Raw genomic sequence first — 288,358 nt, 5'->3', positions numbered from 1 at the left:
TCCTTAGAAAGGGGCCAGGATGGGGAAACAGAAAGTCTAGTGGCTTGCAGGAGATTAGAACTCATGAGTATTAGTGGACACACCCACTCTCACCACGTGATCTGAACCCCTAAATGGAACCGGCCTTTTTGTGCCAGCTCCGGGGCTTTGCTCCCTCCTGCCCCTATTAATCTACTGATCACTTCATACTAGTAGCCCAGATAGTAGATTCTCTTTACTTGTCTTCCAGGGCTTGCTTTATTGCTTCACTATTTAACCTTCCAGACTTCCCCCTTATATAAATATACCAGATAAATAGATTCCCTCTTTCTCATTCTCCTAATAGTGTCCATAAATTTATTTACATTTCTAATATGCCAGGTACTTTAACATGACACACTGCATCATCTGGCCTGTACTAAAGATAGGGATTGAACTTTAGTCTCCAAGCAATTAAGGCGGCTGGAACTGTACTTCATTAATGGTTGTTATGCAATAAAAACGATAAAAACTGCCTTTATTTGTGATATAAAAATGCAATTTGTTTTAATTTATATTTCTAAATACTTCTGAGTTTCGATGAGAGCCCTTCCAGGGCATTTGTCATTGGGGTGGGTGATTCACAGACAGTTTAGGATAGGGACCAGGAAATGGCAGCGTCTGGAAGGGAATCAGAAATAAGGTTCGATGGTGGGGCAGGGCAGAAATTGGGCAAAGAGTACATGAGAAAATTGAAAGGGAAAGGAAGAGGAGGAAGTAGAAGGGGGGAAAGGAATAACCTGGGTGGAAGTGCATAGTGAGTTTTGTCTGGTTAGGGATGAATATTCTTGACCACCTCTTTAAAAGCTGTCCACCTTTTTCCTTCCATGACGCTGTAAGAGAAACTGATTTTTTTAGTGAGACATCACCTTACGATATTCCTGGAATGTACAAGAAAGACTTCAAACAAACTAGCAAGTTGAGAAGGCAGAATAACATAACAGACAGGACAGTGGACTTGAAGTAAAGAAAACCTGGGTTCAATTCCCACCTCAGATACTTACTAGATGTATGATGTTGGGCTTCACTCTGTGCCTCAGTTTCCTCATCAGTAAAATGAGGAAGTTGAACTTAGGTAAAAACTTTCTGGAGATTAGCTTTGAGCTTAATATTTGAAGGAGGAAAGAGAGACACATGAATTAGCAACACAAGGAGAGAGGGAAAGTATTTGGGGAAAGAAGGACAAAGACGTCCATGATTAAGCCCAACTGGAAAGTCTTCCAACTCCAACTTCTCTTACACTTGGTATCTCTACTGTACACTTACGTTCTAATCTGAATAATAGGTCCACTCAAAATAGCATTTTAAAAGCTCTTATAGTGTATAAGGCAGTTAAAAAATAGTCCCTGTCTTCAAGGAGGTTATGTTTTACTGGTCAGGATACAACATGGAAAGAGATAAGAATATATATGATATTTGGAAAGGAAGGAGAGAGCTTCCCATAGGAAGTAACACATGAACTGAACTTGGAAGAAAGCTAAAAATTCTAAGAAGCAGAGGAGCAGGGCACTTACCCTCATTCCTAAATCAAGCAAAATGACCTTACCTTTGCTGAATGATAGACTTTTACCCTATCTTGTTAACTCTTCTGAATCTCATATGACTAATCATTAGATCATTTGACAAAACTCCTTTTAAATATTATTCTGTATATGGCTTTCATAGGTAGCATGTTATTTCTTAGCTAGACTCCTTACTTAACCCCATCATATCTGCCCTTGGAGGGGGAGGGGAATTTGAGATTGGGGAATAAACATCTTTTCCTAACCTTGCACAGAGCTGGGTGAAGAGGGTACTATTTGTCTTGTCCTCTTTCCAGATCGCCCCTAGTTTCAGACATCACTGGGTTTTCTCCAGATCACCCTAACACTGACTTCATTGCTGCTCCACAGGGCTCTCCAAGGATATTTAGACTCTCTTTTCCCCTCCAATGAATTTTCCTGCAGCCTCTCAGCTCCTTCCACTTTTCTTTTGGAAGCCTCAGCTTGCTGAGTTAATTGGCAAACTTTCCCAGAAGTAAACTTGAGTGATGGAAATTAATAATTTCCCTGGCTTTGTACTCATTACTAATCAAGCCGGCTGGGAGGACTAGGTCTCAGGGCGAGTCAGAGGACGCCTGAAAAGCCATTAGCAAGAAAGAGAAGATCTTCAGGGTGTAAGGGGGTTCCCCCATGCAATTTACCAGCTCTAGAAGTCACAGCCCTCGCTCTAAGCACAACAGTGTACAGGTGCAGAGATGATGGTGATGCTTTTAAAATGATTAGTAGCAATTATTACATATTGCACCAGTGAAGGAGTCAAGAGACCTGGGTTCTAATCCTGGCTGTGCTGTCACTAACTGGCTGTGTAACCTTGAACAAGTCCCATTGACCTCTCTGGCCGCCTTTCTGGCCTCCGTTTCTTCATCTCTAAATTGAGCGGGATAAAACTAGATGAATGAATGAATGAATGAAAGAGAATTTATTAAGCATCTTCTATGTGTAAGTTTAGATGATCTCCAAGGTCCCTTCCAGCTGGAACAATTTATGGTTCTTATGGAAGAACGCTTCCACAAATAGGGTAGGAAATCAAGGCAAGGTCAAGGCCAGAGACTTTGTGTAGAGGGGCTAGCAGTAGGGCTGAAGGCTTTAAAAATTGTTATAGCTGTCTTCGGGTTTTACATCACCTTTATTTCCAAATGCATCCCTGTCTGCCTCACAGAGAGCCATGCCTTGGAGACAGAGGGAGGGAAGGAGAGAGGGAAGAAAGTGGGAGAGAGAATGAGAGAGAGAGAGAGAGAGAAAGAGAGAGAGAGAGAGAGAGAGAGAGAGAGAGAGAGAGAGAGAGAGAGAGAGAGAGAGAGAGAGAGAGAGGCAGTTCATTCAACTAACCAACATATCAACTAAGTCTGACAGAACATGGCATATCCAAACTTCACAGAACAAATCCCTTTATTAAGGGGATTTGTTTTATGAACTTCAGGTTCAATCAAAGGGCCACACTTGAGGACCTAGAGGGCCACACGTGGCCTCCAGGCTACAGGTTCCCCATCCCTGCATGAATGTTCTACACCCATCATGCTCCACTTCAGCACAGGTGAGAGATCCATTTTTTCCTCCCTTTTTGAGGCCAAACTTAATCATTATAATAATACAGTTTTTTGGGGGGTCTTTTTGGTTCTTTTTGCATTATTTTGGTCATTCTACATATTGTTTATCTGGTTCTACTTACTTCACTTTGCATCTAATCATATAAGTTTTCCCATACTTCTCTGTATCTTCCTATTTACCATTTTTTACAATGCAATAATATCTTATTATATTCATGTTCCACAATTTCTTATTCTCCAATTGATGGCCATCTACTTTATTTCCAGTTGTTTGCTACTTACAAAAAGTATGCTATGAGTATTGGCTGGAGGCTTTTAAAAGCTAAAGAATTTCTTCTGTCCCTTCCCCACTCCTTGCTGAAAATTAAACCAGCAAGCATTTATTAAACTTCCACTGTGTGCAAGAAACACTGCTAGGTGCTGGGGATACAAAGACAAAAGTCTTGCCTTCCAGGAGCTTATATTCCACTGGTATGCAACAGGTACATAGATAAGTAAATGCAAAGTATGTACAAAGTAGGTTGGTGTAAGGGGCAGCTAGGTGGCACAGTAGATAGAGCTCTGGCCTTGGAGTCAGGAGCACCCAAGTTTAAATTTGGCCTCAGACACTTGACACTTACTAGCTGTGTGACCCTGGGCAAGTCAGTTAACCCCGATTGCCTCACCAAAAAGCAAAAAAAAAAAAGTAGGTTGGTATGGACAGCTGGGGCAAGGAGAGAAGCACCAGCAACTTGGGGGATCAAGAAAGATCTTGTGCTTTGTCACAAAGAGATAGTGAAATATGGAGGAAAGATGCAGATAATAATAGCAACTACCTCCCAGGTTTATTGTGAGCATCAAATAAGAAAATATTTATAAAGCACTTTGTAACTTACTCTCCTCTATAAATGCTAGCTGTAATAACAATAATAATGATACTAATCATTATTATTATTACCATCTCATGAATGAATGTAATGTAAATTTAGGGGGGATCCTTCTTCTCCCCCCAACAAATATGCTCAGAATTGCCCTTAGTTCCTATAAACCTAGTAGGGAGCTTTAGGGCTATTCATACAAACAAACAAACACACACACACACACACACACACACGAAGACAAAATTTTCTATAAAACATATTATATGAAAGAAAGGCTTTGTGTAATAGATAATACCCAGGTTGTGCTTCTAACACAGCTAGGTACTACAAGAGTCAGAGGTGAGGAAGGAGAGCATTTTGGTCTTGTAGAATGGAAATTGGTTAGGGTAAGTTCTATCATTCTGTGATTTTTAAGAGTTTGTGGTATACAGAGTAGTGATTAGAATTATTAATAAAGTTGGGAAGGGCATGGCAGGCCACAAAGATGACAAAAGGAGTGAATACAGAACCAGGTCTATTAGGAACAAACACCTAAAAATCTATAGTTGATCAATTGATATTCAGTGAATGCCAACTAACTCTAAGCAATACTACTATGAACATACACCATCTATTTGAATGAAATTGAAGAGCATTTCTGATGTCCTATCATTGACTAGGACACCTAGATGAACACATTCAGAAGATATTTGGAAATGTAGGACTGGAGAGATTGGTGCTGGAGGTACAGACAAATTCAGGAGTTATCGGGACAGAAGATAAAGCAATAGCAATGGTTGATGGGAGACTGCCTTAGGATGGAGTAGATTTCTGTGATCTGAGATCTGTGAATGAAGGGTAGATGGCCACTTGTTTGGAGATGCTGTATAGCAATGATTTCAAATTCAAAAGATATGGGGGTTACTGATCTGCATATAGGAATCCTTGTGGGCTACATTTTGACTTAGTTCCAAAATGTAATGTTATCTATGTTATGTTGTATTTTTATTTATTTTGTTAAATATTTCCCAATTAGGGGCAGCTAGGTGGTAAAGTGGATAGAGCACAGGCCCTGGAGTCAGGAGGACCTGAGTTCAAATTTGGCCTCAGATACATAACACTCACTGGGTATGTGACTCTGGGCAAAAGTCACTTAATCCCAATTGCCTCATAAAAACAAAACAAAACAAAAAATGCTTCTTGGAGTCAGGAGGACCTGAGTTCAAATCCAGCCTCAGACACTTGCCACTAGCTGTGTGACCCTGGGCAAGTCACTTAATCCCGGTTGCCTGGCCCCCCCCACCAAAAAAAACTTTAAAAATATTTCCTAATTACATTTTCATCTGATTCCAGCACACTTGAGAGTGTTGCAGGCCCCATGCATGTCTGATACAAATTCTTGTCCAGTTATTGATTGGACTAGATATTCTCTGAGGTCCTTCCGAAAGTGACATTTTGCGATATAGTGATTTCTGTGTTCAAATTCCTCAAGAAATTCAGACATCCACCAGATTGACTATCTCCACTCACATTCCCATCTTCTGATGTTCTGTTTGAAGAAAAGATGATTTTTCCTTCTAAATGAAGGAGAGGATTCTTCAGTACAATAGATTTTGGTATTGCTGTCTTGGGTTTTTATCCAGGCACAGAACATGATCGACTCTAGGGAACTTTTCTCCGGGATGTTCAGTATCAGACTCTCACTTTGCCTGTATCCAGTCTTGTATCATCTCTAGTTTCTGTCTCTAAGGAGTTCTGCATGTGATAGACCCTGCCTGATTTGTTTCCTCAATTTCAAGGAGGTGGGTCAAGTGGTGGAAACTGAGGCACAGAGCAAAAAACATACTCAACATCACTTAGTAATCAGGGAAGCGGAGAAAGGACTATTGCTTTGCTTCTTTGGTTTCTTAGAACTATAATGTTAAATTATCCTTTTGTTGTCTTCTATGTTAAGTGTCTCAATTCTTTGTTATAAGGCATGGCTCTCTGAGAGGGGGGAGAGGCATATGGGGGGAGGAATTAGATGATGTAAAAATAAAATTAATACATACCAAGTTGTTCATCCTTTGTTTTTGAAGAGGATCAATGACATCATGGTGATGTCTTGACTTGTATGTTTTCTCTGACCTCATTTTCCAGACTAAGGTCAACTCCATCTCCCCCTCAGAGTCCTAGGGGTAACCCTGAGAGGTTACAGTATCTCTCTTCTCTACTGCCATCAGCTAAATCTCCCACTCTAGGCATGTTCCACTCATTGGTAGCTGCCAGTGACTAGCACCCCAGTTCCATTTAAGAACTTAATATCACTTAGCTTTCACAAAGAAATACTTTGAAGATATAGCAAATGCGAACATTTTTCTCTAACACTTTCAGAGTATACTTCCCCTTATACCACCTCAGTCCCTTGAGGAGAGTGGATTAAGACTGAGCACAGTTTCTACATAGCACTGGTCCCATCTAATTCATGTTGAAATCACTTCCAGACTAAAACTGCTGGGTCCTATAGGAGCTCCTCAGGGAATTGATTCTGGGCTTGCTGCAAAACCTGGCATGGACTCCCTCTTGGTTACTCTCTTAAGTCTTGGAAACTCACAAGGTCACAGACACCAAACCCTTCACTTAAAACTAAAGAACAAATACCTACAGAGGCAAAAAAAAAAGTCCCAAAGTCAGTATTCATAAGGCTTCATGTTGGCCTGGATGGGAGAGGGCCCAAGGCTTCTTCTCTTACAGCTTTGTTCCTTAACAAGAGGAAAAGTCCAACCAAGAGAGAGGCTGGAACTAACTAGGGCCTTTGCAAAGTATCCCCAGTTCTGGTTGGCAGCCCATCAAAGAAGCTACCATTCACCATGTGGTTAGCAGACCTGAACCAGTTACAGGATGGCTATTTACAGTCCAAAGTCTCTCTGAGGATCTTCCATTATGTGCCATAAGGACTTTCTCAGAAGAAGGCTCCTGGCCTTTTCCACTGGAGGAATTAATCAGCTGAGCCTATGGGTGCATTCTACTCATCAACTCAGGCTTATAAGGATTGGGCTTCTTGTCTCATCCCTAGTTACATACATATACACATACATACATACATGTGTATATACACATGTATGTATGTGTATATGTATATATATATAAACATATATATAGATGTGTTCTCATTCTCAGATGAAAATATTATATATGTGAAATACATATGTAATGCATATAAAATATTGTGTGTGTGTGTGTGTGTGTGTGTGTGTGTGTGTGTGTATTAGTGTTCCCATTCTTGGGGAGAAGTCTCCACCTTAAATGGAACACTGGCATTATAATTTTTTTTTTATTGCGAGGCAATTGGGGTTAAGTGACTTGCCTAGAGTCACACAGCTAGTAAGTGTTATGTATCTGAGGTTGGATTTGAACTCAGGTCCTCCTGACTCCCCACTGCACCACCTAGCTGCCCCCATCATCTAAAAAGCAGAGAATTTTGCAACCACAGAATGTTAGAGCTGGAAGGTACCTCAGAGATCATCTAGTTCAATGTTAGGGCAGCTAGGTGGGGCAGTGAATAGAGTGCCTGGAGTCAGGAAGACCTGAGTTCAAATCCAACCTCAGATGCTGTATGACCCTAGGCAAGTCACTTAACCTTATTTGCCTCAGTTTCCTCAAGTATAAAATGAGCTGGAGAAGGCAATGGAAAACCACTCCAGTACCTTTGCCAAGAAAACCCCAAAAGAAGTCATGAGGAGTGAGACACAGTAAGAAGTTTATATTGCTGCAGAGGAAACCCAAACTCAGAAAACTCAAGTGATTTGCCTAACAGAACCAGGACAAGAACTCAATCCAGTATGCATTGGGAGCCAAAGGGAATGGACAAATCCTCCTGAACTGATGTGGTGATGATATTAGTTGGAGGATGAAGGCAGAGAGAAAGATTTGGGAGCTAATTGCATGTGTATAGGAGCTGCAGATTTTTAGTATCACTGTCTGTGGCTTTCTAATTTGCTGCTCAGTTTTCTATAGCAGCGAGCCTTCTCTGATCCACCTTGTCCCAGGGTACGATGAGTCTGAGAGATCCTTAGACTTTTCAATAGAGAGGCACTATGGTGTAAGGGATAGAGGGCTAAACTTAGAGGCATTGGGCAGGTAGTTAGTGCTATAGTGCGTAAGCACCAAGCCTGGAGTCAGGAAGACTCCTCTTTGTGAGTTCAAATCTGGCCTCAGACACTTACTAGCTGTGTGACCCTGGGCAAGTCACTTCACCCTGTTTGCCTCAGTTTCCTCAATCTGTTAAATGAGCTGGAGAAGGAAATGGCAAACCACTCTAGCATATCTTTGCCAAGAAAACCCCAAATAGGGCAGCTAGGTGGTGCAGTGGAAAAAGCACCGGCCCTGAAGTCAGGAGGACCTGAGTTCAAATCCAGCCTCAGATCAAACACTTGACACTTACTAGCTGTGTGACCCTGGGCAAGTCACTTAAGCTCTTGGTACCCCAGGCAAAGCTCTAAGACTGTAAGTTATAAATGAACTGCTTTTCTGTATCCTTGAAATGGATTTTACACACTGGGAGTTCCCTACAACAGTGAAATCACAGGTCCAGACCCAAAAAGTAGGATTTTCAGTGTGTCAGTGAGAGATTGATATACTGTCAATCACTTAAATTCAGCCTATTCCAGTTAATGGTGACTACTAATTTTCCCACCTCAATGAAGTTGCTCCAGATACTTGGGCCAAAAAGTAAAGAATTTTTAAAATGTCCGGATGTTACTATGCCAAAACGTTTCATCATCACCGTCTTCATTATTGTCATCATTATCATCATCACGCTGCCTGTAATTCACAGGGCTTTAAGATTTAAAAATCACTTCACATGTATCAGAAGGACTATCACATTATATTCAAATTTTTCTGAGCCTAATATAATAATCTTCCATGGTTGGGGTAGATTATAGGATCACAGATTTGGAACTACAAGGGACCTTAAAGGCCAAACTCCTCCTTTCCCAGATGAGATGTAACTGGCTCAAAGACACTAAACTAGCCAGCAACAAAATTAGTATAATTTTATTTGGCCAATCTTATCTTTCCCAAGTTCCAATGAGGCTTTTTTTTAGGGCAACTTTTTAAAAATTATTAAAAATTTTTTTGCTTAGGCAATTGGGGTTAAGTGACTTGCCCAGGGTTACACAGCTAGTTAGTATCATGTGTCTGAGGCCGGATTTGAACACAGGTCTTCCTGATTCCAGGGCCAGTGCTCTATCCACTGTGACACCTACCTGCCCCTCTAGGACAACTTTTGTATCCCATTGTCAAAATCAAATTTCTCTCTACCATTGAGAAGTTGTATGTACTGAGAGGCACCATGATCTGTAGGGAAAGTACTTTACTTGGGGTCAGGTAAGACCTGGGACCAAATCCTACCTCTGAAACTTAGTGGCTATGAGACCATGAGAAAAAGTCATTTAACTGCCTCAATTTCCTTATCTGAAAGTAGAGATGATATTTCTATTTTCCCTTATATTCTCCCTATTATCTCTATCTCTACATTCCCTCATATCTCTATTATCCCTCATAAGACTGTTGAAATAGGTACACTAATGCAATCTTGGTGGTACTGTGAATTGGTCCAACCATTCTGGAAAGCAACTTGGAACTGTTGCCCCCAAAGTTCCTAAAACATGCATACCCTTTGACCCAGCTAGGCCACAACTAAGTCTATTTGTTGTTTAGTCGTTTCAGTCATGTTCTTTTTGTAACACCATTTGGGGTTTTCTTGGCAAACTACTGGAGTGGTTTGCCATTTCCTTCTCCAGCTCATTTGACAGATGAGGAAACTGAGGCAAACGGGGGAAGGGACTTGCCCAGAGTCGCACAGCTAGTAAGTGTCTGAGGCTAGATTTGTACTCTGCAGGATGAATCTTTCTGACTCTAGGCCTGGCACTCTTTCCACTGTATCACCTAGCTGAAAAGAAGTCAAAGAAAGAGGGAAAGAATTTATCTATGTGTACAAAAACATTTGTAGCAACTTTTTTGAAAGTAGCCCCAACCCTGGAAACTAAGGGGGTGTTCTTCTGTCGTGGAATGACTAAGCTAAGGATGATATTTGAATGTAATGGAATATTATTGTGCTGTAAGAAATGATGAAACGGACAGTTTCAGAGGAAAGTGGGAAGACCAGGAAGAAAGCAGAGTTAGGTAAGTGATCAGAACTAGGAAACAATTCACACAGTGATAAAAACACCATAGAGAAAAATAACTTTGAAAGACTTTAGAATTCCAGTCAGCACAACAATAAACCCCAACTTCAAAAGAATGAATATGAAAAACACTACTTAAGTAGCCAGAGAAGTACAGAGAGACATACATATTCAGACACTGCCAATGTGGGAATTTGTGTGGCCAGACTGTGTATTGAGGGTTTTATTTGTCTCTCCCTCCCCACCCCAGCTTTTTTTTTTTTTATGGTGGTGGGAACATTGGGAGAGACAGATTAATTAAAAAAAAAACAACAAAAAAGGATATTTATACTCTGATATGCCACATTTATTTCAATATAATTTATTGCTATGGAGTGGTGTTGCTCTGAATTAAAACTCAGACATAGAATGAACCATATTGCCAAAATACAAGGGTGAAAATACACGTCATCATTTTGCTACTAAAAAAAAGTATTTCAATGCACTGCCTTCATGGGGTAAGACTGCTATTGATAGTAGGGAATGAATGGGGAGTATTTATTGGAAAAAAAATGTGAGTGCACAGAATTTAAAGTGAATATCATTTGTATTCTGAAATCATTGTATTGCTAAGACATATGCTATGTAATAAAATGAAATAAACAGAAAGAAATAAAATAAAAGATCAAATGTAGTCGTCCTGAACTACAGGGGTTCCTAAATTATCTTTATTCTGTTCTATGTATTTGGAATCATGCCAGAAATTTCTTGGGCGTATAGTGGGATGGTAATATTACCTAGCATTCATTTAAGGGTAATAGTAGGAAAAGTAAGTTACTTACTATCTGACAGTCACTTAACCTCTGACTGCCTCAGTCTCCTCATCTGTAAAACGGAGATAATAATAGCACTTACCTCTTGTGGTTGTCATGAGGATCAAATGAGATAATATTTATAAAGTACATTGCAAACCTTAAAGCACTATATAAATTCTAATTCTAATTATTATTTTCATTAACATGTGCTTTTAAGAGTACATCCACGTGGCAAATTCAGGAAGACATCTTGAGTTCAAATCTGGCCTGATATACTTCTAGCCACGAGACCCTGAACAAGTCATTTAACCCTTTTTGCCTCAGTTTCCTCATCTGTAAAATGAGCTGGAGAAGGAAATGGCAAACCACTCTATTATCTTTGCCAAGAAAACCCCAAATGGGTTCACAAAGAGTCGGGCATGACTGAAAAACAACTGAACAACAGCAACACTATTATCTTTTTTGTATCTTTTTTGAATGATACGTCAAAACCCAGCTAAAATAGCAAGTGAGTGGACTTGGCAATACATGTGCTCTGTGGTTGTCTGCTTTTTAAAAAATGAGATTACCTCAAAAAAAGAGCTATCTCTTTATACTCAGAAACTCATACTAAGTGGCAGGAGAAACGGAGTTAAAATCAGAAAGCGCTAGATTCTTGTCTGGTTTTTCCACTTACTAGTTGTGTGACCTTGGATAAGTCACTTAACTTCTCTAACTCTTTGCTTTCTCATCTGTAAAATGGGGTACTCCTTTTCTCATAGGGTTGTGATGAGTATAGAGCATTACAGGCTGCAACGTAAAGCATTGTAAACATAGGCTCTCATTATTGTTCTACCATCTTACTCAAAGGATGTCACACCTGTGCCTGCTCTTTGTCTTGTACATTTTGCCGAATATTGTTAATGTGCTTTAACCTCTTTTTATTTCATTGACCCATTTCTCAAACATACTTCAGTTTGTGACCCACTCCTGGCTTGACACCCTTTCCTTCCTGGCAGAGCCAGGTGTCAAGGGCCCTCAGACATCAGAAAAGTTAGAACTCAGTGGGCTGTTCTGAAGGTACTGGCTGTCCTGCCGCTCTAAGATCCTGGGAGTACTCAGTAGATCTGGTCTTTCTTGAGCTCTTCTGGCCTTTGGAGTTTTGGTCTGGAGCTGAATGAACACTTCCCCTGAACATTGTCCCTACCTCTCACCCCACTCCCCACACTACCATGGCAGCTGTGGACTTTTCCTGACTGGGACAGTGGGGTGTGTGCCCAGAAAGGGATCAGTCTTGTGACCTAAGTCCTCAAAAACTCTCACCTTCCTGGGAAGTTGACCAGCATGCTTTAGGAAGGTGACCTCACTCAGAAGAGTAGTCCCAGACTCTTTCTTTTTCTTCCAAGCCAAGGAATAGTTATGTGATTGTGAGGGTATAGACATTGCACTCTATAGAGAACATGTGCATTTGGCAAGGTGGCATAGTCAAGAACCCAAGTACATCCACTTTCTTGAGAAGAACCACAAAGCAGACACTTACTTGCCCAAGGTCCTGGACTATGCCTACCATGAAGGATGAAGTGTCTTGGCTTGAGCTTCCAGTTTGGGGCCCAGAGAAAAAATTCTGTACGTGAAAAAGAATAATTTACTCTTTCCCAGAATCTTAATTTCAGAGGGGCAGGGTAGGTGGGAGGGAGAAGTTGAAGTTTAGACCCAGGAAAGTTTTTCTGGTGTGTGGTGTGTGTGTGTGTGTGTGTGTGTGTGTGTACGCTCGCACGTGTTTAGGGCAAGGAATGCCCTTAAGCAAAGGATGGGCTTGGGGAGGCGAGCAGTAACAATGATCTGAATGATCAGAAAAATTCTTCATGGTGACCTCCTTAGCATGAAGTTACTTTGCCACACCTTTTTCAGGAAAGCCATCTTATGCTGTTTATAATTCAGCTAGTTTATTACCCTGCCTCTGCACAATGGGCCCCTGATAAATCAGAACTATAAACAAACACAACTCATATCTATCTCATCACAACAGAAACCTTACAGAACAACAAAAAAATTTGCAAGCCCCAACCGATGATCCATTTATCCAAGAACATCTGAAACAAAATAACAAAATTTCAGTGTCAAAAAGATACCAATGATTCCATGGAGCTGGAAGAAAGCTATAATACTACTACAACTACTACTACTACTACTACTACTACTACTACTACTACTACTACTACTACTACTACTACTACTACTACTACTACTACTACTATTACTATCTAACATTTATATAGCACTTTAAGGTTTACAAATATTATCTTATTTCATCCTCACAAAAACCTTAGGAGGAAAATACTATTATTACTTCGATTTTACAGATGAAGAAGTCGAGGCAGATAGAAGGTAAATGATTTACTAGTCATTTACATACATCCAAAGCTAGTAACTGAGTCCTGTGTTCTGTGCTCTTTGCACTGTGTCACCTAACAGCCTAGGAATCAAAAGGGATGAACAGCTCATGATACCAGTGTTAATTTTGAAATCAGTTCCAGCTAATGATGTTTCAAAGACCTGAGATCTTTTGGACATGGGAGCTCCTTCCAACAAAGGTCCCATCTCATCCATGCCTGCCCATCATCTTGTTCACACTTTCCTCCACTGTAAGTTCCTCCAATAGAATGTAAACTCCTGGAGAACAGAGACGTTGCTTAGCCCAGTGCCTAGCACATAATCAATGCTTGTTGAAATAAATTGAATCAGATGGTTCTCATCAATGTGGGTACTCCCTGCTGGTCACAACCCACCTGTTCCTCTCATCCTAGAGGACTCTTGTTACATCCTAGTGTAATTCCTACAGAAGGAGTTCATGCAACATACGGGAGACCTTTCTCTAGCTGTGTTGACTGCCTGCTGACCTCTAGTTAGTTACTCTCTCTGTCACTGCATGACAGGGCCACCTTGTCCAGTCGTACTATTTCTCTGATGACCCACTTTATTCAACTTCTTATGCAGTTGGTAATGCATCACAGTCTGGTCACACCTACTCTGAGTCCTCCATTATCATTTGGATGACCCTTAACTTTAATCCTTCACAGACTATGCCATTCTATGACTCATCGATATCTAGCATCAGTTCCATTCACCTAACATTTATTCAAATCAACTCAATTTAACACACATTTAGTAAATGTCTTCTCTGTACAGAGCTCTATGCTAAGTGTCAGGAGAGACACAAAGATGAATAAGTCCCCCTCCCTCAAAGAACTTAGAGTCAATTAAAAAGAATAGGATAAATACTCAGATAACTGCAATACAAAATGGAACATAAGTGCGTGAGAGATACAAAGCACTTGTGAGAATCCCAAGGAATGAAATATTATTTGTTTCTGTTCTACCCAGCTCCACCTCCTCCCAGCTGCTCCCATCCTGAGGGGTGGGAGCTAGTTGTGGTCAGTACTCATTGAGGCAGCTGTCCCCATCTTATCCACTGACCATACCCAGACCAGGAAATTAAGGGGTAGGGGTTCTGATGGCAGTGACAGGTCATACAGCTGGGATTATGCTACTAATGGCCCTCTGGGCCTGTGCCCTACTGAATGGTAGTGTCCTTTCCCCAGCTTAGACCCAAAGTACACCAGCCCTCACAGCCTGTCACAGTGCCTAAAATACAAGGTTGTTTCGAGGCCATGCCTGTAGTAAGCAAAAGCATCAGAAGAGTAGGATTCAAATCTGGGTCTTCTTGATGCAAACTCTGGCTCTCTATCTATTACATCACTGCTGCCCCTTTCAAAAATCTCAATTCCAGACCACCTGGGTAGATTCTAAGGAGCAGAAACTCTAGCCTCCTCCCTGGAACATGGCCAGTTTTTCCTGTTTCCCCACCTATAGGATCCTAGCTGGAAGCTCTCCTAAGAGCTTAGTGCCTACCTTTCCCTGGGCCCTAGCAAGAAGAGCTCCTGGCTAAGTGATCCAGGTTCTCAGTTCCAGATCCGCTAATGGCTTGCTATGTAATTTGGGGCAAGTCACATAATTTTTCTGAGGTTCAGCTTCCTTATTTGGAAAGTGGGGAAATTCCCATCTGTCCATCTCTCAAAAGGATATTGATGATGAAAATAATACATGCAAAAGTGCTGTGAGGCCTTACACAAGAAGAAATGATATTCTTAATAAGAACTGGAGGAGTGCTTAGAGATTCCTAATGTTCTCAGAAAGTTCTTTGCTAGGAGAAGCATGGGGCAGGGGAAGGGGGTTTGGATTTGAAGTCAGAAGACCTTGATTTGAGACCTGGCTCTGACACATGCTTAACTGTGTGACCTTGGACAGGCATCCTATAAATGTCAATTATTATATATTATAACTCATCCTAAAGACCACATTGTACATACCCCTAGCCTTGTACTCCTTGGCCTTTGGCCAAAGCAATAAAATCCTGACTGGTATTTTGCCAGTGGGATAGAAAACACTCCTCTTTCCTGGACCCTGATACTATCAGAGTCAGACTACAGGAGTCAGACTATGGGAGTCAGACAACTTGGGTTCAAATCCTGGCTAGGCCCTTTATTCCCTGAGGGACCTTGGGAAAATCACTTCATCTTCTCGGACCTTGGTTTCCTTCTCTGTAAAATGGAGGGAGTTGAATTAGATGGCCCCTTATAGTTCTAGAGCCATGATCCTGTAACTAACTTGAATCCCTCTTGGTATGATTTTAGACATGATAACATGATGTATCCAAATAAGTATGTACATTCACACACACATGTACACACATGCATGTGCATGTATACACATGTACATAGCTGTCGATATATGCACGTGTATATGTATACATGTGTCTAGGTGTGTATGTGTATATATACGTTGGGTACATTTGTACAGATGTGTGTATATGTATATGTGTGCATAGTGCATATGTGTGTATATGTGTACATGTGTATAGATGTGCATATATATGCACTGGGTACATATGTGTACACATGCATGTACATGTATAGTAAGCATGTGTGCACATTATTATGTACATGCATGTACATGTAATGTGCACATGTGTGCAGGTGTGTGTAAATATATGTGTGTATGTATATGTATGTGTGTATATATATCCCTGTACTATGCTACTCCTAGTACTATTTGGTACATTGATATATGTACACATGCTTGCATGTATACATATATGGATGTATGCAGGTGTATACACATATATCAAGGTGCGAAATCATATCTATTTTTCAGGGTACATGTTTTCCTCTACTATCTCTCCATGGAGAAGCAGGGGTTAGCCAGAGATGAGGGGTTATTTTACCAACTTCACAGTTAGGAAAAACAGGGCACAGAAGAGGTTAAATGACTTTCTAAGTTTCCAAAGTACATGAGCAGGGAGTAGAACCCAAGAGGCCTGCATTCCAGTACTCCACTTACAAATAGGTCATCATGGAAGGTTATGTCATGGATCCTAGCAGCACCTCTCAAAGAAGAGCAAAGGAAGGGATTGAGCTCTACCTGGCAGAGCTAAATTGAATATGGAGTGGGCAAGAGGAGGGAAGATCAGACAGCAACCTGCCAACAAGATGTATATCTCTAGTAAGAAATCTCTGGGGGAGGAGAAGGTCCCCCCTCTTCTGTCAGGGAACACTGAAGGCACAATTCTACACTCCCCAGAGAAGACTTCCCATAAAGCTGGCTCAGGTCTTCCAGAGGATCAGTCCTATAAATTAAAGTGCTCTGTCCACCTCTCTGTCTAAAAAACCACAAACCCTTTCAGGCACCTAGTCATAGGGGTGAGTAGCACACAGCTATACCCACTCATTTGCACATGCACACACACACACACACACACACACACACAAACACACAATACACCACGCATCGAGACAATGAACTTGAACTCACAGATACGTAGCCAAGATTGTGTCTCTCTATCACACAGTTAAAGCATATACAAATGTGTAGGTAGACCTACATAAACCATGCATACACACAAAACTTTAATATAGTGACATATATAGATATATAGATATAAGCCACAATACATACATAGGCACACAGCTAAAGCAAGCATACACACATATATATATATATATGCAAATACAAAACCATGTATACAAATATATGATATAGCATAGACAGAAACACACACACAGCACACATGGCTATTTAAACATAGATATAAGACCATGATATAAGATATAAGACCATATATATAAACACACAAAGATACAGCACATACAGATATTCACACAGATATGCAGACAAACACCTGTGCAATCACAGATATATAACAAATATAAGCAAACACACAAACAGATACACAAACTTGAGCATGTATAACAAACTGCACAGATACATTCGAACCCAACATTATCATAGAGTTGCTGCAGATGCTTCAAAGCACACATGCCTGTGTATGTAGGTGACAGACATTCGTGCGCGTGCACACACACACACACACACACACACACCTAGACAGCCCAAACGCGCATGCACACATGCCCACCCCCTCCAATCATGCACACATACTCCCTCACAAACATACACAAACTATTAAGCAGTTGGAGACAAAGACGTGTTGTCAATAGAAAAGAATCGTAATCAGTTCCCATTTATTAAGTGGCGGCCCTCCTGGTGCTTTTTGCATTTTCATAAAACAGACTGCAAGGCGGAGCTGTCCTTGGCCACCTTTTCTAATTAAAATAATTACAGCCTCCCGGCAGCAGTTTGGGATGGATTTATTCTCCTACCTCTTGAAATCCAAGGAAAAGGAATCTGGCAATCAGCCTGCGGAAGCTGCCCTCCTCTGTATCCCAAATGGGATTGAATTTCCTTTGCCCCTTATCTCCGAGGATGCCCAGCGGGGCTCCCGGCTCACTATGGGTTTCTCCTTTTTCTCCATTAATTTGCTTTCTAAATGCACGCAGGAAGCCTCAGCCCCAGCGGAAAGACAACTGAGACTCCCTGGGGACCAGCAGGGGTGGGGATGGGGTGAGGGGGTTGGGGCGGGGGTTGTATGGCAGTCTGGGCCTGCCCTGGCAGCCCTGGGCTTGAGGGGTAGGGGGCAGAACTTCTGGGATCTGTGGCTGTTCCTCCTCACACTTTGGTCTGGCCCTCCATGGATCAGGGAGAACAGCATCCCTGTCTCTGTCTCCAAAAAGAAGGGATAAGAAGGAGTGAAAGGTATATTAACCTACCAATGTCATGATAATAACTTATATTTCCAAAGCCCTTTATGGTTTACAAAACACTTTTCTCATTACCATCCTGTAAGGCATGTAGTATTGAGTACAAGACCCATTTCACAGACAAGGAAACTGAGGTGCAGAGACTGTCAATATAGGCATTCAAACCCAGGCCCCTGACTCAGAGTCCAGGATTCTGGAAAAGCCTTCACCAGTACCATTCCCCCGGCTTAGAGTGCCCAGGGGCAACTAGGCCCGGGCTATCAATCCCAAACCATCCTTCAAAACCTAGCCCCAAAGTCCTCAAGGAAGATTTCCTTTGACTGACAGCTTCCAGCTCTATTCATTCCGTTGAATTTAGCATCCTCTTAGTCCTTATGTCAACTCCTGGTTATCAATGTGCTTTGGGAATGATTTGTGGTGAATGTCTTAATCTTAGGCAGCTTCTACCCACCTGGATTGCTAGCTTATTTTCATATTAGCTAAGGAGTACTGTTTGAAAGACAACTCTACAGAGGACAGGTGGGAGGACAAACCAGGGAGGGGGAGGGGATGGCCTCTCTACCTGACACATCCCATCAGCAACTTCCTGGAACCCAGGCATCAAGGGTGACATTCTTTTCACGCTCTCCCTCCCTCCCCTATCCCTAGTTCCTTTCTCTTTTTTTTCTTTCTCCTCTCCCCGCTAAAGGGTCTTGACCCTTTCAGTTCCCCAAAGCCCTCAAGAAAGAGTATTCTCCAACCAGGTCGGGCACATCTCCATCCCCCCCACCCCACCTCATGTCACCAAGCTGAATATTTAGTCCATTCCTTGAAAAGACCAAACAGTACAAGGCAACTACCCTCTAGGTCCTTAGGCACATAACCCAAGCTCTTTTTTCTCTGCATCCAGGGCCCAGATTGCACACTACCCCAACCCCAATCCATACTCCATACATATTACCCACTAACACAGCCACAAACTGAAGTGATGGCTAGGAGAAGAGCCCCTCTGTTTCCTTCCTGTATGAGTCTTCGCTTGTCCCAGCACTGGATGCACTGCGTACTCCGTACATCGCATGTGCTCCTTGAAAGAGAGTCCTGGGTTCAGAGTGAGCAGTAGATTGTCGGGGTAGGCAAGATGGAGGTGAGAAAGTGGGCAGAAGGACTGATGTGGCCTTGGATTCAGTGGAAGTGCCAGTTATAGCCCCATTTATCTGAACACCTGAAAACTGCAAAGTGGGGCAGAGGGGAGAGGTATAGCCTTCAGGCATTTGGAAAAATTGGTTGAGGGGGGTGGTCACAGAGCACCTGTGTACCCCACCCCATAATTCTCCTCCCAGCTGTCTAGCAGCTAAAGCTATCAGGCTAAAGTTGAGAGAGTCTATCAGAAAGGAATCTTGAGGAGCAAGATCTGGTATTCCCCCCAAGGGGCAGCCTGACCCAGTACAGGGAAAGGGGAGGAGCAGAAAGAAATGGAGGGAGGAGGGGGAAAGCAATCTTCCCAGCTGCTCTCCAGCCTAGCTGGCTAAATCTGTATTGAGATGAGGGTGGGATTTGAAAGATAATGGTAAAAGCCACTCAGATGGCGGAGATCTCCCCTCTGGACAGCACCAAAGACCCAAGGATTCTTTCACCCAGAGCTTTGTGCCTGGGGCTCCTTGCTTTGTTCTAGTTGACAATCCTTCCGTCCAGTTTCCCCATTTTGTTTGTATGCTTTGAGGGAAGAAGCCAAGAGGCTTTGCGTCTTGCCAAAGAGGCGATGTGACTTGCTTCAACTGTAGAGTGATGTCCAGAGTGCCGGATAGTCAAAATCCCTGGTTCAAATCCCACCTCAAATACTTTCTACTTGGGCAAGTCATTTAATCTCTGGACTTCTGTTTCCTCACCTGTAACACAAATGGGTGGGACAAGATAATCTTTCTCTTGCTCCATCTTGGATTTCCTTAAAAGAACTGTGACATCCAGATCCCTCAACATAGCCAGTTCTCATCCTACCCATCAGGGACCTCTCCTCTTCTGGGAGCTGCCTTGCAATTATGTTAAGGAGGTTTTGAGATGATGTGCCAGATCCCAGGGAAGAGAAATAGGGCTCAGTGAAGGATGCTGCCTTTTGCCTTTTGTAGGCTCAACGATCTTGTCTTTTTGGTTCTATTGGTTCTCCATTTATCTAAGCTCTAATCCTTCCTTATTTTCTTCCTTTCATCATTTAAAAACTCTCTGTCTCTGTCTCTATCTCTGTCTCTGTCTTTCTTTCTCTCTCCCCCCTCTTTCTTTCTCCCTCCTTCTCTCTCTCACTCTCCCCTCTCTCCCTCTCTCTCCCCCTCTCTCTTTCTCCCCCTCTCTCCCTTCCTTCTCTCTCCCCCTATCTTCTGCCCCCTTCTCTCTCTCTCCCCCCTTACTCTCTCTCTCTCTCTCTCTCTCTCTCTCTCCTGTTTTATAGTAGCTAACATTTATATATTGCTTAACATAGGTTATTTCATTTGATCTTCATGACAACCCTATGAAGTGGGTGCTAGTGTTATCTCCATTATATGGGTGTCCCAAAAGTCTTAGTGCTGTTGCAATAGATTAAAATTGTACAGGGAGACAGACAGGTGAAGTAACCACGATCACAAAGCTATAAGTGTCTGAGGCAGGATTTGAACTCAGGTCTTCCTGACTCCATGCCCAAGAGTTCTAGCCTCAATTCCTGCCTCAGACACCCATCTCTCTACTATGGGTCTCAGGTTCTCCTGGTGGAAGAGGGATGAGTTTGAAAGGGATAAGAATCAAGGAAGAAAAAAATAAAGTCCTCCAAGATCTCATCTCTATTAGGTGACCCCTTTTTTTTTTTACCACATAGGAAAAACCACCCAAAGATGGGACCCAGGGGATTCCCCTTCAATTCCAGGGTGGAGTGAAAGTGAAGGTTTTATGTTGGTGGTTAGGGAGCCCATCCATGGCTGACCCAAGCAGCTCCCTGGGGTGGGTGGGAGGCCTTCAGAGTCACCCTTTCCTCCCACCCTGGACCCTAGGCCCCTAGGGTAGGGTTTCCCATCAAAGATGAGGGAAGCATAAAAGCTCCTACTCAGGTTTCTTACTTTACCCCCGAGGCCAGGATCCAAGGCACATCAGATCCTGCCAGTTCTAGGGAATGAATCACCAGTGGAAGCCCAGTCAGCCAGATATTCTTGAGAAACATGAAAAACCAGCAGAGCTGCTCAGGGAAGAAGATGGATTGTGAACATCTCTGATCCACCAAAGCCTATTGGTCTCTGGAAAAGGCAGGGCCTCTTTCCTAATAAGATTCTCTCAGGACAACAGATGTACACACACCCCCTTTACTTAGCTCTTTCGTGGAGTGGACACTGTCCAAGGTCAGGATCAGTATGAGCTTTTGAAGTCATTCAAAGTACTTTACTAACAACAGCCCTGTGAGGTAGGTAATGAATGTGTTGTCTTCATTTTACAGATGAGGAAACTGAGGCTGAGAATCGAATCACAGAGTCTTGGAGGTGAAAAGAACTTCAGAAGCCATCGATTTCAAACTGTTTTGAAACAAGAATCTCCTCTATAACATATCAGACAAGTGCTCATTCAACCTTTGCTTAAAGACCTCAAGAGAGGAGTCCTCCCCTCCCTCCCATAAAGGTAGCCTATTCCCATTCTAATTGCCAGTAAATTTGCCTTGACATTAAACCTTTGTAATTTCTATCCACACTCCTTTTTCTGCTCTCTGGGGCCAAGCAGAACAAGTCCAATTAATCTTTCACAGGCCAGTCCTTCACATACTTGAACAGAGCTATCAAGTCCTTCCCAAATCCGTCTTCTCCAAGCTAAATGTCTTCGTATATCAGGATGTTCGGATGACATAATCTTCAGATTTTTCATTGTCCTGTTTATCCTCCTCAGGAAGCTTTCCAGTTTACCAACATCCTTGATATAATGCAGTGCCCAGAACTTAACAATTTGGTCTGATCAGAGCAGAAGACAGAAAGTCTATCACTTCATCAATCCTAGATACTACCTGTGATAGGAGTAACATCTGCTAGTGCCCCTGCTGTGTAGACTGGGATGGTTTTTCCTTAAAAGGCAGGTCGACCATCTCAGCACTTGATTGATGTAGAGCAGATGTTCTTGATCTTTCGTGTGTGTGTGTGTGTGTGTGTGTGTGTGTGTGTGTGTGTGTGTGTGAGACGAACCCCTTCATCTCCCACCAAGATGCACTCCTCTGGACTTTTTTTCATACCTTAGAAACCTCTTCATCTTTGAAGACCACTTTAGCTTTGGAACTTACACCTCAGAATTACCCCCTGCCTCTGGGATCTCTCCCTCTGATTGGATAGTGGATAGCTTCTCCTAGAACCTTTATTTAAGAAGGGAGTCCAGGCCAGTCAACTCTTCATTTCCCACCAGGTTACACTCCTCTGGACCTCTCCTTCAGGCTCAGTACCTTTCCCTTACACACTTCAAAGCTTCTCTTTGTGTGTTATCTTTCCCCATTAGAATGTAAGCTCCTTGAGGGCTTTCTTTTTGCTTGTATTTGTATTTTCAATGCTTAGCATAGTGTCTTGCCCTATTAAGTGCTTAATAAAAGTTTGTTGACTGCCTAGTAGTCTTGTAAAGCATATGAAATTGGCTCAGAATGTATCTTCAAATACATAAAATAAAATACACAAGGTTCTATAGGAAACCAAATATATTGAAATACAGTTGTCAAAATGAAAACAATAGCAACAGCACAAGTTTATCCCAGGTTAAGAACCCTTAATCTAGGAGATGGAGATCCAGTCATTGATTGTCCGGGCATTCTTGGTTGCCTAAGACATAAAAAGCCCAGCCTAGGAGGAATCGAAGCCTCCCTGACTGGATGGATATCTACTGCCACGAAAGTCAGCACATTCTTCCAACCAGATGCATTTCTGAATGAGAACAACGGAGTGGGAAGAATGGGGAGAGAATTTGGGGGGATGGTCCTCTACTGAACCAGTGTCATATCTTTACTAAATATCCTATGTTGCTGTTAAATAAACTTCATTTTTGTTAAAGGTTAGATGGTCTACAAGTGCCTTGTTTCATTCCAGTTCTGAACTTGAACTACCAAACCAGTCAAAGTCAGACCAGACCCACAACATCATCCTCTCAATATACCCTAAAATAAAACCACTATTTTTTTGCTTCCATATTCCACACTGTTGACTCATACTGGGTTTTCAGCTCACTAAAACTCCTGGATCTTTTTCAAATGGATGTTTCCCCCATCTTGTACTTGTAAAGTTGTTTTTTGGAACCCAACTGTAAGACTTACCCTGTCAAAATTAATCTAATAAGATTCAACTCGATATTCTAGCCCATTAAGATCTTTTTGGTTCCTTATTCTGTCATCCAATATGTTAGCTATCCCTCCTAGCTTTGTGTCATCTGCAGTTTGGTGAGCAGGAATCTATGCCTTTATCCAAATTATTGATCAAAAATATTAAATGAGAGGACAGGTGACTAAAGCAGGAGGAAGGGACAGACTCAGGGTCTACTGGATACTCAAGGGAAGGAGGAATACCCTTCCTTCCCTTCTTTCCTTCATTCCTCCTTCTCTTCCTTCCATCCTTCTTCCCTCCTTTCCTTCCTTCCTTCCTTCCTTCCTTCTTCCTTCCTTCCTTCCTTCCTTCCTTCCTTCCTTTCTTCTTTCCTTCCTTCCTTCCTTCCTTCCTTCCTTCCTTCCTTCCTTCCTTCCTTCCTTCCTTCCTTCCTTCCTTCCTTCTTCCTTCCTTCCTTCCTCCTTTCCTTTTTTCCTTTTTTCCTTCTTTCCTTCTTTCCTCCTTCCATCTTTTCCTCACTCCCTTCCTTCCTTCTCTATCTCCTCCATGAGCCCCTCATGGGGGCATGGATTTAGCAGAGGAAAGGGACATGAACAAGAAAGTGGTCTCTTGCTACTCCTTCTGCACCTGGAGGAGCTTCCCTTGCCTGCTAACATCAGATTCCTGCCATCCTCATGATATCTTCTTCAAATCAGAAGATTTGAAGCACAGATCTGGAAAGCTGGGAGACTTAACTGGCCCCCAACTACAGGTCAGGATGGAAAGAATTTGACCTCTTGGATCCCTCCCTTTTCAGAATACAATTTGGAAACTCTGACATGGGTTCTCCCTGATCAGCCCTGCCAGTCTATGCTGTCTGCTTCAATTCAGGTGGTGTTTGGTCTACTATTCCCCCTACATCTTTTCCCATGTCCTCAGTACCAGGTCAGTTTAGAAAGAGACTGGATTCTTTCACACCTTGTTGAATACAGGACAGATAGATACTATGACCTGGGTAGCCCCCATAGCATCTCCCACCCCCTATACTCCTCACCAGATCCCCTCAATTCCCATGCTGTCTGTTTCAAAGGAGTTAGCATCTAGATTCTTGCTTACCACCACTAACATCTCTTCCCTCCCCTGCCACCAGGTCAGTATGGAGGATGACTAGCCTTCTAGATTCTTCCCCGTATTGAATGCAGGATAGAGACTTTTACTTGGGGTCTACCTTGGCTGCCTCCATCAGATTCTTGCCATGCTCATCATATCTCCTTCAAATCAGGAAAGACAAAAATTTTAAAAATCAGGGAAGACAATGGCCTCCTGGAACCCTGCCCTTTCTGAATACAAGAAACTATGACTCTGGCCCTCCCTTGATAGCTCTCATTAGATCCCTATCTTCCTCTTGATGTCTGCTTCTACTCAGGTGATGTTTAATCTGATGTATACTTCCCTTTTCCTTTCCCCAGTCAGTGCCAGGTCAGGTCGGAGAGAGAATAGCCTAACGGCTCTATCCTTCCATTGAGAGGGGTAGGACAAAGGCCTGAGAGATCCCCTTCAGAAAATTTTGGGAGTGCCAAAAGGACCATCCTGGAAATGAGGTAACCCCTCCCAACACACAGCCACAGTCTGGGCCCTCTTCCTCCATGCCCCTTCTCAAGTCTATTTCCACAGAGCTGGTGTCTGGACTGTCCCTCACTCCCTGCCCCTTGCATCATTGACTGTGGCCTGGGCCCCAGGAGTCATGAAGAAGACATGCTCCTTGGTCTTTAGGGACAAGTAAGAGAAGCTTCTGGCTCTCCCTTCCTTGACTGCCCTCAAAACACATAAGCCTCAGGGCTGCTTCATTAGAAACATTTTGGGTTAGGCTGATGCTGACTTCTAGTCTCTGGAGATAAAGCACATCCTGGCCCCCTGAGGAGGAACAGGCTGGAGATTCATGTAGGAAGTGGGACACTTACGGAAATACTCATGCCACTGGAATCCATATGAGGAATGACACTTATGAAGAATTTATGAAAATGGACCAATAAAATAAAGAATTCTTGCAAGCTAACATTTATATAGCACTTACTAATATTCATTTAATAAATGTTTATCGATTGATTACTATGTGCCAGAAACTGTGCTAAGTGCTGTACAATTATTATTTCATTTGACTCTCACAACAACCCTGGGAGATAGGTGCAATTATTTTCTCCATTTTACAGATGAGGAAACTGAGGCAAACAGAGGCTAAGGGGCTTGCTGAAGGTCACAGAGCTAGTTAATGTCTGAGGTCAGATTTGAACTTGGGTCTTCCTGACTCCAGACCCTGCATTCTGTCATCTTCACAACCTCCACAGCATTAGACAAAATGTATATCCCAGGAGAACTCGACTGGCGACCTACTTCCTAATTCACACAAAACTACTAATTGCTACTCTTTATGTGAGTCTTTTCAACCTGGTTCAAGTCCACCTAACTACATTACTGTCTAATCTTCCTCTCTCTATCTTTCCCCTCAAGAATAGAATATGAGACTGCTAAAATCTAGGTAAATGACATCAATACCTTTTCCCTCAGCCACCAGTCTGTTTTTAACTTTCATTATTTTTCTTGTTTGTTTTCTTGTTTTGGTCTGTATTTTCTTTCTCAACATGGCTAATATGAAAATATATTTTGCATGACTGCATATGTGTAATCTATATCTAACTTCTTGCCTTCTCAAGGACGGGGGAATTCAGGTAGGGAGAGAATTTGGAACTTAATACATTTTTTAAAAAATTAATTCATTTTTAGTTTTCAACATTCACTTCCATAAGCTTTTGAGTTTTAAATTTTCTCCCCCTCCTTCCTCACTTCCGTCCCCAAGACGGCATGTAATCTGACATAGGATCTATGTATACATTCCTATTAAACATATTTTCATGTTAGTCATGTTGTAAAGAATTAGAACCAATAGGATGAACCACAAGAAAGAATACACAAAACAAAACAGAAGAAAAAAAAAAGAGCAAATAGTGTTTCGTTTATTCACTTCCCTCCCCAAGACGGCATCCAAACTCCATAGTTCTTTCTCTGGATGTGGATAGCATTTTCCATCATGAAACTTTTGGAGATGTCTTAGATCCTTACATTGTCTAGAGCTAAGTCAAGACATTTTAAAATGAATGTTAAAAATTGTTATTAATGCAACTGGAAAAAAATTAAAAGTTTCTAAATAAATAAATAAAGAAGTTGGAGCTTGAGCTCATCCTTGAAGGAGACAAGGGATTTTTAAAAGTGAAAATGAGGAGGGAGAGCTTCCCAGGAAGGAGGGCAATCTATTCAAAAGCACAGAGATGGGAGATGAAGCAAGATATTTGAGGAAAACAAGTAGACCAGGATGACTGAGCTAAAGTGCATGGAGGGAAGTAATTTGTAAGGAGACTGGAAAGGCTAGGAAGGGGCCACATCTCAAAGAACTTTAAATACCAAACAAAGGACTTCAATTTAGACCTAGAGGTGACAGAGAACCCCTGGAGCTTACTGAGTGAGAGAGGGGGGAGGATTTGGTCAGATCTGTACTTTAGGAAAACCACTTTGGTAGATATGTGGAGGATTTATTAGAATAGAAAGAGCCTTGAGGGTGAAAGGCCAATTCAAAGTCCACTTATTGCAATAGTCCAGGTAAGAGGTGGTAAGGGTGGTTGTAAGTGGAGAAAAGGGCTGATGTGAGAGATATGGTGACAGAAATGACAAAATTCCACAAGGCAATTGATTAGATATGTAGTGTCAGTGAGAGTGAGTAGTGAAGGATGACCCTAAGGTTGTGAGCCAGGGGAGACTAAGAAGTGATAAGGACAGTGACAGGGAAGGTAAGAAGAGGGATGGATTTAAGGGAAAAGATAATTAATGAATTTGGGGATATAATGTATTTGAGATGACTAGTGGATATCTAGTTAGAAATGTTCACTAGGTAGTTGGTGATGTAGGACAGCAACTCGGGAATCAGACTTTGTTAGAGTCATTTTTCAGTTGTGTCTGACCCCATTTGGGGTTTTCTTGGCAAAGATACTAGAGTAGTTTGCCATTTCCTTCTCCAGCTCATTTTACAGATGAGGAAATTGAGGCAAACAGGGTTACGGGACTTGTCCAGGGTCGCATCGCTAGGAAGCAGTATCTGAGGTCAAATTTGAACTCAGGTCTTCCTAACTCCAGGCCTACCCTCTATCCATTTCACCACCTAGCTTCCCAGGAAAATTAAGGCGGGATATATGGATCTGATGATCTTTAGCATAAAGATGATAATTGAACCTAGAGGAGCTGGTGAAATCACCAAGTCAGAGAGTATAGCAAGAAAAAAAAGTAGAGGGTCTGGGACAGAGCCTTGTGTGTGGCATGGATGAAGATTCAGCAAAGGAGACTGAAAATGAGCAGTCAGAAGGTAGGAGGAGAACCAAGAGAGAGCAGTGTCATGAAAGCTTTGGAAGGACAGAGAATCCGGGAGAAAGGAGTCAGGAGAGTCAAACACTATTGAAGGTTGAAGAAGTTGAGGATTAAGGGAAAGGCCATTAGATTTGGTAAGGAAGAGTAACTTTGCAGAGAGGGAGTCTAGTTGAATGGTGTCATCAGAAGCCAGAAAGCAAAAGGGAGCTTTCTCTCTGGACATTGAATATAGACTTTCACTGAATGAACCCTTTGAAACCTATTCTCCCCAAATTTAAGGTGCATGTAACAGACCATGCTTGAATTTCTTCTTCTCTATCAAAAATTTAAGATGATCAAGTGGTTGAGGAACTTGTCTCCTTCCAAACCTGCTCCATGCTGCCCATTATTACCACTTAGTAGAGTAACTTGCCTACAGTCACATAACTAGTAAGAGGAAAATCTGGGACATGAACCCTGGATTCCTGATTTAAAGACCAGGGCTGTTTTCATATTACACCTTCTTCTCCTGTCCTCTACCAGCCACAGAACTCCACCAGGGTCCCTGCTGATATTGGTCCCTGGTTCTAGAATCATAGATTCAGAGCGAGAAGGGAAATGTAGAGACTGTCTAGGCCAACTCTGTTATTTTATAGATGGGAAACTGAGTCCCAAGGAGAGGTAAGGTGATTTAGACAAAGTCATACAGTAAAGTAGTATCAGAGATAGAATTAGAACTAAGGTGTCCAAACTTCCACTTTGGTACTGATCTGTGGTGCCATACAAGCCCATGACCCAGCCATGGCTAATGACTTCCCATTTTACCCCCATTCTCTTCTAATAATAGATTTCCACTGGGTCTGGCTTCCTTTGGAAAGTGTCAAGTCCAATGCACCTCCATTCTATGCAGCCATTTAAATTCAGCCCCCAGGCTAAAGTCCTAATCCCAAAGTAGGAAAACTCCCAGAGGAAGCTGGGTACATCTGAAGGAGTCTGGCCCATCAGGTAGTTTCTAGAGCTGAGGTTCTTAACCTGAGGTTCATGAATTTAAAAAACATACATATACTTTGATAGCTATTTCAGTGTAATTGGTTTCCTTTATAATCCTATACATTTTACTTTATGCACTTAAAAAATTATTCTGAGCCAAGGGGTCCATAGACTGCCAAAGGGAGATTGGTTTTGTTTGTTTTGTTCTCTTTCCTGTTGCCATCTCTCTCCACAGGAAAATTTGTGAAGTTTACTTTCCTCATTGGGAGCACAGACTCAACAGCCCTATGGAGGCATCAGTCCATTCTCTCCCATAAGTTCGAGTCCTAGAGAATATCCTAAGAATATCACCAAAAAAAAAAAATGGATGATTAGAAAAGAAGATGGGATGCACGTATATTGAGAGTGAGGAGTAGGTAATTAGTAGGTACTTCACTGGTGAGTTTCTTCACAGGTTTCCTCTCAATGGCAAGAGAATCTGGTTTCCAGTGCATTGGGGATCTAGGGTGAACTTATGGACAGACATGATGGGTAGAGATGAATAGGTTGTGATTTGCATCAATGGAGGGAATCAATCTACATTGAGGAAATCACAGATCCATTGGATAATTGAGATTGAGCTCTGACAGTGTGATACAGTGGAAGAAAAATACATATCAACGGGGGTGGGAAGGTAGAGGTGGGAAAGAAAATAAATGCTAATTAATTGAAAACATTTCAAAAATAAAGTTCAAAAGATTTGGGTTCTAGTCCTGGCTTGGCCACTGCTTAGTTGTGTCAAGTTGGGCAACTCATATCACCTTACTGGGCCTCAGTTTCCTCATCTGTAAAATGAATAAGTTGAACTAGGGGATCAATAAGACCAAATAGGTGATCTCCAGGATCAAACAGTTGGTGGATTTTGATAGACTAAGCAACATTTTTGCAAAACACCTCCTCAACCAATAATCAGCCATTCCCAGAAACACCCTTATTTTAGGCAACCTGGGATATCTCTTCCTTTGATGCAACCCCAGGCTTTGAAGGGGATAATCATTGTACCTGTGGGAAAAGGGAATTCCTGACGTGGCATACAATAAATACAATTTGGGCAAGAGGCGTTAGGAAGAGCAGATACTGTTCTCAACCCCTCCCCCACCTACTGCACACCCTAGAAATGCCTGCCCTTGCCCCTGTCCTAAGGCTATCATTTCTCTGGAGGAACAGTGACTTCCTCCAAACCCATCTCTTTTTTCCTCCCTTCTGATTTCTTGTGGATCTAATTCTTTCATTCCCTTTAGACCTTTGCTAGCCAGTCAGAGACATGTGGAGAGAAAGAGAGAAAGGCAGGGACCATGACAACCGACCTTTTATTGGGCTCTGCCAATGACAAGAGAAAGACACAGAAAAGGGGCTCTACTCAGGGTCCTTGGGAAGGAGAGGGGGAGGGATAACTTCCCTCCACAGGAAAAGCCATAATTTCTGGCCACTGTCGCCTCCTTTCCGTCCCAAATTATGCCTGCCATCAACCCTCCTTATACCATCCCCACCCCACGTCCTTTCTTCTCCCTTTCCTCCCAGTTCTGCTACCCGCACGCTTCCTTTTCTTGGACTTCCTCAGCATTGCCACTTCCTATCTAAATGTATACCAGGCCAGGTGGTGCTGCCATGAAAGGGTTAATGGCAGCCCCCTCCCCCCTTTTAGGAACAACCTAGGGGAAAGAAGCAATGGAGATGGCACCCCCTAATGGAGAAAAACTGCACTGACGCTCAAATCCCCTAATTCCCTCTCAAATTCCCTTTTGCTTACTCCTTCACATTTATAATGCTGGAGCAAAACCCAAGGAAGCTCAGGCTTAATTCGTAGAATGCTAGAGCTGAAACAAGATATTCTCCATCTATTTCTACCCTCTTAGGAGGAAACAGACACAGAGAGATGAAGGTATGTGCTCATGATGATAGTTAGTGTCAGAGATGAGGCCTAGTCTGGATTCCCAATCCACTGGTATAAACTACACCATGGCAGTTCCCCTTTAAAAATAAAATAAAGCTATTTCCCAACAGTTTAAATTGTTTTCAAACATTAGAGTCCCTTGTACTGTCTTGGGAAAATACACAGTGATCCCATATGGACACCTCATTTTCATGCTTCCTCCACATTCTAAGGATATTTTGCTCAAACCCAATTTGTCTGGGAAAAGGACTGGGTAAAAGGGACATGACAAGGGTGAGGCACTGTCATCCTTCAGCATCACTATTGATTAGCTCTCTTTGTAATTGTCCTCAGGCCATTTTAAATTTGTTTGTTTTGGGTCTCCAGCTTCAAAGTACAATTCTAAAAGGTCAGGCGTGTTCTATTACTTTTCTGAAAGCACCTCCAAACATACTGGGAGCAAGTCTCATTTTCCAGACAGGGAAGATGAGAGGCTGAAAGGGGGCTAGTGAATGCCTTGGCACAGCTCACCCAGCTGGTGAGTAGCAGTGCCAGGACCTGAACCCATAGTCCAGTGTCCCCTCCAAGGCCAGTGTCATGTGAAGGTTCCTCTGAGCTCCAAACTTCTTTGAATCTTTGCAGGGTGATAGAGTCTTTATATTACAAACGCATTTTGAGCCTGGATTTATAGTGCAAGTAGTTTTCCAGGTTTGGCACCACTGGTAGGACACGTCTCCTTACCGCAAAGCTGGACCTTTTATTTTTTTTCTCCCTAACTTACATTGTCTGACCTCTTTGTGGCAAAATTGGCTTTCTGGAAGGAAAGATCCCATGTACACCAAAATATTCATAACAGCACTTCTTGTTAGAGCAAAGAACTGGAAAGAAACTGAGTGTCCATCATTTGGGGGAACAGATAAACAAATTGTGGTGTCTGAATAGAAGAGAACATTATTGGTCTGTCAGTTAACAATAAACACAGGTGAATAGGTGCCAGACACTGTGTTCAGTGCTGGGGATCAAGAGAAAGGCAAAAGAAAGTCTCCACCCTCAAGGAATCATAATCTAATGAGGAAGAGACAAGGAACAAAAAACTGCGTACAAACAAGCTACATACAAATTAGGCGGCAATCAACAGAGGGAAGGCACCAGAAATAAGGGGAATTGGGGGAAGGCTTCGTGTAGAATGTGAGATTTTATCTGGGACTTGAAGGAAGCCAAGGAAGACAGGAAGCAGAAACAAGGAGGGAGGGCAAAAAATAATAAGAGTTAGCATTTTTATGGCACTTCAAAGTTTGCAAAGTGCTTTTTTGTTGTTTAGTTTTGTCCGACCCTTCATGATCTCATATAGGGTTTTCTTGGCAGACATACTGGAGTGGTGTGCCATTTCCTTTTCCAGTGGATTAAGGCAAACAGAGGTTAAGTGACTTGCCCATAGTCACACAGCTGGTAAGCATATGAGGCTGGATTTGAACTGAGGTCTTCTTGACTCTAGGTCCAGCTCTCAAACCACTGAATCATCTAGCTGCTATCTCATTTGAGCCTCACAACAATCCTGTGAGATAGGTGCTATTATTATCCCCAGATTGCAGATGAGGAAACCAAGGCCAAGGATGAGTGACTTGCCCAAGGTCACCCAACTGGGAAGCAACTTACCACTGAATTCTGATCTTCCAGGGGCTATTAGTCTCTTTATCCACTATGTCACCTAGCTGCTGATTAATGGTAGGAATTTAGGGAAACTTGGGTATATGAACTGATGCAAGATGAAGTAAATAGAACTGGGAGAGTGTACATACACAAATGGATGGGATTAGGAACTGGACCTTTGATTCCCTTGATATAGGGAACTCCAGGGTGATAAAACTCCCTCTGACATGCAAGTCAGCAGCCTTTTTGCAATTTATAGTCCTAAGTTGTTGCCTGTAGAAATGATAGGTTAAATGACTTACCTGGGGTCATGCAGCCATGTCAAGGCTGGACTTGAACCTCACTAAATCTTCCTGGCTCTGAGGCCACTGCTCTACCCACTACACATACTGACTCTTTATATACAATGACTACAGTAAAATAAACAAAACACAGCCCAACTCTGATTAATTGTAATGATTGGTCTCAGAACAGATGATGACTCACAGTTTCTTTCTCCCAGTAGAGAGGTTGGGGGGTGGGGTGGGGGAATTCTGGGTGTGGAATGTGGTCTATGCTGTCAGACTTGGTCATTGTGCTGGTTATTTTTGCTCAAATATTTTTCTTTGTGATGAGGGAGGATTCTTTAGGAGGGGGTGTTAAGGGGAAATAACTGTGGTATAAAAGCAAAAGGCATCAATAAAACTTTTTTAATGGGCTGTCTGCAACTGTTGCTGCATAGCATCCCACACTGCTAAATGCTGTGCCTTGCCAACTTACTTCTTAATTTTTAAAAACTTCTTCAAAGAAATCTTTCCTCAACTTGGTACTGGAATGCAAGGAAGAAATCATAGCAGGATATACTTTCTTCAAGGTGTCCCACTTTGACATCCTGCACAGGGGGTCTATGCTGCTGTCATTTGCTCTTGGCAGATACCTAGCGCTGGGGAGCTCAACGCAATCAAGCATGACCTGAATGCTGCTAGACTGCTTGTATATGGCCATGCAGCTGGGTCTAGGGCCTCCGTTTCCCCATATGTAAAACTGGACAATTCACTTAACTTCTTAGTCCTCTAGGCAGCTCTCCAAGATTATCATTTGCAAGACTGTCAAAATGCTTAAGTATCTGGAGCTTTCTCACTGGGAATTCCCTTGATCATTGAAATCACATAAAATCCAGCAATTTAGGGGGTTAAACTAGATAATCTCTAAAGGATCTCTTCCAACTCTAAAAACAATGAACTATAATAATCCTGCTTGCTTTTCTTTTCTTTTACTTTTCCTCCTTCCCTCCTTCCATCTTTCTTCTTTCTTTCTTTCTTTCTTTCTTTCTTTCTTTCTTTCTTTCTTTCTTCTTTCTTTCTCTCTCTCTTACTTTTTTGAGCTAATTTTTAGTAGTATGTTTTGGTTTTGCATCACTTTCAGTTCTGGAAATATGCCCCTCCCCCAATAGAGCCATACCTTGTAACAAAGAACAAAAAAGAGAGAGAGAAACTAATGTAATGGAGATGGGGAGTGGTAAGTAGCATCCCCCCCCCCATTAATTCTTGCTAGAGAACGCCCTGTGGAGTGCTAACTCTTCATCCTTGACACTTCCAGGGATCCTGTGGCTCCACATTGAAGGGTTTATTGCTTTGGAGTAATGTAGCAAATCCTAGTCGGTCACTTAATCCCCCATCAAAGACCAAATGGGAGACACACCATCAAAGTTCCATCAGACAGGATTGGCCACTAAGCCAGGAGGAGTGGCCCAATCAGCAGACTTCATTTAAAAGGAGTGACTCCATCTTCAGGTTTGCCCTCTCTTCCCAACTGCTGAACAGTTCAAATTTTTGGAGTCTCCTTTCTTCAACTCCTGCAGAAATACAGAGCTACTCAAACATGGTAGCTAGAGCAGGGACTTAGTTGAGGGAGATAAGCATGGCCCTTGGCCCCTTAGGTTGCCTTTTCCAATCCTGAGATGGACCTGTCCGGCCTTGAAAGCAGCCCCTAGAATGGGAGAGATTGAAAGTGTCTGAGTCTCTCGTGCTCATGGGGAGCATCAGCACTGGAGGGTATGACCATCAGCAGGATAAGCCAACCCCAGCCTGGCTTGCCAGGGATATTGAGGGAGACTATAGAATTGAGGTGAAAGTAAAATGTTTAGTCAGCAGTCTTGTAAATTATTTCATGTTTGATGAGGTAAGTAAGCTTCAGTCTCTCAGGAGAGTATAACAGTAGTTATATATTATTGGTTTTGTTCAATCATTTTTCAGTCACGTCTGATTCTTCATGACCTCATTTGGGGTTTTCTTGGTAAAAATACTGGAGTGGTTTACCATTTCCTTCTCCAGCTCATTTTACAGATGAGGAAACTGAGGCAAAGAGGTAAGTGACTTACCCAGGGTCACACAACTAGTAAGTGTCTGAGGCCAGATTTGACCTCAAGAAGATGAGTCTGCTTGAGTCCAGGCCAGGCATTTTAATCCACTGTACAACCTAGCTGCCCTACATTATTACTCTTGCTTGTTTAAATTTTTGTTAAGGCAGATTTGTGAGCCTCTTATGTCATTTCTTATAAATTCCTGTCCTATCCCTAATTTATATTGTATGTTGAGAACCCTATCCTTACTTTTGGGGATGTACTGGACATGAGCCAAACCTAAGCTTTAAGTGATTCTCCTTGGGGCTCTGGGGTAGAGTTGGGGGTGAAGTATAAAGAGCCAAAGAGAGTTGAAGACGGGGGCGGAGCCAAGATGGTGGAGTGAAAGCAGTGACTTGCTTGAGCTCTCCCCCAAACCCCTCCAAATACCCGTAAAAAATGGCTCTAAATAAATTCTAAAGCAGCAGAACCCACAAAAAGACAGAGTAAAATAAATTTCCAGCCCAAGACAGCCTGGATGGTTGATCGGAAAGGCATATCATGCAGGGTGGGGAGAAGAGCACAGCTCGGTGTGGGTGTGCAGGCCGAAGCGAACCTGGAGCAGGCCTCAGAGGACTGAATCACCGGCAGCTGTGGCAGTTTCCAGATTTCTCAATTCACCAACGGCCAAAGACAACTTAGAAGGTCAGTGGGAAAAATCTGTTTTTTCGGTGAGAGAAGAGCTAGGGCAGAGCCAGTTCCAGAGCGCAGAACGCAGAGTGCGGGCACCGGGCAGTAGCTGCGTCATGAACTTCTGGCCCACTGCCTGAGGGGGAATCAAGTGGCTGATCAGAGGGGGACTGCAGGGATCTCTTTGCCAGTGCTGAGGCTGGAATTTCTTGCTTTGACCGTGCTTGGATCTGGGTCACAGTTCTGGATGGCGGTCCTGGGGTGAGGAGGAGCGCTGGCAGGGTGGAGCTTGTAGTGGCGGTGGGGAAGAAAAACCTCCTCACAGTTCCAAGAGAGAAAAGACTGCTTGTGGCCAGTCACTCAAAGACCAGAGCACAGGCCAGGAAAAGAGTAAACACCTCGACCCTTGTCATACCACCTTGGAAGAACTGAAAATTTACAGGTCCCTAGAAGTATCTCTGAAAATAGCTACACAAACCCCTGAAGCTTGGGACAGTACATTCTCCCCATTGGAAGCAGACTTTTACCTGAACAAAGAGTTTAAAACTCAAGTAGTTGGCTGGGATCAGCCTCGCAAAAAGAGTCAGACTATCTTATCTTACTTTGGCAACAAAGAAGATCAAAACATACAACCAGAAGAAGACAACAAAGTCAAAGCTCCCACATCCAAAGCCTCCAAGAAAAATATGAATCCGTTCCAGGCCTTGGAAGAGCTCAAAAGGGATTTTGAGAAGCAAGTAAGAGAAGTAGAGGAAAAACTGGGAAGAGAAATGAGAGTGATGCAAGAAAATCATGAAAAACAAGTCAACAGCTTGTTAAAGGAGACCCCAAAAAATACTGAAGAAAAACACCTTAAAAAATAGCCTAACCCAAATGGCAAAAGAGGTCCAAAAAGCCAATGAGGAAAGAATGCCTAAAAAGAAAAATTGGCCAAATGGAAAAGGAAGTCCAAAAGATTACTGAAGAAAATACTTCCTTAAAAATTAGAATAGAGCAATTGGAAGATAGTGACTTTATGAGAAATCCTGACACAGTAGAACAAATCCAAAAAATGAAAAATTAGAAAACAATGTGAAATATCTCATTGGAAAAACAACTGACCTGGAAAATAGATCCAGGAGAGAGAATTTAAAAATTATTGGACTATCTGAAAGCCATGATCAAAAAAAGAGCCTAGACATCATCTTTCAAGAAATTATCAAGGAAAACTGCCCTGATATTTTAGAACCAGAGGGCAAAATAGAAATTGAAAGAATCCACTGATCTCTGCCTGAAAGAGATCCCCAAAGGAAAACTCCTAGGAATATTGTAGCCAAATTCCAGAGTTCCCAGGTCAAGGAGAAAATATTACAAGCTGCCAGAAGGAAACAATTCAAGTACTGTGGAAACACAATCAGGATAACACAAGATTTAGCAGCTTCTACATTAAGGGACTGCAGGGCATGGAATATAATATTCCAGAGGGCAAAGGAGATAGGATTACAACCAAGAATCACCTACCCAGCAAAACTGAGTATAATCCTTCAGGGGAAAAAATGGTCATTCAGTGAAATAGAGGACTTTCAAGCATTCTTGATGAAAAGACCAGAGCTGAATAGAAAATTTGACTTTCAAATACAAGACTCAAGTGGAACATGAAGAGGTAAACAGGAAAGAGAAATCATAAGAGACTTATTAAGAATGAACTGTTTACATTCCTGCATGGAAAGATGATATTTATAACTCATGCAACCTTTGTCAGTATTAGGGTAGTGGGAGGGGAAAAATTATATGTATGTATAGATAGAAAGATAGATAGATAGATAGATAGATAGATAGATAGATAGATAGATAGATAGATAGATAGATAGAGGGCACAGGGTGAGTTGAAGATGAAGGGGTGATATCTGGAGAATAAAATTAAAGGGTGAGAGAGGATTATACTAGGAGGAGAAAGGGAGAGGTAGAATGGGGTACATTATCTAGCACAAAACAGACAAGAAAAGGTTCTACAGTGGAATGGAAACAAGGGAAGGTGAGAGGAAATGAGGAAATCTTATTCTCACAGGATTTGGCTTAAGGAGAGAATAACATACACACTTAATTGGGTATGGAAATCTGTCTTACCCTACAGGAAAATAGGGGAGGAAGGGGGCAAGAGAGCAGGGGGATGATAGAGAGAAGGGCAGATTGGGAAAGGGGTAATCAGAAGGAAGTACTTCTGAGGAAGGACAGGGTCAAAAGAAAGAATAGAATAAATGGGGGGCAGGATAGGATTAAGGGAAATAGAGTTAGTTTTTCACAATATGTCTACTATGGAAGTGTTTTGCATAACTGCACATGTATGGCTTGTATTGACTTGCTTACCTTTTCAATGAGGGTGGGTGGGATGGGAGGAAGGGAGAAAATTTGGAACCCAAAGTTTTAAAAACACATGTTAAAAAAAATGTTTCCACATGCAACTGGGAAATAAGAAATACAGGAAAGGAGGTACAGAAATCTATCCTGCCCTACAGGAAAATAGAAGGGGAAGGGGATAAGAGAAGAGAGGAGAGAGATAGAAGGGAGGGCAGACTAGGGGAAGGGGCATTCAGAATGCATGCCATCTTGGGGTGGGGGAGGGGCAAGATGGGGTGAAAATTTGGAATTCAAAATCTTGTAGAAATAAATGTTGAAAACGAAAAATAAATAAATTCATATTAAAAAAAAGTTTAAAAAAAGAGGAAAAAAAACAAAGAGAGTTGAAGAAAGTCTGACCTCTTTTTTCAGAGGCCAGTAGTCTCTCTCAGTACTAAATGCCATCCAGGCCTAGAACTAAAAGGGGTTCCGTAGTGGTGAGGGAAAGCGCAATCTCTGGGGCAGAAGCAGTTTTGTTATTAAACTAACCAACATATCAACTGAATCTGATGTCATATGCAATATTCCACACCCATAGTTCTTTACTTCTGCAAGGAAGGCAAGTGGTTGCATTTTCTCCTTTCTTCTGGGGTAAATCTTGGTCATAATAATTATGTGTTTATTTTTTCACTATTTTGATGAAGAGTGCTAGAGTTGGAGGCAGGAAGACCTGAGTTCAAATCTAGCTTCAGGGACTTACTATCTGTGTGACCCAGGGCAAATCACTTAACCTCTGTCTGCCTCAGTTTCCTTATCTATAAAATGGGGGTAATAATGGCACCTCCTAGGGTTGTGAGGATAAAATAAGATCGTATTTGTAAAAGTGCTTTGCAAACCTTGAAACTCTGTATAAATGTTAGCCATCATCATCATTGTTATTGTTTACTTGCCCATTATTAAGTCACAGAGGTAGGAACCCGAGGTAGTATGACCTGATGAAAAGAAAATGCTTAGGAGTTAGGTGACCTGGGCTCCTTTCCTTAGCAAATCCTTAGCAAGCATTTATTGAGCACATACAATGTGCTAGGCACTGTGCAAAGTACTGAGGATACAAATACAAGTAGCCCAGCCCTTGGGTAGCTTATATTCTAATAGAAGATAACACAGAAAAGGAAGCTAAAAGGGGGTGGGGAGGTAGGGAAGGGGAAAGAGATGACCCCTCCTCACACAGAGGGAAAAGTACTGGAGTCTGAAAGTTCCATCTCTGCCCCTTGCTACTTGTGTGATCTTTAGTAAGCAATTTAATGACTCTGAGCCTCAGTTTCCTTATATGTAAAATGAGGGGCTTGGAAGACTTGGTTGATTTCTAAGGTTCCCTCCAGCTCTAAATTTGTGATCCTGTGATTTTCTGTGTAAGCTTTGGCAAGTCATTTACGTTCACTTTTAGTGATAAGCAAGCGCTGACTGCCTACAGTATGCTAGGCTGTGGAAGGGATTCAAGGAAAGTAGAAGACATCAGCCCCTGCTTTCAAGTGGGTTTACAGTCTAATCAGAGAGGCAAGATTAACTGATATGAAGCAATTAGAAAAAAATATAGGGCAACATTCAGGGAAAGAACTGATGGAATCTGAATGCAGATCAAAGCATACTATTTTCACTTTCTTTGGGTTTTTTTTCATGTTTTTTCCCCCTTGTGTTCTGTTTCTTCTTTCGCAACATGACTAATGTGGAAATATGTTTTACATGATTGCACATGTATACCCTATATCAGATTGTTTGCCATCTTGGGGAAAGAGGGAGAAAAATTTGGAACTCAAAATCTTATAAAAATTAATATAAAAAATTATCTCTATATGTAATCAGAAAAATAAAATACTATGTACATTAAAACTAACTAACTAAATAAATACTTAAACTCCTCAAAAAAAAAAAGAAATATAGGGCAGTGAAAGATGAAGTACTAAAGGGTACGGTATGGATCTATAAGTAAATGTAAAATCAGGGAGGGGAGAAATCATTAAACATTACATCAGCCAGGAAAATCTTCATGAAAGAAATAGAACTCAAACTGGACTTTGAAGGATGGGGAGGATTTAGGATCATAAACTCAAAGGGGCCTCATTTCCCAGATGAGGAAAGGAACCCAGAGAAGTGACTTGCCTGAGGTCACACAAGTAGAGGGTGGGAGGAGGAATCACCCTTATAATAGCATGCATTTATATAGCTCTTTAAAGTTTGCAACATGTTTTTCCTACATGATCTCATTTGAACATCACTTGATCCTGTTGTTCAGTTGTGTCTCACTCTTTGTGACCCCATTTGGGGTTTTCTTGGCAACGATCCTAAAGTGGTTTGCCATTTCCTTCTCCAGCTCATTTTATAGATAAGGAAACTGAGGTAAACAGGGTTAAGTGACTTGCCTAGGGTCACACAGCTAGGAAGCGTCTGAGGCCACTCAGATTAGATTAGAACTCAGGAAAATGAATCTTCCCGATTCCAGTGTGCTGCCCCTGCTGCCCCATCACACAAGTCACACAAATAAGAAGTATCAGAATCAGGATTTAGAACCAAATCCAGTGGCTTCAAATCTGAACCTTCATCCCAATGTACCACTGTTACCTATAAAACGAAAAGGGTGATTTGTACTTCATCACTGCATCCCAGGGAGGTTCTTAAGGTAAATGAGGTTAAATGCATCTGTCTCCATTGCTCTTTGAATTTCTCAGGAGAAATTTGCAGGTAAATCCAGGTGGGTTTATTGAGGCTCAAAGTTCATTATTTATTTATTTATTAGTGCTATTATTTATTTATTCATTTATTCAATTATTTATTAAGGTTTATTAAGGATTTAATCCAGGTTGTCTCTGTCTCAGTCTCATGATTCAGGTACCTCTTCTTTTCTTCCTCTATCCTGATGGCCTTGCACTTCCATCACTGCTAATTAGCCACTTCTCTCCCCAGCCCCAGAGAGGGATGGGAGCCTAGAGAGGAGATGAGGAGATTTCAATCCATTTTGCTTCTTATTCAACGGGTTGATGGGGTAGAAGGGGAAGGTGATTGGTAGAAATAAGGTTGGAGGATTATCTGCCGCTTTCCTAGGTCCCGGCCATTCCTGTCCCCCATTACCAAGAGTAATTGAGAGCTGGCTGCATTATTGTGTGTGCCGTCTCCTTAGTGGACAGGAGACTTAGATACCCTGTTAGCCACTCAGAAGCAGGCCAAACTGTCACCTGTCATCGACTCATCTAAATGGATTGATATCTCCTTTATTATCTTTGTCTATTTCCTACCTATCTGAGAATCTATCTACAAGCAGACCTTTACACAGCTGCTTTTGCACTCTCTCTACCTGTCTCCACAGCTGCCAGGAGTGGGGCATCTCCTGTAGGAATGTACCAAGAATGAGAACTCTCTTTCATTTTCCTGCAATCCTTCTTCCCAAATCCACACTTTTTGGCCAAGAGACTACAGCGTGCATTCCTTGACCACAGAATTCATGTACAAGCCTATTATAACAATAGTAATGGAACTACCCTTGTTTCCCATCTGGTAACCCAAAGGCTCACTTCTCTGTAACCCTACAATAATAACATCAGCTTCGATGATGTGGCAGGCAGGCTGAGTGACTCATTTTTCTCAGGAGACCCAACAATTACCTTGTGCCCTGGGAAATCCTGGGCAAAGACAACCAAAGGATTCAACTTCCTGATCAGACTTTTTTTTGTAAAATAAATTTTCATTGATGTCATTTATTTTACACCATCTTTGTTTTTTACTGGCCCTGGAGTCAGAAAGACCGGAGTTAAAACATGGCCTCAGACACTTTCTAGCTGTGTGATCCTGGGCAAGTCACTTAACCTCTGTCTACCTCAGTTTCTTCAACTGTAAAATGGGGATAATAATAGTACCTATCCCCCAGGGTTATTGTGAGGATCAAATAAGATAACATTTGTAAAGCCCTTAGTATAATAATATCTGGCACAGAAAAGGTGTTTAACAAATGCATATTTCATTCCTTCCTACTAGAATCCTCTCCTGCTTCCTCCCAAAGAACCATCTCTTATCATAAAGTGAAAAATATAAATGAAGAAAAGGAAAAAAGGTTGACCAAACTAGCTAATATATTAAAAAAAGTCTATGATTTTTTTTTTGCTAAAAATAGGTGGACCACTACTATTCTGGGTGGTGCAGTGGATAGAGTGCTGGCTTTGAAGGCAGGAAGAACTGAATTCAAATTTAGCCTCACACACTAGCTGTGGGACCCAGTACAAGTAAGTCACTTAACCTCTCAGCCTCAGTTTCCCCTTCTTTAAAATGGTGATAACAACAGTACCTCCAACATCTAAACAGCAAAAGACATGTGTGTAAATCTCTTTGTAGACCTTGAAGTGCTATGTAAATGTTTGCTATTATTATGATTTATTATTATTGTTATCTTCTTTGGTAGGTATGAGGCAGAGAAGAAGAAAGTGGCACCCCTCTGGCTCCCCAGTGCCATGGTTTTCATCCAGGGCTGTTCCCCTTCTCCGTGATGGGATCTGATGGCTTTTTGCCACTCAACATGAAATGAAATTAGGGAGTAGGGTTGGTATTCATAGTATTGGCTTCAGCCTTTTTTGAAGGTTACTGCTTCAATTGGATTAGTGCTGTGGGACAGCTCCAGGGGAAAGGGGCATAGGCGAAGGGGTGAGCCTCGTTATCCGGTAGCTTTTCAGCTGATTAGTTGCAGGTGAGTGCATTGCACGTGGTTTGCATTGTAACAACATTTTTGGGACAATTATATTGAAACCACATTGTTCTCTCCCCCAGCTGGCTCGCTGCTCCCTTGCACTCTGAGAGTCTCTGCTGTTGGCTCCCTGTCTGGACAGTACAAAACCTCTTCCCTCCTCCTCTCCCAGAGCAGCTACACATATGCTTCTGGCATTTCCCAGAGCTTAGGAGTGTGTCTTCCCTAGGCGAGGGGGCCAAAGAGAACCCAGTCTCTAATTCCCAGACAACAAGGGCTGGAAAGGACCTTAGAGGATCATTGAGTTTTACCCCCTTATTTTCTGGATGAGGAAACTGAGGTCTGAAGAATTGAAGTGACTTATTTAGAATCCCCCAGATAGTCAATGGCAGAGCCAAGGCTAGAACCCATCATTCTGAGTTCTTTCTGTTACCACACTGTCTCTTTTAGGATAGGTATTTTACTGATTCATACTGCTTTATCACTAGGTTCTCTTGGCCTTCCAGTGACCTCATCACACTCTAGTTACTCTCAGAAAACAGCTGCCCAGGGTGGGAAGGCACAAGCCAGGGTGTAGACATTGTCAGACAGGTGGCAGATAGAACTGTCTGGTGTCTTAGGTATCAGGGTGCTTTTGTCCGGTCAGGAAATAGGGGTAACATCCTCTACTCCCACAATGCCATGTGACCTAAGTCTAAATGGCTGGGTCAGCTGAGTAGGTGTACTTTTCTCAGAGGAGGGTGCAGCAGGGGCTTAAGCCTCTGGACAATCTGGCTAGCATCCTGGTCACTTGGGGTGAGAATTAATCCAGCCTGCCACATGGGAGTCATTTTATCATTTAGTCAATATTCACCAATTTAATTGCATGTGGTCAGGAAAACCTGGGTTCTAATCCTGCTGGTTAGGAAAACCTGGATTTCAATACCGACTCAAATATATGTGTAGGGGGGTAGAGCTTCCCAAGGAGCATACTGTCATCACAGTCTTTCTGGTTCTAGTTGTGGTGAGGGCCATCCTTCCCAAGTAACATTGGAGTATTGTTCCTTATGTGTCTTGAAGGAAGGCAGAATAGACAACTTTAGTCTCTTCTCCCCTTACCTCCCTTCTCCAAGGGAGACTTTACTTCCTACCAGGAGGGGAAACAGGAAGCTAGAGTCAGAGGTCCACAATCTACTTTCCTCAGAGAGAGAGGGAGTACCCAACTAGAATTATATCTGCTTCCTTAAACATTGTTAGTCAAGGGGATGTGATTTTCAGGTTTAAGCTAATTTCAGATCACTGTTTCTTTGTTGGGGGAAAAAGACACCATGCTTTATAGCCAACGCTTGACCCCTTCCCTACCAAATACCAGTTCCATAATGAACATACATAACACCTAGCCAAAAAAACCATTTATCCAAATTGGTAGCAAAATAGAAGTCAGAAGAAGTATACATAGGATAATATATATATATATATATATATATGTACACATGTACATATATACACACATATACACATACATATATACATATATATGTGTATACACATACATATAATACAATACAGAATGAAGGAGCTCTCCCATTGGGAGCAAGGTAACTCAGCTCAACCATTAGTATCCTAGATTTCACCCAAGGGGAAATTCCCAAAAATTTCTAGTGTAGCAAACTGGGGATCGGGACATGATGGAGACTACCAGCTCCTCTCATGTTGGCTTCCTCCTACAGTCCTTCCCTTTGGCAACCTGAAGTGGGGTTGGCATCTTCCATCTTCTCAAAGCTGGAAGCCAGAAGCACCTGAGGTCTGAAGAGACTTAAAGGCATATCCAAAGACTGAAAGAAAGCTCAGAGAAGACTGAAGAGAGTTGAGTTCTCCTACTCTCACCAACTCTGCTCATCCCCTCACGTGGGCATGGCACATTGATCTTCAACCATAAGGAGAGAACCTCATACTAATACGCTTTGGGCCTAGGATTAAGCAGTCAATCAAATGGGAACTTTGGACCCTGTCTCCAGCCACGTGCTGGCCCAGCATCTGGTGTTTTTGTTTGATGGAGCAAGCCCGAGTGATCCTTCCATCCTCCCCAGACCCCCATGACGGGCAGCAAGGGAATTAGGGTGCTATAAGATCAGTTGAAAGGGGAGAGAGACAGAGAGAGAGAAGAAGAAGGAGGAGGAGGAGGAGGAGGAGAGGAGAGGAGAAGAAAGAAAGGCAAGGAGGAGGGGATAGAGAGAGAGCAATAGCTTCTGGCTTAGGTTCTTGCTTTGACTCTCATATCCTACAAGCCTTTCCCAGTCCTTCTTAGCTTTAGTGCCTTCCCTTTGAGATTATCTCCAATTTATCTTGTCTACATGCTTTTGTATATACTGGTTTGCAAGTGGTCTCCTGCATGAGACTATGAGCTCCTTGAAAGCGGAGACTGTCTTTTGCCTTTCTTTGTATCACCAATGTTTAGCACAGTGCCTGGAATATTAGTAGGCACTTAATAAATGCTTGTTAACTTGACTCCCATGTGTCTAGTAATACACTCTGTATCTAGCCTCCCCTTGACAGGGGTTGAGGTGATGGACAGTGCCTATTTCCTCTACCTTGTAACTGCCCCCATATGAAGCATGGATTCGTTAGGCTCACTTGTGCCTGAGGCCTCCCCCCTCCCCTCATCCCTGCTGCTTTTTCTTTTCTTTTAGAATTTTATTTATTTTATTTTTAATTTATGAAATAAAATATGCATTTCCATAACAGAATATTTTAAAAAGATGATTGCACAGGAAACTGCAAATCTATTATATACAACTTGCTATTTCTTTTAAATATATAATAAAGTAATCATGTAAATTCCTTTTTTTTCCCTTTTCTTTTCTTCCAGGAGGAGATTGAATATTATTCTAGGGGTAGATTTGTCTAGGCTTGGAGACTACCTTTGAGTCCCAGAGATTCAGGTCCTAAGGGCTTAGAGCCTACTGAAAGTAGGTGAAGCTTCTGAAACTGAGAGGTAGCCGCTAGCAAAAGGATTGGCCCAAACTTGGACATTTTACCTCAAACATGGTAACATGGTAACTGGAAGTTCTTTGGACAGTTCACTTTGCAGGTGGAATATAAAATGCCTAATTAGAAGTACAATAAACTATTGGGCACCTGGGAAGAGTTTTCAGGAGCCTACCCTCCCTCTTGTTAGAGGCCAGGCATTCCAAACTGAACCTAACCCAAACCTCATGGTATAAGTATAAGGAGTGTTGCTATACTCTAGTTTCTTGGGTCCAGCAGTTTTTTTTCTCAATGATAGAAACATAAAATATCTACCTCGTGGGGTCATTGGGGAGAAGACATTCTGTTAACCATCATACATCAGGATTTTTTGTTTGGGTTGGACATGTGGTCTCATTGGCTGCAGGAACTCAGGGTGAGGAGGGTGCCTCTACTAACACAGGTTAGCACCTGTTCTGAAATTTATAGTCTCAGAGAGTTGCCTGGGTTATTGAGAGGTTAAGCCCTGGGTTGCATCATCAGTATGCTTCAGAAATGGGACTTGAATCCAGGCCTCTCTTACTCTGAGGCCAGTTTTCTATTCTTTATGCTATGCTGCCTCTCTTATTTAATATTTTTGTTGCTAAGTTGTTTTTTCACTCATATCCGATTCTCTGTGACTCCATTTGGGGTTTTCCTGACCGAGATACTGGAGCGGTTTGTCATTTCCTTCTCCAGCTCATTTTACAGATGAAGAAACTAAGGCACACACGGGCTTGCCCAGAATTACACAGCTAGTAAACATCTGAGGCCAGATTTGAACTCATGCCACTGAGTTTTCCTGACTTCAGGCCTGGTGCTCTATCTACTGAACCACCTAGCTGGCTCTATTTAATATTAGTTTAGCTAAAATGATGATGATGAGGATAGCTAGCATTTATTTAACATTTTAAGCTTTGCAACTCTCATTTCATTTGACTGATGTGCATAGCCAAGGCAATTCGCTGTATGCCTCCTGGATATAGTTATATAATATCTACTCCCAAGAGAAAGGCAGGTTAGTATAATGGAAAGGGTATTGGATCCAAAGTTAGAAAACCTAGCTCTGAGGCCTGTCTCTGCCCTTACGTAACTATATGACCTCAGAAAAATCACTTCCCTTTTTTGTGCCTCAGTTTCTGTACCTGAAAGGTGAAGGGGTTGTTCTAGATGTGACTGCTGTGCTCATCTCTCCTCACTAGGATGTTCTCTGAAGCTCTAAATGTTCTTTGGGAAATCAGACTCAGGGGAGAAATAAAGAGGACAGTTTCAATTTCCAGGGAGAAGGAAAAGCACTTGGAGAATGATTCATGTTCTGTCGTTACTTTCTAACTTTAGCCCGTTCCCAAAGAAACACATGTGCTTACTAAAGGTGTTCTGGCTCCCTGTTAGACTTGAAAAGGAAAGAAAAATCCAAGTCCCAAAGACTGTAACTTGTGGCACATAACCGTGCAAAAAATGTCCAAAGTGAGGAGTGTGATTCGGGTAGGAAGACTCTACTACAGTGATAAAATGGTGTAATGGAAGGAGCATTGGGGTTGGAGTCCTAGGAGCTGTGTTCGAGTCCTTGTTACTGCACTTAGTAGCTGTGGGCAAATCTCTTTGAGCTTCAATTTCTTTATCTGTCAAGGGGGGAAAATAACAATTTGTTCTGTTGTTGTTCAATCTTTTCAGTTGTGTCCAACTCTTCATGACCCCCATTTCCTTCTCCAGCTCATTTTACAGAAAAGGAAACTGAGGCAAACAGGAGGAAGTGACTTGCCCAGGAACAATTTGCAGTGAGGCTGAATTGATCTATAGGGGCCATTCCATAGTGTGCTCAGAGGTGCCACTCCTGATCAATCCCAATGGCAGCTTTAGGATCTGCTTATGGCCATGTGTAATTCAGGGCTAAGGATACAGGGGATAGAATGCTGGACCTGGAGTTGGGAAGATGAGTTCAAATTTAGCTTCAGATACTTACTAGCTGTGTGACCCTGAGCAAGTAACTGTTTGCCTCCATTTCCTCATCTGTAAAATGAGCTGGAGAAGGAAATGGCAAACCACTCCAGTATCTTTGCCAAGAAAAGCCCAAGTAAGATAATAAAAGAGTCAGATACAACTGAAATGACTGACCAACAAAAAATTAACACCTAACCGGCTCATACTTTGTTATGGTGAAAAGTCTCCTCATTGGCTACTGAGTCAGAAGAGTTTGTGACTCAGTGGGTATGTAAAAGACTCTTCCTTTCCAGTTGTAGACTGTGTCAGGGCTGCTGTAAGTTGATTGCTAGAGAAAAGTGAGAAAGGTGCCTTCCCATGTTCTTTCCCCACCAGCCTCCATGAGCACATGGCATGTAAAGTACATGTACTTTTTTTCATGACTGGAAAAGCCTCAGCCTGGGTTCGAGCTGTTTCTTCTGTATTTGTTCTTTCCTGATCCTGGATGAATGGGATGATGTGTCCAGTCTTAGAGGCATCCTTATGAATCTGAGAGGTCCAGTGGCCCCATCAGGTTGAAGCTAAGTGGCTTCAGGGGAGGATTCCGTAGTGCTTTATACCATATTCTTGGGAATGAGGCCACTGAAAAAATGATTGACCTCTTGGCCACATGATGCGCTGGAAGTTGTTTGGACAGTGTCAAGCTGAGGTGAAATGTAGCATGCTTGCTAAGCAATCCTCCAAACTGCTTTATGCTATGATTGATGAGGCTTAAGTATCAGCCTCCCAGAAGATTGCAACAGTTCCTGAATCCTATTTGAGTCATTCTATTAATTCTGGCTGTGAGTCTTTTATGGTTAGCATTTCTGTTGTGCATAGGTATAAATTACCTATCCCTATCACATTGTACATTGAGAACCTTTTTACTTACCCTTTTTGGGGAAACCCTAGATATAAGCCCTACCCTAAGCTAAAAGAAAAAATGTTCTTGGGCAGAGTTTAACAAGCCAAAGAGTATGAGAATGTAGGACCTACCCCACTTCTCATTAAAGGTCATGCTCTTGAGAATGGAACACAATCCATACTACATGCTTGAATATAGAACAGGGACCAGCATTGCTCAAGGTTAGATTAGCTGTGTGATATTGAGCCAGTCCCTAACATTTTTGTGCTTCAGTTTCCTCATCTGCAAAATGGGAATTATAATAGTCCCTACCTCATAGAGTTACTGTGAGGATAAAATGAGCTAACATACACATATACAGGATACATATATATACATATGGTAAAACACTATATAAATGTGAGTTATATTATTATTGTAGTTATTGTTTAGTCATTTTAATCTTGTCAGACCCTTCGTGATTCCTTTTGGGGTTTTCTTGGCAAAGATACTGGAGTGCTTTGCCATTTCCTTTTTTCTTTTCTTTTTCTTTTTTTGCCATTTCCTTTTCCAGCTTATTTTACAGATGAGGAACTGAGGCAAACAGAGTTAAATGACTTTCCCAGGATCACACAGCTAGTAAGTGTCTGAGGCCATCTTTGAACTTAGGAAGTTGAGTCTTCCTAACTGCAGGCCCACCACTCTATCCACAGCCACCTAGCTGTCCATTACTGTAGAACAAACTGAATAAATGTTCATTGGATTATACTGAACTACCAATTAATAATTAAGTGTTATTAATATCATTCCTTTTATCCCATAAAGATCTGCTTCTTCATCTAGAGAACTTGAATTGTTTGGGAAAGATGTAGAAGATATGAACTTGACTGCCCCTCACCTTTTCACTGTTCTCCTCTTCTTGAAAAGCTCTCCATTCTCAACTCTAAGATCCCTCGTCTTCCTTCAAGGCTCATGTCAAATGCTACCTCCTACAAGAGACTTCTCCTGATCCTCCCAGTTGTCAGTGATCCCTGTCTGAAATTACCTTGTGTATATTTTGTAAGTAACAGGAAACTGGAAATGGATGCCTGCTAGTTTCTCTCCAACATCCTGTTACATGTATATATTTTATATTTAATTATCTATAATTAGTTATTATTTTCAACCAGTAGAATGTAAACTCCACGGGGACAGGGACTATCTAGTTTTTGTCTTTGTATCCCCAGGAGGCTTTTCATAAATATTTGTTGAATTCAATTCAGTTCAATTCAAGAAAGAGCCAAAGATAGGGAAGGAGACATGTCAGGAATGCAGAACAGCAGCTAAAGCACCAGTTGTCTAAAGACAGTAGTCTGAAGACTGCTGAGGTGAGAACACCTCTTCCAAATTGTCCAGAGGAAACCTCAGGATAATGGGCAGTGGCAAAACAGAACAGGAACACATGGAGGGTGGTTGCACTAGAATTCTAGCTGGTGTGGGAGCTGAGCCATATTCTTCCTTGCAGTCAAACTCCATCACTCAGCATCACTGTCATCACAGCCTCCAGCTTAGCAAAGTCAGAATCAGGGCTTCTTCTTCATGTCATCCAAAATTACTTTGTATGGATTCTCTATTTATTTATGTGCATATTGTCTTCCCCCAGTTCTACGGAGATTACCTGAAGTCAGGGACACATTGTCTTGAGCATACTAGGTGCTTAATAATGTTTGTTGAATGTAATGTAATTTCATATCGCTTCCCATAGTGCCTGGGACAGCTGTGGGTATAGAATAGATATTAAATGTTTTCAATAATTTTAATTTAGTCTTAGTGTGAGACTAGAGGAGGGAGGGGGCATCATTTTATAATATTATTCTCATTTTTCTGTATGGAGTTCAGATAAAAATTATCCTGGGACAAGTCACTATCTTGCTATTATTCTCTTCTGTTTAATGCTCTAAAGACTATCAAACAGGTGGACAAATAACTGCTTTAAAAAAAATAAGGTGGCTCAGTAGATAGAGCACCAGCCCTGGATTCAGGAGGACCCGAGTTCAAATGTGGCCTGAGACACATAGCACTTACTAGCTGTGTGACCCTGGGCAAGTCACCTAACCTCACTGCCTAGCTAAAAAAAAAAGTGTTAAGATGTGAGTTTATCAACTATGCTCACCAGAAACAACCTTATTATAATTTCAGCAGCAGACAGGATAACAAGGATGGCACATCCCTCATTCTATTCCCACATCATGTTGAACTCGTCTGTGAGGTCTTTGTATTTTGAAAGCCTTTGATTCCATGTGGCTTGAAGATTATGAACATTTAACATGGCAACATCTTTGAAAAATGTTATTCTTAAGTTTTTATGGAGTGATTATAATCCCACAATGTTGGACAACATTCTGGTCTGTGATAATGGTCTGGTTCCAATACAGTTTATTGTTTGAGTTTTCTAGGATATTTGGAAGTCTGTATTTGTAGAACGGGGATTTATAGTCTGCTAAATTGTGAGCTTCTGATGTATAGTTCTAGCTAACAGGTCATGTGTTTCTAGGTATTTCTATAGATGCTAAATATTTGCAACTTGAAGTGAGATGTTATATTCTTTTCTACTATTTCTTTATTTTATTTTATTTTTCTACTATTTCTTTACATAATCTTCTCAGATTACTAAACTTATACCTCATTCAGGATAATCCTTTTGTTGGCAAGGTTCTGCTCCTGAATTGCCTCTGAAATCCATGCTTTGTACCTACTATGACAACCTCCATTTACACTGATAAATTAGACTCCAGAGAGCATAGCTAATAGGTTCCTTCAGGGCTCTGAGATAGCCCTGAGGGGTTAAGACTGTCTTTCTAATGTTATAGCCAAGAGTCCCAACCCGTGTGCTTCTCACGTTGGTTATAAGTTGATATCAGTCAGCCAGACTTAATTAACTTTTAGAAATGAGTATTTACTAAAGTGGTATATAGTTGGTTTAAAATACCCCTTCAAAAGTCTGTAACACATCTCCCACAAGTAAGTACACACAGAATCTAGAGGGAAGATCAGAGAGTATATGTGGCAAAGGGGTAACTCCCAGCTCCTTGCAGTCTTTTTGCTGCTGTCCTCAAGGCATTCCCTTTAAGTATGGTGTGCATTTTCTTCTGGCTCTTGGTAGAACCTTGGGCTTGCCTTTCTGACTGTGTCCAGTTTGTCCTTGGTTTCCAATGGAGACATTTGCCACCAGCTAAGGATATTGTTGGATAAAAGTACAAATCCTTTGGTCTTACAAAGTTTATGCTATCCTCCATTTGCCAAAGAGGAAGGTGGGAGGAGATAGAAAACAAGGTTCCTCTTCCCCGAAAATCAGTTTCTTCTCAGAGTTTTAGCTAGAATGTTCTCTCCTTTCTGCAGCCAGACATGCAAGTCTTTGAATCCAAATAGTCTGATGGTTTTTCACAGGCCCCAGAGTGCGTGACCAATAGGCAGTTGTCCAGGGCTTGTTCACACCTAGTGAACAATTGAGATGTGTTCTCACTTGGTAAAGGTACCATGTCACCAAGACTAGCGTCTTGTCAGTCATTTCCTTCAAGTGTCTTGGCTCAGCCTTATTTGATTTTCTTGGTCAACTTATTGTTAGCCGAGTTTGAGTGGATTTTATACCCATTAAAGGCTTTTTTTGGTGAGGTAATTGGGGTTAAGCGACTTGCACAGAGTCATACAACTAGTGAGTGTTGTGTGTCTGAGGCTGGATTTGAACTCAGGTCCTCCTGACTGCAGGGCTCTATCCACTGCACCACCTAGCTGCCCCCCATTAAAGGCCTTTTGATCCCATTCTTAGATCTTAGCAGTTTCATAGACTCCACTCAGAAGTAAACTGCTTTTGGTGATATTCAGCAAATTCAATGGTATGTAGCATTATCAGCCTATAATATTGCTTGGTAAAGTGATGGATGAGGCCCAAAAGTATTTCTGTAAATTTTATCTGTATATCATATGCTTTGAGAAAGTCTATCAATCCTTTTGGGTGAGGAAATGTCAATCTTTCTACAGCTGTCTTAGGGTGATGGGCCCTCATAGGGAGAAGTGGTTGTTTTTGAAAAAATCATTTTGTCTTTTTTATCATTATGAACATGTCAGATATCAACAAACACAAATGCTTTCTTAAAAAAAAATAGAAAAAAAGGGCAGCTAGGTGGCGCAGTGGATAGCGCTCTGGCCTTGGAGTCAGGAGGGCCTGAGTTCAAATTCGGTCTCAGACACTTGACACTTATTAGCTGTGTGACCCTGGGCAAGTCACTTAATCCCGATTACCTCACCAAAAAAAAAAGCAAAAAAAATAGAAAAAGAGGGTTGTATATGACAGTGAATATCTGTTACATATAGAACTTATTTTTTTCAAAGGGTATATATTAAGTTTTATTCAGAATTTCACCATATCTGTGTCTTCTTCTGAACTTCCTTCTGCTTTCTTCTGCTTATTTTTAGATGTTTCATTGTCTTTTTCTTTTTTCTACTTTGTTTTGTTGGCAAATCATAAGGCTTATTATTTTTGAGGGTTTATGTTATATATTGCTATTTTGCTGGAATTACTAATTATTTAAATTAATTTTTAATTGAATCATTAGGGCTTTCTATGTAAACTATTCTATCATCTATAAAAGTAATACCTTGCTTCTTCTTTGCCTATGCCTCTTTCCTTAATTTTTTGTCTTATTTTTGCAACTAGTATTTCTAGAACTATATCAAATAAAAATGGTGGCAGTTCACATCCTTGCTTTATCCCTGTTCTTATTGGAAAAGTCTCCAATGTTTTTCCATTATAGAAAATACTTGCTCATGATTTTGCACATATGCTGTTTGCCATATTAGGGTCTGATCTCTGTATTCTGATTCTATTTAATAGTTTTAACATAAAAAAGTATTGTATTTTCTCAAAGTTTTTCCTGCATTTATTGATTATAATCATGTTTTTTATATTAATGTAGCCTAACATGTTTATAGTTTTCCTAAAATTCAATCCTGGTATAACTTCAAGCTAGTGATGTTGTATAATCTTTTTTATATGCCATACCTCTGCTAAAATTTTATTCAATATTTTAAAATCAATATTCATTAGGGATATTGGTCAATAGTTTTCTTTCTCTGCTTTAAAGAAAATTTCCTTACTGTGAACTCAATAATATTCCCTTTAACTATATACTATTCTCATACATGAATGTAGTATAGTATTACTGTGCTATAAGAAAAATAAAATATAATTAACATGGAGAAGCATGAAAAGATATTTGAACTGATGTAAATTGAAATGAGTAGTCAAGAAAATAATATACACAATGAATATGTCAGTACGAATAGAAATTACAACAATCACAAAATAATTGAAAATGAATGTTACAAAATTACAAAGAATGAGCATGGCCTCAAAAAAGACATATGAAAAGATTTCTCCCCAGCCCTTACTCCTTTGAAGGAGTAGAGTGGCAGGGCAGAAGTCTATAGATGTGAATTATTGCATATAATGTCACTTTTTAAATGTATTGATGCTGATTTTTTTCTCTTCTTTTTTCTTTAAAAGAATTCTTTGTTATAAGGGATAGCTCCCTGGGAGAGACAAAAGAGAGGGATACAGGTGAAAATTCAGGCAATGTAAAAGCAAGAGATATGGAGAAAAATATATTTAAAAACTAAATACTATTCTCCAGAGCATCAACTCAGTTACAAATTATTTCATTGTTGTATAGTCAGTGCTTTGCAGATATGCATTTAATAATGGGATTTCCCCTCTCCCCCAAATGTTTGCATGGCATACTTTAAAAATTTTTTTATTTAGCATTTTATTTTTCCCCAGTTACATTTAAAAATAATTTTAACATTTGTTTTTATTTATTTATTTTTTTTAGTGAGGCAATTGGGGTTAAATGACTGGCCCAGAGTCACACAGTTAGGAAATATTATGTCTGAGGTCGGATATGAACTCAGGTCCTCCTGACTCCAGGGCCTGTGCTCTATCCACTGCGCCACCTAGCTGCCCCTCTTAGCATTCGTTTTTAAAACTTTGAGTTTCAGATTCTCTCCCTTCCTCCTTCCTACTCTACCTTCATTGAGAAGGCAAGCAACTTGATATAGGTTATACATGTGTAGTGCATGACATACTTTTAAGTTTAATCTGCATTACTAATATTTTCATCATCACTTTCTTAAGTCTAGACCATCAACAAAATTATAAATCAAGCTCATTTTTAGCATTTGTGGATTTCTGAGGTTTAAATGCTCACACTGAAAATTTAACAATAGCCTAACTTAGGGGCAGCTTAGTGGTGCAGTGGATAGAGCAACGGCTCTGAAGTCAGGAGTACCTGAGTTCAAATCTGGCCTCAGACCAAACATTTGACACTAGCTGTGTGGCCCTGGGCAAGTCACTTAATCCCAATTGCCTAAAAAAAACCCAAAACCAAACAATAGCCTAACTTGCACTAGTAGGAGCTGGCTCCAGCACACCACTACATAGTGGAAAGAGGGTTGAACTTGGATTCTTTCCTTTCCTCTATAATTTAAAGGTAGAAGAATTATTAGCAATCATCTAGAATAATTTTTAAAAATCATCTACAATCGGGAGACCTGGTTTTGAGTCTTGTCCCTAGCACTTACTAGTTGTGAGACTTTACTTCTCTGAACCTTAACTTTCTCATCTGTAAAATGGAGTAACAATACTTGTATTAAATACCTCACAGTGTTGTTGAGAGAGAAAAATACTTTATAAAACTCTAGGTGTAATATAAATGTGAGTTATACTATTTAGGTTGGACTTAAGTGGTCCCAGTTAAATAGGCACTGTTTCAGCAAAGAGTAAGAATCTTGGGACTTTACTTCTAACAAATGCTGGGAGTTCTCTTTCTCCTAAATAAAAGAAATTCTATTATAGGGCTTGAGGGGCATGTGACCACGACTACAGCCTAAAATGAGAATGTGTGTGTGTGTGTGTGTGTGTGTGTGTGTGTGTGTGTGTGTGTGGGTGTGTGTAGTGGGGGTTGGGAAGTATAGGATGTTAATAGTCTGACTGAAAACATTTCAAAATGCTGTAGTCCTTGGAATAAAGTCCAGGTAAAGAGATTTTTTTCTTAACAGAATCATAATTGAGGTAAGCTTTGGACTAGTGCACTAAAATTTAGAGAGTATGAAATGTAACTACTACAATTATGAGCCCCTCCTCCAAAGTACCTGCAATTTGTCTTGTTTGTGTTATTTTCACATTGTGAATTACAAAGTTAATTTGAGAATGCCTTGCCCCAGGTGTCAAAATGGCTAGTTACAGCTTTTCTATTGAATGCTGTCCTAGCTTAGGTGTAGAAGCATATGGTTACGGCCCTTCCTCAGAGGATCCCTTGAGGAAAAGTGTTCTGGGGAGGATCAAAACATTGGTTTATAGCTTGTGTGTGGCCAGCTTCCTAACAGCTTCGTCTTATTTAGAGAAAGATAATTTAATAATAAGTGTCTTTTCTCAGAGTCGTTTAGTTTTCTCACGTCTCTGAGTTTTACTTTGAGCACTCTCCACTGTATGATGGCCCCTGGCCTGGAAGGCAGTCAGTTTTTAGAATCTTCCCTCCTGGGGGTGGTGTGGTAGAAGTTTGAAAAAGTTTCTAGTTACCAGTGGTTTCTCTGAAGGGTGAGAATGAGGGTATAGAATGATGTCCACGTGGACATTGCCCTCCATGGTTCCTTCCCACTCTAAAATCCCATGGTCCTTTGATCCCTCACCACTTTTCCCTTTCTTGGGATCAGCTGCCCTTCAATTCAAATCAACAAACATTTATAGAACTTTTCTCAACCCAGCCTAGCTCAATCCCCAATTTCTGTACCCACAGTCTTTAGGCTTAGTTTGTTTCTGGGTGGTACTTAGGCAGTCTGACTATGAAAGGAAGAAGCTTTGCCAAGAATGGGAGGCTTTTTCAAAAGAAGCCCCTTCATGAAATTAATGTGTGAGTTGAGGGCTGGAAATAGAATGGGTGGTGAGGGTGAACTATGGTATAGGATAAGTCATCTGAGAAGTAGAATAGGAATAGGGAAGATGGGTGGGGGAAGAAAAAGGGGGATGCTAACGGTAGCAATGTATCTAGGAATTTCCAGACTGTTCTATTTCAAGAAACGGCAGTATACTTTAAAAAATGGTAGGATGGGGGGACAGAAAGGTGGCACAGTGGATAGAGCACCAGCCCTGGAATCAGGAGAACCTGAGCTAAAATCTCAGATACTTACTACCTGTGTAATCCTGGACAAGTCATTTAACCCCTACTGCCTAAAAAAAGTTGTGGGAGGGATAGGGAGAGGTGGTAGTGGTAGATTAAAAAAAATTAGACGTTTATTAGACATACATGCTTAGTAACTATTTACATTTAAACTCATTCATTTAAACTATTCGAGTATCATATGAGAGGTTACATGGCATAATAGATAAAAGGGCCTTTTTAATTTTTTCAGTCAAAAAGCCTAGGAGTCAATCAAGAGGGCCTAGGTCCCAGATCTGCCTCTGATATAGCCCAGCTACATGACGATGGCAATTCAATTAACCTGTCAGTGCACCCAGGCAACTTTCTAACACTTGATTACATAAAAGTCTTCCAATCTTTATCCATGGAGGGAGTTTACATATAGGGGGATTCCCTAAACCCATAAAATTTAAGGGCCAAAGCCCATCATAAAATATTCTAACACTTTCTGTTGCTCCCTCTAAGTTAGATATTTCTATTCTGTGGGGTGCACTGTCTTTGTGTGCTTATTTCTAGACCTTCTGTTGTGGAGGATGATGGCGAAACAATAATGAAAATTATATTGGATAGTTTCGAGTTTACTTCTACTTTTTTCCTTTTAAATAACATTTTATTTTTTCCAATTACACGTAAAGACAATTTTTAACATTCTTTTTTAAATAAAATTTTGAATTCCAAATTGTCTACCTCCCCCCCCAGACAGTAAGCAGTTTGATATAGGTTATATATATGTAATCATGTAAAACATATTTCCATATTATCCATATTGTGAAAGAAGAAACAACAAAAGGAAAAAACTACGAAAAAATAGAGAAAATGAAAATAGCGTGCTTTGATCTGCATTCAGTCTTCATCAGTTCTTTCTCTGGAGGTGGATAGCATTTTCCATCATGAGTCTTTTGGAATCATCTTGGATCATTGTATTATGAGAAGAGCTTAGTCATATCTAGCTGATTACTGCACAATGTTGCTGTTACTGTATAATGTTCTCCTGGTCCTGCTCACTTTACTCGGTATAGTCTTTCCAGGTTTTTCTGAAATTTGCTTGATTGTCATTTCTTATAGCACACTAGTATTCCATTCCATTCATATACCACAACTTGTTCAGCCATTCCCCAACTGGTGGGCATCCCCTCAATTTCCAATTCTTTGCCACCACAAAAAGAGCTGCTATAAATATTTTTGTATATGTAGGTCCTTTCCCCTTTCAATTCTACTTTTTTTTTTAAAATAAAAATGTTCAAACTAGAGTCAACACAACTATCAATGAATATAGTACAGTAATTACTTAATGTTATACAAAAAAGAGATAGCATTTGAGTCAGTTCATGTCAAATATCATCATTGTGTCATGATGAAAGATTGTGCCACTGTTATGATCAATTGGCATAGTCTTCAAAGGGTGTGCTGGAGCCAGCTCTAACCCCTCCAGAGATGCCTGATTGTTAAATTTCAAATGTGAGCATTTATACCCTGGAATCAGCAAATCAAGGCTTGATTGATTATTTTGTTGATTGTCTAGACTTAAGAAAACAATGGAGAAAATGTTAATATTGCAGACTAAGCTTAAAAGTATGTTTTGTGTACATGGGGTGGAGGAGGGGAGAGTGGGTTATTAAACATTACTAGCACATCTCTGTTTATGACATAAATGAGTCCTATTGTAGTGCTGCTTATTGTATTAGAATACAAAGTATGTAAACTTATAGTTAAACAGTGTTTGGGTAGGAATTAAAAGTGCCATAATATCTATGTCAATATCCTTCTTTTTCATATGTAATGAGCTGGCTTCCAAAAAACTACAATCTTTTAGAAATTAAAATAATTTGAAAATAGCTATTGAAATTTGTTTGAAATTTTTACCCTTAATGGTAATTTAATTTTAAATTTAATATTTAAATTTGTCTTTTTTTGTTTCTATTTTTTAAAAAAATCTGATAATGTATTGATAAATAAATAATTGATTTGAAAAGAAAATCCACTGAAGCAGCTGAAACTAGTACAAGCAAAGACAAAAGATAGTTTAAGTAGCAGAAATGCAGAAACACAAAATGAAAGGTCCAGCTCCATAAAATACAATGCATTATTTTTATTGAGGCAGCTAGGTGGCACAGCAGATAGAGCACTGGGCCTGGAGTCAGGAAGATCTGAGTTCAATTCAGCCTTAGACACTTACTATCTGTGTCACTCTGGATAAGTCACTTAACCTTGAGACCAAATCTAGTATCTTTGCAAAGAAAATCCCAAATGGGATCATAAAGAGTCAGACATGACTGACATGACTGAACAAGACAAGAGATTGTTTTTATCACTGGGATAGAGTGGAAACACATCTGTATTTGCTTTGTATGGGTGTTTTAACTGTAGACATGAAAACCAATAAACTAAACAATATTTTGAAAGTGTCCATTGAAAAGACAAATTTTTCCCCCTAGAGAAAACTATGTATTTTTTTTAAAAAAGCAAAACCAAACTTTTTTTTTCAAAAGTCATGCCTGTGCCACTAGAAGGATTGCTTTAACCTTATAAAGTTGCTCATGGAATTGCTAGGAATAAAAAGCCTCATTCACAAGGAGAAATATTAAATACTACTTCTACTGATATGGATAATCCAGGGCAAGATTAAGTAGATTAGGATCCTATCCAAAAACACAGCAAGGTGTGAAGCTTGCCCTAGTACAAAGTCTAGATTCTGTAACTAAAGCTGGAAAAATGAGTAAAACAAAGAAGACACTGACCAGTATAAAACATTATTGGAGATCTAGAAATGCCCCCAAATCGGACCTGAAATGAAAAAGTAACTCCATAACAACCACAAGCAGACACTCCAAAAATGGCTTTTTCATAAGAACTACATGAATATCTGGTAGAAATGAAGTAAGCAAGAAAAAAATTAAATAAAAGCTCTGGAGGAAAGAATTGGAAAGAGAATAAATAGCTTAGAACAGAAAGTGGTAAACTTTACCTAAATTAGTGGACCCATCAAAAACTAGAATAGATCAAATTGAAATCAATGACCCTAAAAGACTGTAAGAAATATAAGAACAAAATCAAAAGACTGAAAAAAATAAAGTGTAAGATATCTGATGTCAAAAACAACTGACCTGTAAAACAAGTCAAAGAGAAATAATTTAAAAATCATTGGATTCTCTGAAAACCATGATTAAGAAAAAAAAACCCAGCCTGAATACTACATTTCAAGAAATTAGACATGAAAACTGCCAAGATCTGTTAGAACTGGAGGGCAAAGTTAAGGTAGACTCTACCGAGAACTTCTTGTAAAAAAACCTCAAAAGCAATGTCCTAGCCAATATCTAGAGCTTCTACATCAAAGAAAAAGTGCTATAAGCAGCCAGAAAGGAGTTCAAGTACCAAGAGACAACAGTTAGGATCACATAAGATGTTGCAGCTTCTGCTATAAAAGAGAAGAGATCTTGTAATACAGTATTCCAAAAGGCAAAAGATACAAGCTTACAACCAACAATGATTTGTTTGCCCTGCAAGTTGAATGTAATCCTACACGGCGGGAAAACAAAAAACAAAAAACACGAACACACACACACACACACACACACACACACACACACACACACACAAAACCAAACTAAAAAAAAAAACCATTTGAAGGAATAGAAGACTTTCAATACTTTTTTTAAACATTCAACAAATATTTATTTCTTTAAAATGTTTTCCGAATTCATTGTTAATTTATTTTTAGCATTCTTTTCTTTTGAAATTTTGAATTTCAAATTCTGTCCCTCCGTCTCACCCTTCCCCCATCCATTGAAAAGGCAAGCAATATGATATCAATTATATGTGTGAAATCAAGCAAAACATATTTCCATATTAGCTCTATTTTCAAAAAAAGCAAGAAAAATAAAGCAAGAAATTATACTTTACTCAAAGTGAAAAAAATTTGCATTCAGTTCATCAGTTCTCTCTCTGGAAGTGGATAGCATTTTTTTTTAAATTATGAGTCCTTTGGAATTGTCTTTTCAAGGCTTTTCAATAGAAGACTTTCAATAGAAGAAGGAACATTTTTCCTTCAGAAACTCAATACATACCTCAAAAGGTGTTGAGGGAGTTAAATAAGAAAAACAGAGGAAATGGAGGTGGATTGGTTCTGAGGGTTTTAAGAGTGAAAACAGAAAGGTATACAAGTCAACAAGAATTTATTAAGTCCTTACTATGTGCCAAGCAGGGGCAGCTAGGTGGCTCAGTGGATAGAATACTGGACTTGGGGGCAGCTAGGTGGTGCAGTGGATAAAGCATGGGCCCTGGATTCAGGTGGACTTGAGTTCAAATCTGGGTGTGTGTGTGTGTGTGTGTGTGTGTGTGCGTGTATAATTTTTTGTCACAAGGTTTTTTTTTTCTTTTAATTTTTAATTGGAGGGGTGGGAAAAGAGAAATTGGCTATAAAGATCCCCAAAAGAGCTAGTGAAACATTTTTTAATGCACAGAAGAGAACAGAAAGCACTTCAGAAGACAGTGCAGATGAGCAGAACAGTGTTGAAAGTAATGGGGAATTTATTACATACTTTTTTTTAAGGCAACAGATATGAAATAGAGATCCGCAGTTTCACATTTCTTCCTCTTTTTAGTGTTCTGCTGTGTGTATAGAAATGCTTATTTGTGTGTGTGTGTGTTATGTCCAGAATAAAAAATAAATAAAACTGAGTGGAAAAAAAAGGAAGGCTTTTTGCAAAATTGTGTGACAATATGGGAGCCAGAGCATAGGGCACTTCTATATTGTTAGAAGAAACACTGACATTCTCATGCCAAAGTACTTCAAAAACAGTTTGAGTTAAAAGAAGGAATCATCACTTTTTTGTGATAATAATGAAAAGGAACAAATTCATTTTATAACAAAAAATTTCCTCTGAAACATTTGTTTTTGATGTATATTTTTATAATGAGGAACTGGCCAATAAGCCCAGTCCTTATGAGCTTGAGCAGAGTGGTTGGCTGATGCAATCCTCATGTGAACTTGACAGCAGCTGTAGGCACAGGCAGCTAACAACCAGTTGCTGAAATGGAGTCTCTTCGATTGGCTATATAGTCAGGGCCCACGTGGCATTCAAAAAGCTCTAATTGACTAGAACTTCTTCCCCTGTCCTCCAACTACCCCAGCTTTGGGCTGACTTCTTCCCAACTGACAATTCCTATGAGAAAACACAATGCTCTGAGGGAAGAGGTCTTGGGCCCTCCCCCTCAGAGATCAACCTATGGTCCATAAATATAGTTGTTGGTTGGGGCAGCGAGGTGGTGAAGTAGATAGAGTACACAGGCCCTGAAGTCAGGAGGACCTGAGTTCAAATCCGGCCTCAGACCAAACACTTGACACTTACTAGCTGTGTGACCCTGGGCAAGTCACTTAACCCCAATTGCCTAAAAGAAAAAAAAAAGCAAAAACAAACAAAAAATACAGTTGCTGGTTCAGTGCCTCACTGGGGAGTTTCAACAAGTCAGGAGAACAAGCCATTAGGCAGTCTGGGATTGGAAAACATGCTGAGTGGAGACCATTGTGACCCTGTCTAGCAGTAGCCAAGACAAGGACTCTTCCAACCAGATTTGTACCTGAATTTGGTAAGACCAATGCCGTGTAGAAATAGATCTGGGGGGCAGCTAGGTGGCGCAGTGGATAGAGCACTGGACCTGGAGTCAGGAGGACCTGAGTTCAAATTCGGACTCAAGACATATGAGCTTTGTGACCGTGGGCAAATCACTTAACCCCAATTGCCTTGCCAAAAAAAAAAAAAGATCTGGGTCCACTCTCCACAGGGTCTGAGGTGGTATAAGGGAGAATGTGTCCTCAAAGTGGTAAAATGTTTGCACTTCTGTTCTTGCTGTATCTTTGAAGTAAATATCCTTTTTTAGTTAACTGGTTAAATACAACTAGATAGCTAGTCACTAGTGGTCACAGTGGGAAGAATGTACCAGACTGGGCACTCAAGCTGATAGCATTAGAGAAGAGGCACCCCCACCCCTCAGGGGGTTGAGGGGGAGATGTAATCAATACTTGCTACATTTTTTCAAAAACTGAATACTCTAAATAAATTAATGTAAAATCCACAAATTCATACTCTGATCTGGAAAGATAAAAAGTTCATGCTATGAATAATAAATTCACAAAGTAGTGTCTTTTTAATTTTTCTCAATTAAAAAAAAACCCAGCCCTTCAAATGAAATAGAATGAACGAGTGAATAAAAAACACCTATTAAATACTTACTATGTTCCAAGCAGGGTGCTAGGATTATAAATACAAAGGTGAAACAATTACTGCCCTCAAACAACTTATATTCTAACCTGGGAGATGACATTTCTTGAAGAGTTGGGTGACTGGGAAGGGATTTATGGTCTGGAAAGTCACAAAGGGCATAATTAATTTGTTTGGTTCCAGAGAATTGGTTCCGTTGCTTCCATGATTCCAGAGACTGTGTTAGTATGGATTTGATGACAGTTTTCACAGAAAGAGGTGAAAAGAGGGAGGAAGGGTCTATATGCAGTGGTAGGGCAAAAAGAGGAAACTGTGGTACTAGAGAGAGCTGAACACAGGAACTCAATGTCTCCCAGACTGGGGACAGCAGCAGGCAGCGGGGTGCATAATGGCCTCATGAAGAAGAGAATGTTGAAGAAAGCAAAGACCTGATTAGTAATCACTTGACTAGTCTACTAAAGAAGAACGGATATGGAAACTATCTGCCTTGGACAAATATGTTATATTTGGTCCTACCCCATCTGAACAAGAATGATAAACATGGTTGTTTTGTGATAATATGTTGAAACAAGTGTTTGAACCTGATAATTTTTATTATGCTTTGACTAAAGGTGGAAAAATATTCTCTGGATTATCAAAGTAATATAAGTTTTGTTACTATTCTAAATGTAACATTTATTATCCTGATCCTCACTGCCTGGAAGGCTAGGTATGTTAGATTTCACCCCTCCTCCAGGGCTCTCTTGTACCCTTAAGGGAGATTGGGGGGGGGAGTGTCTAAATTCTCTGCCATTGAGTTTTGCCCCCACTGATGATGTTTCTTAAAATGCCAGGATAGGTCCCCTAAACCCCAGTTCGATTCAGCTACTAACAATCAGATTAGCTTTTACGAGGAAATATTTACTCCAAAATATATAATCACAAATATGCAAACTTCTTCCCCCAACAGATAGTATTTCATCCCTTTCCCTCCCTTGCACCACCTCAGTCTTTGGAGAGGGGAAAGTTCGTAAGCTTAGCTCAGTTCCTATAGAGCACAGTCCCAAGTTCCACGGCGGAAACCCTCCTCCTTGGGCTCAAGTCCCAGGCACCCTGGTTTCTCCAACCTTCTCTGCCAGACAGCCTGGCTATCTGTAACATTCCACCTGGAAATCTGGCTCCAAGGTCACCATGACTAGAACTCTTGGGTCAAGTGGCTGTGGGAATTGCTACTTGGCACTTAAAAATGAAGACAAATGAAACAATAGAAACATCCCTGGGCCCATTTCTTGGAGTCAGGGTAAAAGAGAGGAAGAGCTGGGTTAGAATTCCTTCCTCTTTCGTAGATTCAGTTCACGACACCAGTGCTGTGGGTGAACTGTGATCTTCACCCTTTGGACAAAACCGGAAAGAGGACAAAAGAGCGAGCAGGAAAAAGTAAAAGAGTGCTTGTCTCAGTTCAGCTAGCTCTAAAGACACAGCTAAAGCCTTTCTGGCTCAGTGGGCAAAGGAAGCTGCTCTCACCTATGTGGTAGGGGACACAGAGTGTCTCCATGTCAGATGATCTGGGTATCACCAGGTAAGCCCTGTTACACTAACATGGGGTGTGTGTGTGTGTGTGTGTGTGTGTGTGTGTGTGTGTGTGTGTGTGTGTGTTTCGCGCACACGCAATGGCAGCAAATTAATAGTTCCCTCCCATTTTTAGGACCCTAGGTCACTTCTGGTAAGCCACATGTATTCTGGGGCTTGGTGCTTTGGCATGACATAGGAAACCCTAGGTAGTGGGGAAAGGTGCTATTTCACTTTAAAAAGAAAATTTCTTCTTTTTCTTCTCTCTTTCTCCTCCTTCTCCTCTTTCTCTTTCTTCTTCTCCCTCTCCCCCTCCCCTTCCTCCTTTTTCTCCTCCTTCTCCTTTTTCTTCTTCTCTTTCTCTTCCACCTGTTCCTCCTCCTCTACCTGTTCCTGTTCCTTTTCCTCTTCATTTTCTTTTCCTCCCTACTTCTTCTCCGCCCCCCCACCTTCTTTCTCTCTCTGTCTCTGGGGATGCTTCACCTTCAACAGCTTCCTCCCCATTATTTCCAGTAAGTACACACAGACTAACAAAGGCCTGTGGTTAACACTATTTATAAAGACAAAGTAAACTTTAAAACAAAGGAAGATAAACAGACTTTCCTCTCTGCCCAGAAGGAAAGGCTTTAGGTTTCCCTGAAGAACCCAAGGTGAGAAGTGAGGAAGGAGATGATGATTGTTGATATCCGGTATGTAGCAAGGAGTGCTAGTGGTGGAGGAAAGGGGGACTTTAAGAAACATAGTATCTGTCCCTAAACTCCTCCAGCCTAGCCTAAACAGCCTCACCTCCAGAGTCCTGGCCCCTTTATTCGTAGTGGCTGCTTCTACTAATGCTTCCACTTTTCTAACTGTACCTTTTCCAGCTCTACACCTCCCATTCTCTAACTACATGTGTCTTCTATGTGTCTTGTCAGGATCTAGATTCCTGTTCAAGCTTGACTTCCTGGACTCACTGAACTGTTCAACCAGAGGTGTGTCCTAGCATTCTTCATCCTGTTGGTCCCTTTCTAATTCCGTCAATTGACTTGTTCATACCTCACAAAAGGATCACCTGGCTTGGTTACAATTTTACCTAATTATTAGCCCATTTTTCTGAATTAAGTCAAGATCTTTCAAGACCCTTATGTAAACATTTCTCTTGTGTGGAAGAAATAAATAGATGTCCTATGCCTGATCTACTTTGCACATAGAAAACCTTCTCTTCCCTTTTTTGAGGAAAGCCACCTGAGCCAAAGCTAAACTTTAAGAATTACTTAAAGTAATTCTCATCAGGGCTCCGGGGCAAGAGTGTAAAGAGCCAGAAACAATGATAAAAAAAAATCTGTGTTAGTTTTCTTTGTTACCCTCTCATGTTTTTTTTTATTTTTTTGCTTTTTTGGCTAGGCAATGGTGTTAAGTGACCTGCCCAGGGTCACACAGCTAGTAAGTGTCAAGTATCTGAGGTCAATTTGAACTCAGGTCCTCCTGACTTTAAGCTACCTCCAAGGCTCCTGACAGCCACCTAGCTGCCCCAACCCTCTTGTTTAACACAGTGCCTGGCACAGGAGTGTTGCTCAACCAATGTTTGTTGACTGACTGACTGATCCCCTCCAGCCCTTTGTAGACAAGAGGCAGTTTCTGTATTAGTTACATATGAAATGGGAGTTTTCTGCTATAGAGGCAAAATATTGATCTCGATCAGTGATTGAAAAAGAATTATGAGTAGCAATATCATCAATATAACACATTTTGAGAAATAAGCATACTGATTACATTAATAATATAGTTATTTTATAAATAACAAACATGGAAATAAAGATTTTTCAATAAAAATTTGTGCTATTGTTTTCAAAAGTTAAAATGTGTTATAGAATTGTAATAAAGTATTAATTCTATTTGAATAAATTTGAGCTAGGAAAATTATTTGTTTAGATTGTTTTTGAAAAGCATAAATGGGGGGCAGCTAGGTAGCGCAGTGAATAGAGCACCAGGCCTGGAGTCAGGAGGACCTGAGTTCAAATCTGGCCTCAGACCAGACACTTGACACTTACTAGTTGTGTGACCCTGGGCAAGTCACTTAACCCCAATTGCCTCACCAAAAAGAAAAGAAAAGTATAAAAGGGGAGGAGGCATTACTTCACAAAGTTTGGAAACCAGTGCCAGAAGTCCTTCTCAAGATCCTGGGTCCATTCATTCTTATTCACTTTTCCTTTTTTCTACCAATAAAACATTTAATTAACTTTGGAAAATTTTTAAAAGATTGCATCCAAACCATGAATGCCAAATGATTTACAATTTCTTTTAAAAATGTGTCTATTAACTTTAACAAAATAATAACAAAACCCTCTTTACTCCTCTGTTCCCTCCTGGCCTCTTTTTTCTCCCGTGCTTTTTGCTTTGTGATTTTTGTTGCTGTTGTCTGTTTAGCCAGTTGGAGTTGGTATATATGTTGACATTCTGTTCCTTTCTTCAGTCTGTATCATTTCATATAAGTCAGGAAATATACTTCCCCACGAGGTTTTGCAAAGAAGGATTATCTACACTTTTTTTTTTCCTGGCCAAGTGTCCTGATTTAGTTTTCCAAATACTGGGTTACTGTAGCCCAGCTTAATGAAAAGAGCCCCAGGCCTGTAAGAAGCCCAGTCTCAGAGGCAGATCTTGCCCAGTTCTAACAGCACGGTAGAGCTCATGGATTAAGGAGACAATTCTGCCTTAAGTTCAAGGACTGCTAGGTACAGGCTGCCCTTGGCTCCCAGCTCTCCTGGCCTGCTGAATGAGGGTACGATGGGACAGACACATAGCAAAGGCAACAACGGCCCTGGGGAGCAGCTGCCAAACTGCAGAGCTGAAGGCTAAGGCCAAGAGCTTCTGTCTGCTGTTCTCCCTCCCTGGGGCCGGCAAGCTGCAGCTGCTCAGACCTTGGCTGGGTCAGGCCAACCCCTAAGGCTCAGTGAAGCCTTCAAGCAGGCCCCCTCCCCCAGGCTGCTGGCAGGACTCGATGAGCAGCATTCAAGGCCAAACCTCCAATGTACCTAAAGCTGGATGCCTGACTAGGCTGGCCAATTTAAAGTTAAGATACACAAACACACTTAAGATTTACGAAGGAAACTTCAAGGTGGACACCTCTCCCACCCTAATACCCCCCAATACGGGGAAGGGAGGACACACATGTGTACCTCGACAGTTATTTAAACAGGCTCACAGGGCAGAAAGCTGGGTCTCCAAAGATTCATAGGATCCTGGAGGTGGAAGGGACCTTTGAGATCATCTAGTTTACAGAGAAGGAGACTGAGTCTCAGGCAGAAGTGACTTCACCAAGGAGATAGAGCTGGCAAGTCACAGAAATGGAATTGCAACTCTAGGTTTCCTGACACAGTTATGGCTTTTCCCATTACTGTTAGTTTGTTTCAGTACAGTTATCCTTTCCACATCTTCGGGGTTAGGAGTGGGGCACTCCCCACACCCTACCCTCCTCGGGGGTACACCTTCCTCCCCCTCCATCCCACTCCCTGCCTTGATCTGGAAAATCCTCATAAAGTTGTTTGACCCTCCCTTCGTACCAGAGAAGTCTGAATTATTGTGGTATTAAAAGATAAAACATTTCGATATTATACAATACTGTGCAAATGTTTTATGTATTTCTGAGTTTCTAAACTTTTTTCTGTTTCGTCTGTTGGCCTTCGTGTGTCATCTATGGCTTCCGAAAAACTCCCCAGAATTTGCATTTCATTTCTTATGCCTAACCGCCATATATCGAAACCTCCATGAGGAGAATCAGGATGTGTATCTAGGAGGAGGAAGAGACTTGACAGCAGGGTGACCAGATTGGCCAAACAGGAGAAAAAAAGGAGGGGGCTGCCCTAAAATGGATTTGGGGACACTGGGCAAAAGCCTTTGGTAATGGGGTTATTGCTGCTGTAAAAAGGGAGTATCTGCAAAATCTCTCCTTTTCCCCTCCTCCCTAGCATAAAGAGGGCCATTTAAAAGGCAAAGTGAGCCCCCCCTCCCCTACTCCAGCTGGTCTCGGTCACAGTCCTGGTGACCAATAGAAAATGCAGGAGTTTGGCTGGTGCTGGACAAGAATAGAGTCATAGGATTTACAGCTCAAAGGAAACTCTGAGACCATCAAGGACAAATGCTTGTTGACTTGAATTGAATTGAACCCCTTCTATTTTTCAGACTGGTTCAGACTGAAGCTCCCTCTTTTGAAATGGAGAGACATTTAGTGGTTCAGCATTTGTGAGGCTCCCTGTGGGAGGACTTTTACCATTGGGGCCAAGCAAAACTCCAATCCACCAGGACCACTAGGAAGCGTTTCCAGGGTCTTGGGGCTATACTGCTTCTTCTCTTCTCCTTGACTCTCTGGGAAAGTACAAATAACAATTAAACCAGGAAAGTTAATGCAGTTTCCCACATAAGTCTGTTGTCAATTTTCTCCATCAACACATGCCCCTAAGTTGCCCTTTGAGAGAATTCCTGCTTACTTAGCTCCAAGAAGCCCTCCCTGAACCCTTCCCCCTCCCCACTCCTGACTCAGACCACATATAGCATTTGTCTAACATGGCAGACTAGGTTAAATCTTGGAGACATTTCTTTCATAATAAACTCTGGTTTGCCCTGTGGAAACACCAGAATTGGTCCCTGAAAGAATTCATAGCTCACCTGCAAGCACTGACAATAATAAAGGAATTAAATACTAAGTTTACTTAAGGTAGTAACAAATACAGAAAGGACTTGGGTCCTTGGCAAAGCAATTGGGAAAGCCCTATCTAGTGAGCTCTGTTCATTATCTGCCCAGTTCTGTCCCCACAAGCCCATGTACCGATTACTGATGTAATTGTAAATGGAGTTGTAGCCCCCATTACATCTCCAGAACAAGTACACATTCAGCATTTCTCCTCAGCTACAAATGGGGGTGGCAGGGCTTTAGTCACTCAATAAGAATTTATTAAGCACCTACTATGTTAGGCACTAAGCTAAGTGTTGGGAATACACAGAAAGGCAAAAGACAGTCCCTGCCCTTGATGAGCTCACAATCTAATGGGAATTCTATCTATCTATCTATCTATACATACACACACACACACATATATATTTTTGGTGAGGCAATTGGGGTTAAGTGACTTGCCCAGGGTCACACAGCTAGTAAGTGTCAAGTATCTGGTCTGAGATCAGATTTGAACTCAGGTCCTCCTGACTCCTGGGCCAGTGCTCTATCCACTGTACCACTTAGCGATCCCTCTCATAATCTAATGGGGAAACAACAAGCAAACAAATATGTACAAATGTGTTGTATGTAGGATAAATAGGAAGTAATTAGCAGTGGGAAGGCATAAGAATTAAAAGAGTTTGAGAAAGGCCTCTTGTAGAAGGTAGGATTTTAGATGGGATTTGAAGAAAGTTGAGGAAGCCAAAAGGAGGAGATGAGAAGACAGAGCTTTCCAGGCATGGGGGAGATAGCTAGTAAAAATGCCTGGAGTAGGAACTGAAAATAAAATACAACTTAATCTTTTTAAAAAAAGAAATGAGTTGTTGCTCGTTCATTCATTCATGTTTTTTTTTTAAGGCAGTTGGGGTTAAGTGACTTGCCCAGGGTCACACAGCTGGTAAGTGTCAAGTGTTTGGTCTGAGACCAGATTTGAACTCAGGTCCTTCTGACTTCAGGGCCAGTGCTTTATCCACTGAGCCACCTAGCTGCTCCTCTTTCATTTATGTTTAACCCATTTCCCAGAAAAGAAGTTCTGGATTTATTTACATGAACCAGGTTCAGTCTTGGCTGCATCTTTAACTAGTGAAATGATGCTTGTAATGTGCATTGTGAACTTTAAAGCATAAATACGTGGTGTTGTTGTTGTTGTTATTCACCAGAATTTGTCTTACTTCTAGTTCTCTATACAAAGACACATACTCACAAACACACAGAGACACAGAGGGAAAGAGCCCTCAGCTCCTATGCAAGCATTCAGGCTAACAAAATATTAAATGTAGGATTGGTTTTATTTAGCCCGACCAGAAAAATGAAAGATTGCTATCTGACCTCATAAATAATCACAAAAACTTTCCCTTTTTTCTCCAGTAAACCTTACATACCCAAGGACTTACATTATCTCCTAATCTTCTAGACCTATAGTATCATACTTGGTTTGAGGGCCTTCACTTTATGAAAGCACTCAGGATAGCTAAGTTCAAGAGTGTATCACAAGGTATATGAACTGACCATGAATCAATGAATAATCTTCAATGTGTAGTCAAGGGAGAAACCCAGGACAGGATGTCAATTCCTATTAAGTTAAGGGCAATTCGCACCTTGTCAAGGGGGACATCATCAATACACTTGTAGGGTATGCTATAGCGGGGAAACTTTTCATGTATTTCAAGGTTGGATGAGATAGATGGTCTCTGAGATCCTTTCCGACTCTCCTGTTCTGCGATGCTATGATTCCATTAGTCCAAGCTAGAATGAGGAACTCATTAATAGGGGGCAATGAGGACCCAGGACAATACCCAATGCATATTCATGTGACAAATGTTTAATTTGTATATATTGTGTGTACAGAGGTGGGGGTGGGGAGGAGAAGGGGAAATGCAAAGTTTAGATAAGATGCTTACAGAGCTCACTGTATACAAATAACTATACACAAATAACTATAATACAAAATAGAATATCATTAGAATGTAGTGGGCATGTGCGAATAGAGGTCAAAGCAAATTCTGCTTCCTCCTTTGGACAAAGGAGAAGCAAGGCGATGCATAAACAAGAGAAAGAGCTTCTTAGTCAGTGACCATGCAGAGTGGCAAAGGGCCAGGAACACATATAGGAAGGAGATAGGCTCCCAGTGCTATGCCAAGAAAGTGGCAAGAATAAAGCTTCAGTCTGCCAGTGCCATGGAAAGAGAGTGGGATGCCAGAGTAAGGGAATAGCTGAAATTTTCACTAGCTCAGTCCCCCATGCCTGGGATGGCTCCCCCCCCCCCTCTCTCTCTCTCTCTCTTCTCTGCTTCACTGATTCCATTCATGTTCCAGCTAAAATTGGGGGGAGAAGATGCTGGACCTTCTCCTTCCCCCTCAGAGGATATTGATCAAGGGAGAACTATTTGCCACTCATATACCCAGTAACTTTAGTTTTTGAACTAAAAATTGAGACATACTGTCTAACAAAGGATATTCATTCTTTTTAAATCTTTTTTTGAGAAGGCAGTTAGGGTTAAGTGACTTGCCCAGGGTCATACAGCTAGTGTCAAATGTTTGAGGCTGGACTTGAACTCAGGTCCTCCTGACTCCAGAGCCAGTGCTCTAGCCACTGCACCACCTGGCTGCCCCAAGGGTATTCCTTCTACAAAGCCTCCTTCAAAAATACTCCTATTTTCTTGAAATTGGAATGGCCAATGGTCATTTTGGTAGCTTTCTCCTCTATGGTTTGTTTAGTAGTCAGCTAGGTGTTACAATAGATAAATGTTCTGGCTCTGGAGTCAGGAATTCCTGAGGTCAAATCTGGCCTCAGATACTTACTGTGTGGCTATGGGTATCACCTTAACCTCTCTCTGCCTCAGTTTAGCCATTTGTAATATGGGGATAATAATAGCATTCATCTCCTAGGGTTAATCTTTTTTGAGGATAAAATGAGGCAATATTTGCAAAGAGCTTTGTAAACCTTAAAATGATATATAAATAATAGATGTTATAATTTATTTCATACCTGGCCACATTGGAGGCAAGGATGACTCTTCTTCCAGGATGAGTACCCGTTGCGAAAATCTTCCTCTTCAAATTATGGGTAGAACTCCTTTTACTGTTTCCTGTTTAAGATTGGAGCAGTAGTAAGCAGCAATGGGAATTATAGAAATGGTCATGTTTCCAGAGAGGGATGAGGAGAAAAAGGAAGCTGATGCAGAGAAACCAGGAGTAGAAAGTAAATTATTTGACGATGTGTGGAGAAGCTATAGGATCTGTGAGAAAGGAATACATCAGCTGACTAGAAGCAGATAAGTTAGAAAAAGCTTGAAAGACAGGTTTAACTATGTGGAGAGGACAGGAGGCTATGAGCCCGGGAAAGAGAGTTCAGGGAGAGTTTAAGTGAAAGGGAGAGAAATGGGGCATTATTGCTCAGGATGCCAAGGGTGCCTGCACCATAGGGTGGCCTGAACTGGAGGCAGAGACTTAGAACTTTGGTAGTTCCTCTGACAGAGCAGGCTCTAGCTTGGACTGGGGCCAAGAACAAGGGTGGAATTAGACGAAGAACTTAAAGCAGGCCGATCAAGCCTCCTCTTGGTGCATAGGGGCTATGGAGTGTTCATAGTTTATTTTTCTGTACCTTTTCTGTGTCCTGAGATTTCCTTACACCATAGTTGATTATTGTCCTTTGTCTGCGAAGATGACCAAAATGACATCATTATGTTGGGGTCAAGGTACAGTGCGTCTGACTGTGGCTGATCAGACCAATATGAGCTCAAAGGCTCTACCACAGGTCGGCCACAAATAGTCCATGTGAGCATTTGGAGTGGAGTTGTCTCTAAATCTGCACATCTCACACCACAATAAACAATTGTGAGTCTTCCCAGTGTGGTGGACTTTCCTTTACAAGCTTGGCCTCAAGTCTTGGCATACATACTAGTTGTATGACCTTAGGCAAATTATTTAACCTCTTGGTGCCCGCAGGTAACTCCAGAATTTGAAGATTTTAGGAAATTGGGTGGGTGATAAGCATTTATTAAGTGCCTACTATGTGCCAGGCACTTTTATGTTCTTTACAAATATTACCTAATTTGATCCTCACAACAACCCTGTGAGGTGGATGCTATTATTATCCCCATCTTACAGTTGAGGAAACTGAGGCAAATGGAGAATGACTTGCCCAAGGTCATACTGCTAGTAAGTGTCTGGAGCCAGATTTGAACTCAGGTCCTGACTACAGGACTAAGACTCTCTTCACTTAACCATCTAGCTGAGCTGCCTCCTTGGTAGAAGGCGTTTCCACACCAAGAAATCACAAATTCTAGTAAAGAACTAGACAGCCTGAAAACCCACTCTGAAGGGATTTAAGGGAGAAAAAAGACATAAGACTGTGCTCCTCACAGTTTATTATGGGAAAGAGGAGAAACCCCTGATACTTGAATTGGTGGTGGCAGCAGAGCACTGAAGAGCCTTCTAGTTAGGGGTGCTCTGGGCTTGTTTCATCATAAGCTCATTCTATTTTCTTTCCCTTGTGGGTAAGTACAATTTGTGCTTAAACTCACACAAAAAATAAAGATCTCTCTGTCTCTGTTTCTCTTACTCTCTTCCTTTCCTTCATTCTCCCCCTGTCTCTCTGTCTCCTTTTCTTCTTCTTTCTTTCAACCTCCTTTCCCCTCTCTTCCTTTTTCCTCTCTCCTTCCCCTGTTCTCTCACTCTCTCCTCCTCTCCTCTTTATCTCTCCTCCCCCTCTCTTTGTCCTTCCCTCTTTCTGTCTTTCTAGTTTTTCATTTCCCTCTTCCCATCCCTGGATCACCTCTTTTGAACCAGAAAAAATTAGTAGACCAGTTCCTTGGTCTTAACTAAAATAAAGCTTTCTTGGGATTTTTAAGTAAATTGAGTAGTGGAACAGTGTGCTTCACTAATGTCTCTGTCTTAATGAGAGTGAAAATGGGGTTTTATTCATCATTGGGGCTTTAAAAATTGCCTTAAAGTGGCCCATTTTATAAAGAAAATCAATAACAAAAAGAAAACAGAAGTATGTAAATGGACAGAGTGACAAAAAGCAGGCCAATTACAAAAAAAGAAAAAAATCAAAACCTGAGCAGTTATGGCTCCATTAACTCAATTATATTTTCAAAAGGTTTTCTTTCCTACCCCACAAAAAACCTACTACTGCCACCACACTCAAACTTATGTAATTTGTACATCAACTTCATGCCATTAATTTGCATAAAATTATTTTGGGGAGGAGAGATATAAAGTTTGAGGATGGTGAGAGACAGCCAGGCCTGTGCTAGGTTTGGTAGGAATGGTGAGTCAGGCATGTAAATAGAAGGGGAAGGAAGATTTGGGTCAGTTTGAAGAAGGCTCACTTGGGTACCTCTTTTTCAGTGATTGAAGAAGTTGTACCTTTTTTTTCTTTCAGAAATCTTCGTGCATTGATTGGGAATTTGCTGTTTTCTCTGACTACATCAATAAGGTAGCTGGGTGGTCCAGTGGATAGAGTTCCAGGTCTGGAGTCAGGAAGACTCATCTTCCTGAATTCAAATCTGGTCTCAGATACTTACTAGCTGTGTGACCTTGGGCAAGTCACTTCACCCTGTTTGCCTCTGTTTCCTCATCTGTAAAACAAGCTGGAGAAAGAAATGGAAAACTACTCCAGTATCTCTGCCAAAAACCAAACCAAACCAAACCAAATGGGGTCATGAAGAGTCAGACAGAACTGGAATGACTCAACAATAACTGACCACATTAACATTTCCATTCAAATGTTATATGTTTATTTTGGCTCCCCCATAGAAATGCACTTATGCATTTCCCCTTGACATGACAGAGTTACTCTGTTGCTTAACGTATTTTTATTCTTCATGATGTAGTGAAATAGAGTGGAAAGAGTGCTAGACTTAGAATCTTAGACATGGGTTTCTAATCCCGGTTTGGAAACTTAGTAGTAAGTGATGCTAGGGAAGTCACTTAGCTTTTCTGAGTTTCCATTTCAATGTTGTAACTGGGATGGGACAAATGGGGTTTTGCACTAGAGTGCTGAAATTTAGAAGGTACTGACAGTAGTCCTTCAGCAGTATAGAAATAATTGAACTTAGCAACTAATCAGAAAGAATAATTAGTGAAAATAAAAAACTACTAGATGATGATGTTTCTTCTTCACTCCCACCCCTCCCTCGCCTCATTCAAGGAGAGTTTCTTCCCAGAATTTGTTTTAAAAGACCCACTGAAATTTGATAGAAAATTAAAATGCAAGCAATACAACTGTTTTTGAGTAAATCCCTTTATAGATCCAAAGACACTGTTAGCTTAAGGACATTGATATATATTATGCATAAGTTAATAAAATTATTATGTGGGATATATTTCAAGAAGTGAAGGCCTGGGAAAAATCAGTAAAAGTTTAATGAAAAGCCCTTCTCCCACCACATATCTCCAGTCTCACCCCCATTTTTGAATTACATAAAGAAGCTAAAAACAACTGCCAAAATAAGTTTTTCCCTATATGTTTTTCTAATCTCTTCCCCCCCAGTGCCTTCCATCCCTAAAGGTCTTTACTGCATCTCACAATGCTTTAACTAATTTCCCATGTCACTAAATCCCTAGAGAGCAGCGACTTGTTCTATATATTTCTCTTTGTGTAGTGTTCAGCATGGCACCACACATGATTAAACTCACAATAATCATGGATTTCAGATGATGATGAGGAGAGAGGTTTATTCCCAAAGCTGGGAATGAATGAGCCATGCAAAATACCTCATTATCTGGCTTTCCTTGCCATAGATGTGGGCAGAAGGAAGATGGGTAGGCAGAGCTTTAACTAAGGCAGGGCTATCTGGGCTTTGACCCAGGTTGGAAATTAAAAAGGCATTGATAGCCTCCCTCTGCCTGCGTCTAAACAACAGTGACCTTATTCTGGCATACTTTCTCTAAAAGAGATTTGAAGTGTTGTTCCAGAGCACCTCATTGCCTGAGATAAAGGGTAATGAACTTTTTTTCAAAAATGTTTTTATTTTTAACCTTGAGCCATAAACACAGAGCCAGGATCATACATTTTTTTTTGTGCTTAGGGCAAGATTTGTTGGGGGGCGGGGAGGGAGAGGAGAGTTTTATATGATGTTGTGGCTGTGGGGGCTAATGAAGGGTCCTGCCCAATGGAATGAAGCCAATCCCAGGATACCATGAGGTTTCTGTGCTGCTTGGGTTGGGGAGCAGGCGGGGAAAGTAAAAACAGGTCCCAGAACGTAGTCATTCTTTGGAGAAAGTAGGCCCTGGACACTATAAAGGCTGTAGGTAGATAAATGACTACTTGGAAGAGTTAAATTTTTAGTTACATTTTTAAGGCACACAGGGGATTTCTTAGTGGACAGGAGGATTGGAGAAGGCAGAAAGGATGGTATTCCTATAATCTAGCTCATTTTCCAAGCAATCCAAATTATTGTATTACTCACAACCCATCACAACATGCCTAGTATTGGAAATAGGTAAGGGCATATCACTATTTCACAGATTGAGAGACTGAGGCACAGAGACTGTATTCAACTAGGAAAAATTCATAAAAGAGTTGGGGAAAGAAAAAACATTGACTGGTGGGAGATAGAGAGGGGAAACATTTAAAAGAAAAATGGAGGGGCAGAGAGATAGAATCGAAGAAAGCAACGTAGGCTGGGTGTGTAGAACACAGAGAAGGTAAAAGGATGAGGTTGGGGTAGTGCCCAAGCAAGGAGGGATCAGTCTTGGGGACCACTACATCTTTGGTTCAGACATATCATGCAGTAGCCAGATACACCAATGTATTTGTTAGGTAACTTCACTTCTGATGCATAGCTGATTCTGCCTCCTTGGGCCCTGAGATCTAAATGAGTCCCTTTAGCCATTTTCTGGGTAAGCAGAACTCATTACCTGATGATCCTAAAATGACCAAAATTGTCTTTGATGTAAAACCAGTCCCCAAAAGATGTTCACACAAAGCATTTCCAGTCCTCTTTCCCCTGAACTGCTTGTTTTGATGCCTGGAAGCTTCTGGTCCTAATCAGGGAATGCTCTGACCCTAAAATGTGACAGAAAGTACAAGTAAGTAAAAATAATAGTCATTATTATAATAAAACTCAATAACAATTGACTAAACTCTTGCTGTGCGCCAAGCCTTATGCCAGGTACTAGGAATTCAAAAAAATGAAAGTTCTTACTCTAAAGGATCTGACATTCTTACAGGGAAGATAAAACATACGCATGCAATAGGCATGATCAGGCGAACCCCCACTCCAATCTGTTCTGGCCAGGACACTTACCATGGAGCTATATGCCCTGATCCCTTCTTGTCCCACATGTGTTCTGGTCAGAAGATTTCCCATGGAACACTGAGCTTGTGTCCTGGAGAGTTTCAGGGTCTGATGTCTCTATGGCTATATTTACCAGTTGGCGACTGGGAGGTTGAAAGTTTGCCTTCTTCCCCAGAGCCCAAAATTTTGGAGTTGATCGCAAAAATCATCAAGGGTATGTTGGAAACTTGCAATTATACAGCATAAGCATGGTAGGAGTAATATTTACTGGAGTCCGTGACATAAAGTCTAGTCTATCATCTGACTTTCCTTTACAGAGATGTAGGCAGAAGGAAGATGGATAGAAAAAACTGTCATATGGATAGCTTTTCCTCAACAGTCAGGGAAGCTGCTCCTGAGACATGATTGGTCCAAGGGACTAGAGTCTAACACATTGATGTGGCTTGCCAGTTGCTAAGGCTTTGTCATATAGATTGGGCTGGTTTCCCCCCCTAAAATTCAGGGAAGTTATATCAGGGCTCAGGCTATTAATGGGGCTTCCCAGTTGTCAAGAGCATAAAAAGGCCCTCCCACCAGGAGTCAGTGCCCCTCAGACTTAACAGATTTCCTACCGCTGTGTAAAGTCATCATACCCATCTGACCCAATATAACATGCTGACAAGTTGCATTTCCATATGGAGACAAGGGGACTGCATCTACTGAAACCAGTTGTGTCCTTGCTGAGTAGTCTTTCCATGCTACTGTTAAGTAAACTTTTAAAGTGTTAGATGGTCTACCGATGTCTCATTTTGTTCTAATCCCAAGCCTGAGTCAGGCCTGGCTCACAAAAGGCATCAAAAGAAACATCAGCACTTAAAAATAGCAGAGATGGTTATCCCAGCAACCCAGGTAATCGTTCTCCATGGTCATTCACAGCAAATACACATTGACAGATGCCTAACCCATGACAGTAACCCATCGCATATTATCCTCTTCCAGGATGTTGATACTTTGAACATTAAAACATGAAACATTTTGTGAGGCAAGGCTTGGGTTCCTCCTCCTAACAGTGGTTATCTTCTCTGGGAAGTTGCTTCAGACATCACTTCTTGCCCTTAGGATATCCTGGCCTCCTGTATTCATATAGTTACTGGCAAAGATAGAAATCACCTACTTCAGGATCACTCTTTTGCCCCCTATGCTCAAGGAAAGAAATACACAGTAGAAGAGGCAGCTAGAGATGTGAGGTTCCATTTTAGGATTGCCAAGATAGCCTTGCTTTCCTGTGTGAGCAGCTACCATAGCTGCTAAGAGAAAGGAAGAAATACCCCCTTTTCCTGCCTTCATGAAAATCCAAGGGAGAATCTTGAAAAGTCCCAACATGTTTGAAAGATTAAAGGGGAAAGAGATAGTAGAAGCTGTCTTTCTTTTCCAAGTTTGCTAAGTGGGAGGATCTTCCTATGCAATAGTCAATTCTCTTTGGCATGGCTATATCACAGTGGAAGGGGAGGAGGGCATATAGGGACCAACCAGAAGTCTCTGGTTGCACATCAATCAATCAGTCAAAAAGTATTCATTCAGCCCTCACTATGTGTCAGGCACTGTGCTAAGTTTTGGGGTTACAAAAGAAAGGCAAAAACATAAAAGCAGCCCTTTCTCTCAAGGAGCTTACATACTGATAGGGGAGACAACATGTAAATAATTAGTTATGTAAAAGATACATACAGCGTAGTGGGAAAGCTTAAAGGAGAAAGCTCAAATAGCTGGGAGAAATGGGAAGGCCTTCTGTAGAAGGTGATATTTGAGTTGGATCTTGAAAATGAAAATAAACGAATGAAAAGAGAGACCAATGAGGAGGTAATAGGCATGGGGGACAGCCAATATAAAGGCACAGAGACAGGAGATGAAGGGTCATGTGTGAGGAGGAACAGTGTGTAGGCCAGCATCACTAGATTGTAGAGCACAAGTAAAGCATGAGAAGCCAGAAAGGAGCTAGATTGCTAAGAAACTTAAATGCCAAATGAAGTACTTTTAATATTTGATCCAGGAGGTCCTAGAGAACCGCTGGAATTTATTTGGGGTTGAGAGGGATTAGTAGGATGACATGGCCAGACCTAAGCTTTAGGAAAATCACTTTGGTAACTGTGAGGAAGATGGATTGGCGAGGAGAGAGACCTGAGGCACAGAAACCGACTAGATGGTTATTACAATAGTCCATGCAAGAGATGATGAGGACTGCACTATAGTGCTTGCTGTGTGGGTTAGAGAGAAGACTTATACAATAGATGTGGTGAAGGTAGAAATGACAAGGTTTGGCAACTGATTGGAGTATGGGGTGAGTGAGAGTGAAGAGTTTGGGAGGACACCAACACTGCAAATCTGGGAAACTGGGAAGTGGGTAGTGTCCTCAACAGGAACAGAGAAATTCAGGAGAGGGGAAGGTTTCAGAGAAAAGGTAATGATTCTGTTTTAGACCTGTTGAGTTTGAGATGGTCACAGAATATCTAGTTGAAAATATCCAATAAGCAGTTGGTGATGTGGAATTGGAGCTCAGAAGAGAGATTACAGCTGGATATATAGACCTAGGAATCATCTGCATAGAGATGGTAGCAGAACATTGGAGAGCTGATGGGTTCACCAAGGGAGAGAGTATAGAGAAAGACATCAAAGCATGTATTTTGCTGGAAGTGGACAAAGTACAGGCTCCATGTTCAATGGGAAGTACCCCAGACAGAATATATGAGTAACTGAAAGTGGCCAATAACATAGCTCTATAGGAAATGTCCCAAACAGAGCAGATCAATGGAGGCTCCATTATTTTCCCCCATTATATGGGAAAGTAAGTAAATACGAAGTGTACTCAACAGTTCAAATGGATCTACGAACTCATCAATGTTGTGTTCCTTCTCCCTCCAGTGATGTAGACCTCAACCCATCTGTTCTTCCCATTCTTACCATGATTTCTCATAAGTTCATCACATGCTGGTATACTATTGTGTTGTAAGAAATGATGAGCAGGATGCTTTCAGAAAAGCCTTATATGAACTGATGTAAAGTGAAGTGAACAAACCAGGAGAACATTGTACAAAGTAAAAGCAATATTGTACAATGATCAATTGTGAATGATTTAGCTATTTTCAGCAATACAATGATCCAAGACAATTCTGAAGGATTTATGATGAAAAATGCTGTCCACCTCCAGAGAAAGTCCAGAGATGGAGTCTGAATGCAGAGGAAAGCATATTTTTTCTTACTTTATTTTTCTTGGGTTTTTATTTTGGTCTGTGTTTTCTTTCACAATGACTAATATGGAAATATGTATTGCAGGACTACACAGGTGTAACCTATATCAAACTGCTTGCCTTCTCAATGATGGGAGAGGGAAAGGAGGGAAGGAAAGAATTTGGAACTCAAAATTTAAAAAAAAAATGAATGTTAAAAACTTTTTACATGTAATTAGAAAAAAATATTTGAGAAAAAAATAAATTCATCACAAGGAGGTCCAACCAAAATGGAGGAGGGGCATTTTCACTTTCTCTTGATATCCACAGATACCGAAAGTGCATGAGGCTGTCCATTGATTATCCCTCCCTCTCTCTGTCACCAGCTCATCTTCTTTCTCATTCATACATTTCTTTGATGACAACCTTTACACAACTTGTCCTTTGTAATTCTTTGTTTGTAGTGATTTGCAGACTGTTTGTACTCATCCTGTATCTCCCCATTGCTATTTGGGTGATCCCCAATATCAGTCTTTTGAAGAATGTAGTATTCCATAGAGAGAAGGTTGGGTTCATTGAAATAACTTTGCAATGTTCCGAAGGCAGTCCACCCATTCTCCTCTCCTAGATCTATGGATAGATGAGCTCTAAAGGTTTCAATCTGCATAGTAGGTACTCTTAATTCACTTAGTTTTTCCAGTGTGAAGAGTGAGGCTAAACTCCTTAGAGTGATTCTGGACGTCAGTCAGGAGGCTCTGCAATGTTCCGAGGCTTTTCACAACCAATACAACATCATTCACCAGTAGGAGCCTCTGAAGGATTTCACCATCCATATGAGTCCTTCCTAGATGCCCTCCATGATATGAATGCCTTTGGCAAGCTGACATTTCCCTGTTTGATGCCTCTTGTAACACAAAGTAATTTCAATAAAGAGAGAGTATGAATTGCTAAGGAAACCAGGCAGTCTGGAGCAGTGGAAAGAATGTTAGATTGGGGAGCTAGAGGACCTGCCTCTCTCACTTACTAGTTGTGTGATTATGGGAAAGTTATTTCACCTCTATTGGCCTTGGTTTCTTCATATGTGAAATGAGAGGGCTGGTCTCCACTCCATATGACCTTTAAGGTCCCTTCCAGTTCTGATTCTATGATCCTATCATCCCCAGATCATATGTTGGAAGGGACCTAAAGGTTCAAACATGAGCTCAGCGATTTACTACCTGCGCAACCTTAATACAAGAGGCTGTGGACTTCCACTAAATCACTCATTAATCTCCCAATGATCAGCTGAGATGGCAAATGAGGTATGAGGCTGCTAAGTGGTTCACTGGATAGAGCATTGGGCCTAGAGTTAGCATAGACCTGAATTCAAATCCAGTCTCAGACACTTACTAGTTGAGTAACCTCAGGCAAATCACTCTCTGTCTGTCTCAGTTTCCTCAACTGTAAAATAGGGATAATAGCACTTCCCTCACATAATTGTTGTGGGGAACAAATGAGGTAATATTTGTAAAGTGCTTAGCACAATGCCTGGCATATACTCTATAAATTCTCATTTATTCCTTTCTCTTCCTCTTCACCTCGGTGAGTCACAACCTTTCTGGGCCTTAGTACCCTCCTCTGCAAAATGAGGAGGTTAGAGTAGATGATATCTCTGGTTCCTTCCAACTCTCAATCTCTAATCTTATGATCCTATGAAAGGTCTTATGTAGAAAGTATGTTTCAAAGGAATCTAGGCATTCTAGGAGTCAAATAGTATATCCCAATCATGTTGTTGTTCAGTCACGTCTGACTCTTTGTGACCCCAATTGGGGTTTTCTTGGCAAAGATACTAGAGTGCTTTGCCATTTCCTTCTCCAGCTCATTTTACAGATAAGGAAACTGAGGCACAGGGTGAAGTGACTTGCCCAGGGCCACACAGCTAGTTAAGTGTCTTGAGGCTGGATTTGAACTCGGAAGATGAGTCTTCCTGACTTCAGGCTGGACATCCTATCTACTTCACCTAGCTGCCCTCCGAATCATGAAGGTCCATCTATTCAAAGGCCCCAAAATAGGATATAGAACATCATATATGGATAACAGCTAGCAGGCCAGTCTGAAGGGAATGGGAAATGTGAGAAGGGGAATTATATGAAATAAGACTGGAGAGGTAGGTGGGAGCAAGATGGTAGAGGGCTTTAAATGCCAGGGTAAGAAGTTCATATATTCTCCTTGAGGCGATTATTACGAGGTAGATGGTATACAATTCAGCCTGTTCTGATGAATAAAACCATACCTTAGCCTGGTATTTTACAACATATGACATACTTGCACACATATGAAAAATAAAATGAAAATAATCAGGTAAGAAGTGGACAAGTCACTCTTTCCTGATGACTACTTTCAAAGGAGGGGTATAGCTAGGAGTTTGCTAGAGGCTCATATAAGCATTTACACTTTGGAAATCAGCAAATGCCACAAGTCAGAGCTTGATTTATTGTTTTGTCAATTGTCTAGACTTAGAAAAGTGATGGAGAAAATATTAATAATACAGATTAAATTTAAAAGCGTATGTGTACAATTTTTCTTCCAGAGAGCTGGTTATAAAACCTTTACCAGCCCACCTCTGAGGATAGCTAATGTAACAGGGGCCTAAAATTGGCCAGAGAGAACCTTGTCCTTATAAACATGTGTGCAGCATTCTTTGCCTAACTATGATAGGAACAACATCCTAATTCCCACATGCAAGTTGGGCTAATGCTTCCTTTTGGTGTTGTTCAGTCATGTCTGGCTCTTCATGACTGAATTTGAGGTTTTCTTGGCAAAGATACTAGAGTGGTTTGTCATTTCCTTTTCCATCTCATTTTACAGATGAGGAAACTGAGGCAAATAAGGTTAAGTGACTTGCCCAAGGTCACACAGCTAGTAAGTGTCTAAGGCTGGATTTGAACTCAGGTCCTCCTGACTCCAGGGCCGGCACTCTATCCACTGCCCCAGTGTTTCATTAAAAGGTTTTAAAACCATCCTTGAGACCTGGTTGACTCAGCAGATTAAAGTCTTGGCTTGGCCTATTGCCATTACTTCCTGGTCACAACTACAAAATAGCCACCAGGAGATCCAGGCAAACTCAGATCTTGTCTGGTGGAAAGTGATGAATAAATCAGTTTGATTACCTATCCTTGTTGAATATCCTTCTGCTATAGATTTTTTTTTTTGCAATATTGAACGCAAATTACTAGGAGATTGTCCTGTCAGGCCCAGACCAGAACAGCCATAAAATCCCGAAGGCGGCTTCAGAACATACACAGGTACTATTTCTGATCCATTTACCGTGCAAAGAAAAGGAGACTTTCAGTTGGTTGCTGAGCTGGAACTGATGATGCTTTTTTTTTTTTAAAGGCACAAATCGGATGATTCAGTGTTTCTGCTTCCTAGCTGTATTTGAGTGAGTGGTGCTGTAAGCCTCTACGTTGGGAGGAGAGAGAGAGAGAGAGAGAGAGAGAGAGAGAGAGAGAGAGAGAGAGAGAGAGAGAGAGAGAGAGAGAGAGAGAGAGAGAGACAGACAGAGAGAGAGACAGAGAGACAGAGACAGAGAGAGAGAGACAGAGAGAGACAGAGAGAGAGACAGAGAGAGACAGAGACAGAGAGAGACAGAGAGAGACATACACACACACAGAGACAGAGAGATAGAGACAGAGAGAGACAGAGAGAGACATACACACACACAGAGACAGAGAGATAGAGACAGACAGAGACAGACAGAAAGGAAGGGAGGGAGGGAGGGGGAAAAGGAGAAGGAGAGAGAGAGGGAGGGGGGATACTTGAGCTCTTAGCACCTGGGCTACCTGCCTGTAACCATGAATGTGGTACAGCTGTTTTGGGGGGGTTTTTTTCTGTCTTGGTTGTGTCTTGTCTTTTCTGCTCTTTAGTAAAGCAGTATTGGAGATGGAAAGGACTAGGTTTCAGTTTTCTGTGGCTCAAAAGGTCCCAGAACCAGAGGTCCAGCAGGGGTATCTCTAGAACCCTGAGGAGGAGATGTAGCATTGCTCAGGGAGACCCAGCTTGTTAACGTGAGTGCAAGTGGGGATAAAGACCCTCAGAGTTCATTTGGGCTATGCCAAAACCGTGGCAAGTCCTTTGAATAAACAACTCGGAAAGACAAAGCTTCCACAGTCATGTGGTGAGATGGGATAGGACAGACATGATCATCCCCATTTTATAGGTAGAAAACTTAGTGACTTTTCCAATGATCATACAGCTCAGACTCAGTTCTTCTGAAAGATGAGAATTTATCTTTATTTGATAGCAAGGAAAATGCTAAATGAGGACTTAGGGAAGCCACAAACTAATAATTTAGAGAAAAGCTGTTGGACCTAATTCTGACTCTGCTCTTGTCTTTCTGTGTCCCTCTGGGTAAGTGTCTTGACTTCTCTGTGTCTCAGAAGCGAAGTCAAATATGTTAGCCACCTCTGGAATATTAGTTTGGAGCAAAGAGAGAAGGAAACCTAGAACATGGCTGTGCCTGGGAACAAAATTATATCTTCCTTCCCCCAGACTTCATCCCTGAACCCAGGAAGCCACTCACTTAAACAAGGAGTATGTCATTCCCAGGTATTCATCAAAGTCCAAGGTTGCCACATCCCCTGCATAGCTAGCAAGAAGCAATGAACTGTAATATAGATTGGGGGTTCAAACTCTCTCTCTCTCTGTGTTCATCCTCTGCTCCCCAGGCCATCAGTCGGACATGCCGGCTGACTAGCTTCACTGCTCCTGTTCCATTCATCTTAGGTGAAGAGGTGGGGAGAATGGACAATAGCTCATTTATCACGTGGGCAGAAGGCCATGCAGCTGGCATGATCTGTGGCTGGACATCAGCCATGCCCAGACACAGCGCTGACACTAAGCAGGCAGATGACTGATACGGTAGGGTGAGGAATAAGGAGAGACCTGGATTGGGAGGCTTCCAGTACTTGAGGGGGAGGAGAAGTGATGGGAGGCTTGGTAGAAAACTACTTTCCATTGGGCTTCAATTGTCAAATCTATATTTTTTTAATTAATGTGTGGCTAGGTGTCTGGGATTTTGGAGGGGCAACTGGGTTCAGATTATGATCAGCTAGACAGGGCCTAGGTTTCTACCCATTTGGCAAATCCCAGGCAGGTTGGTATCTAGGATTTAGAAGATGTGTGAGAGAAATGAAGAATTTAGGGAAATATGGAAAAGACTCGTATGATCTGATACAGGGTGAATTGAGCAGAACGAGGAGAATGAGGAATACAATACAATTCTGTAAGGGAAGATAATATGAAAACAAAGTGGAACTCTGACTGGTTGTAATGATCAATTTTGGTCATGATGAATTGATGGTGAAATAAATCTAACTCATTCCTTTCACTAGAGAGGTGGGGGGATGCTGATTCAGAATGTTGTATACCTTGTCAAATTCCATTGCTGCGTCTATTATTGTTTGTGTTTAACACTTCATAGACTGGTAGATTTAGAGCCAGAAAGGGCTTTAAAGGTTGAGACCAATAGCCTCATTTTATAGAGGAAGCTGAGGTGTAGTGTTAAAGGTCACACAGCGAGCAAGTGTCTGAGATGGGGGTCAAGCCCCGGTGTTGCTGACTCCACTTCAAGTGCTTGATTAGGGTGGTGCTCTTTGGTTGGGGAAAGGCTGTAGAAGGGAGGCGTTTACCTAGCTACCAACAGGATAATGTCGATGCTTAGCCTGGCATTCAAAGCTAATCAACAACACAATCTAACCCTAACTGACTCTACTTCTCTATTAAAACCTCTGCTTTAGTCAGCCTATTCTACTCATTTTCCTGAATATACTTTGTGCCTACCTGAGTCCATCTTCCTACTCTTTGTATCATAGGATTTTGGAATTGTAAAGAGCTTAGAGGTCACCGAGCAATGGCTTTGCCCTCATTTTCACTTATCCAAATCCTACTATTCAAACCCCAGTTCAAGTCTACCTTTTCTCTTACCATTCCAAGTCCCCATTAATCCCTCTCTTCTCTGAACTCATAGCATTTCTTGACCTATTTATTTAGCCACTCATCTTGTAACGTTTCTTGTGTTTTTATTTCACTTTTTATATCGTGAGATCCTTTAGACAGCGACCATGTGCATTCTTTGGTATAGAGATCTACGTGACCTTGGGCAAGTCATTTTACCATGTTTGCCTCAGTTTCCTCAAGCTGGTGAGGGAAATGGCAAACCACTCCAGTATCTTTGCCAAGAAAATCCTAGGGGGTCACAAAGAGTCAGACACACATGAGCAACAATATAGAGAGTAGCATAGTATGGGGAAGTAGTGTCAAACCTGAGTAGACACAGATCCCTGCTGGTAACATATTGACTTAGAAAACCACTAATTAACACTACCTATGTTGTATTGTATTTTTACTTATTTTGTTAAGGATTTCCCAATTACTTTTTAATCTGGTTTGGGTTGCACAGGGAGTTTTGAGGGGAGGCTTGAGGCCATTGGCTGTGAGTTTGATACCTCTGGTACAGTAGAAAGGTCATTAGAACTGTAATGGGGGGGCAGCTAGGTGGCACAGCGAATAGAGCTCTAGCCTTGGAGTCAGAAGGACCTAAGTTCAAATCCAGCCTCAGACACTTAACACTTACCAACTGTGTGACCTTGGGCAAGTCACTTAACCCCAATTACTTCACCAAATAGCAAAAAACCAAAACAAATAAAACAACAACAACAACAACAACAACAAAAGAACTATAATGGGAAGACCTGGACATGAGTCCTCTCTGTGTGACCTTTAGCTGTGAGTTTCAGTTTCCTAAGCTATAAAATGGGAATAAGAGGATCTATCCTGCATATCTCATGGGTTGTTGTGCAGAACAAACGGAACAGTGTGAAAATGCTTTTAAACTATAAAGCTGTGCATAAGTTCACTTGCTTTGTTCAATTGTTTTTTAGTTCTGTCCGATTCTTTGTGACTCCATTTGGGGTTTTCTTAGCAAAGATACTAAAGTAGTTTGCCTTTTCCTTCTCCAGCTCATTTTACAGATAAGGAAACTGAGGCAAATACGGTTAAGTGACTTGCCCAGGGTCGCATAGCTAGTAAGTGTCTGAGGCTGGATTTGAACTCAGGAAGATAAGTCTTCTTGCCTCCAGGCCCAGCACTCTAACCACTTTGCCACCTACCTGCATAAGTATAAGCTATTACTATCACAGTCAGAAACAGTGCCAAGTCTCTGTTATAAAGGCTGCACTGAGTAAACCTCTAGTGAATGAATGTGGGACAATAGTGACCTGTGAGGATTTGTCTTTTCTGGAGTGAAGAGACGGAGGGGGGTGGGGGGCGGGGTGCTGAGCCTCAGTAGTGGCCTGAGCCTCTGGCTACTCTGCTGACCCAGGAGTCTGGACTTTTGGAGATGTGGCTTGCCCTTTTAGTGGGAGTCATCCTATGGGGTTCTCAGTCTTAATCAGTATCTCTAGACAAAAGCTGCCGGTGTTGTGGGGGCCAGGGGTGGGGGGCAGATGTCACCTCTATCCTAATGAGAACAGCCTTCAAGGACTGTAGCCTCCAAGGAAGCACACAGTCCAGCTTATTTCCCTCTTCCCTCCCCCTCCCTCCAGGCGCCACTGTCCTTCTCTCTCTCCAGAAGCCAAGAGCTATTCAAGGTGAAGGTTAATGCCCTTGAAAGCTCCATGCTGCACCAGGCCAAGTCTCTGTGCTCCAAGGCCTCAGATCACCCAAGGTCCATTGTATAAGAAGAAGGGAAGGGGTTATGGGGAGGTTAGTTATTTGGGAGGGGGGGAGGAAGGGAAAGGGAGGGAAAAGGGAAGGAAAATAAAAAGAGATTAAAATTTTTTTAAAAGGTACTCTGTCTGCTGACACCGTCACTGGTCTCCATCCATTTTATTGCCTGATTTGTTCAGGCAGCTGTGCCCCCAGGCAGTGGGGAGGAGAGGGACAAAGGGGATGGGGCCAGAGCCCAGCTCCCTCACAGGCAGAGGCCTGTTAAATGTATCACCACCTTCACTGCCTAGCTCTCCTCCTCCTTTCTTCTCCTTTTCCTTCTCCTCCTCTTCCTTCTTCTCTTCCTCCTCTTCCTCTTTCTCCTTCTGCTCCTCCTCTTCCTCCTCTGCTTCCCCATTCTGGAACCAAGGCAGGCCACTACTGGAGGAGGGACCCGAGAGCCGCAGTGGCTCTTTGCTGCTGGCAGTGAGGAAGCTTGGAGGAGGTGGCCCACGGTGGGGGCCAGGTCAGAAAGGGGGCCAGCTTGCTATCACGGCCTATCTATTTCCTTGACAGGTCAATTTTCTCTTGTGTTTTACAGGGCCTTTCTGAGCACAGGAAATTTGATGGGGAAGCTGATTTATCTTCTTACCTGGTCTTTGTTTAAGAGTCTTCAGTGTGATCCCCTTCCTCAGCACATGTCCCTTATCACATGTCTTGTTGTACTGGGTGTCCCCAGGACTGGGGGAAGGTTTCAGGGAGCATTTGATTTCCCCCAAGACAGGTCACTTCCGGAAGCCTGGAATCCACACCCCCCTCCTTTCTGCTTTTCTTGCTAGGGTCATTCCCCCCATGTACCTCATCACTCAGCATTCATAAGATCATAGGACTTAGAGCAAGAAGAGACTGTAAGGGTTATCTAGACCAACCCACTTGTTTTATAGATGAGGAAACTGAGGCCCATCTTGCTTAATCAGTTTGGTCAAGGTCATATAAGTAGAAGAAGGTGCCAAAATCAAGATTTGAACCCAGGTCCTCTGATTATAAATAAATTCTTTGTTCCCATAAGAAAGGTTTTAGGGGGTTGGGCTTCCACGGCAGGATAAGAAATTCCAAGATCTTGTGGATAGTCCCTCAACCAATCAGAAAACGCCTCAAACAATACGCAAACAACTAGTTCCTTAAGAAAGAGCCCTGGAGGCTAAACCAGCTGTAACCCCTCGAAGACTGGGCCTCACAGGGCAAAGGCTTTTCTCCACTGTGCTTGCTTAATAAGCTTATTAAATGTTAACTGATACACCCCAAGGGCCAGTTTTGAACATGGGACCCATGAAGTGGGAGGAGTTAACAGAACATGGACGAACATGAGATGGGCTGTCCAGGAAGAGTGTAATTCAGATGAATTAGACCAATCCTAGCTCTGGTGGTTGGAGTATGGATCTTACTAACTATTTAAAAGTTGATTGTACCACTGAACCAGTGCCCATGTGCTACTAAAGTGCACTGTGCCTGCTTCTCTCAAGAGAAGCGTAATAAAGGCTTTCCTTCACTCCTGTAGTAGATTTTTGTTTCAGATTTTCCTAACATTTCCATTCTCCCTTAAATGGAGTGGTACAGTAGAAAAAGTACTGCCTCTAGAATCAGAGGACCTAGATTCAAATCTCTCCTCCGGCTCTGTGTAACCATGGGCAAGTTACTTGAATACCCGAGGTCTCGATTTCCTCATATATAGAATGAGATCACTGGATTAGATGGTCTCTGAGATTCTTCCCAGCCCAAGATCTATAATTCCATATAGCTCTCTGTTTCTGCAATGGACATAACCTAGACGGAGTCCTTGTCTTATGTTTTATCTGTGACATCACGATTAAAATTAAGAGTGTTTCATACTCATGTAATACTTAAAGTTTCCTCAATACTTTTCTCAAGGCAACCTATGAGGTGTAACGTTTCAAGGGTGACATTGAGGAACCACTGCTGGGGTGATAGAGGCTGGAGTACTGTGCCCCCCCCCCATGGGTCCTTCTGCTCTGGATCCAATCATGTAGTCAGTCTGAGTTAAGTACTTGGGAAATCTGGCCTCTGATGAGAGGAATTAGATTTTCCTTTCTCACATTCTTTAAACCTTAACCCCGTCTGTCATCCCTGGGATGACTTACTTGTAACTTGGGTTTTGGTTCATATCTAGGGTTTCTCCAAAAGCCAGAGCAGAAGGGTACTCAATGCACAATAAGAATAAGTATAGGACAGGTATTTATTTCCTACACACAGAAGAAATACTAAAACACAAAAGACTCTCAGAAGAGCATACTGACAATAGCACTTAAATAAGTGAATGTGCCTGGAGGTGGTTAATTAAAACCATCTGTAATAGAAGATTGGTCACTGAGCCCATTCCTTATGAGCATGTGCAGAGTGCAGCTGATGCAGTTCCCCGTGTGGCCATGACTGGGGAGTCTGCTTCTTCAAGAGTTGTGATGATGTATAACAGAGGAAGTGCCTTGGATAGATCTGGAACACAATTATACGTTCTTTAACTAATTCTGGTCTGCTAACCATATAGTGACTAGGGCTTCTTGTATTGGCTGTGCCCGGGTAGCCAAAACTGGGAGGCATTTTTAAATGTACTATTCAGCTTCATCCTTTTTCTTTTGCTGCCTTCTCTTTGACATCTAATTTTATTTAACTCTTTCCTGGCTGATGGCATCTGGTGGGGAGAAATGCTGTAAGGAGAGAGACTTCTTTCTTCAGGACTAACTTGTGGTCCATAAATAAAGGCCTCAGTTTCTCACGTCTTACTTTAGGTGAAGAAGACTGAAGATTGGAGCCCATGACCTTGTGAGATTTGAAAGGTCAAGTGAGTGAAGCACCCAAGGTCCAGGAGTCCAAAAGTCTAGTCCATGCTGGGTTTTGAAGCCAGCCTAGCATTGATGCCTCAAGGAATAGGGAACCTTCTTGACCTAACCTTGTGGTAGATGAAACAAGAACTCATCTGGCAGTGATGTCACATTTGGATATAATCTTGGCTGGACCAATGTTATATAGAAAATACATTAAGTCTCAGCCTCCTCTCTCTAGGGACCATGGTGGTATAGGGGAGAATATGCTCAAAGGTGTTGGGAGAAAGATGTTTGTACTCCCATTCTTACTATATCTTTGAAGTAAAGAGCGCTTTGTCAAAGTTAATTGATGCTATATCCTTATAAGTTCCCCATCTTCCTTTATAGAATATCTCCCTTCTCCCGTGGGAGTGTTCATTAATGGTACCTCCTCTCACCACTTAAACAAGATTTCTCTCTCTCTCTCTCTCTCTCTCTCTCCCTCCCTCCCTCCCTCCCTCTCTTCTTCTCTCTCTCTCTCTCTCTCTCTCTCTCTCTCTCTCTCTCTCTCTCTCTCCCTCCCTCCCTCCCTCCCTCTCTCTCTCTCTCTCTCTCTCTCTCTCTCTCTCTCTCTCTCTCTCTCTCTCTCTCCCTCTCTCTCTCTCCCTCTCTCTCTCATCCCTCCTTTTGTCTCCTTACACAGTCATCTGTAGGCTCTCTTACTCCTTAAAAAACCCCAAAAAACTATAGGAATTATTTTTCCTTCGTTGTTAGCCTTTGACTTGATTAGGAGGTATCATATATTCCCCTCTGTCTTCTTCCTCCTCTACTTCCTTTTATGTAATTTCTTCCCTGTAATTCAGTCCTATAAATACACACACACACACACACACACACACACACACACACACACATATATTCATCTGCAGGCCAGGTATTGTGAGGTTAGTTCATGATGTTTTAGGACTATTTCTTCAACATCACTTCTATTTGTTTCCTACTTTTACCCTTGTCTCCTTTTGTGCTTTTCGAAAGAAATCTCTCAATCACGTCTCTGTTGTTATTTTACTGTTGCTATCTTTGGTTGCTATATTTGTTTGCCTTTATCATATATCTATTATCTGAGATGTTTAAAAAGAAAATAATTTCCTCAGTTCTAGTTTTCTTTTAATAGATGTTTCAAATGTCTCTTTTTAATTGAATGCCTATCTTTTCAAAATTAATGGCTAGATTCAGGTTTACAGAGCACGTCACCTTGGGTGCATCTTGAATTGCTTTGTTCTTGGAACACATTATTCCATTCCCTCTTGTAGTTCCTAGTGGGTGTAGAATAGTCTTGTTTTATTTAAATTTCCTTTGCTTTATATGTAAAAATCTTTTCCCTGGTTGCTTGCAGCATTTGTTGTCAGTGGAATTGTTAAATTTAATCAGTATGTGTCTTGCAGTTTACAGCATAGAGTTTTCTTCTGGAAGCAATCTGTAGATTCTTTCAATTGGTACTTTGTTTTTTGTGTTCAGAAGTTCTGGGCAGTTTTCTTGCATTGTGGTATTTAGGTTTTTTGACTTGTGTTCTTTTTGGAGCCCTATCATCCTTAAGTTGTTTCTATATAGCCTGTCTTTGAGATCAATATATTTTGCTTGTATGGAGACCATGTTTTCTTTTAATGTTTTAACTTTTTGTTTCTCACCATCCAGATTGTCCTTCATTTCTATGAATTTAAATTTCCATTTAGTTATTCTCTCTTTTGTTTCTTTAGAGAGAGACTTGTCACCATGGATTCAAGATTTCCTATTATGCCAAGTATTTCTGTTTTGCAGGCCATAAACTCTGCTTGCACAATTCTTATTTCTCTTTTAATCTTTTCAGGAACATCTATACCCTCTTGGGAATCTACAAAGTCCTCTGCTTCATCAGGTCTTGATTCTTTTTCCTCTATATTTATTTATAGATTTCTGGGCTCTTTCATTTGATCTGTAAGCTATATTCTTTTCTATTATTAACATATGACATTTTAGTTTATCTACTTATGTACACGGTTTTTAATTGAGTTTTCTTCCTTGTGAGGTCTTTGGCAAGTTCAGTCTTTTTTCCTTATATTCCCCTATTGATCACTTTCAGACTCCTTCCCCTTTGATGGCAGCTTCCCTGGGAGCTGGATCTCATAGTTCTCTCAGACTCCTTCCATGTTGAGTGATTCATATTTCATTGGTCTCACTCTCAACCCAAGAATTGGTTGAGCTCTGCTATAAGCACTGACATGCTGCTGTCTCAGCCTGAGCAACTTTCTGCCTTTTAGTTTTTCCTAGCGCTGGGAGGAAAGGGCAAAAGGTAGAGTTGAGTTCTATTGCAAGTTCATGGGTTAGTTTGTACAGTCCTAGTGCAGGAAGTGTGGTGGGTGATAGAGGAAGTGGTTGTTGAGTTAGCATGTTAGGGATTAGAGATTAGCCTTCTAGGCTGTTAGTTCATTGCACTGTTATTCTGTTTAGGTTTTTGGTGTCCTAAACCATAAAGACAACTGAAATTACTTTATCTCTAATACATAATTCCTATCTGGGGAAAGCTTGAGAGGGTGTAAGGATCAGAGAAAATGTCTAGTCCTCCATGTTGTTGGTCATGTGACCAAGCATCCTGATAACTGATGTTAATTGGTTGAATGGAATTGGGTTGCTAATCATTGGGAGCTAATATTGGAGTGGAAAAAACCCAGAATGGGAGTTTAAGCTGATGGCATTAGAAAAAAGATACTTCAACCCCTTAAAGTATATACCTAGAACCCTGGAAGAGTACTAAAGCTAGCTTCTCTCTGGGAGACACTCTTAACACATCAAAACATAAAGCAGTTTGTGTAATTGATGATAAGTTATTTTTCATTTCACTTCAGCTTTTAACTGTTCAAACAACTCCTAGTCCTTGTCTTTTGGTAAAATGAGACATGCTTCATTGTTGACTGCTTGACATGCTGATGTGTAAGTTCATTTGTTATCATAAGCAGGAAAATCCGTATTTTAGACTCCACATCCTATCCATGAGACATGTGCTAACAAATGCAGCTGGAGTTTGTGGTCATGAGATAACATGTACAGAAATTGCCAGGGTTTGAATCTTATAGAAACAGAATATTAAGGATTGAAAAGGATACTAGAAATTATTAAGCCCAACTCCACCCCACCCACTCCCCATTTTACAAGGGGAAAATTTGAGGTCTAGCTATGCTACAACATGAAGTATATGCTTGGAAACCTACAGGTCACTGATACTTGGGGCAGCCTAGGGAAACTAGCATCTGAAATTCTTCCCTTCCCCCAACCACCTCTCCTGAATTTGAAATCCAAATTCTAAAATAGCTCATTCATCTGCCCAGCTGCAATATCACTAGTGGCCTTGTGACTCTCAGGAGGAAGGCTGTTCTTAGCCATTGGGGGAGGAGCTATCAATCACAAAGGTCCCTTTTCAAGGCAAGAGCATCAGACAAAGAGAGAGAGAGATACCCCCTAAATGGGGGATAACACCAGCTGACTTGTTCTAAGGAGTCTTTCTAAGTCTCCATCTCAGATATGAGGAATTTAGATGGGCAAGATGGGGATATCTTCCTCAAATGCCCCCTTTCCTTTAGTCATCACCTTGCCATTTTTTCTACCTTTCTTATCTTAATCTTGCCCCCACTAAGAGCTCTCAGGGAGCCCTGATTTTACCTATTTTCTGAGATGCTGAGCCAGTGTTTGCCTCTCTTGATTTCTTGGATGACAAAGGCCCTGGAAGAGAGATAAAGAATGGAGGCAGGGCTTGAAGGGAGAAGGGAAGCAGGACATGGAAGAATCGGTGAATCATTTTAGTGGGAGAAGGGAGGGAAGGGAACAAGCATTTATTAAGCACTCGCTACATGCCAGGCACCGTGCTAAGTGCTTTACAAATGATATCTAATTCAGTGAAAAGAATATGGAAGTGGGACAGTAATTTGTAGTCTCTACCTATTTAAACATGGCTACATCCAAGCCCACTTTTGTGCAATTGGCAGAGGAAAAGGCACCCTCACTTCATATCTGTCCTTCATTGCCAATAATGCAAATGGAGAGACCTTGAGACTTCAATGATTGTGTAACAACAAGAGAGGGGCAGGATGGATGGTGTCCTCAGAGACTCCTTGTTCGTCAGTATTGTGTTCTTCATTTCCTGTCAGCTATTTCCATCCTCAGCTCCAGCTTTCAGACCGTTCCTATCTTGGGTATCTTAAAAACCCTTATCATCACCTCATTCCCAGAATTCTTTAATCAATCCTTATGCTTTTGCCAGGCTCTCTACTAAGGTGGACTAACCTTTCCAAAGCAAGCCAGGCAAATGCCCAGGATAATAGCCCACTAGGAAGAATTTCTAGGAGGGAGAGCTGAAATTAATGAGCTTTACCCAAAAGTACTAACAACCAGGGCGGTCTCACTTTCTTCCCCTCAAGAGGGGGGTGTGTTGGGGCAGCTATGTGGTGCAGTGGATAGAGCACTGGCTCTAGAGTTGGAGTTAGGAATACTAAAGTAGGACCTTTAATAAATAGATTTTTGTTGTTGATGAAGAAGAATCCTTCTCATGTTTTAACATCACAGGGTGACGGTGGGATCCTGATCTTGGCCTTTTGAAATCCTACTCATCCTTTAAGATTCAATTCAAGTGCCACCTTTTCCAGGAAGCCTTCCCTGATTACCTAGTCAGGAATGATGTTTCTTTCCTCTACCCACTTTGTTTCCCTTCAATGTATGTATCATAATTTTATATATAAAACCAAGCATTACATACTTCTACATGGGTGATCGTATAGCCAGTAAGTGGCAAGTAGGATTTGAACCCAAGTCTTCCTGACCCCAAACACAGCACTCTTTATACTATGCCAAGGATCTTCCTCTCTCCCACCTCAGCCCAACCGTTGGCAGTTGGAAGACAGACTGGCAGCACCTGCTGCTGCTAGAGCCTCAGATTCCAAGGCCTTGGATTTATCCCCTCCCAACCATCCCCCAAGACCCCATTGCCCACTTCCCACCAGGCAGAGGTGACTGGTATCTGGATGCTAAATCTCATATCCTTACTTCTATACCCCTTGGATCCACCACCCTCTAGGTACAGGACCATCTGTTGTATCATTACTCCCCTGCCTAAGTACTACTTGACTTTTCCATCTGCCCTGAACCGAACATGAACTCTAACCTTCCTTTATGTGTTGTTTTGCCTAAGTAGAACATGAGCTCCTTGAGAGCACGGGCTGTCTTGATTTTCTATTTGTATCCCCAGTGCTTAGCATAATGCTTCATGAATATTATTATTATTTTGTTGTATTGTTCAGTCGTGTCCAACTTTTCATGACCCCATTAGGGGTTTTCTTGGCAAAGATACTAAATTGGTTTGCCATTTCCTTCTCCAGCACATTTTACAGTTGAGAAAACTGAGGCAAACAGGGTTAGAGGCAAACAGGACAGACTTGTCCAAGGTCATACAGTGCCTGAGGCCAGACTTGAACTCAAGAAGATGAATCTTCTTGACTCCAGGACCCAGCACTCTATCCACTGCACTGTCTGGCTGCCTCTCATGAATATTAAGCACTTAATAAGTGTGTTTCCATTACATTCTATATTCCGTGATATCTCTATATAGTTATAGTTGTGTTATAGTTATTTATTACAGTTATTTGCATGCAAAAACTCATACCCTCACCATCCCTTCCCTCACATAGCTTACAGACATATATGTATCTATGACTACATATGCATAGATATACACATACATATACACATATACACATATATATATACATTAACATATACATATATGTCTCCTTAATTCACATAGCTACCCCAGGCCTTCGTTAAGTCTTGTCTCTACTATTCCAGTAGCTTTCTAATAGGTCTCCCTACCCAGTCTTCCTTGCTACAATCCATTCTCCACATAACTGACAAAGTGATTTTCTTAAAGTTAGATTTTACCCCCCTACACAGTAGATTACACTGGCTCCCTATTACCTCTAGGATCAAATATAAATGCCTTTGTTTGGTTTTTAAACTTTTCACAGTATTGTGCATTAAAGTGACAATGGGGTGCTGGATACCACACAAACATAGATAAATATAATACAAGAAGCTGTGTGATAGGGTCAAAGGAAATATCCAGAAGACAAAATACCCTAGGAAAATGTCAAATGCTGGGCTTAGGAGTTTTTATTTTATCCTTTGGGAAATAGGGAGCCACTGATATTTTCTGAGCCAGGGAGTGACATGGTCAAGGGAAAAATATTTATTGAATAGAATTGAATCTTGAGGAGCTGTGAGAGGGAAGGGCATCTTTTTTTTTTTTTTGGTTTCAGTCTCCTACTCCGCCTTGTTCTTGCTCCTTGAGCAGAGTGGGTCTGGGGTAGCCATAGAGCTTGGCAGACCTCTTTCTTTTCTACCCTGAGGATAAATGGTTTCCTCCCCATTGCCTGAGCCCTCCCAGACTCCATCACTGTCACTTGTCAGCAGTTTCTGTTATCTCGGCTCCATCTGTCTCTGTCCTCTTGGTAGCTGGGTAATCTCACAGGAGCTCCTGTCTCTGTGTCTCATCCCCTTCAAGCACAATGTCGAGGCATGTCCACCACTCACATTCCTGTGTGCTTTGCTGCTGTTCCCAGCTGCAGGAGCCTGAGAGGGGGCAAGGGGAACCCTGGGGAACCATGACTGCGGATACCTGAGGGGAAATCTGAAACACCCTCATAGTCTGGCAGCCTGAACAGTGAGAGAGTCCCAGGGCTCCTCTGGCCTCTCTCCCTGCGCTGCTTCTCCCTGCCCCCGGCTCCCCTCCCCCATTGCCTGGCAATCACTGCTTAGCGTCTCTATTTAATTTAATAAAAAGCAATAGGTACTTTTTCGTTTTGTGGATACATTGCGTCCTGTGTGGGTCCACATGTCTCTAGTTCTACTTGAATTGTGTATATTTGTATGTAGATGTATGTTTGAGTCTGAATCAGTGTCAACATATATTTCTAGGTCTTTGGTATGGATATGGGTCATGGTGATTCTGAGACTAACTGGGGGCATATGTATACTTTCTAACTAATGCAGCTATACCTCACTGTGTAAGATACACACACACACACACACACATATACATGTGTGTATGTATCTATGCATGTGTATATATATTATTTATACAAATGGGTGCTTTTTTTTTGGTTCAGTCATTTCAGTAATGTCTGACTCATTGTGACCCCATTTTGGGGTTTTCTTTGGCAAAGATATTGGAGTGGTTTGCCATTTCCTTCTGCAGCTCATTTTACAGATGAAGAAACAGAGGCAAACAGGCTTAAGTGACTTGCTTAGGGTCACACAGCTAGGAAGTGTCTGAAGTCGTATTTGAACTCAGGTCCTTTTGACTCCAGGCCTAGTGCTCTATCCACTGAGCCACTTAGCTGCCATATATGTGATTATCTACCTATCGATACTATCTCTCTAACTATCTATTATCTATCTATACATTCATATAACAGAAAGATAGAAATGTATAATAGATGCATTTCCATGTATGTAACTGAATATGTTCACAGATTTTTTATTTCCACATGTACCTGTTGGACAATGCTTCTCCTTTCAGTGACACAAAGGAGTCAATACACTGTTTGGCACAGAGCATAGATTCATTATTTCTTTTTAGCATACGATACAGTTTATTGTACCCAGCAATATCTGTTACCCAGATTTTGACATGCCTTTGGATGGACAACCTATGGAGCTTGTCCGTTAGTATCCATATCTGGGACAGTCCAGATGGACAGTGAATTGGGCCTAGGGTTGAACAGGAGGAAAACAGTGACCTAGGTGACCTTCAGGAAATTGCAAAGCTCTTTTAAGGATCCCAGGCTTCCTCCAGAAACAAAAGCCCATCTTTTTTAATATCAACATCCTGCTGGTGTTATATGGCGGCCAGATATGGAATCCAGTGGTCTTTGAAGAGTTAACAATGTATAGCACATACAGAGATCCGTAGGGGCACATAGCGGATGGGAGCAGACTGCAACATAGAATCAATGAGGGAAGAGCAAAAATGTAGACCTTCAGAGGTTGTTTCAACCAACCGCTGCATTTTATACAGAGGAGACTGAGGGCCAAAGAAGGGGAAGTCCCAAGTTTGTAGGCGAGTTAGGGCTAAAACTCGTGCCTTGATTTCCAGTCCAGGGTTCTTTGGATTTCACCTGTTACTTTTGTGTACCTCTCAGGGAGCGTGAACCGAGTACATTACTTAGCATCTCTTTCTGTGTGATCATTTCTTATGATGCACTGTTGTTCAATTGTTGTTCAGTCATGTCCGACTCTCCATGACCCCATTTTGGCAACGATACTGGTGTGGTTTGACATTTCCTCTCCCAACTCATTTTGCAGATGAGGACACTGAGGCAAACAGGGTTAAGTGACTTGCTCAGGGTCACACAGCTAGTAAGTGTCTGAGGCTAGATTTGAACTCATGAAGATGAGTCTTCCTGACTCCAAGCCCAATACTTCTATCCAGTGTTCCACCCAGCTGCCCCCTTATGATGCACACCTACACGTTTCTTTGTGTCTATGCAGATAAGCCAGAATCTATGTGCATGCTGGAAGCTCTCTCCTCCTGTCCATATATTTTTTTAAAGGGGAAAAATGTTGATGAAAAGAGGTTCTCCATCTTGTCTAATTCTTAATCAACCTTCTTAATTATGAGACTTGTAGCAAATGATTTAGAACAAGTTTTGTCTTTGTATTCCCTCCAGGGCCTAACACAGTGGGTACTTGGCTCATAGTGGGAGATTAATAAATGCTTATTGATTGACTGATTGATTGATTGATGGCTGAGATTAAAAACTGCTGCTTTGGTCTGAGCCCCTGGGCTTCTTGCAGAGGTTTCCCTGTCCTTCCAGTTTGATTACATTAGAAGCCCCATCTGGAAAGGAGCTTCTGCTAGGGTTCTGCTAGGTCTAGGGTTGTCTGGGAAACAAGAGCAGCAGGCTGGAGTCTCACCCAGGCCGTTGTAGCAGTGAAGTGGCACTGCGGAGAGAATGGTAGAATTGGAGTTAGGAAGACTGGGGGGGGGGCAACTAGATGGTGCAGTGGGTAGATCACCGGCCCTGAAGTCAGGAGGACCTGAGTTCAAATCTGGCCTCAGACACATAACACTTACTAGTTGTGTGACCCTGGGCAAGTCACTTAACCCCATTGCCTAGCCAAAAAAAAAAGAAGAAAAGAAAAAAAGGAAGGCAGGGGTTCAAATCCAACCTCAGACTAGAAAGTCACCTGACCTCTGTGAGCCTCAGTTTCCTCACCTGTAAAATGGGATTTAATAATAGCATCTACCTCACAGGATTGTAGGAAGGGCAAAGTGAAATAGCTTATGTAAAATGCTTTGTAGAACATAAAGCCTCCTATAAATGCTAGCTATTGTTATTACCCAGTTCAAGCACCCCACATGGGCCAGAGTATACCCATTATGAAAACAGGATTAGAAAGATGGCCTCAAGAACAGGAGACAGTCTGGAATTTTTTTCACTGCCATCTAAAAGAAATTTAGTTTTTTTCTTCTGTTTTCATTTCATTTTCCTTTTATTCTGAACTTAATAAATACCAAATAAAACAAACATTTTTTGTATTCTAAAGAAATTTTGCCAATAGCATCAAATAGCATCCATGGCAATGTAGATTTATGACTATATGGAACCTTAGAGGTCATCTATGCCTGTGTCTTCATATTACACATGAGGAAACTGAGGTCCAGAGAGGGAAAGTGATTTGCTCAAGGTCACACAGCTAGCAAGTAGCAGAACTGGCTTGAATTGATTACCCATTCTAGAAAGGAATTTGGAATTATGCTTTTAAAAAGTGACTCAAACGGCACATTGTTTGGAATCCCAGGGATCCCACTGTCAGACATATAACCCAAAGAGGTGAAAGTTAAACATATTCATGGCAGCACTTTGTATGGGAGTAAAGAACTGGAAACAAAGTAGGTGACCATTGAATGAAGAATGAAACAAACTGTGGTACATAAATGTAACAAAATATTACTGTGCTAAGAAATGATGACTTTGAAGAGTTCAGAGAAGCATAGGAAGTCATATAAACGGCCGCAGAATAAAGGAAGTAGAACCAGGAAACAATATACACAATGACTGCAACAAAGTATCTGGAGAGAAAAAGGAAAGAAAAGAAAAAAATTCTGTGCAATTACAACGACCAAACTTGCTGGGGGGAGGGGAAGAGCGTGAAGAGGGGAGACTAAGGATGTGGAAAGTAGCATATACCGACAGATTTAGTTAATATATTGGGTAGTTTTACTGATGTGCTTTTTTTCTGTCCTTAACTTTTTTTGTTGTTACAAGTGATGGCTAACAAGGGATGGGAAGGGGAAAGGTGGAAATATTCAGAACTGAGGGTGATATAAAAACAAAAGATTTCGATAAGCATCTGTTTTAAAAGCACATGGGGAGGGGGTTGGAAACTGAGAAAGAACTGACTTGGAATCCAGGTCTTCTGATTCCAAATCCTTAGCGCCTAAATTTCATTTGGTACTCCTCTAATATCATCCAGATCATGAGGATGAGGTGATTGGGACTTCAAAGATAATTTTTTAAGCCCCACCATTTTGCAGGTGAGAAAACTGCCCACAAAGGTCAAACGACTTGGCCCAAGTCATTCAGGTAGCAAGTAGCTGACTCAGAATCGGAACCAAAGTGCTCTACCTCCACGTCAGGCATTCGTTCTTCCTACAATGCCGAACTGTCTCCTATTAGAGTGACTGGAGTGCGTTTCATTACCCAACCCTTTGTGGCTACTGCCTCTTAGAGACAGGCTAGGGAAATCTAAGAATCAAGTGGGCAGCACAATTTCGAAAAGAGATTCTTTTTAATTTTTTATTCTTCTTTTAAAGTTATTTGCCAAACTACATAGACGTGGGTATCACACTCCATTAGGGTATGCACCTACAGAATTTCATATTTTATTTTTTAAAGATGAATGTTTATTGCATTCTCAATCTTAAAGGACATTGTTTTTACCCTTCAAACTAAATAAATTAAATTTAAAAATGAAATTTTAACTAAATTAAATTTAAAGTAAAAACTTTAAATTAACAACTAAATTTTGCTTTTAAGATGTTAACAAAAATAAGATACAAAATGCATTTTTTAAAAAATTTGAGACCAGGATATGTGCTATATTGTTATATTGGTTAATTTTGCTGAATTACTTTTTTAAAAAAAAATTCTCAGTCATAAAGTTTGGCTTTTTGGATAAGGACAGGAAGGGACAAATTGGGAGTTGAAGGTGATGTTAAAAAATACACCAATGATCATTTGAAGCAAAAATAATTCTTTAAAAAATGTTAAATACGCTATCAAATAGCAGTAACATTTTTCCTTTAACTTTTTTAAAAAATCAGATATACGTGTCTTTCAAAATATATTATAGGATTCAGAATACTTTTTTCAGGGAATTTGATTTAGCTTCCAAATTTTGTTGTCAATATTGCATCAGTAGAGAAGGTTTATCTGTTCTGATGAGATCATAGGTCCAAATGAAGACAAAAAGGTAAAGTTTACATTAAGTGAGTTTGTAGTCTTAGAGACCACATTTTGAAAATGATTTTAGGGGTAAAGAAAATGGAGAATCATGAAAAGTAATTGGAGAAAAATTGCTTGACTAAAACGTTGCTGATCCTAGATGTTTCCAGGCTAAACTGCAGCTCTGCTAAATCCTTATCCCCCTCCTTTTTTTTTTTTTTTTGCACCATCCCTATTGTCTTTATGGTTTCCTTGTCAGGAACTGGGGGGCAGGATATGTATGAGGACCAGGTGAATAGTCTCCAGATTACATCAGTCCTCAGGAAAATACAATGATTTATCCACAGTGTGGACACTAGAGTGGGACAGTTTCCTCACAGAAGGCTGGTCACATCTCTGTGACACCAGATCATTAACGGCTCAAACCACTGCTGTCCCCTAGTGCTCTCTCTCTTCCTGCCAATATTTATGTAAAGAATCAGGTTGTGAGTTGTTGGGAGTGGGGAGGGGAATGTGACAAAGGTCACCAGCATTTTCAGTCTTTTCCAACTAGTATAATCCTTATGATTTTCATAGAACAGAAAAGCTTGATGGAAGGGAGGTTGAAATCATTTTTCTCATCAATCTCATTCATCTCTTTTTCCATTCTACAAAGTAGAGTATTGGAGATAATTGCTTCTTCAGGGGATGTATAATAAGAACTAAGAAATAAAATCAATGAATCAGCCAACAGGTATGTATAAAGCACTGATTCTTTGTCAAGTTCTGTGCTAAGCACTGGGTATAGCAAGAAAAAGCAAAAACAGCCCCTACCTTCAAGGATCTTACATTTTAAGGTGGAGACAAATTAATATAAATAGGAACATTTTAGACACATAGAGACTATGAAACAGAGAAAAGAAGAGATGACACTCTCAGATGAGCGAGGGGGAGGAGGAGGACCAGGAAAGGACCAGTGTAGAAGGTGGGAGGAGGGAGTGGTGTGTGTGAGTAGATTGAAAACATAGGAAGTTAGCATATTTGAAGGAACATCAACATATATGTAGAAGTTGGGTTGGAAAGGGAAAGGGTGAATTCATTGAGGAAGGAGAGACAGCATCCTCAGGACTGATAGATAATGACCGCCAGGATCTGGATTGGGTTACAAACTTGGATTGGTGAGATCCTTTGTGAAATTATCATGGTGGAGGAAGAGACTAATGGTGGCACTGGAGAGGGAACAAGGAGTATTCTGACCACATAACCTTGACCAGTGAGTGTGGGAAGGGATGGGCTAGAGAAAATGAAATCAGTATAGAAGATGGTGATTGATCAGGAGAGCAGGGTCCTCCTGTAGATAGGAGTAAAAGAAAGAAGTTCAAGATGAGATGTTTGCGAATTACTGAGTAAGTATTCCAGTGCGTGCAGAATGGGATAGGTAGATGTAATGGAGGACATTGGAAGGTGACTGGAGAGTAGAGTTAAGGTATATGAGAATGTGGGAGCTGACATCTGGGGCTGTTGGGCAAAAGGGTTGTTTCTTCAGCAGGTGTGGGTTAAATATCACTGGCATAGGGAGAGTAAAAGAAGGAGGGAATATGTTAACCAATGTGAAATGAGTCTAGACAGAGTTTCAGCTGCTAGGGAGAAGTCCACTGAGAAAAAACAGGAGATTAGAAGGTTCAAGGTCAGCCCTCAACCTTGAGACTGTGTGACAGTTGGTATTGTGAGCAGGAAGAGGTATGTCCCAGGGAATCTGGGACCTGTATGAGAAAGCAGGAGATGGTGATTCCCAAGCAGGTGGTAGCAGGGTCTGGCACTGTTGGAGAATAGAGGGGACCCTCTGAAAGTCCAATCTGAACATAAATGAAATGAGTGTTGAGCTGAGGAAATCAGGGAAGACAGTAAAGAACTGCTCAAAGAGCAAATGTGATCTTAGCCAGGGCATCTACTACTTCCTGATACAGTCTCACTGTTGGGAATCCTTAGTAATCACAGCATCTCCTGGTGGATGGTAAACAGAGTATTAGGTGGGCTGCATATTCATCATGCATATCATTCATGGGAAATGTGCATAGCCAAGGCTGGTGCATGGAAAAACGCCTCATGTCTCCAATGATAGAGCTACCAGTATCTTTGTGTAATGTCATTATACTATTTTCCAATGGGTTGCTCCCTGCCAGGTATCAAGTCTTGGTTTTCAGTTATCTAACTGTCTTTAGCACCATCTAACATTTTTGTTCACCACCCGTTGGCATATGTTGTGGTTAGACAGTTTCCCCTTCACTCATCGTTCAGCTGTAACTGATCTCTCTAAAGTTGCCAGTCAAAAAACTACTAAACCCAATGGCCTTTTCTCAGTCTTCATTCTACCTGATAGCTTTTGACATAGCCCTTCTCCTGCATAATCTCTCTTCCCTTGGCTTCTGTAACTCTGCTTTCTCTTGATTCTCTTCTTACCTGTCTGACTGCTCTTTTTCGGTCTCCTTTGTCAACCAATTCTTTCAGCCTCTTGGGTCTCTGCTTCGACCTTCAACTGTTGAAGCTAATGTTATATTCAGGACCATTTAATACTCTGTCTACCGTCCACCAGTTAATGCTGTAGTTAGTAAGACTCCCCCCAGTGGGGGAGGAGATCACCGTGCACATTCATTCTTCCCACCATGGGGTGTTTTACAGGAGAGAGCGAGCTTGAAGTTTATGGGTAAATACTCTGTTATTGTTTTATTTTATTTAATAATACGTTATTTTATTAAATGCCTTTGCTTTGAACTGAGTATATCCTCTGGCTGACTAGTAAAAGTAAACACCTTAGTAAGCACTTATGAGCTATGATTTGGAAAGGATTCTGATCCCCAAAGTGTGTAGAACCTAGAGAAACCTTCTGGGGATTCATGGGGGAAGAAAGGTGGGGGGCCAAGGTGCTATGTTTATTAAAAACTTCTTAGATGCAATGGGATATGCTTGGAAGTGGAGGATTCTACTGTCATACACAGATACATGCACCTACACAGCTGTCATATTTCCTAATACAGCTATAAAGGTGTTTGACAGAGGCTGGGGAGGGGTAGGGATGAAAAGACTGCAACATCTGGGGAAAAACTATGCCCCTCATGGTCCCAGCTGTTGAAACCAGATTCAGGAGACAAGCATGAATGCACTGATGCAGTGGAAGGGAGAAGTTGCTGAAGTTATGTCTTTGAAAAAATTCCTTTCTCTTCTTCAAGTCAGTAAACCATAACTAGCAAACAACTGGAAATAAAGTAGATAGATGCACATCAAATGAAGAAAGGCTAAACAAATTGTGGTACATTAATATAATGGAATATTTAAGAAATAATGTATGTGATGAATACAGAAAAGCATGTTTAGATTTATAAGAACTGATGCAAAGTGAAATAATCTGAGTTAGAAAAACAATATACCCAGTGACTACAGCAATATTAATGGAAAGAACAACCAAAATATAGTCAAAACTTAGAGTCATCCCACATGTACAAAAATATTCATAGCAGCTTTTTTTGTGGTGGTAAAGAATTGGAAATTGAGAGGATGCCCATCAATTGGGGAATGGCTGAGCAAGTTGTGGTATATGAATGTAATGGAACACTATTGTGCTATAAGAAATGATGAGCAGGCAGACTTCAGAAAAACCTGGAAAGACTTATGTGGTCTGATGCTAAGTGAAGTGAGCAGAACCAAGAGGACTTTGTACACAATAACAGCCACATTATGCAATGACTAATATTGTTAAACTGAACCCTTCTCAGCATTACAAGGATCTAAGACATCTCCAGAGGCCTCGGGATGGAAAATGCTGTCCACATCCAAAAAAAGAACTATGGAAGTCGAATCACTATTACTTATTTTTACCTTCTGTTGAGCTTTGTTTCATCTTTCTGATGGTTCCTCCTATTGGTTTTAATTTTTACTTACAACTTCACTAATGTGAAAATATATTTAATAGAAATATAAATGTAAAGCCTATATAGGATTTTGTGCCATCTTGGGGAGTGTGGTGGGGAGGAAGAGGGAGAAAAATTTTCAACTCAAAAGCATATGGAAGTGATTGTTGATAAATCAAAATAAATTAACAAAATTTAAAAAAAACCCAAAACTTAGAGTCATGAAATTATGAAGAACAAACTTGGACCAATCTAAAGAAGAGATATGAAAAGACTCCTTTGAAGAGGTGGGGGATCCACAAGTGTGGAATATTGCATACAGCATCGTATTGTTCAATGTGTTGATTGGTTTTGCTGAATGTTGCCTCTTTAAAATTTTTTCTTTAATATAAGAGAAGGCACTTTGGGGTGTGGGGAAAAAATAGAGGGGGAAATATAGGCAATGCCCAAACAAAAGATGGCAATAAAATTTTTTTAAAAAGGTAATCATAACTAGGGCTTGAGGCTGGTGATCCGACCTAAATTCTTGCCTCCATGCTACCAAGAAAATTGTAACAACGTAATGTTGTAGATGTCTCAAAAAGAATGCCTGAAGGACATGTGCCTACAGAACGGGATATTTTCTTTCTGCCCATTTTTGTAGATTCTTCCTGTGGAGACAAGTATTATGTTCAGTCCTGGATGGCACATATTAAGAAGGACATTGAGGTGGGTGAGATCCCTGGAGGAAGGTGACCGGAATGGTGAAGGGTCCTGAGGATTTGTTGAAGGAACCAGAGATATTTAGCAAGAGAAATTTAATAAAAAAAAAACTTAAGAGGAGACGTGCTAGCTGTTTTCAAGTATTTGGAAAGTCATCATGTAGAAGAGGAATTAGATTTGCTCTGTTTGACTCTAGAGGTGAAAATCAGATGTATTGGATGGAGTGGAATGAGCTACTTCAGGAGGTAGTGAGTTACTCCTCATTGGAGGTCTTTACTCAAAAGACTTCCAACATCAAATACAAAATCCTTTGCTTGGCGTTCAAAGTCCTTCATAATCTAGCCCCCTACTATCTTTTCAATCTTCTTACAATTTACTCCTTACCATGTATTCTTTAATCCAATGACATTGGACTCCTTGGTGTTTCATGAACAAGATACTCCATCTCTCAGCTCCAAGCATTTTCTCTGGATGTCCCACATCCTGGAATTCTGCCACTCGTCATCTCCATCTACTGGCTTTCCCGGCTCCCTTCAAGTACCAACTAAAATTCTACCTTCTATAGAAAGTCTTTCTCCATCTGTCTTAATTCTTTTGACTTCTTTCTGTCAATTATTTCCTATTTGTCTTGTATATAGCTTATCTGTACATATTTTGCTTGCTTATTTTCTACCCCATTAGACTGTGAGCTCCTTGAGGGTAGCGATTATCTTTTGCCTTTCTTTGTAGCGCCAACACTTAGCACCTGGCAAATTGTAGGATTTTAATAAATAGTTATGGCTTGATTGTCTAAATGAAAGGCATGGATATTATTCTCTCTCTTGAGTTCCAATCTTTCATCCCCCAACTGTCTATTGAATATTCAAACTGGATAGCCCATAAGTATCCCAAACTCAACATATTCAAAAACAAAACTCATTATCTTTCCCAAAAAAACCATCCCTTTCTTAACCATCTCTATTTTTGTGGAAAGAACCACCATCCTTCCTGTCACCCAAGGATCTGTGGTTGGTCTTCTTCTTGTCATTTTTGACATTTTCTCCCTTGCCAGCCTTATTCATTTCTAAGGCTTCAACAACTACTTCTATGTAGACAGTTCTTTCTCCACCCCTGGACCTGTCTGCCAAGCCGTAGATTCATATCCTTAGGTATTGTGGGGACAACTCAATCTGGATGTCTCATTAACATTTGAACTCAATACATCAAAAACTTGGTTTCTTTTCTTTTCTCCTACACCTGGTCTTCCTTCAGAATTCTCTACTTGTATCTGTGGTGCTACCATCTATCCATTCTCCCAAGTGCTTAATCTTGGTCTTTCTTTGACTTTTTCCTTTCTCTCACCCATAACATACAAAGTAACCAAGTCCTGTTGATTTAACTTTTTCTGTCAGTCACGTTCTCATTGTTATGTAACGCCTCTTCTCAACAACCACCTCTGGAACAGAATTCAAACTCCTCTTCCTGACATTTACAGCCCTCCACAATTTGATACCATCCTATCATTCCATCTTTATCTCACGTTATTACCTTCTACACTCTAGCCAAGTTAGTCTCCTCTTTGTTCCTCCAACAACCTTCAATAATGCTATTCTCCCTATGCTAGTATTACAGTCCCTCCCCTCTTTAGTTGTGGAATTCCTACTTGTTGATAAATTCCTTACCTTTTCCTTGAGGTCTAGCTCAAATATCAGTTCCTGCACGGAAATTTTCCTGGTTCTCCCTGTCAATAATGATCTTCCTCACTGGACCTCACCTCACCCTTTGTTCTCCAACTTTCTAATAATATTATTTACATGTAATGCCTTGTTATCTGTGTAAATATGCTAAACTTCGCATCACCCAGTGTTTTGAACACAGTAGATGTTTTCATAAATATTTGTTAAATGAAAAAATGGAAAGGATTGGTTAGATAAAGAAGGGAGGGAAGTCTAGGTGGGAGAAATAATAAATGAAAAGTCAGAGAGGGTGGAAAGCTGAAGGCTTGTTTTAATTCAATGACCATTTTATTTATTTATTTATTTTGCAAGGTAATTGGGCTTCATTGAGTTGCCCAGGGTCATACAGCTAGTAAGTGTCAAGTATCTGGTCTGAGACAAGATTGGAACTCAGGTCCTCTTGACTCCAGCACCAGTGCTCTATCCACTGCTCCATCTAGCTGCCACCATGACCATTTTCTTATGTGTCACTATGAAAGGTGACGGGGAGACAAGGAGCCATCATTTAGTAGGGAAGATGTGACTTGAGTAAAAAACAAAATGGTGCAAGAGAGAATGTGATTAGAAGAAAAGAAAGCATAAAACTCTTCTAGAGTTCCAGTGCTTCAGGAAAATTTGGGGAGGAAGAAAATACTTTCAACTGGAGGTTCAGGAAAAGCTTTCTAGAGGAGGTGCCACCTACCTTGAAGGAAGAACAGGATTTCAACAGGCAGAGGCGAGGAGGGAATGTATTCCAGGCATGGGGCCAGCCGTGTGAATGCACAGAGTTGGCAGAGTGCGGAAAGAGAGTGAGAAACAGCTGGTAGAACTTTGGGGTTGGAATGTAGGGTGTGTGAAATAAGGCTAAAAAGATAGGTCGGAGCCAGATTGCAGAGGGCCTGCAATGTGAGCATAAGGAGTTTGCATTTTACCCTATAGGAAATGAGAAGCCACTAAAAGGCTTTGAACAGGGGAGGAACACAGCCAGACCTGTGCATTAGGAAAATTACTTTGAAAGTTGCATCAAGGATAGAGGGGAGAAAGGAGAGGCTGGAGATGAGGTGAACAGTTAAGAGGCAATTACAATGGTCTTGGAGAGAACCTATGAGGGAGAGTCTATAGGACTGTGAGTGGAAAGGAGGGAAGGGATGAAAGAAATATTGTGGAGGAAGGATTGATTGGACTTGGCAACTAATCGTGTGTAGGGGGTGAAGGGAAGAGGAAATTCAAAGGTAAGTGACTCAGAGGACAACAGTGCTATAATCAGAAATAGGCAAGTAGGGATGAGAATGTAAATCTGTGAGGGGAAGCAATACAAGATAAGACTGAAAAGTGATAGCAGGGCCTAAATGTAGAAGACCCTGAATGCAATCGCTAAGGTGTTTAAATTTATTTATTACATAAGGGGGGTGGCTTTGTTTGGTTTTTGGAGAAGAGGAATGATGTGCAAATCAGTGTTCTAGGAAGATTAATAGCCAATATTATTAAAAATGGATTAGAGGAGATTAAGCTAATCAAAATTAGAGCTGTAACTAGGAATTTTTACAGTTGGAACGTAAACCACACATGAGGCAAGCAGCACAAATTGTACACTTAGGCGAGGAGGAGGAACAGGACATCTCCCTGGGGGTGGTGGGGTGGGACACAGAGACATTGGTGTTAGGTTGTTGATGGGGAGGCTGGTATGTGTGAAGTTAGGGAGGGCAGAGTGAGTCAGAGAAGCTTATCCCAATTCAATTTAACCTACTTTTGTTGTTTTTGTTGAATCGTTTCAGTTGTGTCCGACTCTCTATGACTCCATTTGGGGTTTTCTTGGCAAAGATACTGGAGCAGTTTGCCATTTTCTTCTCCAGCTCATTTTACAATTGAGGAACTGAGACAAACAGGGGTAAGTGACTTGCCCAGGGTCACACAGATAGTAAGTATCCAAGATCACATTTGAACTCAGGTCCTCCTGACTCCAGGCCCAGCACTCTATCCACTCCACCACCTAGCTGATGAGCTCTGATGTTTCTATGCTACTAAAGATTACAAATTTCATAAATGCCCTCTAAAGTCAGTGCCCCTAGGGCAAGCTCCAATCATCCCACTTCAGTTACAACTGTGGTCCAGATAGGAAATCGAAAGTGATAGTAGTGTAAATGGAAAAGGAAGAGGATGTAAGAGACATTCTGGAGTGGAGAGGACTCACTTGGCCGCTGATCAGACATCAAGATGAAGGAAAGGGAGAGGCTGAAGGTGAACCAAAGGTTTCATTGGTTGACTAGGAGTATAACCCTGAGGAAAGCATGGTGTATGTAGAACAAAAAGCACAGGATATGGAGTAAGGACTCCTGAGTTCTCATTTTTAACTGTGTGGCTTTGGCTAAGTCACTGACCCCTTTAAGCTTCATGCTTCTCATCTCTAAAATGAGGATGATGATATGCTATTTACTGCATGGGATTGTTGGGATGCTCAAATGAGATAATGTATGTAAAGTGCTTTGTAATCACAAGCCACTAGAGAAATGTGGACTGTCTTTATTATTAATGGTACTGATGCCATTAGCTAAAATAAGGTGGTCAGGAAGGGAAGTCAGTTTAAAGAGCAAGAAGAGAAATGGGTGTGGTTGAACCATATAATCTTTGATATCCTTTCCTGTTTTAAAATTCTTCACCTGTCCATCAATCAGCAAGGATTTATCAAGCACCTACTATTTGTCAAGCAAATATAAAGACAGAAATGAGACAGTCCCTGCCCTCAAGAACCTTACATTCTATCAGTGGAAGGACACAAGAGATAGTAGGTGATTAGCTGTTTGGCAAGGAGGGCACTAGCAGGTTGGGTAATAATGAGAAGTTTCACATAAAAGAAGGAACTGGAGCTGAGCCTTGAAGGAAACTAGGGGTTCTTAGAGGCACAGATGAACAAGGAGAGCATTCGAGACATGAGGGATAACCACTACAAAGGCACAGAGGTGAGATGTGGAGCAGGAACAGTAAGAAAGCCAGTTTTACTGAACTGTAGGGAGCAGTTGGGAACAGCCAAGGTGGTGCAGACGATAGAGCACCAGGTCCAGAGTCAGGAAGATCTAAGTTCAAATCCAGCCTCAGACACTTACTAACTGTGTGACTCTGGGCAAGTCACTTAACCCCTATTTGCCTCAGTGTCCTCATCTGTAAAATGAGATGGAAGAGGAAATGGCAAACCGCTCCAGTATCTTTGCCAAGAAAATGTCATAGACTTGTGTATGGGGTCACATAGAGTCAGACACAACTGAATGACTGAACAACGAGGGGACATGAAAGAGAGTAATTTGCAATAAGGCTGGAAAAGTAGATTAGGGCCAGGTTGAAAAGGACTCTAAATGGCAAAAAGAGGATTTTATATTTTCTCCCAAAGGTAATATGTAGCTATTGGAGTTTATTGAGTAGGGGAGTGACATGATCAGACACATACTTTAGGAAAATCACTTTGGCACTTGTGTAGAGGATGAATTGGAGAAAGGAGTTACTTGAGGCAGAGAGACCAATTAGGAAGATATTGCAATAGGGCAGGCAAATGGTGATGAGGGCTTCAACTAGGCTAGTGGCTATATAAGTAAAGAAGGGAGCCAATAGGCATAAAGACAGCTCTTGACCACTTGGAGAAGAGCCCACAATCTTAAGGCCTGAAAGGCCCATCTAGTGTTCATTTCATCTAAAGCCCCTTTTCCTTAAGCCATTCTAAGCTGAAGAATGCCCATCCTCCTTTTAAAGCTCTCTAGTGTGGGAGATGACTCAAGAACCCTTAGTAATTCACTTCAGTGTCTCTCCACCAATCTTTACAACAAGGAAATTCTTCTTGAAGTCAGACTTAAATCTCTCTTGCTGGTATCTACAGAAAACAAGCTAAAGAGTAGACTAGGGAAATAGGAGTAAGCTTAGTAAAGCAGGATTTATTTCCTAACCTTTTAATTCCTCACTTTTGCAGACAAACTAGTGACATCCCACTTCCAAAAATTCTTGGGGTGTTTAGTTAGGAAAGATTGTCTAAAGAGAAGTTTCTTCTGCAGCCTTAAGGGTGGGAGGGACAGAAGTTGATGATTTTTCCCTTTTAGGCTTGTCATCATTGACATTGCCCTGGAATGTTGGAAGGATGTGGGCAGCAGACAGACCATGTCATCCTCTTCCCTAGAATCATGCAGGAAAGCAGGCAATATCAGGCTCCCAAGAGGGGCAGAAAAACCCAAAGGAGCTGCAGATTTTAAATCTAAGTGGCGCCTGGAGGGAATTAGATGGGCATGTTCCACCTCTTTGCAAATTTTTATAAAGCAAATTTTTGTGGTTATCCAGTGAAAATGCTACTGCTTACACAAGCACTGGGAACTTGGCTCCAATGGGTGCTGGGGGGGTTATGGGATTGTTATGTAGGAGCTACGAGTGAGGGAGCAGTGTGGAATGAAGATGACTAGGAGGAGTCTTTCCTGAGAAGTTGGCTGCTTCCTGAGTAGGTAAGATTTTTGTGTAGGAGCAGAGATGAGGGTTAGGACTGGGTTCCTAATGTCTTCCTCACATGGAGTTTTTAGTATGGGGAAAGGTCTAATAATAGAATCTTTGATTGCTTCTTTTTTTTTTTACCTCCTAACATCAAAAGCTTTTGTGGGGCTAGATTCAGTAAAGAATGGGACTTGTCTACTATGGATGAATGAAAAAAATATTTATGAAGTACTTACTGTATGCAAAGCACTTGTAATGCACATAGAAAACCAGAGATGGTCCCTGCCCTTAAAGAGCTCACATTCTGATGGAGGAGACTGCACATAGAGGAGATTTCAGCTGCAAGTCCCATGGAAAAGTCTCACAGATCTTAAAGTGCTGTTGATAATGCCTACTCTTTAATGTTATTTCTACTGACAAGATTCCATGCATTTCTGATGAACCATGAGGTACTGCTGCCACAGCTGTTGAAGACCTAGAAAAGAAAATTCTCGCCACCAAGCTCCTTGGTACTGCTTAATGGTTAGAAGTGGGCTGTCACTAGTTCCTCTGCAAAAGTAAGGAGTTAGAAGGTTAGAAAGTAAACTGCTTTACTAGGCTTATTCCTGTATCCATAGTCTACTTCTTAGCTTGTTGTGAGCCCCCATCTCCATAAGGGTTGCTTTCCAGGTTGAGGCTGTCAAGCTTGAGATAGAAGCAGGACCTTGGAGGTTCTGTTACTTCTGTCATTCTTGGTCTTACCTGTCAGTCAATGCTTTTTGGTCCTGGGGCTGGCAATGAAAGTGGGACCCTCCTATAGTTATTCCCCTAATTGGTAGCTACAGGACCAGAGCTAGAAGCTAAGTGGGATATCATGAGTGGAGGGAAGGGCCTTGCTATTCCCAAGGCTCTTGGCTTCAGGGTTCTGGGCCATCTTCAGGTGGTAGCTGATGTGGTCCCTGACTCTCCCTCAAGATACCTTGCTGCTTCAACTTTGCTATCCCTATCTCACTACTATGTTAATAATTATTTACACTATACAACTCCCCCCCCCCAAATAGATGCAGAGACTAGACCTATGATTTCCTTGGTAGGGTTAACACCCAGGTAAGGAAACTCCATCTACCATTTCAAGTAAGCATCTTCTCATCCTCTAGAGAGTTCCCTAGAATACTGAGAGGTTAAACATCTTGTCCAGGGTCACACAAAGCCAGTAGGTGTCAGAAGCCAGACTTGAACCCAGGTCTACCTGGCTATGAAACCAGCTCTTTATCCACGATGACAATTTGCCTTTGCAACATGCAAAAAAAATATCAAAATGATGAAATAAACTCGTGTGGTGATGACTTGGAACTCACTTTTCCAGAGTGAGACAGACTGGTGATATCTCCTCCACAGAATTCTAGAAGCATGCCTTAGATGGGGACAGCTAGGTGGTGCAATGGGTAGAGCACTGGCCCTGGAGTCAGGAGGACCTGAGTTCAAATCTAGCCTCAGACACTTGACCCTTACTAACTGTGTGACCCTGGGCAAGTCACTTAACCACATTGCCTAGCCAAAAAAAAACCCCCCAAAATAAAAAAAATAGAAGCACCCCTTAGAGAACACAGTCTATTTCTCTGTTGCTATTAGGTTGAACCCCTATTCCTGTACATCCTCTTCACTGTGCTCCAGTTCTTTTTAATCAATTAAAGTTAATTTTACAAAGGGATATTTACTGATAAGATAGAGTGAGAAGAGTACAAATATTTACCCCTGATTCCTGGGAGCACACTGTCCCATGAACCACCTTGATCCCTAAAAAGAGTGGGCTCAGACTTAATGCAGTTTCTATATAGTGCTTACTGGCATGATGGGAGGACTTGAAGATGGTACTGACATTGCAAGCCCAGGTGACAGGGAGAATGGTGGTAGAGAAGTTCAGAAGAAGGGTCCATTGGGTAGAAAGATATATAATGAGTCCAGTTCCATATATCACAACTTGTTGATGCCTGCTCATCCTTCAAGACCTACTTTGTTCTATGCAAAGTCCAAATCAGGGTTTGGAGGAGGCTCTTACCAGCCACTGCCTGGGAGAACAGAGCCCATTCTTTGAGAGATCTCGCTGAAGCCATGGGGTGATACAGAGAATAGGGAAATTTTCCTAATGGCGTTTGTGCAGCTGTTAGTGAGGTACCTGGCTTCTGGTTAGGTTATAACTGCCCTAGAGAGCTAAGGCCCAGATCCTAAGGGCAGAAGTTGAGAGCTTGCAGAGGAGGGAGGAATAGAACAGGGACGCATTGAGTGATAAGGAAAGGTGTGGTTGTATCGGAGAAAAGTCCTATGATTAACTTTTGCAGGGAGGGTGCCCATCTTCCTACCCTGATTACAACTCTCTTGGGGTCAGGCTGCATCTTTCAGTTTGGGGCCCACTGTACTAGACTATAGCTCCATGAGAACCGGGGTTTTATGCAAGCTTCTGTAGTTGTAGTTTTAGTATAAATCATCCCAGCCATTTATGGACACTTCCAATGCTATATACATTTGCGTTCACATCCTTTCATCGTTGGTTCTTGAACACTGAGAGAAATGCAAAAGAAAGCGAAGGGGGTGGGGGATGCTGATACTTGGGGATTTCTGCCCAGGTTGGGCATGTTGTATCCTTCAGGCTAGAAGATACTAGAGAGTTCACCTCTCCATTTGTTCCATAGACTTTTGATAATAGAAGTACTGGTCAGTATTCAACTACTCAAACCTGAGTTTTGTTCCCATGCTTAGCTTGGGACTTAATGCAATCATGCCGTTCTAGACCATAAGTAGATCTCACCTTATCTGCATAATAAACAACATTGGCCAATCATGTCTTGCTTCACTATACTGACAACCTTCTGTCCCAGAGGGACTGGGAAGAGAGTGGTAATCTGGGGGAGTGTCTTCTATTGGTATATTGTCTTAGAATCGAGATCTTTCTGATTTAATCATTCTTGGTGTTCACCATGATGTAAGATCAAGCAATCAGTGGATAGAGACTTGGGAACATTATTCTAAGTGTTATGATGGAAAATTTATAAGATTTTATCTTGAGGTAGCAGTTTGTGGCAATACTATATTTTTATTTTCCTCAGAACCTAGATCATTGCTCAACACACAATAGAGTTTTTGTATCATTTATTAAATTGAATCTCTTTTCTTTAAAGACCAACTTAAATTCCTCCACTGAAGCCTTTCCTGACCTCTTTATGACCTTTCCTACCCCATATAAAAGTGATCTCTTTTAGGGGAACCACTACCTGCCCAAGTCATCCAAGCCTGCAATCTCGTGGTCATTCTAGATTTTTCCCACTCTCCCACACTCTAGTCATTTGCTGGGTCTTGTTATTTCTATGTCCACAACATTTCTCCCATTCATCTACTTCTTTCAACTCTCATAGCCACCACTTGAGTTCAGGTACTTCACACCTGCGGTATTGCCACAGCCTCACATTTTGTCTTCCCTCCTCAAGTATCTCCTCTTTCCAATCTGTTCCCCCCGCCCCCACTTCAGAATGCCAATTGATATTCTTAATGCAGAGTTCTAACAATGTCACTCCCCTGCTCAAAATGCATCAGTTGCTCCCTATTTATTGTTCTAGGACAAGAATTCTTAACCTGGAGTCCATGAACTTTTTATTTATTATTTTGATAAGTTACTAGGGGCAGGTAGGTGGCCCAGTGGATAGAATGGTGGGTCTGGAGTGAGGAAGACTCATCTTTCAAATGCAAATCTGGCCTCAGACACATAATAGTTGAGTGACCCTGGGCAAGTCACTTGATTCTGGCAAATGCCTCAGTTTCCTGATCTGTGACATAAGCTGAGAAGGAAATGGCAAACCACTCCAGTATTTTTGCCAAGAAAACCCAAAGTGGGGTCACAAAGAATCAGATAAGACCAAAAACAACTGAACCATGGAAGTGTTACCATTTGATAGCTGTATGTTAATATCATTGATTTCCTTTGTAATAACATATTTTGTGCATTTAAAATTATTTTTTTGAGAAGGGGTCCATAGGCTTCACAAGACTGCCTAAACCCCAAAATTGTGAAAGCTCTTGCTCTAGGATAAAGGCTTTTTCAATCTGGCTCCAATCTCTTTTCAGATTTATTTCACATTATGCCCTTTCTTGCAATTTACATTCCAAACTGGCTTTCTTACTGTTCTACCTCCCCCTCCAAGTCTTTGCAAAGGGTATTCCTGTCCTGAGTCACCTTTCTTTTCATTAACCATGATGAAAAACCATGATGACTACTATGACCCACCTCATGGTTTGAGGGGCTACTGATTTACGAATTTCCACTATTTGTCTTGTTGTATTACTTATGGTATACTGAAATGAAAAGGGCAGCTCCCATTTGGGGAGACTCCTTTCTCAAGCAAAAGAAACTTTCATATTAAATATGGCTTATTATGACCCCTTTTGCTTATTTGTTAAGAGTTGATAAGTTTTTTTTTCCTGAAACATAACTACTTGGAGCCTCATAAATTTGCTTGTCAAAAGTGCAACAGCTTAAATTTTTTTCCAACTTTTGCAAAAGGTTTTACCTGCATCCCTACCACCCTAAGATAACAGTAACTTTTGTCAAGAACATCCTTAGGGTTTTTGTTAGTATCTAGGCTGATCTGACTTACCCTCTTGAGATAACTGCCATCTCCCAAAGTATATCATGCTTAGGTCAATTAGGGGAATCACTCCATCACAGGTTTCTCTGAAGCAACTGGCAACTACATCTGAGGCCACTTAAAGTCAAAGGTCAGTTATGAGTTTGGAAAAGGCTATCTTCAAAGTAGGCTTGTAGGTCCTGGCTGACTAGCATTCTCATAAGGATCATAGACTTGTTGCTATTGTTCAGTCATTTCCGGCCCATCCAACTCTTCATGACCCCATTTGGGGTTTTCTTGGCAGAGATACTGGAGTGGTTTGCCATTTCCTTCTCCAGCTCATTTTACAGATGAGAAACTGAGGCAAACAGGGTAAAGTGACTCTCCCTGGGTCACACAGCTAGTGAAGTGTATGAGGCTGGATTTGAACTCAGGAAGATGAGTCATAGATTTAGACCTGGAAAAAAAACACTTGAGGCCATTGATTCCAATCCCCACTTTTTAAGATAAGAAAATGAAAAATGAAAAGAAAAATGAAACTTATTGAAGTTGTCACTGGCCCAGGAACATAGGAACTAGTAAATGTCTGAGAGAGGATTTGAACCCCAGTCTATCCTGATTCCAAGTCCAGTGCCTTGTCCTTTATTCCATTCAGAAAAATCTATTCATGAACTCAAGCATTTGCTGCCTGACCCAATCCTCCTTAATCTTTGGGCTTTCCTTCTACCCTTAATTCATCTTGTTTATAACATGTCTGTACATAGCTGTTAGCATGTCATCCTCTCCATTAGACTGTGAGCTCCTTGAAGGGAAGACTGTCTTTTGCCTTTTTTTCTATATTTAGTGCTTAGCACAGTGCCTGGCTCATAGTACGAGTTTAATAAATGCTAGTTGACTGACTGAGTGACCAATTAGTGCTCTTAAATCTTCTGGAATGCTTGAAGAGATTCATGCTTCACTGATAAGGGCTAAGAACAAAAGAGGAGCCTATGTACTTTATAAGCAGGAGCTAAAGACTCATCCTGCAACCCTCACTGGCAACTTGATACTTGGATCCTCTTAAGAATGAGAAAACAGAAACTCTTACAGGTTTGGAGTAGTTTGACCTTCATTCGGAAGTACCAGAGGGGGCATTAGCAGCTTTCACACTCACTGAATTTGCTATCTAACTGAGATTCATCCAGCTACAATTCACTTCTCCAAAAACTCATATCCTCTAATAAATTCTACTGGAATATGTGTCAGTTGTGGGTTGGGTCTTGCTTTTACCTCTTGGTGGGAGCGAGGTGGTTATGTTTAACTATATTCATTTAGAGAGCATTGATTACTAAATGTTAGGGAATAGTCAGGAGAGCCTGATCACCTCTACAATCCTTCGAATCAGACCCACAAACAGAGAACATGTCTTACCCTTGGTTTGGTGGGAACAATATTCTATCTCTACTCCCATATGCATTTTAGTTAGGTTTTTTTTTTTCCCTTTAAAGGCATTGAAACCATCCCTGAGACTTAATTGGCTCAGGGGACTAAAGGCTCAGGCTCCTGACATCATTTCCTGGTTACCTGAGAACAAAACAGCCACCAGGAGTTTCAGGCTGGCTCTGATGCTTGGATGGTAGACCACGATGAGCAATTCAAAATTAGGGAAACTTCACTCAGCTGAATTAACTTGGGGTGTTCTCAGTGACCATCTTTGTCAAATACCATTTTCCTGCTATAGCTAAGGAAATCTTGCTTGTTAAATCACAGTGACCTGGGAACTTCTCATTTTGTTCCAATATTTAGCAAAAACTACCAGGGAGACAGACCTGAGTCGTGGTGAGGGTTTAGCCCAGAACAACTAGAATGCTCTCCCTCTTTCCCTTTCCTCTTGGTATCCCTACCTCCCTTTAAGCTCAAGAATCAGCATATGTGCCTTCTCTTCTATGAAGCCTTCCCTAGTCCTAGCTGTTAGTGTTCTCCTTCCCTGACCCTAAATTACTTCCTATTATTTCATATATATTTTGATTATTGTTTTCTGTGTATGTTACCCACTGTTCCACAGGCTTAGAAAATAAGCTTCTTGAGGGCAGGGAATGCTTTGTATCCTCAGTACTAGAATAGTGCCTTCTTAACATATTTAATACATACTTTTTCTAAATTTCCAGAAGCATTTCAATTGTACTTAATTAAAGAGGCTGTAGTAAAATGGTGAGAAGGATAGGAAGCAGGAGAAAAGGGAAATTGTACATAAGGGAAGAAAAAAATGAATGATGGTATGCTTATTATTGTATACTTAAATGTTGTGTAGGAATTGAAGAAGAGTTTGTGTGTCCCCTTATATGTGAAAGTTTGTGGGAGGGCACTGGCACACAGGTGGGAATGTGTGTCAAAGCTCACAGGAGCACATGTGTGTGTGTGTGTGTGTGTGTGTGTGTGTGTGAAAAACAATAATTTTTGTTGTGTTGAATTGTTTCAGTCATGTCCAATTCTCTGTGACCCCATTTGGGGTTTTCTTGGCAAAGATACTGGAGGGCTTTGCCCATTTCTTTCTCTAGCTCATTATATAAATGAGGAAACTGAGGCAAACAGGGTCAAGTGACTTGCCCAGGTTCACACAGCTAGGAAGTGTCTGAGGCTGGATTTGAGCTAAGGAAAATGAGTCTTTCTGACTCCAGGCCTAAGTGTTCTATCCACTGTGCCACCTAGCTTGCCCCCAAACATAATAATAATAGCTAGTACTTCTATAACACTTTAAGGTTTGCAAAATGCTTTACAAATCTCATTTGATCCTCACTACAATCCTGAGAGATAGGTGCTATTATTATCCCCACTTTACAGATGGAGAAACTGAGGCAAATAGAGGTTAAGTGACTTGCCCGGGGTCACACAGCCAGTAAGTATTTTAAGCAGGATTCAAATACATCTTCCTCACTCTAAGTCCAGGGTTCTATTCACCACAATGAACTAATGTGATACTATTTCAAATCTGCATGTATATGTGAAGGGTTTATATAGAAATTCCTCCCCATTGGTTCTATAGGCTGATGATTTGGAGGGAGCTCAGGCTTGAGTCACCCTGGCCGGGTGTTTCCAGTAAAGTGAAGGAAGAATAGGGTGGGGTAATGGACAGGAAAGAAGGGGAAGGACTTGGAAAAGCAGGCTTGTTCATTCTAGTCTGAGGGGATCCATGGGCAATGTGGGAGGACTCCACTGAATTTCATTTCCTAATTCCTTCTGAAAGATCTCCCTCCCTCCTCTTCCCCCAGTCACATTCCAAGGATGAGGATTCATCAGCTTCTGATTAGGTTTCCACAAGGACAGGAGGGAAGGGAGAGGAGAGAGGATTGCAAAATTTGAGGAGCTTCAGTCTCCTGGCCCCTAAACTCTCCAAGGCCCCAACGATGCCTGATTCTGCTCAGTGAGAGCGAGGACCTTGGCAGAGCTGCCTCAGCACACAGATAACTTCATCAATCTAATGATAACCTGGGGAAAGGGAGGCAGAACACTGAGTCCTCAGCGCAAGGCAGTCTTATTTGGTTTCCATGGTGAGGTCAGTCCGGTCAAAAAGGGATTGGTCTCTTGTCTTGCCAACTACTTCTATCCCTCCCAGTGGAAAATAGAGGCTCTAAGCTAGTCATGCAGATGGCGGGAAAGGGGAGGAGTGAGAGAGAGGTATTGTGGGGATGAAGTCTTATAAAGTGCTTCACTTTGTCAGATTCCAGAGAATGAAACTTGGGCTGGTAGAACTTGACTGAAAGAAAAGCCAGCTATGTGATATTGAAAACTGCGCAAGAGGAGAGTGTCGAGTTACATGTAAACTCTTTAAGGATGGGGCCTGTCTCTAACCCTAGCACCTATCATGGTGCCTAGCCTTTACAAAATACTTATTGGGTTGGTTTGACTTTGTGCCAGAAGACAGTATGGGGAATGGAGGGAGGGACAAGTGATTTTTGGAAAAAAGGAGAGATTTGTTTTTTAGTAGAATGAATGAAAAAGCATGCATTGAACATAGAACACAAAACAGTATTCATCGCCTTCATAGAACACAAAACAGTATTCATCGCCTTCTCCTGGGAGCTGCTCCATCTTGAAGAACCTTCTTGGCCCAGAAGGAGCAGGGTCCAAAAACATATATCATATATTTGGAGAACTGAAGCTCCTGAAAAAGTCTCCTAAGAAGGAATGTGGTCCAGGGACCATATCACACTCTGATGTTTCTTAGGCTGTGTAGAAACCTCTCTGTACCTCTCCTCAGGGCTGAATTTTGTCCAGAGACAGCTGATGTTCAGCATCTGTGTGACCTACCCAATCCCCACCTAAAGGTGAAACGTTGCAGAATGTTGCATGGCCCCAAAGAAGAGATATAAGATGACACTTTCTCATATTCTTTTGCGGAAGTGGGAGGTCCACAGATGTGTAACTTTGCAAATATTTTTGTGTTTTTTTGATTTATTGGTTTTGCTAAATTTTTCTTTTCTTCCTCTTTTTATTTTTTTCTTTAAAAATATTCTTTGTTATATGAGATGGCCCTCTGGGGAGGGGTGAGGAGACATAAAAGGAGAAATTTATGCGATGTAGAAGCAAAAGATTATATATATATATGTATATATAATATATATATGTATATATGTGTATGTATATATATATATGTATATATGACATTTATTAAGCACTTACTATGTACCAGGTTCTTTGCTAAGTGCTGAGGGGTAGGTGGTCCAGTGTAGACAGAGCACCCTGCCTAGGAGTCAGAAGAAAGGGGCATAGTCTTTGCTTCTCAAGAAATTCACATTCTAATGGAGGCTGACAAAACATGTGATGACCAGGGAATGGAGTTTTGGTCTGGGGAGTCACACGGATGGTGAGCTGATCCATAGAACAGCTTATTGACTTGCTCTTTCCAGAAGCAATGATGGTACTGATTTGATAATTATGCCTAGAACAAAAGGTTCGAAGCTGGTGGGAGAGGTAGAGTAGAAAAGCAGATAGCCTGAAGGGCTGGCTAGATGGGATGTGTGTCTGCCAGACATCTAGTCTGTTGTCTGTCAGACCTAGTAGGCCAGGTGAGTTTTCACTCAATTATTTGTCCATCTAAACAGCTCAGCCCTAAGGCAAGAGTCTCAATCCTGAGTGACTTAACTGCTCTAGAGACTCAGGGCATGATTCTGGAAGTCCAGTAGGGAGGATGCTATTCGAAGTGGAAGATGAGGGAGGATGCACTGCAGGGCAAAGATGGCCTGGGTGTGTGGATAGAGGGAATCGTGTCAAAAATTATAGGGATGCGGGGGCAGCTAGGTGGCTCTTTGGCTTTGGAGTCAGGAGGATGTGAGTTCAAATACAGTCTCAGACACACAACACTTACTAGCTGTATGACCCTGGGCAAGTCACTTAACCCCAACTACCTCACCAAAAAAAAAATTATAGGGATGGACTAGATGGCCTCTTGAGATCCCCTATCAGCCCCAAATTTGAATATCCCTCCATCAAAATCTCAGTGTTTTGTTCTACTTCTCAGTTCATTCCATCCATAGAACATTCACTTCTAGCTTTTTGCTTTCCTTATATCCTTTTAAAAATCTTATCTTCAGCTCATATCTATACGATCCCACTAAATGTCCTGAAGTCAGCAGTCATCCAGAGTGGCTTTACTCTTCGTCCTATACTTTTCCCAATTACTTTTTCCTCCATTCTATGGGATTTAAAAATGACCAGCAAAATAGCCCATATTTAAAAAAGCCTCTAACATCAAATCTAAATCAAGTTCACACTTAGTCTATGACCTTAACACACTGACCTCACTTTTAGCATTGTACTCTTGTCTAGGTTTTACTCTGCAATATGTGGAAGTCTCTTGGCTGGTTAATTTCTAGACCCTTCAAGGACCAGGTAGCAGTAAATCAATCATAATAAATAATAATGCAAGAGACCTAGGTGATAATCTTATTTCTATACTTAGAGTACTGTAGGATCTTAGGTAAGCCATTTAGCCACTCTCTCTCTGTTTCTCTGTCTCTCCTGTCTGTCTGTCCATCTCCCCCTGCCCCATCTATGCCTCTTTCTCTGTCTCTCTGTGTTTGGTTTTTTTTTCTGTCTCTCTCTGTGTCTCTCTGCCTCTGTCTCTGTCTGTCTCTCATCCATAAAATAGAAATAAAGATCCATCCTTCATATGATCATGGATCTTGGACCTCAGAGGCCATCTGGACTATCCCCTCCTCATTTTACAGATTAGGACACTGAGGTTCAAGGAGCTTCAGAGACTTGTCCAAGGTCACACAGGTAATAAGCATCAGAGGCAGGACTGGAACTCGTGTCCTCTGACTCTAAGATCAGCGCTCTCTGTATGTACAACATTGTCTGTTCACTTCACAGCATTATGAGGGGAAAACCTCTCCAAACTTCTGTGTGTGTGTGTGCGTGTGTGTGTGTGTGTGTGTGTGTGTGTGTGTGTGTGTGTGTGTGTGTTTCCCCTCAGGACTCTCTTTTTCAGACAGGCTAACTCTGCTTGGCTGGTATTCCAACTCTGCTTATCAGAGCCAGAACTAGAAATTCTGGCCCCTGGGGCAATTCATTTTAGCAGGGGGTACAAGAGAAGGCAGAGCCACTTCTCAGTCTGCTGCTTCTGACCCCTCTGGGATTACTGGGTAATGTTGAGACCCCAGCCTGAAGTACCCCATGCCATGAAGGACCTCTATGTCCAGGGGAACATTCATTGCCCTGTCCTGGAAGTTTCTCCACTTTGAAGTGTCTTCTCGTCCCTGAGGGAGAAGGGTCCAAAAAAATACACTATCTCTCTGGAGAACTGAAGTCCCTGAAAAAAACTCTCCAAAGAAAGAATATAGTCCAGGGACCACACCCTTACTCTCTGATTTTTTCTAGGCTGTGTAAAAACCCTTCTGCCCCTGTGCTGAAGGCTGAATTTAGTCTAGAGACCAAGATGCTGCCAAAGTTGGGCATGTGTGTAGCATGCACCATTCCCACCTGTTATATATCTTAGACTGACCTGCTAAGGATGTGGAATCTCTTTCCTTTCCCTTCCTCTCCTATTAGGAAAACCAGCCAAGAAGAGGAAAGTATGCCTGGTAGTTCTGGTCTTGTTAAATAACTTACTTTGATTCTCTTTTTCTGAAATTTCCTCATATTCCCCCTCTCTAGCTAATTAGAGCTTCCCTGACAGTGACATCAGACGTGGGAAACCAATGAGATGTGTCTGAGTGAGACCATTCTCATAAAAATACCTGGCCTACTTCTAGAACCATCTAGGTGTCCTGCATTAAAGAAATGGAAGACTGACCAAGAACTTAATAGAACTTAGGCATTGGGGAGTAGAGTGCTTCTGGCTTGGATCATTAATCTGATTTCTCCTTTTGACAGGTCTGAAGATCATGGCATCCAAAGCCTAACTTTTCAAGCATAGAGTTCTGGATCTGAAATGGTTGTCCTCTTCATGTCCTTACCTGGGTGATGAAAGTTAAGCACCTTCCCTTGTGTGAAGTAAAAACGGCCTATTGCTCTTGGTATTATTAGCTGTTTTTACAGTTGTTTTTTCTTCTGTGGAAAGCTCCATGTCCCCCAAAGGTAAGATGCAATGGAGTTTGGGACAGGATCAAATAAGACTATAGATGAGAGAGTGTAGTTTTAAAAAAATGTTGTATGAATTTAAGATATACCCAAGCAAGGGGGTGCTGGAGGCAGCTCAAACCTGTTCTGGAGAGCTGAGTGTTAAATTTTCAGGGTGAGTATTTATGTCTCAGAAATTGGCTAACACCGGGGTTTGATTTATTGTTTTGCTGATTGACTAGATGTAAGAAAGTGATGGAGGAAATGTTAATAATGCAAATTAAACTTAAATGCAAGTCAGGCATACAGAGAAACAATTGTTAAACATTTGCCAGAGTACTACTAGGTATACACCAATCCTTTCTTTTATTTTCTCTGCTACCACTATGTTTAGGTTATGGTTTCTCCCCTTTCATATCCTCTCCCCGCTAGCCCAGAAAGTCCAGAAGGCAATGTCAAACTCTCTGGAGGAACTGAAACCATTAAACCTTGTGACAACCGGATTCCCCACTAGCGATCTTCTCTTCTCAAGAAGCCGTTTGGTACAAGGAGGTTTCGGAGCAGCTCCTCAGATGTGGCCTCAAGTAATTTGGGTTTGTTTGGCTCAGCCTCATTCCTCAATGTGTGGGACAATATTTATGGAATTCCAGTCGCCTATAATCTAATAGTAGAGATTCTGCATGCACCCTTCCAGCCCATCTGTGATTTTAATAGGGGCTGTTGATGGTAAATTAAATCTACTCCTTTCTACTAGATGTGTTGTCATTTTTATAGCTTTGGGGTTATATAAACAGGAGAGTGAGGGAGAAGCTAAGTGAAGAAAGGAAGCCTGGGAGTTTGAAGTTGCTAAACGTGCCTTTTGGTGTCTCTTACTCTTTTTTTTTTTCATTTTAGCTCCTACTGGGTTTTGAGGAGCAGTCTCATACTAGACTGTGGTGTGACTAGTCCCATTGTCTTCGCATGGGGAAAGGCAAATGAGAATTGGGAGGGAATGAGGGGAACTTGGGCTCCTAGGCAAAATAATTACTAAGATAAAGAGAAAGGGATTTGAACTTTTAACCCCTTGCCTGACACAGTTAAAACCCTAGTCAGGCTCACTTGGAAGATCTTGAAAGCACCCTAGTCAGGGGTCATATAGGTTCAAGCTAGCAGGCCTGGGACCAAAACCCAGGTGTTCTGATTCTCAACCCAGGTTTTGGCAATGTAGCAATGACCAAACTGTAGGCTCTTTGCTTCCTAATTACTCAACTGGAAATAAAGTTTCTTGAACTTAATTTGATTCCTCTCCAGCCCAGCAGATCCAGGAAAACAAGCTACATTCCACTGATGGAAGAGCTGATGTATAATTAAGAAAAGCATCTCAGGGAGATTAGGACCAGCAGACACTTGAACTCAGCATTGCCCTATCCCAGGCCATTTTCTGTGGGTTGTGTAGGAAGTGCATGTCTAGCCCATGCAGGCTCTGGATTTATTCTTCCAATCCCCACTCTGACCAACAGTGCTGATCCCTAGAGCTAGGCTATTGTTCTCTTCAAAGTTCTAGGGATAACTAAGGGGCGAGAGTATATTTCTAATACTCAAACACCACAGATCAGTGTATTCTCCCCAATCTCAATCACCTAGTTACCATCTTCTCAATATCATCTAACCAGTCATTACCATCTCATATCAATTTACTGTTGGTTTTTCCACAATATCAATTAACTAACACCAATTAGCTTTTTAACAATGGATGTCTTCTGAGAAGGTATAGCAAGACTTGAAATGCAAACTACACCTTACCTAACTCCCTACCCTCAACCATGTAGAAGAGATTTTGTGCATCTCTTTTACCATCTGGGTTCCTGGGGAGAGTCAACTTAAATTTCCATTCCTTCCCCCCCCCATCAAGTTCACTTCTAAGCATGGCACTCCTAATGGATCAGTCACTCCAATGTAGAATGTAGTATTTCAGCTGCTGGGTCAGTTTGCTGCAGGGCTGGGTCAAGTGGGTTGCTCCCCACCTGGCTTAGCAGCTGTGGCTATAGCAGACTGGGCTATGAACTGCCCTTGCTGTACCTCTGATGCTTTTTCTGACCTTTTGAAGTTTGCAGTCTTAACTTGGTCTGTTTACCTCTGATACTTATTCACCTAAAATCAGGAAAAAATAGAAACAACATGGATGGGAGAAACAGACACGGCCATGTGGAAATAGGACAGCTACACTAGAAACTGGCAGTGCTGATACTAATTCTTTCCTCACCCACAGGTCCGCAGCAGAGGTGTCAAACATGCAGTCCAGAGCCTCTGCAGTTTACAACATTCCCGTATTGCCTGAACCAGATTAAAATGTAATTGGGTAATGTTTAGCAAAATAAATACAAATAAAATAAAGTGTAGAGAATTTAATATGTGGTTTTCTAAGTCAATATCTAGCCTATAGGGATCCTTATGTATGGTTTAGTGGTCCCTGTTTCTAGTTGAGTTTAATGTCATTGGTCCATGTCATTTCTTCCTCTTCACTAAAAAATCACCAGGGGGAGAGAGAGAGAGAGACAGAGAGAGAGACAGAGAGACAGAAAGACTGAGAGAGAGCCCTCACCTTTCCTCTGTCCTTGCCTTTTGTATGTATATTCAGTTCTGGCTCAGCCAATTAAAATGCATTTCTTTACAAGGCAGAAAAGTTACAGAATCCCTATGCATGCTCTGAATTGGGATAAGGCTGCTCCAACACATGTCATCAATTGCTCCCCAAAACAGGCTTCCCAAGCTTCCACATGGATATATGGGGCAAAGAACATTGTACATGCTCCAAGCATTTGGCCCCCTGCATCAGCTGGTCATCCCCTCTTGCTATTCTTCAGTCATTCAGTTATGTCCAACTCTTCATGATCCCACGGACCATAGCGCTTCTATCCTCCATTATCTCTCAAAGTCTGTTCAAGTTCATGTTTGTTGTTTCCATGATACTATCTATCCATCTTATCCTATGCTTTCCTCTTTTCCTTTTGTCTTCAATCTTTCCCAACACCAGGGTCTTTTCCAATGAGTGTTGTCTTCTGTGGCCAAAGTATTAAAACTTCAGCCTTAATATTTGACCTTCCAGTGAATAGCCTGAATTAATTGCTATCCAAGGGACTCTCAAAAGTCTTCTCTAGCACAATTCAAAAGCGTTGATTCTGTGGCATTTGGCTTTTCTTCTTTTTTTTTCTTTGTTGACTGTCTCTTCTTTCAAATATTTTAGGAGAAAAAAATCTTCATATAACTGAAAAGAACAGCAAATGCAACTTACAACACACTCCCTGCCCTGGCATCTGCCCAACCTGCAAGGATTTGGAAGATATATAGAATATATAGAGCGAAGGCAATATGCTTCACAGCATGCTTAAGTGGAAATTGAAGCTATGGCTGTTCATAGACTGACCAAGGAAGAAAGATACCTAGTGTACAAAAGGCAATATAGCAAGTCTGAATCACATTTATGATATCCAGTCAAAGCAGATTTTCTGGTGGTCATGTCATGGTGATAGCCGTGGGTTGGATAGAGCTTCCAAGAAACTGCAATTCAGATCATGGAAGGCAATATTAGAATTGAAGTCACTAGTTATATTAGCTGTGCTACAGGCCTGGCAGGGGTGCCATCAAGCCAGTGTCTCTCAGGTTCCCAGCCAGGTAGACACCAGCAACAAAGAGTTCCAAATTAACAATCAACTTCCTCTGGAAGTCATGCCTATCAGTGGCAGAGTGGTAAGTACCCCAACACCCTTGGAGGCTCCAGGCCCTCACCAGAGACCTCCCCCACAGGTGGCACTTGCCTAAGGCAGCATACAGCCATGGCAGGTAGCCCCAAGGGCTCCTCAGCTTTTCTTAGAGTCCAATTCTCACAGCCATACATTGCTATTGGAAAAACCATAGCTTTGACTATATGGACCTTTGTTGGCAAGGTGATATATCTGCTTTTTAGTATGCTGACCAGATTTGGCATAGCTTTCCTTCCAAGGAGCAAACGTCTTCTAATTTCATGACCATAGTCACTGTCTGCAGTGATCTTTGAACTCAAGAATAGAGAATTTGACACTGTTTCCATTTCTTGTCCCTCTATTTGCCAGGAAGGGGTGGGACCAGTTGCCAAGATCTTAGTTTTTTGGTGTTAAGTTTCAAGCCAGCTTTTATACTCTTCTCCTTCACCCTCATCAAGAGGCTTCTGAATTCCTCTTCACTTTCTGCCATCAGAGTGGTATCATCTGCATGTCTGAGGCTGTTGATATTTCTCCCAGAAACCTTAATTTTGTCTTTTGATTCATCTAGCCTGGCATTTCACATGATGTATACTGCATATAAGTTAAATAAATAAGGTGACCATATACAACCTTGTTGTACTCCTTTTTCAATATTTTTTCTTCAGGCAATTGGGGTTAAGTGACTTGCTCAGAATCACACAGCTAGTAAGTGTCAAGTGTTGGGTCTGAGGCCAAATTTGAACTCAGGTCCTCCTGACTTCAGGGCTGGTGCTCTATCTGCTGCGCCCCTTAGCTGCCCCTCCTTTTTCAATCTTAAACTAATTAGTTGTTCCATGTTCAGATTTAACTGTTGCTTCCTAGCTCACATATAGGTTCCTCAGGAGACAAGTAAGATGATCTGGTACTTCTATTTCTTTAAGGACTTGCCACATTTTGTTGTGATCCACACAGTCAAAGGCTTTAGTATAGCCAATGAAGCAGAAGTTGATGTTTTTCTGGAATTCTCTTGCTTTCACCATAATCTAGTGAATGTTGGCAATTTGGTCTCTAGTTCTTCTACCTTTCAAAAACCAGCCTGCTCTTCTGGTAATTCTTGGTTCACATAGCGCTGAAGTCTAGCTTGCAGAATCTTAAGCATAACCTTGCTGGCATCTGAAATGAGCGCAATTGTTCAGTAATTTGAATATTCCTTGACATTGTCCTTCTTTAGGACTGAGACCTAAACTGATTTTTTTTCCCAATCCAGTGGCCACTGTTGAGTTTTCCAAATTTGCTGGACTATTGAGTGCAACAGTTTAACAGCATCATTTTTTAGGGTCATCCCTCCACTCCTTTCCATACATATTGCTTAACCAGAGGCTAAGTTTCCTGGAGGATTTTGAAATTACTAGTTTAAGTAGTTGGGGGAATCACAGAATCCAATTCTGTGTCATCATCAAGAATAATCACTGAATTTGGATTCTGAAGACTTGGTTTCAGATCCTGACTGTGCTACTTAGTCAACAAGCATGTATTTAACACCTACTATGTACAAGGCATTGTGCTGAGCTCTGGGAATACAAAGAAACATAAAAGACCTTCCCTGTTCTCAAGGAGCTTACAGGCTAATGGAGGAGACAACATGGAAAACAACTATATGCAAACAAGATATACAAATATATGATAAATATAAAACTGCATATATATATATATATATGTATGTGTATATATATATGTGTGTGTGTACATATATATATATGTATATATATATGTGTGTGTGTATATATATATATAATAAATTGGAGATATAGCAAGGAAGACATTAGCAGTAAGAGGGTTTGGGAGTTTCCCTGTAGAAGGTGAGATTTTAGCTGAGACCTGTAGGAAGTCAAGGAGTCCAGAACACGCAAATGATGAGGGAGAGAATTCCTGACAAAGGGGCAGCCAGTAAAAATGCTTAGATTGAGGAGATGGAGTGTTTGAGGACTATTAAGAAGGTTAGTGTCACTGGATGGGGATGAGAAGAGAGCAGTTAGGTGTAAGAAGACTAGAAAGATAGGAGATGGCCAGGTTGTAACAGTCTTTGAATTCTAAATGGAGGATTTTATATTTTATCCTTGTGACAGAAGCCACTAGAGTTTATTGAATGTGACATGGGTGACATGGTTAGACATGCATTTTAGGAAGATCAATTTGTGAGTGGAGGATGGATTACAGTGGGGAGGGACTTGAAGAAGGGAGACCAAAAAGAAGGCTATAATCCAAGTGTTAGGTGATAGGGACCTGCACAAGGGTGGTGGCAGTGTCAGAAGAGAATAAGGGGCATATTCAAGAGATGTTATGAAGGTAGAATTGATAGGCTTTGGCAACACTTTGGATAAGGGGATGGAAGAAAGTAAGGAACTGAGAATGACTTCTAGGCTGTGAACCCTTCACAGTAATAGGAAAATTAAGAAGGGGGGGATTTGAGGGAAAAGATAATGAATTCAGTTTTGGATGTGTTTACTTTGAGATGTCTCCAGGGTATCCAGTTTGAGATGTCTGATAGGCAGTTGGAGATCCTTGAGAGTGGAGTTCAGGAGAGAGGTTAGAGCTGGATAAGCAGATCTAAGAATCATCATCGTAGAGATGACAATCGAATTCATAGAAGCTAATGAACTCACTGAGCAAAACCATTTAGCAGGAGAAGAGAGGAGGGCCCAGGAGAGAGCACTGGAGCCACCCATGGTTAGTAGGCTTGACCAGGCTGAAGACCCAGCAAAGGAGGCTAAGAAGGAGCAGTCAGACAGGTAGGAGGAATGTCATAGAAACCTAGAGAGAAGACAGTATCTAGGAGAAGAGGACTATTGAGAGTGCAAAGGCTGCAGAAAGATCAAGAAGGGTGAGGATAGAGAAAAGGCCATTTGATTTGACAATTCAGAGATCATTGATAACTTTGGAGAAAGCAATTTCAGTTGAACAACTAGGTTGTAAGCTGGACTATGCAGAGTTAAGAAGAGAGAAAGTGGAGGGACTGATTAGGGATGGCCTTCTCTAAGAGTTTAGCCACAAAAGGGAAGAGAGATATGGGGTGATAGAGGAGATGGATGGATCAAATGAGGGTGTTTTTTTGAGGGTGGGAGAAGCATGAGTGGGTCTGTACAGAGTAGGGTAGCAACGAGTAGACAAGGAGAATATGAAGATTAGTGAGGTAGTAGGGATAGTAGAGGGGGACAATCTGCTGGAGAAGACCAGAAGGAATAGGATCACTTGCACATTTAGAGGAGTTAACTTAGACAAGGAAAAGGGTCACCTTTTCATTTGAGACTGATGGTGGCAGGAGTCATCTGAGTAATGTGAGATAAGAAGCAGGGGAAAAAAGAGCTCTCTGTGCATGGTCTCAATTCAGTGAACTGTGAAGCAAGATAGTCAGGAGAAGAGGGTTGTCAGGAAGGGCAGTAGGGGATGAAAAGGTTTAGAAGAGTTGCTGTGGTGAGTGGGATATCGAGTTAATTAGGGACATATAAATGCATTGCCTTGCTGCAGTGAGGGCTCAGTTGAGATGATGTAACATAAATTTGTAGTAGACCCAATTAGTACAGTTTTGTGATTTTTTCCTGCTTCATTCAGCAGCATATAAGTAGGAACAAAAACAGGGGACTTGTGTAAGCATTTTGGAAAAATCTCTTCATTCTTCTATATTCAGTTTTCTGCTTTGTAAAATGAAGAGATTGAACTAGGTTATGGAGACCCCTTTGGCAGTCTGCTAAAGCCTGTGGAACTTTTAAAAAATAATTGAAGAAAATGCTAAATTTCTTTTAGAAGTTGGTGAAAATTAAACTGTCATATTTTTTTTCCCATCCAACTTCACCTGAATTTTCAGATCTCCTGAAAATTATCCATGGACTTAAAGAATAAGGGTTAAGCACCCTTGGATTAGAGAATCTCTAAGGTCCTTTTCAGTAGACCTATGGATTTTTGCCCCTGGGGCAAGGGTGGAGGCAGGGTAGGGGAATTTGAGTTTATCTGTGATGAGGCTTTGGGAGTGGGGAGGGAATAGAGGAAGAAGCAAAGCACTGGACATTGACTGAATCCTCCTTAAGAACTAGCTGCTGCTGGGGCAGCTAGGCGGTGAAGTGGACAGAGCACCGGCCTTGGAGTCAGGGGGACCTGAGTTCAAATCAGACCTCAGATACACAAATCTCAATAGCTGTGTGATTCTGGGCAAGTCACTTAACCCCAAATGCCTCACCACTCTCTACTTGCAAAAACAAAACAAAACAAAACGAAAAACCTGGCTGCTGTTGAGAAGGTGGTGCACAGATACACTGAAGGGGAGAAAGAACTCCAGAGAACAGTACTATTAACACCCTCTAAAGTTCAGTGCTCTGGGATAAGGCCCCAGTCACCATGATCTAGTTATAGGTTTGCTTCAAGCTCTTTGAACCAGGCATAGGAATTGCCTGAGGTTCAGATGGTGCCAGAAGCTAGCACTTCCAACAACTTAATCATAAGAACACTAAATTTCACTTTATGGCTGATGCTTCCAGAAAATCTCTAATACCTTGGGGCCTGAGAAAAGAAATGGATTCAAGGCATAGACCCCTACTGCTTGCTGCTTGTCAGCATGACTAAATTAGCCCAGATTATGGAAAGGATATTTCTGAGAAGCCATCCAGATGTCTAGGTGATATATGTAAGAGGTGGTGCAACTCTCCTAGAGCCAAAACTGACCTCATTCTAGGGAGGGAAAGGGGTCCCCTAGGAGATGATGTAAAATTAGAGCCCCAGCTTCGGAAAGATGAACATCAAGTATGTTCCCTCCCTCCACCCCAGCACCTTAGTCCATCGTCAAGAAGTGGAAACTGTAGTTGTCTCATCACCTTTTAACCTCTTAGACATATTAAAGTAAGAGAAAGAACACTGGATTCTGTAAGCATGTTTACACTTTCCTTTCTCCTTAGAGGAGAGGAGAACATTTTTATTATAATGACTAAGCAGCTAGTCCGACAACCTCAGAAACCACTGCCTTCCAGTGGTAAGTCAATGATACAAGTGTGGAAAAGACCTCTGCCCTAGCTCTGGAATCTTTTCAAGTACCAAGGAAAACTTTCATTCAACCTAACAAAGAATTTTATGGCACCATAGAGCTGGAAGGGAGCTTAGCAATCTTCCAATTTAAACCCATTTCATAGATGAGAAACAGCCTCAGAAAATCCTAGTGACTTCAGGGCCTTGTATTTACTCTAACAGTGCTTCTTAACCTTCTTTATGCTGTGGAGCCTTTTGGCAGTCTGGTGAAGTCTCTGGAGCCCTTCTCAGAAAACGGTTTTTAAATGTATAAAATAAAGCACATTGTATTACAAAGAAATCCAATTATATTGAAAGTTGTAAAAATAGTTTGTAAAAGATCCCCGGTTAATAACCAGTGGATGCTTAAGTATTTTTTGAAATGCTTGCTTAAGGTCACACATGTTGCTCGAAGTCATTGTTAAATGGCAAAACAGGGGACTAGAGCCTCCATCTTCTGACTCTTGAAATTACTTTCTATTTATTTTGATGGTATTTTGTATATGTTCTGAATGTAAGCTCCTTTGTAGGGGCAAACTGGAGCACATTGCCTGGCACATTGTAAGCAGTTAATATATGCTTGTTTATTGATTAGTTCTCAGAGCTGACTTCTCTGGGGACAAGTCAATCCCAGCTTATAGGCAGCAAACTGGCAATAAAAGGTTTCCCAGCCTCCAATTGGAAAAACAAGGATTCTCCCTAGTCCCTTCCTTAGCCCTGCTGTTGCTCCAGCTGCGGTACTCGTTACCATGGAGAAGCTTGCTTTCCATCCATCAGCAGAGAACCCTGCCTTGCAGGCACTAGTAAGTGCCTTGTATATATGTGGTTGGTGCTTATTAAATGTCTGGGTCTATCTACCAAGACAGATCTATGTGGATGCAAAATACCACCAGAGTTCGGTTGTTTGGGCGAGATTAGAAAGGGGGGGAGACTGATACGAGGGTATGCTGGTAAATATTTAACTAGTGTGGGTTGTGGGGGGCGGGGGCTGCGTGTGGGGTGTGAGAATGTGCACAGAACAAACTTTTAAATTCCATCTGTGGAGAAAGTGCGGGGCTTACAGTCAAAAAGACTCCAACTTCCTGTGTTCAAATTTGGCTTCAGACACTTACTAGCTGTGTGACCCTGGGCAAATCACTTAACCCTGTTTGTCTCAGTTTTCTTATCCGTAAAATGAGCTGGAGAAGGAAATGGCAAACCGCTCCAGTATCTTTATCAAGAAAACCCCAAATGGGGTCACTGAAGGTCAGACATTAAAGACTTAACAATAACAACAAATCAACAAAACGACACATCAAGCCCAGGTTTGGAGCCAATTTCTGAAGAGCAAATGCTCACACTGAAAATTTAACAATAAGAACTAGTACCAGACAGCTCCGCTTATTTCAGTCAACTCTGGAGGCACCAGCTTCGGCGGGCTAACCTGCCACGTGTAGAAGCCGCTCTCCAATCTCCCCAGGGATTGGACTCCAGACCCGCCATCTTATTGGTCCCTCCTTCTCCGCCCCGCCCCTCCCTTCTCCTCTCGCTATTTCATTGGTCCATAAAGCCTTCCCTCCAGCTCTCCCCCGCCTCTCTCCTTCCCCCTCCCTCCCCGTCAGGGCCTGTCTCTTCGTCACTTCCTGGAAGACAGCCCAGGGAAGCCGGAAGTTTGTGTGGGTGAGACAGAGAGGGAGTCCGGGCTGAGGTGTCCCTGTCGAAGTGGTTGTCTTGTCTTCCGGGACCCGGCGCTGGGGCTGCGGGCAGGGCCGGCGCTTCCTTTGGAGCGGGGAAGGGGGAAACCACGGCTGCCAGGGCAGGAGGAAGGGGGGGAAGGCCATGAAGCGATCGCGGAGCCTGGAGGACTCGGGAGGCTGAAGCTCTATCCTCCTTCTGCTCCTGTCCCTCCCCTCATCCCTTCATCCCCTTCTCCCCAATCTGGCCCACTGCACCCCAGGACCCCACTCCTTCCTTTTCAGTCTTCTCTCCCTTTCCCTCCACCTGTCCCTGCTTGAGCTTTGACAGCAACCCCGTGTCTTGGACTAACTGATCCTGGGCGAGTTATTCCTTGGGGGCAGGTGGGGGGAGAATCGTGGGACCCCTGACCACTTGCTTTAGTGAAAGTGCGACACTTCTCTCCCCTCCCCCTTGGCATCCCGAGCCCCCGACCCCTGTTTACCCCGGGGTGGGGCTAGAAGAGGGAGGTCATTGTCCCTGACCCCTTCAGCAATGGCCGCGGTGGCAGCGTCTAACTGGGGTCTGATCATGAACATTGTGAACAGCATTGTGGGGGTCAGTGTGCTCACCATGCCCTTCTGCTTTAAACAGGTGAGTGTGCCACCCTGCACCTGGCTCCTGTCCACGGGGCTACCCAAAGTCTGTAGTAAAATGCGACCATCTGCTTTTCTAGATGTCCTTTTTTTTTTTTTTGGTCGTGGTTGGTAGGAATTGGTTTGGGAAAAAGGTTGACTGAGTGTTTGACCCAAAGCCTAGGACTGGTGTATAACCTGCAGGCCTATGTTTTTGCCCTCAGGCTAGAGCAAACATTTTTCCTTCATGTGTATTCCCTTGGGCTGATATTAGTAACACAATTTTTTTTTGCTTGTTAACAAAAGAGCCTTTTGTATCCAAATTATTGTAAGTGGAACTAGACTTGTAGAATATTTAGAGTTGAAGGAAACTTCACTGGTCTTCTAGGCCAAATTGTGCTGTCAACAAAGTTAATGAAGAATGCCTTTTTGACACATAAATATAAGAATATCAGGACAACTAATATGGAGTTCTAATGTAATTAGATTCCTAATATAGTGAGTGCCATTACATAGGTACACCTAATTTATTTTTAAAATTTTCACCACTGGGGAGACCTGTGGAGTCAAGCATTTGTTGAATTGCATCAAAAAGATAAGGTTTAGTAGCACCTGTTTTTGGCCTCCTGCCTGAAAATTCAGAGGAAAGAGACCTGTCTAGGTTATTGGTGCTTTTTAAAACTTTCTAATTAAGGCCAAAGATGTTTAAAACCTGAATATCTTCTGAAATGGAAAGTGTCCATAAAAAGCAATTTTATTTTGGTTTGTTTTAAACTTCTGATTATATTCCTCATATAGTCTATCTATGACACATAACATTCTTGCCTGCCAAACTGGTATTGAAAAGTACCCAAGTAATGCTTATTCATTGATAAAGTGGTTGTGTCTGAGGTATGAATTTCTTTGGCTCTCATGCTTTTGAAAATGTAAACTTTTCAGAACAAGGAGACTGAAATATTTTTTATGAAAGATATTCCCACTTTGAGTTTAACTGGAACATGTCATGAAAGTGGCTGTTGTTTAGAGATTTTTCTGTAAATCAGTGCCCATAGTTTTGTCAGGATCTACAGGAAGGATAAATGTTCTCACCACTTTAAGAAATATCCTTCTTCTGATCTAACTTTTGGGTCTTTATGCTCACATTTAGTTTACCATTCATTCTCAGACTGACAAAGGTCAATTTGACATGTCCATCTTAAGAAAAAGTTTCAGTTTAAGCAAAGGAAAAAGAATACAGGGATTTCTTTTCTCTGCTTAGGAAAGTACTGTTTCCAAAGTTACCGATGATCTCAATTGCCCAACCTTTGATAGTCTTTTTAAACTCTCATCCTTTTCAACTATCCTGTTGCATTCTGTACACCTGACTCCCTTGTCTCCTGGATACTCTTTCCTCTGGGCTTTTGTGGCACTCTTCTGTCTATCCAACTACTCCTTTTCAGTCTCTTTTGCTGGTTCATCATCCAGATCATGCCTTCTTAACTATTTGGGCGTCCCCTAAACTGTGTATTGTCTCTTGATGACCTCATCATATTCCAAGGATTTAGTTAATCTATAGGCTGATGACTCCCAGATGTACATATCCATTACTACTTTCTCCTCTGAGTATCAATCCCATATCACCTGTTCACTCTTGGACATTTTAAACTGGATATCCCAGAGATATCTCAAATTCAGCATGTCCAAAACTGAACTCATTATTTTTCTCCCTATCCTCCAGAATTCCCTATTTTTGGTGAAAACACCAACAGTTTGTGTTTCAGTCTTAGATACAGTTTGTGGTGCAGTGGGTAAATTGTTGGGCCTGGTCAGGAAGACCTGAATTCAAATCTAGCCTCATATTAGCTGTGTGATCCTGAGCAAGTCTGTTGCCTCCGTAAATCTCTGTTTGATAGAGTTTCCTCAACTATTAAATGAGGGTAATAATAGCATCTACCCATTGTAAAGATCAAATGAGATAATATTTGTAAAAGTGTTTATCTCAGTGCCAGGCACATAGTAGGTGCTGTATAAAGGCTTATTCCCTTTACCTTCTAGCCTTGCATGTTTGTAACCTTGGCATTAGTCTCCACTTATCCTCTTTACCCTCCCTCACCCCACATATCAGATCAGTTGCCAAATCTTGCCATTTCTGCTTCCTCATTTCTGCATCTCTTATTTCTGACTCCTTTCTACTCACAACTGCCCTTATCATCTCTTGCCTTGATTGTTGAAACAGCCTCCAAATAGGTCTCCCTGCCTCGAATCCTTCCCCACTTTAGTCCATCCTTTACCCTGTTGCCGAAGATTTTATTTACGCACAGAAAGGACCATGTCATTCTGTACTCAATAAACTACAATGATTTCCTGTTGCCTCTAGAATCAAATGGAAATTCCATTTCCCATCTTTGTTCCTTTACATTGGACATCAACCATACCTGGAATTCATTTCCTCCTTCCTTCTGCCTCATAGAATCGTCTTCTTCAAGACTCAGTTGAGCACTACCTCCTACATGAATCTTTTCCTAATCTCTTCAACTGCTAGGGGCCCCCTCAAACTACTTTAACTACTTTATATTTTTTTGGTATTTATTCTCTTTATATTCTATATATATGTACATTGTATTTGTATCCCCAGCACCTACCAGAGTCACTTGCACATAGTAGGCATATAATGAATACCTGTTGATTGATTATACAAATTCTACCTATTCAAGGCCCATCTCAAATCCTTTCTCCTTCACAGACAACTGTAGCCCACATTTATCTCTTCTATTCCTGAACTCCTGAGGCACATATTCAGTACCTTATTTTGACACTTAATCACACACATATGATGTATAGAAAAAGCACTTGTGTGTGTATATATATATTTACATACATATATGTATGCATACATATATACATGTGAGAGAGAGTATTGCCTTGTATTGTAACTTAATTGTGTTTCATGTTACATCTCATTGCTGCAATTGGATTGTAAACTTCCAAAGAACAGGATAAATTCTGGGAGAGAGGGGGATTTGTCTTATTTTCCTAGGTCCTTCCAAACTTATTATCTTTAGCTCTCAACACCTATGTATGTAGTAGATGCATGGAAAACTTATTGGGTGAAAAGCAGTCAGTAATTTAAGAGAACAAAGCTGTTTCATACAAACTGTAAGTTTATAAAAAATAATTGAGTACCTACTATAAGCAAAATATGTAATTGTGGAGGTAATAGCTTCTATAAAAACATATACATAAGAATGTAAAGATCAAATAAAATGGCCGAGAGATTTGATATGCTTCCAAATTTATGTTTGTGCTAATATTGGAAATACAGAATTCTTCTTTCGTATCTTGATACCTTTCTAAGAGGGCTGCTTCTCCATGAAGGAAGGAGAAGGAGCGTGGAAGGAATCAGACAGTGAAGTGTCACAGAGAAAAGGAACTGCTCTGTTAACCAGTAGATCTTGTGTAGCTTAGTGGGTAAAATCTGAGACCAGGGTTGAGGATATGGTACAGAATTTTGAGTTGAAAATGTGCATTTTTTTGGTTTCATGTTTTCGTATTAAAATATCATGAAAAATTCACATTTTCCTTTGAAAAATGAGGTTTTTGAAAATAGAAGGTGGTCACCAATCTCCCCTTTCCCTGCCTCCTCTCCTCAGAATGAGGTAGAAGTAAATTAAAATGAAAGTTATTTTCCTGTCCCAAAACATGTTTGTATTTCTGGTGCAATAATAATGGCAGGGGCAGCTAGGTGGTGCAGTGGATAGAGCACTGGCCCTGGATTCAGGAGGGCCTGACTTCAAATCTGGCCTTAGACACATAACATTTACTAGCTGTGTGACCCTGGGCAAGTCCCTTAACCCCATTTCCTAGACCTCCCCCCCCCAAAAAAAATAATGGCAGCTGGAACTTAAGTAGCACTTTTTTAGTTTTTACAAATCAGTAGATCAATAAGCATTTGTTAAGCACCTCCTATGTGCCAGATATGCTTGACTCTGAAGATACAAAAGATGAAATCATCCCTGCTCTCAAGGGTTTTACGTTCTAACAAGGAGATAAGTACACGGGCAACTATATTCAGAATAAGTATAAATAGAATAGATAGAAAGTATTTAAATACAGGGTAGTTTGTTGGGGCAGCCAGGTGGCGCAGTGGATAGAGCACCGGACCTGAAGTCAGGAGGACCTGAGTTCAAATCTGGCCTCAGACCAAAACACTTGACACTTACTAGCTGTGTGACCCTGGGCAAGTCACTTAACCCCAATTGCCTTAAAAAAAATGCAGGGTAGTTTGTGAAGGAAGGCACTAGCAGTTCTCATGCAGAAGGTGGGATTAGAGCTGAAGGTATGTTTGGAGGAAGAGAAGGATCTCAATTGAGCATCACAACAACCCTGTGTGGTAGAATCTATAAGTATTTTATTTTTATGAAGGTTAATAAATTGATGTGTAAGCCTTTTACCACCTTTTTAGGCTATTATAGGAGCCTCCTGACAGGTCTTCCATCTCTACTTCCTTCTCTCTCCAGTCTATCCTTCATATTATTGCCAGAATAATCTTTCTTATGTATGGACTTCATTATATCTATGAGAGAAAAACCCCAAAACTTACCACTTTACTGGGCATTCAAATCATTCCACATATGGTGCCACCCTATTTTTCCAGCCTGATTTCATTTCATTTCTCACATATGAACCATCCCAACTGGGTTACCTCTTCTTATGCTTAAGATTATTCCCTATACCTAGGAAGACCTTCCCACTCTTTGCTGCATGCTGGATCAGTCATTTACTGCCTGTGTGACCTTGTGCAAATTATATCCAGGGGCGGGGAACCTGCAGCATTGGGGCCACATGTAGCTCTGTAGGTCCTCAAGTGGGGCTTTTTGACTGAATCAAACTTCACAGAACAAATCCCCTTAATAAAAGGACTCAGTCAAAAGGCCACACCCAAGGACCTAGAAGGCCACATGTGTCCTCGAGGCCACAGGTTCCCCACCCCTGCTAGCCTCTCTAGGCCTCAGGTTTTTTATCTGTGAAACTTATCTGTTGAACTAGATGATTCACTTATTTATTTATTTATTTATTCATCCATTTATTTATTTATTTATTTGTTTATTTATTTGCTTGCTTGCTTGCTTGCTTGCTTGCTTTTTGGTGAGGCAGTCAGGGTTAAGTGACTTGCCCAGAATCGCCTAGCTAGTAAGTGTCAAACGAGTGGGGCTGGATTTGAACTCAGGGCCTCCTGACTCCAGGGCCTGAGCTCTATCTACTGTGCCACCTAGCTGCCCCGAACTAGATGATTTCTGAAGTCCCATCCAATTCTAAATCTCTAATAATGTGAAGCCTTCCCAGATCCCTTATGAAATCAAAAAATTTAAACAACTTTCAAGCAGTTAATCCTTGATAGAGTGCCTGCAAAAAATCAAGACCTCACTTCATTTTTCATGTAGAATGGCAGTGGATAGAGTACATCACCTAGAATCAAGAAGACTGTTAAAATCCTGCCTCTGACACTTTCTAGCTGTGTGACCATATACTTATGACTTTGTTCTTTTGTGGCCCCAGCTTATTCTTCTGTAAAGTAGGGATGAAATAGCTGTGGTTTTTACCTCAAGGGTTCTTGTTAAAATCAAATGAGATAATATATTAAAGAGTGTTTTAGTTCAAAGTAGTGTAAATGTGTTAGTCTTCCTCCTCCCTCCCCAATTTCCCCTCTCAGATCTCATATTGTTTTATACTTCTCCATTGTATTTTTAATTTTACATTTATGTCTGATTTATTCCTCTACTAGACTGTTAGCCCCATGAGGGTTGGGAACTCATCTGAATTAGTGATCACTCCCAAGACCTTCCACTGTGCCTTGCTTATTGGATCATCCTCAGTATTTGTTGAATGGGTTAATGAAAGACCATCGATGGCTTAATTTTACTTAAAGTTAGAAGAACTTTGCAATTTTCGTCTTTTGGAAAAAAAGTCAAAGGTTTTTAAAAAAAATTAATGAAAGGTTTTCAGTCTTGGAAATGACCAACCTTTTGTGGTGAGAGGGCTTCTAGAGTTAGTTATTAGCAAGTTGGACTTGTGGATTTTTTAGCAAATCTAAAGTAGGTGATTCTTTACTTTGCCTAGGGCAAAAGTGGCTGAACGCCATTCTGGCAGCTTACTAGAGCCCTGGGGCCATATAATGGCACATCGTTTCAGATATCAGTTTTTTAATTTGTAAAGATTTCACTGACTACTTCCTGTCCCACTGCGTACTGCAGCTTTATTCTCCCCCTCCTCTCTTAAAAACATTTAATTCTGGGATTTGTAGTTTCAGTGGTGTGTATAGCACTGGAGGTACTGTTAGAGATTATCTCTTGCAGTCTGTTATCCTCATCAATGCGTAAATGGAAGCTCAGAGAGGTTGTCTATGGTGACACAATGGAGAGGTCTGTTCTGTTAACTACCAGTCACCGTACTTTTCACTATATTATACTTTATCAACGGGAATGTAGTTTTGTCATCATTCCTTCCTATTTTTTGAGTACCACTAGTTGCATATAACTACTATGCTTTCATTTCAGTGTATTTTAAGGTTATGTTTTGTCTGTTCTTCTAAAATACAGGTATTTTCTCATGACTTCTGCAGTCAGATTAAATAATGTGATAAAGTGATCTGGATCATTTTAGTTATGTTGGATGTCAGTTTATAGATTTTTGTTTCATTTGAATTTCTTCCAGAATAATCCTTTAACATTAGTATTAATGTTAGTAGTTAATATAACTAACACAAAGAAATGACTGGATTATAAATAAATGCAGTGAACCAGAGAACTGCTAGATTGGTACATAACCAGAGACAATCCACTAGAATGAGTAATTGTTGGGGGAGTAGGGATTAGGAAGGTGAAAGCCTGAAAGGGTTTTCCTTTGATAGATGACCCTGATTTGATACTTTTTTCCAAAAGTCACAACAAATTAATTTTGGGAGCAATTCTTTTGGGAAGGGATTGTTTTGTTCTTTGTCTTTTATCCTCAGTGCCTGGCAATGCTTATATGGGCAGGTGAGTGAAATTGAGCAGCTCTTGCAATTTTCCCAATTCCAGTAGCTCTGAGTTAAATAAATAAAATAAATATATGTTTGTGTGTGATAAATCTGAGAAAATGTTTTATTTATCATTTTGTGATGGTATCTCTCTTTCTTTTCTTTTTGAACCCTCTAGTGTGGCATTATCCTGGGAGCCCTACTGTTGATTTTCTGTTCCTGGATGACACACCAGTCCTGCATGTTCTTAGTGAAGTCAGCCAGCCTTAGCAAACGCAGGACCTATGCAGGCTTAGGTGAGAATTTCAGCCCTTGAAATTAATCAGCAGATATTTATTGAGTGAGTACAATGTGTAAAGGCACTGTGAAACATAATTGTAAAGTACTAGAATCTAAAGATCTAAATTATCCTGTAGACTTATTCTTAAAGCTCTTTCTCCATGGATATCAATGCCTAAACTTTTCTTGGCAGAGTATATAGGACACTAGACTTGGCATTGGGAAAAGCTGGTTCCGACTCCACATCAGATGCTTGTTAGCTGTGTGATCTGAGTAAATCACTTGCCCTTTCATTCCTTAGTTTCCTTTTCCATAGAATGAGGGAGTTAGAGTCAGTCACCTCTGAGGGCCCTTCTAGCCTAAGGTCTATGATTTGAAAAGGTATAGTATTTAATCATCCTTCCTGGTGAGAAGTTTTTAAGTAGCTTATAATCTGCTTGCTTTTCTTCTTTGTTTCTTTGAGGAGGTGGTAAATTTCATAACCTTGATAAAGTAACCTCATAACCCCAGTAGCTTTAACTTTCCTTGATATTCTTAGTTCTGCTTTTCATTCCTTCATTTCTTTTGTGTTGCAATTCTATTTTCATCAAAAGAAATAAAACATTTATCTTTTCTGTTTTCACTTGTATGACTTAACTGTATTGTTAATGTTGTCTTCTTGCTTTCTCCTTCATCCTAGCATATGAAAACTTCTGTCTTTTCAAAGGCATAGGCTCAGAATTGTTTTGATTGCATTTCGGTTCAGAGTGGGTGTTGAAATATCAAAATACAAATTCTCAGAGGTTGGCATTGTGGGTGTCTGGTGAAAGTTGTTGGTCTCCAAATGAAAGCCATTAGTTTCTCCATCCCATGTGTTCCTGAGGACATTAGGTTCTGCCAGCAGAGTGCCTGGCAGGGAGTGTCAGCTTTCTGGATTGCAGCTATACAAGTACACATGGCAAAATGAGGAGGAGAAGGTGAGAGGAAGTAGTGTACAAAGTTCCAGGTATCTGACAAAATAAAAACATCTGCAAGAGTCATGTGTGAGTTCTTGGCAAATTTGATCATCGTTCTTTTCCTTCCACTTTGTCAATTTGGCATTGGCACCAATATGTTAACATTTATTTATGACCCCTGCTAAAATTCTCAAGGGAAAGTTTTGTGTCCCCCCCCCCCTTTTTTTTTTGTTGATGAGGATGGGTGTGTTAGGTAAAGTCATAGAAATAACATTTACCCCTGACCAGATGAGGTTGACCCTTAGTGCAAAGACAGAGAGCCGAAATTCCTGTTGAAACATAGCTTCTCACCAGAAACAAAATAGGAGACGTTTCTTCAGTATTTGTGCTGCTATACTTAGGAATTTCCCTCACATTGTTCCTTTTGCAGAAATATTTTATTGGCTTCAGGTACCATACTAATCTTCTTTCTCAATATTATCTTGTGGATGTCATAATTTTCTAAGGCTGACTATTCTGAGGATTTTAGTACGAAGTGGGTTGATTTCTGTCATATGCAAAAGACTTAAAGAAAATGTTTATTCTGTTCAATGACCATGCTGTTGACAGATGGACACCCCCTTTGCATTGGCTGCCTGGGTCTTAGCATTTAGCTGCCCAGTGTGATTTTTGCCTAAATGTACCTACTAGAAGTGGGGGGGGAAGGAAAAAAAGAAGAAAACCCTCACAATCTCAGTAAAGTTATGCCTAATATCAAACAAAATTACTTGATTAATCTGGGTTTCCAGAAAGTTTCATTAGGCCTAGTCTGATATAGTATTAGTTGTCCTTTGTCCTGTTCTATTTCAGTGGCTATGCCCACCTCACAGAAATGAAGAGCTCCATGTTCTATGAAAGGAGATGAGAATCTCCTCCATGGTTTCTGAAATCGAGGAACTCCAATATACAGGGATTAGCAATACTTCCAAATTTCCTGGTACTTTGGGAAATACTGGGTCATCTCTTTTTTCTCATGTGCTGAAAAAAACTGAAAGAGATGTGCTCTGTTCTTCATCTTCCTGGGAGAGAGCCACTACACATTTACATCGCAGTAAGAAGATGGACATGATTGAAAGGAAAGATGTTCTTGGTAGCCTTCTTATGCTGTTTCCTAATATATCCAGGTTCAGTACTGTTGAACAGCTAGTCTTTGTCATTAGTTACTTGTATACTAGTACATCTTCAGGAGGTCCTTTCAGTCTTGCAGCTGATTCTGTGGGAGTATCTGGAAGTTTGGAAAGATACAAGGCAACTTGATAAATTGTTCTGAGATGTTAAATTTGAGTAGGTTTAATAAAGCCTTGTAGCTGGATTCCAGAGGTGTATTAGCTTATAGACTTTAACATAATCACTCTCCCACAATTACCACTGTTACAGTGATGCAGCATTTGATTGGCAGTGAACTTTGCCAACCAAAAGCATTTTGATGCTTTTTCAAATTTTTTTTCAGATTATGGGTCATCATACTTTATATTTTTATTAAAATTCATACCTACCCATCCTAATTTTATGTAGACTTTCCTTTTTTTTTCCAGAAAACAATCATACCCAACCTAATTTAGATATAGAATGATCCAGATGAAATTGTTCCGAGTTCCAGAATTCCACAGTATTCATTGACCATGACCCAGAGTTGTGTGAGGTGGGCCTTGTCTTGAATGGCATACTTTTGACAGCACCTTCAGCACCAGTGTCTCCTCTAAATTGCTACCACATGATGACAGACAAAGGCTGGTCATCTACAAACATAGCAATGCAACCATGCAAAACTTACACACAGCATTTAATGCATGTAGTCATTATTGTATCATATAATAGGGTTAGAGACCGGACCTGTAGTTTTATTAACACAGGGAACTCCAAGGTGAGAAAACTTCCCCTACCTCTACAGCTCAGCCTGCTGTAATCACCCTTCTCTTAGAGAGTTGTCTGGAATACTGAGAAGTTAAGTCACTTACTCAGGGTCTTATGGGGTCTGAGTCTCAGGGCCTTCCAGGTGGATTCTCTACTCACAAGACTGTGCTGCCTCTCATATTTCATAGTAATCAGTCAAAAGTAGTCAGTGGAAATGATTAACTTTCACGTAGTGAAATCAGATAGAACCCTGAACTTAACTATAGTTAGAACACCTAGGTTTGGGCCTCAGCCCTGACCCTGATCAAGTCATGTCACTCTGAGCCTCAATTTTCTTATCTCTAAATTATGAATAATGGTGTTTGTAGTTGCAAAGAGGGACTTTGGCTGAATGTGTTAACTAGAAGTGAAACACCTGCCTTAGGTAATATCTTTGATACCTAGCAAGATGTCTCAATTTTATTAGGTCTCAGAGGGCTAGCCTGCTTGGGAGATTGGGACAGCTTGATTACCTTAGTCTTTTGTAATTTACAAAGTGCTATATAGATGTGAACTGTTATTCTCTAGTAACTATAATTAGCCTAATAACATTTTCATTTATATAGTATTTTTAAGTTTTGAAAAGCTTTTTATGTATTTTCAGGTTTGATCCTCTCAGTGAAGTAGGTGCTGTTATCATGTTCATTTTACAGATGAGGAAATGAGGCTCAGAGATGATGTGTTTTTCTCAGCCAGGCTCACACAGCTAGTAAGCATCAGAGGCAGGATTTGAATCCAAATCTTCCTGACTTCAAATCAAGAATTCTACCATGCTGCCTCTGGTGACAGTTTTCAGTTACAGTTTAATCTTTCTCATACCTGTTTATGATCACATAGGTAAAAGATAAAGAGTCTGGATCCAACTTTCCAAGAGTTAGGGTTCCTATAACCTCTTTTCTCCCTTTCTTCCAGACAGCAGTTTAGGTTTGAGGCTCCTGGTACTCTCTTAGGACAGTCATCTCCCTGGGAGATCAGTAGTTCTTGGAGTTCCCCATCACCTACGTAGTGTGTCCTGAGTGTTACAAAGGTGCTGGTGAGAGCCAGCAAAAACTGGCTCACAGGGATATGTAGAGTGGAGGATCTGTTGGAGGGAAGAGGACAGACTAATGATCTTGCTGTGACCAAGAGAGGGAAAAGGGGGGAGATAAGAGAAGACATGAGAAGAATAGGCTCACATATGGAGTTTGGGGACAGGTTGTTGTCCTTTGTGCTAGAAGGTGACTAAAATGTCATCACTATGTCGGGGTCAAGGTACAGTGTGTCCCACTGTGGCTGATCAGACCAGTACCAGCTCAGAAAGCTCAAATAGGTTGGGCACAAATAGTCCATATGACCATTTGGAGTGGGAATGTCTCTAAATTTGTGCATCTCATATTTCTTTGGAGCCTGCTTTGCTCATAGAGCACAGCACCTTCTTTGATGCAGGCACAACATGCTGTACCAGCGTCTCCCATGTCTCACAATCAATTCCAGAGTTCTTCTCCAGAGAGATATTAAGAGTGAGTTTGGGGACCAGGCTTGTAAGAAGAACTACAGACACCAAAGCAGCTAGAGACTAGCAACCATCCAGACATCTTCCATCACCCTCTTCCCCCTCTCCACCACAAGACTTGCTTACTTTTAGAATCAACATTGAAAGTCATTTAGTATGATTAAAGGTATAGTTCCCCTGTCCCCCCAAATATATCCCTACCTGCTTGCCTTGGAGACATAACACATTGAAACTTAATCATTGTTATGAATGATCAATTATTTTTATAGGTAGGGGAAAGCTTAAAGAGCAAGGAGAGTATTAGGTGACTGATAGAGTGAAGGATAGGAGCAGGGAATTGCAGCCACTGAGATGGATAAAAGGAAAAGAGAGGTTGAAGAAACCTGAGACAAACTTCTCTATCTTCACAACTTTGCCCTGGGTTGGCCCTGTTTTCCTTCAGCTGTTTGACTATGCTAGAGTACCAGTCTAGTCATTTAATGAGAAGAAAGTGACATTGACTCCTGGAAGACTTCTTGGAAAAAAACGCTTTTTGGATTTTCCTGTTTTTCTCCCATGCAAACACTATTCCTGACTTTTCTTAGGGCCAGCTTTACTGACTTAAATTGTACTGTAAAATCTCATCTAGGGAACTGCTATCCTGGCCTCTAGAAAAGGAACAAAAACGTCTACGGCCTTGAGAACAACTTGGTTTGGTACATTGAAACTTGTATTCAGAAAAGTTGCTGATTTATTCATTATGGTTGTAAGTTCTTCAGCTTAAAACTGTTTTCCTCCTTGGCAGTCAACTGACCTTTGGGTGTTGACTGATATGTCAATCTGATAGTAGATCTTGGATTAAAAAAAAAAATTAAGGTCCTTTGGTTAACATTAGCATAATCATTACTTCATTATGTTTAGATTTCTACCTGATGTGCAAAAGCTTTATTAGCTAGTTCTAAGGTGGTGAGAATCTTTTGGAAAACAATTTTAATATATTTCTGAAAAAGTTTGTTTCTTTTCTTCAAGGCCAAAGCAAAAGCCTTTGCTCAATCCTGGTCTTTTCTGCCTTTTAGCCAACACCTTACAAACCAGCTTCCACATGTCTTGTTTTCTAAACAGTTTCTCAAAAAGAAGATAACTGTTTTCCAGGCCTCTTCACAGGAAATAAGCTTGTTCATTTCCTGCTTTCTTTTCTAGGGGCCTGCCCTTTGTGGTAAGGGAGGAAAAAGGATCAGGAAATCTGGGCAGCTGACTGTGGCAGGAGCTGCTGTTTCCTTTCCTTTCCATTCACCAACATTCTTCTTTTGGTCTCTTCCTCAGAGACCTTGACTTTTCCCTCTTTTAAAGACTGATAGGAACACTGGGATTATAATAGAGCTGTTAAGTTCACAGGAGAAACTTGCTGAAGTGAACAATTTTAAATTTCTCAGCTACTTGAACACATACCATTGTCAGGAAGGCAAGCCAAGCTCTTTTTAAACCATGTGATTTGCACTAAGGTAAATGACAGAGAATTGATTCTGGAATGAGATATGTTAATAAAACACACAGAAATGAAATGTGTTGGCTACTTCTTCAGGAATCTGTCTTTAAAAATACAAACATGAGCTTTCAGGGTCTTTTCCCTTCTCCAAATGAAGCAATGGAAAGGATACTCTTCATTTTCTGCTATAAACTCTGACCAAAGGATTAAAAATAAAAGCATTGGAATAAAAATTCCTTTTGGTGTGGGCTGTGAAAGCTGGGGATTCTGGTGATGGGACCGAACATTCTGGGCACCATCTCAGTTTTGCTAAACAACATCAGGCAGTTATAATAGGCTACAAAGGGGAAAAAAAAGAAATCTGATTGAAATTTTGCACTGCAGTGCCTTTTTTTTTTTTGACCACACAGCATCTATACATGCATATTTTCTATTCCAAGCAGACTTTCTTTTAATGGTTGCCATGTGTGGGAAACTGCTACTTTGCAATGACTTTTTTTTTTCAAAAGTGAAAAAAGAACCTGCCTTGTATCTATCCCTTGCTTTGTTCTTCTTTTCTTTTTTATGTGGTTTTGATTTGTGGATAGTATGTCTGAGAAAAAAAAAAAGAAACAAAGCCCCTCAGACACCTAGAAATCCCAAACTAGTGGATTTCTGTGAGATTGAAAATTACCGTATGTGTTATCAATAACTTCTTACTGATACATGTGGAATCATCTAAATCATGTTTCACTTAAAATGATTTTTTTTTTAAATCCAAGCATTTCATGCCTATGGAAAAGCAGGAAAAATGCTGGTGGAGACCAGGTAACCTGTGTACTTTGCTTATTGATTTCTCTCATATTCTTCCTTCTCTCCCCCCCCACATCTGTCCTTAAAAGCAAAAATTGTTATAGAATGAATAATATTTTTGGTTTGTGGAATTCGCACCAAGTTTTTATAAATATATCTCCAAAAAGTTGCTACTTAAGAAGTAGGTGAAAGGTGAGCTTTTATTCTTTAAATGCTTAGAATCAAGTTTGAAAGCATTTGTTTGCCTGATAAAAATGGAAAAAAAAAAAGGAAAAGGTTTTTTTATGCCACAAAATAAAACTTCCTCAGCTAGAGTTAACCATCGAGTACAGTTCTCTAAAAGGTAAATTACCAAATGTGTGACCACTTAAAGGAGGCATTAAATAGAAAAGGCTATGTTTTTCTTTTGTTCCTTTGGAGCACAATTTTGTCAAATGGTAAAATTTCTGGGAAAAAATGCACTCAGGATTCTTAATTAGGAAATTGCAAATTATAGAGAGCAGCCCTTTTGAGAAAGTAGTTGATTATTCTTTTAACTTGTCTGACATTGCAATGCATTTTTATAGTACCTGAAAGAACTTTTAGAGCCTCCTGTGGAGAGAAAAATATAATACTACATAAAGAAAAGTTTAGTGTTATTCAATATTCAGTCTTAGTAAAATGGTGAACCATACAAAACATATCCATATCCTGTAAACTGTTGGACTTTCTAAATTGCATCTTTCACTAAATCTAAGCTTTGAATAAAGTCACATGTCAGTAGTACTATATGTATAGGGTTCACAGCACACTATTCTTTCATAGAAATCTGAGCTTAATCTGATTTTCTTTTTTTTTTTTTATCAATTTGATTTTCTGCTAGGGTGATATGGCTTTGATTGTGATGAGACAATGGAATCTTTCAAAAACATAATTTAAAACCCCCCAATTTCTGTCTTTATAGTATGATTGGGCTGATGTTGGGAACCTGCATTGCCTTCTATGTTGTCATTGGTGATTTGGGGTCAAACTTCTTTGCTCGGTTGCTTGGATTTGAGGTAAATTTATTTTCAGACATTTCAATTTTCTTGAATTTAAACTCATTTATGTTGCAGTTTATTTAATTCATTTTGGAAAATTTATGTCTAATAGAACTAGGATGACTGTGCTTGAAACTATGTAGGATCTTTATTATGCCATAACTCTGATGTGACCTTGGATGAATTAATTCATTTGTGCATCACCCAGTTTCCTTACCTGTAAAATCAGTGCTTCATTCCTGTTCTGCTGTTAGGTTGATTTGAGGATGTGATTAGCTCTGTGGTCAAAATGATTTTAAAAACTGCTCTGGCTGTGGTGTAATTCTTTAAGTATTAGCCAACAGTTTGCACCTGATTGTTTTTATCTCTTGAAATGCAACTACCAAGTGATCTACTATACTTTGACTATGTAACAAAGAAGAAACTGATAAAAATGACGCAAGTAGAGGTTATTCCTTATATCAGATGTCAGTCATATGGAACCATATTAAATTGTAACTGGAAAATATTTAACAAAATAACTAAAAATACAATAAAATGTAAATAACATTATTTTTAAAACTGTTAGTATGTGGCCTGAAAGTATCCTTATGTATGGATTGGTGGCCCCCATTTCTTTGACAATGCTGCCTTACATGGAGGGGAGTAATTACTGTAACTAACAGAAAGTGCTGAATTTGTATAATTTAAGAGAAACTTATGGTATGCCTCTGTGGTTAAGGATGGTCCCTATTCTTAAATTTTTAGTGTGGCTTTCCACAGTTTCCACAATTTCAGAATGAAAACATTTTTATTTCATTTAAAAATCTAGAGCAGATTAGTTCTATCTCCAAAGCATTCACTACCTGGTCTTCATCTGCTTCATCCTTGACTCCTCGTTCTCCCTCATTCCACATCTCCAGTTAGTTGCTAATCATTGTTTCTACCTCTACAATATCTCTCAAATTTGCCCCCTTCTTTCTAGTCACATGACCACAGCCCTAGTTGAGGCCATTATCACCTGTCTCCTGAACTATTATAACAGCCTCTTACTTGGTCTGTCTGCCTTAAGTATCTCCTCTCTGCAATACATTTTTCCAAACAGCTGACAAGGTGATTTTCCTAAAGTGACTATTTGACTGTGTCATTTTGCTACTCAGTAAAACTCCAATGGCTCCCTATTGCCTCTAGGATCAAATATAAATCTCCCTGTTTAGCTTTTAAAACCCTTCACAACCTGACCCTAACCTGCCTTTCCAACCTTATTAGATATTATTCGTCTTCCTATACTCTATATCCAAATTTTCCTTCTCACTGTTCCTTACGTATGACACCCTGTTTCTCATCTCCTCACCTTTGCACTAACTGTCTTCCATGCCTGGAATGCAGTCCCACTCACCTTTATCTTGTTTCCTTCAAAGTTCTGCTCGTGACACTTTTTCTACATGAAGCTTTTCCTGATCCCCCTAGCTGCTAGTGCCCCTTCTCCAAATTTACTTTGTATTTATTTTATATATGTATATACTTATTTATATATACATTGTATGTATACATGTGTGTGTGTGTGTGTGTGTGTGTATATATATATATATATATATATATATACACACACATATACACATATATTGTTTCCTCCAATATAATGTGAACTCTCTAAGAGCAGAGACTGTTTCGTTTTTGTTTTTGTATCTCCAATACCCAGCATAGTATCTGGCACATAGTAGGCATTCAGTTAATGCCTGTTGATTGATTGATTATTTGCTAAAGTTTTCCTAGTTCCTTGGGAATTAGAGAAGAGGAAATTCCAGGCAACCACTATTTTCTCTTAATTTCCACTTCATATCCTTATTATACAAAAAGAAGGTATTTATGAGACAATGAATGATCCCATTCCCTAACTTTTGTCTTATAGATGTTTGAACTCTACATTGGAATGTTCAGGTTTTCTTCTTTTATGTTTATTTTTTGCTTTTTTGGTGAGGCAATCGGGGTTAAGTAACTTACCCAGGGTCACACAGCTAGTAAGTGTCAAATGTCTGAGGCCGGATTTGGAACTTAGGTCCCTCCTGACTCTAAGGCTGGAGCTCTATCCACTGCGCCACCTAGCTGTACCTCTGGTTTTCTATGTAAGGCATATGATTCTTTCTCCTACCCCTGTAGTATAAGTACAGGAGTAAATATTGCAGATATTTGGGATTGGGAAAAGACATTTTAGAGGATCTTGATGTAATTCATCTCTATGCCGCCTTGATGCTAGTAAGTTCTAATTGCCTGGCACGTAGTAGGTGCTTAATAAATACTTATTGATTGATTAAGGAATTGTGAAGTTAGAAAAATGTGTTATAGTTGCAGCCAAATTAGTATTAAATATTTTTAGACCCTTGGGATTTTTGCTATAATAAATAGCAATCTTGAGGTTTTTGATTAATTTTCTACACCAGAATTTCAAGACTTCCATCTTTTCTGAACCATGGTAGCTTTAATAATGCTAAAAAATATTCAAAGATTCTCAATTTGTATTAGCTTTTCCTCTCCTCCTCCTGTTATCAAGTTTCTGTTTTTAGTGTCCTTGGCAGTCACTCCATAGAGCAACAGTGGCACCCAGTGACTAGATAGGTTCATCACAGAAATAGCCTTCCTTCTATGCTATTAAGTGGTAATGGAAAAATTGTCTTTTTGCTTTGGGCCATTTCTTTAACTTGCTTTACTGTGTCCTCTGATATACTAGATTTCTTTGTTTTATCAAGACCCCTTGAAGGCCAAATTGATGAAATCAACACTTCTATTTTTTGTGTATTCCCAGGTGACTGATGGCTTCCGGATATTCCTACTCTTTGTTGTCTCCTTGTGCATTGTCCTTCCACTGAGCCTCCAGAGGAACATGATGGCTTCCATACAGTCCTTCAGTGCCATGGCTCTCATTTTCTACACAGTGTTCATGTTTGTGGTGAGTATTTGTAACTCTTGGGTGGTTTTGTTAACATGCCATAGGTAGTGAGGAAAGGAGTTGTAATACTAGTTACCAGTTGTAATATGTAGTTACTTAGCTAAGAGTATTTTCTAAATAAACCATTGGCTTCAACTCAATTGACCCTTTAAGAATGCTTTAGTGACTGCTTTGGCCTCTGACTGGATGATACTCAGTATATCATTGTCAGGGAGCAGGAATGGATCATTTCCAAGGCATGTTCTTGCCACCAGCTACCTACTGTGTAGGATCTTGCTGAAATTAAAAGTGAAATTATTATAGCATGTTGTGCCTCTCCCATCTTCTCATGATGAGAAAAAATGGAAATCTTGAGGGCTTCTCTGAGAAGCACTCTGTTGTATGCTTACTGCTAAAAACAGGTGTGATTAGTTTGGAATGGAGCACCAGAGGAAGAAGTCGTCAGTGATTTGGGGATGTGCATGTGACTACTTTGATTTGATTATATTTTATCTTTAAAGAATAAAGTGTGCATTTTGGAGATGAGGTTTTATTTTGTATTTGTGATTGCCAATCAGCTGCCAATCAGATAGTAAGTAGTTAATACTTAGAAGGTCTTAGATTGTTCTAGAGCAGAGGTTTTTAACCTGGCATCCATAGAATCCCAAGGAGTCCATAGATCACTTCAGATTTCAGGGAGCCCATGAATTTAAAATAGGAAAAAATTACATCTTTATTTTAATATAGTTGGTTTCTCTTATGATACTGTGAATTTTATTTTATGCATTTAATAACGTTATTCTGAGAAGAGACCCATAGATTTTAACAGACTGCCAAAGGGCCCATGACACCAAAAAGGTTAAGAACCCCTGCTTTAGAGCTTTAGAGAGCACCATGTTCCTGGATATCCTAGGTGTTCTGGCAGCGTCAGGGTGAACCAACCTTAAATGTTTTAAAGCAGAAGCCATCTTCTATTCACCACTTCGGCTCCTCCCTTTTGTATAAGGCACTCAGTAAGTCCCCTTACATGGTGAGCAAAGCCTGAGAGTTGAGCCAAACCTCTTACTGGGTCTGCCTCACTCAACCCGAAGAGGTGACCTACGGGTACCAGGTGTAGCCTGTAGATCACAGAATAGTATGACATATTAAGTATTGAAACTTGCCTAAAAAATTAGGAAATGGCATGTTAAGTGAGTAGAGCTCCTCAAGACTTTTTTTACATTGGTTTTTCATTCCCTACATATAACCTTTTAATGTATTAACTGACATAGGAATTTTTTTTAAACAATGGAAGAAAAGGCCCGTGTCCCTTATTTTAACTATTTGACAGACCAGTTCTAATAACCATGTATGTCACTTTTCCAGTTACCTCCTTAATTTTAGATAGCCTTGTTTTTGGTGAATTTTCATCTTTTAAATGGTACTTGGTTATCTGAGGTACATTTTTGGCATAATGCAGAATTATTGAAGAATCTGCCAATATTTGGAAACACCTTTCTCTGAGACCACCCACATTACTAAAGTGATACCAAGGATTGGGCAGGGACTCCACTTTTGTCTGCTTTAAGTGACCCCTTATCTAGACAGCTGCTTGGATGTATTAAGGAAAACTCTGAGCAGCTGAGCACGATTCTAGTAAAAACATTCTGATGTTGTGGTATAGATGTATGTTAATGGTTTGTGGTGGCACTGAACAAGTAAAAATGCATCCCAGCTTCCAGAAGGCCAGTACTGCCTATTTTGTAATAATAAATGAACCTATAGAAATATTATTAGAATGGGTCAAGCAAAGAAGCGAGAGGAAATGTAAAATGTGAAATTCAGTAAGAAATCCAGAGGATACTAAATGTTTGCACCAGTCTAAGAGCTGCTGTGTTGTCTTGCCTCGGTCACAGCATTACTAATATTAGCATTCTGTCATTAATTCACTGGGGGATTTGATTTTGAGATTTTATTTATGTTGCAGTCTTAATGCTTTTTACTTTTCCTTGGCTGCAGATAGTACTGTCTTCTCTCAAACATGGCCTTTTCAGCGGGCAGTGGCTGGATCGGGTTAGTTACACCCGTTGGGAGGGCATTTTTCGTTGCATTCCTATCTTTGGCATGTCTTTTGCCTGTCAGTCGTAAGTACTTCCTGTTCTCTGATTTTTATGGTGCTGATGTGAAATGTATTTTGTATTGATAAAGAATCATAACTTACTGCGTTGAATGGGAACCATCCTTTTTTCCCCTCTTTAATTGTGTATTACAAGCTACTGAAGAATGTCTTATTCGGTTATGACCCTTTCCCCACCACTCTAAGTTGAAGGAGTTGTATTTCAATCATGAGTTAAATTGAAACATGTTTTTAGAATAACTAGTTAGATTGCCTAGTTTGCCAGACCCTCAACAAAAAAGAGAGTTGGCAGTATGGATTTTAGCAACAACCAAAAACCATCTGAATAGGCAGCTTTCCTAATCTTTTGCCAGAATTTAGCTGTTTGGGAATATTTAAAAGGAAATTGCACAAACATTGACTTCAGATTGTTGCTGATATGCTTACAGAGGCCCACATTGTGTGTGTGTGTGTGTGTGTGTGTGTGTATGTGTGTGTGTGTTTGTGTGTGTGTGTGTGTGTATGTTTTCTTTTTGGCACATAGTGCTATGTAAATGCAGATCAGGTTATTTCCATAATTCCAGCAGCATTACCTTCTCTACCAAAATGACAGGAGCAAGTGATTCATGCTCGGTTGGAATAGTAACCGGCTCAAAATAGAGGCGTAAATCCAAATGTGGACAGGGAAAAGACCATCAACGTTAGGGAGGCTGGCAGAACTGGGCTTCCCCCCTCCTGTAGTTTTAGTGAACATGTATTGTGCCAATCGTAAACTAATGTGACAGATAAAATTTGTTCATGCTGCTGTGTTTACACCCACATGCGAGATCCAAATCATCATTTCCCACTTATCGTCTCTCTCTTGGCAGCTTGGTTTCTACCAGAACACGCTCCAGTCTTGCTGTTTAACGTCTCCATTATAATTGGTGACAGAAGTTATATTCTTTTACAGCTTACCTAGTTACCAGTTGTCCTGTGTTTTTTTTAAATGCCCAATTGCTCTCTTGTGGTGGCCACGTAGTTACTAGCACACATTTGTTGGACTTGGAAACTTGGGTAAAATTATATGTTCTGGAATAGTATGTGCACATGTCTCTCTAAATATAGATTCTGTTATACCAGCTAAGTAGCAATCTAAACCTAAAGATAAAAACCTATGTTTTCTCAGAATGTAAGAATAACACATTCTCTGGGCACTTGTAATGTCACAAGTTTGTTATTCTCAGACTTGGTGCATTCAGTTTTGCTGACCTCTTAATCCCCTTCTTAAAAATATATATATTTAGCACATGTAGAAACATAATAGTCCTACTCTCCAGGGGCGTATGTGTGTGTGTGTGTTTGTGTGTGTGTGTGTGTAAATATCAATGAAGAACAAGATTATGCTGTTTATACTTGTTGGGAATGATTAGGTGATACAACTTGGTGTCATTTTGTCTTCATGGCCCTTTGTGATTTATTTGTTCGTTATTAGACCTAAAATACCATGTCTTCCTATTCTCTATTGTTGCCTGTTCCTTTTGGTCTCTTTTTCCAAGATATTAACTACTCAATTATTTGAAAAAATAATTCTTGGATCAAGGTTAAAATTAAAAATTAACATTGAAGATTAAAATAACATATTACCATGTATTCTTCAACGAATTGGAAGACAGGTTTGAATTCTGACTTTGCCACTTACTGTGTGATCTTGGAGAAGTCATTTCACTTTCTTTGGACCTCAGTTTCCTCAATAATACAATGAAGATTAGACTAGATGATCTCTAAGGTCCTATCCAGCCCTATATATGTGATTCTACTCATGATATAAATTTAGAGAATCTGGACTTTTTTGGGTTTAGGAATCTAACTAGAAATTCTGGACTTGTCCAGATACAATGCAGTATATTCTCAGAAATGGTCAGAAGTAGGAAGGAGCCATTTAAACTAGACCACTTTGGCGTATAGGTGTATATGTATATGTATATATGCATGCATATACACATATAGATAAATATATAAATATGTGTGTGTGTGTGTGTATGTATGTGTGTGTTTGTATAAAAAAATCCCTTTGGTATTTGGCTCATGAGTTTTTTGTGGTATATGTTATACTTTTGCTTCATGGAGGATTGTTCTTGTCTGTCAGGGAACATGTAGTCAAACTTTGATAGCTTGTGTAGCTAAGCTTCAAAACGCAAAATAAATATGTAGGCATGGTGCTCTGACCACAGAAAGACTAGGCCCTTTGAAATAGTTTGACTTTCATGCTACAAATTCATCTTCTTTTCAAATTATGGCCTTAGGGGAAATGATGTCTTACAGTATTTGGGGTCAGAGGACCTGAATTCAAATTCCAGCTCTGTCTCTTGGGGTCATGTGGTCTGGAGTAAGTTCCTTATTTTCTTTGAGCCTCAGTTTAGGAGATAAGATTAAGTAATCTTTTAAGGTCTCTTGCCGCTCTTAGTCTATGATCCTATGAGCTTTCCTGCTGTATGTATTTATATTGTCTTTTTATAGCATAGGTAAATAAGAGAGAAGATTTTAGTAGTGGTCAAGTCTCTAAGCATTGGGGTTCACCCTACTGAATTCTGATCACAGCAGCTGTGGGTAGGCAGTACATTGTACCTCAGGCCAGGGGTTAAAAACTTTACTATTCAAGTTCTTTGAACTTTGCTCATAAGAACTGAGATTTCCTCTTTTGACATATCTTGATGATAGGTACATCTATTAGTGTTGTCTTGATTTTGTCTGATGGTCTATCTGTATGTTGGGGCAGATATACTGACACACTCCTTCCTAACAGCTGTGTTTGGGATAAGGATAGGCAAACAGAATTAGCATGTGCACTCTTGATTAAAGAGAAAGGAAATGAAGCCTTCATGCCTGCCCTTAGCATCATCCCAACCATAGGACTGACAAAATGAGACCTGAAGAATTTTGAGTCTAGAGTAGAATTATTGTAAGCATCTCTGACTCCTGTTCTGACAGCTGCAAAAAGTTGTTGGCCATCTCGTTAAATTACTTTATAATAAATAAGCAAAATTATGGCTTAAAGACTAAATAAACTATATGCCTTGCACATATGTGTATTACTATTTTTCAAGTGTTTCAGAGTAGAGAGCCTGCCTTGGAATAAGAAAAACTTGAGTTAAAGCCCCACCTTAGAGTATGACAGAGTAGAAGACCGTATAGAAGCTTGTTTCCCACTTTTATTCCAGCAGTGATCTAGAAGGAGCACCAGATTGAATAATGACCAAGAAATCCAAAGAGTAATATCAGCTAACTCTGTTATCCAGCCCAGAACCACACAAAAAGATAGCCAGAAACTGTTGACATTGAAAGAGGGATCCTGCCAGAGAAGCCAGTGTGAGCCTAGGTAAATGGAACAGAAGCCCATGGCATTGCTTTGATTGGGGAAGCTCCAGACAGGATAGAAAGCCACTCAGTACCCTGGTTGGGGAAGCCCCAGGTAAGATGGAAGACTGTAGCAGGATCTCATCAGGGAGAGCCAAATATAGATAGAGCTCTGTGAGGGCCACTGAAGCCTGTTAGTGTTCTGAGTCTCTGAGTGGAGAAATACCAAGGGAAGTGAAAGCCAGCAGTGGGAACTCAGGAAAGCTAGGTCAAAACCAAACACAGCTTGATCACCCTATCTAAGAGTGCAGGAGGGAGTGGAGTCTGGCCCTGGCACAGAGTCTCAAATTAGAAACTGAGGCTGGAGATAGGAGTAAACAGAAGAAGATATTGAACACTGTGATAGAATATTATGGGTCATAAGTTTCCCAAGAAGAAAACCTCAGAGGAAGAGTAACTCCACAAAAACTATAAATAGAGACTCTAAGGGAAAAAAAAAAGATAGCTGTAGCAAAAGGTTTAGAAGAAGCCCTGGAAGAAATAAAACAAAAGACTTTTTAAAAATGGAATTTTAAGTGAAATAAGAGTTCTGGAGGAAAGAATTGGGGAATCAGTATATTAGAACAGAGGGTGAAAATACCCATGTTAACAGATACTTTGACAAATTAAAATAACTCAGTGATTTCATGAAACACTTAAGAAATACTCAAAATCTAAAGATTAGAAAAATAGATAAAGTATAAGATATCTACTATCAAAAACAATCTGGAAAGCAGGTTAAATAGGGACCGTTTAAAAATTATTGGATTCCCTGAAAACTGTGATCAAAAATAAAAGTCTGGATAACATCTTTCAAGTAATCATAAATCAAAATTACCCAGATTTATTAGCACCAGAGGTAAAAGTGAAAATAGAGTCCATTGGTAACTTCCTGAAAGAAAACCCTAAATGAAAATTCACAGAAATGTCATAACCAAAATCCAGAGCTTCTGGGTCAAAGAAAAAGCACTATAGGCAGCCAGAAAGACCAAAGAACAAGAGTCTGGATCATACAAAATCTGCAGCTTCTACCATAAAGGAATATTCCATAAGGAAAATAATAATAATAATAATAATAATAATAATAATAATAATAATAATAATTTAGCCTGTTAAGACTGAGTACAGTTTTTCAAGAGAAATAATGAATTTTTAATGGAATGGAATTCTTTCAAGCATTCCTGGTGAAAAGACCAGATCTGAATAGAAATTCTGGAATGCAAACACAGAAGTCAGGACAAACCAAAAAAGGTAAAATACATCTGAGCAATTTCAAGGGGACAAAAGATGACAAAGTGATTTCATTGTAGTAGGGGAGAAGAGATGAGTATGCCTTTAGAGTCCTAATGACTTCAAGGGTCACATAGAGAATTAAATAAGATAAAGAGTAATTGAAGGTGGTTTTGTTCTTTTTTGGTGGTTTTGAGAGAAGAAGGGAAAGAATAAAAGGAAACATTAGATAAGAAATAAGGAAGAAGGGGAACTTAGAATTTTTATTCATGAAAAGAAAAGTATTAAAAAATATAGAAAGAAGGTGGAGGCAAGCACTCTCATCTGAACTGGAGAGAGGAGAGTTAAACACATGCATATACATGAAGAATTTGGTATAGTAGTACATTAAAACTCAACAAGAAAGCAGGCGTGGACAGGGGAAGGGGAGAAAAGGGTTCAAGAAGATGGGTAGAATTGGAGAGAGAGAGAGGGCACAAACTTCAGTTTCAGAGGGAGGGTTAGAAAAGAAAGAAAATTTAAAAACCAGTGATGGAGTCCGGGTGAGGGGAAGAGAGGAAGGTCAGTAGAGTGGAAGTATTTTGATTCAATTGATCACATCCCTCTCTTTCACCCACTTTCTATGTAAAGAAGGGGATGGGAAGCCAAGGGAAATATGAGGAAGGGAAATACACAATTTGTAATCATAACCATAAACACGAATGGGATGAACTCACCTGTAAAATGGAAGAGGATAATAGAATGAACTGGAAAGCAGAATCCAGCGTTATTCACATGAAGACCACTTGCAACATAAAGAGTTACAAAAATTAACATGAGTGACTGAAGCAGAATGTATTATATTTTAGTTAAATCTTAAAAAAATCATCATCTCAGAAAGGGCAGCAGTAAAAATACACCTTGTTAAACCTGAGCAAAGACTTGTATAAACTGATGCAGAGTGAAGTGACCAGAACCAGGAGAATGATTTATAGAATGTCTACATGAAATAAAAAACAACTTGGAAAGATCTGAGGACTCTGATTCATGCTGTGAACTATCAAGATTCCAGAAGCTTGGTGATGAAGTATGCTTTCTACCTCTTGACATAGGCAATTGACTAGAAGTAAAGAATAAGACATACATGTTTAGACATGGCCCATGTGTAGATTTGTTTTATTTGACTATACTTATTAATTACAAGGGAGATTAATTTTTTTTTTGTGGGAGAGAGGTTGGGGGAAGGGGATAATGATTGTAACAAAAAATAAAAATGAGTGTCAATGAAGCATTTTTTAAAATGCGCAGAAGAGAATAGGTGATGGTTCAGAAGGAAACAAAGTAGGACATCTTTGGAACTAATGTGCTGAATGTATTATATATTTAAAGAAACCAAAATACTGTAATGGAGATTTGCAGTTTTATGTGCAATCCTGTTTTTCTGTTATTTGTGTATGGAAATGTTTGTATTTGCTTGCATTTGTCATGTTTAGAATAACAAAAATATAAAATGTACACATAAATTAAAAAAATGAAGTCTTATCTCTGCCATATATTGGCTTTTGGCTCTAGGCAAGTTATTTAGTTCTCAGTGCCGCCTGGAAACTCTGAAAGAATAGTTGCTGTTTAGTATTTATAGATGTTTCTTCACCACAAGTTTCTGACACTAGTAAGTGTTACTATATTCATATTGCTGTGTATTTTCTCAATCATTGGGTGCCAGAAATACAACTATTAATGTGAGAGCCCTTGAAATGTTTTGATAAAAAGGGATCTATACTTGAAAAGAGTGTCTAGAGCTAGAGTTTTTAACCTGGGGTCCATAAATTTTTTTCTAAACATTTTGATAACTATTTCAATGTAATTGGTTTCCTTTGTAATCCTGTGTATTTTGTTTTATGCATTTAAAAATATTTCTCAGAAGAGGTTCATTCATAGTCACCAAACTGCCAAAGAGGTCTGTGACACAAAAGAGATGGAGAATCCCTGGTCTGAAACAGATTAGGAAGTGATTACTGAACTTTACATTGCATTTTCTCTGTCAACTCCCCTCCAAAAAGAAAAAAAAATCAAATTTACTCTTCTGTCTTTAATTCAAATCATTATCATTCACCACTCTTCTCCATTACCCTCTATTAAAGTTAGGATTCTTTGTCTAAACTCAACTTCATTATTCCCTACCTTAACCTGTCTTCTACCCTGTATTTGCAGATATATGTCTACATCCAACTCTATTTCTCCTCTTAAACTTTTACCTCTCGTAGTCCACTATTAGAAACTTTTAAGGCACTATCATTATACCACTAGACACCCTTACATGCCCTACACACGCACACACACCACACTCCTTCAGACTTTGTCTATCTACTTCCCCTAAAAAGGGGGCCAAAGATTTATGGGCCACAAAAATATATGTCAAGGAACCTGCTTCCTCAGGTACTGTATGTAGGTCATATTTCCCAACTAGTGTCTCTCACCTAACCCAGCAGTCTCTTATGATTGAACCAGAGTTGAAGTGTATCCAGTAATAGGGTGGGAAAAAGATAAGTTGCTAAAATGTGTATCCTCCCTTCCCCTCTTATATTTAAAGAATGCTATAAGCCTCAAAAATATTTATCAGAGCCCCTTAGGTTTTTATGAATTGGGCTAAAATATGACAAAATACTTACATTTTGAGTTTTGTTTAATTTCACTTTTTTTCCCAACAGTATTCTGCTATCACTCTGTAAAAAAGCATTACTTTAATTATCAGCATGGAGGGCTCCAAGAACAGTCATCTCCCCTATGCAGACTGGAGCAGTTCCACTAATATTTCAGTGAAACAAATGGCCTATCATTTTTCAGCACCTTTGAAATGTTTATATCATGTATGTTATTTAGGGGGAGAAAGGGTTTTAAAGAGATATGTTTACTTCACTTAAAATTGATAGGATTATGAAATCTGTTGGCCTTTATCCTACAAATACTGGCACTGTGATTTTTTTTTTTAATGAGGGGAGGGTGTTAGAAATTTCTCATCTAGGTTGGCTGTGTATTTTTATTTGGAACTTTACTTTCTGAAATACGTTGTCCTTTGCATATTTTTATGTAGCCAGGTTTTGCCTACCTATGACAGCCTTGATGAACCATCAGTTAAAATAATGAGCTCCATATTTGCTTCATCGCTTAAAGTGGTCACCACTTTTTACATTACGGTAAGGATCCTTTATGCTTCCTTTTCTCCTTTTTGTATCTCTTTCCCCAAAACCTTTCTCTATAAAGTATATCAAAGAAGTACAGACATATAAAAGTAATACATAATAATTTAAAAAAAAATAAATTGTTGTCTTTTGGTTTTGTATCACCTGTGTATCACCCACTATGTCTCTTCACCTATCCCCTCCCAGAGAGTCATATCTTATAATAAAGAGTTTAAAACGAGGAAGAAAAAAAAAGTCCAGCAAAACTGATGATATAGTGTTCTATATTCATGGTCTCCCACCTTTGCAAAGATAAGGGGAAAGATATTTTCTTATATCTCATCTTTATGAATCATGCTGGTTCAAAATTTTGCAGCATACAGTCTTGATTATTTTATCATTCTTTTGATTTATGTTGTAATTGGACATACTATTTTCCTTGTTCTGGTTGCTTCACATTGTATCAGTTCATATAACTCTTCCTGTGCTTCTTTGTATTTGTCATATTCATCTTTTCTTACAACACGGTGATATTACATACATCACATTCGTGAACCACAATTTTTTTAGCCATATTCTAGTCAGTGGTCATCTACTTCAGAGGTGTCAAACTCCTGGCTACAGAACTCTCCAGTGCTTTTATTGTTTGGTCATTTCAGTTGTTTCTGACTCTGTAATCTCATTTGAAGTTTTCTTGGCAAAGATACTGGAATGATTTTCCATTTCCTTCTTCATCTCATTTTTCAGATAAGGAAACTGAGGCAAACAGGGTTAAGTGACTTGTCTGGGGTCACACAGCTTATAAGAGAGGGCTGAATGTAGCTGAGAAATTGTAAAAGGTTTTTGAGAATATCATATGCTGCTTCATGAAACAAAACCTCATTTTTTTTTACATCAGTATTCTTCTAGTGTTGCTAATTGGTTACAAATCATGGGACCATCACTATTTCCAAAGAAATGAAATTATGGGTGACCCAAAGAGCAATATGTGATGGGTGTTATTAGGCTGTGGCATATTGTGTACAGTAAGTGGCATGAAATTTACCGTATAGGAAATATGTGATCAGAAAAGTAGAGGTGGGCCAATTCTTTAGGGAAAGTGTAACTAGACAGTGCTTTACTGGTCTCATAGAATTAAAATTTTTTTTTCTTTTTTACTTTCATGAAGTTGACAAACATTGAAAAATATTAACATTTCCATATATGAAGAATAGATAAAGATGAATGCATATGAAGCTGTGATTCTCCACTGTGTAGCTTAGTGGTTTTTTTTGCATATTTCACATTTAATATGGTAATTCTGCACTACCCTACTTGTGTGCATCCTTTTCTGAACTTCATTCTGCTCCCCTCTTTATTTTTTAACTGATTCATTGATGCTCTATATTTAAAGTCACATTGCCACTGTCCTCACCACTTTCCCCTAATTTTCCCTTAACTCTCCTCCTTCCCCCAAATAAGCCCTGTTCACAAAAAACAAATACATATATTGTGCCATGTCTCAAGATATATGTCTCATTCTGTACTTCTTGTCCATCACCTCTTCTAAAGAATCTGTGGTCATAATTCTTACACTAGTGTTTTCCTTCAGTGTTGTAGTCATTGTATAAATGGTTCTCTTGATCACTTTACTCTGCATCATTTCATACAAGTCCTCCCAAACTGGGAGCTTTAGACGTTTTTTGCCTCTGTTGCATTTGGAAAAAAACCATGGCCCACAAAATTTAATCTCATTTCAACTTTCTTTTAGTATTTTCATTTATATAATTGTAGTTGTCACACATATTGTTCTGCTGTCTTTGGTCTTGTATTGGCTAATTTTCCTCTCTTTAGAAAAGATTCATCAAAGTGAAAGACTGAGTAATGACTCAGTATAACATTATTTGCCTTATGGAATTGTGTGCACTGAAGGCCTTTTTGAAAGGTGAACTATTAAATAGGAGCAGGGTACTGTCCTTGCTACTCTTATTTTCCATTCTGCATTAGGTTGCCTGTCGATCAGAACTATCTTCCTACCTATGATTTCTCTTCCATTTGGACAGGTAGGATTTTTTGGCTATGTCAGCTTCACAGAAACTATTGCTGGCAATGTGTTAATGAACTTCCCTTCCAATCTGGTGACTGAAATGATTCGAGTGGGATTCATGATGTCAGTGGCTGTTGGGTTTCCCATGATGATTCTGCCATGCAGACAAGCATTGAACACTCTTCTCTTTGAGCAGCAGGTAAGATTTCTTTATAACTGGTTCTAGGAAAAAAAAGTTGGAGTTATTTTCATGATATTAAAATCTTGATCTCTTTCAGCCTGTTAAAGTTCTCCTTTGTTCTCCTGTTAAGTAGAACTTTTGTTAATATAGTACAGCCTTTGTTAAGTTGATATTTAGCACCTTTAACAGGAATTTGGTACATTTAACCTGAAAAAAAAGAACGTGATAACAATGTTCAAATGTTTGGGTAGTTGTGTGGAATTCATTTCAACAAGTATTAAGTGCCTACTATGTGCAGAGCATTATGCTAGGTGTTGGTGGAGATATAAAATTTAGATGGCCCTGGCCCTCATACCTTATAATCTTGTAGAAATCTAATGAAGAGATTTTGCTTAGGTTTGTTTTGCTTGGCTCTAAGGGTACAGCTAGAACTAATTGGCTGGAGTTACAGTAAAACATATTTTAGCCCAGGATAAGGAACAACTTCCTCTCAATTAGAATTGCCTCAACATGGAATGGGCTGCCTTGGGGGACAATGAGTTTGACTTTACCAGAAGTCTTTAAACTGGGGCTAGATTGATTACCTGTCAGTGGGTGGAGGAAGGGATTCATGATTTGAGTAGGGGGTGAATTAAATGACCTGTGAGGTCTTTTCCAATTCTGTGATTCTACCTTTTGTCCTACATTTGACTTTTAGAAGAAGGAGACAAATGACATAGAAAACAAGCTGATATTAGGAATATGTTAGGAAAAAGCAACTTACAGGATAATGTCTTAGGGTCAGGAGAGAGTCAGGCTATTCCCCTATATCTTTTGCATCTTTAGTACTATTCAACTGATGAGTCAGAAGGAGAAGCCTGAGACAATATAAGATCCTGAACCAGCAAAGGAAGGTTAAAATTATTTTCAGTATTTACTGAGGCAGGAAAGGGGATGGGAACATTTTAGAGAGATTTTCAGTAATGGGTTGAAATTCAAAAGGTCTACTGGTTGTGACCCTGAGTTGTATGGAAAAATTATTTAATTGGAAAACCCCATTCCAAAAGCACTTTGATTAATTGAGCTTTTACTGTATGTTGTTGTAGTATTATTGCCCCGGTCTGTAGAGAGCATTGCTCTGGAAATATCCTACCATCAATCCTTGTTGATGCATTCTGCCGTACCTATTGGAAAATGGTTCCTTTGTAAGGCCATATAAAAATTAAGCAGTCTTTCCACATGCTTTAGTAGCCTAAAGAGGATGGATCAGATTTAGGATTTTCTCTTCCATTCATTTTGGCCCTGAGGCTCGTTTTTTTCCCCCAAGGCTGAGCTAATTTTACTGAAGCCCTCGGCCCTCTTTAGTTTGCATAGGTAGTTTGACTGATGGAGAAGAGCACTGAGAGTAAGCTGTAGCCAAAGGAATGGTTGTTCTTCCACTTCTGTAGGAAGGAAGGAAGTCATAGAGGGACTCCATGACCCTTCTTTCTTCTAAAGGTCTTCTACCTCATTACTACTTTAATTCCTGACACATCCTGACTGTGTCATCCTGGGCAAGTCACTTAACCTTGCAGTTCTCTAAGACAGGGCTTCTTAAACTTTTTCTACTCTTGACCCTTTCAGCGCTTCTTGAACTATGTGGACCCACAGTTTAAGAAGCGCTGCCTAAGCAACTCTATAAGTATTCTAGGTTGCAGAGAAGATGCTAACCTACAATGGTCAAGAGCATTTCCTTACCTGGCAGTTTTTTATTATCAGTGAAATCATAGGCACAGTCCCTGTCCCTATTTTAATTGCTATTAAATTGAATTTTTTCCTGAATGTTAGTTTAAGTCTCAAGTCCATAGGGCTCTGATTGTGATCTACTACTTTGTGGCACTCGTTGAATATTCTGGAATAACAAAATAGCTTTTGTATAATTTTGGATTTGTTAAAGCATAGGTGGTCTGTATAGATGGTAAATGTATAATAGTTTTAATTGCTTAGTGTCCTCATAAAAGATAAAAGAATTCCAGAAGCAGTGCACCGAAGTCCTTTTTTTACTTTCTCTGTACATGCTGAGCCTGGTGCTTTAAAAGAGTTGCTTCTCTTACATTAGCCATTCGAGCACCTAATTTTAAAGTAATGCACGATTAAAGTCACTGGGGGAGGAGAAACTTGTTAGTTAGGAGAAAGGCAAGACCAGTGTCATATACTGCAGTAGATATTTTCCCACAGTCAGAAAAGCCTAGCTAGATGTCTGCATTCCTTTGGGTTTGTAGCTTTTATACTATTCTGCATGAATTTTTACCTTAGTTCTATTTACAAAAACATTTGCCATTTGAAATGGAAATGATACAAAATAAAAAGTGATTTGAAAGTTACCATTTTAGGGTAATACATGAATTCTGGCATTTGGGCCTTGTTTTTTTTTTTGGCATGTGCCAAAGGTTTATTTTGCTAAATATTGGATAATTCTAAATTCTGGGAATTTTTTCCAGCTTTAGTCAGTACAGCAGGTACTCCTTGCTCAGAAAATTCACATGGGAGTAGTTTAAGGTTCCCTGTCTTATGCCTATGAGTAGTAGACTTTCAGTGGACTAACATTTCTTCTTTGTCTAAACCCTGAGAAAAAAGACAAATTAGAGGTACTTCCTGGAGGTGGGGATAAGAGGTTTTTGGTTTGAATGTGTTGCCTCTGTTATACTTCCTGCCTTTGATTCCCCCTGGAGCTTACCATTGAGTGTTTTCTATCAGACTTCTGTTAAGAAGCTTGATAGAGAAGTTGGTGCAGGTGATATTTCACCTGCTAACTTTAACTTGACCAACTCAGCCTGAGATATTAGGGGAACTTCCCTGGAGTCATGCTGCTCCTTGTCCAATAATAGAGCCTTCCTGCTGTACTCTTTTATTTTTCTTCTTGCCATGATCCTGAAAACAAAAAAGCAAATGGAAGGATTTGCCCTTAATATTTCTTCCTTCCTTCCTTCCTTCCTTTCTTTCTATCTTTCTTCTCTGTCTGTCTGTCTGTCTTTCTTGGCAGTTGGGGTGAAGTGACTTGCCTAAGGTCACACAGCCAGTAAATGTCAAGTGTTTGGTCTGAGGCCGTATTTGAACTCAGGTCCTCCTGACTCCAGGGCCAGTGCTATCCACTGTGCCACCTAGCTGCCCCTTGCCCTTAATATTTCAAGAAGAATTTGTAAAGTTTACATTCCATACAGGATGTATTGAAATAGCAGCTTTTTGCTATTTTGCAAGTTCAAGCTGCAGTTTCACAGTAAGATTGTTCAACCAAATCTAAGTGAGCTGTTAGTGCTTACTTACGTAGACTGTTGAATTGGCAGATGAAATCACCATTTCAGCCCCACTTTGAGTCCTGTCTGGTGTGTAGAGCAGGACCCTTTGAGTGATTGCTTTACAAAAGAGTCATGGGGGGAAAACAGCAATTTCAGAACTTAGTGTGTTTTGATTTTTTTTTTCATGTAGCAAAAAGATGGTACCTTTGCAGCTGGAGGTTATATGCCCCCTCTTCGGTTTAAAGCTCTCACGCTTGGAATCGTGTTTGGAACCATGGTTGGTGGAATCATGATCCCAAATGGTAAGATAGGAAGGCCACTTGAGATGGTGTTCTTCCAGTTTTTTTCATCTTTTCCTTTATTCTTTAGATATCCTACCCTGTGAAGTTTTAGACACCAATTCCTGCATTGGAGTTTTCCACCAGAGATACCTAGTTTTTCAACACCTTTCTCTTTTATTTCACATAATAGGAAGCAGTTGGAAGCCCCCACGTTGTTCACTTTAGTGAATAAGAAAAGATAAAAATCTAGCATAACAATAAAAACAATAAACATGCCTTAAAACATGGACTTATCATTATAGGGCCAGAGACTCCCAGTGCAAAAATTTATCTATAAAAGTTGTTTATAAGATGAATTGCTGTAAAGTAGATCACTCTTTACCACTGCCTTATAATATTATTTCAGAAGTGTGTTCCTAGAGCAAAAACTTGGCTTTAAGCAAAGTATACTGCTCGTTGCTTAGACCCTGGTAAGCGATAAAAAAAGTCTTTTTGCTTATCAGACACTGGGAAAACATCCAGTGTATGCAAAAGACTAAAGTTCGATATCTAACCCTGACCTTGGGCACTAACACAAAGGATCACGCTGGTATGGACTCTGGGCTTGGGGGACAAGCTTTCAACCCATACTGCTCTGTGGAAGCAGATAGTATTCCTGGTCTTATTCATCATTTAATAAATCAGAGGAGATTTCTTATCCTTTAGATGTCAGGAATCACATACAGAGATTCCACAGTCCATTACTTCAAGGACTCATAAATTGGTGAGTCTCCCCATATTAGACCAGGAGCAGAGATCTTGCAGTCAGAGACATGGATTTGAATCCTAACCCAGTTTTTCATTAATTGTATGACTTCAAATCACTTAACCTCTCCATGCCTCATTTTCCTTATTTGTAAAATGGGAATAATGATACTTAAACACTATTCACGCCAGTGGATTGTCATGAGCAAAGTACTTTGCAAACCTTAAAATGCTATATAAATGTCATTTACTCCTGCTACTACTGCTATTATGCTGCTATTACTACTAGCATTCTGGAGGCTTGATGAAACCCTCCAACAGTTACAAAGTACCTTCTGCACATTCTTCATATGAGCATTCCCACCACTTGTAGATCTGGAAGTTGGAGCTTCAGGAGGTGATGTAACTTGCTGGTAGTAAGGATCAAAGTGGAGGATTAAAACCTTGACCTTCCTGATAATGCATAGCACTTTAGCATGCTGCCATTGGATAAATAAATGGTGACTTGCTGATCTGAGCATTTAGTAAAATCTTTCTTTCACTTTCTCAAAGATTGTCCTCATATTTTTATTTTATTTCCCATCCATTCATTGCTCTTCTTTCTTGTTTCTAGTGGAGACGATCTTAGGCCTTACTGGTGCTACAATGGGAAGTCTCATCTGCTTCATCTGCCCTGCTCTTATTTATAAGAAAATACATAAGAATGCCCTTTCTTCACAGGTCAGTGGTGTTAATTGGCTAACTTCTCTACTCCACAACACAAGAAGAATAATGGATTTATCCTCAGCAGGGACATAAGACCTAGGACCCATGTGGATGTTACAACAGGAAATATCTTAGTTGAAGAAGTAGTGATGGTCTCCCTGCTTAGTGATTGTGACCAGGCTCCTTGATATGCTTTTGGAAAGCTTTACTTCTTATCTCCCTAACAGAAAATGGAGTGTTGGTGTTACAAGGGGAGTATTTCCCAACAGTTGATTCCATTTCAGTGAGCTCAGGTTCTGTTCCCACAGAATGGGAAACAGAGACCTGTTGGTACAAATCCAGCAGCCTGTTAACTTCAACCTGTCTGAACTGTGCCAGAAAAACCATACTTTTTAGCCTTGCAAAATTGCTCTTGGACCATGATTCCTAAGAATAGTCAAAATTTTATATACCCCAATCTCTTATCAAAAGAGATAATAATACTTGTAAAACACACAGGACAGTGCCTGGCACTGGGTTATATAAGTAAGGGTTATATAAATATTATTATTGTTGTTGTTATCATTATTGCCATTTCTACTTCCATAACATCTCTTTGATTTGACCCTTTCTTTCTCAGCCTCACTTTAGTTCAGGTCCTTATCTCTTCTCACTTCTGTTATTGCAGTGGCTTTCTAATTATTCTTCCAGCTTCAACTCCTGACTATGTATATAAATGCACATAGCTGGAGGAAAGATAGGGCTGTTTTAATATTCTTTTAAGACTTTTATTCTTAAAAAAGATGAGAGAGATGGTTAGGTCTATTTTTATTGTTTTTTGATAGAGACTTGAGTGATTTTGATATATATCTTATGTACCCACGTACCTTTGATCTTTTTCATTGGATTAGCTCTGTTATCTTGGGTTTTGACCAAAGCAGAAAGTCTTCAGCCTCTTACCTCAATTTACATTGTACTTGTCTGTGGCTCTTAACATTACTTTTAAGTACTGCTATTGTGGAGCCAGCCTGTGAAGTGTAAGATATTTTCAATAGGTCCTGTAAAAAAAAGGGGTATCTATACTCTTTTTGCATTTTTAGTAGTATATATGGTAAACTGCATAAGAAGTAAATGTTAGTCATCATTTTCACAAATCAGTCTGGATAACCCACCATTGCTCTGTGTTCCAATAGTCCAGTGCTTTTACCCAGGCTCTTGACACAGTCTTGAGTGGTAATCTAGATTTTCAGTGGAAACGAATAACACCCATCGAAAATTATTCAGGCTCAGCAGAAGTATTATTTGTGATAAAGTGAAATTACCATCCCAACAAGATGAGCTAGCAGGCTGTTGGCTTGAAGGTAGTTGTCAGCTGTCATCACAGATTTCCATGTGACCTGAAAAGTTTGTCACAAGGCCAAGAAAGTAAACAATGTATGTAATTTTAAAAAATATTTATTTTTATGTGCATTTAAAAATCTGTCCATCCCACTACCCCCTTTCCCATTGAATTAAAAGAGAAAAAAAGAAAACCTTTATCATAAGCAAGCATTACCCAACAAAACAAATTCTTTTGTTGGTCATACCTGAAAATGTATATCTCTTTCTGTTATTTTAAGTTTATCACTTCTCTGGCAGGAGGTAAGTGGGGTGTAAGAAAAATATTTCTAACAGGATAATGACTCGTGTGGAAAAAATAGGCAGTTTGGTTTCTTGATAGTTCTATAGTGTTTCCAACAAAAAGATGGTTATATTGATTATATAATCAATTAATATTAATTGAATGTACCTAGAAAACATAGCATCATATTTAAAAAAAATTTTTTTTTGATGAGCCAAGATCAACTTTCTCATTCTCCCCTCTCCCTTCTCCCTTTACCTCTTCTCCACTGAAAACATAAGAAAAACAAAACCCATTACAAATGCATATAGTCAACCAAAAAAAATGTCCACATTAATTATGTCCGATAAGATATTTGTCTCATTATGAACTCGTGAGTCCTTCAGCTCTTGATATATCAGGAAGTGGCGTCTTATTTCAACATTAGTCCTCTGGAATCCTTGTTGGTCATTACGCTGGTGAGAGGTCAGCATGATAGTATTCCATTTATGTACCATATTTATTTATGGTATATATATTATATAAATGTATATACCATAATTTGTTCAACCATTCCCCCAATTTATGGAACCCCCTCAGATTCCTATTCTTTGCTACCTCAAAAAGTGCTATGAATATTTTTGTGTATCCTTAGAGTTTATTTTGTTTAGGATTAATCCTTCCCTTAATCTACCCTCTTTCTAATTCCTCTTTCCCTTCTTTACCCCTTTTCCTCCTATTTCCCTGTTGAATGAAATAGATTTCTGTATCCAGCTGTGTGTATATGTGTATTCTTCCTTCTTTTGATCAGTTTAGATGAGAATAAGGTTCAAGTGTCAGCTGTTCACCCTCCTTTCTCCTTGTTTATATAGATGTCTACTTGTGTACCCTGGTTATGTGAGATAATTTCCCCTAACCATCCTTTTCCTTCTCCCTCCTCTTCACTCCTGCCAGTGTGTTCCTCTCTCTCTTTTTATTCTTCTCTTAAGATCATCAAGACATAACAGAAACACTCTTGGGCCTTGTCTAATTGTACTCCCTCTGTGAACCCTGGTGATGGTAGAGTTCAAAGGAGGCACGCATCTCCCCAATTTGAATATAATCAGTCTATCTCTGTTTCATCCTTTATGTTCATTCATGTTTACCTTTTTGTTTATCTTCATTCCTGTGTTTGACCTTTATAGTTTTTCCACAGCTCTGGTCTGGTCTTTTCATGCTTGAAAGTCCTCTATTTTATTAAAGGTCCAGTTTTTCTTCTGTATCATTATACTCAATTTTGCTGGATAAGTTATTCTTGAATGTAAGACCATCTCCTTTGCCTTATGGAATATCATATTGAAATTTCTCCACTCCTTTATAGTGGTGGCTGCTAAATTGTGCCTGACTGTGGATCCTTGGTACTTGAATTTGTTCTTTCTGGCTGTTTGGAATATTTTTTCTTTGACCTGAAAACTCAAGATTTTGGCTCTGATGTTCCTGGAGGTTTTTGTTTGCTTTTGCTTTAAGACCTGACTGGTAGATTCTTTCTATTTCCAGTTTGTCCTCTGATTTCAAGAGATCTGGGCAGTTTTCTTTTAAATTTCTTGAAATGTGATGTCTAGGTTCTTTTTTTGGTCGTGACATTCAGATAGTCCAGTGATTCTTAGTTTTTTTTCCCTCAATATGTTTTGCAGGTCAGTTGTTTTTGCTATGAGATACTTTAAGATTTCTTTTGTTTTTCAGCCTTTTAACCTTGTTTTAATATCTCTTGTTGCCCTTTGAAGTCATTGGCTTCTATTTGGTCCATTCTAATTTTCAGAGAGTTTATTGCTTGGACAAAGTTTTGTATTTCTTGTCCTGAGCTGTTAATTCCCTTTCCAGTTCTTTCTTCCATAGCTCTCATTTCTTTTCCATTTTCCCCCTCATTCTATTTATAAAAAACATTTCAGACTTTTTTTTTAATGCTTGCTTCATTTCTTCCAGGAATTCTAGTTGAGTTTGTTCTCAGGCTGAGTTTTTCTCTGAGACATTGCTTGTAGATGTTTCAGAGTCATTCTCTTCTTTTCTGTTTGTATCTTGAATATCTCTGCCACTCATTGTGGTGGGTTCTTTTTTGTTTGCCCATTCTTCCATCCTACTTCCTGATTTCCAACTTGATATTGAGGCTGGGCTTTGCCACTTTTCTGGAGAAAAGGTCTGGGCTGATCTTGTTGCTTCTTTCGTGGGGTATTGAGAGTTGTCTCAGGGACAAGTTGGAGCTTTCATTGCTCCCAAAATGGTCTGATCCCGGACAAAGTCTTATTGCTGCCTCTGGTCTGAGCTCTGCAAGTTCCTGACCTGGGTTTGAAACTGAACAAGAGTAGATTGCTGCTGGACTCTGCCCCTGTTGGCCAGCTGGATAGCTCTGTTGGCTCAGAGCAGCAGAATTATGGGCTCCCTTTTGTTCAGGTCTTTTGTCTGTGGACTCACTAGGTGATGGAACTGAGACCTTGCTCTGTGCCTGACGTCTGAGCCACACTGCTGTTGTCTTCTAAACTTGCTCCTTTCTCTTTACATTGTCAGGGTCCTCCCTTCTCAGGAATACCACCACAGTGTGCAAATCCCCATTTCATTATGCCCTGGATGTGTGCCCTGAAACTGGGTAGTGCTGACAAAGCTGCCAGTTCTCACCTGTTCTTTTCACTAGTACCTGGTATGGGTTTGGGACTTCCTCTTGTGTTGGTGCTGCCTGGCTGCTGCAGCACTCTATGTAGTATGCACAGTTCTGCCACAACCATGTCCCCGGTATCCACAGCCCTTCCTGTCTGTTGCCCTGTGCCTAGCAAGGCTGAACAAGTGGCTCACTGTGACTTCTACATTTGCCCATCAAGGTTTGGTCTGGCACATTTTTCTAGATCTGTTTGGAGGAGTTTGTGGAGGGGAGCCCGATGCAGTTCTTCCTGTTACTCCACCATCTTGGCTGTTCTTCCTTTTGTACCCCCTTCCTCTCCCCAGCACTATATATTCTAATCAAATCTCCCCTTATCATCCTTATCATCCTATATTTTTCATCCTTTTCTTAGCCAAACTCCTTGAACAAGATTTCTGTACTCATTCTTTACTTCTTTTCACTCCTCAGCCTTTTGTAAACTGGCTTCTAATCTCATCACTTATCCAAAACTGCTCTCTTAAAAATGACCAGTAATCTCCTAGTTGCCAGAACTGATGATCTTTCCTTAGTCTTCATCTCTCTTGACCTTCTGCCACATCTGACACTGTTAACCACCCTCTCCTACTGGATACTCCTGGAGACGTCTCAAATTTGACATGCCCAAAATAGAATTTACTGTCTTTGCTCCCAAACCTACCTGTCTTCCAAACCTCCCTATTTCTTTTGAAGGCACCACCATTCCAGCCTCCTATATGCAAAACTGTGGCATTATCCTTGATTCCTTACTCTCTGTTTTTCCACATATCCATTTAGTTTCCAGATTTTGCTTTTTCTGCATCTGCAAGTTTTGCATCTGACTCTACTCCTTCAGCCAATACCTTAGTTTCTGTCCTCCATCACCTCTTGCCTAGATTGTTAGAGTGGCCTCCAACTTCCAGCCTCGGGTTTCTCTCCACTGTAGTCTATTCTCCACACAGCTGCCTGAATGATTTTCCATTAGGACATAATCTAACCATGTCACTCCCCTTCCTAGTGACCTCTGGTGGCTCCCTGTTTCCTTTAGAATAAAGCATAAACTTTTTTTCAAAACCTGGATCTTCCAAGTTTTCCAGCTCATTGTATATTCTTCTTTTTCCTCCAGTCTACAGCCCAGCCAAACTGGCCTTGTGCATGGCACCCTGTCTCTCTCTTCTGCATGCCTTTGCATCAACGCTCCTCATGCCTAGAATGCCCTTCTTCCTCACAGCTCTGCCTCAGAGGTTTCCTCTTTTCCATTCAAGGTGTAGCCTAGCCACAACCTTCTACATGAAGCTATTCCTGATCCCTCCCGACTTCCTTTGTGTGCCTTCTCCCTAACTTCTTTGAATTTATTTGTATTTGTTATCTTTATATTTATTCTGTGCAAACTTGTACGCTCAATTCAAACGTAAGGTACTTGAGAGTAGGGATTGTTTTATTCTTTTTGTTTGTATTCCTTAGCTCCCATTACAACTCTTGGCACAGAGTAGGTGCTTAAATACTTATGGACTGATTGGTGTACTTGACACCAAAATGGCACAGTTCTGGCTTTTGATTAATTAACAGCATAGATGATTGGAACATCATAACCAAGGGTTATAGCTACAGGTTTCGTGAAAGTTTGCATTTCTAATGCAAAGCTTATAGTGAGATGTCATTAAAGCCTTGGCATGTTTCTTCACAGCTAAAAACTGACCTCTCTGCTAAGTCTTTTTATCTTCATGACATCCCTTCTCCTCTGCCCCTTTCATATGAGGACAGATTAAATGTTAAATCTCAAAATCTGTTAGCAAAACCTAGCATTAGAACCAGATTGTGGTGGCCAAGCCTGGTTCAGTTCAGTCAGATTCTGTTTGGCCCACTCTTCTTGTTTGTCATTGTTTTCTGATGAATGTTGAAAATCTCATGTTGGTGCTTAATAATTTAAAATTGTATACCTCTATAGCTGTCATAAGGGCTATTCAATCACCTTCAACCCTGCTCCCATTCCTGAAATATAAATGCTTACTTAGATACCACTTGGCTTTTTAGAAACGTGTTAGGGACTATCTGTACCTATCCTACTTCCTGAATTCTTTCCCAGGCATCATGAAACATGAAATGTGAAGTTGAATTAAAAGCAAAATCCTTTTATTATATGACTCATTACTGCATGGATTGAGGTGTGCTGTGGGTCAAAGGATGACTCTTAAAATTTTATATAAAAAAAAATTTACCACCAAAACCTCGTATAACATGATCATATAATTGTGTTAGTTTTGTCTCCCAGTTGAGCATTATAGGTTCTCCTGCAGGGAAGAAAAAAAAGAGAATTGGGACTGTAGTACGTTCCCAGATGCTTTAGTTGGTCCGTAAAGTGTGTATAGTTCTTCAGGTGAGCTGGTAATTATTACAGACAACTGGTCAGTCAATGACTGGCACCAAGCCAAAACCTAGGAATTGTACCTTGAAGAAAGCAAAGGGGATAGTTTAATGAAGACTTAGTATGTCGGAAAGATGATCAGGTAACTGAGCAAGAAAGGGATGTCGAAGAGCTCCAAACCAGACTTGTAGAGTTGTGAATGAGTCCAGAAATTGGTATTGTTATTGTTGGGCAGCGTTTGGTGTCATTTTTGTTGCTCTTGTAAAGCAGATTTTATGTCCTCCTTATTTTTTGTTGGGCAGCATTTTGCCAGAGATATATTAAGTTGCCTTTGGGGAATCCTGAACTGAGGAACATACTTTGTGAGTTCATATTGAATAAAAATGTGTTAGGTTCAGGAAACAAAAGACATAGCTCTTACAGGAAGGTGGAGCTGTAGGGTTTATTTCCACATTAGAGCTTGATTTCTGGAATCAGCCTTGTCAGCCTTAGTCTTGCCTCTTGGTGCAAGTCCTACTTTTCCAAATCACCCTTTCTCTGGTGGAGGATCATTTTAGAGTAGTTTGGTTTTGGAAAACAAATTAACTTAGAGCTTTTTAAGTGAAGGTGTTTAGCTTTGTACTTATATCTTAAGGTGGAATTAATTGTGAGATGAAATTTTATGAATCACACAGGTAAGTAATGCATCTGTTCTGCAGATATAGTGGGAGTTTTGTCCAACCTGAGGGTGAAGCATTTCTTCCTTAGACAGTAAGTAGATGTATGTGGGATGTTTTAGTTCTTATGCCTCTGAAACCCAGGACTGATGCCTTCATTCTTTGTCATTATTTCTTATTTATAATTTTTCTGTGGTTATACTGGTTTCCAGGCATTGCAGAACACTTGTCTTAACAGAGTAGAAATATATTGCATCCTCAGGCATTGAAATAGTTAATTTTTATTTTGATGTGCAATTTTTTTTAATGATCTGAAAGTTGAGGGTTGAAATACATCATTCAGAGATGCAGGTGAAATGTTGATTTTGGCTTGTCAGTCTCCAATCAAAATGTTAAATGACGTCCATTTTAAAATAGGCCAACATAAAATCACCAACCAAATGTCTTTATCTTTGTCAGAAGCATTTTAGGGACTGTCTGATAAGTTTGGAGGTAAGGAGAGTTGGAGAGTAACTATGCTCAGAATGTCCCATTGACACTGGTGGGAGACTTATACTTTGCACATGGATGATTGTGAACACATGGAAAAATCACAGTAACGTAGAGATACTGAGGCTCATAAAGTCTTCTGTCTGCCTAGGCAGCATCTTTCCATTGTCATTTTAGAATAGTCTTCCTCCCGTGACCTGCTGATGATGTGGGAGCAGAAGTTCTTCATTCTCATTTAAGTGCTAATTCTAAGATCTTGTCATTATCCTGTTGGCGTTATGGGAAGCCCAATGAGGAAGATAAGTTTTTTTGTTGCTTTCTAGAGAGGTCATTTCTGCTGCGGACTAGATGAATACTAAATGCATGCTGATTCCATTACGCTGATGGTTAGTCACCTGCACATGTGCAGGAGTTTTAAAATAGATTAACCTTTTGATGTCATTGCTTTTTTGAATCTATATTCTTTTTTTGGGGGAGGGGGTTAGGCAGTAGGGTTAAGTGACTTGCATAGGGTCACACAGCTAGTAAGTGTCAAGTGTCTGAGGCTGGATTTGAACTCAGGTCCTCCTGACTTGAGGGCCAGTGCTCTATCCACCGCGCTATCTAGCTGCCCCCTTTTTTGAATCTATAAAAGGACCTCCAGGGTCCTTAGTGAAAGGATTTCCAAGGTTTAAAGGCAACTCAACTAAAACTCTTGTCAGGCAGCTAGCTGTCCTGGGTCTTCCAGGTTAAGCCTTCCGTTCTTCCACTTACAACCTCTTCTGTCCCATTTTACTCTTTTGCTCTTCTGCTTTGGAGCTTGGAGTTTGGAGTGACTTAGATCTGAAGGGAAAGTGGGCAATGGTAAATGACCATGGTGCAGGATAAATAATTGCAATTAACTAGGGGAATCTTTGTGGCATCTAAAATTAGATGACATTGGGCATCATGCTTCTGGTAATTCCTTTGTTGTATGGGTTTTTCTCTACTATACACTAGTTATGGCTTCACTAGGGATTTAGGTGTTCTTTTATGATTTCTGCTATTTGCTCTCATAAGCTGTTGTGCTCCATGAATTTTAAGAAAATCGAAGTGCTTTTGGGGCTAGGAAGATTCTAACCCCCACCTTTCAGTGCCTTTATGGCAGATTTAACTTAGGCTTTGCATCCTACAAAGTGGGCAGCTTCATCTAGGTTCACTTTAGGAAATTGTTCTGTCACTTGAAGCCTTCTGGGCCCAATGATGGTCACTGCCTAAGGCGCCAAGCTGAGCTTGCTGTGTGTGCTGCAAGTCAGCATTGCTCTGCATCGGCAGAGGGGCTGGGGGAAAGAGCCTGCCCTGCATTCTCCTGGACCCTGGGGAGCATTATCAGCTTTTTGCTTTCATGAGCACTGAAACAAACTCACCATTTCTGGAAGGGTAGGAAGAAGAAAAAAAAAACTTCAAGTGGACTTTTTCTAGAGCTTTTAAAAATTGATAAGCATAAAATTTGAGACATGGCACGTGATTTTTTTCCTATGAAAAACCAATTCTGGGATTGTTTGGGGTCTTGGAAGTATTCATTTGTTCTTTTTGAGTTATTGTTATAAAGGATCTACTCAGCCTTTAAGAAATAGATTTGAAGTCTGCCACTCCTAGACTAGTGTCAAAATTTAGTGAGGATAAAGATACTGATCTCCTCTGATTCTGTGGGGGGAAAAGCACTGACCATTCATTTGCAAAATTTTGGAACCAGGGTCTACAAACTCCTCTCCTGAAAGGGAGATCTTTAAGTGCAGAGGTAGTGTGCTATAGAACAATTGCTACTGTAGCATAAACAATATGAGGAGGATAGGAGTTCTGTGTGTGTTGTAATATTTGAGGAAGTCTGAAGGTGGTTGAATAGAGAAGCAAAGGGGATATTTATTCCCATAATGTGACTCTTTGTTTTACCAAGTTAATGAGGGCAGCCTTAATATCCAGTTTCATAAGCTTTCAGAAATAGTGAATCAGAGCAGGTTAACAGTTAATTACAGTTTCATGGCAAAATGCTTAGGGAAGTGACTAAAAAAATCAGCAGTACCTTAAAGCTTAGCTATGCTGACAACAGAGATGCACAGCCTGACAGAGTAGCTTAGGCATAGATACTGGTGAAAAGAGGAATCTGGGGCTGGGAGAGATTTGTCATTTTGAAAGGGACCCACACAAAACACTGTTCTTTTCTGGTGGCTCCTCTGTTCATTTGCTTTACTAGCCAGCCTTCTGTGTTGGTCTGGTTTGTTTTTGTTTTTTTCTGCAGGCTGGGTGCATTGCCTCTGCAGCAGTCCTTACTTGTGCCAGCTCTAGAATGCTGTTAAGACCATGGTTGGACTTTAGAATTGGATGACTTGAGTTAAATCCCATCATGTTGTAACTAAACAGGTTGTGTCCTAGTCTTGATGCCTCACTGATGACTTTACCAGAATAGTTACCTCTACCAAGTTTTGTATATGTAAGCCTATAGTGTTTTGGGATTGGTAGAATATGGTGGGTATGAAGGAGCTATGTAAATTTGAGAGTGCCCTTGAGAATCTTACCTCTAGCTAAAGAAGTTAAGAGGTACTTGATTTCTCAAATAATGTTGGAAGGTTCACCAGGTAATTCTGAAAGTCCTCTCTCTACAAGAGGCTTCGCACATTTGTATTGATCTCTAGGAGTTAGTGAGGCATTTTCCATTTCATACACCACTGCCCTCCTGTTTTCAGTCATTTCTTTGTACCTTTTCCCAATATCTGCCCTCTACTCCAGTCTCCCTGTGGAGGAAGCAAGGAGGAGAGGCTTGGGAAATTTCTTGGTCTCATTCTTCCTTCCCCTTTTCCCTCCAGTCTCTAAATCTGGCTTTGATAAATTCTGCTGATGATTCCTGACTAGACAGCATTGTTGACATGCAGACTAGGTTTAGCAAAAGACTCTTCTAATGACAATTATAATGATTAGGTAAAAAATAATACATCAGTGTTTAATTAAATCTCCTTAACTGTCGGCGTTGTTAGCCAACAGTTTATCCAGTGGTCTCTTTCTGCAGATAGTTTTTCATTTGGAGCAGCAGCCAGTCATTTGGAAATTCTGCTACTTAGGGGAGGCAGATAGGTCTCTGCACATCCCTTTTTCTCCCCTCTCTCTTTTAGTATTGTGTTAGCTTTTTTTTTTTTGACCACCCTTTCCCCTTATTTAAAATACACATACATATGCACAATCCAAACCTAACCTCCTTCCCCCATCACACAAAAAGATTCCCTATGGCTCAAGAGATATCAAGCTGCCAAAAGTAAAGATGTTGGTTTTAGACCTTTCAGAGCATGTACATTTGTTCATTGGCTCTCATGTGTTTTTTATATCCTATAGTTCATTCTGTGGATAAGCTTGGGGATTCTGTTGATTAGTACATATACTACCCTGTCTGTGAGTGAGGAGGCCCCTGTGAAAATTGAAAAGATAGAAGTTGCTGGTCATCTTGGAGAAGTAAAAAATCTGATGGATTCAGATTCTGCCAAAATATCAGGTATGTACAATTCAGTTGTTTTTTCCCCACCCCAAAATTATGCTGTACCATCCTTGTTGAACTTTGAGTGGAAACTTTGTAGTATTTGCAGTGACTGTGTCTTGGGAGCAATCCTGCTATCGCAGTTAAGTGTAGATGTCACTTTCAGAGGTATGTCTTGGGGTATGTCCCAAGGATTTCATTTGTTTTGCCTGCTGCCATTGGTTTTGTGGGAAAAGGAGGGAAGGCTCTGAGATTGCTCCCAGTGGGAGAGTTTGGGATGAGTGCAATTCTTGCTAATAAAGGAAGCTTTGTAAGGCTGAGACTAGAGATAGCACTGTTCTGGCCACCTGTATGAAGAGTGTAAGGAGCCAAAATAGGACTGCTCTGCATATTGGACAAGATTTCAATAACAAGCCATTCAGTGCATTAAAAGGTATGTAAATTTATGGGTGCAGCTTTTTTTATTTTTTTATTTTCAGGATATAAATTTTGAGCCAGTTTTAGTCTCGACAAAACTTGTGATTATACCTCTGCTCTGTTTACTGTTTCACATTATTTATTATTTGTTTACTAGGACTCTTGATAGAATTATAACTCCCTTATATGGCTGAAGGCCTACTTCACAAGGCCATCTCTAGCAGGTGCTATCTGACCCTTTTTCTGGCCCCATGCGTGGGTCTCTCCTGGGGTTGAGGGGGAGGGGTTTAAAAAAATCTGATTTTCCATGTGTAGTAGTGCCTTAAACAGAATGTGTTTATAGGTTTATTTATTTGGAGGGTTCTTTGAGGCCTTGGAATATTTACCATAGATTGGTGGGGGAGAGAATAAAAGGAAAGGTTTTATGCAAGAGATTATACTCTCTCAGTCTCTGGACACATTCCTGCAGAACTGCTTTGAGTGGCTGTCAGGAGCAATAGCTGGTGGGTTGGTGCTGTCTGCGATAACATTCATTTCTGGGGTCCTCTGTCCCTGACAATAATAGGGTTTTATAAATTCACATTAATGGTGCACCCATGCATGTCCAGCTCACACCTCCCCTGCAAAGAGACACAACAGCTCTGATTTAAATTCTCTCGGCTCTCAATCCCTTAATCACGCTCTCTGTGTGGCTGGCCTGGGAGGAGGAATGTAATCCATTGCTCTTGAATATTAGTTCACTTTTGAGTGGTAATGGCTAAATAACATCTGTTCCTGGTAGGAACTCGAGTCTCCCCACCTTCTGTAATTGACAAAATAAAAAGTCTTGTCAAAGATGGTAGGCAAGAGAGTTAGCAAATGCTGTCCTGAAGACTAGGCAGAAGCGTGGATGGTTATTTTAACTTGGTTGAGATGCTGAGGAAAGTGCTTGATTAAAACATATACATAATTAAGAGTACAGAAAATCCTCGGATTTGTTGTCCTCTTTCTTTCCCCTAATTAACGTCCCTGTATTTGAAAAGTGTACTCTCACCAGTATTAACACCTCATAAAAATTCTGCGAGGGAAGCTCCCTCCTTTGGGAGCCACTGTGAAACTATTAGAAATGGCTAAAGATGCTTCATTTTACCTCATTTGGTTGCACTACCCAAGTCAGCATGGCTTCCCAGTCTAATGCCTCATTTTGACTATTCCCGTCTAGTAGGGGGTAAGAGTGGCCCTATTTAATCACTTAGAGGTGCTAGATCTGTTTGGGTCTCAGGGGACCGAAACAGGTGCCGGTTATGACGGTAGAAGAGTCAGCAGGAAGAACAGTATGGACTAAGGGAAAGAGAAATATAAGTAATGACTCTGAAACCTGAGCCCAGTCTTCACAGCTTTGCCAGCTACAAAAGGGCCACTTTGTATTATGTGAAACCCTGTATGCTGTGTCCCCTCTAGCCTATTTGATGAAGTAACCTGGGTTTGTTCCTATGCAGTATGGGCAGAACTTTGGCATTTCCCCATTCCCTCCATCTCAGCGTGTGACAGGCCTACCCAGTAATGAATTACCCTACATTAATCAACACCCGCACTCCCCCATTTTGTGAAAGGCTACCGCTTGTGGCTCTCTGCACGCATCAGCAGCTGCATCCTGTCATTCAAAGCATGTGCCGGACATGAGCCTGCCCTGTGCTCACCTGGGTGTCCTCCACTGCCCAACATCTGGTTTTGATTTCTTTCAGGAGGCTTTAACAAAAACACATGGCTCTTCTCTGAGCCACATGCAGTTTGTTTTTAGCGTGTTCTCAATTTTTCTTCCCCCTCTCCCCCTTTAATTGATGGGTTGCCTTGTTGAAGCAAATCTTGGAACTGTGCTGGGCCTTTAACTGTTTTGTGTTCACCATCTGACTTTTGCCTGTCAGCATGTGAGAGGAGTTTTATTGGTCTCTTTGATGTTGCAGGGGCCAAAACTGTACAGACTTTCATTAAAACCCTGCCCTGTGGGCTCTGGGATTATGAATATTAGAGCATTGCCCTTTTATGTGAACACGTATTGACCAGCAAACTCTGAATAGTGTTTTCTCTAATGACACCCAAGTGCACATTATGGACCGTGACTGCATTGCTGGAGGTTTACTATCAGTGGCTCTTCGGGAGGGTATAAAACCCCTTTCAGAAATGTTCTGGTATTACATACAGTGAGAATGTATGTTAAAAGGTTGCTAAGCCTCCTGTGAAAGCTCATGAAAGCAATTACCCATTTTTAAAAAAAGCTAATTAGGCAATTTATCTTGGTGTTTGATAGCACCCTTGAGGGTCTCATGGGTAGGATTAAGATTTTGTAATATTTTTCAGCTCTTTACTTGAATGTTACTACCTTCATTTTCTCTCCTCTACCTCCCCCTACTTCATTGTGCAATATTGTGTAATGAACTTTATTTGTGCCCTTGTGCAACTAGTCCCCTTTCTTCCGATAGGATTGGAAAACAGTTGCACTTCCACTTAGTAAGCAGGGAAGATGAGCAAGGAGTTGCCTTTTTAGTTGCCCGTCTGGGTTGGTTGACTTGGAATTTTTGAAATTAGATGATGGAAAGACATGCCTGGGCTGTTTTTTGTATGTTCAGGGATACAGGTGGTGGTATTTATAGCCACAGTCTCTTCAGTCCCTTTGATTTTGCCTTACACATACCCAATTATGGTGGCCATGACAACTATGTTCATGACATTAGCGGTGGCTTCCAGTTGGCTTGTGCTTTCTCAGCCTTATCATAACTCTGCTTTCTCCAGAAAACGAGATCTTCCTCGATTCCTTCTGCTGCCTTCTACCAGCTGCTTAGCGAGAAGAGGTGGCAAAGTTTTAGAACTCTTTTGACAGAGTGACAAAACGTGTGAGAGTGGGAAGAGACACTGACTCCACACACTTAATCCCTTCTCTCCTAAACTGTTAGAACAGCTTGATCCTGCTACAGCTCTCCCTTGCGCTTTGTGAGAAGTCTTTTAATAGTTCCTTTTCTGTGTCACAGGCACTTTCCTCCTGATGTGATTTTTGTTCATTTTTACTGCTTGTGTGTCAGGAGACAACAGTGAACTAATTTCACTGATGCAATCTGATAACCTTGCTGAGCATCATAACCAATGCATATGTTGAGAGGCAGGCTCCACTTTCTGGGTCAGAAGGGAAGGTTCTTCCCTCTGGCTGCTGCTGGCATTTGGTGAGCATGACTCCTTGGCCAGGACTAGTGCTGATTGTGCTGATCAATGGGGTTAACTTGATATTTCTTACAGGTGGCCTGGACTGCTCCACTTAGCTTGTTGTTCCCTGTTTATGGAAAAATCCATGATTAGTGAATGGAGAGTTCTTTATATTTTACTGATCTGAGGAGGAACAGGATGGTAGATCTGGGTGATGCTAATTTATCAGAGTATAATAAAAGAGTGATACATTTGATCTTCACCCAAATAGGCCAAGAAGTGATACTGTATTTTTCTGGCTCTGTCTTCTCCACCCCACCCAACATTTTGAGGAGAATGAAAAGGATGTTTCCTTCATAGTAACAACCATACACACACTGCTTCCTCTCCCCCCTCCCCAAAACAAAACAAAGCAAAACAACCCTTTCTCTTATTCTTTTTAGTTTTTTTTTCTCTTTTTAGTTTTAAAAAGGCAAAATGGAATGGGATTTGTTCTAGGTAGTGCCAACAGAGGGTTAAATTTAATGAGCAAAAGATAGAATCCTTAGGTTTGTTCTATCCTTGCCCTTTTACCCACCTCACCTCTCCTTACTTCCTCCTTTAGAATGGTAATTTGGAGTGGAGGGCAGTTGGTCTGCCACTGTCAGTGGAGCTTTAACTCCGGGAAGTAAGAGCAGTGATTTTGGGGGCCTTAATGGCTATTTGATTCTTCCCTCTGGACCAAAGATAGAACTTGAAAGAGAATCCCAATGTAAACACTGCTTTTCATTCACTTGCAAATCATCTCCTTCTCTTTACCTCTCTCAAGAACACCTGGATTACTGTATTCTTTGGCTGTAAGCAATGAGAAATTTTTGAAGGAAAGGAGACCTAAGAGATGTTGATTTTTCTTACCTTTGCCACTGACTGTTGGGTAGAATGTTCAGTCATTTTTCAGTCATGCCTGACTCTTCATGACCCAATTTGGGTTTTCTTGGCAAAGATGTTGGAGTGGTTTGCCATTTCCTTCTCCAGCTCATTTTACAGATGAGGAAACTGAGGCAAACAGGGTGAAGTCGCACAGCTAGTAAGTATCTGAGGCCAGATTTGAACTCAGAAAGTTGAGTCTTTCTGACTCCAGGCCCAGAACTCTATCCACCATGCCACTATGCCATCTAGCTGCCCTTTTACAACCTAGTCCCTTTCTAATCCTTCAGTCTTTTTACATTTTACTCCCCTCCACATAATCTGTGATTCAGCTTTATTGGCCTTCTTGCTGTTCCTCACACAAGACACTCTTATCTCCAGACACTGTGCCTTTGTGCTAGCTGTCCCCATGCCTAGAATGCTCTCTCTCCTCACCACCACCTCCTGGCTTCCTCAGCTTTCTTTAAGACTGAGCTCAAATATCACCTTCTGCAGATCTTTTCAGTCTTCCCCTGTACCCTCACCCTTCCCTTTGTGTTTTCCTGCCACCTACTCTCTGTGTATTCTTGTATATACATAGTTGCTTGCATGTTGCTTAGAATGTGAACTCCTTGAGGGCAGGGTCTTTATTTACTTTTCTTTGTATCCCTGGTCTTTAACATAGTTTTTGGCACATAAGAGCTTAATGAATGCTTCTTGACTTACTGACTGCCCTTCCTGTCTTTGTCTCTGGTCTGAAGCTCATTCTTTTCTCATCTGTGCATTCTTTTAAATGCATCATTGATCATTGATGTTCTTTTCTCTTTTCCTTTTTTGGGAATCATTACTACCCTCTCTTTCCCAAGTTCTCTCCCCCTCCAAAAAAAAAAGTTCTCATTTGTAACCAAATAAAATAAATCCACACATTGTCTGTTTCTGAATAGGTATATCCCATTCTACAACTTTAGTTTGTTACTTCTCTGTTAGAAGGTGAGAAGCACGCCTTATCATTTGTCCTCTGGAGTCATGGTTGGTCAGTGCATTGATCGTAGTTCTGAGGTTTCTCAAAGTTGATTTTCTTTACACTGTCGTAGTCATTTTATCAATTATTCTTCTGATCCATCTCATTTCGTCCTGTACAAGTTCATAGACATCTTTGTAGGTTTTTCTGAATCCATCCTTTTTGTTATTTCTTATGATATAGTAATGTTGCATCACATTCATATACTATGATTTATTCAGCCACTCCTGATTGATGGGCACTCACTTTGTCTCTAGTTCTTTGCTACAACAAAAAGTGCAGCTATGACTATTTTTGTGCATATGAGTGCTTTCCTCCTTTTTTGATCTCTTTGGGCTGTATGCCTAATGTATTGGTGGGTCAGAGAGTATGCATAGTTGAATGACTTTTGGGTATAGTTCCAAATTGCTTTCCAGAATGGCAGAACTAATTCACCAATACATTAGTGTACCTGTCCTCCCATTTCTCCTCCAGTAATTGTTATTTTCCTTTTTAGTCATCTTTGCCCATCTGTTGGGAATGAGGTGGAACCTGAGATTTGTTTGGGGATAATACTTTTAAGGATTAGTTAAAGACCTATATGGACTTTTAATTCTACTTTCCTCTTTTTAGAATGAAAATATAAGGAGAAAGAGAATGGAAATCATGAGCATGAATGTCACATGTCTTTGCAGTGAATAGTTCCCCCTACTGGTAGTTTAAAGAAGTGGATTATTGATGATCTTCACTTTGAAACAACTTGTCTCTCTCCAAAATTAAAAAAAAAAAAGTATCTTCACATCTCCTGATTTAGCAGTCATCCTCTTTGCTCCATATACTTTTTCCTTATAGAACCATTCTGGTTCATTTGTTCTCCTACTGAGAGAAGAAATTCAATTTCTAAATTTTCCCTTTTCCCAAGGAGTCCTGTCTTTTTACATAAGTTTTTGCCAGTAATTAACTCAGTGGACAGCATCACAATTAAAACTACACAAGCTGTGATTTAAGATCTTTCTATAACCAATGGTAATATCCTAATCATAAGTTGCAAGAGGGTGGGGGGAATGTTTTTAGGTTACTAATTTTGAAGTTTTTGTGTTAGTATTATTATAGCTGAGAGACATCGCTGGCAAACTGTCTGGAAATGAAAAGTTTTGATATGTTTTAGGAAGCCCTGGGTTTTAGGAAATACCTCTGCTACGTGTCAGTGCCTATTCAAAGCTGCTAAATAGGGCTGGTGGGGAAAGGTTGATATGGATTGAGTGGGCAGCCATAGAAAAGCCATGCCCCTTGGTTCTGATCACAAGGTAAAGCCCCCTGTTCTCTTAACTCTGTATTTTTTGTTATTGTTGTTGTAAACCAAGAAGCTTTTATCTCTTCTCAGCCTTTGCCTGTTAAATCCAATGCCACTCATAAAACATTCAGAGGCACAGCATTACTGTAACATTATCCAAAGGGACCTCAAGGGCGACTATACAGTTACAGTGATTATTACACATCCTGTGCAAAATTGTTCTCTGCAAACCATATATAGCTCCTTATAGATTTCTAAACAGCATGAGAGACCATTAATTCACACCCTGATGATGAACTTAATTTTGTTTCCTGCTGAGAAAATGACTGCTCAGAGGCAACTTTGTCTTATTACAGAATGGAGATTTTCTTTTGTGTGTGTGTTGTTTTTCCCCCCTCTCCCCACTTGCTCCTCCCCCCCATCCCCTTCTTAAATTTGTAGCCCACTAGACATCTTTTGATTTATTGCTGAATCTTGTTAGAGCACAGGGGCTCCTGTGAGTGGGTTAATTATGTAATGGTGACTGGAACAGTTTCACCTGCTATGTTAGATGACCATGTACTCATTTGAATAGGTCGCTTGTCTAAACTACCATACTACTGTGAAAGGCTGGGGTGGGGGTGATTTGTCAATTGCCCGTTGCTCCATAGTTTAACATAGGATATTTTAAACTATCGATAGCATGTCTTTCTACATGTCTTTTGACTCTTTAGCTTTCCTAAGCTCTTGTAATAAAGTCAGTTTTTCTGTTAAAACTTTTGATTTGTTTTCTTATTGAAGGAGAAAGAGTACATCATTTTTCCTTAATGTGATTGTGTTTGAATCCTCAATTCCCAAACCTTTCATTCAGGTCTCTGTTTCTAGATACAGTACTTAAACTCAGGTAATTCCCAGATCTATCAGTGCAAGCCCTAGCCTGTTTCCTGACCTCCGGTCTCGTGTATCCAACTTGCTTTTTGAATATCCCATAGATATCTTAAATTCAGTATGTCCAAAAGAGAACTCATTATCTTCTCCCCAAATCCTCCCCACTTCAGAACTTCCCTATTACTCTTAAGGGCACCACTCTATTCCCAGTTACTCAGGCTTAAAACGTCACTGTCAACTTTAACTACATTCTCTCACTCCACATATCCAATCTGTTGCCAAGTTTTGTTGTTTTTACCTTCCCCAAATCTCTCATATATATCCTGTTCTTTCTACTCACATAGCCACCACCCTTATAAGGCCTTCATCACCTCTCGCCTGGACTGTTGCAGTAGTCTTCTGACAGATCTCCCTGCCTCAGGTCTCTCCCCACTCCACTTCATCCTCCACTCAGCTTGCCAGGATGATTTTTCTAAAGCTTACGTTGGACTACATTAACTACTTTTCACCCTCTTCTCAGTGAGTTCAAGGTACTCTCTTTTAATTTCCAAATCCAGTGGTCTTTTCTCAGACCCCCTTCTTCTTAACCTTTTTGCAGCCTTTGACACTGTTACCCTCATCTCCTTGATATTCTCTTTTGTCTAGGCTTTCAAAATAACCACTCTATCCTGCTTCTCATCCTACCTATCAGACTGCTCCTTTTCAGTCTCCTTTGCTGGATCCTTATCCAGGTCATGACATCTAACCATAAGTGTCCCACAGAGTTCCAGATTGAGCCATCTTTTCTTCTTCCTCTATATTACTTCACTTGGTGATCTCATCAGCTTCCATGGATTTAATTATTATCTCTATGCTGATGATTCTCTAAATCTACCTGTCCTACCCTCATCTCTCTGCTGACCTCCAGTCCTGAATCTCCAGCTGCCTTTCAGACATCTGGAACTGGATGTTCAAGGAACATCTTAAACTCAGCTTGTCCAAAACTGAACTCATTACCTTTCTCCCTAAATTTTTCCCCTCTTCCAAATTTGCCTATTACTGTGGAGGGCATCACCATTCTCCCAGTCACGCAGGTTCTCAACTTATGTATCATCTTCAATTCCTCACTATCTCTCGCCCCCCACCCTGCCGCCATATCTAATATTTTTTCCAAGGCTTGTCGACTTCAACTTTGCAGCCTCTCTTGAATATGCCCCCTTCTCTTCTTTGATATTGCCACCATCCTTGTGCGTGCCTTCATCACCTCCTGCTTGGACTCTTGCAGTAGCCTGCTAGTTAGTTAGTCTGCCTGTCTTGTCTCTTCTCCACTCCAATCTATCTTCCATTCAGCAGCCAAAGTGATTTTCCCGAAGCATAGGTCTGACCTTGTCACTCCTTCCCACCACCCCTACTCAGTAAACTCTAGTGGTCTCTTGTTACCTCTCAGGAGCAAATGCAGAATCCCCTGTTCAAAGTCCTTCACAGCCTACCTCCCCTTCCCTCATTTTCCAGTCTTGTTACACCTTACTCCTCACAATGTACTTTTTTTGGTTTGTTTATCTTTTGTGAGGCAATTGAGGATAAGTGACTTAAGTGACTTAAGTGACTTCCACCTCAAGTCACACAGCTACTAAGTTGTAATATGTCTGTGGCCAGATTTGAACTGAGGTCCTCCTGACTCCACTGTGCCACCTAGCTGCCCCCACCATGCACTTTTCAACCCAGTGACACTGGCCTTGTTTCACAAACAAGACACTCCATCTCTTGGCTCTGTGCATTTTCTCTGGCTGTCCCCCATGTTTGGAGTGCTCTCCCTTCTCATCTCTGCCTACTGCCTTCTATGGCTTCCTTCAAGTACCAACTAAAATTTCATCTTCTACAGGAAGCTTTTTCAAACTAACTTCTCTTGGGGCAGCTAGGTGGCGCAGTGGATAGAGCACCGGCCCTGCAGTCAGGAGGACCTGAGTTCAAATCCAGCCTCAGACCAAACACTTGACACTTAACTAGCTGTGTGACCCTAGGCAAGTCACTTAACCCCAGTTGCCTAAAAAACAAAAGAAAACCACACACACAAACAACCCTAACTTCTCTTAATTCTAGTACCTTCTCTCTGTTAATTATTTTCTGTCTATCATATGTATAATATATTTGTTCATTGTCCCCCTCCCCCCCCGTTAGATTGTGATCTCCTTGAGGGCAGGCTCTATCTTTTGCCTCTTTTTGGATCTCTAGCACTTTGCACAATGTCTGGTACATGGGAGGCTCTTAATAAATGTTTATTGACTTACTGCTCCCTATTACCCCCAAGTCCTCTGGCATTTAAAACTTTTCATAACCCAATCACTTCCTGTCTTTCCAGCCTTCTTGCAGTTCCTGTCTCTGAGCCTTTTTACTGGCTTACCCCCTTCCCTGGAATGTTCTCTCCCCTCACTTCTGAGGTCTCTTAGCTTCCCTAGTTTCATTCAGTATTCAAATTTCACTTCTCCAGGAACCCCTTCCCTGGTCCTTCCAGTTGTTAAATGCCTTCCTCTTTCAGATCATCTTTATCTACTTGGTATAGATCTTATATGTACCTAGTTATTTATGTCTCGTCTCCCCCGTTAGAATATAGACTTCCTGAGGGCCTTTCTTTGAATTCCTATCACTTAGCACAGTTTCTGCCACTTGGGAAGTATTTAATATATGCTGTTTGATTTAATGACAGTTTACTCAAGGTGCTTTGCTTCCAAAGTAGAAATGAGTTTCCTCAACTTTCCGTCTTTAGGGTAAACCGTGTCTCTGAAATAGTGAACAGAAGAAATTATCCTGTTTTACTGTGTTTGACTTCTTTTCCTAGTAACTTCTTTGGTCTGTGTCATATGGAATGGGCCCCTGTGACCCCAAGGCCCCCATATGAAGTAGTTTCCTAAGAAAATGCATTGTGACACTGTGCTGAAGGCTATTTATTTCCCTTAAGAATGACTGGTTGATATACCAGTGAAAATAGCCATGTGAATCTTTTATTTATTTTGATAACAACGTATATACTTTGTAACATGAAAGAAGACTGGGAAAGGTTAGTTTTGGCGGAGTATCTGCCCTCCCTGCTTTCTTTTCTTTTTTTTTTTGTATCTTCTCTTTGTTAAGTTATCGACTGTTGCAGGTTAGTGAGAACAAAATTTTTTAAAGTATTTCATTAATTCCTTTAAGCAATCAGTTCCTTAGTGGTTCTTCTCCCCTATGGGCCCTTTCCCCTGCCTTCCCACTGCCCCCAGTCCCCCCCCCCTCTCCCATTGAAAAATTTCAGCATTTTGGCATGATCATGGCCCCCGAAGTTGGAGGAGGATAGGGACTATAGACCCATATGGAAATTTGCTCCAATATTAAAATTAAAATACTTAGAAACTTGGTTACCAGTCCAAGAAATTAAAGGTGGATCTATGCTGCCACCTGGTGATGTGAGCTTGTTAATGAATGGAACTTTGCCCTTTCTACATCCTGCTAGGTATAAATTGCATTTTGACATTTTTGTTGTGAATATACATGAAAAATGACAGTTTTCTTTACTTCATAGCTGCTAATGATTGAAGGAGGGCGGAGAGAAGCTGCCTGGCCTCTGCCATTTCCTGGTGAAATGTGATTACAGCCCAGAAAAGTTATCCCAATTCCTTTTGTTGACTGACAGTGCAGCCATGTGGAAACCATGTTCAATTAACTGTGGTATGCTTATAGTCCAGAACCCGGTTGTTGAAGTGGCCAAGGACAACCGAGATAAGCCAAAACTGCCCAACAAGAAAGATGAAGTGGAGCCACCTCAGATCAAAGGTCCTGTGAATGTGCCCCAAAGGGGTGAGCGCAAGGAGAAGCAGGAAGAGGTGCAGCTTGATCGTCCTGATCAAGGTAGTGTGCTATCAGGGGTCAGGTGGAAAGTGTGGGAACAAAGAGGGAGAAGTTTTATACACACCCAAGAAGGATTTTCAGTGTTCGTGATACTTTATCTTCCGCTTAGTTAAAAATTCTTTTCATTGCTACCCTTTTTAGTTTTTGGATGTTGTTGACTCCCATGTAAGCCAAAGCAGCTTCCTAGTAGCTGCTCCTTCTGTAGTCTGCAAGTAATAAAGTCAGTCCTTGACTCGTCAACAAGTCATATTTGTAAGAAGCAAGAGCACACATTGATTTGTATTCTTCTAGAGATTGATTCTAGGCTACATTCCATGCATTAGCTGGTCCCTTATATAAGCCAGGTTCCAAAGATATTTAATGAATATCATTTTAGGTATTGCTTTACCAGTGGGAGAGGCCCACCGCCATGAACCTCCCGTGCCACATGATGAAGTTGTGGTAGATGAGGGTCAAGACAGAGAAGAACCAGAGGAGGAGAAACTCCCATCCAAAGATGAAAAATCCCTGGGAGGACAGAAGGACCAGGAAAATTCTGAAAAAGAAGAAAGTGAGCCACAGAACAAAGAGAAAGAGGATCAGGCCTCAAAAAATTTGGACCATCCCCCTGAAGGTCTTCAAAAGATCCTAGAACCAGATGGCCAACCAGCCATTCAGCCAGCATATGAAGATGTAGGGCCAGGCAATAAAGATCTTCAGCCAGGGGCCCAGGTTGTAATTTCCAAAGACCAGAAGAAAGCCAATCCTGTGGGTGAAAGAGAGAATGCAAATGACGTTCAGTTGCCAGGAAATGTGGAAGAGATTATTAAGCCCGTGGAAAAGATTGATGCTGGTAGGTATCATCCTTTGTGACTCATCTTGGCAAATTCTCCTCCCCTTGTTCTGTAGTTCTCCAGGACTGGAAGAAACTGGGTTGGGGAAATGTCCCCTATGTCCCAGTGTTTCTTTTTCATTTTGCAAGATTAGCATGTGAATGTAGCAGCCCCTTCAGCAGCTGTTGGGGAAAACGAAGAATCTGGTGGCTTGACAGCTACTATAATATCTGTCAAACAATTGTTTGCTAGACTACTAAATGTCAGGTGCCATGCTGTTCTTGTGTGTCTGGGAGCACACTGGGGACAAAGAGCTGGGAGCATTTGACAGGTAACACATTGTTAAGTGCCCATCTAAAAGCTAGTTAGGACTGTTCTTGCATTTTAATTGGCTAAGGTAGTTAACTTTGGCTTGCTGCCACAAGTCTATAAGATTGTTAAATATTTTTTTATTACTTCCCTGGTGATCATCAGGTTGAATATAAACTGTGCTGACACAGAGGGGAGGAGGGGAGATATAGAGAGTAATTTTAGAAAACATCTGCCACCTTCTTTTGTTCCTCCTTCACCTTCTTTTCTTAAAAAAAAAAATACACACACACACACAACAAATGAGCCCTTGCTCCACGTCTGCAGGTGGGAAGGCTCTTCATCCCCCAGAAAAACCAGATCTGATCATAGGACAAAAGCCTGAGCTGAGAGAGACAAGAAATGTTGAAGGGCAACAGGAAGACAACCCAGGCAGCAAGTTAGAAGGTAAGTCATTTTTTAAAATATAAATTTTCTTTTTATTATGGACTTAACAAACATGAATATTAGACTATACAAAGAACAGCAGAAATGATTGTATGTAAACTCAACTTCTGTGACATAGTTAATTTTTTAAAACTGCCTTTTAAATTGAGCACTGTGGTAACAGAACTATTCCGATTCTGTGTCCTTTTCTAAACTTGCTGTGCTCTCCTCTGTGTATTTTTAAATGCTTCAATAACTCTTTTTTATTTCTTTGCTTTTTTTTTGCATCACTGTCACAACCCATGAAACCTCCCTCTAAAACAAATAAGTGAAGTTGAACAAAACAAACCAGCTCGTTGACTGTCTCTGAAGATGTATGTCTCAATCTGTCCCTCTAGTCTATTACTTCTCTGCCAGTCAATTAAAAGGCAGTTATTAAGTGTGTTGTATATGCTAGGCATGGTGCTAGGCACTGGTGGGGAATATGCTTCATCGTTAGTCTTCTGAGGTCTTGATGGGTCAGTATGCATTAGAGTGCTGAAATCTATCAAAGTTGTTTATATTACTAAAATCACTGTATAATTTGTACTTATTACTGCATCAGTTCATAAAATTCTTCCCAGGTTTCCTTGAATCTGTGATTTTTATTGTTTTCTTGCAATTTCTTACAGTGCAATAATAATAGCTAACATTTATATAGCTTTTATTCTGTGCCAGTCACTGTGCTTTTACAATTATTTCAGTTGATCCTCACAACAATCGGGGAAGGTAGGTGCTATTATTATGCGTTTTAAAGAGATAAGGAAACTGAGGCAAACAGAAGTTAAGTAACTTGTTGGTCACACAAGCCAGATTTGAATTTAGATTTTGAGTTCAGGTCTCTCTGACTCCAAATGCTCTATCTACTGCTCCACCTTTCATTTGTATACCATAGTTTGTTCATCTGTTCCCTGATTGGTAGGCACCTACTTTGTTTCCTGTTATTCATTAGAACAAAAAGTGCCTCTGTGAATATTTTTGTGCATATGTATCTTTTCCCTCTGTTTGATATCTTTATGGGGTATATTCTTAATAGTGATATTTCTGGGTCAAAGAGTCTGTGTAGCTTAGGGACTTTTCTGGTATACTTTTATATTGCTTTTGGGAATGGTTGGACCAGATCACAGCTGTCCCAACAGTGAATTGGTGTGCCTGTTCTCCTACTACCTGTATGTCAACTGCCATTTTCCTCTTTTGTTATTCTTGCCAATCTGCTGTGTGTGAAGTGGAACTTTGAAGTTGTTTTAATTTCCATTTCTATTATTCTTAGTGATTTGGAATACTTTTACATAAGGTTATTTCTAAAAAAATTATTTTTGATATTAGGGCTTTGGGCTCCCTGGTAAGTCATTGATGCCCAACAAGTATATATCTGTTTTATAGACAAAAGGGAACAACTTATCATTTATCTTTTCAGTTGAGGAAACATGCTAATAGTTCTCCTCGCCTTGTTCCCATTGACAGGTTTTTTTCTCCAACACCTTCCTAAGAAGATTTTTTGTAAGGAAAAAAAAAATCTGTCACTGTCACATGGCTTTTAATTACCATTTTTGTTTTATCTTAAATCAAATATGCTAATATTCCTCACACTCCTGGTATTTAAAGCAAACCAGGTGTGGAAGAATTAATGCATCCAGATGCAGGAGACTTATTTTAGGGAAGATAACTCCAGGTGACCCAACTTGTGAAGCTTTCTTTTTTTTTCCTTTTAATCAGTTACTTGATTCTCTGAGTATACTTCTAGCATTTGACTCTTTCTGACATCTTCAACATCCAACTTCCTGAGAGATTTGTGCTCACTTGGGGTGAAGGAGCAGCAACTTGACCCTAAATTCAAGTCTAGGATGCTGCTGTTACCTTTTCTTTCAAGTGAGCAACTTTTGTTTGAATCCACTTTGTGTAATTTGAGACAATTTTTCCAGCATTAATTCTTGGAATCCCTCAAAGTAGGATCCAATTCTCACCTAAACTAAGAGTAACAGCTGTTCTTTTGGCTCTTTGATTCCTTTCTTTCCCACTTCTTCATTGTCATACTAGACAAAACTCTTTAAACAAACTTTTATTGGGGAAAGAATTGCAGGTGAACTGGTTCCAGCACTGAAAAATATACCCCTGTGGGACTCTTCCTTATACCACCTGGAGAGTAAGTAACTAAATCCATCAGTAGAGTATCAGGAGTTTTTTTTTTCCTGTGACAATAGTCATAAAGATATCCTCTTTCTCAAAGTAATTTGGCTTCTACATTCTATTGATTGGGAATAATATCTGGATTCATTTGTCCTGCACAGAATTTTATGCCTCTGCTCTGTCACTTGGCCTGTCTGCCTTGTTCTGGACAGGCTGTATGACTGGTGAACAGCTGCAGAGTTCTCTGGCTCTTCTTGTAGAGTCTTCCCAGAGCCACTCTTCATTGGCCATTTGCAGAAGTTGCAACCATAATTCCAGAAGTGTTCAGTGGTATAATACCTAGGGAATCATAAATAGCCCATACCCCTCCCCTGGGCATTGTACCATTCACATATACCTTTATTTCCTCTGGAATATGCCCCCTAACATAGTTCCAGTACTTTCAGATCCCCATAGAGCTCAGTAAAAGATATAATGAGTTAATTCTGGTCCATTTAGATATTTTGTCAACAGTATGGACACAAATGCAGGCTCTTTAGAGAAAATGCATCCTACTGACCTTTTTAAACAATTACATGTTTCAGAGGTGTAGAAATTGTGTGGATGTTTCTGGAATTTAACAGTAGCTTTTAAAAATATACATATATAAGCATTGTATTTACATACATTCATATATACATTTGTTTTAAATCTGGTATCTGGTTATATAGATTGGTTCCAGTTCCCGTAACTAACCTCTTCAGCCTGTTTGATGCTTTTATTTTTACTTTGTAAAAGAGGGAGAGACATTTCATGGTTTCCTAATCTGTTTCTCTTCCTTATGCCTTTCAATGGAACTGAAACAGCTGAGATTAAAAAGCTAGTAGCAGGTATGAATCGAAAGGACTGTGTTAAAATAAAAAGCATATTTACTCAGGATTTTAAAATCAAAGAACAACATCTTAAATTACAAAGATGATAATGTGCACGATCTTGTAAGTATTCTGCATGAGCATGTATATCAGAACCTCAAAGAGTAACAAACATTAAGTTAGTCATCTTGAATATCACAACCACAGTCCTTCTCCCCAACACCCTATGTGCCTTTACCCTTAACAGACATTTGTATATTTGTAAATAAGCTCACCATTTCTTAATGGGTGAATGTACTCTTGCCACCACCTTGTGTAGTCAGAATTGTTACAAGCTTCTAAATGGAACCTGTTAGAAACAGATCACATTATACAAGTGAAGTTGCTTAAGACGTATTTCAGAGAGATTAAAGTTGGAGAAGATAGACAGGGATCCCTAATTGCAAATTCTCCTGTGTCCCTGGAGCTGTATTAATATATTCTGCTTACATATTAATATGCAGGAATGGCTTCCATTCCATCAGTAAAGCTTTGTTCTGTGGTCCTGCTGGGTTGAAATCTTGAGCTGCACGCTTCAGAGTCCTGGTTTTTAGAGAAAGCTTGTCATCTCTACCTAGTATTAAATCCAGTCAAGCCATGGAATACATTGTTTGCTACCAGACTTGTAGCCCTTTGTCTTTTAGCTTCTTAGTCTATCTTTGACTCTTTGTGAGTTTTTTGAGAAGTAGGTTGTGGACCCTAGAATATTAGCCTTTATAAAGGGAAGTGTTAGATGTATACATTTCTGTATATACTCCCTTACAGGAGGCCTTTCTGTTATAATAGTTGACTGTGATAATAGTTGACAGCTACTTAAGAACTAAGAAAATGTTAATTAGACATTTGTTTTAAAATATACAAAGAAAGAGTTGTAGCTACTTGGGCATTCTTTGAAAAGGGTTTTGTTCTATGCTAGAGCCCCAAGGCATCAGGATTTTATGTTCCCTGTAGTCTTTCATGTAAGGTGGATTTCATTTAAATGAAAGAAGTATATTTGGTCAGAGGATATTACTAATGAGGCCAAAGTTATACGTTTGAGCTTGTACATACTAGTTAACTTTATTCTATTACCCAGGCACAGATTGTATTTGTAACCCTGTAATTTCTTGGAAATTTATGCCATTAGTAGAAAGGGAACTGTGTGAGAAACTGTGTATGTATTAGTGCAAACCCATACTCACCATTAGAGACAAAACAAAACTCAAAGATGTTTTATTACCATTGTCAGCAGTGTGGTTTTGTGTAGGAAGGATCCCTTGCCCTCACTCATTATTTTACCTTCTGAATTTTGGAGCTCACATTTCTTTTATCTCTAGGCTTCAGAATTCCCAGATAATGCATATTCCAACTAGTCCTTATTTAAAGCCTCATGACTTAAGCATCGTGGACTAAAATGAGCCTATTCCTGAGGAGCCAGTCTTTACCAGTATTTATAGGGCCCATAAGCCAAAAGTACAAATAATATACATCCCTGTGCCTCAAAGGCAGTAGTGTAATTAACCTAGCATAGGTAAAGGCTAATGCTGTTCAGTCCTTACAGAGCTCTTGGAAAAAGATAGCAGTATTTTCTTTAGTCTTAAAGAATGCCCAGAGTCTCTGGAGAAGAGGACCCTGGTTTTCTCAAAATTTATTCCTCTTTTTCCAGTAGGTCAAAGGAAAAAAAATAGATTAAAAAAAAGTTTTATCTTATTTTTTTTTAAGGTGGAGCAAAAGGGTTGTTGCATGTTATTAAGTCATTAAAAACATTCTGAGTTTATTAGAAGAATTTTTCATTCTTAGTATTCATTTTGATTGAGGAACAATTGGGTTTAATTTTGTTGTTTCTCTAAACTACAAATTGGTCTGCAAATAAAAGACAAAGAACAACAGTTTGATCACTACTAAGAGTTAGGCTTTTGCCCTGGCCTATAGGAAGTGTAAATTAATCTGATGATCAACTTGCCAGTCCTAGAGTACCTACATACAGTATGTCAAGTAAATGAAAAGCAGCTTCTTTTGGTCTCACTTGGCATAAGTTATTAACTTTGAGTGAATGGGTTTATAACTATTTGCAAAACTGAGGTATATAAGAAAATTGTTACCTGTGGGATACCACTCAAAGAAAGGAAAGTTCTACAAATAACCTTTCTACAAATGGTTCTCATGTCTTGTCTTGTTTTTGTTTTTGTCTGAACTTCAGAAGCTGGCAAGGCAGAAATGCTTGATCATGCGGTCCTGTTGCAAGTAATTAAAGAACAGCAGGTGCAGCAAAAGCGACTGCTGGACCAGCAGGAGAAGCTGCTTGCTGTGATTGAAGAGCAGCACAAGGAAATCCACCAGCAGAGGCAGGAAGAAGAAGATGATAAGTCAAGGCAAGGTGAGGCTGTGGGCACAGATTTTGGTGCACTGTTGATGAGAATACATGATCAGGATCATCTAGTTCCTGCTGAAAGAAGCACTCAAAACCAATTTTGGTGTTTAGCATGTGAACTTGGCTTTATAGACTGATTTTCCCTCACTTCCCATTGTCTTTTAGCCCATATTTTCCGTACCTTAGTTTTATTAGTGTCACAGTGATATATTTAATGATAGACTTCAGTTATCTGAAGTGCTGTGGGGCATCTTTTATTTTCTATTGAATATTCTTATTTACCTGCTGTTGGGTTATTTTCCCCTCACTCCTTAGATCTGTGTTTATTTGCACCCGCTGTATTAACTTGTTTTGTTTTTCTGCCATTAGAAATGCAGCCTGAAGCAGGTGCTGGCGTTCCTCTGAATATAGAGAAGCAAGATCAAGACTCAAAAGTTGGGGAATCAGTCAAGAACATTCCTAGACAGGGTTTGGAAGCTCCAGTCCATCCCAGAGAGCAGCAGCACCGTCCTGGTGAGGAGCCTGATGGGACTGTTGTGAGGAATAGAGCTCCTTCTTCCAGTGTCATCACTGGCATAGAGCCCAAGGTGCCCAAGGCCAGGCCTCAGGAGAGCAGGAAGGATGATGTTCAGCATGATGTAGCCAAAGCAGGTAACGTTGAAGAACACATAGAAGACACCCTTCAGAAGAACTTGGGACAAGCTGATATGAAGCATCTTGTTGGACCTGTAGGAAACCCAAAAGAGAAGAAACTTGGAGTTCAGGAATTGCCTAGAATAAGTCAAGAACAAGCTAGGGGCTCCCAAGAAAGAAGGAAAACTGTGCAAGGGGTAGTAGTACTTCCTACTGCAGTCATCCCCAAAGAGGAGGGAGCTGAGGTTAAAGACTCTGAAGTGAAGACCCACAAAGAGAACCAAGATGGAGGGTTTCTAGCTGGTTCTCCAGTCAAATTAAAAGTGACCTTCCCTCAGCCCCAAGAATCACTCCATCAGCAGAAACACCAGAGCACTTCAGATATTGACAGGAATGATGGCCTTAAAGGGGCCCACCAAGACCACCAGCTAAGTCACGAGAGTCATGTGGAGGCAAGAAAGGATGCCCTTATTGCTAACGGCAAGACACCAGGGAAGGAGAAGGGCCAGGATGCTGAGCAGCCAGATCCTGAGCATGGACTAAAATTGCCCAATCAAAAGTCTGATAATGGAAAACTCAATCGGGACCTAAAATCTCAAGTTGGTTCTGACCTTCGGAGGAGACGGCGGGATTTGTCTTCTCATCCTGTGGAGGAGAGGGTTGAGAAGGATGGTGTTCTCATCAGCTTCAACTCCTTGCCAGCTGTGAATATGGACAATCTGAGAAGTGCATTGGAGACTCAACTTCACCAAGCGTTGCAGGTTGTTCAGAGCAGACAGATTAAACAGTTGCCGGTGTCTCAGAAGGAGGTGTGATCTGTTCATGCTAATGATGAAAACTTGTTTATTACGGTTGAGCTGATAGGCCACAGGCATTTTAACATTCAGGAAACAAGCTGCTGTGCCTGCCCTACCTTTTATACTAGCTGTGCTATACTTGATGGGTGGAGCATTTGGGGAGAATATTTGTGAATTCTGGGTAGCATAATTGGGATTCTTTCTTCCATTGATTTTTTTTTTACATACTCCAATCTTTGCTCAGTGCTTTCAGAGAAAAATTCACTTATCCTTTGACCCCAAAGATTGCTATGCTGTCCCAACCTTAACCTGCCATTTCTTAAGGATCTCATGGCATTGTATCACAGAGAATTATTTCTTCTTAAACTTTTCCTTACTCTACCTGCCTTGGGGCAAGTGAAAAAAAATGTTCTCTAAACTTTGTTTCCAAATCTGCAGCACTTTATTGAATTCAGTAACTTATGAGGGAAAACTACTCTGTACATTAGCCACTTGAGATCTCATATGGCCTTTAGATTTCTGAGGAGGCCCTTCTGCTTTTAAAGCTTTTAAGTTAAATTAATAACTAACCGTCCCAGTTTCTGCTGATTTTTTTCCTTTGCTTGTTTCTCTAACAGACCAATTCCTACATATATTAAGAAAGGAAGCCCTGAACAGAATTCATGTTAAGTGCTTTATAGAACTTAAAGCACTATTTAAATGTCTGCTCATGTTATTATTATTAATTTTGTTGAGATTAGCTCCATAGCATTTGCTATACTGAGATCCATCAGATTGACCAAATTTGTAGTTATAAGATTTCTTCATTTCACATAGTTTTTTCTTCCTCTTGAGTTCATATTGTGAGCATTGTAACTAAAAACACTTAAGTTCTGCCCTTAAGAATTTTTTTAACCAGACCTGTGATTTCATTGCTGTAGGGAGCTCCCAGTGAGAATTTTCTCTACCGAGAGATCTGTACTCTTTTCATAATTTATGGTCCGAATTGCTTGGTACACCTAGAGATTAAGTGACTTGACCAGGGTCACACAAGTAGTATATGCCAGAAGTGGGACATGAACTCAGGTCATCCTGACTTGAGGCTAGTACTATGGCCTTGTGAAAACCATTTGATAGTTGAGACTTCAATAAGTTTGCATTTGAATTAACGAATAAAGGCAAATGTCTATAAGAAAGATAACATGGCATAGTGTAAAGAAGGGCAGCCTGAGTCAGGAAGATCTGGGTTTCAAGTGTTGCCCCTGACACATACTGGCTTTGTGACTCTAGACAAGTCACTTAAACATTCAGTGACCCCCAACAACTCTGTAAGACCATAAGTTGCAGGAAAATTCCCAATCTACATCTATTGATCATATTTCCCCATTAGGAATTACACATACTAATGGAATCAGATATCTGAATTCCTTTCCTGCCCCTTGTCCAGTATTGTATGTATATTTTTTCAAAATCAGTCTGAGCTTAGTTTTTAAAATGTAAAATACCTTTCATGTCTACTTAGATAAGTCAGTTTAGTATTGAGGTGAAGCACTTTTCTTTAAAAAGAAAAAAAGTTCCACAGTTCCAAGTGGGTTAAGAACAGAGATGATGATATACTGAGACTTTTTAAGTTGAAATGCATAGTATACATAATCTAAATCCAAAAGGACACAATTAAACTCTAGCAAATCTAGTACTGTGATCCAAAGTCACTCTCCCTATTAATGCTAGGACTTCATAAACAGGAATGGCCTCAGACAACTTCTTTGCTTCAGGAGAGAATGAAGATTTTGTTTTTGGTTGTTGCTGGTACTTAATCCATCTAGAAAAGAGGAACTATAGAAAAGCCACCAATAACTGTCTTCAGCACTTACTTGCTCTAATGTATATTTCCATCCCAAACTGCAATCATCCTTTTTCTTTTTTATGTCATTGTAGCCATCTTGGCCTTGATCTTATGAAGTTAATCAAGGAGAGTCTGGATGTGGGTTTTGTTGTCAAAGAAGCACAGCTAATCTTGGAGTTAGTTTAAAAATTTTTTTCATCTTTTTCTGTGGGGGCAGAAAAGCTTATGATGTTTGAGAAAGCCTCCTGTTCTTTGTGTCTCATGAACGATGCAATTTAGTCATTTGATTTACCTGAATGTTTATTGGGATATGACACATACAACAGGACGTTTTGCTCTCAACTCTAAAAGCAGTGAGAGGAGGGGCATTGTTTCATACTGCCACTACCCTATATGGTTCTCTAGTGTTAATTGGGTAAGGATCTCTTAAAGCTTTTTGGGGCACGTCAGCATATGTTCACATTTGTTATGGGGAACATTGAAAAACCAAGTGATAAAGGGTCTGTTCTGTTTTGTGCATTTTGGTTGATGTGATGTTTATGATAAAAGGACCAAAGACACTTAAAACATTTCTCAGAAAACTTAATGTAGTCAAGGGTGCTTAGAAAACACAGCCTTGGCCTTACAAAGGGGAGAGTAGAGCAGGGAGCCCCTTTCATCCTCACCCCACCTCCCCTCACAGCTTTTGCAGCAGTTTTTTTAAAAAAAATTTTTATTTAAAATTTAACTTTTTATTGATATTTTGTTTTTGTACCACCTTAATTTTCCGGTGTATCCCCATCCCTCCCCTTTCAACCAAGAATAAAAAGGAAACAGGAAACAGTTCAGCAAAACTAACCATCAGTCAGGCCTGATATATGCAGTGTTTTGCACCCATCATTCCCCACCTTTCACTTTTATTATAACTGCTTGAACTCAAAGGCTTAAGGGAAAAAGTTAGATCTTCAAAAAGAACTGAAGATTAGGAAATGAATTTTTTTTTAAAGTGAAAGTATTTTGAGCTGAGCTATGGTTGTTGAACTAGTTTTCATACACAGTTTCCAACAGTTTTTGGTTGTATGTGTATATATGTTTTAATAAACACACCAAAGCAATCCTACGTTGTATAATTCCCTTAACATGTTCTTTTAAAATTGTAACTTTGATCATTGCATTATTTACAAAGAGATTTTTCATTGATACTTTCTTGAATAATTTAATCCTTTTCTTCAGTTCCCAGGATTAGGCACCCCGGTGGTTCTCACTTTTTTCCCAGGTTAACTCAGTGGAGTAGAACAGGGGTCCCAACCACCCTGTCCCAAGGCATTTTTACTTATAGAGAAATTGGTGACTAGAAATCAACTATCAATTCAATTAGAATTTATTGAGTGTGGAAGGCTCTGAATACAAAGATCAAATTGTCCCTGCCTTTGAGGAGCTTATAGTCTGTGGGAGAAGACAACATATGCTTATATAAGCCAATGCAAAAGCAAACCAAGGTAAAGACAAGGAGGCAGTAGGCAGTGGAAAACCTCATGTAGAAGGCACCGTAAGGAGAAGTAGTGACATGGTCAGACGTGTGCTGTATTAACACTTTGACAGTTGTTGGGGGATGGATTGGAAAGGAAGGGACTGAAGGCAAGAGAACTAACTAGGCTATTTCCATCATCCAGATGACAGATGATGAAGGCCTGAAACTAAGGTAGTGGCTGTGAGAACAAAGATATGTTGTGAAGGTAGAACTTACAATGCCTGGCAATTAATTAGTGAAGAAGAGGGAAAAAAAGTAAAAGGTGGCTCCAAAGTTGTGAGCCTAGGCGACTGGAAAGATTGTGGTCCTCTCAACACAAATGAAGAGGGAAGGGTTGAGGGAGAAGGAAATATGAGTTCCATGTTGGACCTTTTTGAGAGATGCCTTTGAATAGAGGATCAGGCCTGAAGTTAGGAAGACCTGAGTTCAAATCCAACCTCAGACACGGGTTAGCTGTGTGACCCTGGGCAAGTCATTTAACCTGTTTGCCTCAGTTTCCTCATCTGTGAAAAGGGGATAATAATAGCACTTGCCCCCCTGGGTTGTTATGAGGATCAAATGACATAATTGTAAAGCATTTAGCACAGTGCCTGGTACAGAATAAGTGTTATGTAAATGTTTTATTCTATATATGCATATGTATGTGTGTGAACACATATGTCTATAATGTGTATGTGGAGAGAGAGCTAGAGCAGGAGAGCAAGCTTCATCTCCCTGGACTTCATCATCTGTAAAATGCAGGTGTTGAGGGGCAACTAGGTGGCACAGTGGATAGAGCACCAGCCCTGACGTCATGAGGACCTGAATTAGACCAAACACTTGACACTTACTAGCTGTGTGACCCTGGGCAAGTCATTTAACCCCAATTGCCTTAAAAAGCAGGTATTGGTCTAGCTTATAAATTCTCTTCCCATTCCCTCTAAATCCCATGATCCTACTATTTCCAAACACACATCCTTCACTGAAGCCAGACTCATGAACCATTAACACACCATGGTGATTCCCACCTCTCTGTTTGCATTTAGGCTTTTCCCCTACCTAGGATGCCCTCCCTTTTCTTGTTAGCCGTAACTGATCCCTTTCATTTCTGACTTCCTGTACCATAGACTTTAGCACTTGATTATATATTGTTATTTTCTCTTCTGGTTTTTATCTCCCTGACTAGATTGCTCCCTGGACAAGATTAATGTGTTCCCAGTGCTTGGAGCAGTCCTGGATACATACTAGGGGCTTCTTAAGTGCTTGATTGATGGAAGGAAGAGAACAGATGTGAGATTTCAAAGGCATCATAAGGCATGATAACCCAGTGGATAGTGGTGATGAAGGAATCTGAGAACTTAAATTGGCCCCAAAATATTGAACCTCATTGACCAGGAAGAATGAGAATGGCAGAAATACAGGTTGGTAAGGAGGATCAGTTTGGGAGCATTGGGGAAGAAGGAGAGAAACTCAGTTTTGGACTCAAAATCCAGACAATTAGAATTTTCATGCTAAGATGATCCATTTGGGGAGTTGGGAGATATTGGGGTGATAGTTGTATCTTGTAGGTTAATTTCTCAGGCAACGAGGGTAGAGAAATAATAGCTAGAATTTATGTAGTGCTTTAAGGTTTACAAAATGCTTTATAAATAGTCTATCTTTTCCGCATAACCTGGAAAGTAGATGTTATTATCCCGGTTTTACAGATAAGGAAACTCAATTCTTCCTGACTTTAGGTCTACCGAGGGGTGGCTGAGATCCAGTTAAGAGGGCAGGAAAAAGAAGACCTTTTATAAAATTACAGTTTAATCATGTTAAAATCCAAAGCTAAAACAGGAAAACTATATGGGGATTGCCAATATCACAGTGCTTGTGGAAGAGAAAGTGCCTATTACCAGGATTGGAAGATGCTAAACTTAGTAGCTTCACTGTGCCTGTACCTTTCTCTTCCCAAGCCAAAATCTGTATTTATGGTCGTTGCGCAGTACATAGAAACTGCTGTAACATCACTCCCTCAACAGTAGTAAGAAGGATGGGCGGCTGCCAAGTACCCAATCCCAGAAATGCTTTTGGGGATCTTTTAGCTCTGAATTTCTGTGGTTACTGTGAAATGGACACTAAGTAACATGATAGAAATCTGTTACAGTAGCCTTTGAAAAGTGATAGGCTCAGAAACGTACTGGAGCTATATGGCCCTTTTAGCTGCTTCCCATCGCAAGGATCACAAATTTGGGTATTTAAACACTTCTTTTGTTCCTAGAGTAGTTTTGAAGTATGATTCCTAAGTTAAAATAGGACAGTGGGCAAGGGAGGCAGAACTCCAGGATTGTAAGCTCACTTTCAATATGAACACTGGGATTCTAGTAACACATCAGATCAAAGGCCATTGACCCCACTTTTGTTTTAAAACAGAGGTACCAAAAAAAAAAGATAAAAAAACCAGAGGTACCCAGCTTCAATGAAAATTTCTTAGATTCAGTAAGTAGGTAAGTAATTGAACTTTCCTGTGCTTAACTCGGTGTTGTGGCTTTATGTTCATCAACTAGATTTTTCAGTTCAATTGATCTAGAATGAGAAGAGACCTCAGAGGCCATTTACCCAATCCCTTCATTTTAGAGATAAGGCAAGTGAAGCTGTGACACAAATCATGTCCAAGTTGGAATTGGAACTCAGGAGTGCTTTTTCCACCATACCATTCTTTCATTCTTTATTTGGCAAATAAGCAGCTCATACTCTATGCAATGCAATGAAATACTCTTGGACCACAATATGCAATCAAAACTTTGTGATAAGACTAAAAAGGATGCAATGCCTAATAGCTAATTCAAGTAAAATTCTATTCCTCTCAGCTTCTGCATTCAATAACAGAAATAGAAACACTGGGTCAAAAAGGTATCCCCACAGAGAAGTTGGGATTATGATAAATCTCTCAAGGCTGGCCTTATGCCCCAGGTACTCCATACCAACTGAGTCCCAAGGGCAGCCTTTAAGAGGAAGCTACCCCAGCCTATGTGAAATAAAGACTTCCTACCACACCCCATCCCCTGGCGACAAGGTCCTCTAATTCCTCCAGTGCAGGGGTTGGCAAACTCAGTCATACGATAAAACCTTCTTTTACAATGTAAAGACTATTCTTATCTTGCTGGCCATGCAAAAATGGTACAGATCCCTGTACCAGGGGATCTTTCACTGCTGAAAAGGCATTAAAGTAACTGACCTTAAGAGAAGCCTAGGTTAAGCAGTACTGGACGAGCATTACAAGTATAGGTAATAAAAATACAAAACAATACAAAGTGTCCTTTAAACAGCAGGATCCATGCATCGGGGGTGATAACGGGCAGTTCACTGATGGTCGTCGTCCAATGTAAAGCAGCAACAATAAATGTGAAGCCAGGAACATCAAGGCCACAACATTGATGATGATACCTCCACCACTGTTACCAGTTCCCAAAATTTAATGACTGAATTTTCTTAGGGTTAATTTCCTATTCCTTGTTTCTTATGTGAGTGAATCATGGATGTAGCATTGCCTGGTGGACATTAATGCCTTCCGGAAACGGGGCTTCTTTTAGGTCTGTTCAGTTGTTTCAGTTGTGTCCCACTTCATGACACCATTTGGGGTTTTCTGGGTAAAGATAGTAGTGTGGTTTGCCAATTCCTTCTCTGGCTCATTTAACAGATGAGGAAACTGAGGCAAACAGGGTGAAGTGACTTGCCTAGGGTCACACAGCTAGTAAGTATCAAAGGCCAGATTTAAACTTGAGTCTTTCTGACTCCAGGTATGGCACTCTATCCACTACGTCACCTAGTTGCCTGCCTTTTAGGTCAAATGACCATGAGGAAGGACCAAGAAGGTATAGAAGTCATTCCCACTTAAAAGCAAACTGCTGATGATTAGTCTCAGCCATGGTATTTTTTTCAAGGCATTGGTAATCTCAGTAAACCCATATCACTCACCGGGAGCCTAGACTACCCGGACCACCATATTGGCAAGGTCAGGAATAGCCACAGCAGTCAGTGCAATAATGTTACTCAACTTCCAATAATCTACTGTAACCCCCGGGTAACATCCACCTTCTTTAGCAGCCACACAGGCTTATTATAAGGGGAGCTGGAATAATTTTAGCCTCCTTCATTTCCATTACAAGGAAATATTTTGTATCATATCATGATATGATACAATATCATCTCCTCTCCTCCGCCCCATTTTTAACAATAGGATGTTTCAGGCAACTCCAAGGGCTTCCATTTGATTCCATTACTTTGTTTTGCTTAGACTATTAAAATGTTGATAACCCATCAGCTATTCACAATAATAGGCCTAGAAACTACCATAAACACTGTACAGGTACTGCCTCCTAAGGAGTCATACTATCTATATTAATGATGCACTTCCTCTTATTTGCCACCCCAAATGAAGATTTTTTTTTCTCACCCATCTCTACTTGGATAAAAGTGCCCTTTCCTTTGGTCTTCCTCTCAATCCCCCTCCCCCCAATGGTAACTAGGGTATTCCTATGGACCCATTGAGGGTCCCTTGGTATAATAGTAGCCTGACTGCCAGTATCTAGGAGCCCTTTATAGGTTTGGCAGCACTCTCTTCCTCCCTCTGCCTCTGCAGATGGCTATGATAGGACATTTAGGCCTTTCATGAGCCTACAATTATAATAGCACAGCCTCGAGAAAAAAAAAGCCTGATAAGGGGTTCTTGACCATTTTTGTGTCAGGACCCCTTGGCAGTCTGGTGAAACCTGAATGTCTTCAAATGTGTAAATTACATGAGATTATAAAGGAAACCAATTATAATGAAATAGTTATAAAAAATTAAGTTCATAGACCCCAATTTAAGAACCTGAAAAAAGGATTTAAATTTTATCCCAACCGTTCTTAGTACAAAATCTTAGATGGCTTTGAACAAGTGGGCCAGGGGTTTCAGATTTTCCATGTTTGAGTGGGACAGATGAATCCCTCTGTCACGATCCTAGATGTCTTGATAAAATTTTACTAACGTCCCTATAGACTAAAGAAATTATCTTGTAAACTTCATTTTAAGAACCACACCCAGAGTTCTTTATGGGAGTATTTTCACCCTCTCCCTGAGAACAGGGTACAGTGCTTCCTTCCATCATCCCCAGAGTGCCCATTTTTATAGACAGCCCTGTTTGCCACATAACTGCTATGGGGGGGGCAGAAAAAGAGTAGGGCATACCCATAGCTAAAGCCTGCCACTCAGATGAACATCTGTTGAAGCAGTAGCTATCAATTTTTGGATTTTCACCCAGCGCCCTCCCATTCCTGTTCTCCCCATTGGGGAACTGGCTGCAGAGGGGATTCATGTTTGTGGGTCCAAGTATATAGGTCTCTCCTTTTTTAATTTTTGTTTATTTTTTAATAATGATATTTTTTAGCTTTCATTTTTCCCCAGTTACATGTAAAAAGTTTTTAACATTTGTTTTTAAAACTTTGAGGACTCTCCTTTTTAACTAATTCCTCTTTTCATCTAAAAAGGGGGCAAAGGACAGCCTCCTTTGGGACTTCTTATTTAGCTGACTTGGTACTAACAAATCCTCTGTAAACTCCCTAAGCCAAAGCTGAAAGAATCTCTATATTAGTGTCATTAGGTCACACATCCATTAACCATTTTTCTAATGAACCATTTCTTTTCCATTTCTCTTACAATGTTTCAATTTTCTTGGTGCTGAAGGTCACCTTCAACTCTGCAGAAGAGGAAGTAGATTAACATCCTGGGAGTTAGTAGTAAGGCATTCTTACTAGAGGATGTCTTGGTTCCTGTTGTCGTCCTTCTTAGTTTTAATCTCATCAGTGCTTCTTACCTGTCCTTGGTCTTCATCCTCATCAGCCTAACCTTTTTTAACCTGAGAAGTTACTAAATTTGTTAACCACACACATCACTGCCTCCCTGAAGGCATGATCCTTAAAAACCAAAAATGTTTTCTTTCATATCTCAGTTCATGACCATGCAATGAGTTTTTCATTTTCTTTATGTTGGTAATCCAGCTTTTCTACATCCCTTAGCAAAAGCAAGGGAATACTGATTCTCTCTTTTTATTCTCCCTCCCAAGGTCCCAACATCCATTGGGCTAGTTCTACAGGGTCAGGCCACCTCCTTCCTCAAATATGCCTAACGCAGCTGCAGCCATAGGGTACCCAACTCCCATACCTGGCCATGTAGTCATCCAATGTGCTTTTTCCCACATTGTCCATCCCCTATATTTGCCATGAAGTTCAATCTAAGTCTGCTGACAAATGCCACATAGTCTAGGCCTGGCCTAATTTGGGCTAGTCCAATGATTCAGATGAGAGATTTAGAAACAGCTAGGTGGCATAGTTGAAAGTACTGGACTTGGAGTAAGGAAAATCCCACTTCATACACTTAATAGTTGTAAATTGGGGATAACAATAGTGTATACTTCTTAGGGTTGTAGTGAGGATCAAATGAGGTGTTTGTAAAGGGCCGTATAATGCTAGCTATTATTATTAGCACAATGCACTTGCGGACCATAAAATGCAATAAAACTGTATGCTGAAAAAAGAATGTAATTCCTAAAGCAAATATACTCATTTCTCCTCCACTTTTGCATTCAACATGGCAACAGTCAGAAGGGTATCCCAATAGGGAATTCAACAACTAAACCTTTTTGGTACAGATGCCATAGACTGGGCTTTTCATACCTGTAGTCTTCCAGACCAACCATTTCCAAGGAAGGAAAGGGGAAGGGAACACAGTTATTGAATACCTACAGTGTACTAAGTTCTTTACAAATATGATCACATATGATCCTCATGACAATCCTGGAAGGTAGAAGCTATTATCATCTTCATTTTACAGCTGAGGAAACTGAGGCAGACAGAAGTTAAGTGACTTGCCAGGTCAGAGCATCTGGGTCCAAATTTGAACTCTCTTCCTGACACCAGGCCTAGCACTCTATCTCCTGTACTACCTAGGTACCTCCTTTTCATCTTAAAGGGAAACTACCTGCAGCCAAAGCAAAATAAATACCATTCTTACCACAGGAAGAAACAGGACAGTATTTAGAAGGAAGTATTCTGAAGAGGAATATAGTTGGAAACATCGAACACCTCTCTTCTTCCCCAGGCATCCACACAGACACGTCAAGTCCTCCATCCTTCCATGTCTTTCCTACTATCTACCTGCCAGTCCTCAGCCTTTCCTGACTGAATTACAGTAACTTGGCTGAGAGAGGTAAGCCAGGGTTTCATGGAGATATAAAGTTTTTAGTGGAGGTAAAAGCCAGACAACTATCTGTTAGATCTGAGGTGAGCAAAGAAATGAAAATTCTTTAATAGGCAAAAGTGGGAGCGTGGGTGTTTTTATGGAGGCAAAGGTAATTTTTTCTTAGGGTCGACTTATTGAAGTCCATTGGTTAAGCTGCAAAAAAGCATAATGGTAAATGGTTATACAAACTATGTATAAGTGAAAGGAGATAGTACTGTATTGTAAGAAATGTCAGATACCTGATAACACTTGAATTATGCAGATGGAAGTGAGAACCAAAACAATATATATAGTGACCATAATAATGTAAAGGAAAACAGCTCTGAAAGACTAGAACTCTAATTAATGCAATGACCAATCATGCTTCCCAACATCTGGCAGATGATAGGTGATGGAATCAATGTATATGATGAGTTATACATTTTCAGCCATGGCCACTGTATTAGTTTTCCTTAACCATACTAATTTGTTGCAAGGGCTTCTGATGTGGGCAGGGAGGAGGAAGAGTTGATGAGCAGTGATAGTGATGCAAAAGAAGCAAAGATCATCAGAAAAACTTTTTTAAATACAAAAAAGTTAGTTCAGAAGGGGAAAAACTGCCCTACACATTCTTCTTATGTTAAACTAAATACACTCTTTAAAAAACTAACAAAGAATTCCATCTCAAATATAATCCTCTTTTGTACATTGAAATGTTCATGTTTAACATTCAAGCTCATAATAAAATTTAAAACACAAAAACTAGGGCTTATTTTATAGGGCTAAGGCTAATACTTTTCTTTTGTTTTTCATGTCCTTGTATAGGAATGGGAGACTTACCAGTGCTCTTGTTTCTTGAGAGCTGTTAAATTTTCTATGGGCATGGTACTCAGTCTCAGAAAAGTCAAGCCACAATATATACTTATACAGCTAAATTTAAACTCAGACTTTATTTTTAATTAAATTAGATCCCACTCTAACCAAAATCTTTATTTATACAATCTTTATTTACACAAGTTTGCAAAATAACCCCTACCACCATCTTGGCTAATTCTGTTAGGCTTTTATGTGTGTATGTGTGCATATACATAATATGTGTATATGTGTATGAGTGTGTGCAAGTGTGCTCATGCACATCCTTAAAACAAACCAAAAAAATCCTTTTGTTTCACTTCTAAGAGCTTCAGGTGTTCACTGCCTCGGTGCTGTAGGTAAAATCTGACTTCATGCTGATGGGCGGCACCAAGTGGAAGGTAAATTCCAATGATTCAAAGTCCATCCTAATGCCTCAGTTCAAGGTCTTCTTGGCCTGAAATGATAAAAAGTATTTGGTGTCAATGGATTGCTTTAATATTAAATATAACATTCTGTTATGAAAATATAGGAAACCAAGCACTGTTGGGAAGAGGAAGAATTTGCCAACTGCCCACCTTGCCATAATAAAAAGATAAATGGATCCATTCATCAAGTTTGCCTATAACCCCTAGTTTGATTATGGTGCCCTAGCCAAGGTCCTGAGTTTGTTCTCTCATATTCTCATTAGTTTTGGTCTATAGCATATCTATAGCTTATATCTCCTAACCCCAACCATTTATATCTACCTATCTATCTGCCTTTGGTCATAAAGGGAACCTGTTAAAATATGGATAGATCAGTGGTTCATACTAGGAAAAATTAAAGCACAACACTATTTATGGGGGCACGGCAATATAATTTTTGCCAGGATGGCATACTTAATGTTAAGCTTTTCTCGTTGATGGAGATAGGTTAAATAATTCATTTCTGAAATTAAGATTTCACCTTCCCTTTCTCACCAAGCCTTTTCCAGTGCTAAGTAACTAGGCAGAAGGACATTCCTCCTCTTCCTTTCCCCCTTCTTTACCCACCACCAAAAAAGGGTTGCTAACCCAAAACAGCAAAGCTGTTTTCAGAAATAAATAATGAAATAATGAAAAAGCAATCAATGAAGGATAGACTTACTGGATGAGAGAAAAACTAAGCTCTTCAGTAGTACAGGCAGTGTGTGGCCTTCAGCAAGGGCACAGGCTATCTGGATTTCTTGATTTTGCTTTTTAATTGCTATTATATAAACTCTTTCAGTAGAGCATTCATACTTTGATTATCCAGGTGTTTAAGAAAGTATCCCTTATGTTCAACTGAAATGTTATATGTAGTTTAAAAGCATTCGTTCCAGTTTAACCATGTGTGGCTGTAACTGCCAAAAATCACTTTCGTGTATAATAATCACGTAACTCTTGTCCACTGAGGTCTTGATGCTTGAAGGGCAATAAAGGCTTCATTTTCAGGATAGTGATGGTCTATGCATCTGTTACTAGAGGATAGCCAAAATTTGGAGAGACTCAACTTGAAACTGGCCATAGTGTCTTGATTTTTTTTTTTACCCACAGCAATTCTTTACAGGCCTTTTATATATTTAAATAAATATTCCCTGGGCATAATGCAGTATATCTACAAGTTTTAAAGGTAACCAAAACTGAACATTCCATTTTATTAAAAATCTAACATGCAGGCTTCACTACCCAATAACACATAGATTCAAAAAGAATTAATTTGGACAGTGAGGAGTTAATGTAACACTGCTATTCAGTAATCCTGCAAAATGTCTTATGTTTTGATATTTTAAGTATCAATCTCCTGGGAGAATCTAACAAGACTTATAGGTTACTGTTTCATATGTTAAGTGGTTGTCAATATGCACTTATAAGCCTTTCCTGTTTTAAGCATTTCTTGAGTAGAGTTAATAGCAGTCCAAGACCAGAAAGAAGACTTAACCTCCATTACACTGTTATGCTAACTTATTTGTTTATTCATTCTGGAAACTGTGTCATCCAAAAACTCACTCCACAGATAAGCAACAGAGGATTACTTAGCAGTAAGGAATTACATTCCATTTACTAAGTCCCAGTCCAGGATTTTCTCAAGGATTCATTGCTTCAGCAGCCTTTAAAATCCCCAATACAGCTTTGTCTGGATGTACAGGCTTCTAGTCATTTGTACTGGTACAGTGCTGGTCCTTTGGAAGCAGGGCACTATAGAGGGTCATATGCTGCCTCTGACTGTTTACTACTAGGGTAACTTAGGCAAGCCACTTAACCTCCTTAGGTTTCAGTCACTTGTACAATAAGAAGGCTGGATTGGGAAGTCGTTCAGGTCCTTTCTAGCTCCAGATCTATGGTTCTATGATCCTTTACATTAATCTCCTTGAAAACAGGAAGAAATTTAGTCCTTTCTTCCAAACAAGCCTGCACACCAGCTATGTTCAGGACACTGTCAATGATAAAGATAACAAGAAGCAAAAAAACAAAAGTCTCTGCTCTACAATCCATTAATAAGATGTTACTGACAGCGGAAATAACTACAAGACAGAATAGAATCAGTGCCACAGGAGTGCAAAAAGGGATGATTCAGCCGTGGGCATTGGAGCTGGTCTTGGGGGGAGGGGAGTAGGGGAAGAGTTGAGATAATCCAAGAAGGGTTCGCACGAGCAAGGAGTGGAGTCTCGAAAGTACAGTCCCTTACATCTCCTAACACCCCAACAGAAGTATATGCAACACACAGTTCTAGCACGTTCCATCCCCCTTGGAAAGGTAGTGAGTTCTCCCTAGCAGAGATCTTCAGGAGTCTAGGACTTTTCGGGGTGCTGTAGCGGAGACTGGCGTCTGATGCAGGGGACTGGAATAAATGATCTCTTCGGGTCCCCTTTCAATATCTAATGCTGTACCGTCTCCCCCCTCCGCCCCGGGCCTTAGCGCCCAGGTAAGGCGGCGGAACCTGCGGGAGCCGGGGTCAGGAACGGGGAGGGGCCGGGAAGCCATACGTACAACTGCCACGAAGCAATTCCGCAGGGCCTCAAACTCCTTGGCACAAAGGTTCCTCCTCAGGTCCCCGCCGGAAGCCGTGGCGGCCTGGACACACTTCCCATACGCCGCGGCCTGGAAGGGAGGGAGAGACAGAGACTGAGATCTGCAACATGTCCTGAAACGGAAGGGCCTCCGCGCTCCGGCCCGGAATCCCCAGAAGGGACCCTCTCACCTCGACCCCACAGGTCGCCAGCCTCTCCGGAAAGCTCCGTATCCGGCTTCGCACTCGGCTCCACACTGCTCCGGTCCCTGACATGAGAAGCTCGTCCTCTCCCACCAGCACACTGCCATCTTGGATCCTCCTATTTCCGGCTTCCGTTCACTGCTGATTGGGTGGAACGCCTGTCTTTAACTTTAGGTGAGCCCTCTTATTGGTTTAATAATAATTGCCCCCTACCCTCCCCGCCATTACCATCACTCTCTTCCCTGACGGATTTACTCGATTCTCTCAGAGTCTTGCCATTGGTTCGTAACCCTCGTCTGTTTCCGTTCTCCGACTTCGGATTGGTTCTAGATCAATTTGTTTATTAAGGACGTCCTCGGGGCTCCGCCCCACCGCGAGCGATTGGCCCACAGTGCCCTCTCCGATACGGTGATTGGCGGAAGTCGGAGCCGGCTGGTGAGGGCGTCCGGGGATCATGGCTGCTCCGCAGCTCCGGGACCGGCTGAGCTTCTTACACCGAGTGAGTACCAGGCTGGACCCGAGCCCCTCTGATCAGTCCTATGAGTCCGCCCGATACTCAGGATACTCAGAAGCTGAGGCCTCTGCGCCGCCCTCGCCTCCGACCGGAGCCGTTTACCCGGTCAGAGCTCGCCTGACCTCCCGTTCTCAGGGAGAACTCCAGGCAGGGCCCCGAGCCTCCCACGGCCTCCGTCTCCTTCCTCTCGTGCCTTCCCTAGCCGCCTCTGGCGGCCCAGGCCTCCCCTCCGTAGGTCTCCTCCCCTTTCCACCCCCATTCCGGCTGCGCTTGCACGTGTCAAGAACATCTGGGCCTCAGTTTTCCTCCCCTGCAAAATGGGAGGGTTGGGCTACAAGGACCTCAGAATGCCCTCTGGCCCCAGCTCTGTGGTCCTGTGATCCTCCACGTCCTCTTACTCTTTCTTTTCCTCTCCACCCTCCCACCCCAGTTGCCCAAGCAAAGCTCTAATGTCAGAGTCCTCTCCTCCTGATTCCCTAATCTCCCCTTGCCCATGCCCACAGCTCTCCCGGAAGTGTGGTTCCCTCCCTCCTAGTCTGTGTCTCCTCACAGGATCCCCATTCTACGGATCCGTGTCGTCTTCCTTCCTTCTTATCCAGGCTTAGAACCCTCCTCTGAGCAGTTCCTTCCTCCTCTTTTTTTGTGTCATCTTCTCTCGCCTCAACCAAGACTGTTTTTCTCAAGCCAGGGATTCTTAATATCCTCGGAACTATGAACTTGTTTTGCTTTCTAAAATATTCCGATAACTGTATTTTTCAATGTAATTGGTTTCCTTTATAATCCCATTTTATGTATTTAAAGGCATTATTCTTAGAAGGGGGTCCATAGGCTTCACCAAACACACAGAGAAAAGGTTATGCATTTAAAATTACTGCGAGAAAGAAGCCCATAGACTTTACCAAGTCAACAAACATTTAATATTCGCCTGCTATGTGCCAGATACTTTGTTTAGGCACTGGTGATACAAAGAAAGGCAAAAAGCAGCCCTTGCTCTCAAGAAGCTTAAAATCTAATGAGGAAGAGACAGTATAGGAACAATTATGTGCAAACAAGTTATATACAGAATAAATTGGTGATAGTCTCAGAGGGAAGGTACCTTGCAGAAGGTAGGATTTTAACTAGGATTAGAAGAAAACCAGGTTTCCGTGCTGCCTAAGCAGAGTCTGACCTCTTCTCTGTTAAGGTTTACTGCTGTACTGATTATGTTGAAATATAGTTATCAGAATATCTAAAAATATTATCAATATATTTTTTAAAGTTCATGGACCTTGGGCTATTAAGAACTCCTTGTTTGAGATAAGGAAGAAACCTATCTGGAATCTTCCCCGAGTGGTCACTTCATCCTCATCCTCTCCTCACTTTCTATCTAATAGTCTCTTACTTCCCTAGGTGGTGCTGTCCACTCTTGCCACTCCCTTCTCATTCCTAAATTGTATGGCAGTTGATAGGGAAGGAATGACAGGAACATAATATTAAGAAATAGGGGCCGAGATCTGTAATTTTCTAATACAGCTTCTCTTCACTCTCCCCTCTCTTCACTCCCCTCTTTCTTCTCCACAATACGCACACACAATGGGATCCCAACTCTTTTTTACTTTCTAGTCCTTGGCTTCTGTGGCCACCAACCAGGCTTTACCACAATTATTAAAAAGTTCTTTTGAGTTCTTTTACAGCTTTTTTGAATGAAGGTTATATTACCTTCCTGTTCAGAAAATCATAATAATTTCTAAAAGGAAATGATATTGGTGATTTCTGCAGTAAGATTACAGCTCTGAGTCAATGTCAGGTGGTTGACCCTTTGCACCATTTCTGTTGGCAGTGGGCATTATTCAGTCCCTCCTCCCTGTCAAAACCAGCATGCCTAGTGATATCATTGCTACTATAGGGCAGTACCAGCCTTCAGAATTGATTTAGGTTCTAGGTCAGGAACGTAGAAGGGTGAAAGATGTTGGAAGAAGTAAGACACTAAACCTAGGAATGGGCTTGTCCAAGCTTTAGTTCCATCTGGACAATTTTGCTGATGCAGACTGGGGTCTATCTTAATATAATCTAGAGTGAAGGTTAGAGTGAGCCAGCAAGCTTCTGTCTTCCTTGTTGTCTTTCTGAGGCATCCCTAACTTTATATTGGGGGGGGAGAAGCCTGATAGTGACTCAGCCCTAGATTATTTAGCTCATTCCAGATTCTCTGTAAATCTTTGATAATACACATACTTGCCTTTATGTAGTTGTACGTCTGACCTAATGTTTCTTTTTTTCACTTAATATTTCATATCCTTGTCATTTTAACATCAAGAGAGTGTTACGGCCCATTTAAGTGCCAATTATGTGTTCCGCCATTACACTATTCTTGGACAGTTTGAGTTGTTTCTACTATTGTAAATAGTACTGCTCTGAACAGCTTTGAACCAGGTCAAAGGACAAAGGATAGAAGCCTTTTTGTATCTTCTGTGACATATTGCCACATTTTTCTGAAACCATGAAATGTATATAAATGTATATAAACATGTATGTAAGTAAATAAGAAATAAGTACACTAATTTTCCTACAGCACAGCCAGTATTGGACTTTGTTTTTCTAATTTATTTTTGCTAAATCAATAGATGTATGATAATACCTTAAAGTTAAATCTCTTTAATTGCCAGGGAAGCTATGACCTATGGGTTACCTTGTTCCAAACACAGGAATCCACCTGTTTGCTTGGAAAGCTGAATGCTGGAACAACATTTCCTTATTCACCGCTAACTCTCCCAGCCATCAGTGGCATCCCCAACAAACCTGTTTCACTGGCATATTGAAAAAGTGTGAACATAAATTTGGGGCTAAATGCCCCATTAGCAGCACCAGCCTGTTAGAGCTAGTATCCAGGTCACATTTTCTAGGGTGACAAGACCATCCATGCATGGAAGGAACTATACCTAAAGAACAGACATAGATATAGGGATGTCCCTGTGTGAAAAGATTGCCAATGGAGGGGAATTCTCTTGTTCTCATCTAGCTCCCAATTCTGATGAAAGGAACGTCTGATGATGATGTCCCATGTCCTGGCTACCTGTTCGAAGACATTGCTAGTATCCTTTTCCCAAGAAGGCAAGAACAGCAGGTTTTGGGACAGGCCATGAAAGAACTATGGCTTTTGATGGGATTACCTGTCGGATTATTGGATTATTTAAGAGGCACATTGAGGTGGTTGGGTAATGGGCCTGGGAAGACAGAAGAAGGCTGTTTGATGATTCTTCAGCTAAACTTAAATTATTGCAGTTTTTCCTCAAAAGAAACAATTATAGAAAAAAATAGGAGGTTGTAGTGAGAACGCTCAATTTTCCCCTCCCCTTCAGTGTAATCTGGAGTCTGTCCTTTCCCTAACATGATTGCCTCCCAGAAATCTCTCATGAGTCAGTGGGAAGCAGCCAGTGTCTGTTGGAGTACCTCCTGAACCGCTTACAGAGCAACTCCTGCCATGTTAAACTCAAGGTAAGCAGGAGAGAGGAAGGGTGGGGACCCTAGGCTGGTTCCCAGGGCCCTGATTGAGTCAGACAAGCCAGGCCCGAGCTTAGACAGGATCCAGTTTCCAGAATGGTCCTAGGAGAAGTAAGAGGACAGTGGCATGGATACCGTACCAGGATGTGTGTATAGGGTAGGGTAGCGTAGGGGGCTTTCCCGAGCATTGGGTATGTATCATTGTTGTCTGCATTGCAGCCCAATGTGGTCTTTCACCTGGTGTCTTCTCTCTTCCCAGGCACTGAAAATCTTGCTCTACATGTGTAGCCATGGCTCTTCATCCTTTCTGCTTGCACTCAAACGCAATTCTTCCTTCATCCAGGAAGCAGCAGGTATCTGGGAATTTTAACACTAGTCCCTGTTGGGGGATTATAGAGAAAAGAGGGGAGGGTTCAGTTAGAATATTCAGTTTCCTTTTTCTGTCAGTTTTAGTTTGGAATTTGGCCCTTTCCTATCATTAATTAGGAAATTGTAATTTCACAGAAATCTAGGTCCTAGAGTGGTAGGGAAGGCAATAAAACTTTAGTTTCAGGATGGAGAAGGTCTGAGCTCCTTCATGGGATATGGATCCCAGGTCCTTAGCCTGGCTTGGGCCTTGTCTACTCTGGTGGGGACTGTTCCCAGAGCCAATCGAAGGAGAAATTGAATGATTCTCCAGTCCTTCGAATGGCTGTTGAGGGACAGTCCCTGATTAAGAGGAAGCCCACTCAGGAGCTAGGGGAAGGGAGAACTTACATTATTTTGAGCAAAGAGACAGGAGGTTCTGGAATTGGGCCTTCAACTCGTGGCTCCTGACCTTGGTTCTCTTCAGTTTTTTCATGTTATTTGCCTATACTCAGAGCTAGTTGAACTTCTGCTTGTCCTCATGGGAAGAGGGGAATGAAAAATAGTGACAGGAGCTAAAGGAAAGTATTGTCTTTGAGCAATTTTAAAGGCTCTTAATCAGTAGAATGTCCCTGGGAATATGTCCCAGGAATGGGCATCATTTCTGCTGACCACTCTAGCCAGATGCACTGTGAATGAAAGAGTGAAATGATAAGGCCCTGCAAAAAGTCACCTAGTGCCTTTGATCTGGACCTCTTTTCAACCAGGCATAGATAGTTAGCTCTCTGTTTCCTGAAAATCCCCAGGAAAAAAAAAAGTCTGAATTCTTTTGAGTAATTGAATACAAAATTTTGCAACCTTTTCAGACCTGGGGTCTGTCCTTTCATCTCTCTTACATCTGTCTTTCATCAGTGGCAGCTCATTTTCTTTTGATCTCTTCTTCATGATGTTACTGGAAAGGTGACATTTCAGGGCAAGATATGGAGGCTTTGAGGAAAATCTCTCTGGAGACTACCCTGGAGAGACATTCAAGTGCTTGAGGGGAAGAAGAAGTCCTAGAGAAGGGGACAGAGTGACCAGGAGGCAGTGACTCTGGGGAAGCAATTGAGGGATGTGGGAAGTAGGGCATTTTGGGGGTAATCTAGCACTCATGTATGGAGAGCCATTTCTAAATGTACAGAATGAAGAAATTATTCTGTATATTTGGGAGTAAATGGTATCTGAGTTCAGAGCCTCATACTTTTTTTTCTACTCCCTGTCCTCTTTATTGTCCAGTATTTGGTGGTCTCCCAGATCCTCTTCATGGAAACAGCTTGTATCAGAAGGTCCGAGTGGCTGCCCAGGTGAGTCTTAAAGCTAGGGTTAAATCCAAGCAATATCAAACAAAGGGGCCTCCTTCTGGATTAGGCTATAACAAGGGTGCCTTGCCCATTGGGCACTCTGAATTTAGAGAGAATCAGTACGGGGTTCATGCCTGGGAATTGGTCTCCTGTTTTCATTTTCTTGCTCACCCAAAGAATGAGAGTGGGTTCGAGGTTCTGCTTCCTGGGTCTCAGGGAGAGAATTTCTGTTCCTTATTGTTTGTTTAGTGAGGCCGTTTTAGCATCTTGCTGGGGCTGGGGGATTTAGAGCACTCAGCAGACCCCTCTCAGGAGGGCAGAGTACAGAGAGTGGGACTCTAACATATTTTCCATTGTCTTCTAGGACTTGGCAAGTGCTTTGTTTTCTGATACTTTGTTGCCATTGTCTTCCAACCAGTCTCCTAGGTCTCTTCCTTCAACAGGTAAAGCAGATACTTCCTTTCTCACTGAGTCAATTTCCAGTCCTTTTTAGCATTGGGCCCTTTTAAGTCAGTACTTGCTGGGTCAAAATGGAGAAAAACTCTCTTTTCTCTTTGTTCCCTTCCCCCTGGAGTTTCTCTGCCCAAGGAATGTGGAACTGCTCCTTAGCGAGACCAGCCTCACTTCCAGCTTGAGGTATTTTTCTTTCTCCCGAGGTATGGGATCCCAGTCCGGTTCCTACAGCACCCTCCAAGGTTTTGGCTACACCAAGGACAGGGGGAGCTCTGGTGAGTAGTGGCTGTGGGACTCCATTTCCAGTGTTCTTAGTTCAGGGTCTTCTCTTACTGCACATACTGGTCTATCCGTCTGAGGATGGGGTAGCTGGGCTGCTGGAGGGTCTAAAGGAAATAAGGTTGGGAAGACTTTATTTGCAAAACTTCAAGCGCTATATCAGAGTTGGGCTAAAAAAAAAAAAGCTGGGAGTTCTTGGTTTTCCTGGAGCAGGGTTTATGGGGCTAAAGGATGAGGACTTAGCAATGCTGGTATGAAACTTTAGAGCCAAGCTCAGGGTATGGGCACTGTAGCCTTGGCCTGAGTTTGAGAAAGTTGAGAGCTGGGCCATAGGTTGGCCAGAGGAGGAAACTTGAGGCTTGACTTCCAGTAAATAACATCTGAGACAATCAAAATGATCCTCTGCTGTCCTTCCCCTCAGCAGTTCTTTTGTCTTTTTTTTTTTTGGTAGGATAGAGTGTCGGACTAGAGGCCTGGATTCAAATCCTGCCTTAGAAACTTACTAGCTGGGTGATGGACCACAGGCAAGCCACATAAACACTGAGCCTCTGTTTCCTTATCGAAGTGGGGGTTAGTAATAGTAGGATTCAGTGGGATTAAATGAGATGTTATATGTAAAGCAGTTTGCTACTAATGTTCAGTGGAAGGGGCCTTTAGGGATCATGTGCTCTAGCCCCTCAGGCAGCTGAGAGTAAGAGGTTCAGTGACTTGCAGGGAATTGCTCACCCAGGAAATTCTAATCAGGGAAGATGTTTTCACTTCTTTCTCTATCTCGTTTTTTCCTATTCTTTTTTTCTTTCCCCTGTCTGTGCTTTGCTAATAATGTAGTACCTTAAATTTGTATAACGTCTTTAACTTTTCAAAGTGTTTTCATACCTGTCATCTTGCTTTATCCTCGAGGAAACAGAAGCTTAATGTGCTCAAGTGACACTTTAATTTGAGGCAGAACAGGTACTAGAAGTTAGTGCCCCGATTTTCAGGCTGGGGCGTTTTTCTGCTTGACCTTCTTGCTGTATTCCTTATCCCTCTCTTAAGTCAAAACTGTAACTTGGAGATTTGGAACAGGCTGTGATAATCTCTTCTCTCCTCTGGCACAGGCTTTGCTGGTGAAGCTCTTTTCACCACCATCCAGAAGGCTGCTGAGGTGGTGGCTAATGTTGTGCTGCCTGGCCATGAGAGTCCCACTATCCAGAGCCAGGTGCTGAGAGAAGATACCTACCAGCCTGTAGTAGCACCCTCTGCTGGCCAAGGTCACTTTGCTCCTAGGAAACTGCCACCTGGGCCCAGCCAGAGTATCCGAGGTATGACCGCACAGAGGCTTGTCCTCCTTCCTATTTGATTTTCTTGCCACCCATCAATGAGTAGGCTTAAGGAGAACCACAGTTAAGGGGAAGAGAATCTAGGTTTGGCTCCTGGTTGTTGTGATCAGGTAGACTTTTCTTTGCTCCTGGGACCAGAAGACTATAGGATCAGAGACAAAACATTGCCTTTCCTAGCTAAAGCATATAATACTCTCTGGGGTGAGGGTAGGGAGTAAAGAAATAGCTTTGTAGTTCAGGGAAGAGTAAAGAAGTGGTAGAAGTAGAATCTTTTCTCTGAGTTTCCCTTTGTATTGGCCTGGCTGTGGCTAATCTCGTAGGTTAGTACAGCACTTCTTAAACTGTGGGTCGCTGGAGGGGTCGAGAGTGGAAGAAGTTTAGAAGCCCTCGGTGAGTGAGGAGTGCTGGGGAATCTCATATCTCAAAGGTTCTTAGCCTGATTTCTCCGGTGTTCTGTCTCACCTTGTGCATCTCAGCTGTTTTCATCACTTAGCTCTTTGCAGAATGAATCTGCAGAAGTCTTCCCAGTCTTTTCCTTTAGCTGTTTTCTGTAAAGGTTACTGCCATTAGCCCCATTTGTAGAGATGAGAAGACTGCCATTGAAGGTCAGTGACATGTCAGGGTTGCATAGAGCATCAGTGGGTACCTAAACTTCAGCTCCTAGCCTTGCAATTGCCCTTCTGTCTTCTGTCCTTTTGAGCCACGCTTCCTCTTTGGTCTGCTTTGGCAAAATAGAAACATGGCATCTTTAGGCCTTTGAGCAGAGCCAGCTGCTGTACTCTGTGCCTCGTACACAACAGATGCTTTAATAAATCTTTGTTATATTGAATTGACTTGAATCCAGCAGATCAACACAGACCCTTCTCCTCAGGGGCTCTGCCCTTTATGGCTACTCCCGTGGAGTCTCCGATGGATGGAGTCCCCATAGAGCTGAGGAGCGGGTGACTTGGGAAGGACACAGGCTCTTTGTGGGGCTTATCTGACATCCCCATTTCTGCAGTGAGGCACCAGCCTGGGCAGGCGGGGGGCGGCTGGGAGGAGATGGACAGTGACCCCAGCTCCCAGAACTCATCTCAGGAGAATGGGGAACTCAGCAGAGCCTCCAACTCTGGCAGCAAATCCGACAGCGACAGCCACTCGGGAGCCAGCCGGGAGATGGGTGACGTAACAGAAAGGTGAGCCATCGGTGAGGATCTGGGAAGGCTGAGCTGCTGCAGCACAAGGGACGCCAGGACAGTCGTTGTCATGTTTCCCTTCTATTCCTAGGCAGGGATTAGTGGTCTAAGCCACTGCCATCTTAGTTGTTTTTCTGTTCTCTGCAGGAAATGCACCTGCAGAGGCACATCTCCCTTTGCCCAACAAAGGGGTGGTGGACTGTAGGAGTGGAATGAAACATATTTTCAGACGTGGGCAATATGTTGATTTGTTTTGTTTGACTATACTAATTTGTTATATTGTGGGAACAGGGAGGGTATGTGTGGGGGTGGGGGTGAATCTTTAGGAAGAAAAGAATGACAACACAAACAATAAAAAGAATGTCTCCCAACATTAAAATAAAATAAAGAATCTGCTCAATCTGCACCTTTTCTTTCCAACCAACTGACCACTGACATTGGGATCCTTCTGGGACCTAAAATTGGATTTTGGTTCTAGTTCACTTCTCCCAAATTTGTCCACTAAAGGAAGATAATAGGAAGGAGAAAGAGAAGACGATCCCCTTCTAACTCCTGCCTGGACTCCCCCTTCATACCCATTATTGTTACTTTCCAGTGACTACCCCTGCCTGCCTACAACCCACACTCCTAAGAAGTACATTAGCTCATTGGCTGTATGTGTCTGACTTCATTCTGTGTTCCACTGCCTTGATTTTATTTTGCTAATGTACATCCAGTTGGGTTAGGAAATAAGGGTCGGAGTTTAAGATGGGGTCCAAATAGCCACGTAACCAAGTGCCCCATAAAGTCACTTGGTGATGATAAGGGGATGAGTTTGGACTCCTCAGCCTTTCCCTTCCAGTAACCCCAGCCACTGTAAAGTTCTCACTCAGCCTTTTCATACCTACCTTTTTCTTTTTCTGGGGAAAAATTTACACGGAGCTGTGCTGTCTGACAGGGTAGAGGCTGTGCCATTGAGTGACTGTCTACAAGAGATGAGCCTTGTGAGCACCGTGACCCAGGGGCCTCGGGTCTTTCTGACTCGAGAGGAGGTGCAGCATTTCATCAAAGAGTGAGCCGCTCATACCTTCTCTCTGCTCGTTGCTGCTTCTCTTGTGCTGGGGACCTGTCCAATTCTTAGAGGGAGGTGGAGAGGAAATAGGGGAGATACTCCTGTCCTTTTGGAAGCATAAGACCAATTGGAGCCTAAGCCTGGGCTGAGCTCCATCATTCTTCTGTAGTTAATACTCTGGAGTCTCTTTCCATTCCCAGCCCCTTACCCGCCTGTGTTGAATATGCCGCTTTCCTTCGCTTGACAACGTGTCATGCCCAGGGAGCTTTAAAGCTTTTTCTAGGCCAGTGTCAGAGCCTTAGTCATATTGCCTCCCAGTGCTGGCTTTCACCAGGCTGAAGATGCCTTTCTCTTGGTCCCCTCTTTGGTCTGTGTCCCTAGCCCACCTCGCACCCCTGAGTCTCCTTTGCTAGATCTTTTTCAACTACACCATTTAATTCTTCTGTAGGTGTGGGCTGCTCAACTGTGAAGCAGTCCTGGAACTCTTGAACCGGGAACTTGGAAGACCCAATGAATGTGTTCAGATGGTGAGAGGGATTGGGGGGGGGGGAAAGAAAGGGAATAAGGATACTTATTAAGTGCCTACTCGATGCCAGGTGTTGTACTCTGTGCTTTACAAATATTATCTCATATGATCCTCATAACAGCCCTGTGAAGTGAGTTCTATTATGATCCCCATTTTATAGGTGAGGAAATTGAGGCAGACAGAGGTTATGTGACTTGTCCAGGGTCACGCCGCTAGTATATGTCTGAGGCTGGATTTGAACTCACGTCTTCCTGAGTCCAGGCCCAGTGAACTATCCATTGCGCCACCTACTTGTCAATGCTGGCCACCCAGATGTTCCCTCCCATGTGTTTTTGACCCTCACCTGTCCCCAGACCTCATACAGCTCCTTTACCAATCAGAATGCTGATAGTTTTGATTGCTATAATTCATCGTGATAAAAGTAGAGTCTTTGCTGAGCATTCCTGTTTGTCCTTAGCTCTGTTACTCTCCCACCACCAAAAAAACTGAGCAGTTGGAGAGAACATTAGGAGTTGGAGAGTTGTCCAATAGCCCCTGCTGGAAACTTCTTGATTCGTTACCATTTGGAAAGTCCTGGGAACTAAGGAATTAACCTGATGGGATTAGGACTGGAAGGCTGGGAATGTAGAGAAGGAGGAGGAGGAGGAAGATTATCCTGGGCCCTCCCCACCCACTTAGATGAGGAAGAAAAACCTGGAAGGGAGATAGGCAAGCTCAAAACCTGGCTGACTCTGGAAGTGTCTCTGCCGCCCAGAGGAGGAGACAATGAAAGGTGCTCCAGGTGCCCATGGGCCTGAGGCATGTTTGGCAGAGACTTGGAGAAGGTTGGGAAGTGTGTGGCTGACCTTCGTTTATCCTCTCCTCAGAGAGCCATGTGTGCCATCTTCTCCCTCATGTGCTCAGACCTGCTTTCCCAGGACCATATCTTCTTTATCATTCAACCAAAGCTGCAGCAGCTTAGTGGGGGGAGCCCTGGCCCTGTGACCAACAAGGCAACCAAGGTAGGTAGTGCCCCAATTTAGTTCACCCTACAGGCATAAGAAGGCTATCGGGCTTGGGTATAGGAGAGCTGCTTTTTCTAGGGGCATTGTGGAGGCAGCATCTTTGCGGTTACTCATCCCACGCAGAGAGACCAACGTGTCCTCACGTACATCTCTTGTTTAAAGGTGTGAGTGAAAAGGCGTTTATTATTATTGTTGCTGTTGTTATTTGTTAGATCTGCTAACCCAACCCTCTAATCAAAGCACCCAGAGGTGGCAGTAATGAATGTGGCAAATAGAAACAACCAGATAAATGTGAGGAATGATTAATCTGCTCGTTCTACTCTCCTTGGGACCATAATTCATATTTCTTTAAACCACAGAGCACTGACTTCTGCTTTCTCTCCCTGCTTCCCAGATCTTGAGGCACTTTGAGGCCCTGTGCCGAAATCATCCCACTCACAAAAGACCCCCATCTCAGGCTGGTACTGGTGCATCTCGCCCCTCTCTCTGCCCAGCTGATCTCCTGACGGATGTTTCTCCATTTGCTGGAGGGGAGTCATTCCTTCAGCCAGTGAGTTCATCCTCTTCCCTGCCCAGGGGCACAGCCCCAGCATCCTCATCACACCAGGAAATACCTCCTATCTCAGCACAGGGAGACATGGCTCCTGGTGGAAGAAGCATGGAGGAGGCTGAAACCAGATTGGCAGTTTCAGGTGAGCAGGGGCCTGGATCTAGCCAAGACTTGTCAGGCACTAACACTACAAACGGCAGATTGAAACCAGACACCAACTCTGAAAGCAGCCTTTCTACCCCTACAGCTGGTACTTGCTCTCTGTTTGCTGGCATGGAGTTGGTGGCTCACACAGGCGTGGTTGTGACTGGGGCTGCTAAAGAAGAGCTGCTCCAGTTAGCGTCACGTTCTGAGGCTCCATGGATATCATCCCGAGAAGCTACCTCCCGTGAGGCTCCTAGTCCAGAACTATCTGCCTTCGCCTTTTTAAATGCATGAATGGCCAACATTTGAGGCTGGGGCACTGCCCCTTGTCTTCCTTGTCTTGAGGACACTGCACATCTGTCTGCCTTTGACTGTCTGTTGGCTTCCTTCTTATCTTGTATTATCACACATGTGCTCGTGGGCACTTCTGGGGGCCCCCAAAGTGTAATTTCCACTCTTGTGTTATCTCATCATCCCAGTCATCATCCCTGTTTGCTGTGTCTGTATCCTTCCTCTGGGGGAACACTCACTACCTCCAAACCAATTCCCAGTAATGGCAACCCTACACTAACTAAGCAGGCTACTGTAATATCCAGTGTCCGAGTTAGAAACAGAAAGTACCAGTGTTCATCTTGGGTTTTTTGATCATCAACAGGAAAAGGGAAATTATTTTAAATACATAGGGAATGCCCCACGTATTATTTCCAGAGCATTCAGAAAGAATAAAACCAAGAAGTTTCTGATCAATGCTGAACCTTCCTGAAACACTATAGGAAGAATGAGCAGATTTGATCCCTTCTCAAAAGCCGTCTTTCCACCATTAGTGTTTGTTTCCCTGTAGTAGAGCTGGTTTCCTATTTCAGAGTCATACATGCCTTATGTGTGTGTAATTTTCCATGGAACTTTTAAAGAATTAGGCCACTAGTTAAGTTGATCAGGATTATTTTGGGACCCTGATCATTGCTAGTACCAGAATGTGAGTGACATAGGTGCTCTAGCACCAGAAGGAGCTCTGGTCCCTCTCCAGCAGTTAAGAACTCTGTTTAACAATACCTTGTAGCCTTAGAAGAGAGGGTGGATCCTAGACCACGTTGCTGGGCCTTCCTGACTTTGGGAAAGGGGAGTTTGGTAAGGTGGTGGTGGTTAGGAAGCTTGGCTTTCTTGGGCTATACTCATCCTACAGACAGTTTGTGAGTTGTCCCCAGAGCTTACCCTCGGCAGGCTCGTGGTTAGTGAGTCTTCAGACCCCTTAGCCAATTTAAGTATGGCTCTAAACATTCAATCAGGCCCTTTCTGGCTCCATCTGACAGTGTGCTGTTTTAGCAATTTAAGCATTCAGGTGCACACTGTTTCAGGTGGAGCATTGTAAAGAACTCATTAAGCAGAAAAAAAGGCCTTCAGTCCTCACAGGAAGTGCTTGTTTGTCTTCACTCCTTAATGATCAAAAGGGTTTGAAGAGGAGAGAATCATCCTTGTATGATCATATATCCCATAGAACCTGGGGCGATAATCCTTTGGTTGATTTCCCTCTGGGCAGTCCATTCTGTGAGGTCCAGCAGATGCTTTCTTCGTATCTTTCACACTGACAACTCAACTCTGAGTCACATTGCAGGCTAAAGATCCCTGAATAGGTGGGGTAGAGGAGTTGTATGTAGTCCCAGATGGCCTTTGGCTATGTTTTAAGGTCCTTTAGTGAGAGAACATAGAAATCTATCCACAGTTTGAGATAACAGGCCACAGGGCTTTGGCCTGAGCTACTGTAATTTCTAGATCATTTGAAATTGGGTGGGTCTTAGCTTCTTTTGAAATGCAGTGGCTGACATTTGAAGGAATGTTACCCATTGCTTTGTCGTCCTTTCCTTCCCCATTTCTCCTCTAGCTTTGGCCTGCTCATTTGTATTTGGATTCCTATGGTGCTTGAGAGCAGGTTGCAAAGGTGCTTCCAGAAACACTGGCCCTCTGCTTTTTGGCCCTGAATACTACCAAAGCCCTAGCCAGGCAGGGCCACTCGCCAACTGCTGGATCAGTGCCTCTTAGAGCAAGAGAGGTCCAGGCAGTTTTGCCCTCTGTGATTTAGAAACTCTTAAGTAATCCCTTTGTTTTTTATCCTGGGATGTGTGTATGTGTGTGTGTGTTTCTCCTGAAAATTATATTTTTAAATGCCTTGCCATTCTGCTGAAAGTATTCCTTGCTACATGATAATTATGATATCTGCAACCACCTTCCTCACTCCCAGGCAATGGAGATTTTACAAGCGTCCTGTTGAAGGAGTGGACTCTGGGTCAAGGTTACGTCTTGTGGTCTAGCCTGCTGTTTTCTGACACTTTTTTTTTTATTGTTGTGTTGGTCTTCTGTTCAGCGTCTCTCTACTTTTTGGCCATACTTACTCTTGCCATAAATTGTTTAAAACTGTGAGGGTTGGGGAGAGCCCTGGAGGGAGCATCCCATCTCTGTGGAACTTGTGAAGGGTGCTGGTTGTTTACACTTTCTTAATAAACACTATTGGATATTTACATAGAGCTGAAACTTCTTTCTTAATGTGCAGTCCTTGGTCTATGATGGTCATTCTACTGGTCTAACATTAAGATCATGTATCTGCTTCATCCAATTAACTGTATGACAATGGGCAAGTCATGAACTCCCTGAGCTTCCGTTTTCTTCATCTGTAAAATGGAGATCAGAAGACGCCATAGTGCTTACCTCGTAGGCTTTTTGTGAAGATAAGTAAGATATATATGGTACTTTGCAAATTATTATTAAGGTTATGTGATGCACATATACACCAAAATATTAATGGCAGCATTTTTTTTTGTAGTAGTAACGGAAAAAACAAAGTAGGTGCTCATGAGCTGCTGAATAGCTAAATAAATTGTGGCTCATGAATGTAATGGAATATATGCAACAAGAGTCAAATCAATAAGCATTTAATTAAATACTTACTATGCACTGGAAAATACTTAGTGATCATAAGAAACTATATAGAGAGAAGCATAAAAAAACATGAACTCAAGCTTACTTTGGTAAACAGAACCAGGAAAACAATATGCACAATTACCATGTACTAGTGGGAAGAACGGACAACAAAGCAATACTTTGATAAGATTAACCAAGCTTGGTTACAAAGAAGAAAAATGTATCTCCTTTTCTGCATTAGTGGGGGATTATGAGAATGGGGTATTTCATATGCTGTTGGGCTCTGATGTGTGGGTTGGTAATCCTGAAATACTTTTTTTACTCTTGTATCCTTTGTTACAAGGGAGTTGGTTATTGGGGTGAAAAAGATGGGAACCTTTCAAGTAAAAATTAGTGGTGTGAAATAAGAGGAAAACCAGACCATAGATTTGTACCCTAGATTTGAGAGCAGATTTCGAAGGGTTCAGTTTTGCTAACTTTGAATATAATTGGTTCCTTTTGTAATCCTATGTATTTTATTATATGCATTTAAAAACATTGAGAAAAGGGGTCACACAGGCTTCACCAGATTTGCCTGACAAAAAAGGTTAATAACACCTCCTTTAGTGGTATTAGCTACTTTGGCTTCTCTGAACAGTTCTGTACTTTTGTCTTTTAATTCTGCAACTCTGGCCATAAACTAAAATCTAACTTAAAATACCCAGATATGCTTCTGTTAAAGAAAAAAAAGTTTTTAAAAAACAGTTTCCTAATTTGGCTGGGTGAAGAATCAGAATGCCTGTCAGTCCTTTTGGCCCCCTGATGGAGAAGTCTTCGTTGGATTTTCTTCCCCTGAACAAAGGCAGCACAGCAACTCTGCCTGAAACCAGTTGCTTAAGTGTACTTCTTGGGTCCCCCCAGCCTCATCTTCTAAGACCCTCCCTCCAACATCCCCTCTCCCAGATTCCTCGCCCTTTTAAGGTCTCCCAGTCCAAATTCTCTAACCTTTCCTTCTTAACTTCCCTCTCCCCACATCTACCTCACGCCTCCCGTCTTATTCCTTTTTCCTTTTTTTACCCCGAATTTTCCCTCTGACCCCTTGGCCCCACAGGTCACCACACTCTCCCGCTTTGGTTCCCACCCCCTCCAACAGTGACCCTCTCCACGCCCCGCCCCGCCCCGCCCCCTCTAGCCCGGGGCCACGCCTCTTCCTCCTCGACCAATCGCAGAGCCTCCCCCTCTGCGTGCCTCTCCCGCCCCCTTGGTCCCCCAATGGACGGCAGAGCCATCCAGTGAATTCCGAGATCTCCAGAGCTGGGCCCTGGCTTTGGCCAATCGGAAGGGACAGAGGAGGGGGAGGGCGGGCCTCGGGGGCCTGACGCGGTGGGTGGTGCCAGGCGGGTTGCTAGCTGCCAGCGCTACTCTCCCCTTCCTCCCACCTCCTGCGCTAGTCGGTCGCCCCAGTTACCCTTCGCCCGCCCCGCTTCATTGTTTCCGGGGGGCTCCTGGGCGGGGAGCGGCGGGGCGCGAGGGGCCACCGCAGCGGGAAGGCCGGGCTCCACGCCGGCTGGACTCGACCTCCCTTCGAGGGCGCTCCCCGGGCCCGGCCTGGGGCTGTGGAGCCTGACCGCGGGCGGGCTCCTCTGGGATCGAGGGAAAGAGGAGGGACGTGGGGGTCCGGTTTGGTCACAGTCCTCCGGCCCGTACCCCTCTACACCCGAGGAGAAGAAAGGCTGTCCTTTTTTCTCCTCCCCGTCCCCGGACTCCTGCACCCACACGGAGCTGAGCAGGTAAGGGCTACTCGGGGTCCAGGGAGGTGGGGGGGGAAGGAAGGATGAGACCCCCCCAATCTCCCAGGGTGAGGGCGTGCTGTATATGGCTGATAATCCCCTCTCTTTTGGGGGGCGATTTTTTTAAAGGCTTTAAAAGCATGTGAAATAGCCACAGGTTGGGCAAACTAAAGATCTTGAGGGGTAGAGGGAAAGGTGGCTCGTGGGACCAGTTGCATGGAAGAAAAAATAGAAAAATGAAAATGAAAAGATAACTCTCTTGTTTGGTCTCAGTAAGTATTCCTGACTGATGAGCAGGCGACAGACCAATGATTAATTTCATTCGTGTGCCCTGGCCTTGGTCTGTGTTCTCTTGACCTACACAGTTCGCCTCCCTTTTGCTCAACAGTGAAAGATTTCCAGGCTCTGTTATTTTCCTAGGACGTGTTAGTTAGGATGAGGTAACTTGTGTAAAGCGTTTTGCAAATCCTAATGTCTATGTGAATGTTAGCTATCATTATTATTATTATTATTATTATTATTATTATTACTACTACTACTACTATTATGGCCTTTAGCAGAGGGCCTGGCGCATAGCAGCACTTAATACATGCTTCTTGACTTGACTTTGACTTACCTGGATAACATGTCTTCACACCCAAAAGAGAGATCGGGGCAAAAAACAGTGGGCAAAGGAGTCTTTTTCCTAAGGTGAAGGATTTTGGGCTTCTTTGAAAATCAATTTTTAATATTTTTATTGTTGATTTCTTTTCCTCCCTCTCTTCCCCCTCCTTCCTCCTCTATCACCTGTTGAGTCTCAGTATGATCTCTGGCTTCCCTGCAGTGTAAAGAAGCTGGTAGAGTGGTTTCCATAGTGAGGGTTGTGTTTATGCCACCACCAAAGAGCCTGACAAATCACAAATGTCTTTGAGAAAACTATAGAGAGAACCCCAATCTGGACCTGATGTTGCCTATATCCTTGTTAAATTTCACTGCACAGCAGGAAACAACTGAAAGGCTCTATATGCTTTGTCTAATGATAGCAGTAACTTTTGATGCCTTGAAACATGAAGCTAAGACTTAGGCAAATGGAAGCAGAATTGTTGCCTCATAAAAAGCAAGGTATCCTATCCCTGTCTAATTTCTAGGACTGAAGGACTTAGCAGCGCTAAACACATAGTAAGCACTTTGTAAATCCTTACTGAATTGAAATACGAAACTAAATGGCTTAATATTGGCTCATAAGAAATGCATGTCAACTATAGAAATTTGTGCCTCTAGAACGTAGGCATTAGTGTTGCTGGCTGTTTAAGTCAGAGCCAGATGATAACATTTTCGTGGACTAGTAATTACCTTTGGTGGAGGAAGAACAGAGAGGAAGATTTGATCTTTCCTGGTGATTCCTTATATCTGTTTTCTTGCTTTAGGTCTGCTGTAAACACAATGAAAAGTACCCGGGCCTCCAGTAACCCTGCCTACTATCCAGAAGACAACCTAGAAGGAATGGAACTCAGCTTGACAGGTCTTCCTCTGCTGGTTTCCAGACGGCCTAATAGCGCATCCCCTGCAAAGCCCTTTGCCCGGTCTATCTCTGTTATCACTGAAAACAAACCTAGAAGGAATGCCCTGGTGAGTGTCCAAAGCTATAGAACGTCTTACAGGATACTTCCTTCATTCCCTCAGACATTAAATTAGGTAGAGAGATTTTTCCAAAACCAGGCACATATTGACATTCATTTGGTTGTTTAAAATCTGGATGTTTGGTGGAATAAGGGTAACTTTCAGATTAGGTGATTTGGAACCCCCCCCCCAAGCATTATTATAATAACTTTTACTCCATTGTGGCAAATAAATTGATCCTATGTTAATGCATCTCAATGCATACAAAACAGTCAGCTTACAAATGTTGCAAATTTATTGAGATCTACCTAAACCTTGCATTGTCTATGATTTCATTTTCCATAAGAACCACAAACAGTGCTGAATCATCCATTCTCATTTGTTACCATCCCACCCCCAACCTAGAGTACATATTTACAGAGTGGTTAACTGGGCTTAGGTTTGCAGTCAGTGGTCATTGAACAGTCTGTACAAAACTTAGCTCTCATATTTTGGGATTGAGCCTATGAACTTGGCGTTATTAGCAGCACCCCCTGAACAACTGAGCTAATCTTCCCAGATCTGTAAATTGTAAGGAGTTTTAATTTTCTTTGAGTTCTAACCTTGAATGTTACTTTACTGCTTCAAACCCTTCAATCACTCTGTGTTACTACTAAACAAAATGTATGTTTCTAAGACATTTTCTAGCCAATCTATACTACTCTCCCTTTAAAATGTCCCAAGTTTTCCTACCTCTTTGTTCATACCATTTCCAGTGCCTACCCTACCCCTCCTTTCCCTTCAACTTGTGCCTATCTTTCAAGGTTTAGTTTAAATGCTACTTCTTTTGTAAAGTCTTCCCTGATTCCTCTTGCTAGAAGGGTCTTCTCCTTCCTATGAATTATCATAGCACTTCAAGGGTATATCTTAGGTACTTATATTCTGTTTTATGTTATAGTTATTAAAATTAATAACCATATTATAGTTGTTGTAAGCTCCTTGATGGTAAGGACCACATCTTATTTATTATAGCTCTCCTCCATCTTCCCCTCCCCCCACCCTCAATCAATGAGGCCTTCATTCTTCAATTGTTCTTAAAGATTTATGAGTGTTTATTGGCCAGAGCCCAGTGTGGACCATAGTACTCATGATGGGTCTCTGATCCTCAGTAACCTCCCATGTTGTCTGGGGGAACTTGTGATAGATTGGTTGTCGTAAGTAAACTAAAGATTATATATAGTCAGCGACTTTGGGAAGTGACAGTTATCTTAGTATGTGCAATCTGCTCAGCTTGGATACTAATAAATATTTTGAGAATGTCCTTGACTGGAGCCACAGCTGCAATGCTTGAAACAAAACTATTAACTCTTATCACATAAACCGAAGGGAAGACAGTATAACCACACTTAATACAAAAGTTTCTTCTTCTAATATAATAGTAATAGCTAGCAATTATCTAGCACTTTAGAGTTTGCCAAGGATTTACATATGTTATCTCATTTGGTCTTTACAACTGGTGCTGTTATTATTCTCATTTACAGGTAGGGAAACAGCCTAAGAGATGTTCAGTGATTTGCCCCAGGTCATATAGTTAGTATCTGAGGCAAAATTCAAATTGTGATCTTCCTGATTCCAAGCCCAGTGCTATCCATTGCTTAGGAAAGGAGTCTTCTAAAAAAGGGGGGGAGAAGGGGTGTTGTACTTGTTGCTGTCCACAGCAACAATAATAGCAGGAAAAAAAAGAGTTCACTTTGACTGGAATGTAGAATAATATGTGAAGAGGAGTAATAGAAGCTGAGCTGAGCCAGGTTATTTGGCAATTTGAATTGTAAGGCTGGGAATTTATACTGTTTTAGTGAGGAGCCACTGAATGATTTTGGGCAAAGGGATGATGTGATCATAGTTTTGCATTAGGATGATTATTCCAGTGGGGATGGGGAGGATGTCTTGGAGAGGGGATGTAGATTGGAAACAGAAAGGCTGGTTAGGAAGTTTTTAAATGGTCTGGTTGAGAAGAGACAGGAACTTTAACACAGGGTGATGGTGAGAGGAGTGGATGGATATGAGAGCGCTTTTGGAGGTAGAAATGACAGGATTTGGTACCTGATTAGCTGTGTGGGGTTAGGGAGATAGAAGATTCAAATACAACTATAAGATTATAGGCCTGGGAGACCGAAAAAAATACTAGTAGCATTTAATGAAATAGCAACGTTAGGAGAAGGGGCAAGTTTGGGGGACATACTTATATTTTCAGTTTTAGATACACTAAATTTGAGGGACATCAGGAAGGAAGTGTCTAGCAAGTAGTTGGAAATATGGGACTGGACTTTTGAGGAGTAACTAGGGATGAGTATATAGATTTGAATCTCTCTCTCTCTTTTTTTTTTTAAAGTGAGGCAGTTGGGGTTGCTAGGAAATATTATGTGTCTGAGGCCGGATTTGAACTCAGGACCTTCTGACTCCAGGGCCAGTACTCTATCCACTGCACCACCTAGCTGCCCCAAATATATCTCTTAAGAGATGAGGTGAACCAAGGTAAACAAAAAATGGAGAGACAAGAGGGCCTAGCATGGAACTTTGTTGGTTTATGATATTTTGATGGATCTGTGGTCTTATCAATGTGAATATGCCCTCTATCCATGCACCATCCATACCTTATCCTTTTATGATTCCTGTCTGCTGTGTCATTTCATAAATCATCCATAGAGGATTTATGCATCCTGCTAAAAGTTTTCCTTAAGCACAATTAACGGTTATTAGTGCAACACTATAGCTTTCTATCTGGCTATCCCTCTCTTGCTCCTGCTGCATGCCTGGATTGACTTTTCTGGTTCTACTTGGGATAATGATATGAAAAGGTTCTGGCTTTGATCTCAGGAATCCTGGGTTCAACTCTTGCCTCGGTCATCTACCATATCGGTTGACAAGGAAAAACATAGTTCCTGCCATTCTAATGGAGGAAATGAAGTGCAACTAACAATGACATTAAAGAGATATACAGTACAAATGGAAAGCATTCTCAAAGGAAAGGCCTCATAGTTGGGTAAGGCACTCGGCCCCTCAGAGCCTTGATTTCCTCAAGTATAAAATGGAGTGGATGCTTATGCAGAGTTGTTAAAGAAAATGCTTGGCAAATCTTAAAATACTGTGTATAATGGTGAGATGTTGTCATTATTACACTTCTCTCACACAAGCCATCACTGGAAATATGCTGTAACCTGTTAAAATCTACTATATGCCTTTCCATTGCCCTTGGGGCCACCTGTAGGCTTGATTATATAAGATTCCTTTAGAGCTACAATTACAAAGAGGCTTTTGTTCAGTAGTCTCCCAAGTTTCAGTATCAGGCAAGGTCAGGAGACTTAGGTTCAATGCCAGTCAGTGACACAGAAGAAATCTTCTGCCAAGTCCAAATGGAAGAGGGATTCCCAGTAGATTGTGACACTCTCCAAATACTCTTGTTTGTACATGGCATTGTTGTAAATGAATTAAAGCCTAGAACATTACAGGGTTTCCTCCGTAACATAAAAGCTGCTGCCATTCAGAATAGGTTAGCCTTTCAACCCACATAGGAAAAACTAAGTAGATAAAGAATTTGTGTTATCAAGACTGTGACACGCATTTGGATAGATTGTCCGTCATTCAGTTAGTCCCATGGAGTCAGTACATCTGACTTGGACTGGTCAGACTGCACTTGAACAATGAGCTGGACCCAGAACTGACTTGGGAAATTTCCTAAGTATGTAAATTGTTTTCCAAGCAACTCCCTGCTTCAAAAGCCCATTTTAAAAAAATGCTAGTATTGACTTCAAATCATATAACACTTCAGTCTCTCAGAATCATAATAATAATCATTTGAGAATCAGGAAAGAGTGCTTGTCATGGAGTCAGAAGTTTTAATTAAGTTTACGACCTGGTTTGTAACCTCATATAACTTGGAAAAAGTTATTTATTCTATCTGAGTCTCAGTTTACTAGTCTTTAAAACAGTAATCAATCACTAGAATTTATTAAGGGCCAACTACATGCTAGGTGCTGCAGATACAAAGACAAAAGTCAAGCAGTCCCTGCCTTTGTATGTATCTAATGACTACAAGATATCCTTTGTGGGGAAGGTCATAGTCACTGGGAAACCTAGGAAAGATTACATACAGAAGGTGGCTACCTTTTGAGGAAAATGAGGGATTTCAAGAAGTGAACATGAGGAGGGAGGACATGTAGCCATGGAGGATAGTGCAAACGCGTAGAGACCAGAGAATAACAGCAAGACCCTTTGGCTGGGCGATGGGGGAGGACGATGTGAAATAAGACTGGAAGGGTATCTTGGGGTCAGGTTGTGAAGAGCTTTCAGTGTCTCCCAAAAGGAGTTTACATTTGATCCTAGACATTAGGGAGCCACTGGAGTTTGTTGGAGGGGGAGTGACACAGAGATGTGTTTTGGTAGCTATGTGGGTGGATGGATTGAAGTGCGAAGAAACTTGAAGCAGGAAAACCAGCTAAGAGTTGATTGTAGTAGTTCAGGCAAGAGGTGCAGAGTACCTGAACTGGGGGTGGGGGTGGGGAAGAATGGCTGAATGAATAGAGAGAAGGCAACAGGTCCAAGAGATGTTGTAGAGATAGGAAGACAAGATTTGGCATCTAATTGGGATTTGTGGAATGAGAGTGAGGAGTTGAAGATGATACTGATGTCTTGAAAATGAGTGACTGAAAGAATAGTGGTGCCCTGGCCAAAAAGATGGAAGTTTGGTAATGGAGTAGGTTTTGAGGGAAGGATAACAGTTCTGTTTTGGATGTGTGAACTTCATGGTATCTATGGGATATCTAGTACATAATGCCCAAAAGACATTTGGAAATGTGAGAGACCAAAGCTGCATATGTAGATTGATGAGTCATTTGCATGGAGATGATCATTGAACCCATGGGAACTCTCATCAATTGAAAGTGTAGAGTGAGAATAGAAGAAGGTGAAGGAGAAAGTCTTAGAGGATATCCACAGTTAGGGAACAAGATATGGATGATGACCCAACCAAGGAGAACAAGTAAGTTGTCTGATGGGTAGGAGAATCAAGAAATAGCAGTGTCATGAAAATCCGGAAAGGAGAAGATATCAACAATGATAGATGCTGCACAGTGGTCAAGAAAAAGGGCCATCAAATTTGGCAATTAGGAGATCATTAGTTACTTTAGAGAGCAGTTTCAGTTGACTGATGAGATCAGAAACTATATTGCAAAGGGTTTAGAAAACGAGGAGAGGAGAAGACAAGAAATGTGGATAACTTTTTCAAGGACCTAGTAAATGGGTGTGTGTGTGTGTGGGGGGGTGGAATTGAAGAGTAAAGAAAAACAGACCTCATGGTGGGGGCAATCTGGAGAAGATAAGGGTCACCCTAGACTGGAATAAAGGATTGTTGGGGATTGTGTTGAGGAGTATGAGGAGAGATGATGGAGTTCACGGTGAATAGCTTTGATTTTTCTTGGTAAAGTTCTCAAGTGAGAAGGCAGTAATAATTGTAAAAATTGATAAGGCACTATAAATTGATATGTTACGCCATCCATTTTTATCAGTCCAACAATTACCTCTGTGCTAGTGACTCTCAATATTTATGTCAAATTCTATGCTGTTAACCTTGCAAACGTCAGTTCCTTAGTTCCACATCTCTAGTTGCTATTGGACATTTCTAAGTAAAAGGCTTTCAAAGTCAGTGTGTCTGAAACAGAATTCCTCTTGTCCCCTTCCCTGACCTTCCAAAAGGCTTTCCTTGCCCATTTCTCTGTCAGTGACACCACTATAGGACTAGTTATCTGGACTTGAAAATTTTAGAGTTACCTTGGACTCATGTCCTTCCTTCATATCCTTTATCCAAAAGCTACCAAGTGCTACTTATTCTTCCTCAGAATTGTCTCTAACATTCACCCCCTCCTCTCAAGTTATGTTGGCACTACTTTAATTCAGACCTTCATTCCTTGACAGATACCAGAGACCTCCCCTCCATTCACCATTCCAGTTTTTCCCTTGTCTAATTCATCCTGTGTAATGCTGTCTGACTAATTTTCCTTGGGTACTATTTTCATCATATCACTCCCCTGCTCAAAACTTTTGTATACCTGTTGCCTTGAATCTAAACTCTTCTGTCTGACTTTTAGACCCTTTATAATCTGAACTTATCCTACCTAACCAATTTCATTTCCTATTCTTCTCCAACATACTTTTCTGTTCTAGTCAAATTGGATCCCTGTTCCACAAACATTTCATGTTTATGCTTTCTTCTTTGCTATTGCTCATGTTGTTCCACAGTCCTGGTATATTGTCCCTCTATTCTTTCCAAAAATCCTAAAGTCCTTTAAGGCCCACCTCAAGTTCTTCTTGAAGCTTTTCACGAAAACTGTTCTAACCTACACTGACCTCTTCCATTCTGTGAATTTCTTTAGCATTTATAGTTCATACAACATGATTTAGCACTTAATTATATTTATACACGTCATGTATTGTTTCCTACTTTTTCATATGTGTTTCCCAATTAGATTATAAGCTTCTAGACAGGGATATATAGTTGTATACCTCCAGGATCTACTGTAGTTCTTGGTACATAATAGATGCTCAATAAATGTTTGTTGCTTGCTTTTTTTTTTTCAGGAGAGTACAGGACTAGGGAATTCCAGAGCTATCAATAACCTTCGAAGATCCAACAGCACAACCCAAGTCAATCAGCAGTTGAATGGTACCCTCAGGTAATCCTCTTGGCTTTTTCTCCAGTTGAGCCCTAATTTTATTAGACCAGCCTTCCCCATCTCCCCAGGGAATTCCATCAAACATCTGAAAGGGAAGGGCACATGCTTTGGTGGTATGGCCTCAATCTCATCACTGTTTTGTGGTTGAGGAAATACTGTCTCTTCAGACTGTTGGCTCAGCTTTTGTCCCTCTGCGAGGGAGAGTCAGCAGGGCTGAGGGTTGACTTGTCTTCATTCTGCAAGATGGAAAAAGAGCAACAGATGTTTGGGGGACTAAGGTATTTTTTTTTCTTCCTTGCTATCTTATGTCTTTAAAAAAAAAACAATGGGAGAGGGGAAGGAGTAGCAGTGGAAGAATGTGATAGTCAAGGGTCATTCTGCTTTCAAAGTCTTCCAAACTTGATATTCTTTCCTTTCCCTTCCAGGGATGGATGTAGGTAATTGTTGACTTGTGAAAAAGAATTGATGACCCATAAACACTGATGTTTATGTGTTCTGAGTTGTTCTGGACTTCATTCTTGACTGTGTTGAGCTCCTCTTCATAAGCAGCCCTTACCTATACTGACCTTTGTTCCTCTCTGATGTTCTCGATTTATGTGCTGGCAGTTTTGCTATGGAAAAAGTATTCCAGAAGGCAGTAATAGTCCCACTTTCTTTTCATATTCTAATCTCTGAGAGAAGAATTGGGAAAGGAAGCCAGTTAAAATTCTTCTAACTTTTTTTGGTTCAGAAAGACTGCCTATTCATCCAAATGAACTGGAGATTGACTGATGAACCCTTCTTGTGTTCTTTTCTTAAAACTTCTCTTCAGTTTGGAAAGGGTCTTTCTTCTTCCTGTCATCCCTTTTCAGGAATGCATTGTTTACAAAAGCCAAGGGAATTCTTTTATGTGAGGAATGGTGGCATCTATAGAGAATTAAATTCTGGGCTAGGGGCCAAGGATTAGAGTTTTCCTCTAGGGAGAGAAGGAAGGAGCTGCCTCTTGCCCCAGAATGGGGCAGAGACATCTGAGTTAGTTGTTCAAGAGATTTCAGACTCTGGAAAACATAGTCCTTTGGAGCTATGTGATAGCAAGACCAACCCAACCGGGTCAGACCTGGTGGGGCCCTGGGCCTGGACAAGGCTATTCTCTGAGTATTGTAGAGGGACAGGCCTGGGTTTAAGTTCATGTGGCCTTGGGTAGTTTATTTAACTGCTCTGAGCCTCAGTTTTCTCATATTTAAAATGAATGTAACAGTACTTATATTACCTGTCTTGCAAGTATAGTAAGAAAAATAATGTGCTCATACCTCATATCTTCCTGACCTGTTTTCTCCTCTATTGTATTGCTTTGTGTTCTCTGTGCTAACCATAGTCTTAATTTAATGTACAAAAAGTTTTTCTTATATTATAAATGGGGAGGGGCTGAAGGAATAAAAATCTGTTGTTATATGCAAACTTTTTGTTTTCCAGATGCCTAAGGCCATAGCCTTTCTCTTCCTTCCCATAAATGTAACCTTTTAAGAGTTTGGACCCTACCTTTCAGACATGACTGGCTCCCTTACTCCCATTCACTCCCAAGAATGAAGTCATACTTTTTGCATCCAGGTAGCTGAATTATATAATGTGTCCCAAACCCCTCTCCTGTTCAATGCCAATTTCCAGTACTGTGGTCCCCTAGGGTAAGCTCCAGATGTGTCCTTGAAGACCCCTCCCCTCCCTCTTTCTGTTTATGATCTCACTAAAACTTGCCTTTTCTCCTTGGTGTAGATCCTTTGCATCTGTAGTTGTAGATATGTCATTATATATATTCACTATAACTTTGAGATCATTGCTGTGAAAAGGGAATGGATTCCCTGGCTGTGCGGCTCTGAAAAATAAATTTGAACCATCTGCCTGATAAACAAAAGTGTGATCTTGTTTGTGCCATGACACAAGGTTGTTATAACAGTCAGATGAGCTGATGTATGTGGAAATGGTTTGTAACTTAAAGTTCTATGTAAAGTAAGCTATTAGTGAAGCCACTTGGAAATAGGTTCCTACTCATCAGGGGCCCACTCTGAACTTCCCAGGAAGCATTTGGCCAGTGTTATTTTGTGAATTTTGCTTTCTGGATGGTAAGGTAGGTTGCCAGAATATTTCCCCAAAATATACAACTGCTCACCTAGTCACACACTAAATATTTGTATTAAAAGCCTGTGATAAGCAACTTTCTGGTCTCTAAATATGAGATCTCAAGAAAACATCCAATTTATAGTTACCTTTAGAATGGTAGTCTTGCTCATTTGGTGACTGGGATGCAGGGAAAGTTTATAGGAATTATTAGTAATGAAGGGGCAGATAGAGCACTGGCCCTGAAGTCAGGACAACTTGAGTTCAAATCCAGCTTCAAACACCAAACACTTGACACTTACTGGCTGTGTGACCCTGGGCAAGTCACTTAACCCCAATGGCCCCCCCCCCCAAAAAGATCTCTCTGGGGACAGCTAGATGGCGCAGTGGATAAAGCACTGGCCCTGGAGTCAGGAGGAACTGAGTTCAAATGTGGCTTCAGACACATGATACTCACTAGCTGTGTGACCCTGGGCAAGTCGCTTAACCCCATTGCCTCATCAACCCCCCCCCCAAAAAAAAACCCAAAAAAGATAAGGCTTAGGGGCAGCTAGGTGGCGCAGTGGAAAGAGCACCAGCCCTGAAGTCAGAAGGACCTGAGTTCAAATTCGGCCTCAGACCAAACACTTGACACTTACTAGCTGTGTGATCCTGGGCAAGTCACTTAACCCCAAATGCCTTAAAAAAAAAGAATTATTAGTGATGGGGGGCCAAGAAATGATCAGCATCCCCTACCACTACTAGGACTTTACTTCCCAACTCTGTTGACTGATTGTGCTTTCCAAACCAGGAGGAGAAATGCCACCGGCTAAGGGCAGAGAATTCACTTGCCATATGGTTCTTATAGATGCTTGAGGTGTTTGTCACTCCATTTTCTCCCAACAGATCCTTATATTTTTTTTTTCTTTTTGGTGAGGCAATCAGGATTAAGTGTCTTGCCCAGGGTCACGTAGCTAGTAAGTGTCATGTGTCTGAGACTGGATTTGAACTCACGTCCTCCTGACTCCGAGGCCAGAGCTCTATCCACTGCACCACCTAGATGCCCCCCCAACAGATCCTTAATAGGGAAGAGAGGGCTAAGGGAGCATAGTCTCATAATATTTTATGTTATTGGACCCCAACTTTTTTTACTTTCCTGGGTTGCAGAATTATTGAGAAAGTTGCAAAATGATAAAATCCTAGAATCTTTGACAATCTAGGAAGGAAATATGAAGGTGAATAGCGTGGGGGAACTTAACCTTAGTCAACATTTTTACTAGAGAACTGATATTATAGGGACTTGACTTAGTGAAAGGGAGGGGACCTGAGGTTCTTAGGATAATATATTTTTCTTAATGGTAAAATCTCTTCAGATTTTTCAAATTCTGAACTTGATAAAGTATTGCCTGTAGAAAAAAACTGTGAATATATTAAGTTTGGCTTGTTTTCCCTTTTAAGTATGTCATAATTTCAACACGTAACTTTTTAAAATTAAATTTTATTTTTTTAATGAATGGGAATCTGAGTTCTTTCTGTACTGCTTCCTCCCATCCCCACCCCCCTATTGAAAAGAAAGAAAAAATCCTTATCAACCCCTCTTCAAGATCCACCTTCAATAGTTAGAGTTTGTTTTGCTTAGTACTAATTCCTACTTTGGTAGATCTTCCTTCTGCAAGTTTTAGATCTGCATTTGGGTCTGAGCAGTACAACCATGGATTTGCCCCCTGGTTAGAGTTTCAGTAGACTGCTGCGGGACTTAGCCACTATTTGGCAGCTGGAAAGCTTTGAAGGTTCAGTGACAGAACTGCAGGCATTCCTTTGGTCTGGGATTCCTGACCTGGTTATTCAGCTGCAGTCTTTGGATTGGGATATGAGCTGAAAGTAAGACCCCTCTCTGCTCCTTGGGTTAAAGCCACATAGCTGCTGCTTCCTTCTGTGCTTGCTTCTCAATAAATATATAGCCTAAGATCTACAACCTCCCTTTACCCTAGATCTTCACTCTTAGGCACAGGTTTCTTTCTCAGTCCCACCATAGATGTGTGAGTTGCATGGGATGGAGGAAGAGGTGGGGATTGCAGAGGGAGAGAGGGAAGGAGGAAAGGGAGAGAGAGAGATGGAGATGCCATTTGGCATCTTTTTTTCCCCCTGTACAGAACCTATTCTTGCCCTGGTGAGAAGTTCAAGGCAAGCTCCTTTCCCTCATCTTCTTTCCTCTTGTTTTCCTGTTGAGTGAAATGTATTTCTGTACCTTACAGTATGTATATGTATGTGTATTTTTCCCTTCTTTGACTAGATAAAATGGGAGTGAAATTCAAGTGTTGCCTGCTGCCCCCACCCCTTCTTCCTTGTTTATATTCTCCTTTCATGTGAGATTATGTAAGATAATTTCCCCTACCCTTCCCCTCCTCCCACTTTATGTATTTCTTTTTCCCTCCCTTTCCTTTCTTTTTTTAAAAGATCATCAAAACATAACAAAAGCCTCCCAAGTTCTCTGTCGTATTAGACTCCCTCTGTGACTCCAGATAATAAAGTTCAGAGAAGACACATGTATTTTCTCTCCATATTAGAATATAAACAGTATCCTTATTTAGTCCCCTATGATTGCTCATCCATATTTACTTTTTTTGTGTTTCTCTTGATTCCTCTGTTTTTATTTCAGTTCTATACAGCTCTGCTCTTTTCATTGGGAGTGCTTGGAAGTCTTTTATTTCATTAAAGGTCCATTCCCCCACCCCCCACCCCCTGAAATACTGTACTTAATGTTTTCTGGATAGCATATTCTTGATTGTAAGCCTGTAGATTTTTCCTTCTAGAACATGTTTCAAGTTCTCCATTCCTGTAATAGTAATGGCTACTAATTCTTGTATGATCCCAACTGTGGTTCTCTTACTAATTGAATTCTTTTCTTTCTGGGTGCTTGCAGTATTGGCTGTAATGTCCTTGAGTTTTACTTTTATGATTTGTTTCAGGAAGTAAGTGGTGGATTTTTTCTATTTCTAGTTTGCTCTCTGGTTCTAAGATATCTGGGGAGTTTTCTTCAAATTCTTTTTTGAAATTAAAAAAAATTTTTTTTTTTAAATTCTTCAAATGTAAGCTTTTTTTGGTCATGACTTTTAGGCAGTTCACTAATTCTTAAATTCTCTCTCCTAAGTCTGTTTTACCAGGTTAGCTGTTTTTTACTATGAGATACCTTATTTTTTTTCTATTTTCCCATCTTTTGACTTTGTTTTAATATTTCTTATTGTCTCATGGAATCATTATCTTTCCTTTGATCCATTCTAATTTTCAGGGAGTCAGTTACTAGGGTAAGGTTTTATATCTCTTGTGCCAAGTTGATTATTCCTCTTTAACATTTTTTCCATAGATGTCATTTCTTTTCCAATTTTTCCTCTAGTGCTCTGTCTTCATTTGTAAAATATTTTTAACCTTTTAAAATTTTATTTCATGTCTTCTAAGAATTCTGGAAGTTGAAGTTGAATTTATACCATTTTGTCTTTTTTCTTTGCTGCTTTGCTTGTTGATGTTTTAGAGTTGTTCTCTTCTTTGGGGTTTATGTCTTAAGTATCCCTGTCACCATAATAACTCTATTTGGTGGGATTCTTTTTTTGGTTGCTGATTCTACCAACCTGCTTCCTGTTTTCAGATTTGATATTAGGGCTGGAGGGAATTTCTGGGCTGTGCTTATGTCCTCCTGGATGTTGTTGTTGCTTTCTTGGAGGTATTGAGAGTTATGCTATTCCAGGGCTTCAGGGCGAGGTCAGGCTGGGGACCTGCAAACTTTCAGCGTTCTCATTTTGGTCTGATCCAGGAAGAAGTCTGGTCAACACTGCCTTTCTGATCTGAGCTCTGCAAATTCTTGATCTGGGCTTAGGTCTGAGCAACCGAAGACTGCTACTGGACTTAGCCACTGTCTGGCAGCTGGAAACCTCTGCAGGGTTCCTTTTGGTCTGGGATTCCCTCCCTGGTTATTCTGCTATAGGCTTCAGACTGGGCTGTGAGCTAGAATCAAGACCCCTCTCTGCTCTTTTGGTTAGCTGCTGCTTCCTTCATCAAAACTATAGTTCCTGTAGCCTTAGGATCCTCAACCTCTCCTTCCCTTAGATCACAACTCCTAGGTAAAAGTCCCCTTCTCAGAAGGCAGGCCCTTGTTCAATCCTTCAGCTGGGAGGTTCCATGCAGTATGCTAGATAGATCCCCTTGCTAGCATCTATAGACCTTACTGTCTTTCTACCTATGCCAAATTAGGCTAGAAAAATAACTCACATGAATTTTTTTTTTTAATTTTCCCAGTCAGGATTGAATCTGGCGCTTTTTTTTTTTAATGGGAGAGAGTATTGTAGTATTCCTTGCTGTGACTCTGCCATCTTGGTCTCTCCAACATGTAACTTTCAAAAAGGTTGTGCTTGTCTGTTCCCTGCTAAATTTCTGTTCTCTTTTGCAAATGTTTAAAAAAGCTCCAACAATCTTCTTTTCTTTATTTCTTAGCAACCTATCACTATCTTCCCTGTCCTTCCCACCCACCAAAAAATAAATAAATAAATTTTCATGGGAAACCTCAGTTTCATGCCAAAGTTTGGGGCTGAGCTTGAGGTCCTGAGTTAAAAGTAGGAACTACCATTAAAGTCCCAAACCTGTAGATATCATATGTTAAGGCCTCTTGCCAGGCATGGGTTGCTAGATCAGAGCTAGGAAACAATTCCTTAGGCTATGAGTACCTGGGGCTCTGTTTCTGGCTAGTGTCTTGGCCTCTGTTTGTTAGATTTCATTTTGTGTTTGAAATCTGGCTATGTTCATTTTTTTCCCTTCTTTCTTTCTGAACCTAGCACTGACCAGCCCACAGATTTCTTGACCTTCTTTGACAGCAGCAGTGCAGGGAGAAAGAAGCTGGCAGGTCTGAGCAAAACTTCACCTGAGAAGAGAACCACATGGAACGTTCTGGTAAGGGGATCTTGGGAGTTCAAGTCAGAGATGAAATAGAACTGTTGGTCCCTCTGGTTCTACCCTTGATGTTAGGGCGGTAAGGGGAAGACTGTCACTTGCCATGTAGCATCTCTGCCTCTAAAAAAGGGAAAGTAAATACATATCAGACAATTTTTATCAAGTCTTTCTTATTGGAAAGAACTTTTCAGCTTGTTTAGCTACTCTTTCCACCATATGAGGGCCAATTATAGCCCTCTCCATTTTGTAGATGAGAAACCTGAGCCCAGAAGAGATGATGGGCCCAAGGATTATATAAATTATTGAGGTAGAGTTGAGGTTAGTGATCTAAATCCTGTCTTCTTACTTAGGTTGCCTCTGTGTTCCATAACAGGATGACCAGCCCAGAGTGTTCACCATCCCATCCAGTGCTCGAAGCACCAGTACAGTTGACTCCTCAGTTGGTCTGAGGAAAAAAGAAGGCACGATATCCTTGGCACCTAACTTTACTGCCAACAACAGGTAGGGGCAGACCGTGAAAACAGATGACTTTCTCTCACCCAAGAGAGAACAGCTGAATCAAGGGTATGTTGTGTGGTGTTCAGGAAATAGGCTTTGCCATCTCACTAGTGTAGTTTAGGTGCTAGATGGGGCTCTAGAAAGTTCTCTGTCACTCTTAAAGTCATCCTTTTCTTTGGGGGAATGAAGTCATCTTTCTCATTCCTTATGGCTCAAGTCTGAGGTAGAACTTGGTAGTAGATATTATATAGGAGCAAGTATGATCTTACAAGCTTCTCAAATAACTTCGGTCAGTTAATCAATAAGCATTTATTAAGCACCTACTTTGTCCTAGATACTGTGCTAAGCACTGGAGATACAGAAAAAAGTAAAAGCTGGTCCTGCCCTCCAGGAGCTCACAATCTAATGGGGGAGACAACACGAAAATACCCATGTACAAACAAACTATATAGAGGATAAGTTGGAAATAACAGAGGGAAGGCACTAGAATTAAGGGGGATCAGTAAAAACCTCTTATAGTGGGTGGTATTTTAGCTGGAACTTGAAGGAATTGAGGAAGTGGACATGAGGAGGCAGAGGACTCCATGCGTGGGGGAATTCTTCCTAATTTACTAAGCTTTGGGAAGTAAGACTACTCCAGTTACCTAGAACCACTTCATTAAATTCTTGGTGAAATAATCTTTTTGGTGGAGAAATAGAATCAGTCCTGATTATGGGAAATAACAATCTTCAATGAATTCAGCAGTAGTCAAATTACATTGGAAGTATTATGCTTAATTTTGGGCATCACAGTTTGAGAAGGACATTCATAAACTAGAGTGCATTCAGACAAGTTGTTGAGAGGGCTATAATCTTCAAAAAAAGTTTTTATAGTAGGTATTTAGCAGTCATTTCTTTGACCCTTTAGGTACAACATAGGAGTGTTGAGTTTTACTACACATGAAATAGGAATAACTTGAAACTCGAAATAGGAATAACCTGAAACTCTTAACAATACTCAAAAATTCTTCTTATTTTGAAATACTAGGCTGTACAAGCTAAAAAAATTGAATAAATCATTTTGCAGTAAAATACATAGTTTCAGTTGTCATTTTAGATTAAGCTTCAACATAACAAAGTTTCATTGGATTCATTTCATTTTAGTTAAATATGTGAAAAATAGATCTATGTGAAGATTTTTTTTCTAGTCAAAAATAGTATGATTATAGCTATCTAACTGTATGTATATGTAAGTATATGTATGTAAAGCTATACATATACGTGTGTGTGTATATATATGTATATACACACACACACATATTTGTGTGTATGCATGTGTGTATGTATATGTATGTGTTTGTGTATCCTTTCTTAATTGTAGCCTTCTGGGGTGGGAGAGAACAAAGGGAGAAAAAAGAACAAAGTAAGAAGTGCATAGCAGAGAACAAAAGAAAACTAGCAAAGAAAAGATGGACAGCTCTCAACACAATACCTAGTATTTCTTATATAGGCTTTCTTGAAGTGTAAATTTATTGCTGCATATTTTGAATCCTCTCATGTTTTGCTGTGCACATGGAAATACATTTTTTTTCTTGTTTTGTATTTAAGTTTCAGTATTTAAGTTTCTTTTTCTTTTTCTTTTCTTATTGTGTATTTAAGTTTTAGCATTTAAGCCTAAAAAGAAAAAAAACAAAAATAAAAGCATAGCTTTACTAAATCACAGTACTTTTAACTACTGAAATGTATCATGCATTGCGTTTTGCTTTATCTGATGACAGTTTAAGCAAATGTTTTTGTTCAGGTATTTAAAAACTAAGTTCCTATTGCTTGCAGTATAGTATACTGAAATATTTATAATTATTTTAGCTGAATGAATGTCTTATCAAGAAAAGACTAATTTAAAATTTTTTTGTTATTATGCATTTGAAAAACATGAACAAACATGAACACTTTATACAAAGAGGAAGAGAAAAAAGGATTTTTTTTTATTATAAAGGTTTTTTATTATATGTGCGTGGATTTTTTTAAAATTTTTTTTTTCCATATGCTTTTGAGTTGAAAATTTTTCTCCCTTTTTCTCCCCCCCACCCTCCCCAAGACGGTGCACAATCTGACATAGGCTTTACATTTACATACCCATTAAACATATTTTCACATTAGTGAAGTTGTAAGTAAAAATTAAAACCAACAGGAGGAATGATCAGAAAGATGAAACAGAACTCAACAGAAGGTAAAAATAAGTAAGAGTGATTCGACTTCCATAGTTCTTTCTTTGGATGTGGACAGCCTTTTCCATCCTGCGGCCTCTGGAGAAGTCTTAGATCCTCGTAATGCTGAGAAGGGTTCAGTTTAACATTCTTAGTCATTGCATAACGTGGCTGTTATTGTGTACAAAGTCCTCTTGGTTCTGCTCACTTCACTCAGCATCAGACCATATAAGTCTTTCCAGGTTTTACTGAAGTCAGCCTGTTCATCATTTCTTATAGCACAATAGTATTCCATTACATTCATATGCCACAGCTTGCTCAGCCATTCCCCAATTGATGGGCATCCTCTCAATTTCCAATTCTTTGCCACCACAAAAAGAGCTGCTATGTATATTTTTGTATGTGGGTCCTTTTCCCATTTGTTTGATCTCTTTGGGATATAGCCCTAGAAGTGCTATTGCTGGATCAAAGGGTATGCACATTTTTGTAGCCCTTTGGGCATAGTTCCAAATTGTTCTCCAAAATGGTTGGATCATTTCACAACTCCACCAACAATGTATTAGTGTTCCAATTTTCCCACATCTCTCCAACATTTATCATTTTCCTGTTTTGTCATGTTGGCCAATCTGATAGGTGTGATGTGGTACCTCAGAGTTGTTTTGATTTGCATTTCTCTAATCAATAACGATTTAGAGCATTTTTTCATATGACTATAGATGGCTTTAATTTCTTCATCTGAGAACTGCTGTTCATATCCTTTGACCATTTATCAATTGGGGAATGGCTTGTGTTCTTATAAATTTGTCTTAATTCTCTATATATTTTAGAAATGAGGCTGGTTGTAAAAATTCTTTCCCAATTTTCTACCTTCCTTCTAATCTTAGTTGCATTGGCTTTGTTTGTGCAAAAACTTTTCAATTTAATGTAATCAAAATGATCCATTTTGCTTTTCATAATGTTCTCTATCTCCTGTTTGGTCATGAATTCTTCTGTTCTCCATAGATCTGATAGGTAAACTATTCCTTGTTCTCCCAGTTTACTTATGGTATCAGCCTTTATATCTAAGTCCTGAACCCATTTTGACTTTATTTTGGTATATGGTGTGAGATTTGGGTCTATGCCTAGTTTCTGCCGTACTCTTTTCCAGTTTTCCCAGCAGTTTTTTTTTTGAAGAGTGGGTTCTTATCCCAGAAGCTGGGTCTTTGGGTTTATCAAATAATAGATTGCTATAGTCATTGACTACAGTGACTTGCATATTTAACCTATTCCACTGATCCACCTCCCTATTTCTTAGCCAGTACAAAGCAGTTTTGATGATTGCTGCTTTATAATACAATTTAAGATCTGGAATTGCTAGGCTACCTTCCCCTGTATTTCTTTTCATTAGTTCCTTTGATATTCTGGACCTTTTGTTTTTCCAAATGAATCTTGTTATTATTTTTTCTAACTCTATAAAATAATTTTTTGGTAGTTTGATTGGTAAGTAAATTAGCTTAGGTAGGATTGTCATTTTTATTATATTAGCTCGGCCTACCCATGAGCAACTGATGTTTTTCCAGTTATTTAGATCTGATTTTATTTGTGTGAAAAGTGTTTTGTAATTGTGTTCATAGAGTTCCTGGGTTTGTTTTGGGAGGTAGACTCCTAAATATTTGAAAAAAGATTTTATATGATATCATAAAACTATTACATACATCTTAGGGAGTTTTTTTTAGGTATTTACTAAACTTAACATGTCACTTCCAATATTTCCCTGCTTGTCTGTGTCTCCTGCAGTTCCTTCTGCTCTTTTCTGTATATTGTAAAAAATGTTTAATCAACTCTTATGTTTTAAAAATCACTATTACTATCTGCCCATGTTTCCTGTCCTCTTGCTCTCATAAAAGCTATCTCTTAAAACAAATAAATGTATTCAAGCAAACAGATCTATACATTGGCTGTACATGTCTCATTCTGAATCTCTGGTCCATCACCTCCCAGCCAACAGGTGGGAAGCATCTGGAGTTATGACTGATCATTACATTGATCAGATTTCCTAAATCTATCTTAGTTGTTTTCCCTTACATTATAAAAATTGTTTTCTTGCTTCTACTCATTTCACCCTCCATCAATTCCTGCAAGTTTTCCTAGAATTCCAAGGATTCTTTTAATCTGACCCTTTGTCATTTCTTAAGGTATAATACTATTGTTATATGCAGTACCATAATTTGTCCAGCCATTCTCCAGCTGATGGGCCTCTCCTTTGTTTCTAATGTTTTGCTGCAACAAAAAATGCTGCTATTAATATTTTTATTTAAATGAGTCCTTTCCTTATTTTTGATCTCTTTGGGATATATGGTCAGCCAGTATTACTGAATCAAAAGTTATATATACTTCAGTGACTTTGGGAGCATAGTTTCAGATTGTTTTCCAGAGTGGTTGTACCAGTTCATGGCTCTCCTGCTCTAGCAGTGCATTTGTATCCCTCTCCTCCCACAGTCTCTCCAACAACTGCCATTTCTGTCTTTGCTAATCTGATGGATATGAAGTGGAACCTTGGAGTTATTTTAATGTGTGTGTCTTTTATTAGTAATTTGTATCATCTTTTCATATGATTGTTGATAGCTTACCTTCTTTTGGGAACTGCCAATTCTTATCGTTTGAAGAATGGAGAACCCTTCTTTTTATATATTTGAATCAATTCCCTTTATATTTTGGACATCAGACCTTTACCAGAGGAATTTGCTGCAGAGATTGCCCACCCCCCACCTTCTCTATTCCCAGTTAATGGTTTCCCTTCTAATTCTAACTACAATAATTTTTTGTGTTCAAAAACTTTGGGTGTTTGGGGTCCGAGCAACAGTAGGCTGTGAGCTTTAACCATTATCTGGCAATGGGGAAACTGCAGATTCACAGTGACAGATCTGTAGGCTTCCCTTTATTTAGGATCCCTGTCCTGGTTACTCCTCTGTAGGCTCCAGATTGGGCTAGAATTTGGAACTGAGACCTTGCTTTGCTCAGTGTTTAAGTCACACTGCTGCTGTTTACTTTTGATCTCATTTGTCTTGCACAAAGCGTATGGCCTGCAACTGCTCCATGCAACAGAATACCACCCCTGGGTGCAGGTTTCTTCCTTAGTCTATCCAATCTGTAACCTAGAAAGGGGGAATGAGTGAAAAAGCTGCAAGTTGGCAATTGTTCCTCCACCTTGTAAGAGGTCATGGTGCTCTGTTATAAGGCTGGGACCCTTCTTGCTCTGGTGCAACCTCTGCCAGGGCTGGAGTTCTCTTCATGGTAGGCTTGTGGTCAGACCCTGTCCCCAGACTTCTCTCTCTGTTTTCCTATGCCAGATTGGGCTGGAAAAATGACTCATTGCTTTTTTCTTGGATATCCCCATAAGGATTCAGTCTAGTGTGTTTCTAGATCTGTCTGGAGAAGTTTCTGTGGGGAGCTTACTGTATTTCCTTCTCCTTCACCATCTCTGCTCCCTTTCCTAGCATTTTCTGTTGAGTAGTGAGTCTTTTACTTTGTAACTATGCTCAATTGCTTCTTGATCTTGTGTAGTTAATGTCTTCAACTATCCAATTTTTCTGTTTTTAAACCAGTACCAAATAATTTTGATTACTGCTTTATAGTATAGTTTGAGATCTGGTACTGCTAGATCCTCTTCTCAATTTTTTTTCATTGTTTCCCCTTGAAAGTTTTGGCCTTTTGTTCCTCCAGATGAACTTTGTTATTATTTTGTTCAATTTCTAGAAGGTAGCCCTTTGGTAATATGATGACTGTGGCACCAGATCTGTAAGTTAATTTAGGTAGTATGTCTTTTTTATTAGATTGGCACAGCCAAACCAGGAACAATTAATATCTTCAACTATTTGTCTTTTTTCTGTAAAGAGTGTTTTTTCATTGTATTCACATGATTCCTCTTTGTCTTAGTAGTTATGTTTCTAGATATTTTATGCTTTCTTTCATTATCTTGAAAGGTATTTCTTTTTCTGTCTCTTCCTGCTGGATTTTGTTGGTAATATGCAGAAAGGCTGGTGATTTTTGTAGGTTTATTTTATATGTTGCTGCTTTACTGAAGTTATTTCAGGTTTTTATTTGACTCTTTAGGGTTCTCTTTACTGTCATTATCAGCAAGAGAGCAATATTTTTTTTCCTCTGTGCCTGTGTTTATTTCCTCAATTTATTTTTTCTTGCCTTATTGCAATAGTTAGCATTTCTAGATCTAGATCAATAATGGTAGTATTAATAGAAATTCTTGCTTTGTCTGCTAATGTTATTGAAAAGTCCTCTAGTGTTTCTTCATTACAGATAATGCTAATTCTTTGTTTTAGAGAGATACTCTTTGCCATATATTAGAGTCTACTCATAAACTTTTTAATGGTTTTAACATATAGGACTATTGCATTTTTTCTAAAACCTCTTCTACAATTATGTGATATTTATTGTTTTTGTTATTAACATGATGTATTATGTTACAGTAATCCTAATATTGAACCAACTTTGCATTCCTGGTATCAATTCAACCTGGTTATAGATGTAATATCTTTAATATGTGGTTATAGTCTTTTGTAATACTTCATAAAAATTTTTGCTTTAGTATTTATTAGAGATATTAGTCTGTTGAAAGGGTTCTTGAAAGTTTATGGACCCTTTTCCAGTGTTTTAAGTGCATAAAATAAAGTATATATGGTTACAAAAGAAACCAAGTGTATTCAGATGTTGTTATCAAGTTAATTTTTTTAAGTCCACATACTCCAGGTTAAAATCCCCTAATTTACAGATTTCTTTCTTTAATTGTCTCTCTGTTTAGTTATCAGGTTCATATTTGTTTTTTTTCCTATATTGGCAAGCAATTTATGTGATATTGAAATTAAGTGTTCTCTGAATGTTTGATAGAATTTACTTGTAAATTGAGCTGGTCCTGAAATTTTTTTCTTTAGGAGTTCCTTTATGGTTTTTTTCAGAATTTTTTTCCCTGAGATTGGGTTATTTGAAATTTCTATTTCTTGTTCTGTCAATCTGAGTATTTTATATTTTTGTAAGTATCTATTTTATTTAAGATATCAGTATTCAGAGTAGTTTCTAATAATTTCCTTTATTTCCTTTTCCTTATTTGGGAGTTATTTTTCATTTTTTAAAAATGTTGGCCAATTTTTGCTTTTCTTCTAAGCAGTAGCTTTTTGAGAAGCTTGCAGCCACTGTAGTTTGGGTCTATCACCTGAAAAATCCATTGGACCCACGTATACATACAGCAGCAGGTGGCAGCAAGTAGTCTTTAGATATCTGAAGAGCCATCATGTATAAAAGACTTATTTCACGTTGCTCCAGAGGCAAGAACCAGGTTACTAAATAGACTTTCTAGAGACAGACTTAGGTTCAATATAAGAAAGAATTTATGACAATTAGAACTGTTTAACACTAAATATCCCCCTGCCATTGGTGATTTTTAAGCACAAGATGGATGATCATTTTTTTAGGGATGCTATGAAAGGACTTTGTACATTGTAGCAAGTGATTAGACTAGGTGACATCTTTCCACCTCTGAGATCTTGTGGTTCTGGGTTTGGGGAGACTTTACCTCTTTGTACTTTGATCTCTCCATAGTTTTGCAGTCCACTACTTGTGGTATAGTCTCTTGTTCATGTACTGCTTGATAATTGTTTTAAAGTTTTTTATGTGTTCATATTCTAGCTTTTCAACTAGACTGTAAATTCCTAAAGGATGGAGCAGAGTCCACTGCATTGGAATCTCACTATCATACTGTTTTCTGCAAAGTGGAATTGTATATATGATGTGCTAGATGCTTTTATGGGCATTTAATTAGTTCAGTAGCAAAAGACAGTCTTTCCTGTTCAGACCCTGGGTCCTGAGGACATCACTATGGAAAGGCACAAGATAATTCTTTTTGCATAGTCTCCTCTACTCCCACAGTGCGTAGTATAAAATTTTGCTCACAGTGGAAACAGTCTTTGTCAGGGGTTCTTAACCAGGTGTCCATGAACTTTTGAAAAATACATATATTTTGATAACTGTGTTTCATTATAATTGATTTCTTTTGTGATCTTGTCTATTTTATGTATTTAGAAACATTCTGAGAAGGAGAGCCCATGACACAAAAATTAGTTAAGAATGCCTAGTCTGTGGTATTGACTGATGGAAAGTAATCAGTGGTCCAGCAAGATGTAATATGTCTCTCTCTCCTTTTTGTTAGGAGCAACAAGGGAGCTGTGGGCAACTGTGTTACCACCATGGTACATAACAACTACAACACTATAGACAAAGTTCCTCCACCGAAGAGCTCCAACCAGGCTGCTTCCTCCCTCAAGTAGGCTTTCTTCCTAACCTTGACCACTTTCTGAAGAGCAAGAAGAGTTATGCCAGCAAGAAAAGAAAAACCCTGTGTGGAGTCAGCAGTTAAACTCAAGCACAGGGAAAGTATAGTCCATCAGTAGGAGAGGAACCGTCAATAATTTTGTTCTCAGGAGGTTCCCACTTTTAAGGAAGGGTCAGCCTTCATGTTACCAAGTAATCACTGAGTAACAGAAAGATAGCTACTATAATGAACAATAGTTTCTAGTTAGAACCACTAAGATCCAAACTATTTCTTTCTAGAGCTGAAGATAGTCATAGAAAATAGGAATGGGGACTGTTCTTTTGATTTGGGCCAACATCAGCATACTTAAACAATAGCCCAGGTCTAATGAGATGAAATTTAATAGAGGTAAATGTGTGAAGTCCTGTACTTGAGTTAAAAGAGAAATCATTCTCACAAGTACAGTATCAGAGTGGTATTGCTAAATAACAGTTTACATGAAAAAGATTCAGGGGTTTAGAAGATTGCAAGTTCAAGATGAGTCACTTAGGCTGCATTAAGTGTCCAGAACATAGAAGGCTGTGGTATTGCTCTGATGAGCCCCCATTTGCAGGATTGTGTTCAGTTCTGAGCACCACATTTTGAGAATGACATTGACAAGCTAGAATCCAGAAAAGAGCAAGCAGAATAGTGAAGGGCCTGGAGACCATGCTGTACAAGGATCAGTTGAAGGAACTACAGATGTTTAGCCTGGAGACTTAAGGAAGACATAATGATTGTCTTCAAACAATTCAAGCCTTCAAGAAGGGCTGGCATGGGGAAGAGTGGTTAGTCTTGTTCTGTCTGGCAGTAGAAAGAAGAAATAGGAACACTGGGGCAGAGAGGCAGATTTAGATGTGATCTAAGAAAAATCTTTGTACAGTTGGAGTTGTCCAAAGTAGAATGAGCTAGATTCCTCCACTTCTAGGGGATTCTGTAGAAAGGATTCTTAGTTAAGTACACATTATTAGGTCTCTTTTAAAACTGGTATTCCATGAGGATAAAGAGGTCTTGTTCATGTTCTGCATTCTGTTCTCTCATCTTTCCTCTATTTTTATTCTTCCCTTGTCCCTTCCTTCCACCCCTCCTGCAAATAAGTAGCAAGATTTTTCTCTTCAGTACAGTAGCTTACCGTCAGACCCCTTTGCCAGAGGAAGAAACCACCCCTCAAATCTACTTGTTGATCTAAGAGCCCCTCTTATCTCTTTTCCCTCATTCAGTGTCTGAAGATGTTCTCCTGTATCATTCTGGTTGCTGAGTTTATGCATGATATAGTTCAATATAATGATTGATCAGCAGTACCTGAGACACTCTTAGGCATTGGTAATCAGTCAAGATCTAAATGAGGGTCTTTATGGGATTTATAAGAGGGTCAGTAAAGATGCTTAGAAAAGTATATGTTCCTAACTCCCCTATTGAACACAGAATAGGAGAGGAGAAATCTGATTGGAGAACAGAAGTCTGTTCCTAGATTAGTCCCTTCTCTGGCCATAGTAGCAGCTACCTATAGCAGCGGTGATAACTTCTGTGGGCAAAAAAAACGAAAAAAGCCCAAACAAACCCAAAAAACAAAAAACCAAAGATTGACCAGGTGTTGACCAGCATCATAGAGACCACAGCTACCATCTCTATCCAAAGATAGAAAATGAAAATTTTCTGCCTGGGCTCTTTAGAAGCTTTGGCCTGAGGTGGAGTGTGAGTATAAGACACCACATTACAACCTGAAGGTTAAGTGGTGTTTTTGTATTATAACTCACAAGGGTTATATGAAGTTAGTTATTGTTGTTGTTGAAAAGAGGTGTACTGCCTGTTAATCCTACTTTCTTTTTAGAGGCTTTTAGAGTTACAAAGCCTCATTGCTGTCTGCTTTCAGGTCACAGCAAGTAAAGGTTGACAGGCATAGATATCTATAGCAAGACTTTTAATGAGAATGATCAACATTTTTTCCCCTTATATATCTTACATACCTTGCTATTTTGATTGTAGTTTCATCATTATGACTGTCAGGTAAAAAATTAAGAAAAACTCCCAATAGGTTGAGACCAGTTTGTCCTTGAAATTTACCTTGGGCACTATAGAACCTGCTATTGGTAGGCATTGTCTTCTCACCACTAGAGACAAGACGGAGTGAAATTAATGATCTAGAGGTCACCTAGAATCAGAGGATAGGAGAAGACACCTTTGAGGTCTCTGAGGTATTGAGATTTTTTTGGGGGGGAAGGAGGTAAGTTAGTAGGTAGTGGTAGTCACAGGGCAAGATCAAAAGAAAAATTTTAAATATAAAAAAGAAAACAAAAATAAGTACAGAAAAGGCTACAAATAGGGCAATTTTTTGTGTGTTTTTAAAAAACTAACAAGTTCATGGTATCATGTACATTCCTCTTGTTTTTATATTTAAATTGATGATTAAGTTTATAACAACAACAAAAAAGAAAATTTAACATGGAAAAACACTTAGTTTTTCTCTAACCACTAGTCTTATTCATTCTCTTAACTCCTTTGCTCAGCCATTTAGAAAAGCTCAGCCAGCCAGCCGTTGTTGTCTCCTTCTTCAGTTATTGGACTGCAGGGAGGTGTGAGCTACAGTGAACATCCTTAGGGCAAAGGGAGCCCTCTGAAAAAACTTGATGCTTTTTTCCTTTAGCAACATCATCAAGGCAACCACCAATGAAGACAATGAGAGCAGCAGTTTCATGAAGTCTCAGAAGAATTTATCCAGTAATAATAATGTGACTCGGAACAATACTAGCAGTGCAGCAGGACTGCTTAAAAGGAAGGAGGTAACAGAAGAAGAAGCAGAAAGGTGAGCCAAGCCCTCTGGGAAATAGCTAGGGAGAGGGTTCTCGAGATCAGAAGGGCGGCAGATGAGTCTAAAGCGCAGTGGGAAATTATATAAGTGGAGGGAGAGGGGTAAAGGGAGTGTGTCTCTTAGAAATTGTGAAGACAGGGTCAGCTAGGTGGTGCAGTGAATAGAGCACCAGCCCTGGAATCAGGAGGACCTGAGCTCATATCCGGCCTCAGACACATAACACTTACTAGCTGTGTGACCCTGGGCAAGTCACTTAACCCCATTGCCTAGCCTAAAAAAAAGAAAGAAAGAAAGAAATTGTGAAGACGAAGGGTGGGAAGCATGGACAGAAAGATGTAAGACAGGGCCTTTTTGATGGTGTTGTCTGTCTGTGGCCCAAGATTTTGGTGGTCTTACTTTATTCAGTAATCCCGTATGACTGCTATTCACTTGTATCTGGGTATTTGGAAATGAGTAGGAAGGAAGAAAAGTAATGAAGAGAGTGCTCAAGACATGATAAGATAAACTATCATGTCTAAGAAACCTTTCCTTACCAACCCTACAAAATTCTGATTACTTTGTTTGCATCTTCTCTGTATTTGTATATAATTTGCATTGTGTTCTCAAGTCCTTGAGAATAGACAGTTGTGATCTATATTAGGCTGTGTAAATCACATGTAGATGACATGCTTTTAGACTTGTGACACATTGGCATACTTCGTATACTTCAGTATAGGTGTTGGAGAAATTCCAGAGGCGATCACAGCATTGAAAGCCTTTTGTGTCACTATAGTAGGAAGGCCAATGAGCATCCCTTCTGAGCCAGACCTTCTTTTCCGAATTCTTATAGGTTTATCCATCAGGTAAATTTAGCTGCCATCACCATTCAGCGCTGGTACCGACACCATGCACAGACATCGAGCTGGTGCATCCCTTCTGGAACACCTGCTAACATCCAAGAGAAAGGTCAGCATGAAAGGTCCTGAAAGGTCATGGATGTGAGCCCATATCCCCATAATTTACAATACCAGAGGATATGTCAGGGCCCCAAATGTCAGTAGTATGAGCTGCATTTCTTCAAAGTGGCAGATTCTGGGGGTGGCAGAAGCTGAAACTCAGAAGTACCATGTACTTAAATCACTACACATAGTCACAACCCATGTTGCCACCCCCTCTCATTCCTACTGGGTCCTGAGTCTGACTGAAGGAACAAGACAAGCATTGTTTGAACAGGGTGACAAAATCTGAATGGGTGGGGCAAAGCTGCTTAGCCCCAGTCATTCTCTATAGGACAACAGTCACCAAGGTCCTGGGCCCTCTTAGTGATGGTATTTTTATGAGAGACCTGTCTAAGGGACTGGTTTTGGATGACGTAAGTTTTTTTGTTCTTGTATTTTGCTCTAATGAGTTTTTGAAATCCAGAGATCGCAGGCCATCCTAGAACTGTAAGGGATTTCAGGCCTTCTGACATTGTAAAGACCCTCTGTGGTTTTAAGCTCCATATGTCTTCTGTAAATCAAAGGAGTAGTAGGATTAGGGGCATGGGTTTTAAGGTGACCCTTCCCTACAACATCCATGCAGAACTTGCTATGTTACTTAGGAACCTAATTTGTTCTCAAGAGACTTTGCCTCAAGAATGTGTAAATTCATTTCCTGTTTTGTTTGTTCCACAGGAGAGACAACAAAAACAATTGGAAGGGAATGTCCTCGACTTGGAGCCACGGAAAGATTTGGAGAGAAAGAAAATCCGGGAAGAGAAAGCCCGGCAGGCCAGACAAGCTGCTATTCAGGTAGTCTAGCTACAGGCTGGCTCAGAGTCCAAAAGTGTAAACCTCTGGGCTCTAATCTGTTTTGGACCAGGCTGTTCTTGTGGGTTACCATTCATCATGATAGTCCCAGCCTATGAAAATCCACCCATGATGGCCAGAAGCGATGGTGTCTACAAGAAGGGAAAGGTTAAGAGAGCAGTCTCTTATTTCCCTTATTTGGGGAGAGGTTGGAAATAGGTGATGTTGCAGCCAGACTGTCACATCTATTTTCAAAGCCCCACCTCTAACCAAAAGACAATGTCTGGGACATTTAAGTCAGGATTATGATCCTTTGGGAGATTGTTCTCAGTAAAGTCACCTTCAGTGGCGACTTCTCCAATTTACTGTAACCATAAAAGACGACTCTTCCCCCTCCATTTTCCTTCCTAAATACACAACAGGGATCTCAGTGTAGTGCTACTTGCAGGAAATGGAGGGACTCTTTCTCCTTGATTTGTGAACTGCTCACATGCACCCTACCATGGCAGGAACTCCAGCAGAAACGAGCTGCCCAAAAGGCAGAAGATACTGCAGTGGGGCAGCTGAAGGAGGCCAGGAAAGCTTCCAGAAAAAGGCCTGTCCAGGCAGCCTCCCCGAAGAGCGGGAGCCTGACAAACAGCACCATCAAAGCTAACAATGCAGGTGGGTTCCTCAGATCGACCCCCGAGCTAGTAGAGAAACAACAACCCAAGTGGAGTATTGAGATCAGAAGTCTGGGGGATCCTTCATTGCAGCTGCTTTGGACCTGACTTAAGGTCATTTAAGCCCTGACGTCTGTAAAGGCACAATCTCTTACACCAGTTTTTTTTGGGGGGAATTATAATATCCCATGATAGCATATATCTTTCTCACCTGATACCCATCCACTGGCATCCATGTGTTCCCTGCGCCCTCTCTGTGGCTTCTTTTGACAAAGCTTTAGATGGCTGACAGGCAGGAAATCTAAGAGGACTCTGAATCTGAATGTTGGTAGTACATTTGTTCTAGTCATTTAGCGATGTTATTTCTTATTTTACAGGTGCCAACTTCCACACTGCAGATCCAGAGGAATACTTCCACCCAGGCCCCGACTCTTCCCCAGATCTTAGTAAACCTCCAGAAGATAAGCCACAGGTCTCTTCTCTTGGGCAGTCTTTGTGTTCCCTCACTGATTATCATGTGGCATAAGGCTCCTCCTGCCCAAGCCTGACCTGCATCATCCCCCCTCTCCCTTGCCTCCTTCCACTGCTACAGTAACACGCCTCCCGTGGTCTGTAGTGGGTGCTGTTACGTAGCCAGAGAGCAGAAGCCATGGTTGCATAGCCACTCCTGTGTGCCGAGTTTGGTCTTCCCTAATAGGAAAGTGGCAGCCATGATGATGATGGCATATGTTTATACAGCACTTTTTAAAGTTCTGTCATGTGGCCTCGCAGCAACCCTGTGAGGTGAGGCATGATACACATTTCACGTTTATAGAACCTGAGGTTTAGAGTTTAAGGGACTTGTCCAAGATCCTACAATTATTAAATGGCAAAGCCAGTAATATAAACCAGGCCTTCCAACTCTTGGTCCAGTTTCTTTCCACTTGCACTACCCTAATGCCTCTTCTTGACCTACAAGTTATTAAGGAAATTAGGAAAGGATAAACCTAATCTTCAAACTTACGGTACATACTGAACTGTTCCAGAAGTCAGCTCTATGCCTCCGAAATAAGAGAGCAGACTCCTGACTGTCTTCTCTGGCAGTACCTAGCTCAAGTGCTTTTGGCTGGTTAACTAGGTGCTTGTTTTCTTTCTCCCTTTTCTCCATACCATCCCTAGGACATAACCTCCCAAGAGGTTGTTTGTGAGAGCCTCGATACTGCAGTCACAATAGCCAAGAGACCCCAGGCCAAGGTGACCCTTAATGAACTGCTGGAAACCCTAAAGCTGTTAGAAGAGGAACCAGAGCAGCTGACCCAACCCAAGACCTATAAAAAGGATAAATATTTCTGGATTGATGAGGTAACTAGAGGGAGTCAGGGGGATTACCTGAAAGCAATATGTAGCTCACTCCAGTCCTCCTCTTCATTGCGCCAAGATCTAAAGAGATCTAGACCCAGAAAGGACAGATTATGGGAGGAGGTAAAAGGAATTAGAATAAAACCGTCAGTGATTTTTCATCTTTGGCATGGGGGGCAAGGCATCCGACCTAGTGGAGAGTTGGGTGGGGCTAGCCCTATAAGGTTGCTCCAAGAAAGCATGAGGATGACTCTTAACTTGTTTCCCTAATGTCTTTTTTGTTTGTTTGTTTTTGCTTTTGGTGAGGCAGTCAGGGTTCAGTGACTTGCCCAGGGTCACACAGCTAATAAGTGTCAAGTGACTGAGTCTGCATTTGAACTCAGGTCCTCCTGACTCTAAGGTCGAAGGTCTGTCCTCTCCCTGATGTCTTTATGAAATCACTTTTATCAGCCCAGCATCTGTAAGCTTTGGGCCAGCAGGAAATAATGTTCTTATCTTGCCCAACTTCTTACTGGATCAGCTCTATATTAAGAAACTCACTGAAATCCCCCAATACTTCTACATAGGTTCCCAAAGACAGCCCCAATAGCACACAAGCTTTTTTAGGTCCTTTCAGGCTGGATAGGCTTTGGACTGTAAGTCTGTCATCTGAGGACCAGCCATTAGGTCATAGGTCATTAGAAAGCTGACCACTAGGTGATCATCTCCTCATATGTGGAGGGATTTCATTCTGCATGATGACTCTGTAGCCCTCCATGTAGGAGATGGTCATCTGGTGGTCAGTCTTCTAATGATGAGCCTCTTCAGACCTAACTAGGCCGGTCCCTGGATGACAGACATACAGTCCAAAGCTTTTCAGCTTGGAGTACAAGGAAAGTAACACTGGTGTTGAAGCAGTTTTGTTTCCTCCCATGTCTGTTCATCTCACATTAATGGTGGCAGCTCTTCTCGGGGAGTGTGTGAATTTGTTTACATGAACACACAAGAGAGTGGAGTTTTCTTTTCCATTGGGTCCTAGATGCCTGGGTAGGTGCTTTGAGTAATTTGACCTTCCAAAAGCAAATCTTTAGTGTGCTAGACCACTGCTGCCTTCCTGCCCTTCTTTATCATGACAAAAAAGTATGAAAAATGCAGATTACTTCACAGACCAGCAGGCAGATGCCTCTTCTTGGGAGTTCTACACTATTCTGGTGTGATCTATGAAAAAAACAAACAATACTTCTTTTGCTTCTCTTATCCTATACCAGTTTCACTCTAATTCCTATCCTTTTCCTCTTTCCTTCTCTACAGGAAGTTGGCTCTAACTCCTTAACAGCTGACAACCTAGAAAAATTCGGGAAACTGAATCCACCACATGGAGTCCCAGAGGATGGGGCATTGCTTTCTGAGGCCAAGCTTCAAAGTATCATGAGCTTTTTAGATGAGATGGAGAAGTCAGAACAGGAACGACCCCATTCTGTAGCCTCAGCCCCTCCTCGGGAGGTGAGCCTCTGCTACCACCAGAGTCTCTTTTGTCCAAAGCCCAAAGGAATGCATGAATTTCATTGCTTCTTTGGGGTCAGGGCTGGGTCCAGTGGAAGATTGTCACCAAGTGGATTCTTTTCCTATGCAACAGGAGCAGAGTAGTGGGGTCATAGGGCAGTGTGTTAAAAGATGGAGTTACTGTTGAAACTCAATTTGGTGTGTGCTCAGAAAATACAGTCATCTTAATATTAACCCAAACTAAATAGAGTAGTGAGAGTGATAGACTTATTACATATTTAAAAGCTAATAGCATTTTTTTTAAAAGATAGGCTATCTTAATTCATGCTGCCTCCTCCTGCCTCTCTAAAGTGAATGATCAAGAGTTGAATGAATTTGGGGCACTGTATACATATACATACATATGCACACATGTATATACGTGTACATGCACATACCATTCTTACATCCTAGACTTTCTCTGGAGCATTTTAATTATGTTACATCTGATTTAGAGAGTGATTTGGGAGGGGAGGTGGAGGGTGGGAAGGAAACTGGGAAAGGCAGATAACATGCTTAGTTGGATCTGAGGAGAGGTTTCCATGAGAAATAATCAGATTCCATTTGAGACAGGTAGAAGACGATGCTGGTGTATTTAACCTTTTCCCCAGGGGATCTTGACTGAAGAAGAGCTGGCCCACCTGGAGCAGGCATCAGCTGTGGCTACTGAGGTTACCAGCTCTATGATGAGGCTGAAGCTGGAGGTGGAGGAGAAGAAGCAGGCTATGACACTGCTGCAGACAGCATTGGTGGGTCACCCTGTGTAGAAATGGCCAACATTCTGAAGGTCTTCTGGAACCAGTTTGGGGAGGTTAATGTAGGACTGTGCTAAGGTTTTCCCTGTGGGAAGAGAATGTTCATTTTGGATAGGAGTTTTGGTTTCCTCCATGTCACAGGTATTCCGTGTTCTGAGGAAATATGAAGAAGGAGATGTGTCTCCTCTGGTAACTAGATTAAAGCAGAAGAAATCAAGCTGGTACTTAACTAACCTCAGACAGCATAGACTATGTCCTGTTCTGAGAGAATACTTGAGATTCCACCACCTCCCTTGGTAGCCTGCTCCAGCATATGATAGGCCTTATTCTCAGGAGGTCTTCACTCAAATCTCTCTAGCACCTAGCACAGTGCCTGGCATGTAGGTGCTTAATAAATGTTTGCTTAGTGATTGATTGCTTTCATGTAAACCTGCTTCCATCTCCTCTGTGGGCATGTCTGCCCAGGGAGGCTTAGCCAGAGGTCTAACTCAATCCTTGGGGTGGTTAGACCATTGTGGGAGAGACTGAACTCCTGGGGTGGTGAACCAGGTTTGTGATTTAATGCCACTTCTTGAGAAAATTTGCAGTAGAAGGCATCCTCTGCCCTTCATTAGAGGAAGGAGTAGTCTTGTAGGCCTGCCTTTCTCACTCAGCATGTTAACTACTTGCTTCTCATAAGCAGGGAATCAAATCTGGGTGTTTCAGAACGGCTTTTTTTTTCCCTTAACATTTTTTGGTTTTCTTTTGTTGCTTCCTCCCACTGTGAGCTCCAGTAGAATTAGAACTCTCTAGTTGCCCCACGGTCAGCCCCATCTCCTCTGATCTTGGCCTCTGCTCCTTTAATTTGAACCCAGGTACCAGCCAACCCCCCCTCCCCTCCCATCCTCTTCCCCTGAAACCCCATTGACAGGCTCAGCAGCGAGAGCTTACTGTGCGGAACGTGAAGGAAACAGAAAAGGAGCTAAACCACCAGCTCAGGCTGCAGAGGGAGCAGTATGAAGCTGCTATCCAGAGACACCTGGCCTTCATTGATCAGGTAACCCCGTGTGCCCATGGCAAGTAGCAGGACCTAGTGGGTAGTTTACGGGATTGAAACTACGGACTATATTTTGGCTTGTGGTTCTGCCATTTATTTTTGTGTTGATTTGAGGCCATCTCACTTTCCTTTTCCAAGTTTCATTTTTTCCTTCTGCAAAATGGGAGGATGATCCTTGTTCCTGCTTCATTCAGTCAATCAACAAACATTTTTTATGTGCCAGGCACTGTGCTAGGGGACACAGACAGGAGTAGAACAGCTCCTTCAAGGACCTTCCATTCTTTTGGGTGTGACAGCGTGTACATATGTACAAATACCCAGTGATGGGAGGGAAGGAACTAGCAGTTGGGTGGATCAGGAAAGGTCTCATGGAAAGTAGCACTTGAGCTGAGCCTTGAAGGAAACCAGAGATTCTCAGAGGTAGAGGTGAGAGAGGAGTATGTGCCAGGCCTGGAGGACAGCCTGTGCAAAGGTGTGGAGGGAAGAAATGAAGTGCCAGTTTGACTGGCCTGTTACTGGAGGTAATAGAGAGCCAATGGAGTTTTTTGAGAGGGGAAGTGATCTAAGTTTTAATGAAGCACTTGGACTTCAGGAATATCACTTTGGCAGGTGTATGGAGGATAGATTGGAGTGAGTAGAAATTTGAGGTGGGAATAGAAGATGTTAAGATGCCTCTTGAAGATGGAACTAGGGTTTTTTGTTTTTGTTTTTACTTGTAATGACTGCATATGTCTTATATCCTCCTTCCTTATTCCTGACCCATATGCATTCCACAGGTCAGGACAGCAGGGACAGTCAAATGTTGGGGGTGGGTCAGATACACACAGGTACTTCCAGATTAGGAAAGGGTTAGCCAAATGCAGAAGCTGTAGGAACTAGAAGGTTTTTGTCTGAGGTACATATTCTGAACGTGTTCTGGAACAATGACCCTACCTGCCTATAAGCCCTGCTAAGAATTCTGCTGAATATCCCTTTGAGGATGCTAGCAGAATACCAGAAGTTTCAGGCTTAGTCATGTGATACTTTTAAGCTTGAAATATCCCACAAATAACAGTCATTGTGGAGAAGAGGAGAGAGGGCATGACAGGAAGCAACAGGGGAAGCTACCTTAGGGGGAAGCAGAAAATGGAAGGGGAAATATTGGCTCTGAGGATCGACAAGATATGTGATGCTCTCCTATCTCCCCAGCTCCGGCCAGGCTCACACACCATCACATGGCAGTCTGAATTCGTATGCCACAGCCAATATTTGGATTGATGCATCTGTTCTCCTCCTTTCTTGGGTCCCAGTTTATTCAGCCCTCCCTGAAGTCCACCTTCTCTCAGGAATATTTCTTATAGAACTCCTATTCCCAACGTAGGATACATGAAGATTCTGTAGGGACGTAGTGTGGAAGGGCTGTTCTCAGGGAGCTCACCCCCAGGGACAGGAGGCTTTTCTGTTTGTGTAACTCACTGGGACTAGTTTCCCTCTAGTCTTCTCTGCTTTCTGGGTTTCCCTTCCTCCTATAACAATTGTGAGTTAATCCTGAAGTTAGGGGAGTATCCCCTCAGTACTTTTAGGTCCTGAGTTATCAGCTTCACCTGGTGCCCTCCTCAAATCTCAGCTGATTGACGACAAGAAGGTCCTGAGTGAGAAGTGCGAGGCAGTGGTAGCTGAGCTGAAGCAAGTGGACCAGAAATACACAAAGAGAATCACCCAAGTGCAGGAGCAGCATGAACTGGTGAGAGATTCAAGGGGGATGGGTTCCTTGACTACACCGTGGGTGAGGCAGCGGGGCTTGCCTACACTGCTCTCTCCTTTTCTTTTGGCAGGGCTTTCATTTCTGTGACTCCTTTGTCCCTCCTTTCCCTTTTCCTCTCTTCCCCTATTTCGTTAGGTGTGGTGTGCCTTCTGGCCTTTGTGTGAGGGAGATTTCTGCTGTCATGTCTCTGCCAGGATTCTTGGAGGGATTGAAGGGGCAAGGGGTGAGCCTCAGAGGGTAGGACCTAGGAAACCCTGAAGACCTGCCCTGGATCATGTATATCACAGGCAAAGCCACCTGAGAGCAAGATAGCTTCATAAATCTTACCTGAGGAATGCTGGAACATTTTTATATCCTAATGTGATAACGGGTGAATTGAGAGAGCTCACAACTCACATTTGCATACTAATAAACCAGTCCTTTTTTGCTTGGGGAAATGATGAGAAGAAATCAGGAGAAGAAATTAAGAAAGACAAATTTCAAGAGACTATAGTAATTTAATTTCAATCTGTGCCGAATAGGAGTTGTGTAATTTATGTAGATGTATGCAAATTTTATACTGATGTACTTGATAGCTTTCTTAAGGTATTTCATAAAACTCAGTACTGCTTATTCCTGATGTGACTCTCTATTGGAGTGGCCATTAGAGCCCACTTTTTCACTTCATCTCTGTTGCTTCTTCTCCAACTCCAATTAAAGCAAGGGTTCTTAACCTTGGATCCCTTTGGCAGTCTAGTAACGTCTGTGGACCCTTTCTGAGAAGAATGTTTTTAAAGGCATAACAAAATACACAGGATTACAAGGAAACCAATTATATTGAAATACAGTTGTCAAAATATATATGTGTGTATATGTGTGTGTGTGTGTGTGTGTGTGTATTTTTTTTTTAAACGGTTTTACAGATCCCAGGTTAAAAACTTCTGGCTTCTAAAGCCTTGTAATTAAGTGTGGGATCTGGGAGCCGTGGAGTGGTTTTTATTGGTATCCTTTTGTGGCCTCTCTGTTAGAAGGGCCATGAAGAGCAGGAGGAGAAACCTCATGACCTCTTCCTCTACAAAGCTGTCTACAAAGCTTTTCCCTATGCCATCCTTTCTGCTCCATTGTTCACCTTGGGGAGGAGGTTAAAGAAGGTGACAAGGACATGGCCATGGAAGAACATTGCTTTAGGGAAGAGGCAGGAGAATGCAGAGTTTACTGTAGTAAGACAGTGGATGGGGGAAAAAATTTGGAATTTGAATACCCGGCCCTTGCCTAAAAATGAACACTTTTCTGTTTTAGTTTCCCTTTCTGCCAAGCAAAAAGTTCTTTGCTGCCTTCCTGCCTCATAGGGAAATAGGTGGAGTTCTTTTAGTCTACAAAAGAAATATAAAACCATTAGGACAGTGATTGGCCTATTAAAAATAAGTCCCTTTTAAAGCCAGCTCTCAGTATCTGAGGCGTTTTATGGCATTTGCCTCTTAAGGTAACTAGATGAATTCTGTCTCAGACATCTCTTGGCCTCCTCCTTGGGAACACTGAGGTAGGTAGTATTTGCCTAGTAGACATGCTTCTGGGGACTAGGCTGACTAGCGTATGCTCAACTTTGTTGATGTTGCCAAGAAGATTATCTTATGTGAATAAGTCTGCTCAGAAGTCCTTTAGCACTTGATGTGAGGTACCATGAGAAAAGAGACAGCTGTGTGGAGAGGACAATCCTTGGGAAAGTCAGCAGTCTATAACTTTGACATTGGTGGGTAGATTTCTCAAAATTCTCTGGTTGTTTTGCATGTATCAGTAGCCTTTGTTATTCTCGTTCTACTGTTAGGACCTGGAAATGAACACTTTCCTAAGTCTCCACTGGTTTAAGGAGTCTGAAAATAGGTGGTAATGGAAAGATGTGGGCTTCATTTTCCACTTCTTGGGCTGTTCTTTAGCATCCTTTCTTGTTCACAGGAGATTAAGAAACTCAAAGAACTAATGAGTGCCACAGAAAAAATCCGAAGAGAGAAATGGATCAATGAAAAAACCAAAAAGATCAAAGAGATCACTGTCCGAGGTAGGGGGGACCAGAAGGCCACTCTTGGGAATTGTCACCTGTTGTTGACAGTAACTTAGCAATCATTCCAGCTCTTTCTGTGCCTGAAGATGTAGCTCGTGTGGACCAGTGACATATTTGTCAAGGACACCTAGGTGTTCTCTCTGATCTCACTCACCATGGGTACAACTCCCTGCTGGGCTTTTTGTTCTGCTGCAGCAGATGTCGAGGTCATTCTCCTGGGCAAAGAAAAAAGATCTGAAAACCATAAACTAAGAGGAACAGTTGAAAGAATTGGGTCTGCTTAGCCTGGAGAAGAGGGGAAAAAAGGCAAAATATCATAGCTGTATTCACTATTTGAAAGGCTTTGTTATGTATAAGAGAACAGATGTTCCTGTGCTGCTCTAGAGGGCAGGACTGGCCCAGTGGAGAGAAAGGACAGAGGCATGCCTCTGTCTGGGAGAGGAACTGCATGGGGAGAGATCACCTTGACAATAGTGAGCACCCCAGCATTTAGGAAGAGACTCAAGTGAAAGGAATTGTAGAGGAGGTGGCTGCAGGGCTAGAAAACCTCCAGGGTCCCTTTGAACTTGGAGTCTATGAATCTTTTAATGCCCTGGAGAGAGTGGGACCCTTGCCCAGCCTTGAGACCTTCTCTTCTTGCCTTGCAGCTGAAGGGAGAGAAAACAGGAGCATTGATACTAAGGCCAAGACAGTTCATGCTTCCCAGCCTTGTTGGCTTTAATGCTCTTTCCCTTTTTCTTTCTCTCTGGTGACAGTTCCCTCTTTAGATTCCCCCTGGGAGTGGGGAGGAAGATTCCATTTTCTGCCAGGAAAATGCCCAAGCATTCTTTTTGTACTTGAGGGGATGGAGAGGAGGGTTCATTTCCAGAAGTGAGATTGGGTCCTGAGCTCATCTGTAGGAGCCTTTTTCCTGTGTGGTGTGTTTGGCGTGACTGTTTCATGTCCCTCGCCATAGGCTTGGAACCAGAGATCCAGAAGCTGATTGCCAAGCACAAGCAAGAAATCAAGAAGTTAAAGACCCTGCATGAGGCTGAGCTGCTGCAGTCAGACCAGCGAGCCGCTCAGCGCTATGTGCAGCAGACAGAAGAGCTGAGGGAGCACCTGGAGCGAGAGAAGGAGGAACAGGGCCGGCGGGAGAGGGAGCTGGCCCGGCAGCGGTACATGGAAGGGTTTCTGGTGGGGCTACCAGTGCAGTGCAGTGGACAGAGCTCTGGGCCTGGGATCAGAAAGACCTGTGTTTAAATCCTATCCCAGATATTTCCTAGATGTGTGATCCTGGGCAAGTCACTTAATCTTGATTTGCCTCAGTTTCCCTGTCTGTAAAATGGGGAGAGTAATAGTACCTGCCTCCCAGGGTTGTTGAGATAATTGTGAAGCACTTTAGCACAGTTCCTGGCACTGTAAGTGATATACATACATACATACATACATACATACACACATACACACATATACATTTGTGTGCATATACGTGTATATATGTATAGATAGATGTGGTTAGATCGATAGACTGATACACACGTGCGTATACATACACATAACATACACATGTGTTAGCTGTCATCATTGTGGTGATGATTATTATCATGTGACTCCTAATGTGATTGAAATTGGGTCAGCACCTGAAGTCAGGAGGTGAGTGCTCATCATACCACCTGTTCTGAAGTGATGAGACAGACAAGTTTGGAGCGGCGCTGTGGCTTGTTCTAGTCCTGGCAGAGTCTGAGATGGAACTGGGCTCTCAATCCAAAAGCAGTGCCCTGGCTCACCCCTCTCCAGTTAACATTGTGCTTTCCACAGGGCTGATGAGTGATTCTGAGAATGTTGGTGGGGTAAAGAGCAGTGAACTGGGAATCGAGAGACCTGACTTCTGCCTTTGCCACTAGCTAACTGCATGACCTTGGACAAATAGCTTTACCTCTTCAAGCCCCTGTTTCTTCTGTAAAATGAAGGTGTTGGACGTGTAATCTCTGAGGTCCTCCACAATTCTTGACATTTCATGGTAGGACCAGACTGCTTCAGTTACTTCCCTGAGGCCTCACACAGCTGCTTATTATCCAAGTCTGATCTTCCTTTGTTGTTTGTCCTTCATCCTCGAAGAGGATCATGACATCAGGAAGGTGGTGTCATGACTTGCAAGTGAATTGGATTTAAGTGAGGCAGGGCTGTACAAAGTCACTAGCTTCAATCTTCCTGGAGCCATCTGGGTACAGTGGCAAGATATAGATTAGGACGACTGGAGATGGCCCAGATGCAGTAGGAGACCTTGGCCTTTTTAAAGCTAAGGTCTTTCCCAGGTCTCAGTTTGTCTGAGACAATGCCCATTCAGTGATCAAGGCTAGGTAAGAAATGAGGCAAAGAATGGCCTCTTTTACGTAAGTCCAAAAAAAAAATCAGTTTTTGAAGGGAAGACCTCAGGGTTTCTGGCCAAAACAGAAACAATTGCTATTTACACTCGCTCTGAGCCATTAGAGCCCAAATATTAAGACTTGAGGGAAGGAGGTAGTGGAGGGGTTGGTGTGGTTTTCTCCTTGAACCCTAGATACCCCTGCTAGGGGGAAAAACCCTCATATATGCTCACTGTTTCTTCCTGTATTGAATCCCAGAGACCGTACTTTGCTAAAGAAAATGTTATGTTAGTTTTCATAAGTGTTTCATAATCTGTGGGGGAAATGGGGAGAATCGAGAATACCTGACATGTGAATAGCAAGTGTGTACCCAGAGCAGAATGAGCTGAACTGTTTTAGCAAGGATCAAATAGGATAATATAGGTAAAGTATGTTGCCAACTATGGCATACTATATAATTCCAAATTATTATTATTGTCACTATTATTCTTCTCTCTTACAATACATCTCCTGTTTTTTCAGTATTTATTTTCCTGCTTGGGGTTTGCAGAACAGGAGTGTTTCCCCATATCAAACTTTAGCATTTGATCAGCATCCTACTCACATGTTCCCCATAAACAAAAGCAATCCCAGGGGTGGGGGCATAATGGGTCTTCCCTTCCCACATCTCATTATTGGCTCACCTTAACACAATTGTCTCACTTTCCCTTACCCCAACGCACACTTGCCCTGGTTAATCTACTGTGTCAACTTAGCTGATAGTAGATGATCTATCCTTGTTGCTTTAATGATTCAACTGCAGATGGAGGGAATTGAGGGAAATGCACCCTCCCTTCAGTGGTTAAGCAGAAATAAGGATAATCGAGAAGAATCTGTCTTCCCAACAGATACGAGAAGCACTTGGAGGAGGAGGAGCAGGCCCTTCAGCAGCAGCGGCGCCGACTCTACAGTGAGGTGGCGGAAGAGAAGGAGCGACTAAACCAGCAAGCAGCCAGGTAGCTGGGAGTGAGGACAGACCACAGCGGGGCAGGAGGCCTTGTGGGAACTAGCCCTGCTGCAGTCCACCAGATAGGTGCTTTTCCATGATTCTTTTTCACCTGCCTTCTTTAGCACTGACCACTTCTGACTGTACCTTTTCAGGCAGCGGATAGAGCTGGAGAAGCTGAAGCAGCAGCTTGAGGAGAACAGCTGTGTGGTGACGAAGGCTCTCAGGGAGGAATATGAAAAGGGGAGAGAGGAGCAAGAAAGGCGGCACCAGGTTTCCCTTTCTCTCTTTCCTTCCATCTGCCTGTCACCCCTCCAGCCCCCCACCTCAGCTTTTCCTAAAACTACCCAGTGACATTCTTCTGTTCTCACAATAGCAGCATGAACTCATTTTAACCTAAAAAACACTAATCAGGTACCTACCATGTTGTGACTCTTTCTCTTGAGGCCCAAAGGAAGGTTAGGGTCACTTAAGATTTCAGAGCATTGTTTTACTCTGCTGAGTCTCTTGACTCTCAACCCAGGGCACTTCTTAGTAGACCCGGCAACATTTCAGGAAACCCAGGCTTCTCCTTTTCTCCCTCACAGGCAGCTCTAGTTGCTCTGAGAACTTCTTGGTCTCCCTTGGTGGTGCCAAAAGGTGACTAGCTAAGCCTGCTCTGTCCTCTGCCCTAAGCTCTGAGTCTTTCTGGAATCACAGGTTTATTCTTCAAGGTGCTGTAGGTCAAATTTTAGCAGGCAGAAGCTCAGGCCCTGGGGTGAGTGGAGAGTGGTCGGTAGGGTCTGTATCATAGGGCTTTGCTTTGTCTTTTAGCTGGATATGAAAGCGTTGAAGGAACGGCTAGAGGTGGAGAAGGAAGCCTGGGAAGCCAACTACTTAAAGAAAGAGGTGAAAGCCAATACTTACTCCCATTGGTCAACAAACCTTCCATGTCTTTCCCTTCTGCTCCTTCCTGTCTCTTAATCTCACGCCATCTCATCTCAGGATTCAAAGAAAAGGAAATCAGCATGTGGTCAGGAGTTGTAATCTTTTTTTAAATTTGTATCCCACTATTTAGTAGAATAGTCTTCATTAACATCTGCTGGGGTCTCTGCTGTTCTGTCTCAGGAAGCATGGCTGCTAAAACGGGAGCGTGAGCTGAAGGATGAAGTTCGCAAAGTCAGAGACAAGGAGATTGAGCTGGTTATCCAGAGGCTTGAAGCTGATATGACCCTGACCAAGGAGGAGTGTGAGCAAACAGCTGAGAACAGGTAAGAATCAGAGCCAGAGGGAAAAAGACGATTCTTGGGGCAGGTGTTGCTAAAAGAGTTAAGTCTGACCTGACTGCAGTGGGGACAATCACTGTATCTATGACAAGCAGTCATTGAGTCTCTACTATGTGCCATAGGGTGAATGGAGAGGAATATTGTATATTAAGGAAGGAAAGGTAGGAAGAAGCCAGATTGTGACATTTAAATGCCTAACTGAAGATGTTAAATTTGATCTTAGAGGTAATAAGGAGCTACTGGAGTTTATTGAGGTGGGAGGAGCTGGGTTAAGGAGGACTTAAAGTTTAGGAAAATCAGTTTAGCAACTGAGTGCAAGGTGGGCTGAGGTGGGGAGGGACTTGAAGCAGGGAGACCAACTAGAAAGCTATTGTGATGGTTCAGGCATGAGGTGAGAAGCCTGTACCAAGGTGGCAGCTGTGTGAGTGAGATGCTATGGTGATAGAAATGACAAGATTTGGCAATTGAGTCAGGATGTGAGGTGGATGAGAGGGGGGAAGTTTGATGAATTAAGCATTTGTTTAGCACTTAATATTCCAAGAAGCATCATGCTAGGCACTAGAGGTAGAAAGAAAAAGCAAAAACATTTGTGTGTATACACACAAATGCACATATATTTTCTTACATATATATATGTGTGTGTCTTTCCCTCTCCCCTCCCTCCTCCTCTTCCTCCCTCCCTTCCTCCATCAGAACATATAGGAGAAATACATAGTAAATGGAAGGTAACCTCAAAGGGGATGGCATTAACAGCTGGGGCCTCCTGGAAGAGGGGAAGACAAGGAATCTCAAGAATTTGGGAGGGGGAGCGTTCCAAGCATGGGGGACAGCAGCAAGGAACAGCAGTTAGACCGATGTGGATCACAGAACGTAGAAAGGAGTGCAGCATAAGATGATTAGGAAGAGAATGGGTTGTGAAGAGTTTTAATGCCAAGGACTTTATATATTTGATCCTGTAAATAATAGGGGTTTGTTGAGCAGAGGGGTGACCTGGTCAGACCTACACTTCAGGAAAATCTGATTGGTGGGAAAGGTGAGTGACAGGCACTATGTTCTTCTACAGGGATGAATGAATAAATAATAAACAAAGCATTTATTGAGTGCTTACTATGTTTAAAGTACTGTTAACTGATGGGGATATAAATAGAATAATAAGACAGGCCCTGCTCTGAAGAATCTCATGTCCTAATAAAGGAGACCACACAGATAGAGCTTTCAGATACAAGTGAGAATGGAAAAATCCTATGGGGGCTTAGGGTGCAGAGACAAAGGAGATGGTAATGCCTCTTTAATATCATTTTCACTGATAAAATCATAACAGTTTCTGATTTTGAACCATTTGACAGTGCCAAGGACTTTGGGGGCAAGAACTTTCATTTCTGGGTGGTAAAAAGCCTCTTTAACAGCCAAAGAAACAATCTTCAGTGGAAGACAGGTTGCTAAGTGATTGTAGTAAAGGAGGGTCCAAAAGTAGCAATGAGAAGCAAGAATTTCCCGACTCTACCACCGTGACTGATCAGTGACTGATCACTGAGTTACTATATGAGTTTAAGGTGCAGCCATATCTGGAAAGGTTTTTGAGGGAAGCAGTATCACCAGGAGGGAGCCGGATCTTAGTGCCAAAGATGGAAGAAGTGAAAAAGGAAGAGGATTAAATGAAAACAAGTTTGCTCACTATGGAGCGGGTGGTTCCAGAGGGCAAAACTTGAGTCAGATGTTTGGGGGGATGGAAATGAAATGAACAGCAAGAAAAGAGATTGAAGGGATGTTCTTTAGCGGCCAAGGGTTTAGTATCACAGGAGTGTCGAGATTAAAAGGCGTGGGAGTATGCTGGGGAGTGAGATCAGGTAGAATAACAGGAATTAGCCTAATGAAAGTGTTCTGGTAAAGCCTGTTGACTCCTCAGAATAATAGTTTTAAATGCATAAAATAAATGACATAAGATTTAGTGAAAATAAAGATAATAAGTTATCCATCCAGGTTCATAGGCACCACCACTCCCCCTCCCCACGGACCTTGTAGTCTAGCAGAGTAAAATAAGTTGCTGATGTTTACATACTGTTCTGCAGTTTACAAAGTGCTTGACGCAAGTGGTGCAAGCTGTTGTCATTCCCAGTTTGTAGATGAGGAAATTGAGATCTAGAGCGGTTAATTGCCTCATTTATGATTACATAGTGCTGAAACTGGGACTCAAACTCAAATTGCTGTCCCCAAGTCCAACTTTCCCATTTTACACATGAGGAAACAGACGCAGAGAAGCTAAGAGAGCTGTCCATGGTGACACTGAAGTGTCAGGAGCAGGTCCTCCAGCTGCAGATCTGCGCTGTATCAGTGGCCCTGCTGCAGCACACCAACCCTCCCCACCCTCCCCACAGGGGCTTGCTAATGCTGCAGGAGAGGGGCAGTGTGAGGCACCTGGCCTCACATAATGATTTCTTACATTCAGATAGTGCTCTAAGGTTCATAAAGCACTTTGGTAACAGCCCTGTGAAGCAGGTAGTTCAGCTGGGTGTTGTCATGTAGAGGGACCCTGTCTCTTAGCTTCTTTCAAACTCAGTTTCCTTGTCTGTCAAATAGGGGTGACGATAGTAGCAGACAACGAATGAATGAAAAAGCATTTATTAAGCACTTAGTGTGTGTCAAGCACTGTGCTAATCGCTGAGGGTACAAATATATAGCAAAGAGAGTCTCTTTCCTCAAGGAGCTTTACATTCTAGTTGAAAAAGACAACACACACAGTAAAATGTGTGGTCCAGGAGGGCGTATGGTTTGAAAAGTTAAAGGGGTGGTGAATGGAATAATTGGGACACATACTGACACACCCTTTCCTGAGCCAATTATGGTTCCAAAACTGGAAGGGGTATTAGGGCCAGAAGCTGGTGCAGAGGGACACAAAATGTGGCTGGAGACATGGCTTTTGACAAAGTAGGTGATGAGGCAGCTGCCAGGCGGCACAGCAGTCCCAGGTGGGGTTCTGGCCATGAAAGGGTGAGGTCTGCCAGGGCTTCGCGTTTGGACCAGCTGGTGTAGAAAGATACACAGTAAAGCACTTCGTAAACTTTGGGGCACTCTGTAAACATTGGCTGTTATGACTGTGGTTATCCCCGGCTTTATAGATGAAGAGACTGAAGCCCCAAGAAGGTACATGATTCTCTCATGAGGTCACAGTCAACTTTAGAGACAGGCATCAAACCCGGATTTCCTGACTTGATCCACTGTAGGCTGAGAAATCACAAAAGCCAACAAGCGTGGACCTAGATCAATGTGTAGAAGGGGTTATAATGCGGTTTAGTAGATACCAGTGACATGCAGTGACAGAGTGAGGGATTTGGTGATATACTGAAAGTCCAGTAGCAAGTCAGTGACAAAACTCGGCCTAGACGTCAGGGCTTGTGATGTTGCCAGCGTGTCCCCCACCTCATCTTTGGGTCTTTCCTGCCTTCAGGATCAAGCGTGTACGGGACAAATATGAGGCAGAACTCGCCGATCTGGAGCAGTCAGAGCGGAAGCTGCAGGAGCGCTGTGCAGAGCTGAAGGGCCGGCTTGGGGAGGCTGAAGGCGAGAACTCTCGGCTCCAGGGCCTTGTGAAACGGAAGGAGAAGGAGGTGGAGGATGTAATGATGGTGAGCCCAGGCATCCTGGAGGTACCATAAGCTGGGGGGCTCTTACAGAATGTCCTCTCCCCTTCCCTGCATCCACAGGCTGCCTCTGATTCTTAGCTTCTCCTGCAGGTGAAGGACAAGTTAATGGAAGAGAGGAGCAGCCTGTCAGAGGTGATCCGCCAGGAATTCTCAGACCGACTGATGGCGACCGAAGAGGAGAACAGGAGATTGAAAGTAGAAATGTCAGAGCTACGGAGCCGCCAACAGCTAGAACTAGAGAAGATCACTCGGGACAAAGAAGCTGAGCTGGAGGAAGTGCACAAAAGGTGAGAGTGCCGTGGTTCCAGCCAGTCAGTCCTTCCTCTTTGCATCAGTAAATGGGTTGATTCTTGTCTGAGAAGGCTTCCTTGAGGAATAACAGCAAACCTGCACTTTAAAAATTTTTGATATTTTTTTCCTCAATTACATGTAAAAACCATTTTTAACATTAATTTAAAAAAAAATTTTGAGTTCCAAATTCTCTCCCTGCCTTCCTCCTCATTGAGAAGGCAAGCAGTTTGGTATAGGTTATACATGTACCAAGTCATACAAAACATAGTTCCACATTAGACATAACGTGAAAGAAAACAATAGACCCCCCAAAAAACCCAAGAATAATAAAGAAAGTAAAGAAAAAATATGCTTTGATCTGCATTCAGACTCCACAGTTCTGTCTCTGGAGATAAATAGCATTTTTCATCTTTGGGATTGTCTTGGATCATTGAATTGCAGAGAATAGCTAAATTATTCACAGTTGATCATTGTACAATATTGCTGTTACTGTGTACAGTGTTCCGGTGCTGTTCATTTTACTTTGCATCAGTTCATGTAAATCTTTCCACAACCTACATTTTTCAAGGATCTACTCAGTGTTTAGCACGGCAACCAGGGGAGGACATGGCTTTGACTTGTGATATATGGAAGGAAAGGATGGGTATAATGGAGGCCAGGGAATAAAGGGAGAGCCGCTTCTGTTCCCATTCCTAGTTGCCCCTGTTATTTAGGGATAGCCCATGTGCCCCTATAATTTTCCAATATGAGAGAAAATTCTTTAGGAGAAAAAGTTGGATGGATCCTGCAAAGCAGCTATTTAGCACTGATTCACTTCACCCACTGCTGCCCAGCTCACTCTTATTGCTTGTTTTGCATTGGTTAAGGTGCACTCTACAAGTGACCCATAGTCCATTGCCCTTCTTGGTCAGGTTTGCCCTCCATAGAGACATAGTAGGAGAATTACTGGACCAGAACAAGATACAGTTTAAACATACTTTCTGGGCTATCCCAGTATAGCCATATATTACTGATCCTAATGCAGCCAGAGGAATGATACCAGTACTGTTAAGCACACATCCCAGTCATGGGTGTGGCAGGGAAGGGCAGAACCAGTAGGCCTAGGAAAGGAGTCTATGAGAAGGTATGTATCTATACCAAAAATAAGTAAATTATTCTGTGGGTATTGATCTGAGAGGCAAGGCCCCCTTGGGCTATGGAAGGAGATAGCTCAGCACTAAAGTCCTCACTTGTTATTAATAAATAACAATGCCCTTTTGTAGAATTGGTCAGTGAGGGCTAAACAGTGCCTTTCTTAGCAGGCTAGTCATGTTCTTGTGCTGCTGACAGAACGTATATCCCTAGGGGGTGGGTGAGTATGGAGCAATCTTTAGTCTCCTAGGGAGGTTGATAGGAAGCAGCAGTGGTCTGAGCCCTTGGACAGGTTGCCTGGTGATTTGGCATCATAGTGATTTGCCTAGTGGGTTGTGTGAAGACTGTTCCTCTGTAGACAAAGGTACAGATGAAGAAGCAGGCCTAAAGCAGCTAAGTGATTTCATCAAGGTCACAAAGTTGAATTATTGCCAAAGTATGTTTCTAATCCAAATCTTCAGAGTCTCAGTCTGGGGTTTGTTCCACTGGTCTTCTGTTCCATTGACTAAATATGCTGTGGGGTAATTGGAGCTTCCTAGTCAACCTAGTGTCTGTTCTCCTCGCAGGGTCAAGATGGCTATAATGAAGAAGGAAGAGACTGTGAACAACCTTCGAAAACAGTATGAAGTAAGTTGTTCCTTCCACCCTCTACCTCTTGATCTGTCCCGGGGGTGATGTCCTCTGTGAGGCCCTGAGCCTGACAAGCTCTGTGTATGTGTGTCCCAGGCAGCAGTAAAGCGGGCTGACCACCTCGAGGCATTGCTGGAGCAACAGAGGAAGCAGCTCCTGAGTGTCAAGTGAGCACCCCCCTCTTGCCACATGGAAGAGAGACTGCAGCTACAAGTCTGCTGGGGTGGCCCTCACTGTCTAGTGTGACTGTGAGTCTATGGCTGTGAATGAGGAAGCACTAATGCCCTGGGGCTTGGGAGAGAAGAGGGCCTCTTCTCAACCTCTGCTGTTCTATTTTTACAGTGTTTGTCCCCCATGCCCATGAATGAGTGGCTCCTTATCCTGAGAGCCATCTCAGGGCTTCTGTCATTGTATTTTAACATTAAAAAAGTCACTGGTTTCTAAAACACAATGCAGCCGTTTACTTTGTCTCTCCTAGAGTGAGAAGAGTTTGGAGATAAGAGGGTAGTCATAGGGACATCTGTTCAGAAATGCTAATATGGGACCTGGAGTAGCTGAGTTTCTCGTTATCTCTTATGATGTCCCTTCCTTCTCTTTCCCACTCTCCCAAACCATTTTGGAGTGAGGATCCACTCAGTGCCCTGGTGTGGAGAGATAGAAGAGTAGGCAGGCTTACAGGGAGGCAGGGGATTGTCCTGAGGGACAGTCGGGTCCCAGCTCCCAGGTCTTGTCCAGGTTCTGCTGCTTGTAACTGTTCAGTCCCTGACATTGCTGCACCTGGCTTCACCCCTTAGCTGCACTGATGAGTATGGAAACTGCTTATTCCATTCCCCAGACACACCCACAATGGATTTGAACATTTAAAAGGATAATTTTATTAAGAAACAGGGAAATAACACAACCAAAGTACAAGAAGCATTCGTAAGAGATGGTAGTTCACCAGCAGAAGAACTTTGCTGAGCACAGGTTTCCAAAATGCTGTAAATGCCAAACAAAGAAACTCAGATTTGCTATTTCTAGGACTAAGGATTTCCAGATCCCTTTCGGAGCGTACTTCCTCCTCAGTCTTATTTTATGCAGGCTTCAGTTTCTGGCCTAGGCTGAGCAGCACTTCTTCATAACTTCCCTTGAACCCTCAAGGCCCTACCTGTTCCTTTGGCCCGTGAATGAGGAAGGCATTTTATCTGATTCCAGAGCTCTGTGTCTCCTCCTCTAACTATCCAGCACTGATCTTACAGCCATCACCTCAGAAGTCTCTATCTTTGGTCTTATGGAATTATTGCCCTTGCCCCTGATCTTTTTCTTTCTTTCTGGTTTAATTTGTCTCAGTCACATTCACTACCCTACCATTATTCTCTTCATCTAACCTCATGCAGTCCGATGACTGGAGAAAAGAGAACACACACATCAGCAGAGATGTGGAAGTGGGATTGACGTGACATGGCAGCTATGGTGAGTGCAGTAAGGGAAAGTCAAAGATAACCCTAAATTTTCCAAAAGTCTACATGACTGATACATCAGCAAAAACAGGGAAGAGGCAGGGAAGGCAGGTTTTTTGTTTTTTTTAATTTATTTATTATTATTATTTTTTGTGAGGCAGTTGGGGTTAAGTGACTTGCCCAAGGTCACACAGCTAGTGAGTGTTATGTGTCTGAGGTCGGATTTGAACTCAGGTTCTCCTGACTTCAAGGCTGGAGCTCTATCCACGGTGCCACCTAGCTGCCCCTAGAAGGCAGGTTTTGAAGAAGGTATGTTGACTTTGAGGATGTAGGACATCCAAGCTGTCCAGGAGCCAGTTGAAGATGTGGAACTGAAGTTCAGGGAAGAGATTAAGATTGAATCAGTGTATTATATTTAAGGATTATCCAAAGAGAGGTGATCATGGAAACCGTGGGAGCAGATGACATCACCAAGAGGGAGGGCACAGAGAAGATCTAGAACAAAACCTGGAGGGAAAAGAGAGTGAACCAGTGACGGAGACCAAAAGAGGGGGGATCAGACTGGAGAGAGCAAAGGAAGAGAAATCGAGGGGGAAGGGGTTTTCAGGAGGATGAGAACTGACAAAAGGCAGTCAAATTGAGAGTGAGGTTTTCAGTAGCATGATGGGATCAGCAGCCAGATTGCTTCGCGTTAAAGACTGAGCATCCCCTTAATTTCCAGTTCTTAGCCACCACAAGAAGAGCGCCTATAAATATTTTTGCACAAATAGGTCCTTTTCCATTTTCTTTGCTCTCTCTGGGATACAGACCTAGTGATGGTATTGCTGGGTCAAAGGGTATGCACAGTGTTATTATAGCTCTTTGTGCGTAGTTCCATTTTGTCCTTCAAAATGGTTGGACTAGTTCACAACCAGGAGACATTATTGCTATCACGACCCCCTCTACACCTGAACCAATGATCCTTCCTCTGTAGCTAACTAAAAGACATTAAGCAAAACCAATTGACATTTAGAATAGTCGGACATTTTATGCAGCGATCTCCCACCTTCTAAAAAGAGGGGCATGTATTTTCTCATTTTTCCCCTGGGCCAAGATTATTCATTATAATTACATAGCATCCAGCATTGTTGTTACTGTTTTTAATTTACATTTCCTGATTCTATTTACTTAATTCTGCATCAGTTCATACATGTCTTCCCATGTTTCTTTGAATTGCTCATGTATCATTTCATGCATAACATTCCATTCATATACACAGTATGTTCAACCATCCCTCAGTTGATGGGTTTAATAAATGAGGATGGTGTGGGAAAGAAAAAAGGAAAGAACTACGAAGCCTAAATTCTGGCGTTTTTATTTATTAGGAAAGAACGTTAGAAGATACCGTCTTGACTTAGTCCTATTTTATGTCCTAGTTTGTAGAACCCTGGAGTGTTTCTGTAATATGAATTAATTTTTTGAGTCTAGACCTGCGTTTCATCAGTGTGGAGAATTCCTCCTGTAGAAACTTTTGCCGCCAAAGCATTTCACCAACCATCTTTAAATTATAGTAAGGGAGAGTCACCTGAAGCTCTGACTTACCCTAGGATGTGTCAGACAAACACCAAATCCAAGTTTTCCTGACTTTATGCACTGTACCGTGCCACCTCCAGTCAAGTGAATATTCCTTGCTTATTTTAGGGATTTTTGCACATTCAGCTTTAAATTCAGAGGGGATATGTTTCCTGAAGCCAGGTATATTGTCCTACCCAAGCATTCTCGATGGCTAGTGTGGCTGGAAGTATAGGAGAGTGCATCTAGGACATTGTCATCATTCTGACCAGGCTCTTGGCTCCCTCCCTTGGAGGGTGTATCCACACCAGTGAGATCCCTGATCTATTAAAGGGTAACCCAGGTGTTGGAGCATCCTAGACCTTCGATCCCACCAACGTGAGGATGGATCCAGGTACAGTTTTAGAGGGCCTTTCATATTTCTGGCTCAAGCCCGAGCCCAGTGAAGCTCTGGGGATGTCACTGTTTGGTTCATTTGGCTTTCCCAAAAGGGACTTTGGCTCCACTGCAAGAATTCAAAGGAACATCACATATTTTGACAGAAACTAAGAATGGGCTTAACCTGGTGTAGTGGATGAAATGGTGGACTTAGAGTCAGGAAGACCCGAGTGCAGATCCCTCTGTATGAGCTTGGCAGTTAACACTCTGAATCTCGGTTTCTCCATTTATAAAACAGAGAGAGTGATACCTACCTCATCTGGTTGTTGTGAAGATCAAATAGAAATAATACATGTCAGGCTTTTTGTAAACCTTGAAGTACCATATAAACGTCAGCTGAAGTTATAACAAGCCCCAAACACAGAATTGATGAAGTAAGAGCTGAAATCAAGGAGTTAATGAAATCTAAGGAAGAAAAAGTTGAGGAACCTGAGGTCGTTGAATATATTGTTCACTTAAGGCAAATGCCAGAAAACCAATGAAACATAACAAAAGTAATACCAGTCTCAAATGTCTTTGCAGAGGAGATAGACATAGTTAGATTAGGATTTTGAAATGCCCTTTTAAAAATAATAATAGCTAACATTTATGTAGTGCTTATGTGCCAGGCACTGTACTAAGTACTTTATAATTATTTTCTAATTTCATCCTCACAGGAACCCTGCGGTGTAGGTGCTGTTATCCCCATTTTACAGATGAGGGAACTGAAACAGAGGTTCACTTACGTTACTTGCCCAGGGTCTCATAGCTAGTAAATGTCTGAGGTCACATGTGAACTTAGGTCTTCCTGACTCCCAAGCCCAGTTCTCTACCTCTGCCTCAAATTTTCAAATTTGATGGCATGGATACATATAGCATACCACTTATATCAAAACAGAGTAATTCAGAGAAGCTGGGAATTGCTAACGTCGTCATGAAAGAATGCATTCTCTCACAGTATTTGACAGAGTAGAAACATATCAGGACACAACAGTACACACATCTATAGCCACAGTCTGTAAGAAATACTCCTGATAACGGGCACCAAATACCACCCTGGGCAGGGGCAACTGAGGAAGCTATGGAAAACCTGCAAAAAGATTCTGGGAGATTGAATAAATATCTAGCTGGTACCGTTTAAGTAGAAAACTAGATCCCTGTATCACCCAATACACACAACATTTAATATGGGCAATGTAGTATATAGTTTATAGTCTGGATTTCCTTAGCAATGGAAAGTAAAAGTCAAAAGATTAAGGGGGTACAAGCAACACAAAGAACAGCAGTGGAAGAAAAATACCAACGAAAAATCTTACCACAAGCTCCAGAAGCAGAGAAGTCAGAGACAGAGAGAGAACAGTGTGTTTTATGCACATTTTCCCCCAGAGAGTTTGTTGTTAAACATTTACTAGCCTACTACTGTAAAATATCTACATTTCTTTTTTTGATTATCACAAATCCTTTGATCACAAATCACTGATGACATATATACATTATATATAATGGACCAAGAATAATAAAAACACTAGAATAATTAGCATTTGATGGCCACATGGAAAATGATCCTTTTTTAAAACATGTTGCCACTACAGTAATATTAAGATATAAAGTATGGCGTCTTTCTGGTGAGACAGTTTAAGCCGATTTTGGCTTAGACTGCTCTTATTAGTTACTTGATGTTTCAAGTGTGACTTCAATGAATAGCATTAAATAGCTTCTTTATGTTATAGAATCTGTTGCAAATCATATCAGATGTTATACCAAATTATATCAAAGTGCTATTTGGAATCAAGTGTAAAATTCTTAAATGTATTATCAAGGAAAAATTGAGTTCGAAGCTTTTGACCTTGCATCAGGAGGTGATACAGATAACTTGTTTTTCTCCTGACAAGACACACTGAGCATAAAGTTATTCAGGAGAAATTTTGGCTGTGTATATCAAAAGACTTACCAATATTGAATGGGATGAAAGTACTGAAAGCAGTTAACATCTGCACAATACCAGTCTTTAAGGTACATTTCAAAAACCAGTGCCGTATTAATGAAACACAGGCATTTAAAGCAATTACAAGATTAATTCTCTTGTCAAAAAGGAGGAAGGATTAGCAGATGTTCTCAATGCACATGACAAAGTTAGAAATTTACAGAAATACCTTTGAAACAAAATAAGTATCACCGATCCACTGTAAAGGCTAACAATGGGTATACATCATTGAATTTGTTGAATGTAATCAAAAGTTGTTCACTTCCAGATGAAGCCAAGGAAATCACTAAGATCCAAAAGGGAATCAAAAGGCCTTCTGTGGGCAACAGCTGCATGAACTCAACTAACTGGACCAACAAAGAAGTGAACAAATGCTGAATCATATGGCTTCTTTATAGAAAAGGAGAGATTGCCACGAGACATAGGAGGATTAGCGTTAAGGAGCCCAGATTTATTGATAAAGGCAAATAAAAGATATGGGTAGAAACCATGCATCTGCATGGAAACCATTACTGCAGTCTGCAAAAATTTAGCTCCTACTTAATAATAATAATAATAATAATAATTATAGCATTAATATAGTACTTTAAGGTTTACAAGACATTTTACCTATATCTTATTTGATCCTGACAACAACCTTTGAGGTAGTTGCTATTATTATTCCCATTTTGAAGATTAGGAAACAGGCAAGGGGAGATGGGTGGTGGCTGTCTGCTGACAGTTTTCCCAGTCCCACTTTCCTAAACTCCACCTTGACCTGAGGGCAGCCTATTGAAAGTACAGCTGACCTTGATGTTAGGTCAGATGTAGAAGCCAAAAGTGAGTTGCTAAGGAAGTTCCTCCCACACAGGGTTGGGGAGCAAGTCATCTGAGCATATTCATCATATCCACTGGCTCATTGGATGATTAACAGCGCATCCTGCTTGGCTCCCTTGTGCCATCTGTTGCCTACATATCACCCCTAAGTACATAATACTATTTTATGAGCCCCAGACAACCTCAGGATGGGGACCTCTGTTTAGAAGGCCTTAGAGTACTGCAGGGATCTGCTGGAGAAAAATGGTATGCCCCATGTGTTTCAGGGACCTTC

At 41.0% G+C, this 288,358-nt stretch overlaps 4 protein-coding genes and 1 long non-coding RNA gene across 16 annotated transcripts; 4 read left to right on the top strand and 1 right to left on the bottom strand.

Annotated features, from left to right (window-relative positions):
- The first annotated feature begins 63,590 nt into the window (after positions 1–63,590).
- Positions 63,591–129,448, top strand: LOC110218183 (uncharacterized). 6 transcript variants are annotated; one of them, XR_002327229.2, is made up of 5 exons: positions 63,596–64,085; positions 124,933–125,136; positions 125,551–125,702; positions 127,367–127,448; positions 128,342–129,448. It is a non-coding gene; the product is annotated as an uncharacterized LOC110218183 (long non-coding RNA). The 6 variants fall into 6 exon arrangements; XR_013487167.1 differs by lacking the exons at positions 127,367–127,448; positions 128,342–129,448 and adding an exon at positions 110,302–110,414 and having other exon boundaries at positions 63,591–64,085; positions 125,551–127,354; XR_013487168.1 differs by lacking the exons at positions 127,367–127,448; positions 128,342–129,448 and adding an exon at positions 74,151–74,204 and having other exon boundaries at positions 125,551–127,354.
- Positions 129,449–135,472: 6,024 nt separating this feature from the next.
- Positions 135,473–205,031, top strand: SLC38A10 (solute carrier family 38 member 10). Of its 3 annotated transcripts, none has more exons than XM_078155857.1 (16): positions 135,473–135,524; positions 143,326–143,443; positions 150,012–150,057; positions 150,986–151,079; positions 153,844–153,987; positions 155,965–156,089; positions 163,737–163,839; positions 165,867–166,049; positions 169,476–169,587; positions 170,924–171,030; positions 182,091–182,247; positions 193,557–193,724; positions 194,101–194,556; positions 195,173–195,292; positions 200,507–200,683; positions 201,047–205,031. In XM_078155857.1, exons 2-16 carry the CDS (start codon positions 143,371–143,373, stop codon positions 202,123–202,125), a joined length of 3,144 nt encoding a protein of 1,047 aa, XP_078011983.1. In that variant the 5' UTR covers positions 135,473–135,524; positions 143,326–143,370; the 3' UTR covers positions 202,126–205,031. The 3 variants fall into 3 exon arrangements, with proteins under 3 accessions (XP_078011983.1, XP_020856474.1, XP_020856476.1); XM_021000815.2 differs by lacking the exon at positions 135,473–135,524 and adding an exon at positions 135,531–136,172; XM_021000817.2 differs by lacking the exons at positions 135,473–135,524; positions 150,012–150,057 and having other exon boundaries at positions 143,353–143,443.
- Positions 205,032–213,589: 8,558 nt separating this feature from the next.
- NDUFAF8 (NADH:ubiquinone oxidoreductase complex assembly factor 8) lies at positions 213,590–216,849 on the bottom strand. Its single transcript, XM_078155860.1, has 3 exons — positions 216,712–216,849; positions 216,501–216,611; positions 213,590–213,967 (listed from the first exon to the last, which is right to left on the bottom strand). The coding sequence occupies exons 1-3, from the start codon at positions 216,793–216,795 to the stop codon at positions 213,947–213,949; spliced, it is 216 nt and encodes a 71-aa protein (XP_078011986.1). The 5' UTR covers positions 216,796–216,849; the 3' UTR covers positions 213,590–213,946.
- Positions 216,850–216,991: 142 nt separating this feature from the next.
- On the top strand, positions 216,992–231,413 carry TEPSIN (TEPSIN adaptor related protein complex 4 accessory protein). Of its 5 annotated transcripts, XM_021000847.2 has the most exons (14): positions 216,997–217,222; positions 220,233–220,305; positions 220,617–220,708; positions 220,974–221,067; positions 222,335–222,402; positions 222,764–222,842; positions 223,056–223,127; positions 224,229–224,432; positions 225,451–225,625; positions 226,563–226,676; positions 227,125–227,203; positions 228,069–228,203; positions 228,601–228,898; positions 229,004–231,413. In XM_021000847.2, exons 1-14 carry the CDS (start codon positions 217,178–217,180, stop codon positions 229,192–229,194), a joined length of 1,719 nt encoding a protein of 572 aa, XP_020856506.1. In that variant the 5' UTR covers positions 216,997–217,177; the 3' UTR covers positions 229,195–231,413. The 5 variants fall into 5 exon arrangements, with proteins under 5 accessions (XP_020856504.1, XP_020856507.1, XP_020856506.1 ...); XM_021000845.2 differs by having other exon boundaries at positions 216,992–217,222; positions 228,601–231,413; XM_021000848.2 differs by lacking the exons at positions 220,233–220,305; positions 220,617–220,708 and having other exon boundaries at positions 216,992–217,222; positions 228,601–231,413.
- Positions 231,414–233,204: 1,791 nt separating this feature from the next.
- On the top strand, positions 233,205–282,328 carry CEP131 (centrosomal protein 131). Its single transcript, XM_021000868.2, is given in 27 exon segments — positions 233,205–233,582; positions 234,989–235,190; positions 241,794–241,888; positions 248,782–248,896; positions 249,270–249,397; positions 257,777–257,890; positions 260,562–260,720; positions 261,556–261,609; positions 261,611–261,671; positions 262,379–262,495; positions 263,002–263,155; positions 263,532–263,626; positions 264,313–264,495; positions 265,783–265,974; positions 266,625–266,762; positions 267,679–267,804; positions 269,411–269,527; positions 271,481–271,583; positions 272,542–272,743; positions 274,822–274,929; positions 275,075–275,192; positions 275,733–275,807; positions 276,027–276,169; positions 279,630–279,807; positions 279,916–280,112; positions 281,814–281,874; positions 281,974–282,328. Coding segments are annotated over 26 exon segments (3,294 nt in total). The 5' UTR covers positions 233,205–233,582; positions 234,989–235,004; the 3' UTR covers positions 282,049–282,328.
- Positions 282,329–288,358: the final 6,030 nt, after the last annotated feature.

The sequence above is a fragment of the Phascolarctos cinereus genome, unplaced genomic scaffold, assembly GCF_003287225.1.
Source record: "Phascolarctos cinereus isolate Bilbo 61053 unplaced genomic scaffold, phaCin_HiC Scaffold_5;HRSCAF=322, whole genome shotgun sequence".
NCBI lineage: Eukaryota > Metazoa > Chordata > Mammalia > Diprotodontia > Phascolarctidae > Phascolarctos > Phascolarctos cinereus.
Note: the sequence above shows the minus strand (reverse complement) of the source record. Positions and strands in the feature narration are given on the sequence as shown.

Coding starts and splice junctions, on each gene's coding strand:
- TEPSIN (XM_021000845.2), top strand. CDS start 217,178: ATGGCTGCTCCGCAGCTCCGGGACCGGCTGAGCTTCTTACACCGA. Junction 222,843..223,055: donor TAGGTCTCTTCCTTCAACAG/GTAAAGCAGATA, acceptor CTTTCTCCCGAG/GTATGGGATCCCAGTCCGGT. Junction 225,626..226,562: donor ATGGGTGACGTAACAGAAAG/GTGAGCCATCGG, acceptor GCTGTCTGACAG/GGTAGAGGCTGTGCCATTGA.
- NDUFAF8 (XM_078155860.1), bottom strand. CDS start 216,795: ATGTCAGGGACCGGAGCAGTGTGGAGCCGAGTGCGAAGCCGGATACGG. Junction 216,612..216,711: donor TGGCGACCTGTGGGGTCGAG/GTGAGAGGGTCC, acceptor CCTCCCTTCCAG/GCCGCGGCGTATGGGAAGTG. Junction 213,968..216,500: donor GGAATTGCTTCGTGGCAGTT/GTACGTATGGCT, acceptor TTATCATTTCAG/GCCAAGAAGACCTTGAACTG.
- SLC38A10 (XM_021000815.2), top strand. CDS start 136,074: ATGGCCGCGGTGGCAGCGTCTAACTGGGGTCTGATCATGAACATTGTG. Junction 156,090..163,736: donor ATGTCTTTTGCCTGTCAGTC/GTAAGTACTTCC, acceptor ATTTTTATGTAG/CCAGGTTTTGCCTACCTATG. Junction 193,725..194,100: donor GCTTGATCGTCCTGATCAAG/GTAGTGTGCTAT, acceptor ATATCATTTTAG/GTATTGCTTTACCAGTGGGA.